The sequence below is a fragment of the Pleurodeles waltl genome, chromosome 12 (assembly GCF_031143425.1).
Source record: "Pleurodeles waltl isolate 20211129_DDA chromosome 12, aPleWal1.hap1.20221129, whole genome shotgun sequence".
Classification (NCBI taxonomy): domain Eukaryota; kingdom Metazoa; phylum Chordata; class Amphibia; order Caudata; family Salamandridae; genus Pleurodeles; species Pleurodeles waltl.
The window spans coordinates 115173523-115461880 of record NC_090451.1 but is presented as its reverse complement, the minus strand read 5'-3'; the positions used below and the strand labels follow the sequence as shown (position 1 = coordinate 115461880).

The 288358-nt window shown below is 45.6% G+C and overlaps 1 protein-coding gene and 13 non-coding genes across 14 annotated transcripts; 7 read left to right on the top strand and 7 right to left on the bottom strand.

Annotated features, from left to right (window-relative positions):
* Nucleotides 1-51281: 51281 nt before the first annotated feature.
* On the bottom strand, nucleotides 51282-164728 carry LOC138267084 (neurofilament medium polypeptide-like). The gene is made up of 3 exons (XM_069215932.1): nucleotides 164609-164728; nucleotides 160145-160252; nucleotides 51282-55635 (listed from the first exon to the last, which is right to left on the bottom strand). Exons 1-3 carry the CDS (start codon nucleotides 164726-164728, stop codon nucleotides 54640-54642), a joined length of 1224 nt encoding a protein of 407 aa, XP_069072033.1. The 3' UTR covers nucleotides 51282-54639.
* Nucleotides 66013-66094, top strand: TRNAL-AAG (transfer RNA leucine (anticodon AAG)). Its single transcript has one exon. It is a non-coding gene; the product is annotated as a tRNA-Leu (tRNA).
* TRNAS-GCU (transfer RNA serine (anticodon GCU)) lies at nucleotides 77237-77318 on the bottom strand. Its single transcript has one exon. It is a non-coding gene; the product is annotated as a tRNA-Ser (tRNA).
* On the top strand, nucleotides 115942-116023 carry TRNAL-AAG (transfer RNA leucine (anticodon AAG)). The gene has a single exon. It is a non-coding gene; the product is annotated as a tRNA-Leu (tRNA).
* Nucleotides 116459-116553, bottom strand: TRNAI-UAU (transfer RNA isoleucine (anticodon UAU)). Its single transcript has 2 exons — nucleotides 116516-116553; nucleotides 116459-116494 (listed from the first exon to the last, which is right to left on the bottom strand). It is a non-coding gene; the product is annotated as a tRNA-Ile (tRNA).
* On the bottom strand, nucleotides 127213-127294 carry TRNAS-GCU (transfer RNA serine (anticodon GCU)). The gene has a single exon. It is a non-coding gene; the product is annotated as a tRNA-Ser (tRNA).
* On the top strand, nucleotides 160669-160750 carry TRNAL-AAG (transfer RNA leucine (anticodon AAG)). Its single transcript has one exon. It is a non-coding gene; the product is annotated as a tRNA-Leu (tRNA).
* On the bottom strand, nucleotides 161177-161271 carry TRNAI-UAU (transfer RNA isoleucine (anticodon UAU)). The gene is made up of 2 exons: nucleotides 161234-161271; nucleotides 161177-161212 (listed from the first exon to the last, which is right to left on the bottom strand). It is a non-coding gene; the product is annotated as a tRNA-Ile (tRNA).
* A 1400-nt stretch (nucleotides 164729-166128) lies between the features above and the next one.
* Nucleotides 166129-166210, bottom strand: TRNAS-GCU (transfer RNA serine (anticodon GCU)). Its single transcript has one exon. It is a non-coding gene; the product is annotated as a tRNA-Ser (tRNA).
* A 3423-nt stretch (nucleotides 166211-169633) lies between these two features.
* Nucleotides 169634-169707, top strand: TRNAN-GUU (transfer RNA asparagine (anticodon GUU)). The gene has a single exon. It is a non-coding gene; the product is annotated as a tRNA-Asn (tRNA).
* Nucleotides 169708-191756: 22049 nt separating this feature from the next.
* TRNAL-AAG (transfer RNA leucine (anticodon AAG)) lies at nucleotides 191757-191838 on the top strand. The gene has a single exon. It is a non-coding gene; the product is annotated as a tRNA-Leu (tRNA).
* Nucleotides 191839-196876: 5038 nt separating this feature from the next.
* TRNAS-GCU (transfer RNA serine (anticodon GCU)) lies at nucleotides 196877-196958 on the bottom strand. The gene has a single exon. It is a non-coding gene; the product is annotated as a tRNA-Ser (tRNA).
* A 3426-nt stretch (nucleotides 196959-200384) lies between these two features.
* TRNAN-GUU (transfer RNA asparagine (anticodon GUU)) lies at nucleotides 200385-200458 on the top strand. The gene has a single exon. It is a non-coding gene; the product is annotated as a tRNA-Asn (tRNA).
* A 61026-nt stretch (nucleotides 200459-261484) lies between these two features.
* TRNAS-GCU (transfer RNA serine (anticodon GCU)) lies at nucleotides 261485-261566 on the top strand. Its single transcript has one exon. It is a non-coding gene; the product is annotated as a tRNA-Ser (tRNA).
* The last annotated feature ends 26792 nt before the right edge of the window (nucleotides 261567-288358 follow it).

The following is a 288358-nucleotide window of genomic DNA, read 5'->3' as shown; positions in this document are numbered from 1 at the left end:
AAATGCTTGTTTTGTCTTTGTGGGTGTGGTGAGAACGCTTCTGGAAACTTCTGCCATTCATTTTCTCGTCTCAGTGTGACACACTTGGTTTCTGTTTTACTTTGCAAACCGTTATAAAGTAATTCTACTTTCCACACGCTCTGCATGTCTGTCTGATGGCCGGATATTTATGTTCATGTGGAAATGAAAACCCACACGAGAAACACGGTCTTTCTTTGGAGATGTTGACTTATGGGCATCTGCGCAGTGCTTTTGTGTACTCTTCATGACCACTGCTGATTCGCTTGTTCCTGCATCCATGTTGGTGGCTTGCTGATCAGCTTGTTCTGTAGCTCTGTCAGCCATCAGTGCTTTCTCTAAACTGAGTGTCAATTGCAACATGTGTCTTCTAAATGAGTCTAACAAACAACCATCAATGACTTTAAGGTGCATGGCTTCCTCTTAATTAAATTTGTCATAGGACTCTTACCATGGGGGTAAGTCTGCTTGGTTTCGGGTGGTAACACCACCGCGTGTGGGTGACTGAGTCAGTCCCACTCCGACTGAAAATTGTTGGTCTGACCTTCTCGGCTAGCTAGCAGAACCTCACCCAAACCTAGAAAGTAAAGGTGATTTGTGGCAGCCTCGAAACACGACTCCTCAGGCAAGTCATGGTGGAACAGATCATACCTCTTTCTCTCAGTTACATAGTCTCACACATGCAAAGGCAGACAAAGAAATGCAAATGAGTTTCAATGCATTTATTGAAGTAACTGCGTTCTATGATAAAAGGTATGAGCAAGGCATAAAGTGATGATTAAGACCATTAGCATATAAAGAGTCCCAACATCCTGACAAAATCATGAGTCTAAGAATTCCTACCTACACCCTAATGTCTAACAAAAGAGCCTAGCAGTGTTAGCCCTCCTGCCCGTCCTGTTCTAAGGAAGGAACCCTGACCCGATTCCTGAAAGAAGGTAAGGGTCTCCCTGTTGTTCTACTGGCAGTCCTCCCGGCTGGCTGGAAAGACAAGACCAAGATCAGCAAAGCTGTCGATTAAGTGGTGCACAGCATACATAAGATGGCTGGCTGGAATGTCCCCTCAACCCTTTTTAGGGCCTATGTGGTGGTTATATAACAAAAGGTGTTGTATTTTGAGAACAGGCCTGACGTGATGGTATGTCTATGCTTAGAAGGCTGAAACCGTAACTCTTGGATCAGCAATACTAGGTAAACTAGTGTATATAAATACCTTTCATAGTCAGCATTTGGCATTGTATTGAACTTGGCTCCTATACTTAATGGATTTACCTTGTAACTGTGGTTTACCTGGTCTGGCTCCCACACCATCCCGCACTCTACTAGTATAAGTCTCAGTAATCTTAGGCAGCTCGCATTCCTGTTGAGGAACATCCTGGAGCCGCTGGCATACTGACAATGCTACTGATTCCCCTTTAAGATTACTTAATATAATTGAGGACACTGTGGCGAAATTGCCTATCAATTGCATCCCCAAATCCAGGGCAGGGGCTGCCTCATATTCATCTTAAATTTGTTTTAATGCTTCCAGAAGATTCACAAGTGTTGGTGTACACAGTGCGGTAGTGTAAATTGCAGCAACTACTGCACCCCAAGTGGTACAGTAATTTACTGGGAGAACCAAACCAAAGGGCAAGAACATTGTGAGAATTCTGAGTTAATCTTGGGGTCCCGCATGGGGAAACACTGCTTCCAGCGGGTTTATTTTTTATGTGCTAACCAAAATGGAATTTCTTCATGTTTGGTGGGTACCTTACATATTATCGAATTCACAGTTGCTGGATTTATCCCGGTTTTAGCCAAATGTGGTGCTGCTGGAGCAGCCCTCACTTGGGTGGTCTTTAATGTCTGCATTACAAACCATATTAAGCGTCTATATATAGCTACTAACTTATTACATAAGCAGCATTAATCTGCTAATGGCATGTTCGCTACATTGGGATGTGGTGTGTATATAGCTAGTTCTGGCCATGTATGTCCTTCCTTACTTAGGGAACCTAATCTGATGTTTTGTGTAACATGTGGGAGGGCATCTTCAAGCCAATTTTGGTGTTCTTGATAAGAAATTGGTATTTCTAAATATGCATAAGCTCTGTATTGTGCAGGTGCATTTGTTAGTGTGTAATTGTGGAAAAATGTGTGTTTCCATCTGCTGCTGGAAAAGTGACCCAAGAATAGAACATTTCTGTCCTATACGTATTGTGTGTCTTTACCACGAACATAGCAACCCCACCCTTATCAGTGAGTCCATGAGCTAATAGATGTGTGAGAGGTTGTCTCATGTTTACTGGAATTGCTACTCATTGAGGGTCCACCATATTTTAGAATAGTAAGTTCAGAGATAGACACACCAAATTGGGGAATCCTTTTAACCCCTTAGCTGCTGGGCCTTTCCCCCCCAGTGCTGAGCCCTTTTTTTGGCTATTTGGGGTAGTTCACGCTTAGGCCTTCATAACTTTTTGTCCACATAAGCTAACCACGCCAAATGTGCGTCCTTTTTTTCCAACATCCTAGGGATTCTAATGGTACCCAGAGCCTGTGGTTTCCCCTGGAGGAGACCAAGAAAATAGCCAAAATACAGTGAACATTTCGTTTTTTCCAAAGAAATGGGAAAAAAGGGCTGCTGAAGAAGGCTTGTGGTTTTTTCCCTGAAAATGCCATCAACAAAGGGTTTCTGGTGCTGAAATCACTATCTTCCCACCTTTCAGGAACGGGCAGACTTGAATCAGAAAACCACATTTTTCAACACAAATTTGGCATTTTACTGGGACATACCCCATTTGTACTATTTTTGGTGCTTTCAGCCTCTTCCAGTTAGTGACAGGAATGGGTGTGAAACCAATGCTGGATTCCGGAATGCTAAACATTTCTGAAAACTAGACAAAATTCTGAATTCAGCAAGGGGTCATTTGTGTAGATCCTACAAGGTTTTCTTACAGAAAATAACAGCTGAAATAAAAAAAATTGAAATTGAGCTGAAAACAACAGCCATTTGTCTTTATGTTTTACTCTGTAATGTTTTCCTGCGATGTCAGATTTCCAAAAGCAATATACCGTTTTGTCTGCTGGACTCTTCTGGTTGTGGGGATATAAAGGGCTTGTAGGTTCATCAAGAACCCTAGGTACCCAGAGCCAATAAATGAGCTGCACCCTGCAGTTGGTTTTCATTCTATACTGGGTACACAGTAATTCATTTGCTGAAATATGAAGAGTGAAAAATAGGTATCAAGAAAACCTTTGCATTTCCAAAATGGGCTCAAGATAAGGTTTTGAGGAGCAGTGGTTATTTGCACATCTCTGAGTTCCGGGGTGCCCATACTAGCATGTCAATTGCAGGGCATTTCTCAAATAGACGTCGTTTTTACACACTCTCTTATATTTGGAAGGAAAAAATGTAGAGAAAGATAAGGGGCAATAACACTTGTTTTGCTATTCTATGTTCCCCCAAGTCTCCCGATAAAAATGATACCTCACTTGTGTGGGTAGGCCTAGCGCCCGCAACAAGAAATGCCCCAAAACACAACGTGGACACATCCCATTTTTTTGACAGAAAACAGAGCTGTTTTTTGCAAAGTGCCTAGCTGTGGATTTTGGCCTCTAGCGCAGCCGGCACCTAGGGAAACCTACCAACCCTATGCATTTTTTTAAACTAGAGACCTAGGGGAATCCAAGATGGGGTGACTTGTGGGGCTTTGACCAGGTTCTGTTACCCAGAATCCTTTGCAAACCTCAAAAAGTGGCTAAAAAAACAAGTTTTCCTCACATTTCGGTGACAGAAAGTTCTGAAATCTGAGAGGAGCCACAAATTTCCTTCCACCCAGCGTTCCCCCAAGTCTCTCCATAAAAATGATACCTCACTTGTGTGGGTAGGCCTAGTGCCCGCGACAGGAAATTCCCCAAAACACAACGTGGACACATCCCATTTTTTTTACAGAAAACACAGCTGTTTTTTCCAAAGTGCCTACCTGAAGATTTTGGCCTCTAGCTCAGCCGGCACATAGGGAAACCTGCCAAACCTGTGCATTTCTGAAAACTAGAGACCTAGGGGAATCCAAGATGGGGTGACTTGTGGGGCTCTGACCAGGTTCTGTTACCCAGAATCCTTTGCAAACCTCAAAAAGTGGTTAAAAAAACAAGTTTTCCTCACATTTCGGTGACAGAAAGTTCTGGAATCTGAGAGGAGCCACAAAGTTCCTTCCACCCTGCGTTCCCCCAAGTCTCCCGATAAAAATGATACCTCACTTGTATGGGTAGGCCTAGCGCCCACGACAGGAAATGCCCCAAAACACAACGTGGACACATCACATTTTTTGACAGAATACAGAGCTGTTTTTTTGCAAAGTGCCTACCTGTAGATTTTGGCCTCTAGCTCAGCCGGCACATAGGGAAACCTACCAAACCTGTGCATTTTTGAAAACTAGTGACCTAGGGGAATCCAAGATGGGGTGACTTGTGGGGCTCTGACCAGGTTCTGTTACCCAGAATCCTTTGCAAACCTCAAAAAGTGGCTAACAAAACGAGTTTTCCTCACATTTCGGTGACAGAAAGTTCTGGAATCTGAGAGAAGCCACAAATTTCCTTCCACCCAGCGTTCCCCCAAGTCTCCTGATAAAAATGATACCTCACTTGTGTGGGTAGGCCTAGCACCCGCGACAGTAAATGCCCCAAAACACAACGTGGACACATCACATTTTTTGACAGAATACAGAGCTGTTTTTTGCAAAGTGCCTACCTGTAGATTTTAGCCTCTAGCTGAGCCGGCACATAGGGAAACCTGCCAAACCTGTGCAGTTATGAAAACTAGAGACCTAGGGGAATCAAAGATGGGGTGACTTGTGGGGCTCTGACCAGGTTCTGTTACCCAGAATCCTTTGCAAACCTCAAAAAGTGGCTAAAAAAACAAGTTTTCCTCATATTTCGGTGACAGAAAGTTCTGGAATCTGAGAGGAGCCACAAATTTCCTTCCACCCAGCGTTCCCCCAAGTCTCCCGATAAAAATGATACCTCGCTTGTGTAGGTAGGCCTAGCGCCCGCGACAGGAAATGCCCCAAAACACAACGTGGACACATCACATTTTTTGACAGAATACAGAGCTGTTTTTTGCAAAGTGCCTACCTGTAGATTTTGGCCTCTAGCTCAGCCGGCACATAGGGAAACCTACCAAACCCATGCATTTTTGAAAACTAGAGACCTAGGGGAATCCAAGATGGGGTGACTTGTGGGGCTCCGACCAGGTTCTGTTACCCAGAATCCTTTGCAAACCTCAAAAAGTGGCTAAAAAAACAAGTTTTCCTCACATTATGGTGACAGAAAGTTCTGGAATCTGAGAGGAGCCACAAATTTCCTTCCACCCAGAGTTCCCCCAAGTCTCCTGAGAAAAATGATACCTCACTTGTGTGGGTAGGCCTAGCGCCCGCGACAGGAAATGCCCCAAAACACAACGTGGACACATCAAATTTTTTCATAGAAAACAGTGCCTACCTGTGGATTTTGGCCTCTAGCTCAGCCGGCACCTGGGGAAACCTAGCAAACCAGCGCATTTTTGAAAACTAGAAACCCAGGGGAATCCAAGATGAGGTGACTTGTGGGGCTCTGACCAGGTTCTGTTACCCAGAATCCTTTGCAAACCTCAAAATGTGGCTAAAATAACACGTTTTCCTCACATTTCGGTGACAGAAAGTTCTGGAATCTGAGAGGAGCCACAAATTTCCTTCCACCCAGCGTTCCCCCAAGTCTCCCGATAAATATGATAACTCACTTGCCTGGTGCCCGCGACAGGAATAGATCACACAACGGTCAATGTTGGTCCTTACGTGAGGCAGCTGTTGACCCTGGGGTGATCCATTCCTGATGCAGGCACTAGGTGTAGGCACTCAAGTGGGGTAGTGTTTTTATCAGGACAGGTGAGGAGTCACTGGGTGGTAGGAATTTTGTGGATCCCAGCATATTCCTGTAGTTTGTGTGACAGAAATGCGAGAAAATGAAAATGTCACTTACCCAGTGTACATCTGTTCGTGGCATCAGTCGCAGTAGATTCGCATGTTCTGCAATAGCTCGCCATCTGGTGTTGGGCCGGAGTGTTACAAGTTGTTTTTCTTCGAAGAAGTCTTTCGAGTCACGGGACCGAGTGACTCCTCCTTTTGTCTCCATTGCGCATGGGCGTCGACTCCATCTTCGATTGTTTTTCCCCGCAGAGGGTGAGGTAGGAGTTGAATTGTAGTAATAGTGCCCATGCAATGGAGTGACTAAGTATGCACCTATTTAAGGTTGAGATGATACATATATAGATAATTGAAGGTAACTTCTAAACTGCTACAGGCTCCCGGGGAGGCGGGTGGGCACATGCGAATCTACTGCGACTGATGCCACGAACAGATGTACACTGGGTAAGTGACATTTTCAGTTCGATGGCATCTGTCGCTGTAGATACGCATGTTCTGCAATAGACTAGTAAGCAGTTATTTCCCCAAAAGCGGTGGATCAGCCTGTAGGAGTGGAAGTAGTCTGAAATAATGTCCTTAATACAGCTTGACCTACTGTGGCTTGTTGTGCGGATAACACGTCTACACAGTAGTGCTTGGTGAATGTGTGAGGCGTAGACCATGTGGCTGCCTTACATATTTCTTGCATTGGGATGTTTCCTAGAAAGGCCATGGTAGCACCTTTCTTTCTGGTTGAGTGTGCCCTTGGTGTAATGGGCAGCTGTCGTTTAGCTTTAAGGTAGCAGATTTGGATGCATTTAACTATCCATCTGGCTATACCTTGTTTTGAAATTGGGTTTCCTGCATGAGGTTTTTGAAATGCAATAAAGAGTTGTTTAGTCTTTCTGATGTTCTTTGTTCTGTCAATGTAATACATTAATGCTCTTTTGACATCTAATGTATGTAGTGCCCTTTCAGCTACGGTATCTGGCTGTGGAAAGAACACTGGAAGTTCCACTGTTTGATTTAGATGGAACGGTGAAATAACCTTTGGCAAAAATTTAGGATTGGTCCTTAGGACGACTTTATTTTTGTGTAGTTGTATAAAAGGTTCCTGTATAGTAAACGCCTGAATCTCGCTTACTCTTCTCAGGGAAGTAATGGCGATGAGAAATGCCACCTTCCAGGTTAGGAACTGTATGTCGCAGGAGTGCATGGGTTCAAAAGGTGGACCCATAAGTCTAGTTAGGACAACATTTAGGTTCCATGAAGGAACAGGTAGTGTTCTTGGTGGTATAATTCTCCTAAGGCCCTCCATGAATGCTTTAATGACTGGTATTCTATATAGGGAAGTTGAATAGGTAGTTTGCAGGTATGCAGATATTGCTGCAAGGTGAATCTTAATGGAAGAGAAAGCTAGGTTAGATTTTTGTAAGTGAAGCAAGTAACCCACTACATGTTCTGGAGTTGTGTGTAATGGTTGTATTTGATTAATATGGCAGTAGCAAACAAACCTCTTCCATTTACTTGCATAGCAGTGCCTGGTGGATGGCCTTCTTGCTTGTTTTATGACTTCCATACATTCTTGGGTAAGTTGTAAGTGCCCGAATTCTAGGATTTCAGGAGCCAGATTGCTAGATTCAGCGATGCTGGATCTGGGTGTCTGATCTTTTGGTTGTGCTGTGTCAACAGATCTGGCCTGTTGGGCAATTTGGTGCAGGGTACCACTGAGAGGTCTAGCAGCGTTGTGTACCAGGGTTGCCTTGCCCAAGTTGGTGCTATCAATATGAGTTTGAGTTTGCTTTGACTGAGTTTGTTTACCAGGTAAGGAAGGAGAGGGAGAGGAGGAAAAGCGTAAGCAAATATCCCTGACCAGTTCATCCATAGGGCATTGCCTTGGGATTGTTTGTGTGGGTACCTGGATGCGAAGTTTTGGCATTTTGCGTTCTCCCTTGTCGCAAACAAGTCTATCTGAGGTGTTCCCCAGAGTTTGAAATAAGTGTTCAGAATTTGGGGGTGAATTTCCCATTCGTGGACCTGTTGGTGATCTCGAGAGAGATTGTCTGCGAGTTGATTTTGTATCCCTGGTATAAACTGTGCAATTAGGCGAATTTGGTTGTGAATTGCCCAATGCCAAATTTTTTGTGCTAGCAGGCTTAACTGCGTGGAGTGCGTCCCTCCCTGCTTGTTTAGATAATACATTGTTGTCATGTTGTCTGTTTTGACGAGAATGTATTTGTGAACTATTATTGGTTGGAAAGCTTTTAGTGCTTGAAAAACTGCTAGAAGTTCTAGGTGATTGATATGCAGTTTTGTTTGATGTACGTTCCATTGTCCTTGTATGCTGTGTTGATCGAGGTGTGCTCCCCACCCTGTCATGGAAGCATCTGTTGTTATTACGTATTGTGGCACTGGGTCTTGGAAAGGCCGCCCCTTGTTTAAATTTATGTTGTTCCACCACAGAAGCGAGAGGTAAGTTTGGCGGTCTATTAACACCAGATCTAGAAGGTGACCCTGTGCTTGAGACCACTGCGATGCTAGGCATTGTTGTAAGGGCCTCATGTGCAGTCTTGCGTTTGGGACAATGGCTATGCATGATGACATCATGCCTAGGAGTTGTAATACCATCTTTGCCTGTATCTTTTGTGTTGGATACATGCGTTGTATGATGGTGTTGAAATTTTGAATTCTTTGTGGACTTGGAGTGGCTACTCCCTTTGATGTGTCTATTATGGCTCCCAGGTATTGTTGTACCTTGCGTGGCAGAATTTTGGATTTTGTGAAATTGACGGTGAACCCGAGTTTGAAGAGGGTTTGTATGATCTGATTTGTGTGATTTGAGCACTGTATGAACGAATGGGCCTTGATTAGCCAGTCGTCCAAATATGGGAACACATGTATTTGCTGCCTTCTTATGTGTGCAGCGACTACCGCTAGACATTTGGTAAAGACTCTTGGTGCGGTTGTTAATCCGAAAGGCAGTACCTTGAATTGGTAATGTATTCCTTTGAATACAAACCTTAGGTATTTCCTGTGCGATGGGTGTATTGGTATATGGAAATAAGCATCCTTGAGGTCTAAAGTTGCCATGTAGTCGTGTAGTTTTAGCAATGGCAATACTTCTTGTAGTGTGACCATGTGGAAGTGGTCTGATTTGATGAAAGTGTTCACTACTCTGAGGTCTAGGATTGGTCTCAGTGTTTTGTCCTTCTTTGGTATCAGAAAGTACAGTGAGTAAACTCCTGTGTTTATTTGTGTGTTTGGCACTAATTCGATTGCATTCTTTTGCAATAGTGCCTGCACTTCTATCTCCAGGAGATTGGAATGGTGTGTTGTTAAATTTTGTGCTTTTGGTGGTATGTTTGGAGGGAATTGTAGAAATTCTATGCAATAACCATGTTGGATAATTGCTAGAACCCAAGTGTCTGTAGTGATTTCCTCCCATGCTTTGTAATAATGACCTATTCTTCCCCCCACTGGTGTTGTGTGGAGGGGGTGAGTGACATGTGAGTCATTGTTTAGTAGTAGGGGTTTTGGGGCTTTGAAATCTCCCTCTATTTCTAGGGAATTGCCCTCCTCTATATTGTCCCCGAAAACCTCCTCTATACTGTCCCTGGTAAGTGGACGGTGTTGCTTGTGAGGTGCTGGCTTGTGTGCTTTGACCCCGAAACCCCCCTCGAAAGGGCGTTTTACGGAATGTGCTGTAATTCCCTCTGCTCTGCGGGGAGTAGAGTGCGCCCATGGCTTTGGCAGTGTCCGTATCTTTTTTGAGTTTCTCAATCGCTGTGTCCACTTCTGGACCGAACAGTTCTTTTTCATTAAAAGGCATATTGAGAACTGCTTGTTGAATCTCTGGTTTAAATCCAGACGTTCGGAGCCATGCATGCCGTCTGATAGTTACAGATGTATTAATTGTCCGTGCAGCTGTATCTGCAGCGTCCATGGAGGAACGTATCTGGTTGTTGGAGATGGTCTGTCCCTCCTCAACCACTTGTTTCGCCCTATTTTGGAAGTCCTTGGGCAGATGTTCAATGAGATGTTGCATCTCGTCCCAGTGGGCTCTGTCATAGCGCGCAAGTAGTGCCTGGGAGTTCGCGATGCGCCACTGGTTTGCAGCTTGTGCTGCGACTCTTTTACCAGCTGCATCGAACTTGCGGCTTTCTTTATCTGGGGGTGGTGCATCTCCAGATGTGTGAGAGTTGGCCCTTTTCCTAGCTGCTCCTACAACAACAGAGTCTGGTGGCAGCTGTGTAGTGATGAAAACCGGGTCCGTAGGAGGCGGCTTATACTTCTTTTCCACCCTTGGTGTGATTGCCCTACTTTTGACCGGCTCCTTAAATATGTCTTTTGCGTGCCGGAGCATACCAGGGAGCATAGGCAGGCTTTGGTAGGAGCTGTGGGTGGAGGAGAGTGTGTTGAACAAGAAATCATCCTCGACCTGTTCTGAGTGGAGGCTTACGTTATGAAATTGTGCTGCTCTAGCCACCACCTGAGAGTACGCGGTGCTGTCTTCTGGTGGAGATGGCTTTGTAGGGTAGGCCTCCGGGCTGTTATCTGACACTGGGGCGTCGTATAGGTCCCATGCGTCCTGATCTTGGTCACCCTGGCTCATGGTGGTGTGAGCTGGGGAGTGAGATGGAGTTTGTGCTGGTGAAACGTTAATCACGGGCGGAGGAGAGGGTGGTGGTGTAAGTCTTTTAACCACTTTTGGTTGTGGTGCTTGTTCCGTCTGGAACTCCAACCTTCTCTTTCTCCTAATGGGGGGAAGGGTGCTTATTTTTCCTGTCCCCTGCTGAATGAAGATACGCTTTTGCGTATGGTCCACATCAGTTGCTTGTAGCTCTTCCTCAAACCTATGCTTTTGCATTTGGGAGGTTAGCGAGTGCTCTTCTGTATAAGAGCCTGAAGCTGGGTCGCTTGCAGTTTGTTTCGGCGTCGAAACTTTGTCTGCGTGTTTTTTCGGCTCCGAGGTGACTTTTTTCCTTTTCGGGGCCGAAACCTCTCGGCGTCGATCTGTTTCGGTGCCGCTGTCTCGGCGTCGAGCCGTGTCCACACCGGCATCTCGGTGTCGAGGCTTGTCTCCAGCACTTTCTCGGTCCCGAGAAGGTTGCGTGCCGGTGTCTCGACCGGAGTCGGACGATCTCGGCACTGTTTGGGCCTTTTTCGGTGCCGACGGTCGGTCACCGAATTTATGGGTGGAGCCATGGCCTGGTGGCAGTGGCATCCCCTGGGCCTTGTAAATGTTTCTTTGTGTGGTTTTCGACGTCTTACTCACGGTTTGTGTGTCGTCGAATCCTTCGGAGTCTGAGTCTTGGATCGAGAAGGTACCTTCTTCTTCCTGTTCCTCGAACTCCCGTTGGGCTGTCGGTGCGGACGCCATTTGAAGTCTTCTGGCTCGACGGTCTCGGAGTGTTTTTCGGGACCGGAACGCACGACAGGCCTCGCAGGTGTCTTCGCTGTGCTCAGGTGACAGGCACAGGTTGCAGACCAAGTGTTGGTCTGTGTAGGGGTATTTATTGTGGCATTTGGGGCAGAAACGGAACGGGGTCCGTTCCATCGGCGTTCCTCAGCACGCGGTCGGGCCGACCAGGCCCCGACGGAGGATCGAAAAAACTACCCAGAAGGGCACCGGAGCTCTTCGATCTTCGATGCGGTGTTGAATCTAAGTACGCCGATCCCGAACGCAACAATACCGACGAAAATCTTCCGAAATTAACTATTTTTACCGTTCCGAAACTCGGAGCGACAGGAACACGTCCGAACCCGATGGCGGAAAAAAAACAATCGAAGATGGAGTCGACGCCCATGCGCAATGAAGACAAAAGGAGGAGTCACTCGGTCCCGTGACTCGAAAGACTTCTTCGAAGAAAAACAACTTGTAACACTCCGGCCCAACACCAGATGGCGAGCTATTGCAGAACATGCGTATCTACAGCGACAGATGCCATCGAACATAGAGTTTTTATTCAACATTTCAGCTTTGCAGGGTATTCTAGGTAAGAAAACTTTGGGGAATCCACACAAGTCACACCTCTGTGGACTCCCCCGAATGTCTAGTTTCCAGAAATGTTTGGGTTTAGTGTGTTTCTCTATATGGCCGCCGAATCCAGGACCAAAAACACAGGTGCCTGCCTTACAAAACCAGTTTGTTTTGCCATAGATAATTTTGATGTCTCCACAATGCGATTTGGGTGGTGGAATTTGGGGCTGAACTAAATTGGGGAGCTCCCAAGAGAGCACTCTCTCTCTCTCTGCTTGCCGCCGCATTCACCTGCTCTCTGGGTTGGTCTAACCCACTATTACCCAGTTGCACAAACAGCTTGCGAAGGGACAGCAGGACTGTCCTCATCACCTCCCTCATAATGTACTGGAAGAGGAGTTATCGAATGGGACTCCTCCGACTGAAAAATCACTCCCAGAGTCTGCGCCATTGTCCTATCCCTCAGATGCCGTCTCAGTATCTGATGTCTCAGTCTCTGATCCTATGTCAGAGCGGTCCTCTATAACCCGAGTGCAGGCAGCAGTCATCCATCAAGATGCCATCTCTGCTATTGGCTAAACTGTTGCTCTAAAACACTAGCCTACGTAGACATTCAGAAAATCGATGGTGTGTGTGAGATACGTGCAACAGTAGAGGCCACCTTACCTGCGCTTCTTCCCTCAATCAGCACGTTCTTTCAAGACACTCAAAAAACACCTTGTCACATACCATTCGTCACAGTCTTTAGCACCTCCTGCACCCAGTCCAACAATCATTATTGGTGCTCCCACTCCCTCCTCCTAGGATTCCCTCATTACCACCCAGCAAAAGTGCCCTTCATCTCTCCATAGCCGCCCTCCACCCGCACATACATTTCATTGGTATTATAGCGCAGGTAATGGCTGACTTTACTAATGTACTCAGCTATTTACATAAAATACAGATTTGCTCTTTGCAGTAGGCATATAAACCTTCTGCACTTCTTTATGGCACTAAAACTGCACTAGACAAGTGTGACCCTTTTCCCCCCAGGGAAACCACACACATATTGACAAAAGTGATATATATATATATGACAGCCAACCACCTGAAACTCAACTCAAGCAAAACCAAAATAATCCTCTTTGGCCCACACAAAAACACCTGGGACCCCTCATGGTGGCCCACCACGCTAGGCCCTGCACCCACCCCCGCCAACCACACACGCAACCTCGGCATCATCCTAGACTCCTCCCTCTCGATGACCCAACAAATCAACGCTCTCACCTCCTCATGCTTCAACACACTCCGTATACTGAAAAAAACATTCAAATGGATCCCCACAGAGACCAGAAAAACTGTCACTCACGCACTCGTCAGCAGCAGACTTGATTATGGAAACACCCTCTACGCTGGCACCACTCTAAAACTCAAGCGCAAACTACACGCATCCAGAACTCAGCAGCACGACTCATCCTCGACCTCCCGGGACACGAACACATCTCTCCACACCTCAAATCCCTCCACTGGCTCCCCATTGACAAAAGGATCACCTTCAAGATCCTCATCCTCGCACACAAATCACTCCACAACACAGGCCCTGCCTACCTCAACGAGAGTCACCTTCCACACCCCTACACGAAACCTCCGCTCAGCTGACCTCTCTCTCGCCTCTGTCCCCCGCATCAAACACACCACCACCGGGTGCAGATCCTTCTCCTACCTTGCACCTAAAACCTGGAACGCCCTCCCAACCCACCTTCGCAAGACCCAAAACCTACTTCTTTTCAGGAAGGGCCTCAAAACCTGGCTTTTCGAACAGTGAACATCCCAGCCCCTTTCCCTCCCCCCGCCCCCCCCCCCCCAGCGCCTTGAGACCCTCAAGGGTGAGTAGCGCGCTTTATAAATCTCTTTGATTTATTGATATATATAGATCTATCTATATATATATATATCTACATAGATATATCTATAGATATATCCATGTACATAGATCTATCTACATAGATATATCTATATATATAGATCTATATATAGTTCTATTTTTTTTTTAGTTGTTGTATGGTTCCTTGGGGCACCTACCTTTTTTTTTTTTAAATATGCCCCCGGGAAGGGGGGGGCGTTTTCTGAGGGGGCCGACCCCCCCAAGTGAAATCCCTGGCGTCTAGTGGTGTTTCCTGGCCCCCAATTGCAGCACAGGCCTCGTAAGAGACTCTCCCCTTTCTTACGAGGCCTTCTGAAACTGTTTCCTGGCTGTGCTTCGATCGGGGGCCAGGAAACAGTTTCAGAAGGCCTCGTAAGAAAGGGGAGAGTCTCCCCTTTCTTACGAGGCCTTTTGAAAGTTTTACTGGCCCCCGATCGCAGCTGTGCTACGATCGGGGGCCAAGGAGACCTGAAAGTGTGAAAGCTGTGCTGCGACCGGGGGCCAGGAAACACTTTCAGGAAGGCCTCGTAAGAAAGGGGAGACTCTCCCCTTTCTTACGAGGCCTTCCCGAACGTGGGGAAGGCCGTTTTCCCCATCGAAGCAGGAAGCGGCCGCAAGGCTGCTTCCTGCTTTGATGGGGAAAACAACTTTGTAACGTCAGCCCGCCTCGCGGTGCGCTAACATCACAAAGGGGCGGGTGGGGGGCGGGGAGGAGACACGGAAGCTTCCGTTTCTCCCGGGGAAAGGAAAAAAAAATAAGTAAATCCTCGGGTGCGACACACCCGAGGATTTATTAATACCCTTCCTTGTGTCGGTCACTGGTCGTGACCCGCACCAGGGAGGGAGTGTGGACGTCGGCCACTGGCCGATGCCCGCAGTGAAAAGGTTAAGGTTCAAGCTTGAACAACCTAGAGCCTAAGATAGATACTACCTATTTAGCTGAGGAGGATATTTTCTTTATACCACGGATATCTCCATATAAGGTAATTAGGGTGCATTTAGCATGCAAGAGATAGAGGTATGAGGGAGATCTGTTAAATTAGTGCCTGACCAATGTTGGTGCAGTGCTTAATTTGTGCTTGTTGTTTCCGGTGCGGAGCACCGGCACTAATTTTGCAGGGCCGGCGCTTATTCTTCTGCCTCAAGCATTTACTGCGAGCAAAAGACACATATGGGAAAGATGGAGGAAGAGAAAACGAAAAAGCGTCACAAAGGGAGAAAGCTGCAAGAGTGAGCTGAAGGGACAGGGAGTCGTTTGAAATGAATTAAAGGGTCCCGAGATGGCTTTAGGATTACGCTGCCTCAGTATTCTGTGCTCACACATTTAAATGCAGCAGCCGCATGTTTAAGAGGAGAGCTCTGAGCACTGGCACGTTTTTATTTACAAATTAAGCACTGTGTTGGTGATGTCATAAGACTCTTACCATGGTGGTAAGACTGCTTGGTTTTGGGCTGCAGCACCCCTGCATGTGGGTGACTGAGTCAGTTCCACACTGACTGGAAGCTGTAGGACTAACCTTCTTGGCTAGCTAGCAGTACCTCACCTAAACCTAGAAAGTAAAGGTGATTTGTGGCAGCCTAGAAACATTACACTCTGACTCTCTCAGTTACATGAAGTCTCACACATGTAAAGGTAGACAAAGAAAAGCTGGATGAGTTCCAATGCATTTACTGAAGAAACTTCATTCTATGGCAAAAGGCCTGACCTGTGATTATTAGGAAGATGAAACATAATACAGTGATGATTGTGACCATTAGTGTGAAATATATAAACATTCCCAACATCATGACATAATTATGAATGTAAGAATTCTTACGTACACCCTAATGTCTAACATGAGAGCGTAGCAGTGTTGGCCCTTTTGCCCGTCCTGGTCTAAGGAAGGAACTCCAACCCCATACCTGGAAGACGGCAAGGGTCTGCCTATTGTTCTGCTGGCAGTCCTCCCAGGTGGATGAAAACACCAGGCCAAGATCAGCGAAGGTGTCGACGAAATAGTACACAGCATAAGATGGCTGGAATGTCCCCTCTACTCTTCTTAGGCCTATGTGCTGTTTACATAACAAAATGTGTTGTGTTCTGGCAACAGGCCTGACGTGATGGCATGCCTGTGGTTAGAAAGCTGACTCCGTAACTCTTGTATCTGCAATACTAGGTAAACTATTATGTATAAATATGACAGCCTCGAGCAGGGGCACAGACTGAAATGCAAGGAACAGATAAGTGTGGAACACAAACAAATATGTTTCCTAAGAAAAGAAGCTGATAAAATATAAAACAAAAAGCTAAAAGTGAGCTGTGCTAAAATGTAATAGAACGAATAAAAGCGACTAAGATATGAATGCGTCTGAAAGGCATGAACTACGGCCTTAAGAGCTAAAATATGGGTGCAAAATCTAGATGCTAAAAGGTACCCGCAACTAATTCAATAAATTTACTGTGTTTGATGAGCACATCAAGTCTCTCAATAAACCCATCCATCATCTCACCAACTTGTTGTCTTGCTTGATTGAAAATGTACCTTTCATAGTCGATATTTGGCATTGGATTGAACCTGGCTCCTAAAGTTTCTTCCATTTGACAGTATGGCATTGTATCAGTTTGTTACATTACTTTATCACTCCTTTCACTTCATCCCCAGCAAAATTATTTAAGCATTTAATGATTTTCTCATCATTTGTTTCTTCCAGGGCATCTATGAAATCATCAAAAGTCTCTATCCATGTGGTTCATCTGGTGCCAATATTCTGGTTTTTGGCAGTGTAAAATGGAGGTGGAGGTTTTAGAAAAGCAGCTGCTGTGTACTCTGCATCTCTCTCCTGACGTTAAAAGTATATGCTGTTTTGGCAGCACTCATTGTGCACCTGCTTCTGTGCCTTGTGGAAGTACCAGCTTCATGTCTGAGATTGGGTCGCTGGACTGGCTCATAGGTTGTGTGGTGCCTTCTTCATTCTTAACAGTGACTACATTTTCTGTTTCTTGCTCGCCTTTGCTTTCATCTTTCTATTTCGTTTGAGTCATTTATTTGTGCTATTTCAGCAGCTTTTATTATTTCAGGCTCTATTTGTGACTGATAACAGTGAGTCTTGTGTTTGAGACGCCTCGCTGGAGGCGAGATTTTGAATGCAGTGGACGCCACTAGCTATTTTGTATGGATTGACCTCTCCAGCAGGACTCAGCCATGTGTTTGATGCTGCAGTTGTGACTGTTTGCCTCACTGGTGAGAATATTCTTATTTCTAGTACCTGTATGTTGGTGCATTCTAGTGTTGTATCAGGTTGTGACTGTCCTTTATGTTGTACCTGGTTGTCGCTGCCTTTAGCATTATCTTTACAATAATGAGGGCTCGTTGTTGTGGTTTAGCACCATATTCTTCCAGCCCCGCCAAGTCTTAGTTGGCTTTTGCAGCAGCGGTCCATTGTTAGGCCTTCAACTTCTCCACTAAGTCTTATGCAGGCTGGAGTAAAGCTTGCACTCTACATATGCAAACTGCAGGCTTCTTCGCTTCAGCTTGGGCACACGTGGCATGCACAAGTAGTCTGCTTTTCCTTTCAAAACTCTCAGGGAGAGCAGTTCTGTTTCTTCGGAGCACATATTCCCTACTCGTCGCCAGTTGTTGCATTCTCTCCAGCCCAGGAGCATGCACAAGAACATGTTACACACAGAACTCATATCTACCGTCTTCATTCATCAGCGTACAACATTCAGCTAACTTCTCGACATCTCATAACCATTAAGGACCACATCCTAACACCCCCCAGATTGACTGCATGATCTTTTAATGGAGTCCCCCCCATGATGCAGAGTACTCCTGCACATACTCTATGCATAGGACTCCAGATCTTTTTGGGTTTTCGGGCCAGAGCTTCATCTGATATATCCGTGCATCTGTCAATGAACATCACTCCATTCCTCTTAGTCATTTGACACACCTGTTTAGAAGTGGCGCACCTCCATTCTTGCACTGTTCGAAGGAAATCTCCCACCGGATGAGGCATCTTAGTCAATTTGGAGCAGTTTCACTGTACATGCATGATCGGTGGCCTGGTGTATAATACACATGTGAAGGAAGCAAAATTGGATCAGGCGAGATTTGCTGATGTGGCTATCTCCCAGGACACCATTTGGACATCTTTTCACTCCTCTCTCAGAGGTGTTAGAGCAGGAGTTTAACAGAAACTATTAATGAATATTCATGTATGTTGAGTAATGGATTTGCATAGAAAATATAATACTCTAGAGAAAAATAATGCACGCATTTGAAAATATACCCATGTGAGTGGCCGCCAATGTTCACGAAGTGTACTTATTAATGGCTTATTAATACAAGTTGTTGAGCTTTTGTTTGATTGATGTAGTAATACATCATATTACGGGTTATGAATGATGTATTAGCTTTGTTAATTAAAATCCTTAACTTAGTAGAGGTCTTGGCCTAGCTGCACGGCCTCATGTCAAGCTGTATTTCTTAAACGTTTAATAAAATGTCTGCTTAGTGAAATGAATTGTGATTTTCCACTGTGCTGACCTAATCTGCTCATAGCTAAAAGTCATTCTCATGAGAACTGCTTGCTAGAAGATGCTGTTCCTGTTAAATGTTACATTGTAGATGTAATGTGTTTAAGCCTGACTTTCTCAGGCGAAAACAATGGAGACACTGACTGGAGTATAAGCTGCAACAATATTGTTACCTGACGAGCGGATGATGAGGACATTACTAAAAGGACCAATCATCGACACGTGAACCGTGAATTAGTACAAACTGCAGATTTGAAGTTTAGTTTTATTGGACGAAGTAAGAACATGCAATCCCTTGACCAATAGGGAATTGGGAAGCAGTTTTAGGAAATCTAACTTATCCAGACTGCACAGGGAGAAGACACCTCATTCCTGCCCATTTTCTGTCTTGAGAAGACGTTCTTAACTTTAATGCTTAAAAGACTTTGCTTTTCCTGAACTTTGTTGCTGAATCCTGATGCCTGCTGACCAGACTGATGTCGTGAGGACGAAGACTGTCACAGCTTGCTGATCCAAACTGAGGATAGGTATATTGACCATGATGCTGTTTGCTATGTCTATTTGATTTTCTTTCTAGGTACCAACCGCGCTATTTTGATAGAGCCATAGTTTGATGTTTTCCAAATTTGTGTTGATTAAATCCTTTTGCATGAAGCCAACATGCAAATTCTAATCTGGTGTTAGCTAGAATCTTCCCTAATGAAAATCAATGTTTTGAGTAACAATTGATGTATTTTCCTTGCTGCATCTAAATGTATGTAATAACGTTTCGCAGTTGTTCTTATTATTAATTTGCACAGTTACTTTAGAATGTGTTATAGTTCACTCCTTGACTAGATTGCATTTCTATAGGCGCTTTGGTCAGCCAATGTTGTTTCTTTATGTTTATCATTTGATTTTGAGATTATTTTACGTGACATTAGCATTGTTAAGATAGGGAAATAAGTGTTCTAACTTTTACAAAGGTGTGGTTATTGATGACTGCAAGGTCATGATGTGTGCCAATTACTGACTCCTATTGATTATTCATTACTAATGTTATTGATTGTCATTGATTATTGAGTAGTGCATGCAGGTTATGGTGGGAACACCTTAGGCGCAGTCAAAAGGTTCATCGAACTTTTTGCGTCCCCTTGTAAGTTCATTTACCAAGGTCAGGCGCGCCAGCAGAGGCACTACGCCCCAGTCTCACTTTTCATTCAGTGGTGCAGCACAATGTAGGGCATTAGTAATTAGTGTCCTGTATACTCAAAACACACCCTTGGTTTTGATGTATGTTAACATCTGGGACAGTGCAGGTGGTTGGAGTATGTGACTGGAGGGCATGCATAAGATGAAAATACTTACAGATTTATAAAAATCAAACTCAGGCAACAGGTCAGCCAGTGATTTGCATGATTGTTCCCCTATATTTCCTCCAAGTTGGAGATAACAATCAAATCCCAAGTGGAGATTCCTGACAATTTAACTACTAAACCAATTGCCCATCTATAATTGTGTTTCCTTACTCACCCTACCTGTCCAGCCTATTCTTTTCAGTGCATCTTTCCAGAAAGAGGGAACTGCTTTTTGGGCTGGAGGAAATGTTCAGACGTACAGTTCCAGAAAGTAGACCCACTAGAGGTCATTGCAGGTGATGCTCCACTGAAAAGTTGGATTTTCCCAATCACAGAACGACCAGAAGATGTGGTCTTAGGGTCCGAGCAGTTGACTTTGGAATTGGGGAACCAGCCTCAAGTCTTCACTTCAGCCCAACATCCTGTGATTCTGGGCAAATAACCTAAACTCTCCATGCCTTAAATGTATATATATGAATATGACTTTGTGTAACAGAACTATATATGCTAATGTATAGTGTTACAATGCTCCTAGGCCGATTCTGAGCTACATAAACGGCAAACAAATAGGGGACCCATAGTAAAATCTTACATCAGCCTTCCTGTAAGGTTTAGCAAGAATGAGAGACAGGTGAGTCTTGTTTCTTATATTTATGAATAACCATCTGGGTTGGCTGTTCAGGTCCATCCTAATTGGTGTTGCTCTTCTTCTTTTCTTCAAGGTCCACTCAACAGGTGGGATCGCCGGTCTGTGATGTGCGTCTTGAAGAAGAAAGGACAGGCTGTAAGTCATGTGTTCTTAATATGTAATAGCACAGTAAGTGTATCAAGGCCTTGGATAGGTCCTTGCACCACCATCACCGTTTAGGATGTGTGCAATGTGAAGATTCCCCCTATAAGGTCCTAATAGAGGGCCAATATTATTAATGCTACTACTTATCAGTAATTATTCCTGGAAACTAGGTAAAAGTAAAATTAAAAAGTGATTTTGAGATTATTTTACGTAACATTAGCATTGTTAATATAGGGAAATAAATGTTCTAACTTATATAAAGGTGTGGTAATTCATGGCTGCAAGGTCATGGTGAGTGCCAGTTACTGACTCCTATTGATTATTGATTACTAATGTTATTGATTGTCATTGATTATTGAGTGGTACATGCAGGTTATGGTGGGAACATTTTAAGTGCAGTTGGGGACCAGATTGACTAATGAAAAGACTTCGAGCTCAAACACACTACTACAAAAAACCAAGAAAACCCACAGTATTTTCGTGACAGCATGCAGGGAAGGTTTGTAAGTGCTATTCTTCTCCTCGCTTATCGTTTCGCCGGTCTTCTCTCTCCCCCCTCCCAAGTCTGTTTCCTACCCTGTGCCCTAGGAGCTGGGTCTGCACCTGGCGAGGCGTTTCAGCTGAACAGCGTCCTCCCTCTTCACAACTCTCGGTTTGGGCTGGTTCTCTATGCCGCTTGTCCTGTTCCAAATCTTCTTTTCGGTTTGGAATGGATAAGTCCAACACTGTTGGGAAGTTGTGGAATCTCTCTGATTCCCCTGCTGTCTTGTTTCTCCTCCAGGCTGGTTCCTCTTCCTCTACTTTAGTTCCGCTCTCATCCTCTCCTAGATGTTTGCCTCCACCGACACGCTCCACACAGCTTGCCACACCTCCTTAAAGGTTCCCAGCAGGCTTCCTTGTCCCCGGTGCATGTAGGTTTCTACCCCGCCCCTGTCTCGGCACCAATCGTCCCTAGTAAGCGTGAGTTCAGATTCAGAGGTATATTTACAAGAAGGTGGCGCATCAGCTATGATGCTCCACTTTTCTTGCGCCCCATAATGCCACCTTGGTAACGCTGTACTTACAGTACGGCACTCCATGGCGCAGGTTAGCACAATAGAATCAAAATTTTGGATGCTATTGTAGCGCATTGGTCAACTAGCATCAAAAATGATGGTGCTAGTCCGTTGGAAACAACAGGAGTGTCACTGTAACACCTGCCTTGGGCAGGAGTTAAAAATGATGGGAAAATGGAGCAGTGATATCTCATGAATTTCACTGCACCATTTTCTCTGGCCCTCCTAATGAGGGAACACCACCCCTTATATACATTATGCCTGGCGTAGTCATAATTTGACGCAAGGGGTTACAAAGTGGCGCACTGCTTGCATTGTGCCACTTTGCAAATCTGAGGAAAAGGCCTTCTTGACGCTGCCTTAGCGTAAAAAAAAAAGACACTAAGGTGGTGCAAGGTGGCACCAGGGGCTTGTAAATATGCCCTTCAATTTCTTTTTTCACTATTAAGCCCGGGCCCTGGAAGCGTAAAGGAAAGGAATCATTGGGCATACACCAGGGAAAATCCTCAGTTCCCTCGTCCACCACGGTATCGTGGGAGTCATTTCCTGACACTTCCCCACGCCTGCCCCATAAGTGGACTGACATTATTAGTTGAATGTAACTCACGGAACCTTACTCTGCCACAAGAAGGAGCACATCATTTTAGCAATCCTTTAAAAGAAACTTTTGCAAATCTCAAGTAGGTAATTTTGTAGTACATCCAGGATTCATATTAAAGCCACTGTCTTGAAAATATCTATATGCCTCATAATTGAGATTGGCAGCTCACCCATTTGTCATATTTTGGCATGTATGTCTTTTAGGACCACCCCATATTGAGTATTTGCCTAGGCCATATATGTTGCTATTCATTTGCAAACATACTAATTTTATTTTCATTACTGTAAAACAATTTCCTTTAAATATATAGTGTGTTTTGGTATTATGCTTCTAGCTTATATATTCATGCATTCGTTTGAATAGACAGTGTTTAGAATGATACAAAATACCACAAGGAGTGGGCGAAATTTTGATCACTCCACTTTCTGCTTGTAACACAGAGTTCCAGACAACTTCTACCAACTGCCACATCGCAGAGTTTTTTCTCAGTAAGTTGGCAAGTAAGAATTGGAGTCCTCTAGTGCGATTTTCAGGTGCTGGAGGGGCACCTGGTGAGATTTTCTCACCACACATGGTCATGGGCGGTTGCAACTGTTCTTGGTGAGAAAGCTGCAGCTCAAGTAGAAAATCTACTTGAAGCACAGCAAAGTCATCTCGAGAAGCAGCATCATTCTGGCACACTGCGTTCTGCCATTCGTGCTGAATTTTCAGTGCAGAAAGCGCTCCCAGTGCTTAAAATCAGCACAACATGCCAATTTCTGCCCATAGTAGAACTCCACAGAATCTTGTGAAGTTTTCATGTAACTCTGCAGATTTCCATTGAGTGAAACTCCACAAATTCTGCCCATCCCTAAATACCACTAGGCTTTTGAATGACTGTTAGTGGGATTGAAATGTCATCATGTTGCATGCTGGTTCACCTACCTGACCTCTGCTGCCTATGAATTGGTGACCTTCCTAATTTTATTACTCCTAAATACCCCAGCAGGATGGGTGCCTGCCCTCAGCAACGAGCAGAGCAGGGTAAGATCAGAGATTCACCGCCTCCACCCACCTGCCATCATCTCAGCACGATCCATGTTCCAGTCCCATCTTGTGGCCAGGCGAACCCGGCCTGCCTACAAAGGGCTATATAGTCCTGCAAGGAAAGGTGGCCAATATGCCACCAGAGAGAGAAAAATAAATACCCTCACCTATAGATCCAGCGACAGAGGGAAAAAGCGCAAGTTTCACTCTCTCCTGGAGCCCGATCTGGCAACTTCAGTGGTCAAGTGTGTCTTTGTGCACAGGTAGTCACTGTTGCCCTGAATTATAGAGATGTTAAGGCAGATTATTGCCTTTCCTTCCATTAGCCTCCCATCACTGTTTGGCAATTTCCCCTCTAGAACAAGACAAGCCTTCTTGTCCATTGGAAAGGAGTGCTTGTCAGAATTATTTGTTGCCTATTGGGGCGCACTCAAAATCTGCTTGGCAGGATGGCTGCTCAGGGGACACCTGTGGCCCATAAAAAACAAAACACTAATGACCCACACACCCTGAGAGTTTTTTCCCAGGGCTTGGGTTTTTTTTCTTGAGGTGACTGAAAAGAAAAGAAATCTATTACACTGTTCATCTTACATAGGGCGGGGTGTAATGTCCTTCCTCAAACAACCCCTGCTCCATCGGAGAAAGCATTCCATCAATGGAGCCAATGAGGGCTGGGTTGATAGAATACTTAAGGTCTACCTGACTCTAAATGAGGCGGGCAGACAATGGGTTCTACAGACAGGGTGCTCTGCCCCGCCTTACCAAACACTAAATTTAGCCCATAATCTTGTGGAAGCTTTGCTATTGTGGCATACCCCAGGAACCAATGTCTACAATACCCAGCCATACCCAAGAAAGTTTGTACCTGTGAAACGACCAAAGGATGCAGCTACTTACAGATGCCTTTTATTGGTTCTGGTGACAAGTGGTGCTCTCTGGCAGAAATTTCATGACCCAGGTAATGGGAGGAGGCTTGTGGCCCTTCGTAGCTAATTAATTGAGGAGACAGAAGGAGTCCAGCTTGTTGTGACCTAAAATAACAGATGGCAACAATTAATCATCAATGTTCTGCACTAAAGTAGAGCCCCCAGAAAAGGGTAAAGTGTCAAAATCTGTCTTTAAAGCTTGGGAAAGATTGATGGAGCCTCTGTAAATTCTTGAGGGAACCTCCACCGTGAATTTTGAGATTGGCTGAATGGTAATGTGAAGAGAATTGACTCTCTTTATGTATGTAATGGGTAAGAAGGCAAACCAGAGCTCAAACACAATAAACCATTGAGCATTAGCCAGGATGCAAGAAAATATGGTAGCAGGGTTCGACACTACTAGAAAACTGGGATAACTACACCATTGATGGATCTTAAAAATGGATGAATCTGTACATATGAGCCTTTCCTGCCTTCTTTATAGGGAAAATCAGAGTATTACATTTGCTAGCAATTGGTACCAAAGCTTTCTGTATTATTAAGTCGGCAACAACAGGATGAATCCTTGCCTCTGCTTTGGAGGTTACTGATGAACCTGTGGCTGGCAGTTTGTAGGATTTACCTTTATTTTTACAGTATCCATATACGTGCTACAACACAAGTGGTTAGACCATGTGGACCACAATATGGATGATATCTGAGAAAGTAGATTAGTTATATCCTTGGCCATTTTTGTACTATTTCCAACAGACTGACAAATTGTTTCACAAATTAAAGCCAGCACATCATTCTTGTGGCGCTGAGGTATGATGAGGTAGACTCCACTGGGTGTTTGAAACATAGTTCAATTGAGTGTGTGCAAGATCTTTAACCCAATAGATTGACTGGTGAGGTAGGAAGTAGGAAATTATGCTTATCAATAATTGGGTGTAGGTCGATAAATACAGGGTCAGAAAAGTGTTGTAGGACACATTGGTTGGAAATGCCAACTGCAGTAATGGACAAGCCTGAGAGAGATAATGAAGGGGATTCAAAGATTGTCAAGATAGAATGGAATGTGCTAGTATCAGTAAGGCTAGTGGTGCATTTGCCATTTATCAGATAATCAGCATAGGGACCTTTCTGATACACAGGAACCATAGTATTAATTGCACAGTTTGTGCCTCTTGAGCCGTCCTAAAATTCAGGATAAGGGTTTTGAATAATCTGATTAAATTTGGTGGGTTGGTGAGACCAGGCCATTAGAAGCAGAGTTAGGGCACTCCCTTTTCCAGTGCCCTAACTGCCCACAGGCAAAGCATGATCCTCCAGCACCTGGGGTTTCTCTTCTGCTCCTCACATTGTTCCATCAACTTTTCCTCCCCCTCTACACTGTCTTTTGTTCTCCCGTTGCAGGGGCTTCAAGTACTCTCCCCATCACACTTTGCTGCAAATTCTGCTGTTTCAGACATCAATTTAGATTCAATATGCTATTTCTTACTTTCTTGTGATGCTACATAACGATTGGAAACCATTACTAGTGCTGCCAACTTCATTGTTTGTCATCCAATACAAATCTTCATCATCGAACTGCTCATCTTTGGTGACAACCTTTGCATAAAAGTAGCATGAACACCTTCTTGAGCCATCTCCGTCAGATGGGCAATGTCTGAAAGTCTTTCAAACACATCCTTGAATCATTCTTGATAATTTATTCAACTAATCCCCTTGAATTTGCTTTATTTCGCCAATCAGTTCTCATCCGGCACACATTTGCAATAGTATTCAAAAATGTATCCTTTGTTGAATTCAGAGTTTCATTGGTCCTGGGGTCTTGTTTCAGCCACGCTGACCTTTCAGCCAATGGGTCTCTCACTCCATTTGGTACAGCTGAATGCAACAATTGATTCACATCAGCCCAAATCGGTTTACAAACTTCAAATACATATTGCAGTTTCTCACAGAATAGGTTGTGGTTTTCTGTAATGTTGAGGAACTGTTTCTTAAAGCTCATTAAATCATAAGGGGTCCACATGATATTGACAGTGACTCTACCTCCCAGACCATGATAGTCTCTTAAAGAAAGGAGGGTATCCGGAATGGATGGAGTGGGGTCTTTAACAGCTCTGCATCCCTAGAGTCACAATAGGCTTCTGTCCTCTCTCTAAGAATGCAATTGTTAGCCATTTGATCTGTCATCCTAATTAGACTTCCTTGTGTAATGGTGGGGGTGCACTGTAGGAGGCTGGACTGGCTTGTAGTGAGTACCAAGGGGTACTTGCACCTTGCACCAGGCCCAGTTATCCCTTATTAGTGTATAGGGTGTCTAGCAGCTTAGGCTGATAGATAATGGTAGCTTAGCAGAGCAGCTTAGGCTGAACTAGGAGACGTGTAAAGCTACTACAGTACCACTTAGTGTCATATGCACAATATCATAAGAAAACACAATACACAGTTATACTAAAAATAAAGGTACTTTATTTTTATGACAATATGCCAAAGTATGTTAGAGTGTACCCTCAGTGAGAGGATAGGAAATATACACAAGATATATATACACAATAGCAAAAATATGCAGTATAGTCTTAGAAAACAGTGCAAACAATGTATAGTTACAATAGGATGCAATGGGGAAACATAGGGATAGGGGCAACACAAACCATATACTCCAGAAGTGGAATGCGAACCACGAATGGACCCCAGACCTATGTGACCTTGTAGAGGGTCGCTGGGACTATTAGAAAATAGTGAGAGTTAGCAAAATAACCCTCCCCAAGACCCTGAAAAGTGAGTGCAAAGTGCACTAAAGTTCCCCTAAGGACAAAATAGTCGTGTTAGAGGGAAAATGCAAGGAAAACACAAATCAGTAATGCAACAACGATGGATTCCTGACTGAGGGTACCTGTGGAACAAGGGGACCAAGTCCAAAAGTCACAAGCCACTCGGAGATGGGCAGATGCCCAAGAAATGCCAGCGGTTGGTGCAAACAAGCTCTTACTAGGCTGAAGAGCTGTGAATACTGCAGGAACGACAAGGGCTAGAGACTTCCCCTTTGGAGGATGGATCCCCCACGCCTTGGAGAGTCGTGCAGAAATGTTTTCCCGCCGGATGGACGCCAACAAGCCTTGCTACATGCAAATCGTGCGTTTGGCGTTTTTGGACGCTGCTGGGGCCCAGGAGGGACCAGGAGGTCGCAAATTGGACCTGCAGAGAGAGGGGACGTCGAGCAAGACAAAGAGCCCTCACTGAAGCAGGTAGCACCCGGAGAAGTGCCAGAAACAGGCACTACGAGGATGCGTGAAACGGTGCTCGCCGAAGTTGCACAAAGGAGTCCCACGTCGCCGGAGACCAACTTAGAAAGTCGTGCAATGCAGGTTAGAGTGCCGTGGACCCAGGCTTGGCTGTGCACGAAGGATTTCCGCCGGACGTGCACAGGGGCCGGAGTAGCTTGCAAAGTCGCGGTTCCCAGCAATGCAGCCCAGCGAGGTGAGGCAAGGACTTACCTCCACCAAACTTGGGCTGAAGAGTCACTGGACTGTGGGGGTCACTTGGACGGTGTCGCTGGATTCGAGGGACCTCGCTCGTCGTGCTGAGAGGAGACCCAAGGGACCGGTAATGCAGCTTTTTGGTGCCTGCGGTTGCAGGGGGAAGATTCCGTCGACCCACGGGAGATTTCTTCGGAGCTTCTGGTGCAGAGAGGAGGCAGACTACCCCCACAGCATGCACAAGCAGGAAAACAGTCGAGAAGGCGGCAGGATCAGCGTTACAGAGTTGCAGTAGTCGTCTTTGCTACTATGTTGCAGGTTTGCAGGCTTCCAGCGCGGTCAGCGGTCGATTCCTTATCAGAAGGTGAAGAGAGAGATGCAGAGGAACTCGGCTGAGCTCATGCATTCGTTATCTAAAGTTTCCCCAGAGACAGAGACCCTAAATAGCCAGAAAAGAGGGTTTGGCTACCTAGGAGAGAGGAAAGGCTACTAACACCTGAAGGAGCCTATCAGTAGGAGTCTCTGACGTCACCTGGTGGCACTGGCCACTCAGAGCAGTCCAGTGTGCCAGCAGCACCTCTGTTTCCAAGATGGCAGAGGTCTGGAGCACACTGGAGGAGCTCTGGACACCTCCCAGTGGAGGTGCAGGTCAGGGGAGTGGTCACTCCCCTTTCCTTTGTCCAGTTTCGCGCCAGAGCAGGGGCTAAGGGGTCCCTGAACCGGTGTAGACTGGCTTATGCAGAATTGGGCACATCTGTGCCCAACAAAGCATTTCCAGAGGCTGGGGGAGGCTACTCCTCCCCTGCCTTCACACCATTTTCCAAAGGGAGAGGGTGTCACACCCTCTCTCAGAGGAAGTTCTTTGTTCTGCCATCCTGGGCCAGGCCTGGCTGGACCCCAGGAGGGCAGCTGCCTGTCTGAGGGGTTGGCAGCAGCAGCAGCTGCAGTGAAACCCCAGGAAGGGCAGTTTGGCAGTACCAGGGTCTGTGCTACAGACCACTGGGATCATGGGATTGTGCCAACTATGCCAGGATGGCATAGAGGGGGCAATTCCATGATCATAGACATGTTACATGGCCATATTCGGAGTTACCATTGTGAAGCTACATATAGGTAGTGACCTATATGTAGTGCACGCGTGTAATGGTGTCCCCGCACTCACAAAGTTCAGGGAATTGGCTCTGAACAATGTGGGGGCACCTTGGCTAGTGCCAGGGTGCCCTCACACTAAGTAATTTTGCACCTAACCTTTACCAGGTAAAGGTTAGACATATAGGTGACTTATAAGTTACTTAAGTGCAGTGTAAAATGGCTGTGAAATAACGTGGACGTTATTTCACTCAGGCTGCAGTGGCAGGCCTGTGTAAGAATTGTCAGAGCTCCCTATGGGTGGCAAAAGAAATGCTGCAGCCCATAGGGATCTCCTGGAACCCCAATACCCTGGGTACCTCAGTACCATATACTAGGGAATTATAAGGGTGTTCCAGTAAGCCAATGTAAATTGGTAAAATTGGTCACTAGCCTGTTAGTGACAATTTGAAAGTAATGAGAGAGCATAACCACTGAGGTTCTGGTTAGCAGAGCCTCAGTGAGACAGTTAGGCACCACACAGGGAACATATACATGCACACCTATGAGCACTGGGGCCCTGTGTGACAGGGTCCCAGTGACACATACATATAGGCCACAAACCTATGAGCACCGGGGTCCTGACTAGCAGGATCCCAGTGACACATACAACCATACTGAAAACATAGTGTTTTCACTATGAGCACTGAGGCCTGGCTATCAGGATCCCAGTGAGACAGTGAAAACAGTGACAAACACCCTGACATACACTCACAAACAGGCCAAAAGTGGGGGTAACAAGGCTAGAAAGAGGCTACCTTCTCACACAACCCCCCCCCAAACGAAGGACAATAAGGCTAACCTTGGCCAGTTGAGACTTTATTGTCTAAGTGGTGATAAGTAGAGAGTAGCTCTGCAATAGACTGGTTACTCCCTTTATCATCCACTATATGGTTACTTCCCTGTGGGGATGTAAACCACCCTGTTTGAAGTTTTTTAGCTAAGCAACAATGTGAAGATGTATTTTCAGAGTTTCTATCAGTAAGTTTTAGTTTAGAGCAGTGGGAATTGTCCACTGAACCTATTTGTAGTGATGGAAATGCCAGACAGGGATGCTGTCTCAGAAAAGCCATAGCTGGGCAAAAACTTTGTCCATATGGCTGGAAGAGAGAACAGGGATGCTGTTTCTCTTGGGTTGGAGCAGGGCAGGGATGCTGTCCTATCAGCTCCACACTAGGGCAGGGATGCTGTCCTAAGTGTTGTGAGGCAGTGCAGAGTTTCTGCACTAAAGTTTCTCTGGGAGGGTTGGAGGGATGCTCCATGTTAACCAAAATGGTGCTGTTTTTCTCACCAATGTTAGTTATCCCACAGAGAGGTACTTCCACCTCAGGGAGTCCAGTTTTGCCAGCTGATGATTCCCTTGGAACAGGTGCCACCCCAGGAGAGGTTTCTCCCACCACAGGAATAGTATCCTGAATGGTAGGGTGGTTAGGGGATACTGTGATACCCTTTTTACCTGTTGATGGAGAGGGATCCTGAGTTTTCAGGCCTTCTCTCCTTTGCTTTTTCATTTCACTTGAAATGAGAGGGAACAATTCCTCAGGGATGCCCAGCATGGCTGCATGGGCATAAAACTCTACATCAGCCCAACCTGAGGCCTCTAGGTCATTACCTAAGAGACAGTCTACAGGTAAGCTAGGTGATACCACCACCTGCTTAGGGCCAGTAACTCCACCCCAACTAAACTGAATTATAGCTAAGGGAAGAAACTTAGTGGAGTTATGGACATCAATAATCTTATACTGTTGTCCAATGATGTGTTGATCAGGGTGCACTAGGTTTTCAGTCACCAAAGTGAAACTGGCACCTGTGTCCCTGTAGGCCAAGGCCTCAACACCATTTATTGAAACTGTCTGCCTGTACTTATCCATTGTAAGGGGACAAGCAGCCAGTGTGGCAAAGCCAATGCCACTAGGTGTGACAGAAACTGTCTTGGGACTGATTACATCAGTTTCCACTATGGACCCATAAGTGAACCCAACTACACCCTTTGCTTGACTGTTGCCAGCAGTCCCACCACTAGTACCACTACTGCTAGGGGCACTAGAGCTTGATGTATTAGTGGTGGTAGGCTCAGGGGGTTTACCTGGACAGGACTTATCCCCTGGCCTATGGCCTCTATTTTTACACACAAAGCACCAAGGCTTTTTAATGTGTGCAGGTTGGGAAGAAGAGGAAGAATTTGTTTTATCCCCACCCTCTGAAGAGTGTTTAAGATTTGAAGTGGGATCTTTGGTTTTACCCTTATCCCCGTGCTTATCTTGAGATTTTTCACCATCTTTCTTCTTATTGCCATCTTTGTCACCCCCTGTATGAACTTTTCTGTTCACCCTTGTTCTGACCCATTTGTCTGCCTTCTTTCCCAATTCTTGGGGAGAGGTCAGATCAGAGTCCACCAAGTACTGGTGCAACAAATCAGACACACAATTATTAAGAATATGCTCTCTCAGGATTAAGTTATACAGGCTGTCATAATCAGTAACTTTACTGCCATGTAACCACCCCTCCAAGGCCTTCACTGCCTGGTCAATGAAATCAACCCAGTCTTGTGAAGACTCCTTTTTGGTCTCTCTGAACTTTATCCTGTACTGTTCAGTGGTTAAGCCATAACCATCCAGGAGTGCATTCTTAAGAACTTGGAAATTATTGGCATCATTCTCTTTCACTGTAAGGAGCCTATCCCTACCTTTTCCACTAAATGATAGCCATAGGATAGCAGCCCACTGCTTTTGAGGGACATCCTGTACAGCACAGGCCCTCTCAAGTGCAGCAAACCACTTGTTAATGTCATCCCCCTCCTTATAAGGGGGAACTATCTTGTGCAGATTCCTGGAATCATGCTCTTTTGCAGGATGACTATGGGGAATACTGCTGCTGCCACCATGGGTATCTAAACCCAACTTCTGTCTTTCCCTCTCTATTTCTAAAGACTGTCTATCCAAATCCAGCTGTTGCTTCTTGAGCTTCAGTCTGGTTTGTTCCACTCTCAATCTATTGAGCTCTCTTTCTAACAATCTGTCATCAGGGTGGGTGGGAGGGACATTTCTAGATACAGAGGTGTGATGGGAATGAACAGAAGGAGACCTGTCCCTTACAGAGGGCACCCTAACAGCTTGGCTACCAGTATAATGTGAGAGCACACCATTAGTATGGTGTGATTCAACCTCTGTACCAACTATGCTAGACTGTCTAGTAATAGGCAGGCTGAGAAGTTTCTTTCCTGAACCTTTTCCTGGGGGAGTCCCTGGATCAGATTGAGAACCATTAGCTACTTTTTCTACAGATTGGGCACTTATGGCCTTATCCTGTACTCTAAGCATGTTAATTAACAGTTCTAAGGAAGGATTCTTCCCTACACTCAAACCTCTCTCTATGCAGAGACTCCTTGCTCCTTTCCAGCTAAGGTGATCATATGCAAGTTTGGACAGTTCAACATTTTTTCCTGTGCCAGACATTTTTTAGAGACAGTTAAAGTGATAGAAAAAGAGAAAAAAGTTTTCAGAACTTTTTGGAAAGACAGAAAAAAACTTTTTAAACTTTTAAGAACTTTTTGAAAGTTTTAGAAGTACTTTTCAGCACTTAGAAAAGAGTGAAAAGAGGAAATGCAAAACTTTTTGGCTATGTGTATATACACTGACCTTGTTTTGTATATTTTTCTCTTATGAAAAGTACAATGACAAGAGTGGTAAGTAGTCTCAAGCACTTATCCCACCACTGCACAACCAATGTAGGAGGCTGGACTGGCTTGTAGTGAGTACCAAGGGGTACTTGCACCTTGCACCAGGCCCAGTTATCCCTTATTAGTGTATAGGGTGTCTAGCAGCTTAGGCTGATAGATAATGGTAGCTTAGCAGAGCAGCTTAGGCTGAACTAGGAGACGTGTGAAGCTACTACAGTACCACATAGTGTCATATGCACAATATCATAAGAAAACACAATACACAGTTATACTAAAAATAAAGGTACTTTATTTTTATGACAATATGCCAAAGTATCTTAGAGTGTACCCTCAGTGAGAGGATAGGAAATATACACAAGATATATATACACAATAGCAAAAATATGCAGTATAGTCTTAGAAAACAGTGCAAACAATGTATAGTTACAATAGGATGCAATGGGGAAACATAGGGATAGGGGCAACACAAACCATATACTCCAGAAGTGGAATGCGAACCACGAATGGACCCCAGACCTATGTGACCTTGTAGAGGGTCGCTGGGACTATTAGAAAATAGTGAGAGTTAGCAAAATAACCCTCCCCAAGACCCTGAAAAGTGAGTGCAAAGTGCACTAAAGTTCCCCTAAGGACAAAATAGTTGTGTTAGAGGGAAAATGCAAGGAAAACACAAATCAGTAATGCAACAACGATGGATTCCTGACTGAGGGTACCTGTGGAACAAGGGGACCAAGTCCAAAAGTCACAAGCCACTCGGAGATGGGCAGATGCCCAAGAAATGCCAGCGGTTGGTGCAAACAAGCTCTTACTAGGCTGAAGAGCTGTGAATACTGCAGGAACGACAAGGGCTAGAGACTTCCCCTTTGGAGGATGGATCCCCCACGCCTTGGAGAGTCGTTCAGAAGTGTTTTCCCGCCGGATGGACGCCAACAAGCCTTGCTACACGCAAATCGTGCGTTTGGTGTTTTTGGACGCTGCTGGGGCCCAGGAGGGACCAGGAGGTCGCAAATTGGACCTGCAGAGAGAGGGGACTTCGAGCAAGACAAAGAGCCCTCACTGAAGCAGGTAGCACCCGGAGAAGTGCCAGAAACAGGCACTACGAGGATGCGTGAAACGGTGCTCGCCGAAGTTGCACAAAGGAGTCCCACGTCGCCGGAGACCAACTTAGAAAGTCGTGCAATGCAGGTTAGAGTGCCGTGGACCCAGGCTTGGCTGTGCACGAAGGATTTCCGCCGGAAGTGCACAGGGGCCAGAGTAGCTTGCAAAGTCGCGGTTCCCAGCAATGCAGCCCAGCGAGGTGAGGCAAGGACTTACCTCCACCAAACTTGGGCTGAAGAGTCACTGGACTGTGGGGGTCACTTGGACAGTGTCGCTGGATTCGAGGGACCTCGCTCGTCGTGCTGAGAGGAGACCCAAGGGACCGGTAATGCAGCTTTTTGGTGCCTGCGGTTGCAGGGGGAAGATTCCGTCGACCCACGGGAGATTTCTTCGGAGCTTCTGGTGCAGAGAGGAGGCAGACTACCCCCACAGCATGCACAAGCAGGAAAACAGTCGAGAAGGCGGCAGGATCAGCGTTACAGAGTTGCAGTAGTCGTCTTTTCTACTATGTTGCAGGTTTGCAGGCTTCCAGCGCGGTCAGCGGTCGATTCCTTATCAGAAGGTGAAGAGAGAGATGCAGAGGAACTCGGCTGAGCTCATGCATTCGTTATCTAAAGTTTCCCCAGAGACAGAGACCCTAAATAGCCAGAAAAGAGGGTTTGGCTATCTAGGAGAGAGGAAAGGCTACTAACACCTGAAGGAGCCTATCAGCAGGAGTCTCTGACGTCACCTGGTGGCACTGGCCACTCAGAGCAGTCCAGTGTGCCAGCAGCACCTCTGTTTCCAAGATGGCAGAGGTCTGGAGCACACTGGAGGAGCTCTGGACACCTCCCAGGGGAGGTGCAGGTCAGGGGAGTGGTCACTCCCCTTTCCTTTGTCCAGTTTCGCGCCAGAGCAGGGGCTAAGGGGTCCCTGAACCGGTGTAGACTGGCTTATGCAGAATTGGGCACATCTGTGCCCAACAAAGCATTTCCAGAGGCTGGGGGAGGCTACTCCTCCCCTGCCTTCACACCATTTTCCAAAGGGAGAGGGTGTCACACCCTCTCTCAGAGGAAGTTCTTTGTTCTGCCATCCTGGGCCAGGCCTGGCTGGACCCCAGGAGGGCAGCTGCCTGTCTGAGGGGTTGGCAGCAGCAGCAGCTGCAGTGAAACCCCAGGAAGGGCAGTTTGGCAGTACCAGGGTCTGTGCTACAGACCACTGGGATCATGGGATTGTGCCAACTATGCCAGGATGGCATAGAGGGGGCAATTCCATGATCATAGACATGTTACATGGCCATATTCGGAGTTACCATTGTGAAGCTACATATAGGTAGTGACCTATATGTAGTGCACGCGTGTAATGGTGTCCCCGCACTCACAAAGTTCAGGGAATTGGCTCTGAACAATGTGGGGGCACCTTGGCTAGTGCCAGGGTGCCCTCACACTAAGTAACTTTGCACCTAACCTTTACCAGGTAAAGGTTAGACATATAGGTGACTTATAAGTTACTTAAGTGCAGTGTAAAATGGCTGTGAAATAACGTGGACGTTATTTCACTCAGGCTGCAGTGGCAGGCCTGTGTAAGAATTGTCAGAGCTCCCTATGGGTGGCAAAAGAAATGCTGCAGCCCATAGGGATCTCCTGGAACCCCAATACCCTGGGTACCTCAGTACCATATACTAGGGAATTATAAGGGTGTTCCAGTAAGCCAATGTAAATTGGTAAAATTGGTCACTAGCCTGTTAGTGACAATTTGAAAGTAATGAGAGAGCATAACCACTGAGGTTCTGGTTAGCAGAGCCTCAGTGAGACAGTTAGGCACCACACAGGGAACATATACATGCACACCTATGAGCACTGGGGCCCTGTGTGACAGGGTCCCAGTGACACATACATATAGGCCACAAACCTATCAGCACCGGGGTCCTGACTAGCAGGATCCCAGTGACACATACAACCATACTGAAAACATAGTGTTTTCACTATGAGCACTGAGGCCTGGCTATCAGGATCCCAGTGAGACAGTGAAAACAGTGACAAACACCCTGACATACACTCACAAACAGGCCAAAAGTGGGGGTAACAAGGCTAGAAAGAGGCTACCTTCTCACATGCACTCATGGGGATTTCTATGCCCAGCTGAGACTGAACACACTCTCTGTCTAGACCTCTTCAAAGAGGTTGAGTCTGCGTCTTGTTTAGCTATTCGAATGCTTCTGCTGTCATTCGATGATGTTGAAACGCTCAATTGTGTGTTATCTCCATATGCTCCATGTTCCAGTGGTCCTGCTAATCCTTATCCAGGCGTGTCTGCTAGTGCACCCTTTGTCCCATAGGCTGGCATCAGGAAAGCATCCAGAAAACGCTCCTACTTGACTTCCTAGCTCTCCTTCCATCACTGGATCTGGGGAAATACATAGAGAGGAGGCAGGCCACTAGGAGTTCAAGCCGTAGCTCTGTCCCTAATGTGGTTTAATTGGTATTTTAGAGTCTTCTTCATACCAAGGACTTTGGATTCTTATTTACATTTATTGATCTCCTCGTGCCACTTTAGAAATACTGACTGATGTCCAGATTCTATTTAGGTTTCAAGGTCTTTCAAATTCTTCTGTGAGTTTCCTGACCTTTCTAAATCGAAGGTACCACGTTCTGGAAAGGAAAACTCCCCATCCTTGTTAGCGAGTCCCAACCATGTTTTCACAAATGTGGTTGCAACCTTACTGTACTGGTGTTAGATAGTGTGGACAGGAGTCAGTTTTGTGGGGGGCTCTCTGCGTTTAGATTGTCCTCTCCCCTTTACTACTCTGTCGTTCATACCTCGTAAACAGGAAATGGAATGCTGCGCGCCTTGCACCCACAGCTCATCCTGTAGTTTAGAGTGAGTGGATGATAAACCGGAAGTAGGGTAATGGTTGCGTCAGTTATGTTTCTAACTGATCTTGTGGGAGGAGGAAAGGGGTTGTACACACACAGATCCCTTGCATTTCGTCGACCTTCTGTTTTGCCTCTGGAGGGGCTAACAAAGAAGCCAGGGTGGCTGGAACAAAGGGCCTTTTTTCTTACACACATTCGTCCTTTAGAGTTCTGTACTTTGGGTGCTGTTGCTCTTGTGTATCGTCCCAGTTCCCACACTTTTCTAGAGACCGCTTGCTCTGAACCATATGACTCCCGAACAGCCTTTGCTATGGGGCTCCTCCTATTCCCACTAATCCAACGAGTCTAAATCGCGTACTCTCTAACTACCAGGCTGACACCTTCAGTACCCTTTAACACGTTAAAGACAATACAAAGCAATGCATGCAGAGCAAATAGGAACAACAGAGTAAAAATAGGCTTGACACTGTCCGATCATATTCACCTAGTCCACCCCTGGATTAATCTGTCATTTTCCTCTGGCACCTGGAGTTGTTTTATGGAGCCCAGTACCTGCACTGCTCACCGAGCAACGACACAGGATAGTGCGTAAAAGTCAAACACATGTTTAATGCAGTGCTTAATTTGTAAATAAGAACGTGCCGGTGCTCAAAGTACTCCTCTTAAACATGCAGCTGCTGCAATTACATGTGGGAACTGAGGCAGCGTAGTCCTGAAGCCTCCTCGGGCCTCGTCAAATACATTTAAAGCCACTCCCTGCCCCTTGAACTCACTCTTGCAGCTTTCTGCTTTTTCCCATTGTGACGCTATTTCGTGTTTCCCCTCCTCCGTCTTTCCCCTGTGTCTTTTGCTCGCACCAAATTGTGTGGGTGTGGGAGAATAAGCCCCGGCCCTCCAAAATAAGTGCCACTCAGCACCGGAAACAACAAGTACAAATTAAGCACTGGTTTAATGCAACATTTACACACTCGCTCTCAATGCAAGTGATTAGAAGGTGGGACACGCATGACTGGCCGAAACCACAGATAGGTGCAAATGAGCTGGTACCAACCTCTTCATGCGGGAAGAATGTAAGAAGACTTTGGAAGATAGTAACAGTTTTCTTCTAGCAAAAGCTGACTTTACTCATTTCTGTTCAGTCCAAGGCTGTGCTTATTGGGATCATGGGGCTAAAATGTTCAGTGTACGACACAAGAAAGCAGAATGGCAGGCCGTATGCCTGACCGGCCGTGGGTTTCCAACCCCACTGTACAGCCTTCGGCCAAACAGAATGGAGAATTTGCCCCTGTGAAGTCAGGCCCTGCACCCACCCACCCACTGCAGGTGACCAGCGCCTGTCTTTCTTTACTGTTTTTTGTAACTGATGATGTTTCCCATTTTTTAACCTTTCTGTGAAATCTGCCCATCGCAACTTTCTCCAGAAAATAGTGCTTTTTCCTGCTTACAAAATGGCAAGATTAAACTGCGAGTTTATCCCCTTTAACATGTTTATCGGGGGTGCATTTTCCATGTCTCAGCGTGCACCCCACTACTCCCTTGTGGCCGGGCACCACTCCTGTTGTCCACTCCAAGACTGTAGATTGCACGAAACTCGTGATTAAAAAAAAAACAACTCTCAAGGTGGTTAGAAAAAAAATTCTGTTCTTCTGTAATAAATCAAGTTTGTTCAGATGTAATTGACAGATAGAAGTCGAGAGTCATGACTCTTGCTGTAAAACAGCCGAGATATACAAATGTGATCAGCATTTCCATGCCTCTGCACCTTCTGCCCGTACACATATTTGCAAACAGACCAGCGCCGAGACTGGTTAACATCTACAATTGCTCACCACTAAGGATGAAACAAAAAGCAGTGTGATGGGGACATGTGTAGTTTAAAGTTTGGGCCTGGCCATTTGGAGTGTGTGGGTAGTGGGAAAACCTGCGAAGTAGAAGAGAATGAGCGTAGGACTTGGAGCTATGTATGGTAAGGCGAGTGGTAGAAATATTCCTAAAGTTTGAGCTGGAAAGCAGTTTGAACTCCTTCAATTTTGAATGTGGTTTGAGTGTTAATAGGGACTACATGTTCTCAGTTAGAGATAATGGAGACATGTTGAGCCTTGCATTTTGGGAAGGGATGAAGTTTGCACTCCTTATTTGTAGTCCAATGCAAAGTTAAAACATGTAAAGTGAGAACATATCCAAGAATGGTCACTTGAATTTTGTGGTTAATACAACGTTTGGGCCCTTGTGGTTGGAGACTCTATGAGGATCTCCCCGTTTTTTCAGATTTTATTCATGGAGATCTTCCACAAATTTTCAGCGAGTGTTGTCAAACTTGCTCTCTATGCTCGCTACTGGTGAGCGAGCCAACAAATTAGCAGAGAGACCAAGCCAAGAGTCTGGCAAGACTCTAAGAGACTGTGCACGAGCAGCAGCAAGTGTCAGGTGACTGCTCTGTCTTTAAGTCTTGTTGCATGAGGTTAGAGTGCTGGTGACGAGCAGAAACCAGTTGATTGCTTTGATTGCTTTGGGCTTGTAGGCCCAACAGGACCTTGAGCCGAACCAGAGCCATGCATCTGGCAGTGGTGTGGCTCTAGCCACCGCTCTCTCATTCATTCAGAAGAAATTTACAATCCATTGCTTTCAAAGAACCCCGGCCACCACTGTACTGTACCATTCAATGCTCTCCCTGGGTAGAGTTCTAGCCCACTGAGCAAATGTGCCTAATTGTTTAATCAGAAGTGATTAATGTCCAGCCTAGTGCTTCTCTTTATAAAAGACCAGTACTTTATTACACAGAAATATGAAATGCTACAAGCTACAATCATGTGGGGATACCTGGTTCACAGATGTATTAGGCACTTCCAAGTGGGAAGATGCTTTAACCCTCTTCCTGCTCTGTCTCTCTTTTATGGTCTTCAGGGTTCATGGTATAGCTTCCAAGAAGGTTCATTGCCCTTCCTCCCACTTCCCTCAGCAAACACAGGGAAGGAGCCTATTGGAGTCTCTCACCTGTTGTCAGGGAGACCAGATCCTCTGGGCCTGCACACGTTCCCAACATGTCCACCACTAGACAGCTCCAAAACAGCTGGGAAGGAGACCTGTAGGAAGCAAAAGGTTAAACAGCACAATATCAAGATATTATCACATTGACTTTCACTAGATTATGATTCTGAGCGTTCTCATACTGTAACCATGAATAACCTAAGAAGTGACTATGACTAGACCTCGAGAACTCTGGGTACCTGGAAAAATCAAGAATGGTTAATAAAATGTTTGATATGAGCTTTACGTGAACTGACACCTTCTGTCTAAAAATACAAGGACCTTCTAGGATAATGTTTCAGAACAAACATTGCATGCTTACATGAGGCCAAAAGGCAATCTGAAATATTCCCTGGAAAACAATAGGAATTGTACTGGGGACTTAATATGCACAAATAATGTCAAGTTTTGAATTTAGCATCTTCACAGATAATCCAAAAGCCCAGAAAAAATGTGTACACTTCAACAAACACTACACATCAAGGTTTTAATTGCCATGAAATGATCATGCACACAATTGCCGATCTGAGCATCAAGTTTCACATGCGGGAAATGAATCGCGCACACTGTCAATTCTAACAAGAATATGCAAATGCCATGAAATGATCGCGCAAGCTGTTGCCGATCTGAACACCAAGTTTTAGATGCAGGAAATGAATTGCGCACACTGCCGATTCTAACAAGAATATGCAAATGCCATGAAATGATTGCGCAGGCTGAAGCCGATCTGAACACCAAGTTTTACATGCGGGAAATGAATCGCGCACACTGCCGATCCGAACAAGAATATGCAAATACCATGAAATGATCGCGCAAGCTGTTGCCAACCCGAATACCAAGTTTTACATGAGAGCAATGACTCGCGTACACGGAAGGGTTCACAAGTAGGCCGCAAACTCAAGAGTCTTTGAGAACGGGGTCGGGGGCCCAGCCCGACCTCCGCCTTACCACCCTGCTCAAGGATCACCAATAAAATGCGGGGCAAGCCTGGAACATCAAGGTAGGCCTCCGGAACAGGAGCTCAGGAAGTTGCTGCTGCTCTGGACCGGGACCTCTGAATAGTGAGCACGTGGAACTGGGCTGGCTCCCTTATATACAGTCTGGCCCAGCCCACATACCACACCCAGTCATGCTGCAGAGAAAGCTTCTAGAAGGTCCTAGAAAGGGACCACACCCTAACACACTCAGTAAGCCTGCAGCAATACCTTGCAAATGAACAATTATTGCAAACATCATTAATAATGCTTTTCAAGGTTAAAGTCTATAATGCAAAAGATTAACATACTGCATATAAACACAATGCATGAATTATGCTCTTGCATAAAGGCTGGATTTTTGCATTCTTCTCGCCTGTAGAGCGCGCACTGTCCTGATGTTGACACCTGTCCTTGGTTGGAGCGGCATGGGTCCCCCAGTGGCGGGTTCACCAGAGATAGGTGGGGACTTCCCTCCATGGCACATGGCAGTCTCACTGGATGCAAGCAGCTACAGGCCAAGCAGATGTTTTTTCAAAAGGCCATGGCAGGAGCAGGTAGGTCTGGAAGTTGCCATTTTGCAGACTTCAGCTGATACCATCAGGCTCGGAGTCTTTGGCAGATCAGTTCTGGCACACTGGTGAGTCTCATATGGTCAGATGGTCTGGGGCCTCCCCGGGCAGAGGCAGGTGGCAGTCTCCTCCTGCTGCAGGGCTCCGGTATGGTAAACAGTGTGAATGTGCTGGCCTGGGATGTAACCTCATCCACCAGATCAGACATTGAGGTCTTTGACTCCTCAGCTGCCATGCACTCTCAACCACACATAGTGCCATGAGGCAATGGCAGTGGGTCTTCTCAGAAGTGCGACCCTGACAACTTATGGACACTGCAGAATCATCTGCTTGCTATGGGACACTCAGAGACACCTCAGATATAGCAGTCTTAACTTCTGGGGTACTGGTTGTGACCGCACAACCAAGCTTGGCATTACTGTGGTTACTGCAGTTGCTTCTTCAACCAGCTCCTCTTGCAGGGTTGGTGATACCTTCCTCTTGCACAGGCAGAGCTCCCTGGTTGCCAGGATATGTTCAGCAATTCTCTCTTCAGTTCAGACTCCAGTTGATGTTCCCTGACCTCTGGGGAATCAGCTTTCAGTCAGACACCAACCCTTTGCTGCGCATTAGTCCTCTGACTATTCTGTGCAGTAACTCCTCCCCATCAAAATGAAGTTGGAACTGGGACAGCATGTGGGGCAGCAGCAGAGGATGTGGATTCCAAATCTGCCTTAATTGAACCAGTTTGGGTTGGTTACTTTCCTGGGTCCTGGCCAGGCCGCGTCCTGACCCAGTCTTTATCTCAAGTGATGCTCTTCACAGCAGGGCTGTCTCAAAAAGGACCACCATGAAAGTACAAAAGAGTAAAAAATTTTCTAGCTTACGCGTCAAGAATTTTCAATTCTATTAAGGACACGGATGCAAGGATTATGCTTTCTCTTTCTTTTCTGACTTAAACAGCAGCCAATCAAATACAAGTAACAGAAAAAACTACACATCCCATGATGCCTAACATCCCTTCACATGGTCCAATCACCAAGCATGTCCTCTGTCCATAAGTCTTTTGACCTTTGATGTCACTTTCTCTTTCTTTGGTCAAAACAGATAAGTTCAACATGAAAACGAAACTTCTTACGCCATCTCGAAAAATAAGGAGTCAGGAACATCCTCTCCTACTGGATAATCATCACCTGAAGAGCTCAACACCAGGGAACCAACCCAGGAAAACGTTACACACAAACTTTTCTATGAAGGCATGAATTTCAGGAATTCTTCTGATCAGGACCTGTAAACAATAAACAGGCAGGTAATATCCAAACGGAATTGAAAATGTCTCAATAAAATGATGTTTCTATAATTGACAATAAAATGGGAGGGAGAAATAACAATAGATCATAAATATCCACAATAATTGATATTCAATATGTCATTGTGCTTAAGGGAGGGATAATCCTCGCCTCCGTGTCCTTAATAGAATTGAAAATACTTGACGCGTAAGCTAGCAAATTTTTTATTCTATGTCAGGACCGGAGGCTCCGATTATGCTAGTTTAAAGCTGTTCCATTACTACAGTAGCTGCGTCCAATACTGGTTTGTGATAAAACTTACGAAAAGTATTTTCTGAAGACCAATCTGCTGCCTTCATAATGTCTTCTAACCGGGAACCCACGGCAAAAGATTTAGAAGCCATAGCCCCTCTAGCAGAATGAGCTCCAAATAGAGAGATATCAATACCTGCTTCCTTCATCAACCATCTCATCCATCTGGCTAACGTGGCTGAGGTAACCGGTTTAAAAGGTTTTTGCAAAGAAATTAACAGTTGACCTTTAACATCTCGTCTAAATTCTTCTGTGACAACTTTATAATCCTTTAAATGTTGGACTACACATAATTTAGAATTTTCAGTGTATACTGAATAAGATACTAACCCATAATTTGTTTTAGTCCTTCTTGTCACCGAAAAAGTGACCCCATCTGGAGAATAAGCTCTACCAGCTAAATCCAATGCTCTGACATCTGAAACCCTTTTGCAAGAGATAAGACATAAAAGCATGGGCAGCTTAGCTGAAAGCTGTTTGCAAGATAAATACCTGTTGGCAGGCCAAGAATCTAAAACTTTTAGAATAATGTTAACATCCCATAATACAGAATATTTAGCTTGAGGAGGTTTAGAGAGACGTATACCCCTCAAAAGTTTGCAAATTAACGGATGTTCTCCAATGGGTTTACCTTCTAGATGAGAGTGTCCCGCTGAAATGGCTGATCTAAAGTTATTGATCGTCCGACAAGCCAAACCAGAACTCGCTAATTCTGCTAAAAAGTTAACAATCATTTCAATATGTGCCTCCACTGGATTGGCACCCCTTCCATCACACCAACTAGACCATCTACGCCAAGCTGAGTCATATCTTTTATGGGTACTACCGGCCCAGGCCTGTTTAATGTATTCCGCAGCTTGTTTCAAAACGTCTGGGGTACTCCATCTTGACCTGAAATTAACCAGGCTAACAGAGTCAACTTCCCTGACGAGACCAGTGGATGTTGAAGGCCCTCCGGACTCAAGAGAAGATTCCGACGAGGCGGAATGAGAAGAGGAGAGGCACAAGCTAAATGTAGAGCTATGGGGAACCAAGGCTGTGCTCTCCAAAAGGGCGTCACCAGAACAATCTCTGTCTTCTGTCTCCGAACCAGAGACAAAACCCTGGCAATCATCAGGAATGGAGGAAAGGCATAACCCCGAAACTGGGACCAATCCTGAAGAAAAGCATCTGTCTTTAACGCACAAGGGTCTGGGCGCCAACAGTAACATTTTGGTATCTGGCAATTGAGTCGTGAGGCAAACAGATCCACTTCGCAATTGCCCCATTCCTTGACTATCTGAGAGAAAATCAGAGGATCTAATTTCCAGTTGCTGGAATCCGACAGGTATCTGGAATTCCAGTCTGCTATAATGTTCTGGTCCCCAGGAAGGTATTCCGTTATAACCACTAGGTGCTGTGTTAGACAATAATGCCAGAAATCCTTGGCAATCTCTGCCAAAATTCGGGATTTCGTGCCTCCCAATTTGTTGACATACCTCACTGCTGAGACATTGTCCATCCGTAAGAGTATGCAACAGTCTGTTTTCTGCGGGGAGAGGCTCTTTTTGGCAAATGATCCCGCCAGACGTTCCAGGCAATTGATATGTAAGGTTTGCTCCCATTCTGACCATCTGTCCCCCGTCACTAGGGAGTTGCAGCGTGCTCCCCAACCCCATCTGCTGGCATCGGGTTCTATCACCACTTCTGGGTGAGACCCGAAAATCGCCCTGCCATACCAGGCTTCCATATGATGGAGCTACCATTGAATCTCTGATCTTACTTTGGCAGTCAAGAGGATCTGTTCCGAATAACTCAGACTCTTTTGTAGATGTCTAATCTTGAGTCTCTGTAGTGCACGATAATGTAGGAGTGCAGGGAAGATCGCCTGAATAGACGAAGCTTGCAAGCCCACTATTCTGGCTATATTCCTCAATGAGACGGTCGGACTGGTTAGAACCGATCTCAATTCCCTCTTGATGTTGCAGATCTTTTGCGAGGGAAGAAGGAGTTGACATAGAATCGAATTTATCTGAAACCCCAGGAACTCTATCACCTGAGAGGGTTTCAACAATGACTTCTGCACATTGATAAGGAAACCTAAATCTTGCAGAAGGCTGATGGTCCAATTCGAATGAGATAGGAGGACTTGAGGGGATTGGGCCATCAGAAGGATGTCGTCCAGATATATGATTAATCTGACTCCCCTGACTCTTAGCCATTCCATCACAGGTCTCAGAAGCTCCGCAAAGCACCTAGGAGTTGACGACAGACCGAACAGGAGAGCAAGAAACTCCAAACACTGCCCCTTCCACTGGAATTGCAGAAATCTTCTGTGAGGAGGAAAAATTGGAAACGACAGGTAGGCATCCTTTAGATCTAGTCGAACTATCCAATCCCCTTCCAAGAGGATATCTCTTAACATGTGGATGCCCTCCATCTTGAAGTGCCTGTATAGGATCCAATGATTGAAATCCTTTAGGTTCAAGACTAAACGGTGACCTCCTCCTTTCTTGTCTACTACGAAAATGGGACTGAGGAAACCGTAAGGATGAGGTGAAGCAAACTGGACGGTTCCTTTGTCTAATGGAGCCTGAACCTCTTTGTCTATAAAATTTTGATTTGCTAGGGAAAAACACATCTGTAACGGAGGGCAGAGTTGTTTGGGAGTACTGATAAACTCCAGGCGAAATCCCTTGACCGTTTGGAGAATCCATGGATCTCCGGAGATCCGTTCCCAATTTACCAAGCACAATGCCACTCTGCCCCCAAGTTCGACCTGAGAGAAATGAATAATGCTCACCTGTGAAACTTGTGTCCTGTATGGCTCCTTGTTGCCCTCTGCTATGGCCTCTGCAGAAGCGAGGACGTCCTCCTCTGGGGCGAGTGGGGTAGAAGGTGGGGTCTTGTTCACCGTACCAACCACCTCTGCCTCTTGGGTAATAGTTTTGGGGACTACTGTATGTTCCTCGGCCGGGCATACGTCCCCCGTAACGACCGGCCCTGACAAAAAGGACTTGTTTAAAAACCTTCTTGAGAGACATTTGGGCTTTGTCTAGCGAAGAAAAGGTAGAGCAGAACTTAGCCAAGTCTTTAATAAAAGATGATCCAAAAAGAAGCCCTTCAGCCGAAGGGCCCGCTTCCGATCTGACAGCTTTGGATCAAATCGCATTAGAACAGATTTTCTGCATTCCGCAGAAATAGCACAATTAGAGTTTCCTATCAGGCAAATGGATCTTTGGGCCCAACCGATAAGAACATCTGTGTCCACAGGAGATCCTGATTCCTTAGCTACATACGTCATCTCAAGGATCTTAGTCAGAGGTCCGGAAAGATCCAACAGTTTGTCTTGGCAATTATGCCAGGATCAATCCAGACCTTTTTTGGGGTCCTTCGCAAATTTTCTCATGAAAGTGACCATGGTAGGGTCTATTTCTGGGGTATCAGAAACCTTGCCTTCTAGATCTGGTCTGGGGCATTCTGCTTTTAATCGTGATCGGACTTCCTTATCAAAACTTTTTCTTAAGTTAGATTGGACATATTGAGCCACTTCAGGTGGAGGCACCCAATTGGAAGCACTGGGGTGTATGATTTCTGTGGGGTCAAAATCCAAAACCTGGCAAGGAGGGGTCGCTTTTTTAGCTCTTTTACTAGGAATCGGAGTATCTGAATCTTCTGAATCCTCAGAAGAAGAGTCTTTATCAGAGGAAGAGGGTGAGAAGGAGACTTCCTTCTTAGAGCTATAAATATGTTCCCCACTACGTTTCTTACGTAGTTTTTCGAACACGTCAGCATGAATACCACTCACCTCGGCTCTAGATTCCAAATTTTTTGTCTTATCTTTTACTTTTTTAGTTTCGGGTTGTGGTTGTTGTCCTTGCACCCAACCCTGTGACCGAGCGTAATCAAAAAGTTGCCCAGAAAAGGGACCCAATGCTCTCACCAGGGCATCATTTACAGATTGCTGGACCATGGTATCAAGGGCTTCCACTAGATCTACTTCCAGTTGATTGCCCAACTCCTCAGTATAATATTCTGTTTCTTGGTCATCTCACTGAGCCATGACCAGAATGTTAAAGTACAATAATCTTTAAAAGATTTTTAGATATTTTTTGACAATGCTGGAATCAATGGGGGAGTGCAAAAACCCCAATTCAGGCAAAGTAGTGAAGTGCCCTTAAGTAAATTGTGGAGGGAGCTGCCTGGAGGCACTCTCGGCAAAAGCCCTGTTTAATTTTACAACCCAGTCAAATATTCTTTATTGCTGGGCGTCAGGGAGCACAAACTGAGCTGGTTGAAGGCACCAGAACACACGCGCCGGTATCTCACAAGCCGATCGATTCCAAGTAGGGAAAAAGATCGGGTCGTTTAGACGCGCATGCGCGTGCGTGCAGACTAAAACAAAATAGAAAGGAGACTGCGTGGAGAACGCAGCTCCGCTCCCGCTTCACTCGTCAAACGGGCATAAAATATTGGCGTAAAGCCAAAATACAAAGCGCGAGAGCGCTTCAAAACATACACAAGAAGCGCGCTGAATCGCGACGCTTAAGAAATCTATGTAAAATGTAATCAAAGTTATAAAAACACATAAAACGTTGGAGAGAACAATATAGTATACTTATCTGCTGCGAAGCAGCAAAGAAAGAGGAAGTGACATCAAAGGTCAAAGGACTTATGGACAGAGGACATGCTTGGTGATTGGACCATGTGATGGGATGTTAGGCATCATGGGATGTGTAGTTTTTTCTGTTACTTGTATTTGATTGGCTGCTGTTTAAGTCAGTAAAGAAAGAGAAAGCATAATCGGAGCCTCCGGTCCTGACATAGAATTATGAGCGATCTGCACCCTAGTTATTTATGGCCACTTCTAACAGGCATCAGGAGTAGGCAAAGTTATCCTCCTCTACAAAGAAACCCTTCTTTTCTGACGAAAAAAACACGACTTTGCTCACCCTTCACCCTCCTGCCGTTCATCAAAACAGATGACTAACTAACAGCTATACCAGAAAGGACCTAAACAACTTCTAAGGCAAACCCTCGCTCTTCTTTTCCCACTTCGTAATCTTGGTTACCCCCCTCCCATCACAGGAATCTCAGCAGAACACTTCTGCCCTCTGGTGGAAAGAACCTCACATCCATCTTGTACAAATATTTAGACAAAGGGCGTCCAACATGGCTTGTACACTCTGGCTCATTCAGACACACGTACTGCATACTAGCACACCCACATACTCAGTGCTTGGGATCTCAGTGTTAGAATTCTCAGCTTACTGTGAGCAGGGGAGCTTTCAGACAAATCCGAAAATAGGCTTGCATTCACGCAACAAAGTAAAAAGACCTGGTCAGTATAATCATTTAGAAAACATGGTATGCTGCTACCACCATGCTACACACATACAACCCATGACAGGGACTGCATTGTTGTAAGGCCCCTTTGGCACCCGAATTGGACACCCCTGTCTTAGCTTTCACAGCTTATGCCTTTGTGTACTTTTTATACACAATTTTATTAATATTTTATGGAGTCTGCTTTTAGCATTTCCTTTTACATATTTTAGCAGGTGCCCCTTCTAGGAAGGCAGAGTTCATGCTGAATGTTTTATCAGCCTTGAACTACATATAGGCCCTCATTTTGACCCTGGCGCTCTTTTGACCTCCAGGGTTAATGCGGCGGTATCATCGCCAACCGGCTGGCGGTGCATACTGCCACATTATGAGTGTTAAGGATTGGCCGCAGCCAACCCGCCACATCACCACTCATACCGGCATGGCAGTATGAACCACCGGGCCGGATATGTGCATCTCTGACCCAGTGGTCCACACATGACCGCCAGCGGCATTATGAGCCGGCCTACCGCCATGATTTTCGCGGTGGTACCACCACCACGAAAACCATGGCTGTAGGGAAACCGGTGACAGGGAATTCCTTCCTTGTCACCGCTAGAAGGCTCTCCCATCCCCCCAGCAATCACCTAACCCCCCAACCCATGCCCCCTAGAATCACAGCACCCCCCCAGTATCACAGCACCCACCCAAATCCCCGGCCCACTAGAATCACACCAGCCCCCCAAACCACCAACCCCTCCCCGCAATCATGCACACACCCACACGCACCACGCATACACCTATGCACCACCACTTCCATACACGCATTCACTCACACTCATTCATACATGCATTCACTCACACATACTCACACGCATACACACTGACATACAGACACGTGCTCACTGTAACATACATACACGCATTCACTCACATGCATACAACCACGAATACACCACAACACTCACAGACGCATACACACATTCATATACACATGCAGACACCACACACACTCACACACAACACCCCCCAATCCTCTATCCCCTCCCCTGACAGATGCCCGACTTACCTTGTCTGGCATGGAGGTTGTCCAGCAGGGAACAGGAGGGGGCGCTGCTACCGCCAGCAGTGCCCTGCCGGCAGGAGACCGCCAGGCCGTCTGAATGGTCAAAATCCCGCTTGCGGCGTCCTCCTGGCAGGGGTGCAGGTGGTATCACCACCTAGGCACCTCATCTGCCAGCATGGCTACTGCTGAATTTCCACCCTAAATGTGGCGGGAATCCGCAAATAACCATATTATGACGGGTGGAAGACTGGAGGTCTTCTGGCGCCCATGTCTTTGGCGGTCTCAGTTTGAGACCGCCAAAGTCATAATGAGGGCCATAATCTGTTCTCCTTGTCCAAGGCTGGGTCACACAGGACATGATATGCTAACTTGTATTTGTCAGCCCAGGAGTCAGCTTCTATCTCCGAGTCACAACATTAGATAAGAACTGCTGTCCAAATGAGAAATGGGTCATTATATAAACTACACTTAAGCCCAAAGGAGGTAGAGGGCATTCCGGTCATGACAATTCCTGGGAAGCTTTTCTTTCGCAGAGCTGACTGCTATAACCTGAGAGTTGGTGCACCAGTGTGGCTCTAGTCTAAAACAAGCAACTTAAGTAACAGATATGCCAGGCACAAGTGTTTACTTTAATTATTAGGACATCTTTTTACCTCTCTCACTTTGATGGGTACTTAGTTTATTATGTCGACTCGTGGCAGCTGAATCCGCATTTGCACTGCAATAGGTCTCACATTTTCGTGAGTTAGATCTATTGACATTGTAAATTCAGAACTGGACTTTTCTTGCCACATAAATTGGTCAACACTGTCTCATAATTTTGTCTTTTCCTGCCATGTTTTGGTGGACACCAGTGGCTACTGACTTCAGAAATCACAAGCCCTTGAGGAGAGATGAGGAGATGACTGCACTACCTCGCTTTGTGTAAATGTCTGATCAGAAATTGGAAAATTAGGCTGGAAAAGTATTTTCTTTTTACTTTAACAGAATGAAGCATTCTTGCCTCACACTTCAATGAACAGAGCAGCCTGAGAAGATGTATGGCACCAATAAAGGAGATAAACAATGCCCTGAGTGCAATGTTGTGAGTGCTGGCAGGGAGGAGCCCTAGAGACAGAGAGACTCAAGATGCAATATTATGCCAGCCTAAGCAAGTTTCACATCATTACTTCTAGATTTAGCTACATTCTACCAGAGGGCATATTGTGGCTTTCGTGAACAGTGAGCTAAACGACTGGGTGTTTCTTTTGTAAACTAGGCTTATCTTAGGAGCCAGAGGTAAACGAGGACTGCTCTGGAGCAAAGCAAAGCCAAAACAAATGTCACCAACATGGGAGGAGATGAGAGGAACGGAATGCTGCAACAAAACTCAGGCAGCTACCAGCCTAAAACACCCACAGTGAAAGGGGAGCACCAAAGAAATAACAAAAATAGTCCGTCCCAGCAACAGATAAAGAAACCACAGTGGAATAATACAGTAGTTCGTCACTGTTCTGAAACAGAAAAAGGAGGGAGAAAGAGACAGATCTGACCACTAGCAAGCATGAATTTTTAAAGGACACTGCAATCAACAAATGAACACACTTTAAGCCATGAGAAGTATACTGAAAGTATACATGAGGTCGAACGCTTGAACTCGACTTAAAAATCAATTATCTGAGTGGCCATCCCGGGGTGGAGCGTGCCGCCTGCTAACCTGAGATTTTCAATGCACACCTGCAGTCATGGCTCTAACAACCAACTTACTTAACATATGGCACAAACAGCCAATTTAATAAACATATGGCACAAGTGTTTACTTAGTAATTACGACAGCTTTTTATACCAGCTCTGCCTTTCACTCTGACAGGCACTTAGTTGATGAGATGTCGACTTGTGTCAGCTGAGCCCAGCGGCCGGCGCCGCGGTCTGGTGGGCTGGGGTCAGGTCCCGCAGTATGTGCAGTGATACTGGTAGCGCCCCCGCGGTGCCACGCTGAGACCACCCTGAAGCTGTCCAGCACTGCAAGTCACCAGAAGACTTCAAGAGTCAGCCACTGGTGGGGTTGCCCTTGCCTGCCCTGGCTGGGGTAGGTCCTGGAATCGTCAATCCTCATCCTCATTGCCCCTGCTGCGGTGCGAGCAGCAAGGTCATTGGAGGAGCTGTGGTGCGCATTTCTAACTTGTCCAAAAGCCCAGCCAAAACTTTATGAAATGCAGCCCGCTTGCACCACAAGGGGAAGCCAGTGAGTTATGGACCCGTGACTCATCCACCACCTTAGCCTAGTAAACTGTGCCTATCTAGTGATTACTCACTACAGTTGATAACGCGTCCAGCCCTTATAAATTACCTGCATCTGGACACGTTGGAGGTCGGTGAATCTTTTAACCGAGTCGGGCTCTCCTCATTCGAGAATAGTCGAGTCGTTCAAATCAATAATCAATAACTATAGTAATCAGTAATCAATACTCAATATTAGATCGATATAGCACATCAGAAATCAATAACAGTTGGTATTTCGGCGCACCATGACCTTTCAGTCATGAATAACCACACCAGTTTATTAAAAGTTAGTGAATTTATTTCTCTATATTAACAAAGCCAACACGATATATATTTGTCTCAAAACCAAATGATACGTGTATATGAACATTACTAGCTGTCCATTACGGTGGAAGAAACGCAATCTACGCAAGATCTGAACAATAATACATTCAGTTATAGCAATGCAAATCACTAATAAGACTAGTTGTATTTGACTGATTTCATACATTTGGTCAGCATAACAAGATTTCAATTTAACATGGTGCATCGAATGAAACCCTCAACTAACCTCTAATCAGCATTGGCATGTGGGACTTCATGCAAAACGAATTTAATCAACACCAATTTGGAAAACTCCTAGCTTGGGCTCTATCAAAATAGCAGTTGGTACCTAAAAGGAAAAACACAATGCATAATACATTTATCCTTTCATATTTACCAAATACAAACAGCATTCAAGAATGTCTTCGTCCTTCAGGTATCGGTTCGATCAGCATGGGCAAGTTAAAAGGGGCAAAGTTAAGGGCAAGTTTCCTTGCAGCGGCAAGGAGAATGGGGCAAAGTTATCGCATGGGCAAGAAGGGGCAAATCAAAGTTAAAGTCTCTAGGGTGAGAATTCTCAAAGTCTCTTTCTCTCAGATAGAGAAGAGGGCATCAGGGTGTCGACCAAAATGGAGTCTGGCATCAGGCTTCAAGCTGGCATCGAGGAAAATGGCTGACTTCTCTTTGTTCAGTAGGTTTAAGTAAGAAACATTCCAAATTCTGCAGGTTCCTCCATTGGAGGGTTCATAGATTGGCTTCAAATTGACCAATCAAAAATGTCTTTTTACTAGCTCTCATTTATGCATAGACTGTCCTTGGAGCCTTGGAACACAAATCGTTACATGGTTTGCCAATTATTTAACTATCTGTACCTCCACTGTCCGCACCTGCTGAGACTGACCTTGTATCAAAGGGGAAGAAACCGGCCTGGTACAGAACCTTGAAGATAAGTGCATTACTCGTCTCTACTGGAAAAATACAACTTCAAGCAAGAATACATGTTTCATTAGTTCAGTAAAAACCACGCAGTTAGAATTTGAGGCCAGGCAACTAGGCCAAAGCCTCTACTAAATTTAAGCTAAGCCAAACAGTTTTAAACACGAAATCATGGCATACAGTCGCAATTATAACAGATTACTACGTTTTCAATACTTCGTGATTAATAAAGCTCGATTACAATGATGGCGAACTACTCCGAGGGCACATTTTCCCTCGTACATTATTTCATTTACTAACATCACACTAGGTTATATAGTTCGATTATGCAACACACGCGTGAATATATATAGGACCCTCTTTTTCTGCGTCATCAATCCCTCCTCTGATGACTAATTATGTCATCACATCAAATTTTCCCACAAATTTTATTCCATTAAAATTTTGTATATTAATTTGGCACGTCAGTCAATTCCCTTTTTCTCTTAGTCCCTTTTGATTTCTCCCTATATATCGCTACCATTTTAGCCAATTCTTTTTCTTCTCTTTTTCTTTCTCTTCTTGCTTTTAATAATTTTATAATTTTCCATATTCCCCATGGGCCTAATATACAAATTATTACTATCAATATTCCCTTTATTATTTTTAATATTAGTCCGCTCCAAACGTTGCTGAGCCAATTTCCCACTGAAGCAAATCCTTTTCCAACTTTCTCCCAAACTCCGGGTTCTTTCAGTTCCTTTAAATCTACGCTTTCCTTGGTTAAGTTTGTAAGCATTGTTCTAATCTTTCCACTACTGTCTGGTATATAGGTACAACAGTGACGCGTACCAAGCATTTTGCAAACGCCGCCATCCTTTGCTAAAAGGATGTCTAAGGCAAGCCGATTTTGAAGAGTCATAGCTCTTTCCGCAGCAAGTTCAGCATCCATCAGGATTATAGCTCCTGAAAATTTTGTCAGCATGTTATCCACAATAGTAGACAACTTTCGTATTTTGATTGAATTCAATATGACTCCCACTGAAGGAATCAATGCTCCAAATATATCTCCTACCACACCAGAAGCTGTCTCTCTTTTCTGAGCATGATGTGATTGTGACAGCTTAGGAAAGTTCTTTAAGTCGTCTAGTTGGTAAACTTTTGGGAACACTATTCCCAAATAACATCTCCCATACCATCCTCTAGGAAGACGATAATAGGCATTGAGTCCACAAATGTAATATATTCCAGGAATAACTGGGTCTTGTCCGTTCAGCATGAATGTCCATTTAGATTTAAATGCGTAAGTATGTTTGCATTCACTCGTTCCCACAAAAACTGTGTCATAATATGATTGAGCTCTATATATACAAAATTTCCCTACGTGCATTGTGTCTAAAGCTATTTTCCCTTGTGTCTTTATTGCAGCAAAAGCATAATTATCTACAGATGTTCTTTGGTGTAATTCCCTTTCTAATTTCTCTTTCATTTCACTTCTCCTATCATCAGTACGATCTAAGAAACTAATTTCTACTGGTGAAAGCAAGCATGTAAGATTTTCCCTATGAGCGTGAGCTGTGTGAAAAGGCGCCATTGGTTCGAAAAATTCTCTCATTAATTTAGCATTCCAATCTTTGGATATTTTACTCAGATGCAAAATTATGGGGACATACGCAAAAGTGACATCATAATTTGTGTAAAAATAGTGAATGTTTGTTTGATCATAAAATCTAGACGCTATAATACTACATGTAATTCCATATGTAAGCGGCATGCTGTGATACGTTACCCCTTCCACTACAGAGGTAGGTATCTGTGTACACACATAACAGTCTTTCGCATCCATGGTCTCAACATACTCACTCAGCAAGCGATAGAAAACGTTAGATGAAAGTTCTTTCTTATCATGCAAGTGTCTCTCGTCTTGTTCGAGTCTCTTTAAAGCTGTTAGTTCAGTGACAATAATAGGTTTAGAAGTAGGTGTAGCATTAGTCTCATTCTCACTGTTACCATGCATTCCCAGAATTACCACTACAATTATTAGTACACATGCAATTAATAGACCTATACACATGTATTTACAACACCTCATTCTATGGCCCTGTATAATGCAGCTAGTCATGATCGGTATAGAATCAGAAAGTTGAGGACACTCTATCAAAGCGTATTTGCAGATTTTTACAAAGCTGAACGAGTTCAATGTTCACGCAGTTTTCTTTAGCAGTTTAGTCTCTTATCGGTTAGCAGCATTGTCTCAAAATCGGTTTCAGAGTCAATCAAGTTAACAATGTCTTAGCCGGGTTGAAAAGTCAATAATCAGGTTATCAATTGCCTCAATCGACAGAGTCCATGAAGTTTTTACTTCCAAACTGAAGTTCTGTTTCTTCGTTTTCGAGACTGAGGGATACGAACTCGTCTGACCAATCGTTAGTGGCCAAATACGCCCACTCCGGACCAGAATACCTTTTGCTTGGTATTCTCCTTCGCTTCAATTTTGCATCTCTTTTCGACTCTCTTTCACTGGTACTTTCTTCTTTGGTCAAATCTCCCTCCTCACTTGGTGCTGGTACTTCGATAGACACTTCCTTCCTTTTCTCTTTCACCTTTGGTCCTTCACTGTCGGTCTGTGCTTCTCTGATCCTCAATTTTACTGGTGATACGCTCTGTGTTCTTTTCGCACTGAGTCCGCTTGAGGGACCTGCGAGTTCTTCCGAAGGAGTTTGAACAGCTTCGTTCTGACCTGTCTTATCTTCTCCCTCAGGGAGGTCAATCAGATTCTCCTTTTCTTTTCTTGTATCGTCTGCTTCTGGGAAAGCCCTCCTCTGATCAGGCTCTCCTGCTTCTTCACTTGTCTCGAGCCCTTCGTTACCGTTACCTGCTTCAGGCTCTTTGTTGCCTTCAGCTTTTTCAAGCTCTTTGTCACCTTCAGGACCTTCGTCACTCTCCGAAGCTCCTCCTTGGTCTTCCCCAAGTGAATCGGCTGCTTCGTTTTCAGAAAATATTCCTTCTTCCTCTATTTCTATTTGCTCGCTTCTTGTTCCCTTTTGCTTTTCTTCAGCACTTGTTGCTTTGTCACCAGACACTGGTAATTTCAACGCTTCAACTTCCTCTTCTGTAGGGCACGACACCCTCTTTGTGTGACTGGCGTGAATCCAGTTGGGAACTCCTGCACACTTCACTGCGGTGGTAGTTGTCAGAATCACTTGAAAAGGTCCTTTCCAACGGGGTTCCAGACACGACTTCCTCACGTGCTTCTTTATCACGACCCAGTCACCTGCTTTCAGGGCGTGTCCCGGACCTTGGATCGGTGGCAAGGTGGTTGCCTCCACCTGGTGAGAGAAAGAGCGAACCACGTCAGCTAGACCTTTGCAGTAGTCTAACACCATATCATCTGTAATATTCAAAAGAGCATTCGCAGGAACTGCAGGGAGTCTCATGGCTCTGCCCATGAGAATCTCGTGCGGGGACAATCCAGTCTTTCTGTCAGGGGTGTTTCTCATTGACATTAACACCAAAGGCAATGCGTCAGGCCATTTTAAATTTGTTGATGCACATATTTTCGCCATTCTTGATTTCAGTGTGCCATTCATCTGTTCCACTAGACCTGAGGCTTCAGGACGATAGCTACAATGTAACTTTTGCTCAATGTTCAGCGCTGCACAAAGTAATTTTATTACTTCGTTATTGAAGTGACTTCCCCTATCTGATTCTAAAGAGATCGGGAATCCGAATCGTGGTATTAGCTCTCTCAAGAGTAATTTTGCAACTGTGAGACTGTCATTTCTGCGTGTAGGGTATGCTTCAATCCAGTGACTAAAAATGCACACAACCACCAACACATACTTCAAGCCTCCATGCACAGGCATCTCAATGAAGTCCATTTGCATCCTGCTGAAGGGACCCCCTGCCCTTCCAATGTGGCTCAAATTTACTACTGTTCCCTTCCCTGCGTTCATCTGCTGGCAAATGACGCAACAATGGCAAACTGCTTCAGCAACTTGGCGAAATTTGGGGTTAAACCAATCAGTTTTGAACAGTCTAATCATGGCATCCCTCCCAAGATGAGCTTGTCCATGGTAAAATCTGGCTATCTGAGTCAAAAGGCTGTTAGGAAGAACAAATGTTCCCTCATTTGAAACCCACAAGTCATCTAGTCTCTTTACGCATTGTGATTTGGTCCATGAGAGTTTTTCGTCCTCACTGACACCATTCTGTAAGGCTTTCAATTCATCCATTGTATCTATGACTTTTAAGGCAAAAACTTCACTTTGCTCAAGTTCTGGCTCACTTATCAAGCTCCACTCATCCCTGAGCAATATACAGTTCAATGCGCAAAACCTTGTGACTTGATCCGCATATCCATTTCCCAGGGAAAGATAGTCTTTTCCCTTCGAGTGTGCACTGCATTTTACCACTGCTACTTCTCCTGGTAATTGAATGGCATGTAACAATTCTTTTATTCTTTCACCATTTTTCACTGGTGATCCTGAAGAAGTGAGGTAGCCTCTCTGTGACCACAATTGCCCAAAATCATGTACTATTCCAAATCCATACTGACTGTCAGTGTAAATGGTGACTTTCATTAAGGCAGAGAGTTGGCAAGCTCTAGTAAGAGCTACCAATTCTGCCACTTGTGCAGAGTAAACTCCCTGAAGCCATGACGCTTCTAGAACACCTGTTACAGTACATACAGCATATCCTGCTTTCAGTATCCCCAGTGCATCTCTTAAACATGAACCATCAACAAAGATAACTTGATCATTTTCTTCCAATGGAGTGTCTTTGATATCAGGCCTTGATTTGGTGCAAAATTCAGTCACCTGAAGACAGTCGTGCTCGATGTCTTCAGCGTTCTCAATTTCGGCATTTTCACTGGGAAACAATGTTGCTGGATTCAACGTAGTGCACCTCTTTAGCTGCACATTAGGTGATCCCAGAATTATTGTCTCGTACCTTGTGAGTCTAGCACCAGTCATGTGCTGTGTTCGGGAACATGTCAAAAGTATTTCAACTGAGTGAGGGACCATGACTGTTAAAGGGTGTCCCATCACTATTCCTTCACTCTGAGTGAGGCTGATACCAACTGCGGCTACGGCGCGCAAGCACCCAGGTAGTGCTGCTGCGACCGGATCCAAAGTAGCTGAAAAATATGCTACTGGTCTGTTTACGCCACCATGGGCTTGGGTCAAGACGGACAAAGAACATGCATCACGTTCATGACAAAACAATGTGAAAGGCTTTGTGTAATCAGGCATACCTAAAGCTGGAGCCCTGCACATGCATTCCTTCAATTCAATGAAAGCATCCATTTCATCCCCTTTCAGCTCAATTTCATCCAGCGCCTCTTTCTGGGTCAGTTTCAGTAAAGGTTTCGCTAGAGTTGAGAAATTGGGAATCCACTGGCGACAGTAGCTCACCATTCCCAAGAATTTTCTCACTTCCCTTCTCGTCTTTGGTGGACTCATTTGAAGTACACTTGTTATTCTTTCCTTCATAATTCTTCGTGAGCCTTTCTCTATTTGGTGACCCAAATATTTCACCTTCTTCTGGCAGAACTGTAACTTTGAAGGGGACACCTTGTGTCCATTCCTTCCCAAATGGTTCAATAAAGCAATAGTGTCAGCTGTACAGTCACTTTCTGTCTTGGATGCAATCAGTAAATCATCAATGTACTGCACTAGGGTTGACTCAAATGGCAACTCTAACGCTTCCAAATCTTTCTTTAGGATCTGATTGAATATTGATGGTGACTCCGAAAATCCTTGAGGAATTCGACACCAACTATAGACCCTGTCCAGGAATTTGAAACAAAATAGAAATTGACTGTCCTCATGAAGAGGCACAGAAAAGAATGCTTGTGACAAGTCGACGACTGAGAACCACTCAGCATCACAAGGAACCTGAAACATTATCACAGCTGGATTCGGTACTACGGGGCAACATTTTATTATTATGTCATTTATTTTTCTCAAATCCTGAACAATTCGGACCTTTCCACTTGGCTTTATCAGTCCCATGATTGGTGAGTTACATGGACTGCTCAACACTTCTTTCAGTACTCCCTGTTTCACAAACTCATCAATGAGTTGTGCGACTTTCATGAGAGTGTCTTGTGCCATATGGTATTGTGGGGTCTGGGGAAAGGTTACATTGTGTTTTACAGTCACTTTCACAGGTTCCACCTCTTTCACCAATCCCACCTCTTTCCCTGTCATGTCCCACACTTCTTTCCCGACTGTTTCCCGTAACTCAGCAGGAATATCTGCTTCTGTGATCATTGGATAAAGAGTAATCAGGGGATACTCTTCATCGACAGTTTCCACTTCGTCTCCTCCTACACTGTCCTCTTCTTCCCCATCACTGCTTGTCTGAATTTTAATTCCGGTATTTGAACACATAATTGAACACCCCAATTTGCATAATAGGTCTCTCCCTAACAGTGATATTGGACTTGAATCACAAATCACAAATTTGTGTGTCCCTTGATAATTGCCAATTTGGACTTGGACTGGATCTGTAATCGGGTTTGTCAGGTACCTATTTGCTACTCCCACCACTTGAACTGTTCTCCCTGAAAGTGGCAAATTTGGTACTTCAATGCTCCTGACAGTGGAACGTGTAGCTCCTGTGTCAACCAAGAATGAAACACGATGACCCATAACTCTTCCCTCCACATACGGACCCTTTTGATCAACTTCCAAAGATGCTGAAAGCACACAATTTCCCTCCTCATCTGAACTTTCACTCTCCCATATATCGTTTATTCCATTCTCACTGTGTAATGGGAATTGGTGTACTGTGTCACTTTGACTCATTCCTTGACCCGTGACCTGTTGAGGAAGCATTACTTGCTGCTGATTCATTGGTGCTAAGGGTATTTGCATTTGCTGATTAGGTACCATAGGAAACTGCTGTTGCATTGGTTGCAACTGTGTCATTTGTACACAGGGCATTTGCATCTGTTGCGGTTGCATGGGTTGTAAACCCTGCATCTGATTCATATTATTTTGAAAATTTGGGTTCGGACCTCTCATTTTCGGTCCTCTCATGGTCTGAAATGCATTGACATCATTGTTTTGCTGACCTACACCTTCCTGCACCATCATTGGGCACTCCCGTTTCCAATGCCCGACGATGCCGCACGTGTGACATGGCATCACCTTCTTCATTGCCTGTATACCATTTGGAACCATAACAGTATTTAGATTGGGACCATTATTCACAAAACCTCCTCGGCCTCTGCCTCTCATCTGCGGCTGAAACATAGCATTTCCCTGCTGCTGCTGCTGCTGTGGCATCTGTTGTTGAAACCCTTGCAAACCTTGCAAACCTTGCAAACCCGTCTGAGCTGCTCTAAGCTGCATCACCATCACCTTTTCTTTCAATCTTTTCTGCTTTGTCTCAATCTCATCACTGCAGTATTTTGCATAGTTCAACACTTCATCGATCGACTTTGACTGCCAACAAATCAATTGTGACTTAATCATCTGGCTGATTTCGTGTCTCAATCCTTCCACAAATCTGAACACAAAATGGAGCATGTCCTTTGGCTCAATCGTTTCCGTGCCACTGTAATTCTTGAACGCTTTCAACAACCTTTCATAGTACGCATGTATAGATTCTTTCACCTCTTGAGCCGTTCTATCAATCCTCTGCCAATCCACATTTTTCGACGCAACCTTTGTTTTCAAGTGCTCAATCACCTTATGGTATAAACTCATTACCGTGGGTGATGGTGCACCTGTGTCCCTATCCCTCTCTGGTTCACTCGTCGGCCAACCTACAGCTCTCTTACAGTCTTCTCACAAATCTGCCGGAACCACAATCTCAAATAATGTATTCAGGTCTTCCCAGAGACACTTCGCGAGTTTCACAAATCTATCTGTCTGCTGATACCATTCAATTGGCTTCTCCCTCAATTTGGGAAAGTCATCTGTGAAAGACTGAATATCGCATCTATGCCACGGTACATGTACAAGTTTTCCCCCTGCTGTCTCTCTCATTGGTAGCATAGTTATCAGATCGTCGTTCTGTTGCGCTTTCTAATTCCGTTCTGGGGTACTTTCTTTCCTTTTATCCTTCTTCTTGACCCACCTGCTTTCCCACTTGTCTAAACATCTCCATATTTGTGCACCCTGCAGTATCTCTTTAAGGTGTGTCTTCATCCCTGCGGATCTCATGTGTTCGAAGTCCTTCGCCACAAAATTTAATCTGTAACTTCTGCTCAGGTGTTTAGTCTTACTTAAGTCGATCTCATTCCTGTCTGCAATTTCTTGTAACTTCTTATGTATGGTGCTTACTTCTTTTGTAATTCTAGGGCATAGATATCTCAACTCTTCTTCCGTGTATGACTCTAATCTATTCAGTCCCATTGTTCCCTCTATCAATTCATCTGCCTCCATACCCAATCTTATTTTGTTCAGGTATTCTTCTCCCTTTCCACTGGAGGTACTCTGTGGGGAATTCAAACTGTTGAACCATTGTGTCAGCTGTTGCGCGTTCAGTCCCATCAACGTAGCAGTTACATCAACCGCTACTGATGGTTTCTGTAATGTTTCAGTTTGGGATGTTAACGGTACTAATAGTGGTGGCTGTGACCTTACCACGGTTGACGGAGCACAAATTGGAATTGGACTAAATTCCGACAAGGACCCAGATCCATTTGGCAGTGCCGCTATCGGAGTTGTTTCTAGAGTGTTTTCTATGCATCTTCTCCCTGTCCCACTCTGTACCATTAACCCTTGGTCGCATGTGCTTGAATTTGCCTGTATGTACAGTGGTACTGGTGGACCTACAGTAATAGGCAGAGATATCGCGTCTGGATTCTGCCCATTCCCTGAACTCTGTGGCATGTTAATCCCTACATTATGGTTCATCATTGCCGGTATACCTAACTGGTTCTTTGTTGCTCTAGTATACTTCGGTCCTTCTTGTGCCTGCTTTTGGGGCATCAAGAACTGCGTTGATTCTCCTTGAATCAACATTGGTCTCTGATAACTCTGTCCTCCCTGCGCCATTGAATCAGAGGTCATGTTGTGCTCATCGCAACAGCGCCTTTGAACCTGTGGCTGATAATTTTCAGCAGGCTTCAAGGTAGGCACGTCAGGATACATTCTCTGAATCTGTGGTATGTGTGGTGAGAAAGGCATATCGGAAGTACCTGGCCTCTGAGATGTTCTCAAATTTGGTGTTACATTACTCTGCACTGGTTCTGGAGGGGCAGTACTAATGCTCGAGCCTTTTTCACTTTCCACGTATGGTGGCGGGCGATCATTCAGTAATTATATAATGAAATCCTCATCGTCTGACTCTTCTCCCCCCTTTTCGAGTTCTTATTATTCTCTCTATCGCTGGACTGACCCCTGTTTGTCTTATGGGTAGCTTTCCTTCCTTCTGTCTCCTCTTCTTCAACAATTGCCGGAAATAATTTAATCCCCTGCAATACATCTGATCTCCAAACCTTTTGTGTGCTATCCCACCTAGCATCCGCTAGTGTCTTTTCTAGTTTTCTTATTCTGGTCTCGAACTTCTTTTGTTGTTGGTTTCTAGCCATCAGCTCCCAGATTGCTAGTGCCTCAAACTGCGCTGGTCTTGGAGGTACTTTCATATCGTATAGCGCAAATCTCAGATTTTCCAAAATCCTTAGGTTAAATGTTCCATGTATCGGGAACGCTACACTTCCATGCTTCTCTGTTAATTTGCACCATTGTTTTAACCAAAGACATGGTGCTACTCCCTTTTCTTCAATGACAATGTAGGCTGGTGAACCCTCAGGTGGTGTTTCTTCTCCTACATTTGCCTTAATGTAAGCATCTCCCCTCATGGCACTCTTAAATGCCTTGAAAAATTTCATCTTTCCGTCTCTTATTTTCTTAAAAATGTGTAATCAATAGGTGACTTAAATTCCCGGAATACTCTTCGCTTGCCTTTCCCCTACCAGTTGCGCCTTCTTGGACTGCGTCCAATCCGTGCGCGACCCTTCTCACTGACCAACCTATCCCAGCGCGGCTCCTAGTGACGTCACACTCACACACTGCAGCTGACAAAGTCCTACGGCTTGTCCTCCTTTCATTCAACTTCACTCATAAACTAACTTTTGCAATATCGCGAGCACTAACCAAAAAGAAGAAAACAGATCTGTCGGTTTACTACAGGAAGGGTAATACAATCGCTTCAGAAACCTTAGGGATTTTTCACTAGCCTCGGCAGTTATTCCATCTTTCTCGGTTTCCCACTTTCGCAAGCAAAATTTGACCCGCAAACTTTACTCTCGACTGATCAATGAACTATTCTAGTGCACTTTAGAATTCGTCAAATCTCGAAGTCTAAATTTTCTCTCATTCCTCAATATTCATACCGACTCGTTGACCACACCCGATCAACCTATTAAACCGATCAGATCACAACATCAAACAAGTGTCTCATACACTTTTCAACATACTCCGGAGTCTCTTGACCTCGCAGGGCCCGTCTCAACATCAACAACCACGTGGACAATTTTTTTTGCACAAAGCGCTACACGCACATGAAGTTCGACGACTTCCCTACTCTCACACTTTGGAGTCACACTCCCCTAAACTTAATCCTCACAAACTTCTCAATTAATCTGCGGCAATAAGCTGTGCAAGCGCAAAACCCTAACTTCACTCATACCATCACTAGAAACGCCGAAACCATTCTCACACCTCCATGTCCTCCATTCGCAAGCTCCGAGATCCCGGGAAAGTCATTGGGGACTTAGGGCATCATCATCTCTCCAACTTGTTTTATCAAAGAAAATTCTAACTTGAATCTGTCTATTGTTCGAATGAGGTCCCAAAGGGCTAAACCATCAATCTCTGCTACCATCTACTGATAACGCGTCCAGCCCTTATAAATTACCTGCATCTGGACACGTTGGAGGTCGGTGAATCTTTTAACCGAGTCGGGCTCTCCTCATTCGAGAATAGTCGAGTCGTTCAAATCAATAATCAATAACTATAGTAATCAGTAATCAATACTCTATATTAGATCGATATAGCACATCAGAAATCAATAACAGTTGGTATTTCGGCGCACCATGACCTTTCAGTCATGAATAACCACACCAGTTTATTAAAAGTTAGTGAATTTATTTCTCTATATTAACAAAGCCAACACGATATATATTTGTCTCAAAACCAAATGATACATGTATATGAACATTACTAGCTGTCCATTACAGTGGAAGAAACGCAATCTACGCAAGATCTGAACAATAATACATTCAGTTACAGCAATGCAAATCACTAATAAGACTAGTTGTATTTGACTGATTTCATACATTTGGTCAGCATAACAAGATTTCAATTTAACATGGTGCATCGAATGAAACCCTCAACTAACCTCTAATCAGCATTGGCATGTGGGACTTCATGCAAAACGAATTTAATCAACACCAATTTGGAAAACTCCTAGCTTGGGCTCTATCAAAATAGCAGTTGGTACCTAAAAGGAAAAACACAATGCATAATACATTTATCCTTTCATATTTACCAAATACAAACAGCATTCAAGAATGTCTTCGTCCTTCAGGTATCGGTTCGATCAGCATGGGCAAGTTAAAAGGGGCAAAGTTAAGGGCAAGTTTCCTTGCAGCGGCAAGGAGAATGGGGCAAAGTTATCGCATGGGCAAGAAGGGGCAAATCAAAGTTAAAGTCTCTAGGGTGAGAATTCTCAAAGTCTCTTTCTCTCAGATAGAGAAGAGGGCATCAGGGTGTCGACCAAAATGGAGTCTGGCATCAGGCTTCAAGCTGGCATCGAGGAAAATGGCTGACTTCTCTTTGTTCAGTAGGTTTAAGTAAGAAACATTCCAAATTCTGCAGGTTCCTCCATTGGAGGGTTCATAGGTTGGCTTCAAATTGACCAATCAAAAATGTCTTTTTACTAGCTCTCATTTATGCATAGACTGTCCTTGGAGCCTTGGAACACAAATCGTTACATGGTTTGCCAATTATTTAACTATCTGTACCTCCATTGTCCGCACCTGCTGAGACTGACCTTGTATCAAAGGGGATGAAACCGGCCTGGTACAGAACCTTGAAGATAAGTGCATTACTCATCTCTACTGGAAAAATACAACTTCAAGCAAGAATACATGTTTCATTAGTTCAGTGAAAACCACGCAGTTAGAATTTGAGGCCAGGCAACTAGGCCAAAGCCTCTACTAAATTTAAGCTAAGCCAAACAGTTTTAAACACGAAATCATGGCATACAGTCGCAATTATAACAGATTACTATGTTTTCAATACTTCGTGATTAATAAAGCTCGATTACAATGATGGCGAACTACTCTGAGGGCACATTTTCCCTCGTACATTATTTCATTTACTAACATCACACTAGGTTATATAGTTCGATTATGCAACACACGCGTGAATATATATAGGACCCTCTTTTTCTGCGTCATCACAGTCTTAGTAGTTAGGCCATAACATGCATGTGTGTCAGGCCTGGGGGTGAGTTTAGTCAGTTATAATACAACTTTGATACATTGTAGCTGATCTTGAGCTGCCCCCCTTTAGCATGCCAGGAGCAGTGTGCACCACACTCTGCCACTGCAGCTCATGATGGTGCTGCACTATTTCGCTCCACTTAACAGCTGAGAAGGTGCTATGATGGGTCATTTTACATTTCAGTGCAGTCATGCGGACCACCATCCGGAAATGCACTAGACTTACGCCTGGTGCATGGTACTTGGCAGGGATGGTGTAACTTGCCAGCCACTCCCTTGGATTCCCCATCATCGCCAGCGCAGTTATAGCTGCTGGAATTATGCACTTGACACCCGCCCAATTGTGCCCTTGAAATTTGAGGGAGGCGACAGAGATTGAAGGAGGAACAAAGACTGGGCTAAAGGTGCACTATGAACACTGTCCATTTATCCTTGTCCCAAGGGAGGTAAGCGCTGCAGTATCACACACCAATAAAATAAGTGGACCCTGCTCTCATTTACCTTTGCCCTAGTTACTCTCGGTTTTATGTAATGTTGTGGCTGAGGCTGATGGGTTTTTTTACGGACTCAGCTCTCGTACTTGGGCACTTACACAGAAGCTGGAATGGCGGCTTACAGTATAAAGGGCAGGTATGCAATCAGTTTATCTTTTGTATTTAGTAGTCCAATGCAGTAGCCGCATAACTCATGGGGAAGGGTAAAATTAAAGCACCTACCTTGCCGCCGTCCCAGCTGCCTCACGCTTCTCTTCTGGTGTCCCAGCATTCACTGCTGGGATATCAGCACAGGCTCCCCAGCAATCCTGGCGCTGCTTTCATGCAAAAGCTAGCTTGAAAGCAGCACCAGGATTGGTCTGAGCGTCTCGGACTTCCGCTCAGACACAGCCCTGGGGTCTGTGCAGTTTCTCCAGCCCTACTATTCAACACAGCCGGGCGGGTGTGTTTTGCCGGCCAAACAGACCTGCGAACGTAGGTGTACTCTTCCCTCCAAACCCCTCCCACCTTCTGTGGCCCAGCCCCACCCTTCCCTGTACTGCTGGCTGTGCCAGAAGCAGAAAAGTCAAACGATAGTAAACTATCATTCTATTTTTCTGCTCGTGGCTCAGCCAGTGGGGTGATGCTCCTTCCCTATAGTGAAGGAGACGCCCCTATCACTGTAACAAAATCCCAGACGTCAGCCCATCATTGGCACTTGCCTGTCTGTATCAGAGTGCTTACAAACACCTATTCCATATGGTTGCGTGGCCGAGCGGTCTAAGGCGCTGGATTAAGGCTCCAGTCTTCTCGGAGGCGTGGGTTCGAATCCCACCGCTGCCAAGGGTTTGCTTATTTCCCATCTTCCGTGAAATGTTTCCCATTATCTACGTTTTTCTAGACTATTCCGTTTCTGGAAATATTGCGCTATTGTGCTTTCAATTCCTGAAGAAGACAATTGATTACAAACAATAATGGATTTCCTTGCTCAATTAGCCAATATGGAGACTCGTGGCCATCGGACTCGCTGTAAAACTTACTAAACCTTTGTCCATTTTGCGTGAAGATATTTGAACGAGGGGCATTTTCAAAAGGAACCGTTTGCCAAGTTCTGTCCTGTTTGCATAGAAAAATATTAGAAAAAAATAATTTGCATAAAAGAATACACGAGTTCGATTGGCACAAAACCAACTTCCCGTGATTTACGGTTTTCATTAATGATCAAAAAAATGACTTCTGGTGTTGAAAAGAACCAGCTTGCTCCAGGCGAGGTTCGAACTCACAACCTCGGCATTGCTCATTGCAAGTACTGCTTTATATGTACCGCGCGCTAAACGATTGAGCCACTGGAGGAAACGTAATGCGTTTGCTACCTACCCAGTAAATCTCGTACATCCACTAGCATGCGGTTATGTAACTCTGAGCTAGAGTGACCCGACTTTTTGATGAATCACCTTCCCTTGTAGGTAGAGAAATTGACAATTGTGGCAACAACGCACACTTTATGTGAATCTGGAACGTCTAATGAGTCTGCAGGAAGAGTTAAAACGAACGTAAGTGTAGGCTAAAGCCCAATGCACGCAAATGGGTATATCAGCAGGTCTGTGTTTTTTTGGTTGCTAGTGACTATGAAGTCAAACAAATACTCTGTCGCCAAACATTCCCAAGTTAAGCACTGGGGATGGCCCACAGATGTGAACTTTCATCATGAGGCTCTGCAATAGGACAGCTGTAGCCTTTCACGTGCAGTTCTGAAAGGAGCGAGCTATTGACAGCCTTAGGCCCTGCCTTCGTCTGTCTTCGCTTTAAGCTGAAGATGAGCTCCCTGAGAGCCAAGACTTAAATATAACTGCAAGCGCTTCAAGATTTTGCTTCATCTTGATATCTGGTTGCAGCAGGGAGGCGGAGGGTAGAAGGAAGGAATTAGATTTTCTTTTGGTACTTCTTTTGCTTTACAGATCACTTTTGCTATTGTTCCTCTGCATATTTTAATGCCGAACATGTTTTACAAAACTATTGTTGAAATTAAGACTCGTCATTGTTTACGCCTGTTCCCAAGTAATAATAACATTGCGACGCTCTGAGATCAGTACTGGATAAACAGAGCCCAGAGGAGTCTCACTTCGTGGCACAAATAAAACAAAGAAGAAGGTTGTGAACGTTAAAACACAACTTAACTCTCAGATACAAATTTGGAGAAATAGTGCTGCTGCAGTGTTCACGTAGCAGAAACATAAGATGTTAATGGGGCATATATGGGATCTTCGATGCTTTGTAAAGCTTTTTGTGCGGTGGGATGCATACTAATATGTTCCTATACGATACAAAACAATAATTCGTGCTGCACGCTGAAAAGCGCTTGTACGCCTCGTCGGAGGTAGTAAGTGCTATAGAAAAACAATTACAATATTTTTATACCCACAAAACCACTCACAAATAACGCTGTGTGTTTTGCGGCAGTTGCTTTTATTATTTGCGCTTTTTCATTTATGTACCTCTGATTGGGCCTAACACATGCAGGTGAGCGTGGCACACCCTTATCTAAAAGATGTCTTCATATCTGCAAAATGCCAAACATGTGCCTGGCTAGGGAGCCCTCCCCTTCTTTTACCCCCTGCCAGCTCACTGTTGTTTCTAAGGAATCTCTCAACGGTGGGTAAGTGTATTATGGGGCCCTAGGCCCTCATGCTGGTAAGTAAGGTGACGCAGACACAGTGGTAGGGTACTACTAAACTGGCCTCAGGCACATGCGCCCAGCCCCTTTTATTGGCAGGGTCACCTGACTGGTGACGCCTGTGCTGGGTGGGTGTGGGGTACTCATGTAAGACCAGCCCTCAGCAGAGTGGATGGCAGAAACACTAGAACGAGTCCAGCTGGACTCTACATCCCTCCCAAACTTTATTGAGGAACCAAACAAAAGTCCAACCTGTAAAAGAAACAATAACAAAGCACCACAAATAGTCTCTCGGCCTCAAAAAGGCAGACTGCAGAATTGCAGTGGACATGGTGCAGCTGGGAGCACCCGGACACCTCTGCACAAGTCCATAATTTAACCAGGTACAGCTGGGCACGAACACTGTGTGGATGAAGTCCAGATACTTCAGTAGCTTGTCCACGACCTCACAGTTCGCTGGATATTGTCGATCCTGTCCTGCCTGGGCTCATGTGGTCAAAGTCTATTTACAGTTTCTGATGCGGGTGCATCTGGAGCAGTGGGGAGTCCACTGTATACAGTTCTGGACGGCATTCTGACTCTGGAGATTGTCTACCTTCTACGACTGCAGATGACGTGACGGCCTGGGGCACCTGGGAAACCAGCGGCAGAGCAGCAGCAGTCTTCCCTCTCGTGCCAGACCTCCATCAAGCAGGAGTCTCCTCGAGGCCCTTCTGCGGGCTTCCACGGGACTGTGTGGGCTGTGCTTGCCTATCTAAGGCCCAGCAAAGACGTCTCAGATGAACAGCCTACAGGACCACATCCTAGTCTCGCATGGAGCCACAAGGGTGGTTGAATGCAGGGTCCGCTTGCTCGAGCCCTCTTGATTCAGGTGCTCTGGCCATAGTGCAAAGTCTTCAGGTGACCAGTCTCTCGATATGAGACCTCCGTGCTTCCGGATGCCTGACGTGGAGCTGTCTCAGAGGCATTCTCTCTCAGCGAGATTCCGCTCTCACAGGAATTTGTTGGAGGCCCTTGTCCCTGGATTGCGGCGGGACTGCGTGGGCTGTGTGGGCCAACGTAGGCCACGCCAAAGGAGTCTCTCTAAACTCCCAACAGGGCCACGTCCTAGTCTTGTGCAACCCCAAGGGTGGATGGTCCAAATGATCTGGTCTGCTCACACCGGCAGGCGTCTGGTTCACGGGGCTCATGGCAGGTGTTCAGACGATAAGTTTCTACGTTGCCAGACATGCCTTGTCAGCGTCGGTTCTTGTTGCTGACTGTCTCCACTCAGGTGGTGCTGTGCTCCTCCTTTGATGATTGGGCGATGCACCTCATGATGATGATGATGATGATGTTTTTCATCCTTTTGCAGATCAAACAGGTGGCGGCGGCTTCGTCGGCGGAAGGACCACTTGATGGACGTAGTGGCCACGGCGGATCTTGTGTGGCCTGTGCAGTCGGCGTCAGGGATGCCATCACAGCCAAGCAGCCGGTGACAGGTGACAGGACGGTCGCACTGGGAAGCATGGGGGACCACCCGCATCGCTGTCTTCAGTGATGTCTGCTCACCCCGGTGACTGTTTTGTACTGATGGGTACCTCCTCATCTGCTCACACAAGTCCTCAGTTGTGTCACTCTACTTCCTTCCACTTTCACACCTGCGATGGAGTTGACCTGTGGTGTGACCGGTCTGTCACACTCCTCTCCTCATTTCTTGTTGGCATTGTGCCACTTTCTCTTCTCCCTGGTGTGGCGTCGTGCCACAGGTCGCATGTTGCGGCACATGGACCTTGCGCTGCACCTCTGCTGGTACATCTTCCTCTTTGTCCTCGGTGTGGCGTCGTGTCACAGGTCTCATACTGCTTCACACAGACCTATCACTGCACCTTCGCTGGTGCATCTTCCTCTTCGTCGCAGCCTCTCACAGGCTGAGTCCTGCGGGTAGGACATGATCTGCTCTTCAGGCAGACCTCTCCCGGTCTGGTCCGTTCCCGGATCCTCTTGGTGGATCTCTCTGTGGCAGGAGGGTCCTCGCTCTCTTCCTCCTTCTCTTCACTCGAGGGCGCCACTCTTGCACCTCGAGGCTGCGCTGTTGCGGCGTTCACTCCTGCCATCTGCTCTGGCAGGGTCGGTCAGTTCAGATGACCTGCTCACTGATGGGCCAACGGTGGCCATCTTCCGTCGTTGTGTGGTCAGCTGACATGGCCTCTCGTCCCGTGCATTACGTCACGCTCTCGGGTACTCTCGCCATCTTCACGGACTTTTACCCATGTCGTCACATTCTCTGGCGCAGCTCTCTGTGCACGCTGCGCACGTGACAGTCTCTTTTTTTTTTCTCTGGGCGTCCTGTGGTAACGCCTGGCATATCCCTTTCTTGTCCTGCGGTGATGTCCATCACTGCTGGGGCATGTGGCGTTCTTTCGGCGGTGGCGGTGGACGGCCGTCAGGGGCTACGCAGGCCATGCGCCTGCTCTTCGTGCCTCACATGGCACTTACGTCCATTTCTCATTGTTGCAGCTTGGCTGGGACAGCTGCAGTCTTCTCCTTCCCTTTTGCAGCGTCACCCGCGTCGCTTCCTTCTTCCTCGCCGTTTCCGTCTTCTGCGCCGTTTCTGTCCACAGGCGCACTCTTGGTGTGGAGCAGTCACTTTCTGAAAGTGCTGCTGTAGACTTGCCTTCATCCAATCTTGTTTTCCTTTTAACACAGGAATAGGGTGCAGTACGAACTTTGGCCACTGGATGCCAGTAGTGCACTTCTTTTCCAGGTTGAAAGACAGTCTTTCCTCCTACCTCGTTTGTTTTGAAACATAGGCCGGTGAAGCCATGCTGAGGAGCCATGCTGAAGGAAGAGTTCACCAGTCTGGAGGAGGCATGTAGGTAAGTGCACTTTCCCTTTGTTTCCACTTTTCTGTCTTCTTTTTTTTTCTTTTCTTTTAACAAGAGCACAGCCTCGTGGGGAGGGGGGGCACTCTGGGCAGTTCAAAAATACTTTTTTTTTTTTTTTTTGTACAGCCTCGTGGTGACATGCGGGCACATGCAGAATTTCTGGGATGGGGGGGCGGCCCTGGACGCTTTTCATTCCTCTTTTTTTTGTTTTGTGGTGCGTGGGAGCTCCTCTTGCTTTAGTTACTGCAGGGACAAGGGGGGGCAGCCCCTGGGCATTTTGATTTCTTTTGTGGTGCATGCCAGCACCATTGCGGATCTCACGTGGTGGCCGCAGCAGTCCTTTGTGCTGCGGCCGTTTTGCCGGCATTTTTGGGGCGTGGGGGCAGCCCTGGGCAAATCTTCGGTGCACAAGTGCACCATTATTAAAAAGAAAAGGGGCGACCGGCCCAGGCCACCCTTTGCCAACTTCTCCTCACGGCGCACGACAGCGCCACTTTAAATGGAAAAAGGGGAAAACGCCCCCCCCGGTCGTTTTCTTTATTCGTGGTGCCCGATTGCACGCTGCTGACCGCATTCTTTTCTGGGGGCGACCGGCACCGGCCATTTTTGGCACTTTCTCTTCTCTTTTTCACAGCGCGCAAGAACGCTTTTTGCCCATGTGCTGCACGGACCCCGCAGCCCTGTGGGCAGCGCTCTATCTGACTCTGGGGGTGGAGGGCGGGCTCAGGACAATTTCTTCGGGGGGCACCGGGAACACAGCACTGCGCGCCTCACAGTGCTTTACTTATTTTCGGCACCCGCAGCCGTTTTGGCAGCGCTGCGGGACGCTGTGATTGGCAGCACTCACCCCCTTCTTTCGCACTGATGGGGCTGGGGCTGCGACGGCCTCACTTCTCCTCCTTCCTCCACCGATTGCTGTGTCGTAGGTTCATGTCTGCAACCACTTGGGGTTGCAGATCCCACTCGTCGCCAATGTAATATGGGGCCCTAGGCCCTCATGCTGGTAAGTAAGGTGACGCAGACACGGTGGTAGGGTACTATTAAACTGGCCCCAGGCATGTGCGCACGGCCCCTTTTATTGGCAGGGTCACCTGACTGGTGACGCCTGTGTGGGTGTGGGGTGCTCATGTAAGACCAGCCCTCAGCAGAGTGGCTGGCAGAAACACTAGAACAAGTCCAGCTGGACTCTACAGGTAAGTGTTGATGTGAGAGAGCATGGGGTCAGAGGTCACTCTTATCGGATTCACCTCAAGTTTTTCATGAGTCGCTCTGGAGTTCTTAGCAGGTTAGCACAGGTTACATTGTCGGAAACCTTCACAAGTCCCGGAAAGAAACACCGGCAACGCATCAAACAGGATATTCTGATGCAGGGTAAACTGCACTTGTGCACCTGTCTGCCTCATAAAGTGTTAAACGGACATGTGGGGGTCCTATAAGGGAACTGAGAAGACAGGTTTCCAGGAGTTCATAAATTGTATAATGTGCGCTGATATCATAAAATACGTTTTCACTTTATAGTAGAAACCCTTTCTTGGCCGCAACCTGGGAGCAGCAGGAGGATACTTTTTTACTGCAGCGAATGTGTGGGTTGGGCGCGCTGTATGAGATATCCGCCTAGAAGCACTCTAAAGGAATAAATAGCACAAATTAAATGTGGGTACGTTCGTTGGTGGGCGCCGTGTTTAAACCCATCCCGCTCCTATTTGACTTTTGCGTGTGTTGGTGATTTGTTTTGCAGGTAATGGATATTACTCCTGGCAAATGGTAGTTTTGCGCAAGGAAAACTTTGTCAGTTTAGAGTAGTGAAAAGCTCGGAGCCCTCTACCTGGGGCTGGCAAAGAGGAACACACCGGGGCCATGACTACAACGGCACAGTACCTGCCCCACAACAATGCACTTCGGGCTCCAGCTCATACAGAAGCTTGTTTTAGGCACAGATGGAGCAAACGTGACCCGTCTTTTTCTGTGAAAGGTGTCGACCTCTGCAGGGAATGCACCACACCCAGGAATTTGTTGCCTTATCTGAAAGCCAGATTTAGAATCCAGAGGCCAACAAGCAACGGCGAATGAATAGAGACGGCCTTGTCCTGCCGTCAATGATGTCATCGGACATGACGTGAGGAGGCCATCTTAAATTGGGGGAATATACATTAAATATTGTGTAATGGTAGTGATTTTCTCGATGCATTGGCAGCGCGTAAGGAAATCGATGTAAACATAGTTGTGGTAATGATTGTCTTTGCACTGTGGTGCAAGGGGGTGGAACCAGGCACCCTCATAAAACAGCCTCTAACATTTGACCTCGGTCTTTGAATGCACAGCACCAGAGAAGAACATGATTTAAAGCCCTGTTAACAGAAACAGACTGGAGACCTTGAAAACATCCAGCGCGCTGGTCGAACGCTATTAGCCTAGGAATAAAGTAGTCCCTAAGCACATGCTACATTGACACAAGTGGAAGGGTACAAGTACTGGGGCCACACTCCAGGGGAGTGTACAACTGTGGAAAGGTGGGACAAAGAGGAAGGACTGACAAGCAAGGATTTTTTAAAGACACTGAAACAAACCAGTGAAAAAGCAGAGAGCCCACAAAGAAGTATATACTAAAGTATATACAAGAGGTCTCGAATGCTCGACCTAAAAAAAAAAAGAAATCACTTACCTGCTCCGTGGCATATTGTGTGCTCTAGACTAGGATTTTAGTTTTTACATAACCATTTAAAATGTACTCTTCGTGTTCTGATGTTTTTTGGTATATTATTACTTAATGAAAGAGGGCTTGGGGTTCCATTAATTGTCCATTGGTCGTACTTAAAACACAACTCGTTCACATACTGCTCAGTGGTTTGTGTAATGGTTGCAGTACAACTGGTTTTCTGATTTTCGGGATGGCACATTGACCAAATATTTAGTTCCAGGGTACCTAAAAAAAACAACCTAAGTATTTCTACGTAAGACTAGAAGTATCAGCTCCAGCCATAACAGAAGCAATCTATGTTGGCATAAGTCTTTAAAATCGATGGACACAAGGGTTCAGTGTTGCAGTAGATGAATAAATAGTATACTCAGGTGCAGCTTAGTGCAGAGCACAATGAACATGTGGTTTTCATTTGTTGTTGCCTTCTTACTCTTTGAGCACTTTGCAGATGTTTCTGCAAAATCACATGTGTTTTTTCATGGAAGAAATTCGACCCAGGCACATGATAAGCCTGGTTCATGCTAATCCTGGTTCCCATTAAAAGTGAACCACTACACTGAATCCCAGAAAATGTGTGGTGTAGTGGATGTGAAATCCATAGTCAGTCAAACTCTTGAAAACTAAATTCATGCCTATGATCACTTTTTCCTTGTATGGTATCTCAACCATTATTTAGTCTAAGTATAAGAAAAATACAAGGCTGTCTATTCAGTGTGGTCTTTGCTTAGGCCAGGATCTTGGTGACCACTTTTCTTGTCTTTAAATGGAACACCCCGATCTTGAAGTGGAAGAGCTAGTGTAGAACTGCAAACTGGAGGAATTATCACCCAAGAGGAAGTGGCGGTAGAATACGCAAGCGTAAATATTGCCAGTGAAAAATATTGTGTTATACAGACCTCCTAACAACATATCACCGCACTGGAGTTAATAAAAGACAATCTGCACCAAATGTGCCAATATTTTTTTGTAGCAGCAAGGATGGAAGTGGTGATCAGTCTTCTTCTGGATCTCGCAGTACACTGGGAGGCAAACGACTTAGTTTCAAATTTACAATTTTGCGAAGCTAATTTGGCCACACAAAAAGGACCAGGAATCAATAACTGATTTTACAAATTAGTTATCAATCCACTGTAAGGATTACAGTCACAGCAATACAGAAACTAAGAAATATGAGTTGATACTCTCTGAGAGAATGCAGACGGCTCCTTCTCAAAAGAAACAAAATTAAGGACATCTTGCTAAATTTAGGCTAAAAAGAATAAGGTCTCAAGAGTCTGGAGGCAGAGCAAGGCAGGTGTCAGTATTGCAAAGATTTCAGTAGAAGTCTTTAGAAATAAAGAAACCAGTGTTAGCATATAACAATGCACTGTAAGGGCAAAAATGCAAAAGGGCTCCTCTCCAAGTCTAAAGGATTCTGCCATAATTAAAACAAGGTGAAAGCTAACTTAAGATGGAAAGTTCCAGGCACAACCATATTTCTAGTCATATCATTCAGAAGCTCCAATTATTTCTTGTTTTCACAGAGCAACTTGCAACATGGAGCAAGTCTCCCATCCCAGGGAACTCTAACGACCAAGTTACCCTTGAGTCTCTTCACACCAGATATAATATGAATTGGAGGTTTCTTCATGTCCATTAAATCATCCACTCTTTGCCAAGATTTCCTTCTCAGGCATGGCTTTCACTGATACACAATACTTGTTCTCTAGCTAATGAATAATGAATGTACACCTGCAAAGAAAGAAACATGCAGAACACAGCAAAATTACACTTCATGTTAAAATGGAAGGCATACTTAGGCTAACTTAGTGAATAATGGTTAATTGCACTTTTAATACTCAATTATAAATGTAATCATTATATCAAAATAAATGCAAAACATGAATAAGAGTCATGATTACATGTACAATGTGTTTCACTAGATACAATTCATCAGAAGATGTGTGAATGAGAACTACAAACCATCATGGTAAAGGTAAACATTAAAACACACATGTAAGACGTATATATGAAATTCTAATACCTACAGTGAACGCATCTCCACTAATACATTTGATGCTTCACTATACATTAATAATGTTAATTCACACAGAATATATGATGTTGATTACAACTCTAGTTACGTTTGTAGCTTATAGGGGTAACGTCAAAATTACACTTCTTCAGAACATATCACCCCACTGGATTTAAAAAGAGAAAATATACACTCAATGGGGCAATATTGTTGTAAATGATATTAGGCCCAATATATGTCAGGCAACCTTTTTGTCATCTCGGTTCGGAGATACGGCCACTGCAGAAGCATTATGAGTCTGTAATTAGGCGATCTTGTCGGTTAAAAATGCCAAATGTCCAGTTGAATAAATGAGAGCAAGCTCCATGCTCCTTTCTGTGAACTTATGCTCTTGTTAATTGAATGTAACAGTACTTTTGAGGCCCAGGGTTTCCTTGGAAACTGTTCTGTTTTCTAAGTCAAGAGAAGCCACTTTCCTGAGCTTTTGCGCTGTCTCCTGTTCCAACCTATGAGTCAATAACAATTCCTGGGCTCGTGGACTTTGTCCATTTTCGAGATTGTGTATTGCCCCTCTACCTATTCCTCAGCATGTGAGCTGCTTTCACTTTTCAGCTTGCCAAGCACCCATAATGCTGACTATAAGGTGTCAATTGCACCTTCCTTGCCCTGGTCCAGAATAGCTATTGTCAAACGTTGAATAAAAACCTCCTAAATATTGTGATGGTGCCACCATTAACTATTATATGGACATTGCCAATATCATTTGCCAAATGCTTGCTTCATGTCTGATATCTTTAGTCACAATCCACAGTGAGTGGCCCTTCTGAACGACCAAATCTACCAAAGGCATTGCCGTGCACAAACTGGATTTTGTATGCACCTAGGTCTCTTCCTCATTTTTTCATGGTTTTATTCTCTTCCGTGAAACCTTGTGTAAACATCCATCTAAGTTATGTGGATGTTTTTATTCAGGAACTGTTTATGGCAGGAATGTGTAAATCTCTCTCTCTCTCTCTCTTAAAGAGAGAGAGAGAGAGAGAGAGAGTTAATCTGCCCTTCTGTTTTATCATCTTCCTACCTTTCTATTGCTAAAAACGTCCCACCTTTTACTTCGTGGAATATTGCAGAGCTGTAATTTCTCTACTTAAAGCCCATACCTGAAGACAGTCTTTGACATAGTAGGGAAGAAAGAGTTAATTAGGTCTGGCATGTTAAAATATATATATAGCAAGCTTTAGTCGGTGTTGGCTTTTTAATGTATCGTTCAGCCTCCTGTGGAGCATTACAAAGCACGAATGTACATTCCATCTCAAATGTACACTGAATCATAAAAGTGTAAAGTATGTAACTTATACGTGCATTGTTGACAGACAGCAAACGTTTATAATTTTTTTCACTGCAGCAGGTTTTTAAAAAAAGATTTTAGTTGCAACTCAAAATGGAAGCTATTCTTACTGCTTACCTTTTACTTGCTTTTTATTGCGTTTTATTTAAAAAAATCTGGCGAATTAACTGTATCCTTCACTTTACTGTTTTTAAAGGACTGACCCAATCGATGTAAAATGAGTGTTGTGGAAGGCTGGGAAGCGACCTGTCCAGAAGAGGCAGCATAAAAAGTCGTTGTGCTTCTCGCATGGGACTGGTACATTTTCTGAATTCTGCTTGGTAAAAAATGAATGTGTCTTTCCACTGTGAGATTCAAAACAAAAATACTTGAAATTAAAAGACACAACGACGAAGGTGGGATTCGAACCCACGCGTGCAGAGCACAATGGATTAGCAGTCCATCGCCTTAACCACTCGGCCACCTCGTCCTCTTAATTCAAGCTTTTGTATGCAGATTCTGGCAGTGACCAATGAAATGAAATTGCGCCTTGGGAAACAGTACAATAGGGTCTAATAAACCTCTCCTCGCACCTGTTGCAACAGGAAGATGGCACAGCTAATGCCACTTCACGCAGTCTCAGGTATCGCGTGGCTCCGTTTAGAGAGCTCGGGCGTCACCAAACCCCGCTCTAGGATTGGGATGTTGATGTCAAGCTTTGATTGACAGCCGTAGAACAGCGGCCGCTTATCCCACGGCCTGCATGTTCCGGCCTTTGAACGACTGCATGCTCCTGCCCAAAAGACCGCACCAATAAAACGTGCGGCCTCCATGATTGATGGCATCGTACATGCTAACAAGTTCGGAGGGCGTGAGCGAGTACACGCCTTCTTGGTTGGGGGAGGGGGAAGTGCACTTGGATCCAAGGGTGTCACCTCGAGCAGATGAGGTGGGTCGCCTTGTCAGTGCGATGCAGTGATGTCACTTACTTTGTCAATGAGAAGTTATCTTTAAAAAACAAGTTTTTGAAGAATTCACAAATTGGGGTTGCAGGCAACAGAGAGGAGGGTTATGAGGGACAGAGAACAAAACCGCCACCTTGTGCCCTATTTGTATTTAACCTATTCCAACAAGTAATTTAGCAACAAGGAAAATGTGATAGGACTGGCTTTCTGAACTGGATAGAAATAGACTGCATTTTAGCATAGCTTAAATGGTGATAGCATAGAGACCTCTGCGGAACGTGAAAGGTTACGGGTGTGAAACTGCCGCCCCAGCAAGGCCTCCAGAGTTCATTTGCTGAGGCTCTGTAAATGCCCAGGGGTCATGACGATAGGGCAATGTCCTGCAGAACCAACAGGCTTGGGAGCCTTAACAAGAGGAGTAGGACATGACTTGGTTAGTTCCTAGTAAACTTAATTTTATGACAAGACCGGAGGCTCCTATTATGCTTTCTTTTTCTGCTTTATTTTAAATAGCAGCCAAGAGGAAAAGCACCAATCCCAGAGGATTGCAAACAAGCAACCAATGGGATAACGAAACTAAGAACGTTGACCAATCAATGCAGTGCATCACATAAGGTATACCTATCCTGACTACAGGCAGCCCTCTTTTCTTGCTGCTCGCAGTCAAGATAAGTATATCTTTCATTGCTCCTCATAATATTTGTCTTTACCTTATATATATATTATTTTCCATCTCTATTTATAAGCGTATTATTCTATTTATTGTATTGTGTCCAGCGTGTATCTGTTTTGTTGAATTGTTTAGCGCGTAAACGCTTAATTTTCTTTCAGTCATTTCTGCTCGTGAGGCGCGCTGCCGTGAACGCCGGACACGACCTCCATTTGGCAGCAGGCTTCAGGAGGACTACATTCCTTTCATTCCGGAGAGCCTTGGATAAAAGCTTTGAAAGCTTTTATTGATTTTTTCAGCTGGTTTCACTTCCTCTTTTCGCTCCACTTTACAGACACAAGTCAAGAGCTTGAAAACTCTTATTGACTTTCAATTAGACTTGCTTTGAAACATTATTCAGCCACAAGTTAAAGCTTGAAAGCTTTATTGATTTTTTCAGTTACCCTCGTGTTTATAGAACAATTACAGCTTAGGCTGTTCACTAAGAACCGGCATTTATTCTTTTCAAGGATTTCCCTGATTTTCTCTTGGTGAGTCACACTCCATTAATCTTTAAGCTTGTTATTTACATTTAATCCTTTTAAATACCGTTTTAAATACCTTTTTTCTCTCACTCTCCATAGCTATGGATTTCTCAGATTATTTCAAATCTAATGAAGATTCTGAAGAAGATTTCTCCTATAATTTAAATAACTTCATTCAATCCTCTGTTAAAAAAGCAGTTTCTGCTTCTATGGATAAAATTTCCAAACAAATTCAGTGCACTATGTCCTCATGTTTATCCCAATCACAAAAGGCCCATTCTGCGGGGGAAAGCAGAAAGCGCAAAGCCCCGGAGGCTTCTCAAAGTCAGTCTAACGACTCGTCTGCGCTTATGGTTGGTGAGTCAAACTCACACGGGATAGAGGACAAAGTCCCTCAAAGGCCTCCCAGTTCGGAGGGGAATAAAAATTTGGGTCAAAAATGTAAAAGTAAGTCAAAAAATGTCCCCAAGACCCAAAAAATTGTGATTGAGGATATTAAAGATATCGACGACGATGCTGACTCTAATGTCTCCTCGTCAGACATTGAGGACGATAACTACTCTAATTTTTGGATCGGACCTCTCCCTAAAAAATCAAAATTAACTTCATCTAGCCAATCCCATGCCCCCTCTTAGATTCTGACGGCAACCTTATGTTTGACCCTGGGCTAATCCACCATCCTAATTCTACAGAATGGGTTCCCTCCAATCATGTAGCAAAATATATTTTAAGCTAAATTGCGACTTCCTCTAGACAAACAAGTTCGTTCAAGACTACGAGCTGAATGTCCCAGACCTTCTCTCCCGTTACACATTACCGATACCCCTGCCTTAGACCCGTCCCTCCTAACTTTCTTCTCCAACTTTGGCAAAGACCCACGCAAAGGGGTGGACAGAGCATGGGCTCTATGTCAAGATAAAGTACTGGATCTGGTCGGACCGTTATCCCGCATTTTTGATTTAGCTGAATCAGCTAGAACCAATGATGAGTCTATTGACCCAGAAGAACTCTCTCTCTGGATTCAGAGAGCTTTTTGCTTGTTGGGTAATGCCAACTCAGCCATGACGCATGAACGCCGTAAAGGTCTTCTGCTTAAACTGGACCCTAAACTTGCAAATTTGGCGCCTAAAGATCCAGGAGCTAAAGCCGATGGCTTACTGTTCGGGGACAATTTCATCAAGGAACTAAGTAAATATGTTACCACTTTTGCTTCAATTAACAAAGCCCAACAATCACTTAAAAAGGTTTTTAATTCTCGGGTTTTTGTCAGGGCCGGTAGAGGCAGAAGCCGCTCCACCGACCGCCCTTCCAGAAACCAAGGCTTCAGAGGATCATTTGCTTACCAGCAACAACAGCAACAAGACTTTCGTCCCCAGTTCTATCCCCAGCACTCCAGAGGATACAGAGGGAGGAGCCAACGCAGATCCTACAACAATTCAGGTAAACCTTCCTTCTGGCCATCCTTCTGTAGGGGGTCGTCTAAAATTGTTTCTCCACAAATGGATAGAGATTACCTCAGATCCCTGGGTACTCAACACAATCAAAGGTTATTTAATAGAATTTTACGAGATTCCCTATCAAAACTTCCCACTGCTCCCTCTCAAATTTTCAAAAGAAATGTCAGACTTAATCTCTGCAGAAATACAAGAGCTCCTTCAAAAACAGGCTATTCAACCGGCATTTCCCCTTCCTTCAGCCTTCATAAGCTCTTCTTCGATCTCAAGGTTTCAGATTAATAATATACTTAGACGATATTCTTCTAATGCATCAAGACATTTCTATTCTGAAGTCCCAACTCGCTTACACCATCTCTCTTCTTTCAGACCTAGGCTTTCTAGTAAATCAGCAGAAGTCAATTTTTACCCCTTCACAGGAGATGGAATTCTTAGGATTCCTGATCAATTCCCCTCAAGGTCTCCTTCAACTCCCGATCTCAAAAATAAAACACATCAAATCCGAGATAACCCTATCTTTACAGCAGACTTCTCTCTCCCTCAGGTCTCTTGCAAGAATTGTAGGTCTTCTTTCTTCTTCAATTCAAGCAATCTTTCCAGGTCCTCTTCACTATCGGGCTCTTCAGAGTTTAAAAATTCGTCATCTTCGCAAGGGTCTTGCTTATTCAGATTTCAGATTTCATCCCCCTCGATCTCGAATCCCGTACAGGACTCCAATGGTGGCTGGATCACCTCGAAGCCTGGAACGGCAGGACCATCTTTGCCTCAGTCCCAGATCTTGTGTTAGAATCCGATGCAAGCCTAACAGGTTGGGGCGCAAGGTGTGGTCACGTATCGACTGGAGGCACATGGTCTCGACAGGAGTCTTCATTGCACATCAATTATTTAGAGATGCTTGCAGGATCCTTTGCAATAAGGACTTTCACCAAAAACAAAGTTTCTTGTTCCGTACTTCTTCGTATGGACAATCTTACAGCGGTAAGATATATAAATCACCTTGGCGGTACTAAATCCAAACCACTAGCAGAACTAGCAAAAAGCTTTTGGGATTTCTGCCTTCACAGAAAAAATTTCAGTTCAAGCAGAATACTTACCAGGTTCTCTCAACTCAGTATCAGATTGGTTTTCTCGTCACCTTTCAGATTACAGCGACTGGAAACTTCACTCTTCAGTTTTCAACTCTATCCATCACAAATGGGGTCCCTTCCACACAGACCTGTTTGCATCCCGTCTGAACACTCAACTACCTCGTTTCTTCAGCTGGAGACCAGACCCTCATGCGTTAGCGACCGATGCCTTTCTCCAACAGTGGCATCCTGCAACGCACTATGCATTCCCTCCGTTCATAATGATAAACAGAGTCCTCAATCATCTCCGACGACAAAAAGCCACTATAGTCTTAATAGTCCCGTTCTGGCAAGCTCAAGTATGGTTTCCCACTCTCCTGGAGTTAGCCGTCGACTTTCCCGTCCTGCTACCCTCCTTTCCCTCACTACTTCTCAATCCTCAAGGTCTTCCCCACGATCTCATTGTCAACAAAACCCTGTTTCTATCCGCTTGGAAAGTCTCAGGTCTTCATCGTCTTATCCAGGAATTTCACTCGAAGCTTCAGCTTATATCAACAGCTCCTGGGCTCCAGGCACTTCCAAAGCATACAAGTCAGCTTGGTCTATCTGGTCTAGCTGGTGTCTGGGAAAATCATGCGATCACTTTTCAACAGATCTAACCTTAATAGCTAATTTCCTTGCCTCTCAGGCTAGCGCAGGCAAATCTTACAGAACCATTAATCTATATAGATCAGCATTGTCGCTACATCTTCCTCTTATAAACGGGAAATCAGTAGAAGAACATCCTATGATTTGTCGTCTATTAAAAGGAGTGAAATTTTCCAATCCTCCAATTCCCAAATACTCCACCATATGGGACGTCAACCTAGTCCTTCAAATGTTTATCTCTTGGCAAGATAATGACTCCTTATCTCTGAAAATGCTTTCAGCCAAATTAACAATGTTGCTGTGTCTTGTCTCTATAAAACGTTTGTCAGATGTAAGAGCCTTAGATATCTCGGCTCGTCAATTCACTCCGTCCGGTATTCTGTTCAATGTGTCCCGTCGTACCAAAACCAATATTACCTCTGTGTTTTATCCCTTTTTTCCAAATCAACCAAAACTCTGCGTAGGAAACTGTTTAAAGGTTTATGAACAAAAAAACGGCCGATCTTAGAACATCTTCTGCTTCCCAACTGTTAATCTCCTTTAGGAAACCTTATAAACCGGTCTCTTCTCCTACCTTGGCTCGTTGGGTCAAATGGGTAATGTCTCTAGCGGGCATTGATACTTCAAAATTTGGCGCCCATTCTGCTAGAGGTGCCATGGCATCAAAAGCCTTTTGGGCTGGTTCAAGATTGGAGGATATTCTAAGATCGGCAGATTGGTCTAATGATTCTACCTTTCGTACATTTTATTGTAAACCTGTTAATTCAGCAACTTCTATTGTAATTGACATGCTTTAAACAAGCATAATAGGAGCCTCCGGTCTTGTCATAAAATGTAGATTTTCCAAGTAGTTTATGATGGAAAGTCTTAATTTTATTAAAGACACGGAGGCGAGTATTATCCCACCACTTATTGTATTAATCTTGTTATCTTCCTCCCTTTCTAGCCAATACCAACGCTTCAACATCCTCCTCAACTTAAGTCAGCGGATGCCTTTCCTTCACGAGGATCTTGTTCACCACGTCTTTCACTAACCTCGGACCTGTACACTCCTAATTTGGACAGAATTCAAGACTTTTTTGCTCTAATTCTACCAATATGTTTGATTTGTTGTATAGTACCTTTGTTTAAATCTGTTTCTTGACTGTCTCGCAACCGAAAAGAGGGCTGCCTGCAGTCAGGATAGGTATACCTTATGTGATGCACTGCATTGATTGGTCAACGTTCTTAGTTTCGTTATCCCATTGGTTGCTTGTTTGCAATCCTCTGGGATTGGTGCTTTTCCTCTTGGCTGCTATTTAAAATAAAGCAGGAAAAGAAAGCATAATACTCGCCTCCGTGTCTTTAATAAAATTAAGACTTTCCATCATAAACTACTTGGAAAATCTACATTACTCTTCATAGTCTTCCTCTCCACAGTCCCGACTAACTGAGCTCTTTAGTATCTCACCACAGTATCTCACCCATAGTTAAAAAAACAAAAATAGCCCCAACACCACACTTCACGGGAAGAAAAACATCATGTAACTAGATAGGCGGGGCTTCCTGTAAGTGACCTGCAATCGAAGGAAAAAACATCAATTTCCACGCACCCACCATAGAAGGGAATGCAGGATTGTGGCAAAGCAGACTATCCCTCAGAGCAACGAAGATTACAGGCATGTAACCAAGCCATTACCATCTTCGTCCATCTTCCTCGCCATAGCTCTTACTGGTTGAGAGTATACCAGAGCCAGAAGAAACGAATGCAATTGATGACGAGAGTCAAACAATTATGCAACACCAAGTATTTTTACTGACCAAATGAAATAAAAAAAACATATTGATCATATACATCATTCCACTGCTAAAAGAACACAGAATCAAAGGAAAGTGAAAATAATTCCCCCATTTTTAACTTACAGTGAAACTAAAAGTATGTGGAGACGACCATGTTGCAGCAGCACAAATGTCTTTCAAAGAAGCTCCTTTAAAAGAAGCCCAAGAGGAAAAATCTCCTCTGTTGGGATGTCCGCGAATGACAGCAGGAAGAGAGAAGCCGAAGAAATTACCATCTTGACCCACCTACTCAACGTGGAAACCGTTGGGCACCGATCTTTATTACCAATACCAAAATACATAAATAGAAAGTCTACTTTCCGAAAAGCCAATGTCCTTTCTAAAAAGACTGACGGAGTTCTGACAAGGTCCTAGGTGTGCCAAAGAACGTCCTGCTCCAAAAACAGAGAATGTTAAAAGTAATAAAGAATCAGGTCTTGAGAAACATTCAAAGTAGAAGAAATTACAGGCAGTAAAGTAGGATCTATACGGATGACCACCATATCTGGGAAATGCTGGAGGAATTGTTCTTGTTAGGGGAGAACCCCAGTCTTCCTCAGTCTATGACCAGAGGAAATTGTCACAAGGAAAAATAACTTCAAAGCGAGAAACTTTAGAGAGACTAGAGAAAGAGGTTCAAAAGGAGCCCCTTACAGAAAGTACAAAACTAGAGGGAGCTCCAGAGGCTGAATGAACCACTGGTCTTTTCAATTGAAAGCTACATAACATTCTGGAGGCCAGAACATAATACTGCAAGAGTGAAGGGCTCCTTATTGGCTTTAATAGCACCCCATTGACTTCCTAATATTGACACTGATAATCCCAATAGGAAAACCACCCTGCTGGAACTCCAAAATGCTATCACCCTCGTATGATACTTGAAGGAAACCCATGGACAAACACCATTTGGAGAAGTTACTCCAATTCTGCTTATAAACCTTTAGAACACCAGATTTCCTCGAATTCTGGATAGTGGAGGCCATCTCTGAAGAATAACATAACAACTTCAACATCTTCCTCCCAATTTCCAGACCCTCAGAGACAATGAACGAATCAAGCTCTCTGAGACGGTCAGGAATTGGAGTGGAGACAAAGACAGAGGGAAAATCCAGGGGGCTCCGCAGCCAAATAAATTAGGTAAGGGAATCATGGTTGCTGTTTCCAGGAAGGAACCACTATCGGGATCTTGACTTTCCCCTTTTGAATCTTGGCCAAAACTCTGCTGATTTAGGAGAATGGGGCAAAAGCATACAGCAGAGCCTGTGGCCAGGGAAAACTCATTGCATTCACCCCTCAGACATCCCGACAAGGGAGAGGACTGCAAACAATGGGAAAAAGAGTATCCTTGAGAGAAGCAAAAAAGTTGTGTTATGGAGATTCCAGCAGATCAGCTATCTTCTGGAACATCAGAGTCTCCTCTCTCCTACGTTAATACCTGGCGAGAGGTATTAACGTAACACCTAGAGTACATTATATAGGCAAAAACCTTTTCAAATTAGAGCTTATCTCTTGCCAGCTTGTCAAGTGATTGGGTGATTTCTTTTTCTGTTTCTACTTACTGAATCTGCAGGAAGTTACTGAGCTACTGAATCTGCAGGAAAGTGTATGGTTCTGGCTAGACTGTTTCACCTCCAAATGCTCTCAGCTTGAAAGTGCCTGGGACAAAAGAACTCCCTTGATGTCCTTGGTTTTGTCAGTGGCCGAGCTGCCCCGCCAAGGACAATAAGAGGCTGCCATTACCTAGCGGGCCGCCTCACAGCAAATAACAAGGGCTGCTACCACTCCATGCACCCTGGTGTCAGCACACACCAGAGGTATGAAGGTCTCATTAGGGTATACATGCCAATAGACCTAATTCAGGTGAGAGACTCCTGACTTTGGAAACCAAAAATGGCTTTATGGCAGCTCTCTCCTGTCTTAAATTTCCTCTGCTTCAATAGAAGTCAATGGGTGAAATACTTTCTGCTGACTTTTTTTTGGTGTGTTTGCTAAGGCTAGCTCAAATTCTACATCCAATTGAGAGAGGCAGCCAGAATCAAGAAGTCAAAGCCCAATGCAAAGTGTGTACGGATGCACACAAAGAATCCCTATATGTTCATACCCTAATAAGTAGGTCGGAAAATGTCTAGTCACCCTCTCCCAATTAGTTTTCTTTAAATGGAGAGTATACTAAGCATCACTTAAGTAATTTATAAATAAGACATCTATTCACTCTTTGTAGACTTGAGAAATATGTCAATAACTATGTGCCTTATACAGCATGAAGTCTCTGTGGTGCAATCGGTTAGCGCGTTTGGCTGTTAACTGAAAGGTTGGTGGTTTGAGCCCACCCAGGGATGCTGATTTTGATTACTAAAAGAAACACAGGAATGAAAAAATTTCTAGCTTACGCGTCAAGAATTTTCAATTCTATTAAGGACACAGAGGCGAGGATTATGCTTTCTCTTTCTTTACTGAAATTCACAGCAGCCAATTAAAACACAATAAACAAAAAACTTCATCTCCCAAGATCCTCTAGTCCATGTATCACGTGCACCAATCACAGTATGTGACCTTAGTCTATATAATGTTTAACCCCAAACGTCAGATGCTCTTTCTTTGACCAAACCAGTAACTTTAACTCCTTCCTCAACAAACTCTTCTGTAATGGATGAATCGGAACCTCATCCTGTAACGGAACGTCCAACGAAGGAAAAAAACAGGTGGAACTTCAAGTCGACTTCTCACTCAAGGAAAAAAACTGGATCTTTAACACATCGATATCAGGATGTACAAATCATCAAGAATTCTTCTGATCCAATCCTGGAAAAAATAGTAAATCTAGGCCGGTAATATTCTCATAACAATGGCATATAATAACAAGCATAAGAATATTACCTTTTCAAACCCAATATAACCCACTCGGAGGGTCTAAATGAATACATTTTAAAACATAAAATATATAAAGCATCATTATTCATTATAGGGTAAGATAATCCTCGCCTCCGTGTCCTTAATAGAATTGAAAATTCTTGACGCGTAAGCTAGAAAATTTTTCATTCTATATCAGGACCGGAGGCTCGCATTATGCTAGTTTAAAGCTGACCCATAACAATAGAGGCCACATCTAGCACCGGTTTATAATAAAACTTACGAAAAGTCCCCTCAGACGACAAGTCTGCTGATTTCATAATGTCTTCTAGGCTAGAACCTAGCGAAAAAGATTTTGATGCCATAGCTCCTCTAACTGAATGAGCACCAAAATGACTAATATCAATGCCTGCTTCATTCATAAGCCACCTTATCCATCTCGCAAGAGTGGCAGAAGAGACTGGCTTGAATGGTTTTTGTAATGCAATTAAAACCTGCCCATTCATGTTCTGCCTAAACTCTTCTGCAACCACTTCATAGTCCTTAAAACACTGAACCACACATAATTTCGAATTATCTGGAAACCAGGGATATGATACTGACTTGCAATTATTCTTAGTTCTTCTGGAAATATTAAACGTTACACCTTCTGGAGAATAAATTCTACCCAATAAGTCTAATGCTCTAACATCTGACACTCTTTTGCAAGATACTAAACATAGCAACATAGTTAGTTTGGCAGAAAGCTGTTTACGGGATAAGTATTTATTACTGGGCCAGGAATCCAAAAATTTTAAAACAATGTTTACATCCCAAAGAACTGAATATTTGGCTTGAGGAGGGTTCGAAAAACGAATACCGCTCAAGAGTTTGCATACCAAAGGATGTTCACCTACCGGTTTGCCATCTATTTGTGTGTGACCTGATGAAATTGCAGACCTGAAATTATTAATGGTCCTATAGGATAGTCCAGAAGAAGCTAATTCTGCTAAAAAGTTGATAATTAAATCAATACTTGACTCCAAGGGATTAATACCCCTTCCATTGCACCAACTATCCCATCTACGCCATGCAGAAGCATATCTTTTGTGGGTACTATTTGCCCATGCTCCTTTGATACAGTCTTTAGCTTGTTGCGAAAGTCCCGGGGTTTTCCATCTTGACCTGACACCCTCCATGCCATCAACGTTAGGGTCCCCGAAACAATCAAGGGATGTTGAAGGCCCTCTGGACTCAACAACAGGTCCTGACGAGGAGGAATGAGTAATGGGAGAGCACACGCTAATTGGAGTGCAATAGGGAACCAAGGCTGAGACCTCCACAATGGGGTCACCAATATCAGGTCTGCTTTCTGCCTCCGTACTTGAGACAGGACTCTGGGAATCAAAAGGAAAGGGGGAAACGCATAACTCAGGACAGAGTGCCAATTCTGTAAAAATGCATCCGTCGCCATCGCCTGTGGATCCGGTCTCCAACTGTAAAACTTCGAGATCTGAGTGTTGAGGCGAGACGCAAACAGATCAATCTCGCAGGAACCCCATTCCTGGACTGTCTGTTGATAAATCAACGGATCCAGTTTCCAATCGCTGGGATCTGACAGATATCTGGAGTTCCAGTCTGCTACTGTGTTCAGAGCCCCCGGAAGATATTCCGCCATTACCACTAATCTGTGACTCAGACAGTAATGCCAAAATTCCTTGGCTATCTCTGTTCCTCCCAACTTGTTGACATAACGGACTGCTGAAATATTGTCCATTCTCAGAAGAATGCAGCAGTCTGTCTTGTTCGGGGATAGACTCTTTATTTCAAAGGACCCCGCCAGGAGTTCCAGACAATTGATGTGTAGATCCTGTTCTCCTCTTGACCAAAGTCCCCCTGTGACTAAAGAGCCGCAGCGAGCTCCCCAACCCCACTGACTGGCGTCTGGTTCTATGACAATTTCTGGGTGAGAACCGAAGATGGCCCTGCCATTCCATGCTTCCATGTGGTGAAGCCACCACTGGATCTCTTCCTTGACCTCTGGGGTCAGAGGAATCAGAGCCGAGTAACTCAACCCTTGTCTCAAGTATTGGATCTTCAGTCTCTGGAGAGCGCGATAATGCAAAGGGGCCGGAAAAATTGCTTGAATGGATGAGGCTAACAGGCCCACCAAACGAGCAATATTCCTTAGAGAAATCGTCGGCCTCAGTAGAGCCGATCTCAACTACCTCTTGATGTTGCGAATCTTCAACGCAGGCAGAATCAACTGAGACAGAATCGAATCGATCTTGAAACCCAAAAACTCTATCACTTGTGCTGGTTTCAACAATGACTTCTGCGCATTGATAAGGAAACCTAAATCTTGTAACAGACTGATTGTCCAATTAAAGTGCGTCAACACAGTCAGGGAGTCTTGCGCCATCAGTAGGATGTCATCCAGATATATGATAAGACGAACACCCTTGGTTCTCAACCATTCCACTACTGGTCTTAGTAGCTTTGTGAAACACCATGGTGCCGAGGATAGGCCGAAGGGGAGAGCCGTGAACTCCATCCAATGACCCTTCCACTGAAATTGAAGGAACCTCCTGTGAGGGGCAAAGACCGGAATTGAGAGGTACGCATCCTTTAGATCTAACCGCACCATCCAGTCTCCTTCTAGAAGGATATCTCTCAGCATGTGAATCCCTTCCATCTTGAAGTGTCTGTACACTATCCAAGAATTGAAGTCTTTTAAGTTCAGTACCAATCGATGACCTCCTCCATTCTTGTCTACTACAAAAATGGGATTGCAAAACCCGGAAGGGTGAGGGGTTGTATAGATTACTGCTCCTTTGTTTACCAAAGTTTGAACCTCTAAATCTATAAAATTCTGATTTTCTTGGGAAAAAATCACATTTATAGGAGGTGATACCTGGATTGGGGAGCTGATGAATTCCAGGTGAAAGCCTGTCACAGTCTGAATAACCCAAGGATCCCCAGAGATCTCTTTCCATTTGTCCACAAACAATCTCACTCTTCCGCCCAGTGTAACTTGTGAATGGTGAATAATGCTTACCGATATAGGATGAGTCTTGGATAGCTCCTTGTTGTCTACGATGTCCCCTGCGGAATCTGGACCTCCCTCCTCGGGGGCTGGAAGGGTAGAACGTGGTATCAGCCTGGTCTGTGGACCAATTACCTCTACCTCTCGGGTAATAGTTTTGGGGACTGTTGAAACTACCTCGGCCGGGCATTCGTCCGCCATAACGCCCAGGCCTCTTCTGAAAACTTTTTTGAGGGATAACTGAGCTTCATCAAGTGTGGAAAATGTCGAACAAAATTTTGCCAGTTCTTTAATGAAGGACGAGCCAAAAAGGAGAGCGTCGGCTGACGGACCCGCTTCTGACGACGCCAAGTCTACTAATTTAGGGTCCATTCTCATGAGTATAGATTTTCTGCGCTCGGTGGAAATAGCACAATTTGTGTTACCCAAGAGACAAATTGCCCTCTGGGCCCAACCTAGGAGGACGTCCGTGTTAACAGGTGTGTCTGACTCCTTGGAAGCGACAGCCAAATCTAAGATTTTTGTTAATGGTCCTGACATATCCAGTAATTTATCCTGGCAGAGGCGCCATGATCTATCTAGACCTTTCTTGGGGTCTTTCGCGTATTTTTTCAGAAATGTAATCATGATAGGATCAATTTCTGGAGTGTCCGTCACATTATTGTCCAAATCTGGTCTAGGACATTCTGCCTTAAGTCTAGAGCGAACCTCTTTATCAAAACCTTTCCTTATGTTTGTATGTACATACTGAGCAACCTCCGAAGATGGGGCCCAATTAGAAGACCTAGGGTGCATAATATCAGAAGGATCGAAGTCTAAAAATTGAAGGGCCGTGTGCTGTTTTTTGGCTTTTTTACTGGGCGCTGGTTCGGTTAAGTCATCTGTATCGGGGTCGTCAGAATCCCCAGAGGATGAAGAATCCTGATGAGTGCTGTAATTATGATCCGCACTCCTTTTCCTACGCAGTTTTTCAAACATATCTGCATGTAGGTCACCAGCAGGTTCGTCCCTTGTCAGGTTTTTAGATTTAGACTTGGACTTAGAAGGTGCCTTAGGAAGTACTTCTTCCGCTATGGAGGATGTATTGCCAGCCATCCAGCCCTGGGATTGGGCATATTCTAATAGTTGCCCAGAAAATGGGCCAAGTGCTCTGACCAGGGGATCATTAACTGACTGTTGAACTCTGGAGTCTAGTGCCTCAACCAAATTCACCTCTAATTGGTTGTCAATATCTTCAGGGTAGTACCCTGCATCCTGGTCACTCCACTGAGCCATGATATTAATAATAAATTCAATATAATCAGAAAAATACAGGGGGAGTGGAAAAACCCCTACAGGCACTTTACACTGTATATAGATATATATATATATAAATATGAACAGGCATATAACAATGTTATAGATATATAAAAATATACAAGTCAGGTAACAGTAAATAGTGGAGGAAGCTGCCTGTATTCACCGCTCTGGGCAAAGCCTTGATTTGATTTTACAACCCAGCAAGTATTTAAGCTGGGCGTCAGGGGTGTTGAAAGTCTCTGTATTCCTTGCAAACACGATGCCTCACGCGCTGGTCAGAACGAGCCGATCTCCGTGAAAAAAGCAGGGAAAGGAGATCGGCTCGTCAGAATCGCACGCATTGCAACCTTCGTTGCAATAGAAGACAGACTACGCGTTTTAGCGCGTATAACACTCCCGCTTCGCTCCACATTTAATCGGTGGTCAAAACACCGTCAATACTCGGCAAGAAGCCGAAAATGCAATCAATAATACTGTGAAGCGAGCGGAATCGCGTTGCTATAAAGATTTAACACACAATAATCAAATACTGTATGAAAATGTACAATAAAGCAAACGAGCGATAAATGTTACTTATCTGCTGCGAAGCAGCAAAGAAAGAGGATATGACGTTTGGGGTTAAACATTATATAGACTAAGGTCACATACTGTGATTGGTGCACGTGATACATGAACTAGAGCATCTTGGGAGATGAAGTTTTTTGTTTATTGCGTTTTAATTGGCTGCTGTGAATTTTCAATAAAGAAAGAGAAAGCATAATCCGAGCCTCCGGTCCTGATATAGAATTGCGTCAGTAAAATTTTTTATAACTGAATCAGCAAATGCAAAATACCTCTTCAAAACGAATGGAGACAGTGGCTAGCGATATAAAAAGCTTGCTGCCAGTCCCACATAGACAAACACCTAAAAGTACACCGACATTAAAATCCAGTCCCTAGTTTCTTTCTCCCCTCATGTGAATTCTGTCAATGGCAGTTAGTTTTTTTTTTTTTTTACACTGATATGAATCTAGTCTTGCACGTTCACGGTGCAAAATGACGCTTTAATCTATTTTCTCAATTTACACTCGCCTGATTTTCATCACGTGCCTTTTGTATCAATCGCCTCTAAGGTGTGCTACTGCACAATGATATGTGAAGACGAGGCTGGTCTCCTGGTAGGAAGAAGCGAAGGCGAAATAATCCACCACCGGGAACTGCACAATCTGCTGGGAAGTAGGATCATGGCCCACCATAGCTTTTGAATGTTGACCTTGGGTACTTGGGTTACTTTAACCCCTTCGCTGCCAGGCCTTTTCCCCCTCCTGTGCCGAGCCTTTTTTTGCCTATTTGGAGCAGTTCGCGCTTAGGCCCTCATAACATTTTGTTCACATAAGCTACCCACGCCAAATTTGTGTCCTTTTTTTCCAACATCCTAGGGATTCTAGAGGTACCCAGACTTTCTGGGTTCCCCAGAAGGAGGCCAAGAAATTAGCCAAAATACAGTGAAAATTTAGTTTTTTTCAAAAAAATTGGAAAAAGGGGCTGCAGAAGAAGGCTTGTGTTTTTTTCCCTGAAAAGGGCATCAACAAAGGGTTTGCAGTGCTAAAATCACCAGCTTCTCAGCTTTGTGGAACAGGAAGACTTCAATCAGAAAACCCAATTTTTCAACACAATTTTGGCATTTTACTGGGACATACCCCATTTTAACGATTTTTTGTGCTTTCAGCCTCCTTCCAGTCAGTGACAGAAATGGGCATGAAACCAACGCTGGATCCCAGAAACCGCAACATTTATGAAAAGTAGACAAAATTCTGAATTCAGCAAGGGGTAATTTTTGTAGATCCTACAAGGGTTTCCTACAGAAAATAACAACTGAAAAAGAAAAATATTGAAATTGAGGTGAAAAAAACATCAAATTTTCTCTACGTTTTACTCTGTAACTTTTTCCTGCAATGTCAGATTTTCGAAAGCAATATACCGTTACGTCTGCTGGACTCTTCTGGTTGCAGGGATATATAGGGCTTGTAGGTTCATCGAGAACTCTAGGTACCCAGAGCCAATAAATGACCTGCACCCTGCAGTGGGTTTTCATTCTATACCGGGTATACAGCAATTCATTTGCTGAAATATAAAGAGTAAAAAATAGCTATCAAGAAAACCTTTGTATTTCCAAAATGGGCACAAGATAAGGTGTTGAGAAGCAGTGGTTATTTGCAAATCTCTGAATTCCGGGGTGCCCATACTAACATGTGAATTACAGGACATTTCTCAAATAGACGTCTTTTTTACACACTGTCTTACATTTGGAAGGGAAAAATGTAGAGAAAGACAAGGGGCAATAACACTTGTTTTGCTATTCTACGTTCCCCCAAGTCTCCCAATAAAAATGATACCTCACTTGTGTGGGTAGGCCTAGCGGCCGCAACAGGATATGCCCCAAAACACAACGTGGACACATCACAGAAAACAGAGCTGTTTTTTTGCAAAGTGCCTACCTGTAGATTTTGGCCTCTGGCTCAGCCGGCACCTAGGGAAACCTACCAAACCTGTGCATTTTTGAAAACTAGAGTCCTAGGGGAATCCAAGATGGGGTGACTTGTGGGGCTCTGACCAGGTTCTGTTACCCAGAATCCTTTGCAAACCTCAAAATTTGGCTAAAAAAACACATTTTCTTCACATTTCGGTGACAGAAAGTTCTGGAATCTGAGAGGAGCCACAAATTTCCTTCCACCCAGTGCTCCCCCAAGTCTCCCGATAAAAATGGTACCTCACTTGTGTGGGTAGGCCTAGCGCCCGCGACAGGATATGCCCCAAAACACAACGTGGACACATCACAGAAAACAGAGCTGTTTTTTTGCAAAGTGCCTACCTGTAGATTTAGGCCCCTAGCTCAGACGGCACCTAGGGAAACCTACCAAACCTGTGCATTTTTGAAAACTAGAGACCTAGGGAAATCCAAGATGGGGTGACTTGTGGGGCTCTTACCAGGTTCTGTTACCCAGAATCCTTTGCAAACCTCAAAATTTGGCTAAAAAAACACATTTTCTTCACATTTCGGTGACAGAAAGTTCTGGAATCTGAGAGGAGCCACACATTTCCTTCTACCCAGCGCTCCCCCAAGTCTCCCGATAAAAATGGTACCTCACTTGTGTGGGTAGGCCTAGCGCCCGCGACAGGATATGCCCCAAAACACAACGTGGACACATCACAGAAAACAGAGCTGTTTTTTGCAAAGTGCCTACCTGTAGATTTTGGCCTCTAGCTCAGCCGGCACCTAGGAAAACCTACCAAACCTGTGCATTTTTGAAAACTAGAGACCTAGGGGAATCCAAGATGGGGTGACTTGTGGGGCTCTGACCATGTTCTGTTACCCAGAATCCTTTGCAAACCTCAATTTTTGGCTAAAAAAACACATTTTCCTCACATTTCGGTGACAGAAAGTTCTAGAATCTGAGAGGAGCCACAAATTTCCTTCCATCCAGTGCTCCCCCAAGTCTCCCGATAAAAATGGTACCTCACTTGCGTGGGTAGGCCTAGCGCCCGCAACAGGATATGCCCCAAAACACAACGTGGACACATCACAGAAAACAGAGCTGTATTTTTTGCAAAGTGCCTACCTGTAGATTTTGGCCTCTAGCTCAGCCGGCACCTAGGGAAACCTACCAAACCTGTGCATTTTTTATAACTAGTGACCTAGGGGAATCCAAGATGGGGTGACTTGTGGGGCTCTGACCAGGTTCTGTTACCCAGAATCCTTTGCAAACCTCAAAATTTGGCTAAAAAAACACATTTTCTTCACATTTCGGTGACAGAAATTTCTGGAATCTGAGAGGAGCCACAAATTTCCTTCCATCCAGCGCTCCCCCAAGTCTCCCGATAAAAATGGTACCTCACTTGTGTGGGTAGGCCTATCGCCCGCGACAGGATATGCCCCAAAACACAACGTGGACACATCACAGAAAACAGAGCTGTTTTTTTGTAAAGTGCCTACCTGTAGATTTAGGCCTCTAGCTCAGCCGGCACCTAGGGAAACCAACCAAACCTGTGCATTTTTTAAAACTAGAGACCTAGGGGAATCCAAGATGGGGTGACTTGTGGGGTTCTGACCAGGTTCTGTTACCCAGAATCCTTTGCAAACCTCAAAATTTGGTTAAAAAAACAAATTTTCTTCACATTTCGGTGACAGAAAGTTCTGGAATCGGAGAGGAGCCACACATTTCCTTCCACCCAACGCTCCCCCAAGTCTCCCGATAAAAATGGTACCTCACTTGTGTGGGTAGGCCTACAGGATATGCCCCAAAACACAACGTGGACACATCACAGAAAACAGAGCTGTTTTTTTAAAACTAGAGACCTAGGGGAATCCAAGATGGGGTGACTTGTGGGGCTCTGACCATGTTCTGTTACCCAGAATCCTTTGCAAACCTCAATTTTTGGCTAAAAAAATGCATTTTCCTCACATTTCGGTGACAGAAAGTTCTGGAATCTGAGAGGAGCCACAAATTTCCTTCCACCCAGTGCTCCCCCAAGTCTCCCGATACAAATGGTACCTCACTTGCGTGGGTAGGCCTAGCGCCCGCGACAGGATATGCCCCAAAACACAACGTGGACACATCACAGAACACAGAGCTGTTTTTATCAAAGTGCCTACCTGTAGATTTTGGCCTCTAGCTCAGCCGGCACCTAGAGAAACTTACCAAACCTGTGCATTTTTGAAAACTAAAGACCCAGGGGAATCCAAGATGGGGTGACTTTTGGGGCTCTGACTAGGTTCTGTTACCCAGAATCCTTTGCAAACCTCAAATTTCGGCTAACAAAACGCATTTTCCTCACATTTCAGTGACAGAAAGTTCTGGACTCTGAGAGGAGCCACGAATTTCCTTCCACCCAGCGTTACCCCAAGTCTTCCGATAAAAATGATACCTCACTTGTGTGGGTAGGCCTAGCGGCCGCTACAGGAGACGCCCCAAAACACAACGTGGACACATCCCATTTTTTTTAAGAAAACAGAGCTGTTTCTTGCAAACTGCCTACCTGTAGATTTTGGCCTTTAGCTCAGCCGGCACCTTTTTTTTTATTGCTGGGCGTCAGGGAGCACAAACTGAACTGGTTGGAGGCACCATAACACATGCGCCGGTATCTCACAAGCCGATCGATTCCAAGTAGGGAAAAAGATCGGCTTGTTTATACGCACACGCGCGCGCGCAGGCTAAAACAAAATAGAAAAGAGACTGCGTGGAGAACGCAGCTCCGCTCCACTCGTCAAACGTTCAAAAAATATTGGCGTAAAGCCAAAATACAAAGCGCGAGAGCGCTTCAAAACATACACAAGAAGCGCACTGAATCGCGACGCTTAAGAAATCTATGTAAAATGTAATCAAAGTTATAAAAACACATAAAACGTTGGAGAGAACAATATAGTATACTTATCTGCTGCGAAGCAGCAAAGAAAGAGGAAGTGACATCAAAGGTCAAAGGACTTATGGACAGAGGACATGCTTGGTGATTGGACCATGTGATGGGATGTTAGGCATCATGGGATGTGTAGTTTTTTCTGTTACTTGTATTTGATTGGCTGCTGTTTAAGTCAGTAAAGAAATAGAAAGCATAATCGGAGCCTCCGGTCCTGACATAGAATTATGAGCGATCTGCACCCTAGTTATTTATGGCCACTTCTAACAGACATCAGGAGTAGGCAAAGTTATCCTCCTCTACAAAGAAACCCTTCTCTTCTGATGAAAAAAACACGACCTTGCTCACCCTTCACCCTCCTGCCGTTCATCAAAACAGATGACTAATTAACAGCTATATCAGAAAGGACCTAAACAACTTCTAAGGCAAACCCTCGCTCTTCTTTTCCCACTTCGTAATCTTGGTTACCCCCCTCCCATCACCGGAATCTCAGCAGAACACTCCTGCCCTCTGGTGGAAAGAACCTCACATCCATCTTGTACAAATATTTAGACAAAGGGCGTCCAACATGGAATCCACAGGCTTGTCCACACTGGCTCATTCAGACACACGTACTGCATACTAGCACACCCTCATACTCAGTGCTTGGGATCTCAGTGTTCGAATTCTAAGCTTACTGTGAGCAGGGGAGCTTTCAGACAAATCCGAAAATAGGCTTGCATTCACGCAACAAGGTAAAAAGACCTGGTCACTATAACTATTTAGAAAACATGGTATGCTGCTAACACCATGCTACACACATACAACCCATGACAGGGACTGCATTGTTGTAAGGCCACTTTGGCACCCGAATTGGACACCCCTGTCTTAGCTTTCACAGCTTATGCTTTTGTGTACTTTTATACACAATTTTATTAATATTTTATGGAGTCTGCTTTTAGCATTTCCTTTTCATATTTTAGCAGGTGCCCCTTCTAGGAAGGCAGAGTTCATGCTGCATGTTTTATCAGCCTTGAACTACATATAGGCCCTCATTTTGACCCTAGCGCTCTTTTGACCTCCAGGGTTAATGTGGCGGTATCACCGCCAACCGGCTGGCGGTGCATACGGCCACATTATGAGTGTTAAGGGTTGGCCGCAGCCAACCCGCCACATCACCACTCATACCGCCATGGCAGTATGAACCACCGGGCCGGATATGTGCATCTCTGAGCCGGTGGTCCACACATGACCGCCAGCGGCATTATGAGACGGCCTACCGCCATGATTTTCGTGGCGGTACCACCACCACGAAAACCATGGCTGTAGGGAAACGGGTGACAGGGAATTCCTTCCTTGTCACCGCTAGAAGGCTCCCCCATCCCCCCTGCAATCACCTAACCCCACCACCCCTGCCCCCTAGAATCACAGCACACCCCCAGTATCACAGCACCCACCCAAATCCCCGGCCCCCTAGAATCACAGCAGCCCCCCAAACCCCCAACCCCTCCCCGCAATCATGCACACACGCACCACGCATACACCTATGCACCACCACTTCCATACACGCATTCACTCACACATACTCACACTCATACACACTGACATACAGACAAGTGCTCACTGTAACATACATACACGTATTCACTCACATGCATACAACCACGCATACACCACAACACTCAGAGACGCATACACAGACGCATATACACATTCATAGACACATGCAGACATCACACACACACTCACACACAACACCCCCCACCCGCCCACCCCCCAATCCTCTATCCCCTCCCCTGACAGATGCCCGACTTACCTTGTCTGGCATGGAGGTTGTCCAGCAGGGAACAGGAGGGGGCGCTACTACCGCCAGCAGTGCCCTGCCAGCAGGACACCGCCAGGCCATCTGAATGGTCAAAATCCCGCTTGCGGCGTCCTCCTGGCAGGGGTGCAGGTGGTATCACCACCCAGGCACCTCATCTGCCAGCATGGCTACTGCCGAATTTCCACCCTAAATGTGGCGGGAATCCGGCAATAACCATATTATGACGGGTGGAAGACCGCCAACACTGGAGGTCTTCTGGCATCCATGTCTTTGGCGGTCTCAGTTTGAGACCGCCAAAGTCATAATGAGGGCCATAATCTGTTCTACTTATCCAAGGCTGGGTCACACAGGATATGATATGCTAAGTTGTATTTGTCAGCCCAGGAGTCAGCTTCTATCTCCAAGTCACAGCATTAGATAAGAGCTGCTGTCCAAATGAGAAATGGGTCATTATATAAACTACACTTAAGCCCAAAGGAGGTAGAGGGCATTCCGGTCATGCCAATTCCTGGGAAGCTTTCCTTTCGTAGAGCTGACTGCTATAACCTGAGAGTTGGTGCACCAGTGTGGCTCTAGTCTAAAACAAGCAACTTAAGTAACAGATATTTCAGGCACAAGTGTTTACTTTAATTATTAGGACATCTTTTTACCGCTCTCACCTTGATGGGTACTTAGTTTATTATGGTGACTCGTGGCAGCTGAGTCCGCATTTGCACTGCAATAGGTCTCACATTTTCTTGAGTTAGATCTATTGGCATTGTAAATTCAGAATTCAACTTTTCTTGCTACATAAATTGGTCAACCCTGTCTCATAATTTTATTACAAGACAGGAGGCTCATATTATGCTATTCTTTTCATGCTTTATTTTAACAGCAGCCAAGAACTACAAATCCCAGAGTCCCTGGGAAAAAAACTACCAAACTGCATCACAATGGGGTCCTCCAATCACACGAGGAGCCCTATAATAACTATCTTGACTGAGAGCAACAAGCCCTCTTTTCTTGCTGCTCGCAGTCAAGATAAGTACACTGCTCGCTTTTTTATGTATTCTGTACATGGTATAATAGTGTATTTGGTGTATTTATATATATTAACCTTTTATTAGGTATCCGTTCCTGTGGGCATTTGTATTGTATTGTATTCTATTTTTCCTTTGTAGTTTAACTTTAACGCGCTTGGGCGCTCCGGTGCGCATTTTCGCGCTGACAGGCCGTCTGTCAGAACGTTCGGTAAACGTTCTGACAGCCGCGCCTGAAACAACGGCATTCTCATCATTCCTGCCTCACACGCGGCAGCTGCAGTTTGAAGTGAACTTCCTTCATGCTCGGTTGGGTTTACAAGCGTTTATTTCAATTCCTTTCGCCTCACTGAGCAGCTACAGCGTGTTTAGTTTCCACATGCTTGACTGCCTGCTCATTATTGATTTTCTTCAAGAACTGGCTCGACCCTCACACGCTGTTGCTATTTTAAACGCGTTTTTTCTCTTGAGGTTAGTGATACATTTCCTCGCATCCCCGGCCAGCCCCCTTTGTCCAGTTAACCCTTCCCAGGTATTTCTTTAGTTTTAACACGATTTTTACCCTCTTTTTTCCCCCTTATTATTAATTTTAAATTCTTCTTCTTCTTCCCAACATGTCAGAAGACGATCAAACCCAGTCCATTAAGGACAATTTAAAATCCTTTTTTAAGGATTCAGTCCAACACGCTGTCTCAGTGTCTATGTTGGACGTTTCAAAAAATTTAGAGGCCTCTATTTCAAAAATGCTTCACGCACCCAGAGGAAATCCTCTTTTGAGAGGAAAGAAACGTGTGTCCTATTCTAAGGACAGTTCTAAAGGCGTTTCTAAAAAATTTGGGCCTCCAACCCGAGAGGCGAAATCTTCGGGTCTCCCCTCTTCCCCACTTAATATCCTTCATTTACGGGACACGGACAGTGATGGGGATGATGAAGTCTTACAAGACAATATAGATGACGATTATTTTGATGGGCCTCCGGAGAAAAGGCGAAAAATTTCTCCTCATGAGTACTCCCCTCACTTAGTGCCCGAGGACCTGGTGGACCCGGTTGGCGAACCTCTGTTCGACCCTAATACCATCCATCATCCCAACTCCTCTGAATGGTTCCCCTCTGATCACGTTTCCGATTACGTCTCTTTCTATCTCCGACACCCCCTGGATAAATCATCCAGAAATAAATTAAAATCCGAATGTCCCAGACCTTCCCTTCCCTGTAAAGTCACAGACACCCCTGCCATTGATCCCAATATGCTCCTTTTTTCACGAAATTTGGCAAAGACCCCAAGAAGGGAGTTGACCGCGCCTGGTCAAATTGCCAAGATAGGCTCCTAGATTTGGTGGGTCCCCTCAGCAGAATATTTGACCTTGCTGAGGACGCCAAGTTGGAGGGCTCTCATGTGGATCCCGATACCCTCTCCAATTGGGCTCAACGGGCAATCTGTATGTTGGGCAACGCCAACTCCTACATTTCCCAGGAACGTCGGAAAAGCCTCCTCCTCAGGATTGATCCAAAACTCAGCACTCTTGCTTCTAAGGAGGAAGGCCTTAATGCTGATGGTCTTCTCTTGGAGACTCTTTCATTAAGGAATTGGGCAAGTACGTCGCTACTTTTAATTCTCTGGACAAAGCACATTATTCAATGAAGAGAATTTTTTCCAATCGGGTTTTTGGACGGGCCGGCAAAGGAAGGAGCCGTTTTGCCGGCCGCTTCTCTGCAAGAGGTCAATCCCTCAACAGAGGCTCCTACACCCAGTCTAACCAGCTTGAAGTGTATCAAGGATACAAACCCCAATTCTACCCCCGCAGATTCCGCGGTGGCCGCAACAGGGGTTATAGAGCCAAAGGAGAACAACTTGCAGGTAAGAACTTTCAGTTCTGGCCTTCCTCCAGTAGGAGGCAGACTAGCTTTGTGTTTAAACGCTTAGTTGTCAATAACTTCCGATCCTTGGGGAATCCAAGCCGTCCAAGGCTATTGCATAGAACTTTACCAGACTCCCTTTCAATCCTTCCTTCCTCATCCTCTTCGTTTTTCTCAAGATCAATCTCGCCTCATTCACGTCGAGATACAAGATTTACTATCAAAGCAAGCGATCGAAGAAGGGCCCTTCGACGCTTCGGGGTTTCTCAGCAATATCTTTTTAGTTCAAAAGAAAAACAAAAAACACCGCCTGATCATAAATTTGAAAGAGGTCAACAACTTTGTGGTGTATCATCACTTCAAGATGGAAACTATTCTCCATCTAAGGGATATTCTTCTTCACAACGACTGACTAGTTCGCATAGATCTCCAGGATGCCTACCTCTCGGTACCGGTGCATACTTCATTCAGAAAATTTCTTCAGTTCCGGTGGGAGCATTCTTTCTTCCGCTTCAAAACTCTTCCCTTCGGTCTGTCTTCTGCCCCTTGGTGCTTCACCAAGATACTCAAACCAGTGGTGGCCTCTCTCAGGGCTCAAAGGATACGCCTTATTGTCTACCCCGACGACTTCCTATTGATGGCCCAAGACCAGTCTTCCCTAACAACCCATCTAAAAATTTGTCTGGATCTCCTTTCGCAGTTGGGATTCCTTATAAACTTCCAAAAGTCATCCCTTGTTCCTTCTCAAACTCTCGAGTTCTTGGGATTCCTCGTCAACACCGCCGAGTCAATTCTCCAACTTCCCCAGGATAAAGTTTCTTTGATAAAGAAAGAAATTTGTCATGCTCTGTCGCTACCTTGTACTTCCTTCAGGGCTCTGGCTCGTCTTGTAGGCCTCCTTTCCTCTTCCATCCACGCCATATTTCCAGGCCCTCTTCATTACAGAGCTCTTCAAAGGCTCAAAATCCGACACCTTCAACAGGGTCTGTCATATTCGGATCAGGTGGTTCTCGATGCAGACTCCAGGGAAGAACTCACATGGTGGATGAGTCATTTAGACGCCTGGAACGGGAGAACGATTTTCTCTGCCGCCCCAGATCTTGTCTTAGAGTCAGATGCAAGTCTGACAGGATGGGGCGCAAGAAGTGGCCACACTCGACTGGCGGACCATGGTCCGTTCAGGAGTCGTCAATGCACATAAACTGTTTAGAGATGCTTGCAGGTTCCTTTGCCATCCAATCCTTTACCAAAGACAAAGTAAAATGTTCCATTCTTCTCAGAATGGACAATCTATTGGCAGTAACTTACATAAACCGTCTGGGCGGGACTCGCTCCAAACCGTTAGCTCTCTTGGCCAAGAGTCTGTGGGAGTTTTGTCTACACAAAAATATTTCAGTAAGGGCAGAATATCTCCCAGGCAATCTCAATGTGGTGGCCGATTGGTTCTCAAGGCACTCCCACGATTCAAGCGATTGGCGACTTCACCCTTCTATATTCAAGCGTCTTTCTTCTATATTCGGCACCATGTTCATAGACCTCTTTGCCTCAAGACTCAACTCCCAGCTTCCCAAATTCTTCAGTTGGAGACCAGATCCCTTAGCATTAGCTACCGACGCTTTTCTCCAATCGTGGCCTCCTTCCCTCCTGTACGCCTTTCCACCCTTCCTTTTTATTGCTCGGGTCCTAGCACATGTCCGCTGTCAGGGCTCCTCTCTAGTATTAATTACCCCATTTTGGCAGGCCCAACCCTGGTTTCTGACCCTTTTGGAACTCTCGTCAGATCTTCCAGTTCTCATCCTCCCTTTCCCAGACCTTCTCCTGGATCCCCAAGGACATCCTCACAACCTCATAATACAGGGTTCCCTATCCCTCATAGCTTGGAGAGTTTCGGGGCTTCCTGGAGAATCCCAGGAATTTCGCAACAGGCTGTCCAATTCATCCAACAATCTTGGGCTCCGGGCACCTCGAAGGTTTATCGAGCAGCCTGGGCAGTATGGTGCAGCTGGTGTGTGGACAGGGATTCCAATCCCGTTTCAGCTGACGTTACCTTAATCGTAAATTTCCTAGCTTCCTTAGCCTCTCAGGGCAAGGCGTATCGTACCTTCAATACATATAGGTCAGCAATTTCTTCAGAACACGTCAGAGTGGACGGTAGACCGGTGGGAGAGCATCCCTTAGTTTGCCGCCTATTAAAAGGAATACGTTTTTCCAAATCCCAAATATAAGTCTATGTGGGATGTAAATTCCGTCCTTCATCTTCTTCTTTCTTGGCCCGATAATTCAGAACTTTGTTAAAATATTTATCTGCAAAAATTACTATGCTCCTCTGTTTGGTCTCTATCAAACGAGTTTCGGATGTTAAAGCTTTGGATGTTTCCTCCTTTCATTTTTCTGCCTTCGGTGTGTGTTTCAATGTGGCTAGACGTACCAAGACTAATTTGTCTTCTGTGCTTTATCCCTTTTTTCCCTCCCAACCTAAGTTGTGCGTGGCTAATTGCTTAAAAACGTACGTTTCACGAACTGCAGATCTCAGGACATCCTCTTCTTCTCAACTGCTGATTTCTTATCAAAAACCCCATAAACCTGTCTCTTCTCCCACTTTAGCCCGTTGGCTCAAGTGGCTGATGAATTTGGCTGGCGTCCCTATTGACATTTATGGTGCCCATTCTGTTAGAGGAGCTACGGCTTCTAAGGCCTTTTTTGCCGGGGCCAGTTTACAGGATATCCTTAGATCTGCAGACTGGTCTAACGTCAATACATTTAGAACGTTCTATTGTAAACCAGTTGATCATCCTATGCAAAATGTTGTTTCATTGCTTTGAACAAGCATAATATGAGCCTCCTGTCTTGTAATAAAATTGAGATTTTCCTAGCCTTGGTGTCAGAAAGGCTAGATTTTATTACAGACAAGGAGGCGAGTATTATCCCGCCTCTTCTAACCCTCCCTGTTCTTTTATTCTAGTTGCCTCAACCGCATCCAACAGCAACGCTACTGTCTGACCAGCTTTCTCCAGCTTGCCCTTCTGGATCTCCTCTTCAACCAACAGGATCTACACAAGGTCATCCTTCCATCAAGGCTTTCGCTTTGTACATACTTTCCGCATTTTTTACTCTTTATGGTCTACTGTTCTTATTCTCGCATCGTTATATTGACTGACTTTAGCAAGAAAAGAGGGCTTGTTGCTCTCAGTCAAGATAGTTATTATAGGGCTCCTCGTGTGATTGGAGGACCCCATTGTGATGCAGTTTGGTAGTTTTTTTCCCAGGGACTCTGGGATTTGTAGTTCTTGGCTGCTGTTAAAATAAAGCATGAAAAGAATAGCATAATACTCGCCTCCTTGTCTTTAATAAAATCTAGCCTTTCTGACACCAAGGCTAGGAAAATCTAAATTTCGTCTTTTCCTGCCATGTTTTGGTGGACACCAAAGGCTACTGTCTTCAGAAATCACAAGCCCTTGAGGAGAGATGAGGAGATGACTGCACTACCTCGCTTTGTGTAAATGTCTGATCAGAAATTGGAAAATTAGGCTGGAAAATTATTTTCTTTTTACTTTAACAGAATGAAGCATTCTTGCCTCACATTTCAATGAACAGAGCAGCCTGAAAAGATGTATGGCACCAATAAAGGAGATAAACAATGCCCTGAGTGCAATGTTGTGAGTGCTGGCAGTGAGGAGCCCTAGAGAGAGAGAGACTCAAGATGCAATGTTATGCCAGCCTAAGCAAGTTTCACATCATTACTTCTAGGTTTAGCTACATTCTACCAGAGGGCATATTGTGGCTTTCGTGAACAGTGATCTAAACGACTGGGTGTTTCTTTGTAAACTAGGCTTATTTTAGGATCCAGCGGTAAACGAGGCCTACACTGGAGCAAAGCCAAAACAAATGTCAGCAACATGGGAGGAGATGAGAGGAACGGAATGCTGCTACAAAACTCAGGCAGCTACCAGCCTAAAACACCCACAGTGAAATGGGAGCACGAAAGAAATAACAAAAATAGTCCGTCACAGCAACAGATAAAGAAACCACAGTGGAATAATACAGTAGTTGGTCACTGTTCTGAAACAGAAAAAGGAGGGAGAAAGAGACAGATCTGACCACTAGCAAGCATGAATTTTTAAAGGACACTGAAACCAACAAATGAAAACACTTTAAGCCATGAGAAGTTTACTGAAAGTATACATGAGGTCGAACACTTGAGCTCGACTTAAAAATCAATTATCTGAGTGGCCATCCCGGGGTGGGGCGCGTCGCCTGCTAACCTGAGATTTTCAATGCACACCTGCAGTCATGGCTCTAACAACCAACGTACTTAACATATGGCACAAACAGCCAATTTAATAAACATATGGCACAAGTGTTTACTTAGTAATTACGACAGCTTTTTGTACCGGCTCCGCCTTTCACTCTGACAGGCACTTAGTTGATGAGATGTCGACTTGTGTCAGCTGAGCCCAGCGGCCTGCGCCGCGGTCTGGTGGGCTGGGGTCAGGTCCCGCAGTATGTGCAGTGATACTGGTAGAGCCCCCGCAGTGCCACGCTGAGACCACCCTGAAGCTGTCCAGCACTGCAAGTCACCAGAAGACTTCGAGAGTCAGCCACTGGTGGGGTTGCCATTGCCTGCCATGGCTGGGGTAGGTCCTGGAATCGTCAATCCTCATCCTCATTGCCCCTGCTGCGGTGCAAGCAGCGAGGTCATTGGAGGAGCTGTGGTGCGCATTTCTAACTTGTCCAAAAGCCCAGCCAAAACTTTATGAAATGCTGCAAGCTTGCACCACAGGGGGCAGCCAGTGAGATATGGACCCGTGACTCATCCACCACCTTAGCCTAGTAAACTGTGCCTATCTAGTGATTACTCACTACAGTCTTAGTAGTTAGGCCATTGGGCACACAGTGACCATAACATGCATGTGTGTCAGGCCTGGGGGTGAGTTTAGTCAGTTATAATACAACTTTGATACATTGTAGCTGATCTTGAGCTGCCCCCCTTTAGCATGCCAGGAGCAGTGTGCACCACACTCCACTTAACAGCTGAGGAGGTGTTATAATGCGTCATTTTACATTTCAGTGCAGTCATGCGGACCACCATCCGGAAATGCGCTAGACTTACGCCTGGTGCATGGTACTTGGCAGGGATGGTGTAACATGCCAGCCACTCCCTTGGATTCCCCATCATCGCCAGCGCAGTTATAGCTGCTGGAATTATGCACGTGACACCCGCCCAATTGTGCCCTTGAAATTTGAGGGAGGCGACAGAGATTGAAGGAGGAACAAGGACTGGGCTAAAGGTGCACTATGAACACTGTCCATTTATCCTTGTCCAGAGGGAGGTAAGCGCTGCAGTATCACACACCAATAAAATAAGTGGACCCTCCTCTCATTTACCTTTGCCCTAGTTACTCTCGGTTTTATGTAATGTTGTGGCTGCTGCTGATGGTTTTTTTCACGGACTCAGCTCTCGTACTTGGGCTCTTACACAGAAGCTGGAATTGTAATTGTAATTGTAATTGTAATTGTAATCGTATTTATATAGCGCTTACTACCCCTGACGAGGCGTCGAAGCGCTTTTCGATGAGTAGCACGCTACTCCGGTACCCAACAAGAATTAGTGATGGATTAGTATAATTTAAATAAGGAGTACAGGTTTAGTATTATTATGAGTTAATTTGAGTTGCGGATATGAGAGTTTGTTAGTTAGATTGACTGGAGTAATGGAGGGGTGGAGGAGGAAAGAAATCCAGAAGTGTTAGTTGGGAGTTTATCCTTCATTTACTCAATCCAAAGGCTTGAGATGAATAAAAGGGGAGCGGAGGAGAAAGAGGATGTGGAAGGGTTAGGGAGAGCATAGTAGCAGGGTGAGATGAATGCAGGAGAATTTAGTAGGGTTGTGTGGGAGGTCACAGAGGTAGAGTGAGGTTTGGTGAGTTAGATGTGGAGGTGGAGGGAAGAGCTTAGGCAGAGATATTTAGGAGATGAAAGTGGTCAAAGGGATTTGGGATGAGTCCGAGTGAGAATGGAGGATAGTTTGATAGAGACATGACATAAGAGTGATGAGTAGATAAGTGTGATAAAAAGAGAGCAGAAATTCATAGATATCTAGTATAACAACCCATGCAATGATCCACAAACATGCCAGGCACAGAAACAACATATACACATACATACACATATATATATATATATATTTATACACACACACACATGAATACACACACATATGCACATACAATACATAATTAGAATCATGGGTAAAAAATACTTAGTCAGACAGGTTTAAAAGAGTGTGTGTGTATTTTATTGTTATTGGTTTAGTTTCTGTAAAATGAGCATCGTGGTCTACCCAACCGGAGTATTTTCTACGAGTATGTCAGTAATCGTTACCCGTCATGTTTTATACGCCCTGTTTATATTGTACACTAGGGGTACGTGATGGGCCATGAGGTAAACGTCTCCAGCAACCTTGTGTGCTTTTGGCAATGTTATTGTTACTAGTGCGTCTTTGTGGAGATGTCCTCGTGCTTCTGAGCATCAACAACGCACCACCGGAATCGGCGGTAAACGCATTGGGGTCGTTTTGGAAAGCTGTCCATCATCCTGGTAAAAGGCGGGAATTCCTTTACCTACTTCGAGGGTGGACGGGGCGTGGCTCAGCGGGCGGAGCTTACAGGTGCTTTATAAAGGGAGAACCTTCTACTCTGTGTCTCCAGCAGAAGAAGATAGAACCCGCGCGTCACAGTCAGATACAGATTACGCTCCATTACATCATTAGTTCACCTCCAGGAAGGATTCTAGATCTTTTTCTGCTATGGGATCTCTGAGCGCAGCCTTGCTTTATCTTTGCCAAGCCCAAGAGTTAGGGTGGCTTGTCCTTTCCAGAAGCTGAGCTTCAACTGCGGCATCTGCTACGTTTATATTTCTAAGTGCTTCCTTTGAGGTTTAGTTTCTGTAAAATGAGCATCGTGGCCTACCCAACCGGAGTATTTTCTACGAGTATGTCAGTAGGCGTTTCCTAGCATGTTTTATACGCCCCGTTTATATTGTACACTAAGGGTACGTGATGGGCCACGGGGTAAACGTCTCCAGCAACCTTGTGTGCCTTTGGCTATGTGATTGTTACTAGTGCGTCTTTGTGGAGATGTCCTCGTGCTTCTGAGCATCAACAACGCACCACCGGAAATCGGCGGTAAACGCAGAGGGGTCGTTTTGGAAAGCTGTCCATCATCGTGGTAAAAGGCGGGAATTCCTTTACCTACTTCGAGGGTGGACGGGGCGTGGCTCAGCGGGCGGAGCTTACAGGTGCTTTATAAAGGGAGAACCTTCTACTCTGTGTCTCCAGCAGAGGAAGATAGAACCCGCGCGTCACAGTCAGATACAGATTACGCTCCAGTACATCATCAGTTCACCTCCAGGATGGATTCTAGATCTTTTCTGCTATGGGATCTCTGAGCGCACAGCCTTGCTTTATCTTTGCCAAGCCGAGGAGTTAGGGTGGCTTGTCCTTTCCAGAAGCTGAGCTTCAACTGCGGCACCTGCTACGATTATATTTGTAAGTGTTTCCTTTGAGGTTTAGTTTCTGTAAAATGAGCATCGTGGCCTACCCAACCGGAGTATTTTCTACGAGTCTGTAAGTAAGCGTAACCTAGCATGTTTTTATACGCCCCGTTTATATTGTACACTAAGGGTACTTGATGGGCCACGGGGTAAACGTCTCCAGCAACCTTGTGTGCCTTTGGCAATGTGATTGTTACTAGTGCGTCTTTGTGGAGATGTCCTCGTGCTTCTGAGCATCAACAACGCACCACCGGAAATCGGCGGTAAACGCAGTGGGGTCGTTTTGGAAAGCTGTCCATCATCGTGGTAAAAGGCAGGAATTCCTTTACGTACTTCGAGGGTGGACGGCGCGTGGCTCAGCGGGCGGAGCTTACAGGTGCTTTATAAAGGGAGAACCTTCTACTCTGTGTCTCCAGCAGAGGAAGATAGAACCTGCGCGTCACAGTCAGATACAGATTATGCTCCAGTACATCATCAGTTCACCTCCAGGATGGATTCTAGATCTTTTCTGCTATGGGATCTCTGAGCGCACAGCCTTGCTTTATCTTTGCCAAGCCCAAGAGTTAGGGTGGCTTGTCCTTTCCAGAAGCTGAGCTTCAACTGCGGCACCTGCTCCGATTATATTTGTAAGTGCTTCCTTTGAGGTTTAGTTTCTGTAAAATGAGCATCGTGGCTTACCCAACCGGAGTATTTTCTACGAGTATGTCAGTAAGCGTAACCTAGCATGTTTTTATACGCCCCGTTTATATTGTACACTAAGGGTACGTGATGGGCCACGGGGTAAACGTCTCCAGCAACCTTGTGTTCCTTTGGCAATATGTTTGTTACTAGTGCGTCTTTGTGGAGATGTCCTCGTGTTTCTGAGCATCAACAACGCACCACCGGAATCGGCGGTAAAACGCTTTGGGGTCGTTTTGGAAAGCTGTCCATCATCCTGGTAAAAAGGCGGGAATTCATTTACCTACTTCGAGGGTGGACAGGGCGTGGCTCAGCGGGCGGAGCTTACAGGTGCTTTATGAAGGGAGAAACCTTCTACTCTGTGTCTCCAGGAGAGGAAGATAGAAACCGTGTGTCACAGTCAGATACAGATTACGCTCCAGTGCATCATCAGTTCACCTCCAGGAAGGATTCTAGCTCTTTTCTGCTATGGGATCTCTGAGCGCACAGCCGTGCTTTATCTTTGCCAAGCCCAAGAGTTAGGGTGGCTTGTCCTTTCCAGAAGCTGAGCTTCAACTGCGGCACCTGCTACGATTATATTGTACACTAGGGGTACGTGATGGGCCACGGGGTAAACGTCTCCAGCAACCTTGTGTGCCTTTGGCAATGTTATTGTTACTAGTGCGTCTTTGTGGAGATGTCCTCGTGCTTCTGCGCATCAACAACGCACCAAGTGAATCGGCGGTAAACGCAGTGGGGTCGTTTTGGAAAGCTGTCCATCATCCTGGTAAAAGGCGGGAATTCCTTTACCTACTTCGAGGGTGGACGGGGAGTGGCTCAGCGGGCGGAGCTTACAGGTGCTTTATAAAGTGAGAACCTTCTACTCTGTGTCTCCAGGAGAGGAAGATAGAAACTGCGCGTCACAGTCAGATACAGATTACGCTCCAGTACATCATCAGTTCACCTCCAGGAAAGATTCTAGATCTTTTTCTGCTATGGGATCTCTGAGCGCACAGCCTTGCTTTATCTTTGCCAAGTCCAAGAGTTAGGGTGGCTTGTCCTTTCCAGAAGCTGAGCTTCAACTGCGGCACCTGCTACGATTATATTTGTAAGTGCTTCCTTTGAGGTTTAGTTTCTGTAAAATGAGCATCGTGGCCTACCCAACCGGAGTATTTTCTACGAGTATGTCAGTAAGCATAACCTAGCATGTTTTATACGCCCCATTTATATTGTGCACTAAGGGTACGTGATGGGCCACGGGGTAAAACGTCTCCAGCAACCTTGTGTTCCTTTGGCAATGTGATTGTTACTAGTGCGTCTTTGTGGAGATGTCCTCGTGCTTCTGAGCATCAACAACGCACCACCGGAATCGGCGGTAAAACGCAGTGGAGTCGTTTTGGAAAGCTGTCCATCATCCTGGTAAAAGGCGGGAATTCCTTTACCTACTTCGAGGGTGGACGGGGCGTGGCTCAGCGGGCGGAGCTTACAGGTGCTTTATAAAGGGAGAACCTTCTACTCTGTGTCTCCAGCAGAGGAAGATAGAAACCCGCGCGTCACAGTCAGATACAGATTACGCTCCAGTACATTATCAGTTCACCTCCAGTATGGATTCTAGATCTTTTTCTGCTGTGGGATCTCTGAGCGCACAGCCTTGCTTTATCTTTGCCAAGCCCAAGAGTTAGGGTGGCTTGTCCTTTCCAGAAGCTGAGCTTCAACTGCGGCACCTGCTACGTTTATATTTGGAAGTGCTTCCTTTGAGGTTTAGTTTCTGTAAAATGAGCATCGTGGCTTACCCAACCGGAGTATTTTCTACGAGTATGTCAGTAAGCGTAACCTAGCATGTTTTTATACGCCCCGTTTATATTGTACACTAAGGGTACGTGATGGGCCACGGGGTAAACGTCTCCAGCAACCTTGTGTTCCTTTGGCAATATGTTTGTTACTAGTGCGTCTTTGTGGAGATGTCCTCGTGTTTCTGAGCATCAACAACGCACCACCGGAATCGGCGGTAAAACGCTTTGGGGTCGTTTTGGAAAGCTGTCCATCATCCTGGTAAAAAGGCGGGAATTCATTTACCTACTTCGAGGGTGGACAGGGCGTGGCTCAGCGGGCGGAGCTTACAGGTGCTTTATGAAGGGAGAAACCTTCTACTCTGTGTCTCCAGGAGAGGAAGATAGAAACCGTGTGTCACAGTCAGATACAGATTACGCTCCAGTGCATCATCAGTTCACCTCCAGGAAGGATTCTAGCTCTTTTCTGCTATGGGATCTCTGAGCGCACAGCCGTGCTTTATCTTTGCCAAGCCCAAGAGTTAGGGTGGCTTGTCCTTTCCAGAAGCTGAGCTTCAACTGCGGCACCTGCTACGATTATATTGTACACTAGGGGTACGTGATGGGCCACGGGGTAAACGTCTCCAGCAACCTTGTGTGCCTTTGGCAATGTTATTGTTACTAGTGCGTCTTTGTGGAGATGTCCTCGTGCTTCTGCGCATCAACAACGCACCAAGTGAATCGGCGGTAAACGCAGTGGGGTCGTTTTGGAAAGCTGTCCATCATCCTGGTAAAAGGCGGGAATTCCTTTACCTACTTCGAGGGTGGACGGGGAGTGGCTCAGTGGGCGGAGCTTACAGGTGCTTTATAAAGTGAGAACCTTCTACTCTGTGTCTCCAGGAGAGGAAGATAGAAACTGCGCGTCACAGTCAGATACAGATTACGCTCCAGTACATCATCAGTTCACCTCCAGGAAAGATTCTAGATCTTTTTCTGCTATGGGATCTCTGAGCGCACAGCCTTGCTTTATCTTTGCCAAGTCCAAGAGTTAGGGTGGCTTGTCCTTTCCAGAAGCTGAGCTTCAACTGCAGCACCTGCTACGATTATATTTGTAAGTGCTTCCTTTGAGGTTTAGTTTCTGTAAAATGAGCATCGTGGCCTACCCAACCGGAGTATTTTCTACGAGTATGTCAGTAAGCATAACCTAGCATGTTTTATACGCCCCGTTTATATTGTGCACTAAGGGTACGTGATGGGCCACGGGGTAAAACGTCTCCAGCAACCTTGTGTTCCTTTGGCAATGTGATTGTTACTAGTGCGTCTTTGTGGAGATGTCCTCGTGCTTCTGAGCATCAACAACGCACCACCGGAATCGGCGGTAAAACGCAGTGGAGTCGTTTTGGAAAGCTGTCCATCATCCTGGTAAAAGGCGGGAATTCCTTTACCTACTTCGAGGGTGGACGGGGCGTGGCTCAGCGGGCGGAGCTTACAGGTGCTTTATAAAGGGAGAACCTTCTACTCTGTGTCTCCAGCAGAGGAAGATAGAAACCCGCGCGTCACAGTCAGATACAGATTACGCTCCAGTACATTATCAGTTCACCTCCAGTATGGATTCTAGATCTTTTTCTGCTGTGGGATCTCTGAGCGCACAGCCTTGCTTTATCTTTGCCAAGCCCAAGAGTTAGGGTGGCTTGTCCTTTCCAGAAGCTGAGCTTCAACTGCGGCACCTGCTACGTTTATATTTGGAAGTGCTTCCTTTGAGGTTTAGTTTCTGTAAAATGAGCATCGTGGCCTACGCAACCGGAGTATTTTCTACGAGTATGTCAGTAAGCGTTACCTAGCATGTTTTATACGCCCCGTTTATATTGTACACTGAGGGTAAGTGATGGGCCACGGGGTAAACGTCTCCAGCAACCTTGTGTGCTTTTGGCAATGTGATTGTTACTAGTGTGTCTTTGTGGAGATGTCCTTGTGCTTCTGAGCATCAAACAAACGCACCACCGGAATCGGCGGTAAACGCATTGGGGTCGTTTTAGAAAGCTGTCCATCATCGTGGTAAGAGGCGGGAATTCCTTTACCTACTTCGAGGATGGATGGGGCGTGGCTCAGCGGGCGGAGCTTACAGGTGCTTTATAAAGGGAGAACCTTCTACTCTACTCTGTGTCTCCAGCAGAGGAAGATAGAACCCGCGTGTCTCAGTCAGATACAGATTACGCTCCAGTACATCATCAGTTCACCTCCAGGATGGATTCTAGATCTTTTCTGCTATGGGATCTCTGAGTGCACAGCCTTGCTTTAGTTTCCAAAGAAACTATAAATAAATAGAAATATACATATAATCTGAAAAAAATAATTATCCACATAGGCATATGCAGTTCATAGTTGTTTGAAAAAGGTGGTTATGAAGGAAAGAGCCAACTCTTGAGTAGTTTCCTGAAAACAAGAAAGTTATCTGTGGCTCTTATAGTTGGGGGTAATGAATTCCATAGTTTGGCTGCTTGGACGGAGAAGGATGTACCACCTACAGTCTTTTTCTTGTATGGTGGTGTTCTAAGGCGGGGGGCCAGTCTTGAGCGGAGGGTTCTTTGTTGGATGTATTTGGTAATTTTCTTTCTGATGAAAAGCGGTCCTGTTCCATGTATAGCTTTGTGGGTGATACAAAGCAGCTTGAAAGTGCATCTTCTGGCAATGGGTAACCAGTGTAGTGCTCTCAAGGCAGGGGAGATGTGGGCTTGCGGCTTTATATGTAGTAGTAGCCTGGCTGCGGAATTCTGGATACGTTGTAGTTTTTTCATAACAGATAGAGATGATCCATGGTAGAGGCTATTGGCATAATCCAGTTTGGATAATACAAGTGAGATAGTAGCTTGCACCTTGTGTGGAAATCCGAGGTGAGGGAAAATGCGTCGTAAAGTCTTTAAGGTGATGAAGCTTGTGCGTGCTAATTTGTCTACTTGGGCATTCATAGTTAGTTTGGAATCCATGGTGATTCCTAGGTTTTTCACTTCCTTGGATAATTGAGGAGGTGGTCCGAGATCGTCAGGCCAGACGCACAGAGGGTCATAATGTTTCCAGTCACCACATATGAGTATTTCAGTTTTGGAGGTATTTAGTTTGAGATGGCTCCAGGTCATCCACTGATCAACGGCTCTGAGGCAACTGAAGATTTGAGAGTTTTCAATGTTTTGGGGGTCTTCTAATTGAAGTAGTATTTGTGTGTCATCTGCATAGTTGTAGCATGTGAGATGGAAATCATTGATCAGTTCTGGTAAAGATATCATGTAGATGTTAAAAAGCAAAGGTGAGATGATTGACCCTTGGGGGACCCCTGTTTTTGTGAGGTAGGGTTCGGATGAGAAGGGGGGTGAGTGGATGATATTTGCTCTTTTTTGGAGATAGGAAGTAATCCAGTGAGCGCAATCCTTTGTATGCCGGCTTCGTGGAGTCTTTGAGTTAGGGTGTCATGGTCAACTGTATCAAAGGCAGCTGAGAGGTCCAAGAGAAGTAGTGCAGCAACTCCATTTCGGTCAACTGTGTTTTTAAGATCGTCCCAGATTGCCATGAGTGCCGATTCAGTGCTTCTTCCTGGGCGGAATCCAGTTTGGAAGTCTGAAAGTATAGAATTGTCTTCAATGAATTGTGACATCTGGGCGAATGCTGCTCTTTCTATCAATTTGCCCAGGAAAGGTCCATTTGTGATAGGTCTGTAGTTGTTGGGGTCTTGCGGGTCTAGATTTGTTTTCTTTAATAATGGTCGTATGTATCCCTTTTTCAGGTCTGTAGGAAGCGCAGTTATAGCTGCTGGAATTATGCACTTGACACCCGCCCAATTGTGCCCTTGAAATTTGAGGGAGGCGACAGAGATTAAAGGAGGAACAACGACTGGGCTAAAGGTGCACTATGAACACTGTCCATTTATCCTTGTCCGGAGGGAGGTAAGCGCTGCAGTATCACACACCAATAAAATAAGTGGACCCTGCTCTCATTTACCTTTGCCCTAGTTACTCTCGGTTTTATGTAATGTTGTGGCTGCTGCTGATGGTTTTTTTTCACGGACTCAGCTCTCGTACTTGGGCTCTTACACAGAAGCTGGAATGGCGGCTTACATTATAAAGGGCAGGTATGCAATCAGTTTATCTTTTGTATTTAGTAGTCTAATGCAGTAGCCGCATAACTCAAGGGGAAGGGTGGGGGGAACGAGGTTAAAATAAAAATTAAAGCACTTACCATGCAGCCGTCCCAGCTGCCTCCTGCTCCCTCACGCTTCTCTTCTTCTGGTGTCCCAGCATTCACTGCTGGGATATCAGCACAGGCTCCCCAGCAATCCTGGTGCTGCTTTAATGCAAAAGCTAGCTTGAAAGCAGCACCAGGATTGGTCTGAGCGTCTCGGACTTCCGCTCAGACACAGCCCTGGGGTCTGTGCAGTTTCTCCAGCCCTACTATTCAACACAGCCGGGTGGGTGTGTTTTTCCAGCCAAACAGACATGCAAACGTAGGTGTACTCTTCCCTCCACATCCCTCCCACCTTCTGTGGCCCAGCCCCACCCTTCCCTGTACTGCTGGCTGTGCCAGAAACAGAAAAGTCAAACGATAGTAAACTATCATTCTATTTTTCTGCTGGTGGCTCAGCCCCATAGTGAAGGAGACGCCCCTATGACTGTAACAAAATCCCAGACATAGGTCAGCCTGTCATTGGCACGTGCCTGTCTCTATAAGAGTGCTTAAAAACACCTATCCCATATGGTAGCGTGGCCGAGCGGTCTAAGGCGCTGGATTAAGGCTCCAGTCTCCTCGGAGGCGTGGGTTCGAATCCCACCGCTGCCAAGGTTTTACTCATTTCACATCTTAAAATGTTTTCCATTATCTACGTTTTCTAGACTATTCCGTTTCTGGAAACATTGCGCTACTGTGCTTTCAATTCCTGAAGAATACCACTGATTACTAACAATAATGGATTTCCTTGCTCAATTAGCCAATATTGAGACTCGTGGCCATCGGACGCGCTGTAAAACAATTAGGTCGGCTTAGTAAACCTTTGTCCATTTTGCGTGAAGATATTTGAAAAAGATATTTGAACGAGGGGCATTTTCAAAAGGAACCGTTTGCCAAGTTCTGTCCTGTTTGCATAGAAAAATATTAGAAAAAAATAATTTGCATAAAAGAATACACGAGTTCGATTGTCACAAAACCAACTTCCTGTGATTTCCGGTTTCCAATAAAGATCAAAAGAACGACTTTTGGTGATAAAAAGAATCAGCTTGCTCCAGGTGAGGCTCGAACTCACAACCTCGGCATTGCTCATTGCAAGTACTGCTGTATAAGTACCGCGCGCTAACCGATTGCGCCACTGGAGCTGACGTGTTAATTCGCTACCTACCCTCTAAATCTCGTACAGTGTACAGCCACGAGGATGGGGTTCTGTAACTCTGAGATAGAGTGACCCGACTTTTTGATGAATCACCTTCCCTTGTAGGTAGAGAAATTGACAATTGTGGCAACAACGCACACTTTATGTGAATCTGGAACGTCTAATGAGTCTGCAGGAAGAGTTAAAACGAACGTAAGTGTAGGCTAAAGCCCAATGCACGCAAATGGGTATATCAGCAGGTCTGTGTTTTTTTGGTTGCTAGTGAGTATGAAGTCAAACAAATACTCAGTCGCCAAACATTCCCAAGTTAAGCACTGGGGATGGCCCACAGATGTGAACTTTCATCATGAGGCTCTGCAATAGGACAGCTGTAGCCTTTCACGTGCAGTTCTGAAAGGAGCGAGCTATTGACAGCCTTAGGCCCTGCCTTCATCTGTCTTCGCTTTAAGCTGAAGATGAGCTCCCTGAGAGCCAAGACTTAAATATAACTGCAAGCGCTTCAAGATTTTGCTTCATCTTGATATCTGGTTGCAGCAGGGAGGCGGAGGGTAGAAGGAAGGAATTAGATTTTCTTTTGGTACTTCTTTTGCTTTACAGATTACTTTTGCTATTGTTCCTCTGCATATTTTAATGCCGAACATGTTTTACAAAACTATTGTTGAAATTAAGACTCGTCATTGTTTACGCCTGTTCCCAAGTAATAATAACATTGCGACGCTCTGAGATCAGTACTGGATAAACAGAGCCCAGAGGAGTCTCACTTCGTGGCACAAATAAAACAAAGAAGAAGCTTGTGAACGTTAAAACACAACTAAACTCTCAGATACAAATTTGGAGAAATAGTGCTGCTGCAGTGTTCACGTAGCAGAAACATAAGATGTTAATGGGGCATATATGGGATCTTCGATGCTTTGTAAAGCTTTTTGTGCGGTGGGATGCATACTAATATGTTCCTATACAATACAAAACACTAATTCGTGCTGCACGCTGAAAAGCGCTTGTACGCCTCGTCGGAGGTAGTAAGTGCTATAGAAAAACAATTACAATATTTTTATACCCACAAAACCACTCACAAATAACGCTGTGTGTGTTTGCGGCAGTTGCTTTTATTATTTGCGCTTTTTCATTTATGTACCTCTGGTTGGGCCTAACACATGCAGGTGAGCGTGGCACACCCTTATCTAAAAGATGTCTTCATATCTGCAAAATGCCAAACATGTGCCTGGCTAGGGAGCCCTCCCCTTCTTTTACCCCCTGCCAGCTCACTGTTGTTTCTAAGGAATCTCTCAAGGGTGGGTAAGTGTATTATGGGGCCCTAGGCCCTCATGCTGGTAAGTAAGGTGACGCAGACACAGTGGTAGGGTACTACTAAACTGGCCTCAGGCACGTGCGCCCAGCCCCTTTTATTGGCAGGGTCACCTGACTGGTGACGCCTGTGCTGGGTGGGTGTGGGGTACTCATGTAAGACCAGCCCTCAGCAGAGTGGATGGCAGAAACACTAGAACGAGTCCAGCTGGACTCTACATCCCTCCCAAACTTTATTGAGGAACCAAACAAAAGTCCAACCTGTAAAAGAAACAATAACAAAGCACCACAACTAGTCTCTCTGCCTCAAAAAGGCAGACTGCAGAATTGCAGTGGACATGGTGCAGCTGGGAGCACCCGGACACCTCTGCACAAGTCCATAATTTAACCAGGTACAGCTGGGCACAAACACTGTGTGGATGAAGTCCAGATACTTCAGTCATTTGTCCACGACCTCACAGTTCGCTGGATATTGTCGATCCTGTCCTGCCTGGGCTCATGTGATCAAAGTCTATTTACAGTTTCTGATGCGGGTGCATCTGGAGCAGTGGGGAGTCCACTGTATACAGTTCTGGACGGCATTCTGACTCTGGAGATTGTCTACCTTCTAAGACTGCAGATGACGTGACGGCCTGGGGCACCTGGGAAACCAGCGGCAGAGCAGCAGCAATCTTCCCTCTCGTGCCAGACCTCCATCAAGCAGGAGTCTCCTCGAGGCCGTTCCGCGGGCTTCCACGGGACTGTGTGGGCTGTGCTTGCCTATCTCAGGCCCAGCAAAGACATCTCAGAGGAACAGCCTACAGGACCACATCCTAGTCTCGCATGGAGCCACAAGGGTGGTTGAATGCAGGGTCCGCTTGCTCAAGCCCTCTTGATTCAGGTGCTCTGGCCGTAGTGCAAAGTCTTCAGGTGACCAGTCTCTCGATATGAGACCTCTGTGCTTCCGGATGCCTGACGTGGAGCTGTCTCAGAGGCATTCTCTCTTAGCGAGATTCCCCTCTCACAGGAATTTGTTGGAGGCCCTTGTCCCTGGATTGCGGCGGGACTGCGTGGGCTGTGCGGGCCAACGTAGGCCACGCCAAAGGAGTCTCTCTGAACTCCCAACAGGCCCACGTCCTAGTCTTGTGCAACCCCAAGGGTGGATAGTCCAAATGATCTGGTTTGCTCACACCGGCAGGCGTCTGGTTCACGGGGCTCATGGCAGGTGTTCAGACGATAAGTTTCTACGTTGCCAGACATGCCTTGTCAGCGTCGGTTCTTGTTGCTGACTGTCTCCACTCAGGTGGTGCTGTGCTCCTCCTTCGATGATTGGGCGATGCACCTCATGATGATGATGATGTTTTTCATCCTTTTGCATATCAAACAGGTGGCGGCGGCTTCGTCGGCGGAAGGACCACTTGATGGATGTAGTGGCCACGGCGGATCTTGTGTGGCCTGTGCAGTCGGCGTCAGGGATGCCATCACAGCTAAGCAGCCGGTGACAGGTGACAGGACGGTCGCACTGGGAAGCATGGGGGACCACCCGCATCGCTGTCTTCAGTGATGTCTGCTCACCCCGGTGACTCTCTTGTATTGATGGGTACCTCCTCATCTGCTCGTACAAGTCCTCACTTGTGTCACTCTACTTCCTTCCACTTTCACACCTGCGATGGAGTTGACCTGTGGTGTGACCGGTCTGTCACACTCCTCTCCTCATTTCTTGTTGGCATTGTGCCACTTTCTCTTCTCCCTGGTGTGGCGTCGTGCCACAGGTCGCATGTTGCGGCACATGGACCTTGCGCTGCACCTCTGCTGGTACATCTTCCTCTTTGTCCTCGGTGTGGCGTCGTGCCACAGGTCTCATACTGCTTCACACAGACCTATCACTGCACCTTCGCTGGTGCATCTTCCTCTTCGTCGCAGCCTCTCACAGGCTGAGTCCTGCGGGTAGGACATGATCTGCTCTTCAGGCAGACCTCTCCCGGTCTGGTCCGTTCCCGGATCCTCTTGGTGGATCTCTCTGTAGCAGGAGGGTCCTCGCTCTCTTCCTCCTTCTCTTCACTTGAGGGCGCCACTCTTGCACCTCGAGGCTGCGCTGTTGCGGCGCTCACTCCTGCCATCTGCTCTGGCAGGGTCGGTCAGTTCAGATGACCTGCTCACTGATGGGCCAACGGTGGCCATCTTCCGTCGTTGTGTGGTCAGCTAACATGGCCTCTCGTCCCGTGCATTACGTCACGCTCTCGGGTACTCTCGCCATCTTCACGGACTTTTACCCATGTCGTCACATTCTCTGGCGCAGCTCTCTGTGCACGCTGCGCACGTGACAGTCTCTTTTTTTTTTCTCTGGGCGTCCTGTGGTAACGCCTGGCATATCCCTTTCTTGTCCTGCGGTGATGTCCATCACTGCTGGGGCATGTGGCGTTCTTTCGGCGGTGGCGGTGGACGGCCGCCAGGGGCTACGCAGGCCATGCGCCTGCTCTTCGTGCCTCACATGGCACTTAGGTCCATTTCTCATTGTTACAGCTTGGCTGGGACAGCTGCAGTCTTCTCCTTCCCTTTTGCAGCGTCACCCGCGTCGCTTCCTTCTTCCTCGCCGTTTCCGTCTTCTGCGCCGTTTCTGTCCACAGGCGCACTCTTGGTGTAGAGCAGTCACTTTCTGAAAGTGCTGCTGTAGACTTGCCTTCATCCAATCTTGTTTTCCTTTTAACACAGGAATAGGGTGCAGTACCAACTTTGGCCACTGGATGCCAGTAGTGCACTTCTTTTCCAGGTTGAAAGACAGTCTTTCCTCCTACCTCGTTTGTTTTGAAACATAGGCCGGTGAAGCCATGCTGAGGAGCCATGCTGAAGGAAGAGTTCACCAGTCTGGAGGAGGCATGTAGGTAAGTGCACTTTCCCTTTGTTTCCACTTTTCTGTCTTCTTTTTTTTTCTTTTCTTTTAACAAGAGCACAGCCTCGTGGGGAGGGGGGGGCACTCTGGGCAGTTCAAAAATACTTTTTTTTTTTTTTTTTGTACAGCCTCGTGGTGACATGCGGGCACATGCAGAATTTCTGGGATGGGGGCGGCCCTGGACGCTTTTCATTCCTCTTTTTTTTGTTTTGTGGTGCGTGGGAGCTCCTCTTGCTTTAGTTACTGCAGGGACAAGGGGGGGCAGCCCCTGGGCATTTTCATTTCTTTTGTGGTGCATGCCAGCACCATTGCGGATCTCACGTGGCGGCCGCAGCAGTCCTTTGTGCTGCGGCCGTTTTGCCGGCATTTTTGGGGTGTGGGGGCAGCCCTGGGCAAATCTTCGGTGCACAAGTGCACCATTATTAAAATGAAAAGGGGCGACCGGCCCAGGCCACCCTTTGCCAACTTCTCCTCACGGCGCACGACAGTGCCACTTTAAATGGAAAAAGGGGAAAACGCCCCCCCGGTCGTTTTCTTTATTCGTGGTGCCCGATTGCACGCTGCTGACAGCATTCTTTTCTGGGGGCGACCGGCACCGGCCATTTTTGGCACTTTCTCTTCTCTTTTTCACGGCGCGCAAGAACGGTTTTTGCCCATGTGCTGCACGGACCCCGCAGCCCTGTGGGCAGCGCTCTATCTGACTCTGGGGGGGGAGGGCGGGCTCAGGACAATTTCTTCGGGGGGCACCGGGAACACAGCACTGCGCGCCTCACAGTGCTTTACTTATTTTCGGCACCCGCAGCCGTTTTGGCAGCGCTGCGGGACGCTGTGATCGACAGCACTCACCCCCTTCTTTCGCACTGATGGGGCTGGGGCTGCGACGGCCTCACTTCTCCTCCTTCCTCCACCGATTGCTGTGTCGTAGGTTCATGTCTGCAACCACTTGGGGTTGCAGATCCCACTCGTCGCCAATGTAATATGGGGCCCTAGGCCCTCATGCTGGTAAGTAAGGTGACGCAGACACGGTGGTAGGGTACTATTAAACTGGCCTCAGGCACGTGCGCACGGCCCCTTTTATTGGCAGGGTCACCTGACTGGTGACGCCTGTGTGGGGTGCTCATGTAAGACCAGCCCTCAGCAGAGTGGCTGGCAGAAACACTAGAACAAGTCCAGCTGGACTCTACAGGTAAGTGTTGATGTGAGAGAGCATGGGGTCAGAGGTCACTCTTATCGGATTCACCTCAAGTTTTTCATGAGTCGCTCTGGAGTTCTTAGCAGGTTAGCACAGGTTACATTGTCGGAAACCTTCACAAGTCCCGGAAAGAAACACCGGCAACGCATCAAACAGGATATTCTGATGCAGGGTAAACTGCACTTGTGCACCTGTCTGCCTCATAAAGTGTTAAACGGACATGTGGGGGTCCTATAAGGGAACTGAGAAGACAGGTTTCCAGGAGTTCATAAATTGTATAATGTGCGCTGATATCATAAAATACGTTTTCACTTTATAGTAGAAACCCTTTCTTGGCCGCAACCTGGGAGCAGCAGGAGGATACTTTTTTACTGCAGCGAATGTGTGGGTTGGGCGCGCTGTATGAGATATCCGCCTAGAAGCACTCTAAAGGAATAAATAGCACAAATTAAATGTGGGTACGTTTGTTGGTGGGCGCCGTGTTTAAACCCATCCCGCTCCGATTTGACTTTTGCGTGTGTTGGTGATTTGTTTTGCAGGTAATGGATATTACTCCTGGCAAATGGTAGTTTTGCGCAAGGAAAACTTTGTCAGTTTAGAGTAGTGAAAAGCTTGGAGCCCTCTACCTGGGGCTGGCAAAGAGGAACACACCGGGGCCATGACTACAACGGCGCAGTACCTGCCCCACAACAATGCACTTCGGGCTCCAGCTCATACAGAAGCTTGTTTTAGGCACAGATGGAGCAAACGTGACCCGTCTTTTTCTGTGAAAGGTGTCGACCTCTGCAGGGAATGCACCACACCCAGGAATTTGTTGCCTTATCTGAAACCCAGATTTAGAATCCAGAGGCCAACAAGCAACGGCGAATGAATAGAGACGGCCTTGTCCTGCCGTCAATGATGTCATCGGACATGACGTGAGGAGGCCATCTTAAATTGGGGGAATATACATTAAATATTGTGTAATGGTAGTGATTTTCTCGATGCATTGGCAGCGCGTAAGGAAATCGATGTAAACATAGTTGTGGTAATGATTGTCTTTGCACTGTGGTGCAAGGGGGTGGAACCAGGCACCCTCATAAAACAGCCTCTAACATTTGACCTCGGTCTTTGAATGCACAGCACCAGAGAAGAACATGATTTAAAGCCCTGTTAACAGAAACAGACTGGAGACCTTGAAAACATCCAGCGCGCTGGTCGAACGCTATTAGCCTAGGAATAAAGTAGTCCCTAAGCACATGCTACATTGACACAAGTGGAAGGGTACAAGTACTGGGGCCACACTCCAGGGGAGTGTACAACTGTGGAAAGGTGGGACAAAGAGGAAGGACTGACAAGCAAGGATTTTTTAAAGACACTGAAACAAACCAGTGAAAAAGCAGAGAGCCCACAAAGAAGTATATACTAAAGTATATACAAGAGGTCTCGAATGCTCGACCTAAAAAAAAAAAGAAATCACTTACCTGCTCCGTGGCATATTGTGTGCTCTAGACTAGGATTTTAGTGTTTACATAACCATTTAAAATGTACTCTTCGTGTTCTGATGTTTTTTGGTATATTATTACTTAATGAAAGAGGGCTTGGGGTTCCATTAATTGTCCATTGGTCGTACTTAAAACACAACTCGCTCACATACTGCTCAGTGGTTTGTGTAATGGTTGCAGTACAACTGGTTTTCTGATTTTCGGGATGGCACATTGACCAAATATTTAGTTCCAGGGTACCTAAAAAAAACAACCTAAGTATTTCTACGTAAGACTAGAAGTATCAGCTCCAGCCATAACAGAAGCAATCTATGTTGGCATAAGTCTTTAAAATCGATGGACACAAGGGTCTAGTGTTGCAGTAGATGAATAAATAGTATACTCAGGTGCAGCTTAGTGCAGAGCACAATGAACATGTGGTTTTCATTTGTTGTTGCCTTCTTACTCTTTGAGCACTTTGCAGATGTTTCTGCAAAATCACATGTGTTTTTTCATGGAAGAAATTCGACCCAGGCACATGATAAGCCTGGTTCATGCTAATCCTGGTTCCCATTAAAAGTGAACCACTACACTGAATCCCAGAAAATGTGTGGTGTAGTGGATGTGAAATCCATAGTCAGTCAAACTCTTGAAAACTAAATTCATGCCTATGATCACTTTTTCCTTGTATGGTATCTCAACCATTATTTAGTCTAAGTATAAGAAAAATACAAGACTGTCTATTCAGTGTGGTCTTTGCTTAGGCCAGGATCTTGGTGACCACTTTTCTTGTCTTTAAATGGAACACCCCGATCTTGAAGTGGAAGAGCTAGTGTAGAACTGCAAACTGGAGGAATTATCACCCAAGAGGAAGTGGCGGTAGAATACGCAAGCGTAAATATTGCCAGTGAAAAATATTGTGTTATACAGACCTCCTAACAACATATCACCGCACTGGAGTTAATAAAAGACAATCTGCACCAAATGTGCCAATATTTTTTTGTAGCAGCAAGGATGGAAGTGGTGATCAGTCTTCTTCTGGATCTCGCAGTACACTGGGAGGCAAACGACTTAGTTTCAAATTTACAATTTTGCGAAGCTAATTTGGCCACACAAAAAGGACCAGGAATCAATAACTGATTTTACAAATTAGTTATCAATCCACTGTAAGGATTACAGTCACAGCAATACAGAAACTAAGAAATATGAGTTGATACTCTCTGAGAGAATGCAGACGGCTCCTTCTCAAAAGAAACAAAATTAAGGACATCTTGCTAAATTTAGGCTAAAAAGAATAAGGTCTCAAGAGTCTGGAGGCAGAGCAAGGCTGGTGTCAGTATTGCAAAGATTTCAGTAGAAGTCTTTAGAAATAAAGAAACCAGTGTTAGCATATAACAATGCACTGTAAGGGCAAAAATGCAAAAGGGCTCCTCTCCAAGTCTAAAGGATTCTGCCATAATTAAAACAAGGTGAAAGCTAACTTAAGATGGAAAGTTCCAGGCACAACCATATTTCTAGTCATATCATTCAGAAGCTCCAATTATTTCTTGTTTTCACAGAGCAACTTGCAACATGGAGCAAGTCTCCCATCCCAGGGAACTCTAACGACCAAGTTACCCTTGAGTCTCCTCACACCAGATATAATATGAATTGGAGGTTTCTTCATGTCCATTAAATCATCCACTCTTTGCCAAGATTTCCTTCTCAGGCATGGCTTTCACTGATACACAATACTTGTTCTCTAGCTAATGAATAATGAATGCACACCTGCAAAGAAAGAAACATGCAGAACACAGCAAAATTACACTTCATGTTAAAATGGAAGGCATACTTAGGCTAACTTAGTGAATAATGGTTAATTGCACTTTTAATACTCAATTATAAATGTAATCATTATATCAAAATAAATGCAAAACCTGAATAAGAGTCATGATTACATGTACAATGTGTTTCACTAGATACAATTCATCAGAAGATGTGTGAATGAGAACTACAAACCATCATGGTAAAGGTAAACATTAAAACACACATGTAAGACGTATATATGAAATTCTAATACCTACAGTGAACGCATCTCCAATAATACATTTGATGCTTCACTATACATTAATAATGTTAATTCACACAGAATATATGATGTTGATTACAACTCTAGTTACGTTTGTAGCTTATAGGGGTAACGTCAAAATTACACTTCTTCAGAACATATCACCCCACTGTATTTAAAAAGAGAAAATATACACTCAATGGGGCAATATTGTTGTAAATGATATTAGTCCCAATATATGTCAGGCAACCTTTTCGTCATCTCGGTTCGGAGATACGGCCACTGCAGAAGCATTATGAGTCTGTAATTGGGCGATCTTGTAGGTTAAAAATGCCAAATGTCCAGTTGGATAAATGAGAGCAAGCTCCATGCTCCTTTCTGTGAACTTATGCTCTTGTTAATTGAATGTAACAGTACTTTTGAGGCCCAGGGCTTCCTTGGAAACTGTTCTGTTTTCTAAGTCAAGAGAAGCCACTTTCCTGAACTTTTGCGCTGTCTCCTGTTCCAACCTATGAGTCAATAACAATTCCTGGGCTCGTGGACTTTGTCCATTTTCGAGATTGTGTATTGCCCCTCTACCTATTCCTCAGCATGTGAGCTGCTTTCACTTTTCAGCTTGCCAAGCACCCATACTGCTGACTATAAAGTGTCAATTGCACCTTCCTTGCCCTGGTCCAGAATAGCTATTGTCAAACGTTGAATAAAAACCTCCTAAATATTGTGATAGTGCCACCATTAACTATTATATGGACATTGCCAATATCATTTGCCAAATGCTTGCTTCATGTCTGATATCTTTAGTCACAATCCACAGTGAGTGGCCCTTCTGAACGACCAAATCTACCAAAGGCATTGCCGTGCACAAACTGGATTTTGTATGCACCTAGGTCTCTTCCTCATTTTTTCATGGTTTTATTCTCTTCCGTGAAACCTTGTGTAAACATCCATCTAAGTTATGTGGATGTTTTTATTCAGGAACTGTTTATGGCAGAAATGTGTAAATCTCTCTCTCTCTCTCTCTTAAAAAGAGAGAGAGAGAGAGAGTTAATCTGCCCTTCTGTTTTACCATCTTCCTACCTTTCTATTGCTAAAAACGTCCCACCTTTTACTTCGTGGAATATTGCAGAGCTGTAATTTCTCTACTTAAAGCCCATACCTGAAGACAGTCTTTGACATAGTAGGGAAGAAAGAGTTAATTAGGTCTGGCATGATAATGCAACAGTAGTGAGACCCAATGTTACCAATTCATTAAAATATATATATAGGAAGCTTTAGTCGGTGTTGGCTTTTTAATGTATCGTTCAGCCTCCTGTGGAGCATTACAAAGCACGAATGTACATTCCATCTCAAATGTACACTGAATCATAAAAGTGTAAAGTATGTAACTTATACGTGCATTGTTGACAGACAGCAAACGTTTATAATTTTTTTCACTGCAGCAGGTTTTTAAAAAAAGATTTTAGTTGCAACTCAAAATGGAAGCTATTCTTACTGCTTACCTTTTACTTGCTTTTTATTACGTTTTATTTAAAAAAATCTGGCGAATTAACTGTATCCTTCACTTTACTGTTTTTAAAGGACTGACCCAATCGATGTAAAATGAGTGTTGTGGAAGGCTGGGAAGCGACCTGTCCAGAAGAGGCAGCAGAAAAAGTCGTTGTGCTTCTCGCATGGGACTGGTACATTTTCTGAATTCTGCTTGGTAAAAAATGAAAGTGTCTTTCCACTGTGAGATTCAAAACATAAATACTTGAAATTAAAAGAAACGACGACGAAGGTGGGATTCGAACCCACGCGTGCAGAGCACAATGGATTAGCAGTCCATCGCCTTAACCACTCGGCCACCTCGTCCTCTTAGTATCGATGTCTGTGTACACATTCTAGGAATTGTTCATGAAGAGCGAATGCGCCTTGGGAAACAGTACAACAAGGTCTAATAAACCTCTCCTCGCACCTGTTGCAACAGGAAGATGGCACAGCTAATGCCACTTCACGCAGTCTCAGGTATCGCGTGGCTCCGTTTAGAGAGCTCGGGCGTCACCAAACCCCGCTCTAGGATTGGGATGTTGATGTCAAGCTTTGATTGACAGCCGTAGAACAGCGGCCGCTTATCCCACGGCCTGCATGTCCGGCCTTTGAACGACTGCATGCTCCTGCCCAAAAGACCGCACCAATAAAACGTGCGGCCTCCATGATTGATGGCATCGTACATGCTAACAAGTTCGGAGGGCGTGAGCGAGTACACGCCTTCTTGGTTGGGGGAGGGGGAAGTGCACTTGGATCCAAGGGTGTCACCTCGAGCAGATGAGGTGGGTCGCCTTGTCAGTGCGATGCAGTGATGTCACTTACTTTGTCAATGAGAAGTTATCTTTAAAAAACAAGTTTTTGAAGAATTCACAAATTGGGGTTGCAGGCAACAGAGAGGAGGGTTATGAGGGACAGAGAACAAAACCGCCACCTTGTGCCCTATTTGTATTTAACCTATTCCAACAAGTAATTTAGCAGCCAGGAAAATGTGACAGGACTGGCTTTCTGAACTGGATAGAAATAGACTGCATTTTAGCATAGCTTAAATGGTGATAGCATAGAGACCTCTGCGGAACGTGAAAGGTTACGGGTATGAAACTGCCGCCCCAGCAAGGCCTCCAGAGTTCATTTGCTGAGGCTCTGTAAATGCCCAGGGGTCATGACGATAGGGCAATGTCCTGCAGAACCAACAGGCATGGGAGCCTTAACAAGACGAGTAGGACATGACTTGGTTAGTTCCTAGTAAACTTAATTACTCTTCATAGTCTTCCTCTCCACAGTCCCGACTAACTGAGCTCTTTAGTATCTCACCACAGTATCTCACCCATATTTTAAAAAAAACAAAAATAGCCCCAACACCACACTTCACGGGAAGAAAACCATCATGTGACTTGATAGGCGGGGCTTCCTGTAAGTGACCAGCAATCGAAGGAAAAAACATCCATTTCCACGCACCCACCACAGAAGGGAATGCAGGATTGTGGCAAGGCAGACTATCCCTCAGAGCAACGAAGATTACAGGCATGTAACCAAGCCATTACCATCTTCGTCCATCTTCCTCGCCATAGCTCTTACTGGTTGAGAGTATACCAGAGCCAGAAGAAACGGAGGAAATTGATGACGAGAGCAGAAAATTATGCAACACCAAGTATTTTTACTGACCAAATGAAATAAAAAAACATATTGTTCATATACATCATTCCACTGCTAAAAGAACACAGAATCAAAGGAAAGTGAAAATAATTTCCCCATTTTTAACTTACAGTGAAACTAAAAGTATGTGGAGAAGACCATGTTGCAGCAGCACAAATGTCTTTCAAAGAAGCTCCTTTAAAAAAAGCCCAAGAGGAAAAACTCCTCTGTTGGGATGTCCCCGAATGACAGCAGGAAGAGAGAGGCCAAAGAAATTACCATCTTGACCCACCTACTCAAAGTGGAAACCGTTGGGCACTGATCTTTATTACCAATACCAAAATACATAAATAGAAAGTCTACTTTCCGAAAAGCCAATGTCCTTTCTAAAAAGACTGACGGAGTTCTGACAAGGTCCTAGGTGTGCCAAAGAACGTCCTGCTCCAAAAACAGAGAACGTTAAAAGTAATAAAGAATCAGGTCTTGAGAAACATTCAAAGTAGAAAAAATTTCAGGCAGTAAAGTAGAATCTATACGGATGACCACCATATCTGGGAAATGCTGGAGGAATTGTTCTTGTTAGGGGAGAACCCCAATCTTCCTCAGTCTATGACCAGAGGAAATTGTCACAAGGAAAAATAACTTCAAAGCGAGAAACTTTAGAGAGACTAGAGAAAGAGGTTCAAAAGGAGCCCCTTGCAGAAAGTACAAAACTAGAGGGAGCTCCAGGGGCGGAATGAACCACTGGTCTTTTCAATTGAAAGCTACATAACATTCTGGAGGCCAGAACATGATACTGCAAGAGTCAAGGGCTCCTATTGGCTTTAATAGCACCCCATTGACTTCCTAATGTTGACACTGATAATCCCAATAGGAAACCACCCTGCTGGAACTCCAAAATGCTATCACCCTCGTATGATACTTGAAGGAAACCCATGGACAAACACCATTTGGAGAAGTTACTCCAATGCTGCTTATAAACCTTTGGAGGCCATCTCTGAAGAATAACATAACAACTTCAACATCTTCCTCCCAATTTCCAGACCCTGAGAGACAATGAACGAAGCAAGCTCTCTGAGACGGTCAGGAATTGGAGTGGAGACAAAGACAGAGGGAAAATCCAGGGGGCTCCGCAGCCAAATAAATTAGGTAAGGGAATCATGGTTGCTGTTTCCAGGAAGGAACCACTATAAGGATCTTGACTTTCCCCTTTTGAATCTTGGCCAAAACTCTGCTGATTTAGGAGAACGGGGCAAACGCGTACAGCAGACCCTGTGGCCAGGGAAAACTCATTGCATTCGCCCCTCAGACATCCCGACAAGGGAGAGGACTGCAAACAATGGGAAAAAGAGCATCCTTGAGAGAAGCAAATAAGTTGTGCTATGGAGATTCCAGCAGATCAGCTATCTCCTGGAACATCAGAGTCTCCTCTCTCCTACGTTAATACCTGGCGAGAGGTATTAACGTAACACCTAGAGAACATTAAATAGGGAAAAACCTTTTCAAATTAGAGATTATCTTTTGCCAGCTTGTCAAGTGATTGGGTGATTTCTTTTTCTGTTTCTACTTACTGAATCTGCAGGAAGTTACTGAGCTACTGAATCTGCAGGAAAGTGTACGGTTCTGGCTAGACTGTTTCACCTCCAAATGATCTCAGCTTGAAAGTGTCTCGGACAAAAGAACTCCCTTGATGTCCTTGGTTTTGTCAGTGGCCGAGCTGCCCCGCCAAGGACAATAAGAGGCTGCCATTACCTAGCGGGCCGCCTCACAGCAAATAACAAGGGCTGCTACCACTCCATGCACCCTGGTGTCATCACACGCCAGAGGTATGAAGGTCTCATTAGGGTATACATGCCAATAGACCTAATTCAGGTGAGAGACTCCTGACTTTGGAAACCAAAAATGGCTTTATGGCAGCTCTCTCCTGTCTTAAATTTCCTCTGCTTCAATAGAAGTCAATGGGGGAAATACTTTCTGCTGACTTTTTTTTTGGTGTGTTTGCTAAGGCTAGCTCAAATTCTACATCCAATTGAGAGAGGCAGCCAGAATCAAGAAGTCAAAGCCCTATGAAAAATGTGTACGGATGCACACAAAGAATCCCTATATGTTCATACCCTAATAAGTAGGTCGGAAAATGTCTAGTCATGCTCTCCCAATTAGTTTTCTTTAAATGGAGAGTATACTAAGCATCACTTAAGTAATTTTAAATAATACATCTGTTCACTCTTTGTAGACTTGAGAAATATGTCAATAACTATGTGCCTTATACAGCATGAAGTCTCTGTGGTCCAATCTGTTAGCGGGTTTGACTGTTAACTGGAAGGTTGGTGGTTTGAACCCACCCAGGGATGCTGATTTTGATTACTAAAAGAAATACGGGAATGAATTTTTTTCTAGCTTACGCGTCAAGAATTTTCAATTCTATTAAGGACACGGAGGCGAGGATTATGCTTTCTCTTTCTTTACTGAAATTCACAGCAGCCAATTAAAACACAATAAACAAAAAACTTCATTTCCCAAGATGCTCTAGTCCATGTATCACGTGCACCAATCACAGTATGTGACCTTAGTCTATATAATGTTTAACCCCAAACGTCATATCCTCTTTCTTTGAGCAAACCAGTAACTTTAACTCCTTCCTCAACGAACTCTTCTGTAATGGATGAATCGGAACCTCATCCTGTAACGGAACGTCCAATGAAGGAAAAAACCAGGTGGAACTTCAAGTCGACTTCTCGCTCAAGGAAAAAAACTGGATCTTTAACACGTCGATATCAGGATGTACAAATCATCAAGAATTCTTCTGATCCGATCCTGGAAAAAATAGTAAATATATGCCGGTAATATTCTCATAACAATGGCATATAATAACAAGCATAAGAATATTACCATTTCAAACCCAATATAACCCACTGGGAGGGTCTAAGTGAATACATTTTAAAACATAAAATCTATAAAGCATCATTATTCATTATAGGGTGGGATAATCCTCGCCTCCGTGTCCTTAATAGAATTGAAAATTCTTGACGCGTAAGCTAGAAATTTTTTAATTTTATATCAGGACCGGAGGCTCGGATTATGCTAGTTTAAAGCTGACCCATAACAACAGAGGCCACATCTAGCACTGGTTTATAATAAAACTTATGAAAAGTCCCCTCAGACGACCAGTCTGCTGATTTCATAATGTCTTCTAGGCTAGAACCTAGCGAAAAAGATTTGGATGCCATAGCTCTTCTAACTGAATGAGCACCAAAATGACTAATATCAATGCCTGCTTCATTCATAAGCCACCTTATCCATCTCGCAAGAGTGGCAGAAGAGACTGGCTTGAATGGTTTTTGTAATGCAATTAAAACCTGCCCATTCATGTTCTGCCTAAACTCTTCTGTAACCACTTCATAGTCCTTAAGACACTGAACCACACATAATTTCGAATTATCTGGAAACCAGGGATATGATACTGACTTGCAATTATTATTAGTTCTTCTGGAAATATTAAACGTTACACCTTCTGGAGAATAAATTCTACCCGCTAAGTCTAATGCTCTAACATCTGACACTCTTTTGCAAGATACTAAACATAGCAACATAGTTAGTTTGGCAGAAAGCTGTTTACGGGATAAGTATTTATTACTGGGCCAGGAATCAAAAATTTTTAAAACAATGTTTATATCCCAAAGAACTGAATATTTGGCTTGAGGAGGGTTCGAAAAACGAATACCCCTCAAGAGTTTGCATACCAAAGAATGTTCACCTACCGGTTTGCCATCTATTTGTGTGTGACCTGATGAAATTGCAGACCTGAAATTATTAATGGTCCTATAGGATAGTCCAGAAGAAGCTAATTCTGCTAAAAAGTTGATAATTAAATCAATACTTGACTCCAAGGGATTAATACCCCTTCCATTGCACCAACTATCCCATCTACGCCATGCAGAAGCATATTTTTTGTGGGTACTATTTGCCCATGCTCCTTTGATATAGCTTGTTACGAAAGTCCCGGGGTTTTCCATCTTGACCTGACACCCTCCATGCCATCAACGTTAGGGTCCCCGAAACAATCAAGGGATGTTGAAGGCCCTCCGGACTCAACAACAGGTCCTGACGAGGAGGAATGAGTAATGGGAGAGCACACGCTAATTGGAGTGCAATAGGGAACCAAGCCTGAGACCTCCACAATGGGGTCACCAGGATCAGGTCTGCTTCTGCCTCCGTACTTGAGACAGGACTCTGGGAATCAAAAGGAAAGGGGGAAACGCATAACTCAGGACAGAGTGCCAATTCTGTAAAAATGCATCCGTCGCCATAGCCTGTGGATCCGGTCTCCAACTGTAAAACTTCGAGATCTGGGTGTTGAGGCGAGACGCAAACAGATCGATCTCGCAGCAACCCCATTCCTGGACTGTCTGTTGATAAATCAACAGATCCATTTTCCAATCGCTGGGATCTGACAGATATCTGGAGTTCCAGTCTGCTACTGTGTTCAGAGCCCCCGGAAGATATTCCGCCATTACCACTAATCTGTGACTCAGACAGTAATGCCAAAATTCCTTGTCTATCTCTGCAAGAACTCTGGATCTTGTTCCTCCCAACTTGTTGACATAACGGACTGCCAAAATATTGTCCATTCTCAGAAGAATGCAGCAGTCTGTCTTGTTCGGGGATAGACTCTTTATTTCAAAGGACCCCGCCAGGAGTTCCAGACAATTGATGTGTAGATCCTGTTCTCCTCTTGACCAAAGTCCCCCTGTGACTAAAGAGCCGCAGCGAGCTCCCCAACCCCACTGACTGGCGTCTGATTCTATGACAATTTCTGGGTGAGAACCGAAGATGGCCCTGCCATTCCATGCTTCCATGTGGTGAAGCCACCACTGGAACTCTTCCTTGACCTCTGGGGTCAGAGGAATCAGAGCCAAGTAACTCAACCCTTGTCTCAAGTATTGGATCTTCAGTCTCTGGAGAGCGCGATAATGCAAAGGGGCCGAAAAAATTGCTTGAATGGATGAGGCTAACAGGCCCACCAAACAAGCAATATTCCTTAGAGAAATCGTCGGCCTCAGTAGAGCCGATCTCAACTCCCTCTTGATGTTGCAAATCTTCAACGCAGGCAGAATCAACTGAGACAGAATCGAATCGATCTTGAAACCCAAAAACTCTATCACTTGTGCTGGTTTCAACAATGACTTCTGCGCATTGATAAGGAAACCTAAATCTTGTAACAGACTGATTGTCCAATTCAAGTGCGTCAACAAAGTCAGGGAGTCTTGCGCCATCAGTAGGATGTCGTCCAGATATATGATAAGACGAACACCCTTGGTTCTCAACCATTCCACTACTGGTCTTAGTAGCTTTGTGAAACACCATGGTGCCGAGGATAGGCCGAAGGGGAGAGCCGTGAACTCCATCCAATGACCCTTCCACTGAAATTGAAGGAACCTCCTGTGAGGGGCAAAGACCGGAATTGAGAGGTACGCATCCTTTAGATCTAACCACACCATCCAGTCTCCTTCTAGAAGGATATCTCTCAGCATGTGAATCCCTTCTATCTTGAAGTGTCTGTACACTATCCAGGAATTGAAGTCTTTTAAGTTCAGTACCAATCGATGACCTCCTCCCTTCTTGTCTACTACAAAAATGGGATTGCAAAACCCAGAAGGGTGAGGGGTTGTATAGATTACTGCTCCTTTGTTTACCAAAGTTTGAACCTCTAAATCTATAAAATTCAGATTTTCTTGGGAAACAATCATATTTATAGGAGGGGATACCTGGATTGGGGAGCTGATGAATTCCAGGTGAAAGCCTGTCACAGTCTGAATAACCCAGGGATCCCCAGAGATCTCTTTCCATTTGTCCACAAACAATCTCACTCTTCCGCCCAGTGTAACTTGTGAATGGTGAATAATGCTTACCGGTATAGGAGGAGTCTTGGATAGCTCCTTGTTGTCTACGATGTCCCCTGCGGAATCTGGACCTCCCTCCTCGGGGGCGGGAAGGGTAGAACGTGGTATCATCCTGGTCTGTGGAATAATTACCTCTACCTCTCGGGTAATAGTTTTGGGGACTGTTGAAACTACCTCGGCCGGGCATTCGTCCGCCATAACGCCCAGCCCTGATAAAAAGGCCTCTTCTGAAAACTTTTTTGAGGGATAACTGAGCTTTATCAAGTGTGGAAAATGTCGAACAAAATTTTGCCAGTTCTTTAATGAAGGATGAGCCAAAAAGAAAACCTTCGGCTGACGGACTCGCTTCTGACGAGGCCAAGTCTACTAATTTAGGGTCCATTCTCATGAGTATAGATTTTCTGCGCTCGGTGGAAATAGCACAATTTGTGTTACCCAAGAGACAAATTGCCCTCTGGGCCCAACCTAAGAGGACGTCCGTGTTAACAGGTGTGTCTGACTCCTTGGAAGCGACAGCCAAATCTAAGATTTTTGTTAATAGTCCTGACATATCCAGTAATTTATCCTGGCAGAGGCGCCATGATCTATCTAGACCTTTCTTGGGGTCTTTTGCGTATTTTTTCAGAAATGTAATCATGGTAGGATCAATTTCTGGAGTGTCCCTCACATTATTGTCCAAATCTGGTCTAGGACATTCTGCCTTAAGTCTAGAGCGAACCTCTTTATCAAAACTTTTCCTTATGTTTGTATGTACATACTGAGCAACCTCCGAAGATGGGGCCCAATTAGAAGACCTAGGGTGCATAATATCAGAAGGATCGAAGTCCAAAAATTGAAGGGCCATGGGCTGTTTTTTGGCTTTTTTACTGGGCGCTGGTTCGGTTAAGTCATCCGTATCGGGGTCGTCAGAATCCCCAGAGGATGAAGAATCCTGATGAGTGCTGTAATTATGATCCGCACTCCTTTTCCTACGCAGTTTTTCAAACATATCTGCATGTAGGTCACCAGCAGGTTCGTCCCTTGTCAGGTTTTTAGATTTAGACTTGGACTTAGAAGGTGCCCTAGGAAGTACTTCTTCCGCTATGGAGGATGTATTGCCAGCCATCCAGCCCTGGGATTTGGCATATTCTAATAGTTGCCCAGAAAATGGGCCAAGTGCTCTGACCAGGGCATCATTAACTGACTGTTGCACTCTGGAGTCTAGTGCCTCAACCAAATTCACCTCTAATTGGTTGTCAATATCTTCAGGGTAGTACCCTGCATCCTGGTCACTCCACTGAGCCATGATATTAATAATAAATTCAATATAATCAGAAAAATACAGGGGGAGTGGAAAAACCCATACAGGCACTTTACACTGTATATATATATATATATAAATATGAACAGGCATATAACAATGTTATAGATATATAAAAGTATACAAGTCAGGTAACAGTAAATAGTGGAGGAAGCTGCCTGTATTCACCGCTCTGGGCAAAGCCTTGATTTGATTTTACAACCCAGCAAGTATTTAAGCTGGGCGTCAGGGGTGTTGAAAGTCTCTGTATTCCTTGCAAACACGATGCCTCACGCGCTGGTCAGAATGAGCCGATCTCCGTGAAAAAAGCAGGGAAAGGAGATCGGCTCGTCAGAATCGCACGCATTGCAACCTTCGTTGCAATAGAAGACAGACTACGTCTTTTAGCGCGTATAACACTCCCGCTTCGCTCCACATTTAATTGGTGGTCAAAACACCGTCAATACTCGGCAAGAAGCCGAAAATGCAATCAATAATACAGTGAAGCGAGCGGAATCGCGTCGCTACAAAGATTTAACACACAAGAATCAAATACTGTATGAAAATGTACAATAAAGCAAAGGAGAGATAAATGTTACTTATCTGCTGCGAAGCAGCAAAAAAGAGGATATGACGTTTGGGGTTAAACATTATATAGACTAAGGTCACATAATGTGATTGGTGCACGTGATACATGGACTAGAGCATCTTGGGAGATGACGTTTTTTGTTTATTGTGTTTTAGTTGGCTGCTGTGAGTTTTCAGTAAAGAAAGAGAAAGTATAATCCAAGCCTCCGGTCCTGATATAGAATTGCGTCAGTAAACATTTTTATAACTGAATCAGCAAATGCAAAATACCTATTCAAAACGAACGGAGACAGTGGCTAGCGATATAAAAAGCTTGCTGCCAGTCCCCCATAGACAAACACCTAAAAGTACACCGGCATTAAAATCCAGTCCCTAGTTTCTTTCTCCCCTCATGTCAATTCTGTCAATGGCAGTTAGTTTTTTTTTTTTACACTGATATGAATCTAGTCTCGCACGTTCACGGTGCAAAATGATGCTTTAATCTATTTTCTCAATTTACACTCGCCTGATTTTCATCACGTGCCTTTTGTATCAATCGCCTCTAAGGTGTGCTACTGCACAATGTTATGTGAAGACGAGGCTGGTCTCCTGGTTGGAAGAAGCAAAGGCGAAAGAATCCGCCACCGGGAACTGCACAATCTGCTGGAAAGTGGGATCATGGCCCACCATAGCTTTTGAATGTTGACCTTGGGTACTTGGTTTACTTTAACCCCTTCGCTGCCAGGCCTTTTCCCCCTCCTGTGCCGAGCCTTTTTTTGGCTATTTGGAGCAGTTTGCGCTTAGGCCCTCATAACTTTTTGTTCACATAAGCTACCCACGCCAAATTTGTGTCCTTTTTTTCCAACATCCTAGGGATTCTAGAGGTACCCAGACTTTGTGGGTTCCCCAGAAGGAGGCCAAGAAATTAGCCAAAATACAGTGAAAATTTCGTTTTTTTCAAATAAATGGGAAAAAGGGGCTGCAGAAGAAGGCTTGTGTTTTTTTCCCTGAAAAGGGCATCAACAAAGGGTTTGCAGTGCTAAAATCACCAGCTTCCCAGCTTTGTGGAACAGGCAGACTTGAATCAGAAAACCCAATTTTTCAACACAATTTTGGCATTTTACTGGGACATACCCCATTTTTACGATTTTTTGTGCTTTCAGCCTCCTTCCAGTCAGTGACAGAAATGGGAATGAAACCAATGCTGGATCCCAGAGACCACAACATTTCTGAAAAGTAGACAAAAGTCTGAATTCAGCAAGGGGTAATTTGTGTAGATCCTACAAGGGTTTCCTACAGAAAATAACAACTGAAAAAGAAAAATATTGAAATTGAGGTGAAAAAAACATCAATTTTTCTCTACATTTTACTCTGTAACTTTTTCCTGCAATGTCAGATTTTGGAAAGCAATATACCGTTACATCTGCTGGACTCTTCTGGTTGCGGGGATATATAGGGCTTGTAGGTTCATCAAGAACTCTAGGTACCCAGAGCCAATAAATGACCTGCACCCTGCAGTGGGTTTTCATTCTATACCGGGTATACAGCAATTCATTTGCTGAAATATAAAGAGTAAAAAATAGCTATCAAGAAAACCTTTGTATTTCCAAAGTGGGCACAAGATAAGGTGTTGAGAAGCAGTGGTTATTTGTAGATCTCTGAATTCCGGGGTGCCCATACTAGCATGTGAATTACAGGGCATTTCTCAAATAGACGTCTTTTTTACACACTGTCTTACATTTGGAAGAGAAAAATGTAGAGAAAGACAAGGGGCAATAACACTTGTTTTACTATTCTATGTTCCCCCAAGTCTCCTGATAAAAATGATACCTCACTTGTGTGGGTAGGCCTAGCGGCCGCGACAGAATGTGCCCCAAAACACAAGGTGGACACATCACAGAAAACAGAGCTGTATTTTCTGCAAAGTGCCTACCTGTAGATTTTGGCCTCTAGCTCAGCCGGCACCTAGGGAAACCTACCAAACCTGTGCATTTTTTAAAACTAGAGACCTAGGGGAATCCAGGATGGGGTGACTTGTGGGGCTCTGACCAGGTTCTGTTACCCAGAATCCTTTGCAAACCTCAAAATTTGGCTAAAAAAACACATTTTCTTCACATTTCGGTGACAGAAAGTTCTGGAATCTGAGAGGAGACACAAATTTCCTTTCACCCAGTGCTCCACCAAGTCTTCCGATAAAAATGGTACCTCACTTGTGTGGGTAGGCCTAGCGCCCGCGACAGGATATGCCCCAAAACACAACGTGGATACATCACAGAAAACAGAGCTGTTTTTAGCAAAGTGCCTACCTGTAGATTTTGGCCTCTAGCTCAGCCGGCACCTAGGGAAACCTACCAAACCTGTGCATTTTTTTAAACTAAAGACCTAGGGGAATCCAAGATGGGGTGACTTGTGGGGCTCTGATCAGGTTCTGTTACCCAGAATCCTTTGCAAACCTCAAATTTTGGCTAAAAAAACAAATTTTCCTCACATTTCGGTGACAGAAAGTTCTGGAATCTGAGGGGAGCCATGAATTTCCTTCCATCCAGCGCTCCCCCAATTCTCCCGATAAAAATGGTACCTCACTTGTGTGGGTAGGCCTAGCGCCCGCAACAGGATATGCCCCAAAACACAACGTGGAAACATCACAGAAAACAGAGCTGTTTTTTTGCAAAGTGCCTACCTGTAGATTTTGGCCTCTAGCTCAGCCGGCACCTAGGGAAACCTACCAAACCTGTGCATTTTTTAAAACTAGAGACCTAGGGGAATCCAAGATGGGGTGACTTGTGGGGCTCTGACCAGGTTCTGTTACCCAGAATCCTTTGCAAACCTCATAATTTGGCTAAAAAAACACATTTTCTTCACATTTCGGTGACAGAAAGTTCTGGAATCTGAGAGGAGCCACAAATTTCCTTCCACCCAGCGCTCCCCTAAGTCTCCCGATAAAAATGGTACCTCACTTGTGTGGGTAGGCCTAGCGCCCGCGACAGGATATGCCCCAAAACACAACGTGGACACATCACAGAAAACAGAGCTGTTTTTTGCAAAGTGCCTACCTGTAGATTTTGGCCTCTAGCTCAGCCGGCACCTAGGGAAACCTACCAAACCTGTGCATTTTTGAAAACTAGAGACCTAGGGGAATCCAAGATGGAGTGACTTGTGGGGCTCTGACCATGTTCTGTTACCCAGAATCCTTTGCAAACCTCAATTTTTGGCTAAAAAAACGTATTTTCCTCACATTTCAGGGACAGAAAGTTCTGGAATCTGAGAGGAGCCACAAATTTCCTTCCGCCCAGCGCTCCCCCAAGTCTCCCGATAAAAATGGTACCTCACTTGTGTGGGTAGGCCTAGCGCCCGCGACAGAATATGCCCCAAAACACAACGTGGACACATCCCATTTTTTGAAATAAAACAGAGCTGTTTTTTGCAAAGTGCCTATCTGTAGATTTTGGCCTCTAGCTCAGCCGGCACCTAGGGAAACCTACCAAACCTGTGCAATTTTGAAAACTAGAGACCTAGGGGAATCCAAGATGGGGTGACTTGTGGGGCTCTGACCAGGTTCTGTTACCCAGAATCCTTTGCAAACCTCAGAATTTGGCTAAAAAAACACATTTTCCTCACATTTCGGTGACAGAAAGTTCTGGAATCTGAGGGGAGCCATGAATTTCCTTCCATCCAGCGCTCCCCCAATTCTCCCGATAAAAATGGTACCTCACTTGTGTGGGTAGGCCTAGCGCCCGCGACAGGATATGCCCCAAAACACAACGTGGAAACATCACAGAAAACAGAGCTGTTTTTTTGCAAAGTGCCTACCTGTAGATTTTGGCCTCTAGCTCAGCCGGCACCTAGGGAAACCTACCAAACCTGTGCATTTTTTTAAACTAGAGACCTAGGGGAATCCAAGATGGGGTGACTTGTGGGGCTCTGACCAGGTTCTGTTACCCAGAATCCTTTGCAAACCTCATAATGTGGCTAAAAAAACACATTTTCTTCACATTTCGGTGACAGAAAGTTCTGGAATCTGAGAGGAGCCACAAATTTCCTTCCACCCAGCGCTCCCCTAAGTCTCCCGATAAAAATGGTACCTCACTTGTGTGGGTAGGCCTAGCGCCCGCGACAGGATATGCCCCAAAACACAACGTGGACACATCACAGAAAACAGAGCTGTTTTTTGCAAAGTGCCTACCTGTAGATTTTGGCCTCTAGCTCAGCCGGCACCTAGGGAAACCTACCAAACCTGTGCATTTTTGAAAACTAGAGACCTAGGGGAATCCAAGATGGAGTGACTTGTGGGGCTCTGACCATGTTCTGTTACCCAGAATCCTTTGCAAACCTCAATTTTTGGCTAAAAAAACGTATTTTCCTCACATTTCAGGGACAGAAAGTTCTGGAATCTGAGAGGAGCCACAAATTTCCTTCCGCCCAGCGCTCCCCCAAGTCTCCCGATAAAAATGGTACCTCACTTGTGTGGGTAGGCCTAGCGCCCGCGACAGAATATGCCCCAAAACACAACGTGGACACATCACAGAAAACAGAGCTGTTTTTTAGCAAAGTGCCTACCTGTAGATTTGGGCCTCTAGCTCAGCCGGCACCTAGGGAAACCTACCAAACCTGTGCATTTTTGAAAACTAGAGACCTAGGGGAATCCAAGATGGGGTGACTTGTGGGGCTCTGACCAGATTCTGTTACCCAGAATCCTTTGCAAACCTCAAATTTTGGCTAAAAAAACACATTTTCCTCACATTTCGGTGACAGAAAGTTCTGGAATCTGAGAGGAGCCACAAATTTCCTTCCACCCAGCGTTCACCCAAGTCTCCCGATAAAAATGATACCTCACTTGTGTGGGTAGGCATAGCGGCCGCGACAGGAGTCGCCCCAAAACACAACGTGGACACATCCCATTTTTTGAAAGAAAACAGAGCTGTTTTTTGCAAAGTGCCTATCTGTAGATTTTGGCCTCTAGCTCAGCCGGCACCTAGGGAAACCTACCAAACCTGTGCAATTTTGAAAACTAGAGACCTAGGGGAATCCAAGATGGGGTGACTTGTGGGGCTCTGACCAGGTTCTGTTACCCAGAATCCTTTGCAAACCTCAGAATTTGGCTAAAAAAACACATTTTCCTCACATTTCGGTGACAGAAAGTTCTGGAATCTGAGGGGAGCCATGAATTTCCTTCCATCCAGCGCTCCCCCAATTCTCCCGATAAAAATGGTACCTCACTTGTGTGGGTAGGCCTAGCGCCCGCGACAGGATATGCCCCAAAACACAACGTGGAAACATCACAGAAAACAGAGCTGTTTTTTTGCAAAGTGCCTACCTGTAGATTTTGGCCTCTAGCTCAGCCGGCACCTAGAGAAACTTACCAAACCTGTGCATTTTTGAAAACTAGACACCCAGGGGAATCCAAGATGGGGTGACTTGTGGGGCTCTGACCAGGTTCTGTTACCCAGAATGCTTTGCAAAACTCAAATTTTGGCTAAAGAAACGCATTTTCCTCACATTTTGGTGACAGAAAGTTCTGGAATCTGAGAGGAACCACAAATTTCCTTCCTCCCAGCGTTCCCCCAAGTCTCCCGATAAAAATGATACCTCACTTGTGTGGGTAGGACTAGCGGCCGCGACAGGAGACGCCCCAAAACACAACGTGGACACATCCCATTTTTTTAAAGAAAACAGAGCTGTTTTTTGCAAAGTGCCTACCTGTAGATTTTGGCCTCTAGCTCAGCCGGCACCTAGGGAAACCTATCAAACCTGTGCATTTGTGAATACTAGAGATCCAGGGGAATCCAAGATGGGGTGACTTGTGGGGCTCTGACCAGGTTCTGTTACCCAGAATCCTTTGCAAACCTCAATTTTTGGCTAAAAAAACGCATTTTCCTCACATTTCGGTGACAGAAAGTTCTGGAATCTGAGAGGAGCCATAAATTTCCTTCCACCCAGCGCTCCCCCAAGTCTCCCGATAAAAATGGTACCTCACTTGTGTGGGTAGGCATAGCGCCCGCGACAGAATATACCCCAAAACACAACGTGGACACATCAGAGAAAACAGAGCTGTTTTTTGCAAAGTGCCTACCTGTAGATTTTGGCCTCTAGCTCAGCCGGCACCTGGAGAAACTCACCAAACCTGTGCATTTTTTAAAACTAGAGACCCAGGGGAATCCAAGATGGGGCGGACTTGTGGGGCTCTGACCAGGTTCTGTTACCCAGAATCCTTTGCAAAACTCAAATTTTGGCTAAAAAACACATTTTCCTCACATTTCGGTGACAGAAAGTTCTGGAATCTGAGAGGAGCCACAAATTTCCTTCCACCCAGCGTTCCCCCAAGTCTCCCGATAAAAATGATACCTCACTTGTGTGGGTAGGCCTAGCGGCCGCGACAGGATACACCCCAAAACACAATGTGGACACATCCCATTTTTTAAAAGAAAACAGAGCTCTTTCTTGCAAAGTGCCTACCTGTAGATTTTGGCCTCTAGCTCAGCCGGCACCTTTATTTTTATTGCTGGGCATCAGGGGGCTCAAACTGAGCTGGTTGGAGGCACCATAACACACGCGCCGGTATCTCACAAGCCGATCGATTCCAAGTAGGGAAAAAGATCGGCTCGTTTATACGCACACGCGCGCGTGTGCAGGCTAAAACAAAATAGAAAGGAGACTGCGTGGAGAACACAGTTCCGCTCCACTCGTCAAACGGGCATAAAATATTGCCATAAAGCCACAATACAAAGTGCAAAAGCGCTTCAAAACATACACAAGAAGCGCGTTGAATCACAACGCTTAAGAAATCTATGTAAAATGTAATGTAGATTTTCCTAGTTCATGACGGAAAGTCTTAATTTTATTAAAGACACGGAGGCGAGTATTATGCGTTCTCTTCTTGCTTTATTAAAACAGCAGTCAAGACAAAAAAGACTACAAATCCCATGTGGCTAACACAGACAGCCAATGGGAATGAAAACGTAGTATAAAACATGTTGACCAATAGCAGTATTCCCCATGCTATTGTGACGTCACTTGACTGCAAGCAGCCCTCTTTTCTTGCAAATAAAGTCAATTGCTGAATAAAAGTGGAAACAGCGTACAAAGAATAAACAATGCCATTAGGAAAGCAAACACATCAGAATAAAAGTCAAAAATTCTACAAATGAAGGCATATTCGGTGAAATCAGAACAGGATCCTGAAATTGTAATGAGCGAAGGATTCACACGATGTGAGGAAATCCTATTAGGATGCTGATGGATTGGCCGGACTTGGCGCTGGAAGAAAGGGAGGGAGAAACAGCATTTATTACCAGTGGTGGGATAATACTCGCCTCCGTGTCTTTAATAAAATTAAGACTTTCTGTCATGAACTAGGAAAATCTACATTTTATGACAAGACCGGAGGCTCCTATTATGCGAGTTTAAAGCATATTAACTACATTAAGTGAAACATCATCAACAGGTTTGCAATAAAAGACTCTAAAGGTATTGTCATTAGACCAGTCTGCAGATTTTAGAATATCCTCTAAACGGGAACCCGCCCAGAAAGCTTTGGAAGCCATTGCCCCTCTGGTAGAATGAGCTCCAAATCTGGAAATATCGATACCAGCTAAGGACATAATCCATTTCACCCAATGAGCTAAAGTGGTAGATGAAACCGGGTGGTAAGGTTTCCTAAAAGAAATAAGTAGTTGGGAGGAGGATGTTCTCAAATCTGCAGTCTTTTGTTCATAAACTTTAAGACATTGGCCTACACATAATTTTGGTTGCTGTGGGAAATAAGGATAAAAAACTGAGTTTAAGTTGGTTTTGGTACGTCGAACAACCGAAAATAATACCCCCGAAGGGGTAAACTGACGGTTGGAGACGTCAAGTGCTTTTACATCTGATAAACGTTTAATAGAGATTAGACATAATAACATTGTTAACTTAGCTGATATCATTTTAAGAGATAACAACGTGTTATCCGGCAATGAAATTAAAAACTTCAGAACAACGTTAACATCCCATAATTGATTGTATTTTGGAAGAGGAGGTTTGGAAAATTTTACTCCCTTTAATAATCTGCACACCAGTGGATGCTCGCCTATGGGTTTACCGTTGACCTGGATGTGATTAGAAGAAATAGCCGACCTATAAAGGTTAATGGTACGAAAAGCCTTGCCTTTACTGGCTTCTGCGGCTAGGAAGTTAACTACAAAAATCACATCTGCTGAAAAGGAATCAAGTTGCCTTCCCAAACACCAGCCGTCCCATAAAGACCAGGCTGCTATGTAGGCTTTCTTGGTACCCGGGGCCCATGAATTTGAGATGTATTGAGAAGCTTCTGACGAAATGACAGGGCTAGATTGGGGATTCCTGAGATCTTTCAGGCGGACAGAGTGAGGATATTGTCTACAATGAGGGGATGGGGACGCTGAAAAGGGTCCAACAGTAAGTCTGGGAAGGATGGGATTAACAAGGGAAAGTCCACTGAGAGTTCCAGTAGAGTAGGAAACCATACTTGGGATTGCCAGAACGGGACGATGAGAATAAGGGATGCATTCTGACGTCTGGCATGAGCTAAGACCCTGTTGATCATGATAAAGGGGGGAAAGGCGTAATTGAGGGAGAGAGACCAATTTTGAGAGAAAACATCTGATGCCAAGGCTAATGGATCTGGACGCCAACTGTAAAATTGGGGAAGTTGAGTGTTCAGTCGGGATGCGAACAGATCTATGGAAAACGGACCCCATAAGGAATGAATCTTGTCGAAAACTGAAGGATGAATTCTCCAATCGCTGGAGTCTCAGAGGTGGCGAGAATGCCAGTCTGCGATTGAATTGAGAGCTCCTGGAAGGTACTCTGCATGAAGCGAAAGATGGTTTAAAAGGCAAAATTCCCAAAAACTCTTGGCTAGATCCGCCAGAGGTTTTGATTTTGTGCCTCCAAGATGATTTATATACCTGACTGCAGAGATGTCCATCCTGAGGAGTATTGCGCAATTAACTTTGTGCTTTGCTAGGCTTCTGATTGCAAAGGAGCCGGCAAGCATCTCTAAACAATTGATATGCAATTTGGACTCCTCGGAAGACCATGTACCTCCAGTCGATATGGGACCAAATCGGGCCCCCCAGCCCAGACGACTTGCATCGGATTCTAAGACAAGATCTGGGGTTGATGGAAATATACTTTTTCCGTTCCAAGCGTCCAAATGGTCTATCCACCATTGAAGCTCTGTTCGGGACTCTACGTCTAAGGGAATGAGGTCGGAATAAGATAGACCTTTTCTTAAGTGTTGAATCTTCAGTCTTTGAAGGGAGCGGTAATGAAGGGGACCTGGAAAAATAGCCTGAATAGAAGAGGACAGCAGGCCTACTATTCGAGCTAAGGTTCTGAGAGAGATGAGAGAGCTGTGAAGAATTTGCAGGATCTCTGACTTTATGGATCTTATTTTTGACGTGGGAAGAAGGAGAGTAGCTGAAATGGAATTGATTTGAAATCCTAAGAAGTCTATGGTTTGGGATGGAGTTAGTAGGGACTTCTCTCTGTTTATTATAAAGCCTAGATTCTCTAGAAGAGAGGAGGCTGTTTGTAAGTGAAGTAGAAGAATTTGATGAGATTGGCTTAGAATTAGAATATCGTCTAGATAAATCAGAAGCCTTATGCCCTGGGATCTTAGGAAAGCTACCACGTGCTTCAATAGCTTGGTGAAACACCAAGGGGCAGATGATAGACCGAAAGGCAGAGAGGTAAGTGATAGGTTTGGTCGAACCAATGGAACTGAAGGAATTTCCTGGAGTCTGGATGTATCGGGGTGACTAAATAGGCATCCTGGAGATCCAGTCTGACCATCCAGTCGTTTTGAAGAAGTATGTCCCTGAGGTGAAGAATTGTTTCCATTTTGAAATGTCTGTACACCACAAATCGGTTGAAGTGTTTTAAGTTGATGACTGGACGCATCTTTTTATTTTTCTTTTGAACTAGAAAGATTGGGCTGGTAAACCCTCAAGGAGGTGGTTGGGTGACTGAAATTGCTTGCTTTAGTAAAAGGGAATCTACCTCCAGAGATATTAACTGGGTTCTTTCTGTGGAGAATTGGGGAGAAGGAGTGTAAAATGTTTGAACTGGGGTGGAATACAGTTCTATTGTGTAACCTTGCACAGTATTTAAAACCCATACATCCGCTGTAATTGTTAACCAATTTGAAAGAAAATGACAGATGCGACCCCCGGTTGGAAAAGAACCAAGCTGAGGGCTTACCTGTAGGGTTGGAGGCTTTGGAGTGTCTAAAGGATCTGGAACGATAGCCTCTGCCGCGCTGGGGATAGAACTGCGGTCTAAATTCATGTTGGTAGGAACCGTAGTATCCTCTGGAGCCTTGGTTGACGGAACCTCGGCCGGTAAAGCGGCCCCTGCCTCTACCGGCCCTGGCAAAAACCCGTTGGTTGAACATTTTCCGCATAGACTGTTGTGCTTTGTCTAATGTAAATGTGGCAACGTACTTGCTGAGATTTTTGATGAAAGAATCACCGAAAAGCAGTCCTTCAGTATGAATGTGGGGTTGGACCGTTGCCAAATTAATCAATGTAGGGTCCAGTTTGATCAGGAGGCCTTTGCGTCTCTCATGTATGAGAGAGGAGTTACCATTCCCCAGAAGGCAGAAACAACGTTGGACCCATAAGGATAACACTTCTGGATCTAGAAAGTTGCCATCCAGCCTGGCTGATTCAATCATGTCAAAGATTCTTGTAAGTGGACCTATGACGTCCAATAGTTTGTCCTGACAGGACGACCATGCCTTATCTACTCCCTTACGAGGGTCTTTGCCCTGTTTAGTGAAAAACGTTAACATCTGTTCATCAATGGAGGGAGTGGAAGTAGCTTTGTGTGGAAGGACGGGGCGTGGACATTCGGACTTGAGCTTGGCTCTGGTCTGCTTATCTAGGGGAGAAAATAATTTCTGAGCCACGTAACGACCGACATGGTCAGCAGGGAGCCATTCGGTGGAATTGGGGCGAAGTATGTTGGAGGGGTCAAACATGGGAAAACCTTCTGCGTCAAACAAAGGGGGAGAAACAGAAGGACCTTTGGGTTTCTTAGGAGGAGGAGAAAAGGAATCAGTGTCGTCTTTGTCAGAGACATAGAAATCTGAATCCGCATCTGGGATGTCATCATCCGAATTAGGGGTAGAGGTATAGGGAGTGGGAAGGGGAATGTGACCTTGTTTGGCTTTACGTTTCAAAGAGGGTTTGGAAACCATGTTATTATACTCCTTGGCAGGAGCCTTGTGAGGAATCACGTCCTCTGTCATATGTGAGGTAAACTCACTCTCCGTTTGTGCCGGAACCATAGGGTTGGCAGGCTGGTGCTGACTGCATTCCCCCGCAGACTGGGCCGAAGATTTGGATAAAAGGTTAGAAAAATTTGACTCCAAATTCTTAGATAATTTCTGCATAGATGACGCCATAGCCTGTTGAACAGAACTTTTGATAAAATTACGTAATTCGTTGCTTATGTCCTCAATTTCACTGGGAACACCCTGTTCCATAGCTGAGGAGTTGGTTTCCATGTTAAAGTTAAATTAATAACAAAAGGAAAAAAAAATTCTGGTGAAAATATGGCTTTTTAAATTACAGGAATTCAATTCTAACAGAATTTCCTATGTGAGCTGGGCAGCCAGGGGTTAACTAAAGAGAGGACCGAATGAAAACAAGGAAGCACCCTCCTACAGGAGGGCGGGGCCAAGGGAATTGGTGCCGTGAGAACCAGGAAGGCAGCCGATAAAGGCACAAGGGCGTTGAGGTGAGGAAGCGTTTAGGAGAGCGCTTCGTAGGGTTTCCTCTGCTCGCGTCAGGCAACCGAGTGACGGTTGGTCCTGTACGCGAGGGAAATCCTCGAAGGAGCGGTGCGCGCGGCGCACGTTGCGCATGCAAAAATATTTCGAATTCCTGCCTCGGAAGCACCCGCAATGTGCTGCAGAGGACAGGAAAAACGAAAGCACGAGCGCGAACAAGCGCTTATGAAATATAATGCGGCAACATGCCGACAACAGTAAATAGCAATATGTTTATATGAATAAAACGTAACAAATATAAAAGAAAGATATAACGATAGAAAAGCGTGACTTATCTTGACTGCAGCAGCAAGAAAAGAGGGCTGCTTGCAGTCAAGTGACGTCACAATAGCATGGGGAATACTGCTATTGGTCAACATGTTTTATACTACGTTTTCAATCCCATTGGCTGTCTGTGTTAGCCACATGGGATTTGTAGTCTTTTTTGTCTTGACTGCTGTTTTAATAAAGCAAGAAAAGAACGCATAATAGGAGCCTCCGGTCTTGTCATAAAATCAAAGTTATAAAAACACATAAAACGTTGGAGAGAACAATATAGTGTACTTATCTGCTGCGAAGCAGCAAAGAAAGAGGAAGTGACATCAAAGGTCAAAGGACTTATGGACAGAGGACATGCTTGGTGATTGGACCATGTGATGGGATGTTAGGCATCATGGGATGTGTAGTTTTTTCTGTTACTTGTATTTGATTGGCTGCTGTTTAAGTCAGTAAAGAAAAAGAAAGCATAATCGGAGCCTCCGGTCCTGATATAGAATTATGAGCGATCTGCACCCTAGTTATTTATGGCGACTTCTAACAGACATCTGGAGTAGGCAAAGTTATCCTCCTCTACAAAGAAACCCTTCTCTTCTGATGAAAAAAACACGACCTTGCTCACCCTTCACCCTCCTGCCATTCATCAAAACAGATTACTAATTAACAGCTATACCAGAAAGGACCTAAACAACTTCTAAGGCAAACCCTCGCTCTTCTTTTCCCACTTCGTAATCTTGGTTCCCCCCCTCCCATCACAGGAATCTCAGCAGAACACTCCTGCCCTCTGGTGGAAAGAACCTCACATCCATCTTGTACAAATATTTAGACAAAGGGCGTCCAACATGGAATCCACAGGCTTGTACACACTGGCTCATTCAGACACACGTACTGCATACTACCACACCCACATACTCAGTGCTTGGGATCTCAGTGTTAGAATTCTCAGCTTACTGTGAGCAGGGGAGCTTTCAGAGAAATCCGAAAATAGGCTTGCATTCACGCAACAAGGTAAAAAGACCTGGTCACTATAATCATTTAGAAAACATGGTATGCTGCTACCACCATGCTACACACTTGCAACCCATGATAGGGACTGCATTGTTGTAAGGCCCCTTTGGCACCCGAATTGGACACCCCTGTCTTAGCTTTCACAGCTTATGCTTTTGTGTACTTTTATACACAATTTTATTAATATTTTATGGAGTCTGCTTTTAGCATTTCCTTTCACATATTTTAGCAGGTGCCCCTTCTAGGAAGGCAGAGTTCATGTTGCATGTTTTATCAGCCTTGAACTACATATAGACCCTAATTTTGACCCTGGCACTCTTTTGACCTCCAGGGTTAATGTGGCGGTATCACCGCCAACCGGCTGGCGGTGCATACCGCCACATTATGAGTGTTAAGGGTTGGCCGCAGCCAACCCGCCACATCACCACTCATACCGCCATGGCAGTATGAACCACCAGGCCGGATATGTGCATCTCTGAGCCGGTGGTCCACACATGACCGCCAGCGGCATTATGAGACGGCCTACCGCCATGATTTTCGCGGCGGTACCACCACCACGAAAACCATGGCTGTAGGGAAACGGGTGACAGGGAATTCCTTCCTTGTCACCGCTAGAAGGCTCCCCCATCCCCCCAGCAATCACCTAACCCCACCACCCCTGCCCCCTAGAATCACAGCACACCCCCAGTATCACAGCACCCACCCAAATCCCCGGCCCCCTAGAATCACAGCAGCCCCCCAAACCCCCAACCCCTCCCCCAATCATGCACACACGCACCACACATACACCTATGCACCACCACTTCCATACACGCATTCACTCACACTCATTCATACATGCATTCACTCACACATACTCACACTCATACACACTGACATACAGACACGTGCTCACTGTAACATACATACACGCATTCACTCACATGCATACAACCACGCATACACCACAACACTCAGAGACACATACACAGACGCATACACACATTCATAGACACATGCAGACATCACACACACTCACACACAACACCCCCCACCCGCCCACCCCCAATCCTCTATCCCCTCCCCTGACAGATGCCCGACTTACCTTGTCTGGCATGGAGGTTGTCCAGCAGGGAACAGGAGGGGGCGCTGCTACCGCCAGCAGTGCCCTGCCAGCAGGACACCGCCAGGCCGTCTGAATGGTCAAAATCCCACCTGCGGCGTCCTCCTGGCAGGGGTGCAGGTGGTATCACCACCCAGGCGCCTCATCTGCCAGCATGGCTACTGCCGAATTTCCACCCTAAATGTGGCGGGAATCCGGCAATAACCATATTATGACGGGTGGAAGACCGCCAACGCTGGAGGTCTTCTGGCACCCATGTCTTTGGCGGTCTCAGTTTGAGACTGCCAAAGTCATAATGAGGGCCATAATCTGTTCTACTTGTCCAAGGCTGGGTCACACAGGATATGATATGCTAACTTGTATTTGTCAGCCCAGGAGTCAGCTTCTATCTCTGAGTCACAGCATTAGATAAGAGCTGCTGTCCAAATGAGAAATGTGTGATTATATAAACTACACTTAAGCCCAAAGGAGGTAGAGGGCATTCTGGTCATGCCAATTCCTGGGAAGCTTTCCTTTTGCAGAGCTGACTGCTATAACCTGAGAGTTGGTGCACCAGTGTGGTTCTAGTCTAAAACAAGCAACTTAAGTAACAGATATGCCAGGCACAAGTGTTTACTTTAATTATTAGGACATCTTATTACCGCTCTCACTTTGATGGGTACTTAGTTTATTATGTTGACTCGTGGCAGCTGAGTCCGCATTTGCACTGCAATAGGTCTCACATTTTCTTGAGTTAGATCTATTGGCATTGTAAATTCAGAACTGGACTTTTCTTGCTACATAAATTGGTCAACCCTGTCTCATAATTTCGTCTTTTCCTGCCATGTTTTGGTGGACACCAAAGGCTACTGACTTCAGAAATCACAAGCCCTTGAGGAGAGATGAGGAGATGACTGCACTACCTCGCTTTGTGTAAATGTCTGATCAGAAATTGGAAAATTAGGCTGGAAAATTATTTTCTTTTTACTTTAACAGAATGAAGCATTCTTGCCTCACATTTCAATGAACAGAGCAGCCTGAAAAGATGTATGGCACCAATAAAGGAGATAAACAATGCCCTGAGTGCAATGTTGTGAGTGCTGGCAGGGAGGAGCCCTAGAGAGAGAGAGACTCAAGATGCGATGTTATGCCAGCCTAAGCAAGTTTCACATCATTACGTCTAGGTTTAGCTACATTCTACCAGAGGGCATATTGTGGCTTTCGTGAACAGTGAGCTAAACGACTGGGTGTTTCTTTGTAAACTAGGCTCATTTTAGGATCCAGCGGTAAACGAGGCCTACACTGGAGCAAAGCCAAAACAAATGTCAGCAACATGGGAGGAGATGAGAGGAACGGAATGCTGCTACAAAACTCAAGCAGCTACCTGCTTAAAACACCCACAGTGAAAGGGAAGCACGAAAGAAATAACAAAAATAGTCCGTCACAGCAACAGATAAAGAAACCACAGTGGAATAATACAGTAGTTGGTCACTGTTCTGAAACAGAAAACGGATGGAGAAAGAGACAGATCTGACCACTAGCAAGCATGAATTTTTAAAGGACGCTGAAACCAACAAATGAACACACTTTAAGCCATGAGAAGTATACTGAAAGTATACATGAGGTCGAACACTTGAGCTCGACTTAAAAATCAATTATCTGAGTGGCCATCCCGGGGTGGGGTGTGTCGCCTGCTAACCTGAGATTTTCAATGCACACCTGCAGTCATGGCTCTAACAACCAAAGTACTTAACATATGGCACAAACAGCCAATTTAATAAACATATGGCACAAGTGTTTACTTAGTAATTACGACAGCTTTTTATACCGGCTCTGCCTTTCACTCTGACAGGCACTTAGTTGATGAGATGTCGACTTGTGTCAGCTGAGCCCAGCGGCCTGCGCCGCGGTCTGGTGGGCTGGGGTCAGGTCCCGCAGTATGTGCAGTGATACTGGTAGCGCCCCCGCGGTGCCACGCTGAGACCAACCTGAAGCTGTCCAGCACTGCAAGTCACCAGAAGACTTCAAGAGTCAGCCACTGGTGGGGTTGCCATTGCCTGCCCTGGCTGGGGTAGGTCCTGGATCGTCAATCCTCATCCTCATTGCCCCTGCTGCGGTGCGAGCAGCGAGGTCATTGGAGGAGCTGTGGTGCGCATTTCTAACTTGTCCAAAAGCCCAGCCAAAACTTTATGAAATGCCTCCTGCTTGCACCACAGGGGGCAGCCGGTGAGTTATGGACCCGTGACTCATCCACCACCTTAGCCTAGTAAACTGTGCCTATCTAGTGATTACTCACTACAGTCTTAGTATTTAGGCCATAACATGCATGTGTGTCAGGCCTGGGGGTGAGTTTAGTCAGTTATAATACAACTTTGATACATTGTAGCTGATCTTGAGCTGCCCCCCTTTAGCATGCCAAGAGCAGTGTGCACCACACTCTGCCACTGCAGCTCATGATGGTGCTTGTAGGAAAGTACCATCTTGCCTGGCATGTTACCCCCATTTTTCACTGTATATATGTTGTTTTAGTTGTATGTGTCACTGGGACCCTGGTAACCCAGGGCCCCAGTGCTCATAAGTGTGCCTGAATGTGTTACCTGTGTAGTGACTAACTGTCTCACTGAGGCTCTGCTAATCAGAACCTCAGTGGTTATGCTCTCTCATTTCTTTCCAAATTGTCACTAACAGGCTAGTGACCATTTTTACCAATTTACATTGGCTTACTGGAACACCCTTATAATTCCCTAGTATATGGTACTAAGGTACCCAGGGTATTGGGGTTCCAGGAGATCCCTATGGGCTGCAGCATTTCTTTTGCCACCCATAGGGAGCTCTGACAATTCTTACACAGGCCTGCCACTGCAGCCTGAGTGAAATAACGTCCACGTTATTTCACAGCCATTTTACACTGCACTTAAGTAACTTATAAGTCACCTATATGTCTAACCTTTACCTGGTAAAGGTTAGGTGCAAAGTTACTTAGTGTGAGGGCACCCTGGCACTAGCCAAGGTGCCCCCACATTGTTCAGAGCCAATTCCCTGGACTTTGTGAGTGCAGGGACACCATTACACGCGTGCACTACATATAGGTCACTACCTATATGTAGCTTCACAATGGTAACTCCGAATATGGCCATGTAACATGTCTATGATCATGGAATTGCCCCCTCTATGCCATCCTGGCATAGTTGGCACAATCCCATGATCCCAGTGGTCTGTAGCACAGACCCTGGTACTGCCAAACTGCCCTTCCTGGGGTTTCACTGCAGCTGCTGCTGCTGCCAACCCCTCAGACAGGCAGCTGCCCTCCTGGGGTCCAGCCAGGCCTGGCCCAGGATGGCAGAACAAAGAACTTCCTCTGAGAGAGGGTGTGACACCCTCTCCCTTTGGAAAATGGTGTGAAGGCAGGGGAGGAGTAGCCTCCCCCAGCCTCTGGAAATGCTTTGTTGGGCACAGAGGTGCCCAATTCTGCATAAGCCAGTCTACACCGGTTCAGGGACCCCTTAGCCCCTGCTCTGGCGCAAAACTGGACAAAGGAAAGGGGAGTGACCACTCCCCTGACCTGCACCTCCCCTGGGAGGTGTCCAGAGCTCCTCCAGTGTGCTCCAGACCTCTGCCATCTTGGAAACAGAGGTGCTGCTGGCACACTGGACTGCTCTGAGTGGCCAGTGCCACCAGGTGACGTCAGAGACTCCTTGTGATAGGCTCCTTCAGGTGTTAGTAGCCTTTCCTCTCTCCTAGGTAGCCAAACCCTCTTTTCTGGCTATTTAGGGTCTCTGTCTCTGGGGAAACTTTAGATAACGAATGCATGAGCTCAGCCGAGTTCCTCTGCATCTCCCTCTTCACCTTCTGATAAGGAAACGACCGCTGACCGCGCTGGAAGCCTGCAAACCTGCAACATAGTAGCAAAGACGACTACTGCAACTCTGTAACGCTGATCCTGCCGCCTTCTCGACTGTTTTCCTGCTTGTGCATGCTGTGGGGGTAGCCTGCCTCCTCTCTGCACCAGAAGCTCCGAAGAAATCTCCCGTGGGTCGACGGAATCTTCCCCCTGCAACCGCAGGCACCAAAAAGCTGCATTACCGGTCCCTTGGGTCTCCTCTCAGCACGACGAGCGAGGTCCCTCGAATCCAGCGACTCTGTCCAAGTGACCCCCACAGTCCAGTGACTCTTCAGCCCAAGTTTGGTGGAGGTAAGTCCTTGTCTCACCTCGCTGGGCTGCATTGCTGGGAACCGCGACTTTGCAGCTACTCCGGCCCCTGTGCACTTCCGGCGGAAATCCTTCATGCACAGCCAAGCCTGGGTCCACGGCACTCTAACCTGCATTGCACGACTTTCTAAGTTGGTCTCCGGCGACGTGGGACTCCTTTGTGCAACTTCGGTGAGCACCGTTTCACGCATCCTCGTAGTGCCTGTTTCTGGCACTTCTCCGGGTGCTACCTGCTTCCGTGAGGGCTCTTTGTCTTGCTCGACGTCCCCTCTCTCTACAGGTCCAATATGCGACCTCCTGGTCCCTCCTGGGCCCCAGCAGCGTCCAAAAACGCCAAACGCACGATTTGCGTGTAGCAAGGCTTGTTGGCATCCTTCCGGCGGGAAAACACTTCTGCACGACTTTCCAAGGCGAGACGGATCCGTCCACCAAAGGGGAAGTCTCTAGCCCTTTTCGTTCCTGCAGAAACCTCAGCTTCTTCTGTCCAGTCGAAGCTTCTTTGCACCCGCAGCTGGCATTTCCTGGGCATCTGCCCATCTCCGACTTGCTTGTGACTTTTGGACTTGGTCCCCTTGTTCCACAGGTACCCTAGATTGGAAATCCACAGTTGTTGCATTGCTGGTTTGTGTCTTTCCTGCATTATTCCTCTAACACGACTCTTTTGTCCTTAGGGGAACTTTAGTGCACTTTGCACTCACTTTTCAGGGTCTTGGGGAGGGTTATTTTTCTAACTCTCACTATTTTCTAATAGTCCCAACGACCCTCTACCAGGTCACATAGGTTTGGGGTCCATTCATGGTTCGCATTCCACTTTTGGAGTATATGGTTTGTGTTGCCCCTATCCCTATGTTTCCCCATTGCATCCTATTGTAACTATACATTGTTTGCACTGTTTTCTAAGACTATACTGCATATTTTTGCTATTGTGTATATATATCTTGTGTATATTTCCTATCCTCTCACTGAGGGTACACTCTAAGATACTTTGGCATATTGTCATAAAAATAAAGTACCTTTATTTTTAGTATAACTGTGTATTGTGTTTTCTTATGATATTGTGCATATGACACTAAGTGGTACTGTAGTAGCTTCACACGTCTCCTAGTTCAGCCTAAGCTGCTCTGCTAAGCTACCATTATCTATCAGCCTAAGCTGCTAGACACCCTATACACTAATAAGGGATAACTGGGCCTGGTGCAAGGTGCAAGTACCCCTTGGTACTCACTACAAGCCAGTCCAGCAGCCCCTCTTAATGACCTCACATCCAAGAAAATGCCTAAAAAGGTATTATGGACAGCAAGCTGTCAGAAAGCTTTTGAGGAGCTGAAGCAGGCCATGTGCTCTGCACCTGTCCTGAAAAGCCCTTGTTACTCTAAAAAATTCTATGTCCAAACTGATGCATCTGAATTAGGAGTAGGGGCAGTCCTATCACAACTTAATTCTGAGGGCCAGGATCAACCTGTTGCTTTTATTAGTAGGAGGTTGACCCCTAGAGAAAAGCGTTGGTCTGCCATTGAGAGGGAGGCCTTTGCTGTGGTCTGGGCTCTGAAGAAGTTGAGGCCATACCTGTTTGGCACTCACTTCATTGTTCAGACAGACCACAAACCTCTACTTTGGCTAAAACAAATGAAAGGTGAAAATCCAAAATTGTTGAGGTGGTCTATATCCCTACAGGGAATGGGCTATACAGTGGAACATAGACCTGGGAGTAGCCACTCCAATGCAGATGGACTCTCCAGATATTTCCACTTAGACAATGAAGACTCATCAGGTCATGGCTAGTCTTATTGTCCTTCGTTTGGGGGGGGGTTGTGTAGGAAAGTACCATCTTGCCTGGCATGTTACCCCCATTTTTCACTGTATATATGTTGTTTTAGTTGTATGTGTCACTGGGACCCTGGTAACCCAGGGCCCCAGTGCTCATAAGTGTGCCTGAATGTGTTACCTGTGTAGTGACTAACTGTCTCACTGAGGCTCTGCTAATCAGAACCTCAGTGGTTATGCTCTCTCATTTCTTTCCAAATTGTCACTAACAGGCTAGTGACCATTTTTACCAATTTACATTGGCTTACTGGAACACCCTTATAATTCCCTAGTATATGGTACTAAGGTACCCAGGGTATTGGGGTTCCAGGAGATCCCTATGGGCTGCAGCATTTCTTTTGCCACCCATAGGGAGCTCTGACAATTCTTACACAGGCCTGCCACTGCAGCCTGAGTGAAATAACGTCCACGTTATTTCACAGCCATTTTACACTGCACTTAAGTAACTTATAAGTCACCTATATGTCTAACCTTTACCTGGTAAAGGTTAGGTGCAAAGTTACTTAGTGTGAGGGCACCCTGGCACTAGCCAAGGTGCCCCCACATTGTTCAGAGCCAATTCCCTGGACTTTGTGAGTGCGGGGACACCATTACACGCGTGCACTACATATAGGTCACTACCTATATGTAGCTTCACAATGGTAACTCCGAATATGGCCATGTAACATGTCTATGATCATGGAATTGCCCCCTCTATGCCATCCTGGCATAGTTGGCACAATCCCATGATCCCAGTGGTCTGTAGCACAGACCCTGGTACTGCCAAACTGCCCTTCCTGGGGTTTCACTGCAGCTGCTGCTGCTGCCAACCCCTCAGACAGGCAGCTGCCCTCCTGGGGTCCAGCCAGGCCTGGCCCAGGATGGCAGAACAAAGAACTTCCTCTGAGAGAGGGTGTGACACCCTCTCCCTTTGGAAAATGGTGTGAAGGCAGGGGAGGAGTAGCCTCCCCCAGCCTCTGGAAATGCTTTGTTGGGCACAAATGTGCCCAATTCTGCATAAGCCAGTCTACACCGGTTCAGGGACCCCTTAGCCCCTGCTCTGGCGCGAAACTGGACAAAGGAAAGGGGAGTGACCACTCCCCTGACCTGCACCTCCCCTGGGAGGTGTCCAGAGCTCCTCCAGTGTGCTCCAGACCTCTGCCATCTTGGAAACAGAGGTGCTGCTGGCACACTGGACTGCTCTGAGTGGCCAGTGCCACCAGGTGACGTCAGAGACTCCTTGTGATAGGCTCCTTCAGGTGTTAGTAGCCTTTCCTCTCTCCTAGGTAGCCAAACCCTCTTTTCTGGCTATTTAGGGTCTCTGTCTCTGGGGAAACTTTAGATAACGAATGCATGAGCTCAGCCGAGTTCCTCTGCATCTCTCTCTTCACCTTCTGATAAGGAAACGACCGCTGACCGCGCTGGAAGCCTGCAAACCTGCAACATAGTAGCAAAGACGACTACTGCAACTCTGTAACGCTGATCCTGCCGCCTTCTCGACTGTTTTCCTGCTTGAGCATGCTGTGGGGGTAGCCTGCCTCCTCTCTGCACCAGAAGCTCCGAAGAAATCTCCCGTGGGTCGACGGAATCTTCCCCCTGCAACCGCAGGCACCAAAAAGCTGCATTACCGGTCCCTTGGGTCTCCTCTCAGCACGACGAGCGAGGTCCCTCGAATCCAGCGACTCTGTCCAAGTGACCCGCACAGTCCAGTGACTCTTCAGCCCAAGTTTGGTGGAGGTAAGTCCTTGCCTCACCTCGCTGGGCTGCATTGCTGGGAACCGCGACTTTGCAGCTACTCCGGCCCCTGTGCACTTCCGGCGGAAATCCTTCGTGCACAGCCAAGCCTGTGTCCACGGCACTCTAACCTGCATTGCACGACTTTCTAAGTTGGTCTCCGGCGACGTGGGACTCCTTTGTGCAACTTCGGCGAGCACCGTTTCACGCATCCTCGTAGTGCCTGTTTCTGGCACTTCTCCGGGTGCTACCTGCTTCAGTGAGGGCTCTTTGTCTTGCTCGACGTCCCCTCTCTCCACAGGTCCAATTTGCGACCTCCTGGTCCCTCCTGGGCCCCAGCAGCGTCCAAAAACGCCAAACGCACGATTTGCGTGTAGCAAGGCTTGTTGGCGTCCTTCCGGCGGGAAAACACTTCTGCACGACTCTCCAAGGCGAGAGGGATCCGTCCACCAAAGGGGAAGTCTCTAGCCCTTTTTGTTCCTGCAGAAACCTCAGCTTCTTCTGTCCAGTCGAAGCTTCTTTGCACCCGCAGCTGGCATTTCCTGGGCATCTGCCCATCTCCGACTTGCTTGTGACTTTTGGACTTGGTCCCCTTGTTCCACAGGTACCCTAGATTGGAAATCCACAGTTGTTGCATTGCTGGTTTGTGTCTTTCCTGCATTATTCCTCTAACACGACTCTTTTGTCCTTAGGGGAACTTTAGTGCACTTTGCACTCACTTTTCAGGGTCTTGGGGAGGGTTATTTTTCTAACTCTCACTATTTTCTAATAGTCCCAGCGACCCTCTACCAGGTCACATAGGTTTGGGGTCCATTCGTGGTTCGCATTCCACTTTTGGAGTATATGGTTTGTGTTGCCCCTATCCCTATGTTTCCCCATTGCATCCTATTGTAACTATACATTGTTTGCACTGTTTTCTAAGACTATACTGCATATTTTTGCTATTGTGTATATATATCTTGTGTATATTTCCTATCCTCTCACTGAGGGTACACTCTAAGATACTTTGGCATATTGTCATAAAAATAAAGTACCTTTATTTTTAGTATAACTGTGTATTGTGTTTTCTTATGATATTGTGCATATGACACTAAGTGGTACTGTAGTAGCTTCACACGTCTCCTAGTTCAGCCTAAGCTGCTCTGCTAAGCTACCATTATCTATCAGCCTAAGCTGCTAGACACCCTATACACTAATAAGGGATAACTGGGCCTGGTGCAAGGTGCAAGTACCCCTTGGTACTCACTACAAGCCAGTCCAGCCTCCTACAGTGCTGCACTATTTCGCTCCACTTAACAGCTGAGGAGGTGCTATGGTGGGTCATTTTACATTTCAGTACAGTCATGCGGATCACCATCCGGAAATGCGCTAGACTTACGCCTGGTGCATGGTACTTGGCAGAGATGGTGTAACATGCCAGCCACTCCCTTGGATTCCCAATCATCGCCAGCGCGGTTATAGCTGCTGGAATTATGCACTTGACACCCGCCCAATTGTGCCCTTGAAATTTGAGGGAGGCGACAGAGATTAAAGGAGGAACAACGACTGGGCTAAAGGTGCACTATGAACACTGTCCATTTATCCTTGTCCAGAGGGAGGTAAGCGCTGCAGTATCACACACCAATAAAATAAGTGGACCCTCCTCTCATTTACCTTTGCCCTAGTTACTCTCGGTTTTATGTAATGTTGTGGCTGCTGCTGATGGGTTTTTTTCACGGACTCAGCTCTCGTACTTGGGCTCTTACACAGAAGCTGGAATGGCGGCTTACATTATAAAGGGCAGGTATGCAATCAGTTTATCTTTTGTATTTAGTAGTCCAATGCAGTAGCCGCATAACTCAAGGGGAAGGGTGGGGGGAACGAGGTCAAAATAATAATTAAAGCACTTACCTTGCCGCCGTCCCAGCTGCCTCCTGCTCCCTCACGCTTCTCTTCTTCTGGTGTCCCAGCATTCACTGCTGGGACATCAGCACAGGCTCCCCAGCAATCCTGGCGCTGCTTTCATGCAAAAGCTAGCTTGAAAGCAGCACCAGGATTAGTCTGAGCGTCTCGGACTTCCGCTCACACACAGCCCTGGGGTCTGTGCAGTTTTTGTGCAGTTTCTCCAGCCCTACTATTCAACACAGCCGGGCGGGTGTGTTTTTCCGGCCAAACAGACATGCACTCTTCCCTCCACACCCCTCCCACCTTCTGTGGCCCAGCCCCACCCTTCCCTGTACTGCTGGCTATGCCAGAAGCAGAAAAGTCAAACGATAGTAAACTATCATTCTATTTTTCTGCTGGTAGCTCAACCAGTGGGGTGATGCTCCTTCCCCATAGAGAAGGAGACGCCCCTATGACTGTAACAAAATCTCAGACATATCATTGGCACTTGCATATCTCTATCAGAGTGCTTCACATAACCCAATTTATGTGGTCGCGTGGCCGAGCGGTCTAAGGCGCTGGATTAAGGCTCCAGTCTCCTCGGAGGCGTGGGTTCGAATCCCACCTCTGCCAAGGTTTTACTTATTTCACATCTTCCGTGAAATGTTTCCCATTATCTACGTTTTCTAGACTATTCCGTTTCTGGAAATATTGCCCTACTGTGCTTTCAATTCCTGAAGAAGACCATTGATTACAAACAATAATGGATTTCCTTGCTCAATTAGCCGATATTGAGACTCGTGGCCATGGGACGCGCTGTAAAACAATTAGGTCGGCTTAGTAAACCTTTGTCCATTTTGCGTGAAGATATTTGAACGAGGGGCATTTTCAAAAGGAACCGTTTGCCAAGTTCTGTCCTGTTTGCATAGAAAAATATTAGAAAAAAATAATTTGCATAAAAGAATACACGAGTTCGATTGTCACAAAACCAACTTCCTGTGATTTCCGGTTTCCAATAAAGATCAAAAGAACGACTTTTGGTGATAAAAAGAATCAGTTTGCTCCAGGTGAGGCTCGAACTCACAACCTCGGCATTGCTCATTGCAAGTACTGCTGTATAAGTACCGCGCGCTAACCGATTGCGCCACTGGAGCTGACGTGTTAATTCGCTACCTACCCTCTAAATCTCGTACAGTGTACAGCCACGAGGAAGGGGTTCTGTAACTCTGAGATAGAGTGACCCGACTTTTTGATGAATCACCTTCCCTTGTAGGTAGAGAAATTGACAATTGTGGCAACAACGCACACTTTATGTGAATCTGGAACGTCTAATGAGTCTGCAGGAAGAGTTAAAACGAACGTAAGTGTAGGCTAAAGCCCAATGCACGCAAATGGGTATATCAGCAGGTCTGTGTTTTTTTGGTTGCTAGTGACTATGAAGTCAAACAAATACTCTGTCGCCAAACATTCCCAAGTTAAGCACTGGGGATGGCTCACAGATGTGAACTTTCATCATGAGGCTCTGCAATAGGACAGCTGTAGCCTTTCACGTGCAGTTCTGAAAGGAGCGAGCTATTGACAGCCTTAGGCCCTGCCTTCGTCTGTCTTCGCTTTAAGCTGAAGATGAGCTCCCTGAGAGCCAAGACTTAAATATAACTGCAAGCGCTTCAAGATTTTGCTTCATCTTGATATCTGGTTGCAGCAGGGAGGCGGAGGGTAGAAGGAAGGAATTAGATTTTCTTTTGGTACTTCTTTTGCTTTACAGATTACTTTTGCTATTGTTCCTCTGCATATTTTAATGCCGAATATGCTTTACAAAACTATTGTTGAAATTAAGACTCGTCATTGTTTACGCCTGTTCCCAAGTAATAATAACATTGCGACGCTCTGAGATCAGTACTGGATAAACAGAGCCCAGAGGAGTCTCACTTCGTGGCACAAATAAAACAAAGAAGAAGCTTGTGAACGTTAAAACACAACTTAACTCTCAGATACAAATTTTGAGAAATAGTGCTGCTGCAGTGTTCACGTAGCAGAAACATAAGATGTTAATGGGGCATATATGGGATCTTCGATGCTTTGTAAAGCTTTTTGTGCGGTGGGATGCATACTAATATGTTCCTATACAATACAAAACACTAATTCGTGCTGCACGCTGAAAAGCGCTTGTACGCCTCGTCGGAGGTAGTAAGTGCTATAGGAAAACAATTACAATATTTTTATACCCACAAAACCACTCACAAATAACGCTGTGTGTGTTTGCGGCAGTTGCTTTTATTATTTGCGCTTTTTCATTTATGTACCTCTGGTTGGGCCTAACACGTGCAGGTGAGCGTGGCACACCCTTATCTAAAAGATGTCTTCATATCTTCAAAATGCCAAACATGTGCCTGGCTAGGGAGCCCTCCCCTTCTTTTACCCCCTGCCAGCTCACTGTTGTTTCTAAGGAATCTCTCAAGGGTGGGTAAGTGTTGATGTGAGAGAGCATGGGGTCAGAGGTCACTCTATTCGGATTCACCTCAAGTTTTTCATGAGTCGCTCTGGAGTCCTTAGCAGGTTAGCAGAGGTTACATTGTCGGAAACCTTCACAAGTCCCGGAAAGAAACACTGACAACGCATCAAACAGGATGTTGTGATGCAGGGTAAACTGCACTTGTGCACCTGTCTGCCTCAGAAAGTGTTTCTGCAAACTCACATGTGTTTTTTCATGGAAGAAATTCGACCCAGGCACATGATAAGCCTGGTTCATGCTAATCCTGGTTCCCATTAAAAGTGATCCACTACACTGAATCCCAGAAAATGTGTGTTGTAGTGGATGTGAAATCCATAGTCAGTCAAACTCTTGAAAACTAAATTCATGCCTATGATCACTTTTTTCTTGTATGGTATCTCAACCATTATTTAGTAAGTATAAGAAAAATGCAAGACTGTCTATTCAGTGTGGTCTTTGCTTAGGCCAGGATCTTGGTGACCACTTTTCTTGTCTTTAAATGGAACACCCCGATCTTGAAGTGGAAGAGCTAGTGTAGAACTGCACACTGGAGGAATTATCACCCAAGAGGAAGTGGCGGTAGAATACGCAAGCGTAAATATTGCCAGTGAAAAATATTGTGTTCTACGGACCTCCTAACAACATATCAACCCACTGGAGTTAATAAAAGACAATCTGCACCAAATGTGCCAATATTTTTTTGTAGCAGCAAGGATGGAAGTGGTGATCAGTCTTCTTCTGGATCTCGCAGTACACTGGGAGGCAAACAACTTAGTTTCAAATTTACAATTTTGCGAAGCTAATTTGGCCACACAAAAAGGACCAGGAATCAATAACTGATTTTACAAATTAGTTATCAATCCACTGTAAGGATTACAGTCACAGCAATACAGAAACTACGAAATATGAGTTGATACTCTCTGAGAGAATGCAGACTGCTCCTACTCAAAAGAAACAAAATTAAGGACATCTTGCTAAATTTAGGCTAAAAAGAATAAGGTCTCAAGAGTCTGGAGGCAGAGCAAGGCAGGTGTCAGTATTGCAAAGATTTCAGTAGAAGTCTTTAGAAATAAAGAAACCAGTGTTAGCATATAACAGTGCACTGTAAGGGCAAAAATGCAAAAGGGCTCCTCTCCAAGTCTAAAGGATTCTGCCATATTTAAAACAAGGTGAAAGCTAACTTAAGATGGAAAGTTCCAGGCACAACCATATTTCTAGTCATATCATTCAGAAGCTCCAATTATTTCTTGTTTTCACAGAGCAACTTGCAACATGGAGCAAGTCTCCCATCCCAGGGAACTCTAACGACCAAGTTACCCTTGAGTCTCTTCACACCAGATATAATATGAATTGGAGGTTTCTTCATGTCCATTAAATCATCCACTCTTTGCCAAGATTTCCTTCTCAGGCATGGCTTTCACTGATACACAATACTTGTTCTCTAGCTAATGAATAATGAATGCACACCTGCAAAGAAAGAAACATGCAGAACACAGCAAAATTACACTTCATGTTAAAATGGAAGGCATACTTAGGCTAACTTAGTGAATAATGGTTAATTGCACTTTTAATACTCAATTATAAATGTAATAATCATTATATCAAAATAAATGCAAAACATGAATAAGAGTCATGATTACATGTACAATGTGTTTCAATAGATACAATTCATCAGGAGATGTGTGAATGAGAACTACAGACCATCATGGTAAAGTCAAACATTAAAACACACATGTAAGATGTATATATGAAATTCTAATATCTACAGTGAACGCATCTCCAATAATACATTTGATGCTTCACTATACATTAATAATGTTAATTCACACAGAATATATGATGTTGATTACAACTCTAGTTACATTTGTAGCTTATAGGGGTAACGTCAAAATTACACTTCTTCAGAACATATCACCCCACTGGATTTAAAAAGAGAAAATATACACTCAATGGGGCAATATTGTTGTAAATGATATTAGGCCCAATATATGTCAGGCAACCTTTTTGTCATCTCGGTTCGGAGATACGGCCACTGCAGAAGCATTATGAGTCTGTAATTGGGCGATCTTGTAGGTTAAAAATGCCAAATGTCCAGTTGGATAAATGAGAGCAAGCTCCATGCTCCTTTCTGTGAACTTATGCTCTTGTTAATTGAATGTAACAGTACTTTTGAGGCCCAGGGCTTCCTTGGAAACTGTTCTGTTTTTTAAGTCAAGAGAAGCCACTTTCCTGAACTTTTGCGCTGTCTCCTGTTCCAACCTATGAGTCAATAACAATTCCTGGGCTCGTGGACTTTGTCCATTTTCGAGATTGTGTATTGCCCCTCTACCTATTCCTCAGCATGTGAGCTGCTTTCACTTTTCAGCTTGCCAAGCACCCATACTGCTGACTATAAGGTGTCAATTACACCTTCCTTGCCCTGGTTCAGAACAGCTATTGTCAAACGTTGAATAAAAACCTCCTAAATATTGTGATAGTGCCACCATTAACTATTATATGGACATTGCCAATATCATTTGCCAAATGCTTGCTTCATGTCTGATATCTTTAGTCACAATCCACAGTGAGTGGCCCTTCTGAACGACCAAATCTACCAAAGGCATTGCCGTGCACAAACTGGATTTTGTATGCACCTAGGTCTCTTCCTCATTTTTTCACGTTTTTATGCTCTTCCGTGAAACCTTGTGTAAACATCCATCTAAGCTATGTGGATGTTTTTATTCAAGAACTGTTTATGGCAGAAATGTGTAAATCTCTCTCTCTCTCTCTCTCTCTCTTAGAGAGAGAGAGAGTTAATCTGCCCTTCTGTTTTATCATCTTCCTTCCTTTCTATTGCTAAAAATGTCCCACCTTTTACTTCGTGGAATATTGCAGAGCTGTAATTTCTTTACTTAAAGCCCATACCTGAAGACAGTCTTTGACATAGTAGGGAAGAAAGAGTTAATTAGGTCTGGCATGACAATGCAAAAGTAGAGAGTGTCCAATGTTACCAATTCATTAAAATATACATATAGCAAGCTTTAGTCGGTGTTGGCTTTTTAATGTATCATTCAGCCTCCTGTGGAGCATTACAAAGCACGATGGACTGTTTTCCATCTCAAAGGTACACTGCATCATAAAAGAGTAAATTATGTAACTTATACGTGAATTGTTTACAGACAGCAAACGATTATAATTTTTTTCACTGCAGCAGGTTTTAAAAAAAAGATTTTAGTTGCAACTCAAAATGGAAGCTATTCTTACTGCTTACCCTTTACTTGCTTTTTTTTACGTTTTATTTAAAAAAATCTGGAGAATTAACTGTATCCTTCATTTTACTGTTTTTAAAGGACTGACCCAATCGATGTAAAATGAGTGTTGTGGAAGGCTGGGAAGCGACCTGTCCAGAAGAGGCAGCAGAAAAAGTCGTTGTGCTTCTCGCATGGGACTGGTACATTTTCTGAATTCTGCTTGGTAAAAAATGAAAGTGTCTTTCCACTGTGAGATTCAAAACATAAATACTTGAAATTAAAAGAAACGACGACGAAGGTGGGATTCGAACCCACGCGTGCAGAGCACAATGGATTAGCAGTCCATCGCCTTAACCACTCGGCCACCTCGTCCTCTTAATTCAAGCTTTTGTATGCAGATTCTGGCAGTGACCAATGAAATGAAATTGCGCCTTGGGAAACAGTACATCAGGGTCTAATAAACCTCTCCTCGCACCTGTTGCAACAGGAAGATGGCACAGCTAATGCCACTTCACGCAGTCTCAGGTATCGCGTGGCTCCGTTTAGATAGCTCGTGGCGTCACCAAACCCCGCTCTAGGATTGGGATGTTGATGTCAAGCTTTGATTGACAGCCGTAGAACATCGGCCGCTTATCCCACGGCCTGCATGTCCGGCCTTTGAACGACTGCATGCTCCTGCCCAAAAGACCGCACCAATAAAACGTGCGGCCTCCATGATTGATGGCATCTTACATGCTAACAAGTTCGGAGGGCGTGAGCGAGTACACGCCTTCTTGGTTGGGGGGAGGGGAAGTGCACTTGGATCCAAGGGTGTCACCTCGAACAGATGAGGTGGGTCGCCTTGTCAGTGCAGTGATGTCACTTACTTTGTCAATGAGAAGCTATCTTTAAAAAACAAGTGTTTGAAGAATTCACAAATTGGGGTTGCAGGCAACAGAGAGGTTGGTTATGAGGGACAGAGAACAAAACCGCCACCTTGTGCCCTATTTGTATTTAACCTATTCCAACAAGTAATTTAGCAACAAGGAAAATGTGATAGGACTGGCTTTCTGAACTGGATAGAAATAGACTGCATTTTAACATAGCTTAAAGGGTGATAGCATAGAGACCTCTGCGGAACGTGAAAGGTTACGGGTGTGAAACTGCCGCCCCAGCAAGGCCTCCAGAGTTCATTTGCTGAGGCTCTGTAAATGCCCAGGGGTCATGACGATAGGGCAATGTCCTGCAGAACCAACAGGCATGGGAGCCTTAACAAGAGGAGTAGGACATGACTTGGTTAGTTCCAAGTAAACTTCATTTCCACGCACCCACCACAGAAGGGAATGCAGGATTGTGGCAAGGCAGACTATTACTCAGAGCAACGAAGATTACAGGCATGTAACCAAGCCATTACCATCTTCGTCCATCTTCCTCGCCATAGCTCTTACTGGTTGAGAGTATACCAGAGCCAGAAGAAACGAAGGAAATTGATGACGAGAGCAGAAAATTATGCAACACCAAGTATTTTTACTGACCAAATGAAATAAAAAAAACATATTGTTCATATACATCATTCCACTGCTAAAAGAACACAGAATCTAAAGGAAAGTAAAAAATAATTCCCCCATTCTTAACTTACAGTGAAACTAAAGGTATGTGGAGAAGACCATGTTGCAGCAGCACAAATGTCTTTCAAAGAAGCTCCTTTAAAAGAAGGCCAAGAGGAAAAATCTCCTCTGTTGGGATGTCCCTGAATGACAGCAGGAAGAGAGAAGCCAAAGAAATTGCCATCTTGACCCACCTACTCAACGTGGAAACCGTTGGGCACCGATCTTTATTACCAATACAAAAATACATAAATAGAAAGTCTACTTTCCGAAAAGCCAATGTCCTTTCTAAAAAGACTGACTGAGTTCTGACAAGGTCCGAGGTGTGCCAAAGAACGTCCTGCTCCAAAAACAGAGAATGTTAAAAGTAATAAAGAATCAGGTCTTGAGAAACATTCAAAGTAGAAATATTTCAGGCAGTAAAGTAGGATCTTTACGGATGACCACCATATCTGGGAAATGCTGGAGGAATTGTTCTTGTTAGGGGAGAACCCCAGTCTTCCTCAGTCTATGACCAGAGGAAATTGTCACAAGGAAAAATAACTTCACAGCGAGAAACTTTAGAGAGAGTAGAGATAGAGGTTCAAAAGGAGCCCCTTGCAGAATGTACAAAACTAGAGGGAGCTCCAGAGGCGGAATGAACCACTGGTCTTTTCAATTGAAAGCTACATAACATTCTGGAGGCCAGAACATAATAATGCAAGAGTGAAGGGCTCCTTATTGTCTTTAATAGCACCCAATTGACTTCCTAAAGTTGACACTGATAATCCCAATTGGAAACAACCCTGCTGAAACTCCAAAATGCTATCACCCTCGTATGATACTTGAAGGAAACCCATGGACAAACACCATTTGGAGAAGTTACTCCAATGCTGCTTATAAACCTTTAGAGCACCAGATTTCCTCGAATTCTGGATAGTGGCGGCCATCTCTGAAGAATAACATAACAACTCCAACTTCTTCCTTCCAATTTCCTGACCCCCAGAGTCAATGAACGAAGCGAGCTCTCTGAGACGGTCAGGAATTGGAGTGGAGACAAAGACAGAGGGAAAATCCAGGGGGCTCCGCAGCCAAATGAATTAGGTTAGGGAATCATGGCTGCAGTTTCCAGGAAGGGACCACTATCAGGATCTTGACTATCCCCTTTTGAATCTTGGCCAAAACTCTGCTGATTTAGGAGAACAGGGGAAAAGCGTACAGCAGACCCTGTGGCCAGGGAAAACTCATTGCATTCACCCCTCAGACATCCCGACAAGGGAGAGGACTGCAAACAATGGGAAAAAGAGCATCCTTGAGAGAAGCAAATAAGTTGTGCTATGGAGATTCCAGCAGATCAGCTATCTCCTGGAACATCAGAGTCTCCTCTCTCCTACGTTAATACCTGGCGAGAGGTATTAACGTAACACCTAGAGAACATTAAATAGGCAAAAACCTTTTCAAATTAGAGCTCATCTCTTGCCAGCTTGTCAAGTGATTGGGTGATTTCTTTTTCTGTTTCTACTTAGTGAATCTGCAGGAAGTTACTGAGCTACTGAATCTGCAGGAAAGTGTACGGTTCTGGCTAGACTGTTTCACCTCCAAATGCTCTCAGCTTGAAAGTGTCTCGGACAAAAGAACTCCCTTGATGTCCTTGGTTTTGTCAGTGGCCGAGCTGCCCCGCCAAGGACAATAAGAGGCTGCCATTACCTAGCGGGCCGCCTCACAGCAAATAACAGGGGCTGCTACCACTCCATGCACCCTGGTGTCAGCACACGCCAGAGGTATGAAGGTCTCCTTAGGGTATACATGCCAATAGACCTAATTCAGGTGAGAGACTCCTGACTTTGGAAACCAAAAATGGCTTTATGGCAGCTCTCTCCTGTCTTAAATTTCCTCTGCTTCAATAGAAGTCAATGGGGGAAATACTTTCTGCTGACTTTTTTTTTGGTGTGTTTGCTAAGGCTAGCTCAAATTCTACATCCAATTGAGAGAGGCAGCCAGAATCAAGAAGTCAAAGCCCTATGCAAAGTGTGTACTGATGCACACAAAGAATCCCTATATGTTCATACCCTAATAAGTAGGTCGTAAAATGGCTAGTCACGCTCTCCCAATCAGTTTTCTTTAAATGGAGAGTATACTAAGCATCACTTAAGTAGTTTAAAATAACACATCTGTGATCTGTGTAGATGTGAGAAATATGTACAAAACTATGTGCCTCACACAGTACGAAGTCTCTGTGGCGCAATCGGTTAGCGCGTTCGGCTGTTAACCGAAAGGTTGGTGGTTCAAGCCCACCCAGGGACGCAGATTTTGATTACTAAAAGAAACCCGGGAATTGCCTCAGTAAACATTTTTATAACTGAATCAGCAAATGCAAAATACCTCTTCAAAACGAACGGGGCAGTGGCTCGCGATATAAAAAGCTTGCTGCCAGTCACACATAGACAAAGACCTAAAAGTACACCGACATTAAAATCCAGTCCGTAGTTTCTTTCTCACCTCGTGTGAATTCTGTCAATGGCAGTTAGTTTTTTTTTTTTTTAACACTGATATGAATCTAGTCTCGCACGTTCACGGTGCAAAATGACGCTTTAATCTATTTTCTCAATTTACACTCGCCTGATTTTCATCACGTGCCTTTTGTATCAATCGCCTCTAAGGTGTGCTACTGCACAATGTTATGTGAAGACGAGGCTGGTGTCTTGGTTGAAAGAAGCGAAGGCGAAAGAATCCGCCACCGGGAACTACACAGTCTGCTGGGAAGTGGGATCATGGCCACCATAGCTTTTGACTGTTGACCTTGGGTACTTGGGTTACTTTAATAAAAATGCTCTGCATTAAAAGTGCTCAATATGGGGCATATTTATTAGCCTCTAGGGCCAGCTTGCGCCAAATTAGTGTTATTGTATTTAAAGCTATTGTGGTCCAACGAGGCAAAATCCTCACGCTATATTTACTAAATGACGCAATGCATGCATTGTGCCACTTTGTAACCCTTTGCGCTACATTATGCGTGCGCCAAGCATAATGTATGTAAAGGGGGCGTTACCCCATTAGGGGGGCTGAAAAAATGATGCGAGGAAATTTAACAGATTTTCTTGCATCATTTTGTGCAGCACTTTTAAGGTCTGCTCAGAGCAGGCGTTAAAAGGGGGCTTCCATTATTTATAATGGGCCCCTATGTACTCTGCAGGAGTAGCACCAATACGTTGGTGCTACTCCTGCAGAGTACATCAATAGCATCATGAAGAATGATGGTATGGCTCTATACCCTGCCCCATGAGGCACCGTATCTTAGATGCGACGCACAAATGGTTGCTGTAGGGACCACCGTGTGACGCTAAGGGGCGCAAGAAAAGTGGCACTGCAATAGGTGCAGCACCACTTTCCTTAAATGTGCCCCTCAGAGTGCAGTTGTGACTCAAAAAAGTACATTATTTGAAACATAACCTTCAGTGTTCTGTAGAATTACCGCAACTAGAACAAAATTGCCATGCATCTAGGGTTAATATAAAGTATATCAAAATCAACTTTATTTATAGTTCCCCCTTTTGCTGAATGCGAATAACAACAATTGTAGGGCAGTCAATTTAATTCAGGCAAATAAGAGGTATAATAAAAACAGCCAAACAGCCTGACTAGAGCAACTGCCTGGTTACTCTCCAGGCCAGATAATTATATATGAAGATACTTGATAAATAATTTGGTTAAGATCTGTACGCATACACAGAGTCAGGGCATCCTTACAATTTCTCGTGGTGTGGGCTTTAAAAAGTGGGCAGAGGTATTCTCTTCTGGCTTCCAGTGTAAAAGTGCAAAGCAGCATAAACTGTGTGATAGGCTTTACCAACCCTGAATTCACATGCACAGTTAGGTGAGCTAACCCCGCCCTTATGTCATGAGCTAGTGTACTTCTTCACCGGCAAAGTACCTAATCTAAAGTTAATATACAGTGATCTTTTAAAAGGGGAGTTTAATTTAACTAAATATGGTTCAGAAACGGGACAGGACTTGAAGCTGCTGTAACTTCCGACCTAGCAGATTTATAGACAAATATTGCCAGAACCTTTCCTTCACAACCTGCCCAGTGTCTTTTGTCATTCTTCCCGGTTCAGACCAGCAGCCAGCACATCCTATGGTTTGCAGAATCTTGGCCACATGACTGTACCTGGGTAATTTGGTTGGTTTTGCTTTCGACCAAACCTCATGTGTTAGAAATCAGGCCTCTAGTTGGCAGAAGTATACACACTTGTCCAAGAAGGTGCCACAATCCTAGGCATGGTAAGTCGCAACACAATCCAAATTATCCTTTGCCCACCCTATGGTAGCTTGGCACTGAGAATTCAGGCTTAACTTAGAAGGCATTGTGTAAAGTATTTGTGCAATAAATCATACAGTAACACAGTGGAAACACCACAAAAATACACCACACAGGTTTAGAAAAATAGATAATATTTATCTGAATAAAATAAAGTAAAAATGACAAAAATCTAATAAGCACAAGTTGAAATATCGCTTCTAAAAGGTTTAAAAGAGTCTCAGTCCTTAGAAATAAAAAGTTGTTTCTTGGCTACGGCTACACACAGTACCTGGGATACATAAAAAATAATGACGCATGGAGAACACAGAGGAGGAGATGCGTGGAAAAATAAGGTGTTACGTCAGATTTTACGAAGGCAGCATAGATGATGCATCGTTTCTTTCCATGGTTCAAGGGGTTCGCATCATTTTTCGGCGTGCAGTCATGTTTCCTCACTGCGATGCAGGGATATTTTGACACCCAGGAACGATGCGTTGAAAATCCTTCGCACTCTGGAAGAAGGAGCAGGGGCGGCGTCAATCCGGTAGGTGGTGTGTTGAATTTTCCATTGCAAGGCAGGCGATGCGTTGAATTTCCGTTCAGGAAGTTGGTGCTGTCGTTCCAGTTGGCTATGCGGCAATTTTTCAGCCGCGATGAAGGTTTTGCATCGATTTCCACAGGTGTTGCGTCATTTTTTGACACACAAGGAATTTCTTGAAGGTATGAAGTCTTTGTTGGTCCTGAGACTTCAGAAACAGTAGGCAAGCTCAACCCAAGCCCTTGGAGAGCCCTTTTGGAGAAGGCAAAGTCCTTCCAGCCAAGTGAGAGGCCAGCAGGACAACATCAGGGCCACAGTCCCTTCCAGCAGAGCAGTTCCGATGAGTCTTTTGGGGAGCCAGGCAGCTCCTCTGTCTGGATGCAGGTGAGGGTCCAGAAGTGTCTGAGCTGGTTGGGTCAAAGACCAAGTTTATATACCCAAAAATGCCTTTGAAGTGGGGGAGACTTCAAAGAGTGGTTTTGAAGTGCACAAGTTCCCCTTTCAGCCCAGTTCTGTCTGCCAGGGTCCCAGTCGGGGGTTATCAGTCCTTTGTGTGAGGGCAGGCCACTGGCATTTGGAATGAAAGTGTCAGGCACCCCACTCTTCCAGACCAGGAAGACTCATTCAGTATGCAGATGAATGCAGATGTGACTGAGTGTCCTGTGTTTGTGGTTGTCTGGGTGAAATGCACAAGGGATCTGTCAACCAGCACAGACCAGACGTTGCTTGGAGACAGGCTATAAGGCACAGATGGTTGTAAGTGCAGAGAACTGCTCATTTTCTAAAAGAGGCCTTTCTTAAATAGTAATATAAAATCCAACCTCACCAATTAGCAGGATTTTCTATTACCATTCTGGCCATACTAAATATGACCTGCTTACCCCTTTCAGATCAGAATCTACCACTCAAAAATTATATGAGGGCAGTCCTAATTCTAGTCTATGAAAGGAGGAGGTCTCACAGTAGTGGACAATTAATTTAGGAGTTTTTCTCTAGTAGTACATATAAAACACATTTGTGCGTGCCCTGACTTTTACCTACACAGCACCCTGTCCGATAGATTACCTAGGGCCTACATTAGGGGTGATGTATATGTAGAAAAAGGGCAGTTTAGGCTTGACAAGTCGAAGTGGCAGTGAAACTGCACACACATGCCTTGCAGTGGCAGGCCTGAGACATGGTTAAAGGGCTATTTATGTGGGTGGCACAATCAGTGCTGCAGGCCCACTAGTAGCATTTACTTTACAGGTCCTGGGCACATGTAGTGCACTTTACTGGGGACTTATAAGTAAATCAAATATGCCATTTGGGGTTGAACCAATGTTACCATGTATAGGGGAGAGAGCATATGCAATTTAGCACTGGTTATCACTGGTAAAGTGCGCAGAGTCCTAAAATCAGCAAAAACAATGTTAGAAAAGTGGAGGGAGGCAGGAAAAAAGTTGGGCGATGACCACCCTGATGCGTCAGGTCTAACATCACGCATAATGTCAAAGTAGGTTTCCAACTCAGGTTTTGTCCATATTCTCACCGAATATAGGATGAGACGTAGCGCTGCCTGCAGTTCAATAGCTTTTCTACCCACCTCTTGCCTTAATGCATCCAAAGGAGCCCCAGGACCAAGCTAAGGAAAGTGGCATAGGAAACAGTTCTTCGCCTTTACCAGCCCTTTACCCTTTTTGTAGCCCCATATCTCTGCCACGTATAAGTCTGCTGCAAGACCTTGGGCTCAATAGGCATCAAGCAGGGGTTGGGGGGGTGTAATCAATCTGTTCTCCTAGCTTCTAGCAAAACTAAGTACCCTGCTATCATATTGACTCAATGTCGCCTCACCCTTAAGTAATTGTTTGGACCAGGCCAGCTTGGAGTCCTAGATACTCATATTAGTCAACATGATCCAGGTGTTTTCTACAAACTTTAACAGTTCCTCTATTTTGTACTTCCTTTTATAATCATGTATTTTATTTTTGCAGTATTATTTAGCATGTCCTAATTGTTGCAATAGGTTTGACATGCATACAGGAGCTTGTGCACGGCTAGTTTTCTACGAGACAGGAGAAAAGCATCATTGGCTAAAATAAAAATTGTCATTTCTTGGCCCCCACTATCAAGGAAGTCACGATTTAAGGCCCTTAGGTCATCAGCAACGTCATTGATGAAGATATTAAACAAGGCGGGGGCCAGTACACATCCTTGTCTGACCCCAATGTTTATGCTAAAGCTTTTGGCGTCTTCACCCTTTGGGCTGTACTTGACTGATGAGATGTAATTACTGTATAATTCCTTAATAGCTGACACTAGTTGTGCTGAAAAGCCCTGAATTAATAAAGTTTGCCATAGTAGCTCACGGCTTACAGTGTCAAAAGAGATTTTTAAGTCTATGAAAGTCAGATGTAGTTTTGACTTTTTGATGCGGATATATTTTAAACAGACATTAAATAACTGCACTGCTTGATCGCTTGTTCCCTGCCCTTTCTGGAAGCCTGCTTGTGAGGCATTAATGATCTCGTTTGCACTTAGCCAGTCATCTAGGTGGGTGTACAAAAGCGTAGACGTTTGTAGTAGGTAGAATAATGTGGTTTGAAGAGGAACAAATATACACACATTCCTGATGGACTTGTAAACGCCGTAAGTTAGCGCTCTGGAGATAACGGTATAATATGCGTGCGGGCTATAGGATATTTAAAATTACATTGTACCGCCATTTAGATCAAGGATTCGATCTTGTGCAAATGCTGGTGTACGCTCCCGGGGTGCGTTTAAAGACGAGGGACCCGTATGACTGGAGTTAGACTAATAGGCTGACACATTAGTGCTGACCAAAGAGGAACAGCATTTTGACATTCCTCGCATACCTTCGGACATCGGAAGTGTACATACTGAACGAAGTGATAATGCAGTTTTCGGCTCACCGCGTCTTTTACTGACAGGAAGGCCGTGGGTGACAGAATAATTAGCTGCTGGTGTATGAAAGGTATTTGACCTTCTTGATAAACCGTCTGGTATATGTTTGTATTTTGTAGATGTGATGCGACGTGAAGCGCTGGTAGAGAAGATTGTTGCATTAAGAGAGAGGTTGAACTAAGTGTGAGTATTGTTGTGGATAGTGTTGCAGCAGTGTGATATTCCATAAAAGAGGGGTTCAAGTAGATTGATTGATTCTTTTGGATTATTTTAGTGGTCCCCTATCGTTTTAGTCCTGAAGAAGACCAGTGTGTGAGCCCGGAATTAGCCAGAGAGCAAGAGGGGGTCCAAACGTCGACAATGGTGGATGAGCCTGGATATGATCTTTTTTCTGTAAAATAAAGGAAGGACTGTAATGGGGATTACATTTGAATTTTTATATGACTATGGAATATATTTTTGTATATAAAATAAAGGATGTTTTCCAAATAAGTTTGAACCTATGCTGCATGCAAACCATACGAGATGTATATGTTGTTTAATTTGGTGCCCAAGTGGGCAATGTAGTTTTGTAACTAGTGGCCCTGCAGCACTGATTGTGCCACCCACTTAAGTAGGTCCTTAACCTTGTCTCAGGCCTGCCATTGCAAGGCCTGAGTGTGCAGTTTCACTGCCAATTCGAGTTGGCATTTAAAAGTACTTGCCAAGCCTAAACACCCCTTTTTTACATATAAGTCACCACTAAGGTATGCCCTAGGTAACCCATAGGGCAGGGTGCTGTGTAGACAAAAGGCAGGACATGTACCTGTGTAGTTTACATATCCTGGTAGTGTAAAACTCCTAGATTTGTTTTTACACTGATGTGAGGCCTGACCCCTTCTTAGGCTAACATTGGGGCTGCCCTCATATATTGTTTGAGTGGTAGCTGCTGATCTGAAAGGAGTAGGAAGGTCATAATTAGTATAGCCAGAATGGTGATTCAAAATCAAGCTGACTGGTGAAGTTGGATTTAATATTACTATTTTAGAAATGCCACTTTTAGGAAGTGAGCATTTCTCTGCACTTAAATCCTTCTGGGCCTTACAATCCACATCTGACTGGGTTTAGTTGACAGCTCCCTTGTGTATTCACCCAGACACAGCCCAAACACAGGATACTCAGCCTCACTTACATACATCTGCATTTTGAATGGGTCTTCCTGGCTGGGAGGGTGGAGAGCCTAACCCTTGCATGTCAAAGGACAGTAGCCTGCCCTCACACAAAGCACTGTCACACCACCTACTGGGACCCTGGCAGACAGGATTGAACTGAAAGGGGACCTTGTGCACTTCTAAGCCACTCTTTGAAGTCTCCCCCACATCAAAGGCACATTTGGGTATTTAAACAGGGCCTCTGCTCCTACCAACTCAGACACTTTCTGGAGAAGAGAACCTGAACCAGAACTTGCATCCTGCCAAGACGACCTGCCTGGCTACCCAGAGGACTCACCTGACTACGTTCTGTGTAGGATTACTGCCTTGCTGTTGCCCTGCTGCCTCGCTGCTCTCGTGCTGGGGTGAGAAGTGCTATCCAAGAGCTTGGATAGAGCTTACCTCCTGTTTCCTGAAGTCTCAGGCTCAAAAAGACTTCATCTCTACAAGAAGGCCTCCTTGTGTGGCGAAAATCGATGCACAGCCTGCCAGAAACGACGCACAGGCTGCACCTCGGTGAAAAATTCACTGCACGCCAAACCGGAACGAAGCAGCCCAACTTCGCAATGTGAAGATGGACGTAGTGCCAGGGTGTCGACAGGAAATTCAACGCACAGCCCACTGGATCGAAGCACAGCCGAGCTGGAATGACACAGCCCAACTTACAGAGAGGAATTGACGCAGTGCCTGCCGTGCGGTGAAATTTCCAGCCCCTGTGACCTCATCCTGTCAGCACCGGAAATCCAAGCATCGTCCGCAGGGCGTCCGAAAACCCTGCAACCTGAAGAGGATCCACGACTGAGCGGTGGAAATCCACGCACAGCCGTCCCTGCGTGAAAACTAAGTGACGCATCGCCGTGTGCGGCCCGAGAAATCAAAGCCCAGCCCCTTTGTTTCCACCATCTCCTCCTCTACGGTTCTTTCGGGAGATTTTGCACGCGAACCAGGTACTTTGTGCTTGAAAGGGACATTTATTGCTTTTAAAAGACTAAAGACACTTTATATCACTTTTACAGTGATATGTCAACATATATTTATTACATTTTAATCGTTTTGACCTGCATTTTAACAGATAAATATTATATATTTTTCTAAACACTGTGTGGTGTATTTTTGTGGTGCTATACTGTGTTATTGCATGATTTATTGCACAAATAATTTTTCCACATTGCTTTCTAAGTTAAGCCTGACTGCTCAATGCCAAGCTACCAAAGGGTGGACACAGGATAATCTAGATTGTGTGTGACTTACCCAGACTAGAGTGAGGGTCCTTGCTTGGACAGGGGGTAACCTGATTGCCAACCAAATACCCCATTTCTAACACTGCGTCATTGCTACAATTTGCACATACATTGACATTCCCATTGTCCCATCACATCAATGCTCAATGTACACAGAGGAGGTGGTTCCGTTGTTCAAATTGTGATACCCTACTCACTCTAGTGTCCCTTAGATACCTACCACTACAGATGAATAGGAGGAGGAGACAAGACCCTGTGTACAGAACCCTTGTGTGCTTGGCTACACTGGAAGACCGCCAGGGCTGTTTCGACGGTTGCACCGCCATCAGGCTGGCGGTGCAAACCTTGGGATTACAAACGCGGCGGAAGCGCCGATGTCGCACTCCCGGGACTGGCGGTTTACCGCCACGCTGGTCCTGGCGGTTGTAATTCCCAGGTGATTACGAGTCCCCCTCCCGCCAGGTAGGAACCGCCATGAAAAGGCTGGCGGAAAGGGGAGTCACTGGGCCCCCTTCCATGGCCCCATGGAGCTTTTCACTGTCTGCACAGCAGACAGTGAAGAGCACAGCACGCCGCAACACCGCTGGCTCCATTTGGGGCCGGCTCCTGTGTTGCGGCCGACATCCCCGCTGGGCCGGCGGGCAGAAACTCGGTTTCCACCCGCTGGCTCAGCGGGGACGTTGAAATGGCCACTGCCGAAGTGCAGCTGCATTGGCGGCTGCGCAGCGGTTACAACTTGGCGGACGGCAGTTGCCGCACGCCAAAGTTGTAATGAGGGCCATAATACTGACATATAGACTGGAAAGGGCCACAATCACATAGCTGTATGCTCAATTTGTGCCTGATCTGATATCAGCTAGCTGTCATCCCACTGGGATCCCCCCTCTTTTGCAGGTTCTATCAGTGCTCCATTTCCTGGCAACTGGTTCTTTCCAAGTGACAGTGGGCTTGGCAGCAGGAATGTCACAGCCAATGCTCTCAATCATGCTGGCAAGGGATTTGTCTACCTTGGTCAAAAACATGTGCAGCTACGTTGCTTTTCCGCAGGTAGAAGATTTGGCCACTGTGACGGCAGGATTCTATGCAATGGAACATATACCCAATATTACTGGGGTGAATAACGGTACACATGTTGCGTTTGCCCCCCTGCCAGAATGAACAGGTGTTCAGGAATCTGAAGAGTTTCCACTCACTCAATGTGCAAATGGTGTGCCTGGCGGACCAGTACATCTGCCACGTCACTGCCAAGTATCCTGGGTCGGTGCATGACGCCTTTGTCCTGAGGAATAGCAGCATCCCAAATATAATGGCCAACTACAGAGGCACAGGGTGTGGCTAATTGGTGAGCCTGATGCCCCACCCAATGTATGTCAGTGTATACCTTATGGTGTTAACGCCATAACATTGTGTAAGGTTAATGTTTGTCCCTCAATAATTGAAGGTGACTCTGGCTACCCAAACCTATCGTGGCTCCTGACCCATGTGAGGAATGCCAGGACAGGGCAATAACAAAAATAGTCTGTCACAGCAACAGATAAAGAAACCACAGTGGAATAATACAGTAGTTGGTCACTGTTCTGAAACATAAAAAGGAGGGCGAAAGAGACATATCTGACCACTAGCAAGCATAACTTTTTTAAGGACACTGCAACCAACAAATGAACACACTTTAAGCCATGAGATGTATACTGAAAGTATACATGAGGTCGAACGCTTGAGCTCGACTTAAAAATCAATTAGCTGAGTGGCCATCCCGGGGTGGGGCGTGTCGCCTGCTAACCTGAGATTTTCAATGCACACCTGCAGTCATGGCTCTAACGACCAACTTACTTAACATATGGCATAAACAGCCAATTTAATTAACATACGGCACAAGTGTTTACTTAGTAATTACGACCACTTTTTATACCGGCTCTGCCTTTCACTCTGACAGGCACTTAGTTGATCAGATGTCGACTTGTGGCAGCTGAGCCCAGCTGCCGGTGCCGCGGTCTGGTGGGCTGGGGTCAGGTCCTGCGGTATGTGCAGTAATACTGGTAGCGCCCCCGCGGTGCCACGTTGCGACCACCCTGAAGCTGCCCAGCACTGCAAGTCACCAGAAGACTTCAAGAGTCAGCCACTGGTGGGGTTGCCATTGCCTGCCATGGCTGGCGTAGGTCCTGGAATCGTCAATCCTCATCCTCATTGCCCCTGCTGCGGTGCGAGCGGTGAGGTCATTGGAGGAGCTGTGGTGCGCATGTCTAACTTGTCCGAAAGCCCAGCCAAAACTTTTTGAAATGCCGCCCGCTTGCACCACAGGGGGCAGCCAGTGATTTATGGACCTGTGACTCATCCACCACCTTAGCCTAGTAAACTGTGCCTATCTAGTGATTACTCACTACAGTCTTAGTATTTAGGCCATTGGGCACACAGTGACCATAACATGCATGTGTGTCAGGCCTGGGGGTGAGTTTAGTCAGTTATAATACAACTTTGATACATTGTAGCTGATCTTGAGCTGCCCCCCTTTAGCATGCCAGGAGCAGTGTGCACCACACTCTGCCACTGCAGCTCATGATGGTGCTGCACTATTTCGCTCCACTTAACAGCCGAGGAGGTGCTATGATGCGTCATTTTACATTTCAGTGCAGTCATGCGGACCACCATCCGGAAATGCGCTAGACTTACGCCTGGTGCATGGTACTTGGCAGGGATGGTGTAACATGCCAGCCACTCCCTTGGATTCCCCATCATCGCCAGCGCAGTTACAGCTGCTGCAATTATGCACTTGACACCCGCCCAATTGTGCCCTTGAAATTTGAGGGAGGCAACAGAGATTGAAGGAGGAACAAGGACTGGGCTAAAGGTGCACTATGAACACTGTCCATTTATCCTTGTCCAGAGGGAGGTAAGCGCTGCAGTATCACACACCAATAAAATAAGTGGACCCTTCTCTCATTCACCTTTTCCCTTGTTACTCTTGGTTTTATGTAATGTTGTAGCTGCTGCTGATGGGTTTTTTTACTGACTCAGTGTAGGAAAGTACCATCTTGCCTAGCATGTTACCCCCATTTTTCACTGTATATATGTTGTTTTAGTTGTATGTGTCACTGGGACCCTGCCAGCCAGGGCCCCAGTGCTCATAAGTGTGCCTGAATGTGTTAACTGTGTTATGACTAACTGTCTCACTGAGGCTCTGCTATCCTGGCATACTGGAACACCCTTATAATTCCCTAGTGTATGGTACTGAGGTACCCAGGGTATTGGGGTTCCAGGAGATCCCTATGGGCTGCAGCATTTCTTTTGCCACCCATAGGGAGCTCTGACAATTCTTACACAGGCCTGCCACTGCAGCCTGAGTGAAATAATGCACACATTATTTCACAGCCATTTTCACTGCACTTGAGTAACTTATAAGTCACCTATATGTCTAACCTTTACTTAGTAAAGGTTAGGTGCAAAGTTACTTAGTGTGTGGGCACCCTGGCACTAGCCAAGGTGCTCTCACATTGTTCAGGGCAAATTCCCCGGACTTTGTGAGTGCGGGGACACCATTACACGCGAGCACTACACATAGGTCAATACCTATGTGTAGCTTCACAATGGTAACTCCGAATATGGCCATGTAACATGTCTAAGATCATGGAATTGCCCCCTCTATGCCATCCTGGCATTGTTGGTACAATCCCATGATCCCACGGGTCTGTAGCTCAGACCCGGGTACTGCCAAACTGCCTTTTCAGGGGTTTCACTGCAGCTGCTGCTGCTGCCAACCCCTCAGACAGGTTTCTGCCCTCCTGGAGTCCAGCCAGGCTTGGCCCAGGAAGGCAGAACAAAGGACTTCCTCAGAGAGAGGGTGTTACACCCTCTCCCTTTGGAAAAAGGTGTGAAGGCAGAGGAGGAGTAGCCTCCCCCAGCCTCTGGAAATACTTTCATGGGCACAGATGGTGCCCATTTCTGCATAAGCCAGTCTACACCGGTTCAGGGGCCCCTTAGCCCTGCTCTGGCCTGAAACTGGACAAAGGAAAGGGGTGTGACCACTCCCCTGACCTGCACCTCCCCTGGGAGGTGTCCAGAGCTCCTCCAGTGTGCTCCAGACCTCTGCCATCTTGGAAACAGAGGTGCTGCTGGCACACTGGACTGCTCTGAGTGGCCAGGGCCAGCAGGTGACGTCAGAGACTCCTTCTGATAGGCTCCTTCAGGTGTTGCTAGCCTATCCTCTCTCCTAGGTAGCCAAACCCTCTTTTCTGGCTATTTAGGGTCTCTGCTTTGGGGAATTCCTCAGATAACGAATGCAAGAGCTCATCAGAGTTCCTCTGCATCTCTCTCTTCACCTTCTGCCAAGGAATCGACTGCTGACCGCGCTGGAAGCCTGCAAAACTGCAACAAAGTAGCTAAGATGACCACTGCAACTCTGTAACGCTGATCCTGCCGCCTTCTCGACTGTTTTCCTGGTGGTGCATGCTGTGGGGGTAGTCTGCCTCCTCTCTGCACTAGAAGCTCCGAAGAAACTCCCGTGGGTCGACGGAATCTTCCCCCTGCTACCGCAGGCACCAAAGAACTGCATCACCGGTCCCCTGGGTCTCCTCTCAGCACGATGAGCGAGGTCCCTTGAATCCAGCAACTGTGTCCAAGTAACTCCCACAGTCCAGTGACTCTTCAGTCCAAGTTTGGTGGAGGTAAGTCCTTGCCTCCCCATGCCAGACTGCATTGCTGGGAACCACGACTTTTGCAGCTACTCTGGCCTCTGTGCACTTCCGGTGGAAATTCTTTGTGCACAGCCAAGCCTGGGTCCACGGCACTCTAACCTGCATTGCACAACTTTCTAAGTTGTCCTCCGGCGGCGTGGGACTCCTTTGTGTAACTTCGGGTGAGCACCGTTTCCCTCCTCTTCGTAGTGCCTGTTCTGGCACTTCTGCGGATGCTGCCTGCTTCTGAGAGGACTCCTTGTCTTGCTCAACGCCCCCTCTGTCCCTAGACGCAATTGGCGACATCCTGGTCCCTCCTGGGCCACAGCAGCATCTAAAAACCCTAACCACATGATTTGCAGCTAGCAAGGCTTGTTGGTGGTCTTTCTTCAGGAAAACACTTCTGCACGACTCTCCACGGCGTGAGGGATTCATCCTCCAAAGAGAAAGTCTCTAGCCCTTGTCGTTCCTGCAGAATCCTCAGCTTCTACTGTCCAGTAGCAGCTTCTTTGCCCCCACAGCTGGCATTTCCTGGGCATCTGCCCATCTCCGACTTGCTTGTGACTTTTGGACTTGGTCCCCTTGTTCCACAGGTACCCTCGACTGGAAATCCATCGTTGTTGCATTGCTGGTTTGTGTCTTTTCTGCAGAATTCCCCTATCACGACTTCTATGTCCTTTGGGGAACTTTAGTGCACTTTGCACTCACTTTTTTAGGGTCTTGGGGTGGGCTATTTTTCTAACCCTTACTATTTTCTAATAGTCCCAGCGACCCTCTACAAGGTCACATAGGTTTGGGGTCCATTCGTGGTTCGCATTCCACTTTTGGAGTATATGGTTTGAGTTGCCCCTATCCCTATGTGTCCCCATTGCATCCTATTGTAACTATACATTTTTTGCACTGTTTTCTAAGACTATACTGCATATTTTTGGTATTGTGTACATATCTCTTGTGTATATTTGCTGTCCTCATACTGAGGGTACACTCTGAGATACTTTGGCATATTGTCATAAAAATAAAGTACCTTTATTTTTAGTATATCTGTGTATTGTGTTTTCTTATGATATTGTGCAAGTGACACTAGTGGTACTGTGGGAGCTTCACTCGTCTCCTAGTTCAGCCTAAGCTGCTCTGCTAAGCTACCATTATCTATCAGCCTAAGCTGCTAGACACCTATACACTAATAAGGGATACCTGGGCCTGGTGCAAGGTGTAAGTACCCCTTGGTACTCACTACAAGCCAGTCCAGCCTCCTACATTGGTTGTGCAGCGGTGGGATAAGTACTTTGCAACTACTTACCACTTTTGTCACTGTACTTTTCATAAGAGAAAAATATACAAAACAAGTTCAGTGTGTGTACACATAACCAAAAAGTTTTGCATTTCCTCTTTTCACTTCTTTCTAAAGTGCTGAAAAGTACCTCTAAACTTTCTAAAAATTCTTTAAAAGTTTAAAAAGTTTTTTTTTCTGTCTTTCAAAAAGTTCTGAAAACTTTTTCTCACTTTTCCTGTCACTTAAACCCTTTCTAAAATGTCTGGCACAGGCCAAACTGTTGATCTGTCCAAACTTGCTTATGATCACCTTAGCTGGAAAGGAGCAAGGAGTCTCTGCATAGAAAGAGGTTTGAGTGTAGGTAAGAATCCCCCCAGAGTACTGTTGGTTAACATGCTTATAGAACAGGATAAGGCAAAAGGTGCCCATTCTGTTGAAAAAGTAGCTAATGGTTCACAATCTGATCCAGGGACTCCCCTAGAAAAAGATTCAGGAAATAAACTTCCTAGCCTGCCCCTTATCAGACAGCCTAGCATAGATGGTACAGATGTTGAGTCACATCATACTGATAGTGTGGTCTCACATCATAGCAAGAGTGTTTCTTCTCACCACAGTAGAAGTAATGTTTCTGTTAACCAAGCTGTTATGATGCCTTCTGTTAGGGACAGGTCTCCCTCTGTCCATTCTCACCATAGTTCTGTGTCTAGGAATGTCCCTCCCACCCACCCTGATGACAGAATGTTAGAAAGGGAGCTCAATAGATTGAGAGTGGAGCAATCCAGACTGAAGCTTAAACAGCAACAGCTGGACTTAGATAGACAATCCTTAGAAGTAGAGAAGGAAAGACAGAAATTGGGTTTAGAAACCCATGGTGGCAGCAGCAGTATTCCCCATAGTCATCCTGCAAGAGAGCATGATTAAATGAATCTGCACAAGATAGTCCCCCCTTATAAGGAGGGGGATGACATTAACAAGTGGTTTGCTGCACTTGAGAGGGCCTGTGTTGTACAGGATGTCCCTCAAAGGCAGTGGGCTGCTATTCTATGGCTATCATTTAGTGGAAAAGGTAGGGATAGGCTCCTTACTGTGAAAGAAAGTGATGCCAATAATTTTACAGTTCTTAAGAATGCACTCCTGGATGGTTATGGCTTAACCACTGAACAGTACAGGAAGAAGTTCAGAGAGACCAAAAAGGAGTCTTCACAAGACTGGGTTGATTTTGTTGACCATTCAGCGAAGGCCTTGGAGGGGTGGTTACATGGCAGTAAAGTTACTGATTATGAAAGCCTGTATAACTTGATCCTGAGAGAGCATATTCTTAATAATTGTGTGTCTGATTTGTTGCACCAGTACTTGGTGGACTCTGATCTGACCTCTCCTCAAGAATTGGGAAAGAAGGCAGACAAATGGGTCAGAACAAGGGTGAACAGAAATGTTCATACAGGGGGTGACAAAGATGCCAATAAGAAGAAGGATGGTAAGTCTTCTGACAAGGGTGGGGACAAATCTAAAAATGAGTCTTCATCAGGCCCACAAAAACACTCTGGTGGGGGTGGTGGGCCCAAATCCTCTTCCAATCAAAACAAAGAAAAGAAACCATGGTGCTATTTATGTAAAATAAAAGGCCATTGGACAACAGATCCCAGTTGTCCAAAGAAAAGCACCAAGCCTCCTACCACTACAACCCCTACTGCTACACCTAGTGTCCCTACTAATAGCAGTGGTGGTGGGAGCAAACCTACTAATAGCCAATCTAAGGGAGTAGCTGGGCTCACCTTTGGTAACTTAGTTGGGGTTGGTCTGATTAGGGAGACCACAGAGGCTGTGTTAGTCTCTGAGGGGGCTACTGATTTAGCCACCTTGGTTGCTTGTCCCCTTAACATGGATAAGTACAAGCAACTACCCCTAATAAATGGTGTTGAGGTTCAGGCCTACAGGGACACAGGTGCCAGTGTCACAATGGTGATAGAGAAACTGGTCCACCCTGAACAACACCTACTTGGTCACCAGTACCAAGTAACCGATGCTCACAACAACACCCTTAGCCACCCCATGGCTGTTGCAAATCTCAACTGGGGGGGGGGGGGTTACTGGCCCAAAGAAAGTTGTGGTTGCCTCAGATTTACCTGTAGACTGTCTATTAGGGAATGATTTAGAGACATCAGCTTGGGCAGAAGTGGAGTTGGAGGCTGATGCAGCAATGCTGGGCATTCCAGGGTATATTTTTGCTTTGACCAGGGCTCAGGCCAAAAAGCAAAAAGGACAGGGTGACTTGGGTCTTGGAACAATGGACCAAGTGCTCCCTAAAGCTAGGGCTAGTAGAAGTAAAGCACTACCTACTATCCCTCCCTCTACAGTGGATTCTAATTCTGAGGAAGAAGAATTTCCTCCCTGTGCAGAACCTACACCAGAGGAGTTGGAAGCAGACACTGCTGAGCTTTTGGGTGAAGGGGGGCCTGCCAGGGAGGAGCTGAGTGTGGCACAGCAGACCTGTCCCACACTAGAGGGTCTAAGACAGCAAGCTGTCAAACAGGCTAATGGGGATGTCAGTGACTCTCACAGAGTTTACTGGGAGGACAACCTCTTGTACACTGAGTCAAGGGATCCTAAACCTGGAGCTGCCAGGAGATTAGTGATTCCTCAGGAGTACAGAAAGTTCCTCCTAACTCTTGCTCACGACATTCCCCTAGCTGGACATTTGGGGCAAATGAAAACTTGGGACAGGCTTGTTCCCTTGTTTCATTGGCCTAGAATGTCTGAGGACACAAAAGATTTTTGTAAGTCCTGTGAAACCTGTCAAGCCAGTGGCAAGACAGGTAGCACGCCAAAGGCACCCCTTATTCCATTGCCTGTGGTTGGGGTTCCCTTTGAAAGGGTAGGGGTTGACATAGTTGGCCCCCTTGACCCTCCTACTGCTTCAGGCAATAGGTTTATCTTGGTGGTAGTGGACCATGCCACCAGATATCCTGAAGCAATTCCTCTAAGGACCACTACAGCTCCTGCAGTGGCAAAGGCCCTCCTGGGAATATTTTCCAGGGTGGGCTTCCCAAAAGAGGTGGTATCAGACAGGGGAAGCTATTTCATGTCTGCATACTTAAAGGCCATGTGGAAGGAGTGTGGTGTGACTTACAAGTTCACTACACCCTATCATCCACAAACAAATGGACTGGTGGAGAGATTTAACAAAATTCTCAAAGGCATGGTTATGGGTCTCCCTGAAAAACTCCGCAGGAGATGGGATATCCTGTTACCATGCCTCCTTTTTGCCCCCTAGGGAGGTACCCCAGAAAGGAGTGGGCTTCAGCCCCTTTGAACTACTCTTTGGACACCCTGTTAGGGGTCCACTAACACTTGTCAAGGAGGCTTGGGAACAACCTTTAAAAGCTCAAAAACAAGATATTGTGGATTATGTACTTGGCCTCAGATCAAGGATGGCTGAGTACATGAAAAAGGCCAGTAAAAACCTTCAGGCCAGCCAAGAGCTCCAGAAGCAATGGCATGACCAGAAGGCTGTTTTGGTTGAGTACCAACCAGGGCAGAAAGTGTGGGTCTTGGAGCCTGTGGCCCCAAGAGCACTCCAAGATAAATGGAGTGGACCCCACACAATTGTTGAGAAAAAGGGTGAAGTCACCTACTTAGTTGACTTAGGCACTGCCAGGAGTCCCCTAAGGGTGCTCCATGTCAATCGCCTGAAACCCTACTATGACAGGGCTGATCTCACCCTGCTCATGGCAACTGATGAGGGACAGGAAGAAGACAGTGATCCTCTACCTGATCTCTTCCCTTCCACAGAACAAGATGCTCTAGTTGAAGGTGTTGTACTGGCAGATTGCCTTATTGCTGAGCAGAAAGACCACTGCATAAATCTCCTGGGTCAGTTCTCTGAAGTCTTCTCTACTGTGCCAGGTACCACTTCTTGGTGTGAGCACACTATAGATACTGGAGACAGCTTGCCTGTCAAAAGTAAGATCTATAGGCAGCCTGACCATGTCAGAGACTGCATAAAGCAAGAGGTGCAGAAAATGTTAGAACTGGGAGTGGTTGAGCACTCTGAAAGTCCATGGGCCTCTCCAGTGGTACTTGTACCAAAACCTCATTCCAAAGATGGAAAGAAGGAAATGCGGTTTTGTGTAGACTACAGAGGTCTCAACCAGGTAACCAAAACTGATGCTCACCCTATACCCAGGGCAGATGAGCTCATAGATACACTGGCATCTGCCAAGTATCTAAGCACTTTTGATTTGACTGCAGGGTATTGGCAGATCAAATTATCAGAAGATGCTAAAGCTAAAACTGCATTTTCAACAATTGGAGGCCACTACCAATTCACAGTAATGCCTTTTGGATTGAAAAATGCACCTGCCACTTTTCAGAGATTGGTGAACACAGTCCTGCAAGGGCTGGAAGCTTTCAGTGCAGCATATTTGGACGATATAGCTGTCTTTAGCTCCAGCTGGGATGATCACTTGGTCCACCTATGGAAAGTTTTGGAGGCCCTGCAAAAGGCAAGCCTCACTATCAAGGCTTCAAAGTGCCAGATAGGGCAGGGGAAGGTGGTTTATCTGGGACACCTGGTTGGTGGAGAACAGATTGCACGACTTCAGGGGAAAATCCAGACTATTATAGATTGGGTTCCCCCTACTACTCAGACTCAGGTGAGAGCCTTTTTAGGCCTCACTGGGTATTATAGGAGGTTCATTAAGAACTATGGCTCCACTGCAGCCCCTCTTAATGACCTCACTTCAAAGAAAATGCCTAAGAAGGTATTATGGACAGCAAACTGTCAGAAAGCTTTTGAGGAGCGGAAGCAGGCCATGTGCTCTGCACCGGTCCTGAAAAGCCCTTGTTACTCTAAAAAATTCTATGTCCAAACTGATGCATCTGAATTAGGAGTAGGGGAAGTCCTATCACAACTTAATTCTGAGGGCCAGGATCAACCTGTTGCTTTTATTAGTAGGAGGTTGACCCCTAGAGAAAAGCGTTGGTCTGCCATTGAGAGGGAGGCCTTTGCTGTGGTCTGGGCACTGAAGAAGTTGAGGCCATACCTGTTTGGCACTCAGTTCATTGTTCAGACAGACCACAAACCTCTACTTTGGCTAAAACAAATGAAAGGTGAAAATCCAAAATTGTTGAGGTGGTCCATATCCCTACAGGGAATGGACTATACAGTGGAACATAGACCTGGGAGTACCCACTCCAATGCAGATGGACTCTCCAGATATTTCCACTTAGACAATGAAGACCCATCAGGTAATGACTAGTCTTATTGTCCTTCGTTGGGGGGGGGGGGAGTTGTGTAGGAAAGTACCATCTTGCCTAGCATGTTACCCCCATTTTTCACTGTATATATGTTGTTTTAGTTGTATGTGTCACTGGGACCCTGCCAGCCAGGGCCCCAGTGTCATAAGTGTGCCTAAATGTGTTCCCTGTGTTATGACTAACTTTCTCACTGAGGCTCTGCTATCCAGAACCTCAGTGGTTATGCTCTCTCATTTCTTTCCAAATTGTCACTAACAGGCTAGTGACCAATTTCACCAATTCACATTGGCATACTGGAACACCCTTATAATTCCCTAGTATATGGTACTGAGGTTCCAGGAGATCCCTATGGGCTGCAGCATTTCTTTTGCCACCCATAGGGAGCTCTGACAATTCTTACACAGGCCTGCCACTGCAGCCTGAGTGAAATAATGCACACATTATTTCACAGCCATTTTCACTGCACTTAAGTAACTTATAAGTCACCTATATGTCTAACCTTTACTTAGTAAAGGTTAGGTGCAAAGTTACTTAGTGTATGGGCACCCTGGCACTAGCCAAGGTGCTCCCACATTGTTCAGGGCAAATTCCCCGGACTTTGTGAGTGCGGGGACACCATTACACGCGGGCACTACACATAGGTCAATACCTATGTGTAGCTTCACAATGGTAACTCCGAATATGGCCATGTAACATGTCTAAGATCATGGAATTGCCCCCTCTATGCCATCCTGGCATTGTTGGTACAATCCCATGATCCCACAGGTCTGTAGCTCAGACCCGGGTACTGCCAAACTGCCTTTTCAGGGGTTTCACTGCAGCTGCTGCTGCTGCCAACCCCTCAGACAGGTTTCTGCCCTCCGTGGGTCGACGGAATCTTCCCCCTGCTACAGCAGGCACCAAAGAACTGCATCACCGGTCCCCTGGATCTCCTCTCAGCACGACGAGTGAGGTCCCTTGAATCCAGCAACTGTGTCCAAGTGACTCCCACAGTCCAGTGACTCTTCAGTCCAAGTTTGGTGGAGGTAAGTCCTTGCCTCCCCACGCCAGACTGCATTGCTGGGAACCGTGACTTTTGCAGCTACTCCGGCCTCTGTGCACTTCCGGCGGAAATCCTTTGTGCACAGCCAAGCCTGGGTCCACGGCACTCTAACCTGCATTGCACGACTTTCTAAGTTGTCCTCCGGCGGCGTGGGACTCCTTTGTGCAACTTCGGGTGAGCACTGTTTCACTCCTCTTCGTAGTGCCTGTTCCGGCACTTCTGCGGATGCTGCCTGCTTCTGAGAGGGCTCCTTGTCTTGCTCAACGCCCCCTCTGTCCCCAGACGCAATTGGCGACATCCTGGTCCCTCCTGGGCCACAGCAGCATCCAAAAACCCTAACCGCACGATTTGCAGCTAGCAAGGCTTGTTGGCGGTCTTTCTTCAGGAAAACACTTCTGCACGACTCTCTTCGGCGTGGGGGATCCATCCTCCAAGGGGAAGTCTCTAGCCCTTGTCGTTCCTGCAGAATCCTCAGCTTCTACTGTCCAGTAGCAGCTTCTTTGCCCCCACAGCTGGCATTTCCTGGGCATCTGCCCATCTCCGACTTGCTTGTGACTTTTGGACTTGGTCCCCTTGTTCCACAGGTACCCTCGACTGGAAATCCATTGTTGTTGCATTGCTGGTTTGTGTCTTTCCTGCAGAATTCCCCTATCACGACTTCTATGTCCTTTGGGGAACTTTAGTGCACTTTGCACTCACTTTTCAGGGTCTTGGGGTGGGCTATTTTTTTAACCCTTACTATTTTCTAATAGTCCCAGCGACCCTCTACAGGGTCACATAGGTTTGGGGTCCATTTGTGGTTCGCATTCCACTTTTGGAGTATATGGTTTGAGTTGCCCCTACCCCTATGTGTCCCCATTGCATCCTATTGTAACTATACATTGTTTGTACTGTTTTCTAAGACTATACTGCATATTTTTGGTATTGTGTACATATATCTTGTGTATATTTGCTATCCTCATACTGAGGGTACACTCTGAGATACTTTGGCATATTGTCATAAAAATAAAGTACCTTTATTTTTAGTATATCTGTGTATTGTGTTTTCTTATGATATTGTGCAAGTGACACTAGTGGTACTGTGGGAGCTTCACTCGTCTCCTAGTCCAGCCTAAGCTGCTCTGCTAAGCTACCATTATCTATCAGCCTAAGCTGCTAGACACCCTATACACTAATAAGGGATACCTGGGCCTGGTGCAAGGTATAAGTACCCCTTGGTACTCACTACAAGCCAGTCCAGCCTCCTACACTCAGCTCTCGTACTTGGGCTCTTACACAGAAGATGGAATGGCGGCTTACATTATAAAGGGCAGGTATGCAATCAGTTTATCTTTTGTATTTTGTAGTCTAATGCAGTAGCCGCATAACTCAAGGGGAAGGGTGGGTGGGAACGAGGTTAAAATAAAAAATTAAAAAAAAAGCACTTACCTTGCCGCCATCCCAGCTGCCTCCTGCTCCCTCACGCTTCTCTTCTTCTGGGGTCCCAGCATTCACTGCTGGGACATCAGCACAGGCTCCCCAGCAATCCCGGCGCTGCTTTCATGTAAAAGCTAGCTTGAAAGCAGCACCAGGATTGGCCTGAGCGGCTCGGACTTCCGCTCAGACACAGCCCTGGGGTCTGTGCAGTTTCTCCAGCCCTACTATTCAGCACAGCCAAAAAGACATGCGCACTTAGGTGCACTCTTCCCTCCACACCCCTCCCACCTTCTGTGGCCCTGCCCCACCCTTCCCTGTACTGCTGGCTGTGCCAGAAGCAAAAAAAAAAAAATAGTAAACTATCATTCTATTTTTCTGCTGGTGACTCAGCCAGTGGGGTGATGCTCCTTCCCCATAGAGGAGGAGACGCCCCTATGACTGTAACAAAATCCCAGACATAGGTCAGCCCATCATTGGGTCTTGCCTGTCTCTATCAGAGTGCTAAAAGACACTTATTATATGTGGTAGCGTGGCCGAGCGGTCTAAGGCGCTGGATTAAGGCTCCAGTCTCCTCGGAGGCGTGGGTTCGAATCCCACCGCTGCCAAGGTTTTACTTATTTCACATCTTCCGTAAAATGTTTCCCATTATCTACGTTTTCTAGACTATTCAGTTTCTGGAAATATTGCGCTACTGTGCTTTCAATTCCTGAAAAATACCACTGATTACAAACAATAATGGATTTCCTTGCTCAATTAGCCAATCTGGAGACTCGTGGCCATCGGACTCGCTGTAAAACAATTAGGTCGGCTTTGTCCATTTTGCGTGAAGATATTTGAACGAGGGGCATTTTCAAAAGGAACCGTTTGCCAAGTTCTGTACTGTTTGCATAGAAAAATATTAGAAAAACTAATTTGCATAAAAAAATACACGAGTTCGATTTTCACAAAACCAACTTCCTGTGATTTCCGGTTTCCAATAAAGATCAAAACAATGACTGCCGGTGATAAAACGAATCAACTTGTTCCAGGTGAGGCTCGAACTCACAACCTCGGCATTGCTCATTGCAAGTACTGCTTTACTGTATATGTACCGCGCGCTAATCGATTGCGCCACTGGACCAAATACGTTTTATGCTGCTACCTACCCGTTAAATCTCGTGCAGCATGAGGTCATGTAACTGAGATAGAGTGACCCGACTTTTTGATGAATCACCTTCCGTTGTAGGTAGAGAAATTGACAATTGTGGCAACAACACACACTTGATGTGAATCTGGAACGTCTGCAGGAAGAGTTCAAATGAACGTAAGTGTAGGCTAAAGCCCAATGCACACAAATGTGTATATCAGCAGGTCTGGGTTTTTTTGGATGCTGTTCTAGCGCGACCGCGACCTGAGGGTATTGGAGCGTTTTAAATGAGCACCAGTTACATTACACAAGGACACATCAGTTGAAGATGGCATCCGATCAAGCCAATAGGTCTTGCCTACGAAAGCTATTCGCTTTGCCAATGTTTTGTAGCCATACTGTACAGCAGCCCTGCTAAATATAATTACAAAAACCTCTATGACTCGACCCGTGCTAACCTATAGATAGAAAAGAAACAGCGAGCCTCGTCGTAGCAGTCTCTTCTCTTTTTTATTTTTAGTGGTGTGCTCCAATGAACGTCAATTCACAGAAATGCCAACGGGAGCGGAAGTGACATCACACATCATTGAACTTTACTTTCGCTCACACACACGCTAACATATACACACACTGTCACTCACATAAACATACTCTTACCCGCAAGCAGGCACACAACATACATTTAAAGGCATTTTTACTCCTCTCAGCTGCCAGGGATGATCATATTCCAGCTAATTATACTCCCAGGAGTGGCTTGCAGGGCTTTGTTGGGGGAGGGGGGCGCAGGGGGCACAGGAGGCGCATGGGTGTTGCGGGGGCAGAATAATAAAGCAACAAAAAAAATAAAAAATCACTTACCTGCTCCGCGGCATATTGTGTGCTCTAGACTAGGATTTTAGTTTTTACATAACCATTTAAAATGTACTCTTTGTGTTCTGATGTTTTTTGGTATATTATTATTTCAGGAAAGAGGGCTTGGGGTTCCATTAATTGTCCATTGGTCGTACTTAGAACACAACTCGCTCACATACCGCTCAGTGGTTTGTGTAATGGTTGCAGTACAACTGGTTTTCTGATTTTCGGGATGGCACATTGATTAAATATTTAGTTCCAGGGTCTCTGTAAAAACAACCGAAGTGTTTCTACTAAGACTAGAAGTATAAGCTCCAGCCATAACAGAAGCAATCTATGTTGGCACAAGTCTTTAAAATCGATGGACACAAGGGTTCAGTGTTCAGTAGATGAATAAATAGTATACTCAGTTGCAGCTTAGTGCAGAGCACAATGAACATGTGGTTTTCATTTGTTGTTGCCTTCTTACTCTTTGAGCACTTTGCAGATGTTTCTGCAAAACCACATGTGTTTTTTCATGGAAGAAATTCAACCCAGGCACATGATAAGCCTGGTTCATGCTAAGCCTGGTTCCCATTAAAAGTGAACCACTATACTGAATCCTAGAAAATGTGTGTTGTAGTGGATGTGGAATCCATAGTCAGGCAAACTCTTGAAAACTAAATTCATGCCTATGATCACTTTTTTCTTGTATGGTATCTCAACCATTATTTAGTCTAAGTATAAGAAAAATTCAAGACTGTCTATTCAGTGTGGTCTCTGCTTAGGCCAGGATCTCGGTGACCACTTTTCTTGTCTTTAAATGGAACACCCCGATCTTGAAGTGGAAGAGCTAGTGTAGAACTGCACACTGGAGGAATTATCACCCAAGAGGAAGTGTCGGTAGAATACGCAAGCGTAAATATTGCCAGTGAAAAATATTGTGTTCTACGGACCTCCTAACAACATATCACCCCACTGGAGTTAATAAAAGACAATCTGCACCAAATGTTCCAATATTTAATATGTAATAACTGATTTTACAAATTAGTCATCAATCCACTGTAAGGATTACAGTCACAGCAATACAGAAACCAAGAGATATGAGTTGATACTCTCTGAGAGAATGCAGACTGCTCCTACTCAAAAGAAACAAAATTAAGGACATCTTGCTAAATTTAGGCTAAAACGAATAAGGTTTCAAGATTCTGGAGGCAGAGCAAGGCAGGTGTCAGTATTGCAAAGATTTCAGTAGAAGTCTTTAGAAATAAAGAAACCAGTGTTCGCATATAACTACGCACTGTAAGGGCAAAAAGGCAAAAGGGCTCCTCTCCAAGTCTAAAGGATTCTGCCATATTTAAAACAAGGTGAAAGCTAACTTAAGATGGAAAGTTCCAGGCACAGCCATATTTCTAGTCATATCATCCAGAGGCTCCAATTATTTCTTGTTCTCACAAAGCAACTTGCAACATGGAGCAAGTCTCCCATCCCAGGGAACTCTAACGACCAAGTTATCCTTGAGTCTCTTCACACCAGATATAATATGAATTGAAGGTTTCTTCATGTCCATTAAATCATCCACTCTTTGCCAAGATTTCCTTCTCAGGCATGGCTTTCACTGATACACAATACTTGTTCTCTAGCTAATGAATAATGAATGCACACCTGCAAAGAAAGAAACATGCAGAACACAGCAAAATTACACTTCATGTTAAAATGGAAGGCCTACTTAGGCTAACTTAGTGAATCATGGTTAATTGCACTTTTAATACTCAATTATAACTGTAATCATTATATCAAAATAAATGCAAAACATGAATAAGAGTCATGATTACATGTACCACGTGTTTCAATAGATACAATTCATCAGAAGATGTGTGAATGAGAACTACAGACCATCATGGTAAAGTCAAACATTAAAACACACATGTAAGACGTATATATGAAATTCTAATACCTACAGTGAAAGCATCTCCAATAATACATTTGATGCTTCACTATACATTAATAATGTTAATTCACACAGAATATATGATGTTGATTACAACTCTAGTTACATTTGTAGCTTATAGGGGTAACGTCAAAATTACACTTTTTCAGAACATATCACCCCACTGGATTTAAAAAGAGAAAATATACACTCAATGGGGCAATATTGTTGTAAATGATATTAGTCCCAATATATGTCAGGCAACCTTTTTGTCATCTCGGTTCGGAGATACGGCCACTGCAGAAGCATTATGAGTCTGTAATTGGGCGATCTTGTAGGTTAAAAATGCCAAATGTCCAGTTGGATAAATGAGAGCAAGCTCCATGCTCCTTTCTGTGAACTTATGCTCTTGTTAATTGAATGTAACAGTACTTTTGAGGCCCAGGGCTTCCTTGGAAACTGTTCTGTCTTTTAAGTCAAGAGAAGCCACTTTCCTGAACTTTTGCGCTGTCTCCTGTTCCAACCTATGAGTCAATAACAATTCCTGGGCTCGTGGACTTTGTCCATTTTCGAGATTGTGTATTGCCCCTCTACCTATTCCTCAGCATGTGAGCTGCTTTCACTTTTCAGCTTGCCAAGCACCCATACTGCTGACGATAAGGTATGAATTACACCTTCCTTGCCCCCGTTTTAAGAATAGCTATTGTCAAACGTTGAATAGAAACCTCCTAAATATTGTGATGGTGCCACCGTTAACCATTTGCCAAATGCTTTCTTCATGTCTGATATCTTTAATCACAATCCACAGTGAGTGGCCTTTCTGAACGACCAAATCTACCAAAGGCATTGCCGTGCACAAACTGGATTTTGTATGCACCTAGGTCTCTTCCTCATTTTTTCATGTTTTTATGCTCTTCCGTGTAACCTTGTGTAAACATCCATCTAAGTTATGTGGATGTTTTTATTCAGGAACTGTTTATGGCAGAAATGTGTAAATCTCTCTCTCTCTCTCTCTCTCTCGTAGAGAGAGAGAGAGTTAATCTGCCCTTCTGTTTTATCATCTTCCTTCCTTTCTATTGCTAAAAATGTCTCACCTTTTACTTCGTGGAATATTGCAGAGCTGTAATTTCTCTACTTAAAGCCCATACCCGAAGACAGTCTTTGACATAGTAGGGAAGAAAGAGTTAATTAGGTCTGGCATGATAATGCAACAGTAGTGAGACCCAATGTTACCAATTCATTAAAATATATATATAGCAAGCTTTAGTCGGTGTTGGCTTTTTAATGTATCGTTCAGCCTCCTGTGGAGCATTACAAAGCACGAATGTACATTCCATCTCAAATGTACACTGAATCATAAAAGTGTAAAGTATGTAACTTATACGTGCATTGTTGACAGACAGCAAACGTTTATAATTTTTTTCACTGCAGCAGGTTTTAAAAAAAAGATTTTAGGTGCAACTCAAAATGGAAGCTATTCTTACTGCTTACCTTTTACTTGCTTTTTATTACGTTTTATTTAAAAAAATCTGGCGAATTAACTGTATCCTTCACTTTACTGTTTTTAAAGGACTGACCCAATCGATGTAAAATGAGTGTTGTGGAAGGCTGCGACCTGTCCAGAAGAGGCAGCAGAAAAGGTCGTTGTGCTTCTCGCATGGGACTGGTACATTTTCTGAATTCTGCTTGGTAAAAAATGAATGTGTCTTTCCACTGTGAGATTCAAAACATAAATACCTGAAATTAAAAGAAACGACGACGAAGGTGGGATTCGAACCCACGCGTGCAGAGCACAATGGATTAGCAGTCCATCGCCTTAACCACTCGGCCACCTCGTCCTCTTAGTATCGCTGTCTGTGTACAGATTCTAGTAATTGTCAATGGAGAGATAGTGCGCCATGTGAAACAGTACAATAGGGTCTAATAAACCTCTCCTCGCACCTGTTGCAACAGGAAGATGGCACAGCTAATGCCACTTCACGCAGTCTCAGGTATCGCGTGGCTCCGTTTAGATAGCTCGGGCGTCACCAAACCCCGCTCTAGGATTGGGATGTTGATGTCAAGCTTTGATTGACAGCCGTAGAACATCGGCCGCTTATCCCACGGCCTGCATGTCCGGCCTTTGAACGACTGCATGCTCCTGCCCAAAAGACCGCACCAATAAAACGTGCGGCCTCCATGATTGATGGCATCGTACATGCTAACAAGTTCGGAGGGCGTGAGCGAGTACACGCCTTCTTGGTTGGGGGAGGGGGAAGTGCACTTGGATCCAAGGGTGTCACCTCGAGCAGATGAGGTGGGTCGCCTTGTCAGTGCGATGCAGTGATGTCACTTACTTTGTCAATGAGAAGTTATCTTTAAAAAACAAGTTTTTGAAGAATTCACAAATTGGGGTTGCAGGCAACAGAGAGGAGGGTTATGAGGGACAGAGAACAAAACCGCCACCTTGTGCCCTATTTGTATTTAACCTATTCCAACAAGTAATTTAGCAGCAAGGAAAATGTGATAGGACTGGCTTTCTGAATTGGATAGAAATAGACTGCATTTTAACATAGCTTAAATGGTGATAGCATAGAGACCTCTGCGGAACGTGAAAGGTTACGGGTATGAAACTGCCGCCCCAGCAAGGCCTCCAGAGTTCATTTGCTGAGGCTCTGTAAATGCCCAGGGGTCATGACGATAGGGCAATGTCCTGCAGAACCAACAGGCATGGGAGCCTTAACAAGAGGAGTAGGACATGACTTGGTTAGTTCCTAGTAAACTTCATTTCCACGCACCCACCACAGAAGGGAATGCAGGATTGTGGCAAGGCAGACTATTACTCAGAGCAACGAAGATTACAGGCATGTAACCAAGCCATTACCATCTTCGTCCATCTTCCTCGCCATAGCTCTTACTGGTTGAGAGTATACCAGAGCCAGAAGAAACGGAGGAAATTGATGACGAGAGCAGAAAATTATGCAACACCAAGTATTTTTACTGACCAAATGAAATAAAAAAAACATATTGTTCATATACATCATTCCACTGCTAAAAGAACACAGAATCTAAAGGAAAGTAAAAAATAATTCCCCCATTCTTAACTTACAGTGAAACTAAAAGTATGTGGAGAAGACCATGATGCAGCAGCACAAATGTCTTTCAAAGAAGCTCCTTTAAAAGAAGCCCAAGAGGAAAAATCTCCTCTGTTGGGATGTCCCTGAATGACAGCAGGAAGAGAGAAGCCAAAGAAATTACCATCTTGACCCACCTACTCAAAGTGGAAACCGTTGGGCACTGATCTTTATTACCAATACCAAAATACATAAATAGAAAGTCTACTTTCCGAAAAGCCAATGTCCTTTCTAAAAAGACTGACGGAGTTCTGACAAGGTCCTAGGTGTGCCAAAGAACGTCCTGCTCCAAAAACAGAGAACGTTAAAAGTAATAAAGAATCAGGTCTTGAGAAACATTCAAAGTAGAAATATTTCAGACAGTAAAGTAGGATCTATACGGATGACCACCATATCTGGGAAATGCTGGAGGAATTGTTCTTGTTAGGGGAGAACCCCAGTCTTCCTCAGTCTATGACCAGAGGAAATTGTCACAAGGAAAAATAACTTCACAGCGGGAAACTTTAGAGAGACTAGAGAAAGAGGTTCAAAAGGAGCCCCTTGCAGAATGTACAAAACTAGAGGGAGCTCCAGAGGCGGAATGAACCACTGGTCTTTTCAACTGAAAGCTACATAACATTCTGGAGGCCAGAATATGATACTGCAAGAGTCAAGGGCTCCTATTGGCTTTAATAGCACCCCATTGACTTCCTAATGTTGACACTGATAATCCCAATAGGAAACCACCCTGCTGGAACTCCAAAATGCTATCACCCTCGTATGATACTTGAAGGAAACCCATGGACAAACACCATTTGGAGAAGTTACTCCAATTCTGCTTATAAACCTTTAGAACACCAGATTCCCTCGAATTCTGGATAGTGGAGGCCATCTCTGAAGAATAACATAACAACTCCAACTTCTTCCTCCCAATTTCCAGACCCCCAGAGACAATGAACGAAGCGAGCTCTCTGAGACGCTCAGGATTTGGAGTGGAGAGAAAGACAGAGGGAAAATCCAGGGGGCTCCGCAGCCAAATTAATTAGGTAAGGGAATCATGGTTTCTGTTTCCAGGAAGGAACCACTATCAGGATCTTGGCTTTCCCCTTTTGAATCTTGGCCAAAACTCTGCTGATTTAGGAGAACGGGGCAAAAGCATACAGCAGACCATGTGGCCAGGGAAAACTCATTGCATCCACCCCTCAGACATCCCGACAAGGGAGAGGACTGCAAACAATGGGAAAAAGAGCATCCTTGAGAGAAGCAAATAAGTTGTGCTATGGAGATTCCAGCAGATCAGCTATCTCCTGGAACATCAGAGTCTCCTCTCTCCTACGTTAATACCTGGCGAGAGGTATTAACGTAACACCTAGAGAACATTAAATAGGCAAAAACCTTTTCAAATTAGAGCTTATCTCTTGCCAGCTTGTTAAGTGATTGGGTGATTTCTTTTTCTGTTTCTACTTACTGAATCTGCAGGAAGTTACTGAGCTACTGAATCTGCAGGAAAGTGTACGGTTCTGGCTACACTGTTTTACCTCCAAATGATCTTAGCTTGAAAGTGTCTCGGACAAAAGAACTCCCTTGATGTCCTTGGTTTTGTCAGTGGCCGAGCTGCCCCGCCAAGGACAATAAGAGGCTGCCATTACCTAGCGGGCCGCCTCACAGCAAATAACAAAGGCTGCTACCACTCCATGCACCCTGGTGTCAGCACACGCCAGAGGTATGAAGGTCTCATTAGGGTATACATGCCAATAGACCTAATTCAGGTGAGAGACTCCTGACTTTGGAAACCAAAAATGGCTTTATGGCAGCTCTCTCCTGTCTTAAATTTCCTCTGTTCAATAGAAGTCAATGGGGGAAATACTTTCTGCTGACTTTTTTTTGGTGTGTTTGCTAAGGCTAGCTCAAATTCTACATCCAATTGAGAGAGGCAGCCAGAATCAAGAAGTCAAAGCCCTATGCAAAGTGTGTACTGATGCACACAAAGAATCCCTATATGTTCATACCCTAATAAGTAGGTCGTAAAATGGCTAGTCACGCTCTCCCAATCAGTTTTCTTTAAATGGAGAGTATACTAAGCATCACTTAAGTAGTTTAAAATAATACATCTCTTCACTCTTTGTGGATTTGAGAAATATGTCAATAACTATGTGCCTTATACAGCATGAAGTCTCTGTGGCGCAATCGGTTAGCGCGTTCGGCTGTTAACCGAAAGGTTGGTGGTTCGAGCCCACCCAGGGACGCAGATTTTGATTACTAAAATAAACACGGGAGTTGAGGCAGTAAACATTTTTATAACTGAATCCGCAAAAGCAAAATACCTCTTCAAAACGAACGGGGCAGTGGCTCGCGATATAAAAAGCTTGCTGCCAGTCCCACATAGACAAACACCTAAAAGTACTCCGACATTAAAATCCAGTCCCAAGTTTCTTTCTCCCCTCATGTGAATTCTGTCAATGGCAGTTAGTTTTTTTTTTTTACACTGATATGAATCTAGTCTCGCACGTTCACGGTGCAAAATGACGCTTTAATCTATTTTCTCAATTTACACTCGCCTGATTTTCATCACGTGCCTTTTGTATCAATCGCCTCTAAGGTGTGCTACTGCACAATGTTATGTGAAGACGAGGCTGGTCTCCTGGTTGGAAGAAGCAAAGGCGAAAGACTAGCCACCGCGAACTGCACAATCTGCTGGAAAGTGGGATCATGGCCACCATAGCTTTTGAATGTTGACCTTGGGTACTTGGGTTACTTTAATAAAAATGATCTGCGTTAGAAGTGCTCAATATGGGGCATATTTATTAGCCTCTAGTGCCAGCTTGCGCCAAATTAGTGTTATTGTATTTAACGCTATTGTGGTCCAACGAGGCAAAATCCTCACGCCATATTTACTAAATGGCGTAATGCATGCATTGTGCCACTTTGTAACCCTTTGCGCTACATTATGCGTGCGCCAAGCATAATGTATGTAAAGGGGGCGTTACCCCATTAGGGGGGCTGAAAAAATGATGCAAGGAAATTTAACAGATTTTCTTGCATCATTTTGTGCAGCACTTTTAAGGTCTGCTCAGAGCAGGCGTTAAAAGGGGGCTTCCATTATTTATAATGGGCCCCTATGTACTCTGCAGGAGTAGCACCAATACTTTGGTGCTACCCCTGCAGAGTACATCAATAGCATCATGAAGAATGATGGTATGGCTCTATACCCTGCCCCATGAGGCACCGTATCTTAGATGCAACGCACACATGGTGGCTGTAGGGGCCACCATGTGACGCTAAGGGGCGCAAGAAAAGTGGCACTGCAATAGGTGCAGCACCACTTTCCTTAAATGTGCCCCTCAGAGTGCAGTTGTGACTCAAAAAAGTACATTATTTGAAACATAACCTTCAGTGTTCTGTAGAATTACCGCAACTAGAACAAAATTGCCATGCATCTAGGGTTAATATAAAGTATATCAAAATCAACTTTATTTATAGTGTCAGCCTAACATAGATAAACCATACAATTTACAAAATAAAGTATGCATACTTTTAAAATTTAAATAGCAACCTTCAATGGTAAAAAAACTTAGCATAATGATAAACCATGTGGGTGTGTGAGGGATAGCCAGGTCTGGAATACAACTATATGAAAAAAAATATTTATTAAAACTGATCAGTTTGTGCAAAATTAAGGAGCCGCATAAATGACTGGAAGGGTGGCCAAAAATTAAAATGAGACAATGTTAAGGTGCTTGCCATGATGGCACAACATAGATACAAACAATCAAGATTATTCAAGTCAATCAAACGTTCCCCCATTTGCTGAATGCGAATAACAACAATTGTAGGGCAGTCAGTTTAATTCAGGCAAATAAGAGATATAATAAAAACAGCCAAACAGCCTGACTAGAGCAACTGCCTAGTTACTCTCCAGGCCAGATAATTATATATGAAGATACTTGATAAATAATTTGGTTAAGATCTGTACGCATACACAGAGTCAGGGCACCCTTACAATTTCTCATGGTGTGGGCTTTAAAAAGTGGGCAGAGGTATTCTCTTCTGGCTTCCAGTGTAAAAGTGCAAAGCAGCATAAACTGTGTGATAGGCTTTACCAACCCTGAATTTTATTACAAGACCGGAGGCTCCTATTATGCAGTCTTTTCTTGCTTTAATTACGAACAGCAGCCAAGCAAGAACTACAGTATCCAGAAACAAAAGAACTACAAAATGACCTCATAGTGTAGTAACCAATGGGATATCACAATGCACTACTAATATCTTAACTGCGAGCAACAAGTCCTCTTTTCTTGCTGCTCGCAGTCAAGATAAGTACCTACATTACTTGCTCGGTTGTTTATTGTGCTTTTCTATATTACCATTGCATTGTGAAACTTGTGTGTTTAGCGCGCGGTTATTATAAGGGAACGCGCGTCCTTTTTTCTGTCCTTCCGACACAGCGTCTCTCAACGGCCATCTTCGGCCGTTGAGGACGCGCGCTCGAGCGCGTCGCATTCCTTTCAGCGCACGCGTAGCATTCCTCACATTCTTTGGGCCGGCATACCTTGTCAGCTGATACTCGCGTCGCGTCTTTATTTCCGACCGGGTTTGCTTGCTATTTGAGCATAATTGGCTCACTTTGCCTCGTTTGGCATTCTCAACTCCTGCCCACGTCTGTCAGTCGACTTCGACTGCATTGAACCGCCTCCCTTGGCTCGGTCCCGCCCCTTCAGACACTCCTTTTTCTTTTTCCTCAGAAAATTAACCCTTCGGTGACCAGTGTGTTTTTACATTATGGCTGGGGAAGAGGATTCCCAGGTGTTTCAGGAGAGTTTGAAGTCCTTCATAAGGGACTCTGTACAGCAGGCAGTCTCAGTTTCCATGTCTGAGGTTACCAAAAATTTTGAAGCCTCGGTTTCAAAGATGATGTCTTCTTCCAAATTGCCTCTTAATAAGAGCAGGAAACGTGCGACCACTCTCCCAATGACGTCCAAAGGCGTTTCCTCTGGTCCTTCCACCCGAGAGGTCTATAAATCGGGTCCCCCTCCTTCTCCTTTATATATTTCGCAGTTAAGAGACACGGATGACGATGATAATGTTTCCAGCCATGAGGGCGATGTGGACGGATCAGAAGATCCAGTTTCTTATGGGCCTCTGGAGAAAAGGCGTAGAATTTCTCCTCCTGACAGTGGTGACGTACACCTAGTGTCTCACGATTTAGTCGACCATGCTGGTGAACCCTTATTTGATCCCTCCTTCATGGTCCATCCAAATTCAAAGGAGTGGTACCCATCAGAGCATGTGGCGGATTATGTTTCTTTCTTTTTACGTCACCCTCTGGATAAGGCCGCTCGTAATAAACTCAAGTCAGAGTGTCCTCGTCCCTCTCTTCCGGATAATATAACAGCAACTCCGGTAATTGATCCTAACATGCTGATGTTCTTCTCAAAATTCGGCAAGGATCCCAAAAATGGCGTGGATAGAGCCTGGTCGGGTTGCCAGGACAAGCTTCTTGATTTGGTGGGCCCTCTCACCAGAATTTTTGATTTGGCGGAAGAAGCAAAAATGGATAGTAACCCTATTGATCCGGAGGTCCTTTCAAACTGGGCGCAACGTGCTATTTGTATGCTGGGGAACGCCTACACTCAACTTTCGATTGAAAGGAGGAAGAGTCTGCTTTTAAAGATCGATCCCAAATTAACTTCTCTGGCCTCAAAAGATGAGGGTCCTTTGGCCAAAGGCCTGTTATTTGGAGATTCTTTTATTAAAGATTTGGGCAAATATGTGTCCACCTTTGCCTCTCTGGATAAGGCCCAGCTTTCGATGAAGAAAATTTTTTCGTCTCGGGTTTTTGCCAGGGCCGGCAAAGGCAGGAGTCGCTTTGCCGGCCGCTCCATCAGGAATCAATATTCCAACAGAGACTCCTTCAACCAGCAATCTCAACCTGAATCCTATTCAGGATACAAACCGAGGTTCTATCCCCGTCGTTCAAGAGGCTACCGGTCCAGAGGTTACTCCAGCAGGGGAGACCAAACCTCCGGTAAGTATTTCCGCTTCTGGCCTTCCTCCTGTAGGGAGCAGATTAGCTCTGTGTCTCGATTCATGGCGTTCTCTCACCTCAGATCCCTGGGTGATTCAATCTGTTCAAGGGTACCAGTTAGAATTCTATCAGATGCCAGTTCAGAGTCGCGTCCCTATACCCCTAGTTTTTTCCCAAGAGCAAAACGAGCTTTTGCGCGTCGAAATCCAATCTCTCCTGGCCAAGTGCGCAATAGAGCCTGTTCAATTCGACTCTTCGGGCTTCCTCAGCACCATCTTTCTAGTTCAGAAGAAGAATCACAAATTTCGTCTGGTGTTGAATCTCAAGGCTTTCAACAATTTTATAATCTATCGTCACTTCAAGATGGAGACTATTCTCCATCTCAGGGACATTCTGCTTCACCGAGATTGGCTAGTCAGACTGGATCTGCAAGACGCCTATCTCACAGTCCCAATTCATCATTCACACAGGAAGTTTCTTCAATTCCAATGGCAGGACTCTTTTTACCACTTTCGAGTTCTTCCCTTCGGCCTTTCTTCCGCTCCTTGGTGTTTCACCAAGATTCTCAAACCCGTCACAGCCTTTCTCCGGTCTCACGGGGTGCGTTTAATTCTCTATTTGGACGACTTCCTTTTGATGGCACAGGACAAAAATCTACTTCTAGATCATCTTCAACTGTGTCTAAGCCTCCTTCGCGATTTAGGTTTTCTCATCAATGTGCAAAAGTCGGTTTTAGTTCCGACTCAATCTTTGGAGTTTCTCGGTTTTCGAATAGATACCACTCTATCGGTGTTGCAGCTCCCGCAACACAAGGTTTCATTGATCAAGAAGGAGATTCGCCACTCCCTTTCCCTTCCGCAGATCTCTCTCAGAAATCTGGCACGCCTGGTAGGTCTGTTAGCTTCTTCCATTCAGGCAATCTTCCCAGGTCCTTTACATTATCGAGCCCTGCAACGGCTCAAAATACGTCATCTTCACAAGGGTCTCGCTTATTCGGATCCCTTGGTCTTAGATGCCGAATCCAAAGAAGAGCTTCAGTGGTGGCTAACCCATCTAGATGCCTGGAACGGCAGAACTATCTTCTCTGCCGCCCCAGATCTTGTATTAGAATCCGATGCAAGTCGGACGGGTTGGGGCGCGAGATGTGGTCAGTTCTCGACTGGGGGCGCATGGTCTCTGAAGGAGTCCTTCTTGCACATCATCTGTTTAGAGATGCTTGCAGGTTCCTTTGCCATCCGCACTTTTGCAAAGAACAGGGTAAGTTGCACCATCCTTCTCAGGATGGACAATTTGTCCGCGGTCAGATACATCAATCACCTAGGAGGTACCAGGTCAAAGATACTCTCCTCTCTGGCAAAACATCTTTGGGAATATTGTCTGCCTCGTCGGATTTCAGTCAAGGCGGTTTTCCTGCCAGGCAGATTCAATACAGTAGCGGATTGGTATTCCAGACACCTTCACGATTCCAGCGATTGGCAACTGCACCCTTCAGTGTTCAGTCACCTTTCTTTTGTCTTTGGAGAAATGTCTATAGATCTGTTTGCTTCTCGCCTCAATTCTCACCTTCCTTCATATTTCAGTTGGAGGCCAGATCCACAAGCCCTGGCCACAGATGCCTTTCTTCAGATTTGGCCGACTTCCCTTCTATATGCTTTTCCCCCTTTCCTTCTCATCCCCAGAGTCCTCGCTCAGGTGCGCAGGCAACGGTCTATTCTGGTGATTGTAACTCCTTTCTGGCAGACCCAACCGTGGTATCCGACTCTATTAGAGCTGGCGATCGCTCCGCCTCTTTGGCTGCCCCAATTTCCCGATCTCCTCTTGAATCCTCAGGGCCATCAACATCAGTTGATTCTCGACGGATCCCTGTTCCTCATAGCTTGGAAAGTTTCGGGTCGTCCTGGGGAGTCCCAGGAATTTCGGAGGACGCTGTTAAATTTATCCAGCAGGCCAGAGCCCCGGGAACTTCCAGGGCCTATAAGTCAGCTTGGTCCCTTTGGTGCAGCTGGTGCCTGGACAGGAATTCAGATCCCTTTTCAGCGAATGTAGTATTAATTATAAGTTTTTTGGCTTCTTTGGCTTCTCAAGGTAAGGCTTATCGCACTATTAATTTGTATAGATCTGCCATTTCTGCGGAGCATCAAAGAGTTGATGGTAGGCCAGTTGGAGAGCATCCCCTGGTCTGTCAATTGTTAAAGGGAGTAAGATACGTTAATACACCGTCTCCTAAATATAATGTTATGTGGGATGTTACTCTGGTGTTGCGTTTTCTTACCTCGTGGCCTGATAATGAATTATTATCTCTCAAACAGCTTTCGGCTAAGTTAACCATGCTTTTATGTTTAGTTTCTATCAAGCGGATCTCAGATGTTAGAGCACTGGATGTTACTTCCTTTTTCTTTTCTCCCCTTGGTGTTTCGTTTCAGATCAAAAAACGTACGAAAACTAACTTGTCTAGTATTAATTATCCATATTTTCCCTCTCAACCCAATATATGTGTTGCAAATTGCTTAAAAACTTATGTAACCCGTACTGCAGATTTGAGATCGTCCTCTTCATCCCAACTACTTATTTCCTTTCAGAAACCTCACCTTCCTGTGTCTTCCCCTACCCTGGCTCGTTGGGTTAAATGGGTTATGTCCCTTGCTGGCATTGATATTAGTGCCTTTGGTGCCCATTCGGCCAGGGGGGCTATGGCCTCTCGTGCTTTTTGGGCAGGTTCCTCTTTACAGGATATTCTCAGATCTGCAGACTGGTCGAATGAAAATACGTTTAGAACTTTTTATTGTAAACCGATTTCTCATGTCTCAGATTCTGTGATTGCAATGCTTTGAACATGCATAATAGGAGCCTCCGGTCTTGTAATAAAATTGAGATTTTCCTAGCCTTGGTGTCTGAAAGGCTAGATTTTATTAAAGACACGGAGGCGAGTATTATCCCACCACGATTTAACCCGCCCTGTTTCTCTCTTTCAGTACCAACTCCCTCTTCCGGTGTTGGCTCAGCGTGATACACACCAACGTCTCTTACCAAGCTTGGATTTGTGCGACATCGACTATACCTTCCAGTCGTCCTTCGGTCTCCGTCATCTTCGAGATAGTTGCATGGACTTTATGACTTTGGTTTTTATGTTCTATGTGATTGTTTTGGTTACTTCTCCTCTTTAGTTCGCATCAAGAAAAGAGGACTTGTTGCTCGCAGTTAAGATATTAGTAGTGCATTGTGATATCCCATTGGTTACTACACTATGAGGTCATTTTGTAGTTCTTTTGTTTCTGGATACTGTAGTTCTTGCTTGGCTGCTGTTCGTAATTAAAGCAAGAAAAGACTGCATAATACTCGCCTCCGTGTCTTTAATAAAATCTAGCCTTTCAGACACCAAGGCTAGGAAAATCTCAATTCACATGCACAGTTAGGTGAGCTAACCCCGCCCTTATGTCATGAACTAGTGTACTTCTTCACCGGCAAAGTGCCTAATATAAAGTTAATATACAGTGATCTTTTAAAAGGGGAGTTTAATTTAACTAAATATGGTTCAGAAACGGGACAGGACTTGAAGCTGCTGTAACTTCCGACCTAGCAGATTTGTAGACAAATATTGCCAGAACGTTTCCTTCACAACCTGCCCAGGTCTTTTGTCATTCTTCCCGGTTCAAACCAGCAGCCAGCACATCCTATGGTTTGCAGAATCTTGGCCACATGACTGTACCTGGGTAATTTGGTTGGTTTTGCTTGCGACCAAACCTCATGTGTTAGAAATCAGGCCTTTAGTTGGCAGAAGTATACACACTTGTCCAAGAAGCGGCCACAATCCTAGGCATGGTAAGTCACAACACAATCCAAATTATCCTTTGCCCACCCTATGGTAGCTTGGCACTGAGAATTCAGGCTTAAGTTAGAAAGCATTGTGTAATGTATTTGTGCAATAAATCATATAGTAACACAGTGGAAACACCACAAAAATACACCACACAGGTTTAGAAAAGTAGATAATATTTATCTGAATAAAATAAGGTAAAAATGACAAAAATCTAATAAGCACAAGTTGAAATATCGCTTCTAAAAGGTTTAAGAGTCTCAGTCCTTAGAAATAAACAGTTGTTTCTTGGCTACACACAGTACCTGGGATACATAAAAAATAATGACGCATGGAGAACACAGAGGAGGAGATGAGTGGAAAAATAAGGTGTTACGTCAGATTTTACGAAGGCAGCACAGATGATGCATCGTTTCTTTTCATGCTGCAAGGGGTTCGCATCATTTTTCGGCGTGCAGTCATGTTTCCTCACTGCGATGCAGGGATATTTTGACACCCAGGGACGATGCGTTGAAAATCCTTCGCACTCTGGAAGAAGGAGCAGGTGCTGCGTCAATCCAGTAGGTGGTGTTCTGAATTTTCCATTGCAAGGCAGGCGATGCGTTGAATTTCCGTTCAGGAAGTTGGTGCTGTGTCGTTCCAGTTGGCTATGCAGCAATTTTTCACCCGCGATGAAGGCTTTGCATCGATTTCCACAGGTGTTGCGTCATGTTTTGACACACAAGGAATTTCTTGAAGGGATGAAGTCTTTGTTGGTCCTGAGACTTCAGAAACAGTAGGCAAGCTCAACCCAAGCCCTTGGAGAGCCCTTTTGGAGAAGGCAGAGTCCTTCCAGCCAAGTGAGAGACCAGCAGGACAACATCAGGGCCACAGTCCCTTCTAGCAGAGCAGTTCAGATGAGTCTTTTGGGGAGCCAGGCAGCTCCTCTGACTGGATGCAGGTGAGGGTCCAGAAGTGTCTGAGCTGGTTGGGTCAAAGACCAAGTTTATATACCCAAAAATGCCTTTGAAGTGGGGGAGACTTCAAAGAGTGGTTTTGAAGTGCACAAGTTCCCCTTTCAGCCCAGTTCTGTCTGCCAGGGTCCCAGTCAGGGGTTATCAGTCCTTTGTGTGAGGGCAGGCCACTGGCATTTGGAATGAAAGTGTCAGGCACCCCACTCTTCCAGCCCAGGAAGACTCATTCAGTATGCAGATGAATGCAGATGTGACTGAGTGTCCTGTGTTTGTCTGGGTGAAATGCACAAGGGATCTGTCAACCAGCACAGACCAGACGTTGCTTGGAGACAGGCTATAAGGCACAGATGGTTGTAAGTGCAGAGAACTGCTCATTTTCTAAAAGAGGCATTTCTTAAATAGTAATATAAAATCCAACCTCACCAATTAGCTGGATTTTCTATTACCATTCTAGCCATACTAAATATGACCTGGTTACCCCTTTCAGATCAGAATCTACCACTCAAAAATTATATGAGGGCAGTCATAATTCTAGTCTATGAAAGGAGGAGGTCTCACAGTAGTGGAAAATGAATTTAGGAGATTTTCTCTAGTAGTACATATAAAACACATTTGTGCGTGCCCTGACTTTTACCTACACAGCACCCTGTCCGATGGATTACCTAGGGCCTACATTAGGGGTGACATATATGTAGAAAAAGGGCAGTTTAGGCTTGACAAGTCGAAGTGGCAGTGAAACTGCACACACATGCCTTGCAGTGGCAGGCCTGAGACATGGTTAAAGGGCTATTTAAGTGGGTGGCACAATCAGTGCTGCAGGTCCACTAGTAGCATTTAATTTACAGGCCCTGGGCACATGTAGTGCACTTTACTGGGGACTTATAAGTAAATCAAATATGCCATTTGGGGTTGAACCAATGTTACCATGTATAGGGGAGAGAGCATATGCACTTTGGCACTGGTTATCACTGGTAAAGTGCGCAGAGTCCTAAAATCAGCAAAAACAATGTCAGAAAAGTGGAGGGAGGCAGGAAAAAAGTTGGGCGATGACCACCCTGAGGCGTCAGGTCTAACATCACGCATAATGTCAAAGTAGGGTTCCAACTCAGGTTTTGTCCATATTCTTACCGAATATAGGATGAGACGTAGCGCTGCCTGCAGTTCAATAGCTTTTCTACCCACCTCTTGCCTTAATGCATCCAAAGGAGCCCCAGGACCAAGCTAAGGAAAGTGGCATAGGAAACAGTTCTTGGCCTTTACCAGCCCTTTCCCCTTTTTGTAACCCCATATCTCTGCCACGTATAAGTCTGCTGCAAGACCTTGGGCTCTATAGGCATCAAGCAGGGGTTGGGAGGGTTGTAATCAATGTGTTCTCCTAGCTTCTAGCAAAACTAAGTACCCTGCCATCATATTGACTCAATGTCGCCTCACCCTTAAGTAATTGGTTGGACCAGGCCAGCTTGGAGTCTTAGATAATCATATTAGTCAACATGATCCAGGTGTTTTCTATAAACTTTAACAGTTCCTCTATTTTGTACTTCCTTTTATAATCATGTATTTTATTTTTGCAGTATTATTTAGCATGTCCTAATTGTTGCAATAGGTTTGACATGCATACAGGAGCTTGTGCACGGCTAGTTTTCTACGAGACAGGAGAAAAGGATCATTGGCAAAAATAAAAATTGCCATTTCTTGGCCCCCACTATCAAGGAAGTCACGATTTAAGGCCCTTAGGTCATCAGCAACGTCATTGATGAAGATACTAAACAAGGCGGGGGCCAGTACACATCCTTGTCTGACCCCAATGTTTATGCTAAAGCTTTTGGCGTCTTCACCCTTTGGGCTGTACTTGACTGATGAGATGTAATTACTGTATAATTCCTTAATAGCTGACACTAGTTGTGCTGAAAAGCCCTGAATTAATAAAGTTTGCCATAGTAGCTCACGGCTTACAGTGTCAAAAGAGATTTTTAAGTCTATGAAAGTCAGATGTAGTTTTGACTTTTTGATGCGGATATATTTTAAACAGACATTAAATAACTGCACTGCTTGATCGCTTGTTCCCTGCCCTTTCTGGAAGCCTGCTTGTGAGGCATTAATGATCTCGTTTGCACTTAGCCAGTCATCTAGGTGGGTGTACAAAAGCGTAGACGTTTGAAGTAGGTAGAATAATGTGGTTTGAAGAGGAACAAATATACACACATTCCTGATGGACTTGTAAACGCCGTAAGTTAGCGCTCTGGAGATAACGGCGATTCTTTTGGATTATTTTAGTGGTCCCCTATCGTTTTAGTCCTGAAGAAGACCAGTGTGTGAGCCCGGAATTAGCCAGAGAGCAAGAGAGGGTCCAAACGTCGACGATGATGGTTGAGCCTGGATATGATCTTTTTTCTGTAACATAAAGGAAGGACTGTAATGGGGATTTCATTTGAATTTTTATATGACTATGGAATATATTTTTGTATATAAAATAAAGGATGTTTTCCAAATAAGTATGAACCTATGCTGCATGCAAACTATACGAGATGTATATGTTGTTTAATTTGGTTCCCAAGTGGGCAATGTAGTTTTGTAACTAGTGGGCCTGCAGCACTGATTGTGCCACCCACTTAAGTAGGTCCTTAACCTTGTCTCAGGCCTGCCATTGCAAGGCCTGAGTGTGCAGTTTCACTGCCAATTCGAGTTGGCATTTAAAAGTACTTGTCAAGCCTAAACACCCCTTTTTTACATATAAGTCACCACTAAGGTATGCCCTAGGTAACCCATAGGGCAGGGTGCTGTGTAGACAAAAGGCAGGACATGTACCTGTGTAGTTTACATATCCTGGTAGTGTAAAACTCCTAGATTTGTTTTTACACTGATGTGAGGCCTGACCCCTTCTTAGGCTAACATTGGGGCTGCCCTCATATATTGTTTGAGTGGTAGCTGCTGATCTGAAAGGATTAGGAAGGTCATAATTAGTATAGCCAGAATGGAGATACAAAATCAACCTGACTGGTGAAGTTGGATTTAATATTACTATTTTAGAAATGCCACTTTTAGAAAGTGAGCATTTCTCTGCACTTAAATCCTTCTGTGCCTTACAATCCACATCTGAGTGGGTTTAGTTGACAGCTCCCTTGTGTATTCACCCAGACACAGCCCAAACACAGGATACTCAGCCTCACTTACATACATCTGCATTTTGAATGGGTCTTCCTGGCTGGGAGGGTGGAGAGCCTAACACTTGCATGTCAAAGGACAGTAGCCTGCCCTCACACAAAGGACTGTCACGCCACCTACTGGGACCCTGGCAGACAGGATTGAACTGAAAGGGGACCTTGTGCACTTCTAAGCCACTCTTTGAAGTCTCCCCCACATCAAAGGCTCCCCCACATCAAAGGCACATTTGGGTATTTAAACAGGGCCTCTGCTCCTACCAACTCAGACACTTCCTGGAGAAGAGAACCTGAACCAGAACTTGCATCCTGCCAAGACGACCTGCCTGGCTACCCAGAGGACTCACCTGACTACTTTCTGTGAAGGATTACTGCCTTGCTGTTGCCCTGCTGCCTCGCTGCTCTCGTGCTGTGGTGAGAAGTGCTATCCAAGAGCTTGGACAGAGCTTACCTCCTGTTTCCTGAAGTCTCAGGCTCAAAAAGACTTCATCTCTACAAGAAGGCCTCCTTGTGTGGCGAAAATCGATGCACAGCCTGCCAGAAACGACGCACAGGCTGCACCTCAGTGAAAAATTCACTGCACGCCAAACCGGAACGAAGCAGCCCAACTTCGCAATGTGAAGACGGACGTAGTGCCAGGGTGTCGACAGAAAATTCAACGCACAGCCCACTGGATCGAAGCACAGCCGAGCTGGAATGACGCAGCCCAACTTACAGAGAGGAATTGACGCATCGCCTGCCGTAGAAATTTCCACCCAACGCTCACCGGATCGACGCAGACCCTGTGACCTCATCCTGTCAGCACCGGAAATCCAATCATCGTCCGCAGGGTGTCCGAAAACCCTGCAACCCGAAGAGGATCCACGACTGAGCGGCGGAAATCCACACACAGCCGTCCCTGTGTGAAAACTAAGTGACACATCGCCGTGTGCGGCCCGAGAAATCAAAGCCCAGCCCCTTTGTTTCCACTATCTCCTCCTCTACGGTTCTTTCGGGAGATTTTGCACGCGCACCAGGTACTTTGTGCTTGAAAGGGACATTTATTGCTTTTAAAAGACTAAAGACACTTTATATCACTTTTACAGTGATATGTCAACATGTATTTATTACATTTTAATCGTTTTGACCTGCATTTTAACAGATAAATATTATATATTTTTCTAAACACTGTGTGGTGTATTTTTGTGGTGCTATACTGTGTTATTACATGATTTATTGCACAAATAATGTTTCCACATTGCCTTCTAAGTTAAGCCTGGCTGCTCAATGCCAAGCTACCAAAGGGTGGGCAGAGGATAATCTGGATTGTGTGTGACTTACCCAGAGTAGAGTGAGGGTCCTTGCTTGGACAGGGGGTAACCTGATTGCCAACCAAATACCCCATTTCTAACACTGCGTCATTGCTACAATTTGCACATACATTGACATTCCCATTGTCCCATCACATCAATGCTCAATGTACACAGAGGCGGTGGTTCCGTTGTTCAAATTGTGATACCCTACTCACTTTTGTGTCCCTTAGATACCTACCACTACAGATGAATAGGAGGAGGAGACAAGACCCTGTGTACAGACCCCTTGTGGGCTTGGCTACACTGGAAGACAGGCACATAGGCCCTCATTACAACCCTGGCGGTCAAAGACCTTGGACCGCCAACAGGCTGGCGGTGCAAACCTTGGGATTACAACTGCAGCGGTAGCGCCGATGTCGCACTGCCGGGACCAGCGGTTTACCGCCACGTTGGTCCCGGCGGTTGTAATCCTCAAGGGCAGCGCTGCTTGCAGCGCTGCCCAGGTGATTACGAGTCCCCCTCCCGCCAGCCTTTTCATGGTGGTAGGAATCGCCATGAAAAGGCTGGCGGAAAGGGGAGTCACTGGGCCCCCTTCCATGGTCCCATGGAGCTTTTCACTGTCTGCATAGCAGACAGTGAACAGCACAGCACGCCGCAACACCGCTGGTTCCATTTGGAGCCGGCTCCAGTGTTGCGGCCGACATCCCCGCTGGGCCGGCGGGCAGAAACTCGGTTTCCACCCGCTGGCTCAGCAGGGAGGTTGAAATGGCCACTGCCGAAGTGCAGCTGCATTGGCGGCTGCACAGCGGTTATAACTTGGCGGACGGCAGTTGCCGCACGCCAAAGTTGTAATGAGGGCCATAATACTGACATATAGACTGGAAAGGGCCACAATCACATAGCTGTATGCTCAATTTGTGCCTAATTTGATATCAGCTAGCTGTCATCCCACTGGGATCCCCCTCTTTTGCAGGTTCTATCAGTGCTCCATTTCCTGGCAACTGGTTCTTTCCAAGTGACAGTGGGCTTGGCAGCAGGAATGTCACAGCCAATGTTCTCAATCATGCTGGCAAGGGATTTTTCTACCTTGGTCAAAAACATATGCAGCTACGTAGCTTTTCCGCAGGAAGATTTGGCCACTGTGACGGCAGGATTCTATGCAATGGGACATATACCCAATGTTACTGGGGTGATTAACGGTACACATGTTGCGTTTGTCCCCCTGCCAGAATGAACAGGTGTTCAGGAATCTGAAGAGTTTCCACTCACTCAATGTGCAAATGGTGTGCCTGGCGGACCAGTACATCTGCCACGTCACTGCCAAGTATCCTGGGTCAGTGCATGACGCCTTTGTCCTGAGGAATAGCAGCATCCCAAATATAATGGCCAACAACAGAGGCACAGGGTGTGGCTAATTGGTGAGCCTGATGCCCCACCCAATGTTTGTCAGTGTATACCTTATGGTGTTAACCCCATAACATTGTGTAAGGTTAATGTTTGTCCCTCAATAATTGCAGGTGACTCTGGCTACCCAAACCTATTGTGGCTCCTGACCCCTGTGAGGAATGCCAGGACAGGGCCTGAGCATTGTTACAATGAAACACATGGGCGAACAAGGAGAATTATTGAATGGACCTTCGGCCCCCTGAAGGGCAGATTCAGATGCCTCCATCTAACAGGTGGATCCCTGTGCTACTCACCCGAGAAGGTCTGCCAGATAGTAGTAGCATGCTGCATGTTGCACAGCCTGGCCCTCAGATGACATGTGCCTTATCTGCAGGAGTAGGAGATTGGAAATGCCCCTGTGGCAGCAGTGGACCCTGAGGACAGTGGGGATGAGGAGGCAGAGGATGAGTATGTGGACAACAGAACATCAGTTACATATCAATACTTCAAATGACACATAGGCGAGACAGTGGAACTGACCATTCCTCTGATTATTGATGTTTTCTGTGTGGCTGTAGCAGGATGACATTCACTTCCTTCCAACTGTGTACTCATGTGATGACTAGATACAGCTACAGGACATTAATTGTATGCTATCACAGTGTTCAGATCATTTGCACATGATGTGACTGTTTCCATAAATGCACATTTTCATCACATAAAACGCTATCACTTAAGTTTTGTTTTAGGGTGTTTATTGTAGTGCAAATAATTGACGGAAAAGTGCAATGGAATGGGGTGATTGTTGAGGAAAGTCCAGGGTATTGTTCCAGTCTGTTTGTAACACAGGTCCAGTGTCCAAGGGGCCATAGGAAGGGGAGCAAAGGCAGTACAAAGTGGACAAGGTGACAGGGTGGGACACAAGGGGGACATTCAGGAGGGTTTAATTTCCTGGCGGTGGTCTTTGTCTTGGCAAGTGTCTCTGGCTTCTGTCTGGGTCCCAGGGAACATTTGAGGGGTGGTTTACCTTCTGCAGGGGGAAGGGTGCTGGTGGCCTATGGGTCCTGTGGCAGAGCCTCCTGCCCACTAGCTGCAGTGGAAGTGGAGGGCTTGTCAGTAGATTGGCTAATGGTAGGGGCCCGCTGGTGTGCTGTCCATTCCCTCATGATGTTCGCCATATCTGCCAGCACCCCTGCTATGGAGACCATGGTGGTGTTAAGGTCCTGCAAATCCTCCCTGATCTCCTGATGGTGTTCCTCCTGCAGCCGCTTGTTCTCCTGTATGTTGGTAAGGATAAGGCCCATCTTGTCCTGAGATTGTTGGTAAGCCCCCAGGACATTAGTGAGTGCCTCCTGGAGAGTCGGTTCCCTGGGCCTGTCCTCCCCCTGGCACACAGTGGTCCTCCCAGTGTCCCTGTTCCCCTGTGCCTGTGCCCCCTGAACGTTGTGCCCGCTGCCACTGACCCCAGATCCCTGATTGTCTTGGGGGTGAGATGCGGACTGGGGTCCCTGTACAGGTGGGCACACTGCTGATTGACGTGTCCTAGGGACTGAGGTGTGGGGACGTTGGGTGGGTGCTGTGGTGTTGGATACTGATGGGGGAGGCTCTGTGGTGGACTGTGAGTGGGCTGGGGTGGCCGACTGACCAGTGGTCCCTGACGGGCCAGGTAGTTCATCCAGATCCTGAAGTCTAGAGTTACTGTCATCACTGGGGGCATCTTCTGCTTGATGGACAGGAAAGTCGTGGCACCTCCCCACTACTGAGATTGGCTGAAGAACCTGTGGGGGTGTAGGTGATGAATTATGCTTCATGTCTGTGACATATTGTACATTCCTCGCTTCCCCTCTATTGTTTGTTTGTGTATGGTGATGTATTGTGGGATTGTTAGTTCCCCATGCTGTGCCCCCTTGGTGATGGGTACACATGCAGGGCTGGGAGGGCTGTCCATTCATTGGTATAGCATGCAGGGCTTGGCATTGGGGTTAGTCAGATGTGTAGGTGCAGTGTGTGGGATGGAGTGGAGTGATGGGAGTGAGGGTGAGGGGGTGTGATGGCATGCAGGTATGGGGGTGATAGGTAGTAAATATTGACTCACCAGTGCCCAGTCCTCCGGCTACTCCAGTCCCTCATGATGCAGTATTGCCAAGACTTGCTCCTCCCATGCTCTCAGCTGTGGTGGAGGAGGTGTTCACCTCCAGTCCTCTGGATGGTTAGCTGGTGTCTTGATGCCATGGAACGTACCTTCCCCCGTAGGTCATTCCACCTGTTCCTGATTTCATCCTTTGTTCTTGGATGCTGTCCCATGGCGTTCTCCCTGACCATGATTCTCTGCCTTAGCTATATCTTCCAGGCAATGGATATTTGCTGTACCTGTGCTCCTAACAGTTGTGGCTCTACACTGACTATTTCCTCCACCATGACCCTCAACTCACCATCAGTGAAACAGGGGTGCCTTAGTGAAGACATGGGTGTTGTGTGGTGTGTGTTGTGCAGTGGGTGTTAAGTGATGTGGTGGGGTGAGGGGTTTGGGTGCGTGACGGATGGATGGGTGTTTGTGGTGTGTGTATGTAGTTGTCTCAGTGGTATTCGTGTTAGTCTCCTGGCGATTACTGGTGTTCGTAAACGGTTGTGTGTAATGTGTGTGTGTTTTATAGTACTATGGGTGGGTGGGTGTGGTGTATGTGTCAGTGTCAGGTGTGTGATTTTTGTTTAGGCCAATGTTCTGTTGTTTTGTATTGGGGTGGCCATTCTGAGCGTCCCGGTGGGTATCGCCAATGGTGTGCCATCACTGAATGTCTGCCGTGGTGATTTGTGAGTCATAATGTAGTGGGTGTTTTTGTTAGCATAACGGTATGGGTGTTCATACCAACACTTTACCACTGACCTTTGGGCTGGCGGATTTGTGTATGTGGCATTAGCTCCCGTCCCTCACTCGCCTTCCTTAACAACCAATGATGCTCCTTTGCCTCACTTAGACCCATCCCCTCTTTTTTTAAAAGAGCACCTCACCCACACCCGTTTTCTTTTCTCTCCTTATCTTGTGAGACTTACTTCTACTCCGCTCCTTGGTGTGACTAAGGGGGGTGTCTTCCTCTTCTGCAGGGCTGGTCGTGGTGCCTCTGTTGCTGATTTTCCCTCGCTAGTCAACGGCATGGTAGAGGCTTGCGGGGCTGCCTCACTGTAGTTTCCTGTAGCGCTGTCTGACGCGGTCGGGCGGCTCTGCTGTGGCTGTGCTTCCAGGTTGAAGGTATTGCGGAGCACATCGATCGCCTGGCAGCAAGGTTTCTACCTTTCTGGGGTAAGGCAGGCATTTGGGCTCGTTTTTTAAAATATTTTTCATTGGTTATCCTGACTGGAGGGCCTATTAGGGCTCAAATTATAATTGGTGATCGGTGAGGCCGTTTTAGGCCTTTTTAAGCCCGGAAAGGTGGTGTTAGACATTTGTTTTGTGTCATCATTTAAGGAAGAAGGGTGCAAAACACAAGAGAGTGATTTCTTCCTCTTCCTCTTCTGAGGATGAGGGGGTTCCTGTGCCATTGCAGTCTACTAGAGTGGACAGGACGGATATGGCTGGTGCTGCTCCTCTTATGTCTTGTGAGGAAGTTCAGGACATGATTGAGGTGGCGGTTTCCAGGGCTCTCCAGGCTGGGGCTGTCTGAGCAGGTCGTCCCTCTGCTGCTACCACCTCCATGGAGCCTGGTTCCTCTTCTTCAGAGGAGGAAGCTCCTTCTACATCTTTTGAGGGAAAATATGTGTCTCATGAGGAAATGTGGAGTATTCTGGCTCATGTCCGGGACAATTTGGGTTTTCCTGCTTTTCAACCTGCTGGAGAAGATTCTACCCTATTTCCTCAATATGTGACTCCTTGTCAGTTTGCTATGCTTTTCCTGGGGCCTGTAAATGACATGGTTTTCCGGGAATGGAGGTGTACAAAGCCCAGGTTCCGGGTTTTCTCCAAAAATTGTATTTGCTGGAAGGAGAGGATGCTCTGCCTCCTTCTGTGCATTTAGATTTTATGCTGGCTTCTTTGATTGGTAAAACAGATGTTAATCCGGAAGACTGTACTCTTTCTGATGCCACCAATCTGAAGGTGAAGTCTGGTTTGAAGAGGGCTGTTTCTGCTGGGTATTTGACTCTTCTGGCTGGTATTTGTTTGGCTTATTCTGCACAGTCCATGGTTCAGGACTTTGATAAACTTGCAGTGGCTGTGCAGGATGGGTCGGAAAGTTCTGAATTACTGGCCGTTACTGAACAACAGGCCGGTTTATTGGCTGATTTTTCTTTGGATATTATCTGCTCTTTGGCTATGGCTTCTGGGGCAGTGATTGGGGCACGTAAGTGTCTTTGGTTGAGGCAATGGAAACCTGATCCTGAGGAGAAAGCGGCTCTCCTAAGACTTCCTTTTGAGGGTCAGGTTCTGTTTGGGGATCAATTGCCTGCAATGATTTCTAAAGCCTTTAAGGACCGCAAGCATGTATTACCTTATAAGGGTAGATCCGCATCTGGCAAAGGGTAGAAATCGCACTCCAGGTCCTCTCCCAAGTTTGTTCCTCGGTCCTCTTCTTCCAGGAAGTATAGATTTCAGCCTAGGTTTTCACCTAAGAGGTCAGCTCCATCAGTGAAAGGGGCTACCAAGAAGGGTTCCTGACAATCAAGGTTTTGGAGAGTGGCCAGTGGGAGGAAGCCTGAAACATTTTCTGTCCAAATGGAGAAAGGATGTCACCGATCAGTGGGTCCTGAACTTTGTAGAAAATGGATACTCCATAGAGTTCGATCTTGTTCCTCCAGACACTGGGGTTCATCCAACTCCTTTACCTGTGGAAGAAGCCAGGTGGGAGGCTTTGGTGGAGGGAGTCCAATCTTTGCTGTCAAAATGGGCCATTTGCAGGGTTCCAGTGGAGAAATGGGGAAAGGGGACTTATTCTGTTCTGTTCCTTGTTCCAAAACTGACAGGGGGTTTCCGTCTTGTCTTGAATCTCAAATGGGTGAATTCTTGGATCAAGACTGTGCACTTCCTGATGTTATCCTTTCAGGATATTCCTCCTCTCATTTTGCCAGGGGATTTTTTGGGGTCTCTGGATCTTCAGGATGCTTACCTCCACGTGCCTGTTGCAGTGTCTTGTCAAAGGTTTCTGCGCTTTGCAAAAGGGCCGGACCATTTTCAGTTTTGTGTTCTTCCCTTTGGCCTGAAGTCAGCTCCCAGGGTCTTCACAAAAGTGCTTGCTCCTCTCGTGGTGCTTCTGCATGGGGAAGAGGTGTTTTACATCCTTACCTGGACAATCTGTTGATTCAGGCTCCAGACGCAGATCTCATGAGGTTTCATGTGGAAAGGGTATTGGGGGTCCTACAGGGTCACGGTTTTTTAATCAATTTGGGGAAATCAGATTTGGTGCCTTCCCAGGACCTGGTGTTTATCCAGGCTCGATTTCTGACTCTGCGGGGGTTGGTGACTGTGTCAGACAGGAGATGGAAGGGTCTGCAGGCTCAGGTGAAAGCTGTGCTGTCACAGGTGGCTCCCAGGGCACTTCAGTGGTTACGGCTACAGGGTCACTTGGCTTCAGTGATCTTCTTGGTTCCTTGGGTGAGGTTTCATCTTCTTTGTCTGGTAAATTGGTTGCTATCCCAATGTTCTCCGGATCCTTGCACTCTGCAGACTCGCATTCCTGTGTCGGATTTAATTTGCTGGGAGTTGGGTTGGTAGATGGTGCCAGATCCTCTATAGATTGGGGTTCCTTTTTCTCCTCCAATGCCTGTGGTGCTAATGACCAATGCCAGTCCCTCAGGGTGGGGGTCGTGGCTGGTGTTAGGGCACATGCAGGGGTTTTGGTCCCTGAGAGAATTGGAGAGGCCCTTGAATTGGAGGGAGTTGACTGCGGTCCGGCTAGCTCTGGTGCATTTTCAAGCGCTCTTGCAAGGGGAGGCGGTGTTAGTGCAGACAGATAACTTGGTGGCCTATATCAGCAGGCAGGGAGGATCCAAGTCCCGCTCTCTAAATCTAGTTGGTCCAGTGATTTTTATGTGGGCCAGGCATTTGGTTCTGTCTCTTCGGGCCACATACATTCAGGGGTCGAACAATGTTCTGGCAGATCAAATGGGCAGGGTCATTCCTTCCTCCCGGGAGTTCCCCCTTCGGGTGTCTCTTTTCTGTTGTCTGGTGCGGAAATGGGGTCGTCCGGTTGTGGACTTGTTTGCATTTCTGGAAAATGTGAAGGTGGGGAAGTTCTGCTCCCAGTTTCGGTGTCCTCGGGCATGAGCAGTGGACGGTCTGGCGTATCCATGGCCGCAGGGTCTTCTTTATGCGTTTCCTCCTTTTCAGTTGATCCAATCCTTTCTGGTCCGGGCATGGCAGGTTGGGGCTCAGGTGATTTTGATCGCTCCCCAGTGGCCTTGTGCGAATTGGTTTCCTCTGCTTCAGTGGTTGGCTTTCGGGACAGAGTGGGTTCTTCCTCTCCATCCCTCTTCTCTGGTGTTTCCTTATCTCTCCCGGGGATCCTTGCAGAGACTGCACTTAACAGCTTGAAGGTTGAACGGCGGGGTTTGACTGGATTGGGGGTTCTTGGTCCTTTGGCTGTGACTGTGACTTTGCAGGCTGCTAGGCATAAATCCATGTTGCCTTCCTATGGACGTCAATGGAAGGTTTTTTCCTCGTGGTGTTTGCGACAGCATATTGACTCTACGGTTGCTTCTCTGTGATCATGCAATTTTTGCTAAATAGGGCACATATGGGGTTGTCGGTGGCTATGCTACGTGTTCAATGGGCGGCTACCCAGGCTTTTGGGGTCCCTGGCATAATTTGGAAGATGATCGTCATTTGATGCCCAAATTGTTTCAGGGTCTGGTGAATTTATTTCCGAGACCTGTGCCTTCTTTCCCTGGCTAGAATCTGCAGTTGGTGTTAGATGTATTGCTGGACCCTTCTTTCGAACGTTTGGGGGACATTGATTTATAAATATTTGACGATGAAAACTTGTTTTTTGGTGACTATTACTTTGGCCAGGCATTTGGGGGTGTTGGGTATGTTATCCTACTCTTTTCCTTTTTGCAAAGTTTTTCCTGATAAGGTGTGCTTGTTCCTGTTTCCTCTTTTGTGCCTAAGGTTAATTGGGCTTTTCATGGTCGGCAAGAGGTGATTCTTCCTGCTTTTTGTCCTGACCGTTCCTCGGACGAGCAGAACAGATTACATGCTTTGGATGTGCGACGGGCCTTGTTGTGTTATTTGAAGGTGGTTGCTGTATTCCGTAAAAGTGGTTCTTTGTTTGTAAATTTGGGTTCTGCTAGGAAAGGGGAAAAGCCTTCTACTGCTTCCCTGAGTCGCTGGATCCGGTCGATGGTACTGTTGGCCTATGATTTGAACAGGTGGTGCCTCCTGCTGGGATTCAGGGATGTTCTACGTGGGGTATGGCTGCTGCTGTGGCTGAGTTGCAGGGCGATTCGGTGGTGGGGATTTGTAGAGCCACTACTTGGGCGTCTCCATCCACTTTTGTGAGACACTACCCTATTGCTGAATTAGGATGTTTGGAGGCGGTTTTGGGGCACAGGGTTTTGTCCTCTATGAAGGAATAGGGTTTTTTCTGTGTATGATCTGGTTGTGATTAAATATGTTTTTTTGTGCATTGCAACTCAGTTGTCTGTCTCCTGATTTCTTGCTATTTCTCATTGGTTGTTAAGAAGGTGAGGGAGGGACGGGTGGTAATGCATCCATTAATTACCATTAATGGCATTACTCCAAGTCCTACTCCCTTGTCTTGCTTACAGTTCCCTCCCTCCTTCCGGTACAGGACAACTGAGTTGCCTTTGGCTTGTTTCTATACAGGAGTGGGCGGGGGCTCTTTTAAAAAGAGAGGGGAGGGGTCTAGGTGAGGCAAAGGAGCCTCATTGGTTGTTAAGGAAGGCGAGGTAGTAGGACTAAGTGTAATGCTATTAATGGTAAGTAATGTACGCAGTATTCTGTAGGTTTGGTGAGTGTGTGTCATAATATGGCGAAAGGATATTCGCCACTGCGGCGGTATGTTGGTGGCCGTCACCGCGGTGGTAAACAGCATTTACCGCCAATGTCATAATGAGGGCCTTAAAGTTAAACATGTCCTTACAGTGAAAAAGCCCCAAAAGCTACTTTTACTCTAGTGTGGCTAGTTGTTCCATGGAAAAACACAGGGTTACATAATTTTATTTAATAATGCTAATTTCAGTTAGGAAGCAACTAGAAATATAATTCAAAGACTCTTCTTAATAGTTATTCAAAATTCAATTTAATGTCAAAATCCATTAATATTAGCTATTAAGGAAAAATTTATTTTTAGAAAATTACCTTTTCCTTGCCTAATCTCGAGGCCCATTTGCATAAGTTCTAACTGTCACCTGGCAGCTAAATATCCCCTTTGATGAGGTTTGAAAATAGCTCCTAGAGCAGGACAAAGGCCTTGGGTGTGGGGAGATGTTGAAGCCTCCTTGACAGAATGGCCAATGGGATGTGTCCAGGAACTTGATTAACTTCAAAGAGGCCTACCCTGTCACAAGCAAATGCTGACACCTGGGAAGGCAAGTCCTTTGTCCCCCAGTCAGGCAACCACCAATCCCTGTGGGAGACGAGCTACCCCAAGAAGTGCTTTACAGTGACTACAGAGGAGGGGTGGGCATTTCCATGGCCATGTTTCTGGGGTGGGCACACAAGCTCCCCGTAGGTGAAGAATGTTTCTGCTATCTTGATTGAAGGTAAATAGGGGCACTGTGTTATGGTTTGCAATAGAGTACACAGGAAGTGCTGCAAATATCGGTAGGATTAACCCTAGGTTGTCTATCATATTGCTTTGGGAGGGGCCAGGAGTCTCCCCCACCCACACTCTGGTGCCACACGTAAATGTGGCATCCACCGTACCCTCCTGAAAATACTACTGACCTGTGAAATATAAGCAGAGGACTGAACATACTGTCTGAGAAGAGCCCTTAAGAAATGGACATGCTCTCCCTCTTGTACCCATGACTATGGGTGGATTGTAAACTCAGCTCCGCCTGCAGAGTGCACAGAGTTTTGCCACTCCGCGCTCCACTTGGAGCTCAGAGTTTAACAAATATTACACCAACCACTGCGTAGCAGAGTTTACCGTTCCCCAGCTCTCAAACAAATGTATTCTGGTGTCTCCATACGCTCCGTGTCCTGCAACCTGATAACGAAAAGGGGTCACCTAAGACCCGTCTTCTTTTATATGGGAGAGTAGACTAACACCCATGCACTTTACACTTACGACCCAAAAATGGGTACTCTAGGCCCTGCGTGACATGGATATATGCCACAGCCCTACACCAACATGTGATTTAGACATATTGTGAGGCCTAACAAGGTCTAAGTGGAACTCAAGAGATGCCAGAGTGATGGCAGTACAATCAGGGTGGTTCTTGGGAGCGGATGGTGCAGCAGAAGCTGTTGAGTGGCGGAGTTAGAGTTCAGTCAACTCTGGCTGCCTTAGGAACAACATTTACACCAGTCCGGTTTGTACAAGTTACTAAATCATGATGCACAAATCAGCGTGGCGGTCAGTGAATGTGGAACAATCATTGGCGGTAAGGACTGCCACGGTCAGCAATGGAACCGCCAACAACAAATGCACACATTGGCAAATTTGAAAAGCACACACCTGACACACATCCACACCACTATAAGACACAAACATACACACCCCACAATCCTCTGCAACACCAATAGCACAACAGATATTGACACCTCAACACGCATACACTGAATTAACAATCACACTAGTCACACACACACAAAACCAACACCAAAACTCCAACACTGCGCACCCACCATCACAAACCACACAAGAGCACCATCGCCAACTCACCCACAATACACCACCCACATCTCACACCATGGCACCCTCTAAGCACCTCTGCTTCACCGACAGGGAGCTAAGGACCATGGTGTACGAAATACTCAGGGTCGAGCCACAGCTATTCGGGGTACAGGTGCAGCAGACGCCCTTGGCCAAGAAGATGGAGCTATGGTAGAGGATAGTCAACAAGGTCAATGCTGTGGGAAACCATCCACACACAAGGGATGACATCAGGAAGAGATGGAACAACCTGCGGGTAATGGTGCGTTCCGTGGCATCACGACACAACATCGCAGCATAGAAGACTGGTGGTGGTCCCCCACCTCCATTCGCCCGAATACACTGACTGGGAGGAGAGGGTCTTGGCTATTCTGCATCCGGAGGGTCTCACTGGACTCTCTGAAGGACTGGACTCGGGTAAGTCAACTACAATACCCTAACAGTCACCATACCTGTAATGCATGTATCACCCCATCCCTCTCACTACCACCATGCCCCCATGCCCTACCCAGCCCACAACACCCAGACACTCCTATCCATGTTTCCTGCATGCCCACAACCCCCATACAAATCACTATCTAGCCCCCTGTTCACAGTCACCAACCCAAGCATGTAACGTCAGGAGCACTACAACAACACCACTCCCTCACTAAATGCATCAAAAAGAACACACAGGGACCCTGCATGCTACTACATGGGAATAGGCCCACCAATTAGTGGTGAGCAGTGCTGCAAGGGAGAAGAAAGTGCCGGACACCCACATCTCTATTCTCTCACAGACAGGCACCACCACCCATACCTCCCAGATGGAGACGTCAAGGAGTGTTAGTCCTCCACCTAAAGATGAAGGCCCCCCTCAGGAGAGCGCAGAGGGATGTCTGGGCAGAGGAAATTCCTGGGCCATCCCACAGCCATGGACAGCCAACCTCCAGAAGCCCCACCCAGGACACCACTGAAACCCCTACCACTCAGCCACCACCATCAGCTGTGGCCCAGTGCCCCCACACCAGTGTCTCCAGGCCGTGGACTGGATGCCCACATGTACAGAGGCCTGAGTCTCCACCCACCACCAGGCAGGATGATCTGGGCCCAGTGCAAGTGGGATTGCCTGACCTGTGCAAGGAACACAGGCACAGGGGGCTAGGGCCAGTGGGATTGTATCAGCCGCCCAGGGGGGTGGCCCAAGGAGGGATGCTGATGCCCAGGAGGTCATTGCTGAGGTCCTGGGAGCATACCACCATTACAAGAACAGGACTGTCCAGATCCTGCCCACGTTGGAGGAGAATCAGAGGCTGCAGGTAGCACACCACCAGGAGACCAGAGCAATGGAAACAGCTCAATGCTACAATGGCCTCCATTGCCGGGGTGCTGCAGCGCTGGACCAATATCCAGCCTGAGTCCTCCACCCACCTGCCGGCCCCTTCCACTAGCCAGGATACTGCCCTGCCATCTACATCTGCAGCAGCTAGTGGACTGGTGGTATTGCCAGAGGACTCACAGGACACCAGCACCCCTTACCCTGCAGCCCAGGTTCCCCCTCGCAAATGTGACCTCAGGCCCAGACATCCCAGTGAAACACCAGCCAAGACTAAGCCCTCCGGCAGGAAGTGACTCTGCCCTGAACTGTCTCCCTTGTGTGCCACTGAGCTACCTTATTGACATGCCACTGCCATCTCACCATCTTCCAAAGGCCCCATGGACTATGCCCCTGTGCTACCTACAGCTGTGAAAATGTACCTGAGTACATTGTTCACCATGTGCCCACTCCCGTCCACTCTCCCATCACTCATTTATGTTTTCTTATCAAATAAATACACTTGTACACACAAAATATCTGTCCTCATTTAATATAAGCAATCAAATGTTAATGTGAAAGTATTAGCCAGTTTCTATCATAATGCCGCTTTTATTGCAGGTGCGGGCCTAACAGACTGTAGTGTTTGAAGTATGTCACACAGTACATTCCTTTGCTGTAACACCCATCTCTTTCTTCATTCATAAAGTTGCCACATCACTGGTCAGGGACACCACAGCACCTAGTACATAAGTCACCCTGAAACAATGCAGTAAACCCATTTGCATATTAGAAAATGTAGCTGGAAGTATAGCCAGATTAGCTGGGTTTTGGAGTCGGTCTTCCCCCTCTATTCCATCACGCTCATCCATCCTCTGCTGGGGCAGGGAGGTTGGACAGCATCCCCCTCTTCTAGAAGTGGGATAGCTTTCCTGACAGCCAAGTTGTGCAGCATGCAGCAGGACACCACTATCTGACACACCTTGTCAGGGACATAGCACAGGGATCCTCCAGAGAGATGCAGGCAACAAAATTTTGCCTTCAGGGGTCCTATGGTCCGCTCAATCACCCTCCTTGTGTGACCATTTGCCTCATTATAATGGATTTCTGCATCTGTCTTGGGATTCCTCACAGGTGTCAGGAGCCATTGCACGTTTGGGTAGATAGAATCCCCTGGAAAAGTGGGTGAAAGAGGTTTAAAACACACACTTTCTACTCGCATACAGCCTGCCTGCCAACTAATACAATGTCATACACCCTCACCTATGAGCCTAGCCCTGTCCCCCTGTAGTTGTCCCATCATGTGTGGCACACAGCTGTTTCTCAGGACAAAGGAACCATGGACTGATCCTGGGAACCTTGCATTGACATGAGAAATGGACTGATCAGCATAACACACCAATTGGACATTCATGGAGTGAAAGTTTTTATGATTTCTGAACACCTTTTCATTTACTCTTGGGGATATGAGGGCTTCTGGGTACCATCAATGGCACCTCTCACATGGGGAATATTTGCAAAAGCATAGAATCCTGATTTGATGGTGGTGAAATCAGTCCTTTGGGGAAACTGGACATAACTTTGCAGGTGTTGCACAAATTAATTAAAAAACATGTGGCTGAACACTGGCTGAGATACACCTGCTGCCATGCCAGCTGTCACTTGGAATGAGCCTGTGGCCAGAAAATGTAGCACAGATAGTACCTGCACAGTAGTAGGTATGGCATGGGGATTCCTATTAGTTGGCATCAGAACAGGCTCCATTTGTGCACGGAGTTCCAGGATTGTGGCTCGATTCAGGCGGTAATTGATGATGATGTGACGTTCCTCCATGGTGGCCAGATCTACCAGGGGTCTGTACACAGATGGGGCCCTCCCTCGTCACATGGGTCTGTAACTATGGGGGAGGAAGAGAGACACATTGAGTTTGGACATACACTTCCATAACAAGATTCCACTATTAATGTTGTACATGCAACACAATTGTCCCTCACACAGACACAAAGAACATGGTAATCCTGTCAGGGTAATGTGTGATGATGTGTGGATGTTTTATTTCATCAGTGTAGGCCCATTTTCCACCAAGATTTCATGAGGAGGATAGTAATCATAACAGTACTCGACGAAGGGGAGAAGGAATGAAGCGATGGAATAGAACCCTGGCCAGACTACGAAGGCGTGGTGGATGCAAAATGGCAACCCCCTGCCCTACAGGTAGTGTAGTGTAGGAAGTGACCTCATTCTGCTGGCGCCAGTTGTCATGGCGGTAGACGGTGTTCTCCACCGTGCACCTGATCATTGGATAACATTGTTGTCAATGGGGAAGCAGGGCCAATCATGATCACCACCGGCGGTGACGGTGCATGCCGCCGTGGTATATACCACCATTTTGCCATGCCCTTGCCACTTGATTCCTGCACCTCGAGTAGGGAAGAACTCCACTGCGTTTGCCGCTGTGTCGTGACTCTAGTCCTTGAGATGGCATGTGCTACACGGGAACAGGCCCCGGCCTTCATCACAGAGGAGCTGAAGGAGCTGGTGGACGGGGCCCTAACCCTGTACACAAAGCTGTATAGGTGACCAGAGGCCCAGGTAAGTTGCTATTTGACCTCCTTGAATGTGTGTGAATGTGGCGGATGCTTGTAGGAGATTTTGTTGGCTGTGTGAATGCTAACCCATAGTGTGTCTGCGAGTTTTTGGCTTGGCTATTGTCTATATGTATGTCTCTATGGGCTATGTCAGGTTGAACTGGCACGGCATTTGTGTATGGGGCATCCACATTGACATCTGTTTCTTTACTCTGTGTGTCCCATGCTGGTCAGCACCCATCAGAAGAAAGGATTGTGGCAAGCCATTGCCAAAGATGTGCGGGCCCTGGGGATCTACAACCGGCAGAGCACCCACTGCAAGCAGCTGTGGGAGGACCTTAGGTGCTGGGCCCGGAAGACCGGAGAGGCCCAGCTGGGCTTGGCCTCCCAATGCAGCCCATGGGACCCAGGAGGCAGAGTCCACCGACCCCAAGGGGACCAGAGGGTTGGAGGGTGAGGGAAGTTCCACAAGGGAGGCAACTACCACTGGAGGTAGTGACTCCGACACCTCCTCCGATGGCAGCTCCCTGGTGGTTGTGGATCCTTCTGGGCTCACCCATTCTTTGCCATTTTCCGCCATCCCCCATACCATCACCATCCTCCCAGTAGCTCCCCACTGAGTTGCCCGTGCCTGCTCACCCAAGAGGGTGGGCATCTCCTTCACCCCAGGCACCTCTTCTCTTGCCCCAGTCAGCCCTGCTGCCCTCACTGAGGAGACTATTGACTTTCTGAGAAACATCTCTGTAGGTCAGACAACCATTGTGAATGCCATCCAAGGGCTGGCATCCTAGATGCAGTAATGCAATGTGTTCCTGTAAGGCATTCACGGTTCCATGTATGTCCTACAGAGATCTTTTCGGGCTCTGGCCTCCTCTTTGACGGCAGCCATGGTCCCTAGTTTTTCCGTCCCCCCCTCCCACCACTTCTACCCCTTCCAGCACCCCAATCCCTTCACCCATCCCAAGCACACATACAGATAACCATGCACCCAAATCATCACAAAAGAAGCACACACAGATACACAAGCACAACACGTTCCACCACAGGCGGGCACACACCCAACATACCAAAGCAGACACATCAACATCCACCTCACCCGCTGTGTCCACCCCCCTTCTCCCAAAACACAGAAACACACTCATCCACTCCACACACATCCACCAAACATGTGCATACTAAACAGGCACCTGCATCCTAGTCCAGCACACCTACACCGTCGTACCACCACTCCCTCAACGTTCACTCCCAAACCTGTCTCCAAAACCCCTCCAGCTGCACCTAGAAAGCTTTTTCTCTCCTGTGTTGACCTGTTTGAACCCACTGGCCCACCCTGTCTTGTCTGTAAAGTTCCCTTGGCCTCCACAAGCCCACTCCTTCCTCTTCAAAGTCCTCCCCAGCCCACCCTACCCATTCCCGTGCCCATTCCCCAGGGAGAAAGAAGTTCTGTGTTGCCCCTGGTCCCACTGCCACCCCCGGTCCAGGCCCACTCCTCCTCCTTCCAAGGGCAAGCCCAAACCCACTCCACCTCCAGAACCTACGCCCAAGACCCTCCCTTTCAAACCTAAGTACCCACCCCCGCCACCCCCTGCTCCTGATCCCAGAGGTGCCTGGCTGCCCCATTGATGCCCCTTCACAGTGGAGGATTTTTTTCATTGTGAGACTCAAGAGTGGGCTATATTTGCCCTTCTGGGACTTGAATATGGACTGGCCTATGGCCTGGTTTATTATTTCTTAAAAATAAATTTTAGTGCCCAGCAGACCTTTTGGTGCTATATTGACCCGTTGTGCAGCGTTTCACTGTGGGGGTGTGATGTGCATAGGTGTGTGCTTTGGTGCAGGTATTTCTGGCTTGTGTCTGGTAAGTATATTTTGTTCAGGTATGTACGGCTTGGGGTGGTGGGAGGGTTTGGGTACGCGTTGCTGTGTGGGTTGGGTGGGTGGGTGTGTAATTGTACTCTTTCCTCCCATGTGTGCTAGGCTGTGGTACTTCCCGTCATCGTCTTTGTCGGCGGTCACGATCCTGGAGAAATATGGCAAGGAGAAGCACTGCCATTATTTCTAACTCTCGCTCCATGTCGGCGTGTTCTGTGTGCCTCCGGTGAGTGTTTCCCTTTATATGGGTTGTTTCCGCCAAGCTTTGTGTGGCGGTGGTTCCAGCCCCTGGACTAATGGTGGTGTGGTGTTTCATTATATGGTGGGCGAGTAGGGCCTTTTCGCTGGGCTGAAGATGGCCTCCACCATCGTCGGCGGCACTACCAAGATGGCATTGAGTGGATGGGCCGCTGACTGTATCTCATGGGCTTCATTATACGGTAGTCTGGACCGCCAGCCTGTTTGCGTTAGTTACCGCGACCGCCTTTGCGGGCGATCTTTCCCGCCAGGTTCATAATGACCACCTAAGTCTGAAGGTAACATTTTTGACCTGGTTTTGTACCCGGGTTGCATGATGGCCAGCCTTAAATCATGCTTAGGTCTACCCTGCCTAGCTGAATAGGGTTTTTGTTATCTTTTTAACATTAAAGTTCAAATATCGATATTCTCGTTTCCCTTACAGGAATTCAATCATTTTGGTATCTTATTGTTTAACAAAATATCCTTTATTTTTCTAAATTGGTTTGTGATTTTTATTGTGTTGCGTTTTGACATCATAACCATTTTAGTAATGCCAATATGCTTTACAGATTGCCTCTAAGTTAAGCCTGTCTTCTCTGTGCCGTAGCTAGTTGGTGGTTGAGTTCAGGTTAAGTTAGTGACTTTAGTGATTCACCCTAACAAGGATTGTGGTTATTGCTTGAGATGGGCACCTACTCCCCAGAAACTAATACACCAATTTCATACATAATGTTACTCCTTTGTTCACTTGATTCTACAAAGGTAGGATGAGAGAGCAGCCAAGGCTTAGCCCTGAAGGTGTAAATCACAAGTCATTACAAAAGATAAACTTTATGTCTAGTCATGGGGCCTACATGTTAAAAGGGTAACTATTATTGTATATACATAGGAAAGTAGGACAATTAAATGTGGTGACAAATGAAACAGAAGGCCCTCTCACATTCTCGAACCAAGGTGATGCCCCAAATACAATTAGTGCACAAAGATTCTAAAATCTTGTGAAGCAAATAGTATCAGACACTCTGACCTTTTAAAACTATGGGAAAGCTAACTTGGAAAAAGTTGTATTTCAAGCCTTTTGTTCAATAGGAAATATAAAATTCTGAGTCAATATGGCAAAAATGAAAGGCAGAAGCCTACGATGCCAAAGTATGACTGGTCTTTGCCCATGTTTCTCAGCGCAAGAAAAGAGAGTGTGAGTCCAGATGACTGAGAATCTTAAAATATAGTTTGCAAACAAAATGTAATCATGTGCCAAAAGTGGTAGGTGTATCACCGGAGTTAAACATTATGATGTTAGGGTACCAAGGTATGTTGCTAAGTTTGAAAGAATCTGTTTTTTGCTGTTAAAGAGGAGACTAGGATCCAGTTGACAGTGCCCTGGGGCAGTGCTTAATTTGTGCATGTGGTTGCAGGCGGTAGGTACCAGCACTCATTTGGGGGACCGGAATGTATTTATCATTATCAGACTTTGACCCAGAGAAAGAAAAAGAAAAGCAAAAGAGGGAGAAAGAAAGGGAAAGCTAGGAAAACAGAGGCTGCAAGCAGGGATGAAACACCTACATCTGAATTTATCTGCTTTAATCTTCTCATCTGGTAATACAGAAGATGAGGTTAGTACATTATTATTAGCATTGAACTTTATAAAAAAAATTCATATTCCACTTATTTTGTTGTTTTTCAGATGCTCATATCTAAAAACGTTTTTATCTCACTCGTGAAAATTTTATTGATAAACCAAATTCTTGACCTTTTTCTTGTCTGTGTTTCATTTAATTTTGTGGCATTTTCCTTTAGATTTTCGTTTGCTCCAGATAATATTACAGTAAGTTATCCATGTATCTAATGTAAGATTCAATGTGGTTTGATGTCTTCTTCATATTCATTTATGTATAGCGAGGCCTTTCCCGTTTATTGTGGTTGTCAGCCCATCCAGCCATAACAAATTCACAATTACAAGTAAAAACATCACTTCATGGCACATTATAAGTTGCACATTAAAATACAAACTTATCTATAAAAACTATAATTAACGATCAGTTCATTCACATACACCATCGCACAGAGCCAGGAGTACCTGTAATAATAATGTATATGCTTTACAACAGTGGCTAACTGGTAACACAGTGACTTAATCACATAATACACTAGTTGGCTCAATACAAGTAGAATAAGACTTAACGATAGATGTAATTATCCTGAAGCTGATCATATAGGTCCATTTGATTCGACCATCAAAATTAGTGGCATCCTAGAATACTTTCCCTATCAAAACGGCTTCAACATTGCTTACAATGATTAGGATCGGAGTAGTACTGCAAAAGTATATCTCATCCTGCACCCCTTCCCCCAAACAATAAGCACCTGTACGACCCAACTAAACAGAAAAACATATTAGCACGATAATACCATCAGACTGTTAACATTACAGTTATTAGGATGCTGAGAGCTGTAAATTAATTGATGATCTTAATTTCCTTGCCTCCAAGATATATGTTGAAACAGTCATCGCAATGTCTTTTTCATCTGAGCGCATGCACAACACTTCCTTACATTTCCTAACATCAAACTTTTTAAAAAGTGGTCGCAAATACAGTTTGTGAAGTTGAATTGTAAAATGGCATATTAAAAGAAAATAAACTAATGATTCTTGACCGTCAAAGGGGCAGCAATCAAATCTCCACGGTGGAGCAGGATGAAACGTTTTGATGATCACCGGTAACGTGCCCATAAGAAATTTAAAATAAAGAGATCTTTTTTCCTCAGGATAGATACTATCCATAAAGGTGACTGATTTAAGTTCTTGGTTAAGTAAAAAGTAGCACTTTAACAAGGGACTGGGTACATTACAAATCCTCAGAATCTTATAGTCCCAATATGCCTTTAAGACTGCAGCAAGGCTAAGTTTTGTTAATTTTTCTGGGTGGAACCAGAGTTCTTCTAAGCCTATGGCAGCCAAAGTAGTTGAAATGTGATTGAACAAAGGCAACTTTTGATGTTTTTTGTAAGTTCATGATGTCAATAATTACAGCTTTATATGATTTCAATTCCTCCTTGGACAAAATACGAATCCAGTATCTTTTGGGAGCCAATGCTATATAATCTTTGATTTTTCCCATTTGCAAGTCTTTTCTTATCGCGTCCATAGGTGTACCACTACCTAAACAGAGCAGTCATCATATAAATTTGTTTTCAGTTATTTGTGTTGCTGGGATCATTTTAAATCCCCAGATCTCCAAACCATACAGTGCAGCAGCTCTTGCTTTCATTTTGTACGCTAGCAGTGCGGATGTCACCAAATGGTTCCCCGTGGATTTTGCAAATCTAAGTTCAGCACTGGCTTGTTGGGCCAAGGAGATATTACTTTTATATACCTGCGGGTTCCAAGCCAATTTACCATCCACCCTGCAACCCAAGTAATCATAGGTCGCTGCTTGGTCCAGAGACCTTTTATTAGCCTTGAAGGTAGCTCACAACTTCTGTTTTTGATTGAGAATCATACATTTTGTTTAACTGGCATTGATGATCATCAAATTCCTTGATGCACAGAAAGGCTCAAAGCCTTTTAATAGACGATGCATCAATATCTCCGTTCTTGCCAATAACACAGCATCATCTGATAAGAGCAAAATAGGTATGCTTTCATTAGCTAGTTTCAGCACATCCAGGTTTAAATTCTTCAGTTTTTGACCCACTTCATTTATATAACATTTAAATATGATTGGAGCCAGAACACACCCTTGTTTAACACCTCGCAGGATTGGAATCTCTGTTGTGTAGTAATTTCTCGTGCTGTATCTGACCCTTGTGGTGTTTCCTGTGTGTAGTAAAATTAGCAGCCTTAGGATCTTTCCTGGGATACCCATTTCCATCAGAAGTTGCCATAATATTTGGCGATCCACACTATCAAATGCTGTTTGAAGATCAACAAATACCAAACAGAGCGGGAAATTTTTTAAGAAGACATATTTGGAAAGGATCATGTTCAGCTTGAAGAGTTGCTCTATTGTGCTTTGGCCTCTCCTAAAGCCAGCTTGATATGGCGATAGTAAATCTCCTTCTTCTATCCACTAGTCAAGCTGAGATTGTATCAGTTTGGCAAACATTTTTCCAGCTCTGTCAAGCAGTGAGATTGGCCTGTAGTTGCACACCATGTCCCTTTCCCCCTTTTTATGTATTGGAACAATTATTGATTTTCTCCATGAGGGCGGAATTTCCTCAAAACACCAAACGCTATTATATAAGCGAGTTAAAACTGGTAGCCATACGGCTAGATGATTACGATAGACATCCAAAGGAATTCTATCTGGGCCTGCAGCCTTGTGCGGTTTTTGTGAGAGGGTGGCTTGCGCAATGTCTTTCTCACTTAATTCTTGCACTAACACCGTAACACAGGGAGTAGCATAGATCGTTTGTCTGGGCTTAATCCGAGGAAGCTATTGGGAACTGACTCAACCATTGTTTCATATTCAGGTACCTTGGGCCACTGGGTCATTACCACGCAGTTCTCAAGTGGCGGCATTATCTCACTTGAGTTATGGTCACTACCTTCCGACACTTGCTTGTGACCTATTAGATCATTGATACTTTCAGATGTAATCTTATCCTCTTCTCAGTACAGAGCAGTGAAGTGATCTGCCCAAGGTTGTGGGTTGATGTTCAATTAGAAGTTTTTGGGGGGTGCTTCACATTTCCACCTAATTATTTCCCAACATTGTTTTGAATTTCCAGCCGAGATTGCATCTAAGAGGTCCCCTCAGAGATTATGTGAAAAAGTCTTCTTTTTGTATTGTAGTAATTTTTTATATTGTTGCCTGCAATCTAAGAATTGTTGCTCATTGATATTACTCAAGCGCAGATTCCTTAGTGCTTGTGATAGTTCCTTTTTTAATTTTATGTGCTTGTCATCAAACAACCCTTGAGTGGCCGTTGGAATGTTTTTGACATTCTTTTCTCTTTCCTTTGATGTTTGTATTAGAAGATTGTTGAATTTTTATAGGAAGAGGGAAACCTCATTGCCTGATAGGTCTAAAATCGTGGAAAATGATGACATCCAGATTTCACTAGGGGTACCCATGTAAGGTTCGCACTTGAATGCCATTGCAATGCTTTTCCTATTTGGTTTCAAAGTTATTGTTGGATGATTTCTTTTATCTAGAGGAGCAGGTTTCCAGGAGCCCGTGTCAGGATGGACCATCTTCATTAACAGTGGATAATGATCACTTTTGATCCTGTCCACTACTTCCATATCTATGATATAACACCAAGCTTCAATGTTTATTGCCATGTAGTCAATTATACTTTGTCTTTTTCCAACTCGAAAGGTAGATTTCAATACTTCATCTGATTTAGTTCTTCCATATAAAGTACGAATCCCACCTTTAATTAAAGCTTCAAAAATAAGTTCTCTTTTCTTTGAATCTCATCATCATTCAATGGGGGGGATTGGAATATTACAAACGTTGTCTTCTTCTAATAATTGTTCATCCCCTAGGATAGGGTGCGGATTGGCGTTAAAGTCATCACATATTAATAGAAAGTTGTTATAGAACTGGAAAAGGCAACCATCCATGGATCCAATCGTAGATTTCCACTGATCTCCAGTTCTTCTCTTTAGGATATGCTCCTTGAGCAACCAAACTCCTGGCTTAACTTGAACCCAGCTAATAGGTGGAAAATACACATTCACTATTTCAATGGTCCACGCCTCATGTTTCACTGCTAATATGTGGATATCCTTGCTTAGTACAGTGTGGATTGCTACAAAGTTTTCAAGTAGCATGGGTTCTAATCCAAATAGTCAAGCCCCCTATTGGTCTACCTTTGTCTTGTTTGATTGCAGGTAGGTAAAAGGTGGAATACCCATCTAAGTTGATGGCATTGATAGACCATGTTTCCTGAAATCAACTGACATCTTGTTGTTTGATAAATTCTATCCAATCCTTATCCTTAGATTTGGCCTCTAGGCCTGCAGTATTCCAATTTAAGAATTTTAGTGGTGGTCTAATTCCATCTTTTATTTTTGGAAGAAACATTTTTTGCTACAAGCTTCTGTACGTCTGGTCTTTGTGTGTTTTTGTTGCTGTAGTGTTATACTGGGGGTGTTCCTTGGAGTGTTAACTGATAGGCAGAACCTCATGTTACTTAGGTTTATCCGTGTAGGTAGTTGTTAATTGGAACTAATTGCTCCCTGTAATATCGAGCCAAAGTTATCTTTAGGCTCGTACTTACTTTGTACATTTTGTATTTGTGCTTTTTCAAGAAATATTGATGGGTACAGTTTCTTTTGCGGAACGCCTATTGTTATACCCCATGTCTTCATCAAACTGGACTGATTTAGGATCTGATTTGCTGTCCATGATGAGGCCCAGACTGTGTCTGATGATTTCCCGCTGTATGACCCTTTTCTTTGTATAAATCTTACTGAAAGCAAATCATTAGTTGTTACATTATGCAAGCCTGGCAGGGAGTTGACAATGTATAAGATATTACTCCTGTTTAGAATATCTTGACTCCCTCTTGAAGAGTACTCAGGTGTAAACATGATCATATCTTCCTGATCTTTGTTCTTTCCAGGGTGCATCTTAATATGCTTGCAGCCTTCCTGTGTCAGGCTTCCTTGGTGCCAGCATTCATCTTTCTCTTTACTGTTAACATAATTTGCAGGCCGTATGAATACTGGCCCGTCCTGGTCTTTGCTTCTTACATAGTTCATCTCAGTATGTTTACATCCTTCTTGTATTTGACTTCTTGAGAGCCAAAATTCCTCTTGTATTTTGCTTTTGATGTCGAGTGCGGGCCGTAGGGGGGCAGGTAGAGCACTATCATTCAATTGCTGAAGAGGCCTCATCTGGCTACCATGTTCTTCTGGCTAGGCCTGATGACAATATTTTTTTGTCCAGGGAGCGGGAGCCAGAGATATAAGATAACAGTTAATTTCCCGATAGATGCCTATTTCTGTACTTTGTTCACTGTCCTCAACCTTGGTACACTTCGACGTCCTGATTTTTCTCTGGCCTTTTGTTTGTGATGTACACTCAATAGTGGTGTTAAATTTTTGTTGGCAGATTTTATTATGATTTTCCACTGCGTTCGAATAGTGTACTTGGGCTAGGTGTTCTATTTTGGTAACCATCCCACCTTCGGGATGTGTATCTCTGATGTAATTTTGCCTTGGTTTTGATATCGCTGGACTCTGTTTATGCATTCCATTAGGTGGCTCCTCACTTGCCCAGTTTGTCGCCGAGTTCGTTACTAGATCTATTTCCACCTTCTTCTTGTTTGTAATTTCTAAACTGGATGCTAGACTTCCCCTGTGTCCAGTGGGTATGCAATTTATATGGGAGTGAAGAGCAAAACTTTTGTTACACAGCAAACACTGGATTTTTATTCATGAAGTCGCTGTCTTTTTCAGATATTTTTCCTGGGCTCTCTACCATGGTATTTTGATCTACATTCTGTTGATGAGGAGCGAGTTCCTGTCAAGGCTGTACAGTTTTTTGAAGTTGCCTGCTGGTCTTTACTGCTATATCGCGTATTTTGTCTTTTTTGCTGTGTTTTTGTTACTCCCCTTAGCTTTTTTCCCCTTGCTTTTCTTTTTCCTCTTTTACTCTGGGCCTTCTTTCCCTCCATGCTTGGAGCTTCAGTTACTGGTGTAAGAATTCTGCTAATTTCCTCTATGTCCTCAGTACAACTGCTGGTTTATGGGCAGTCTACATGTCCCAAGGTTAGTGGACCTGTTCTGTTTGTTAGCTTTCTTGGCATTGTTTCTTTGGACTCGGGGCCAATTGTGGATGGACTTTTAAGACTAAGGCCCTCATTATGAGCCTGGCGGTGAGTGATAAAGTGGCGGTAGTACCGCCAACAGGCTGGCGGTAAGTACTGCCAAATTATGACCATGGCGGTGATAACTCCCATAGACAGCCAATGTACCACACCAACCGCCTTGGTGGAAACAACACTCACCACGGCAGTAGCCAACAAAAGCCAGGCAGAGACAAAGTACTACCCACCATATTTTGACCCTGCTATCCGCCACCTTTTCCGGGGCGGTACCAACACCATCAAAAGCCTGGCGGAAATACATCACAGAAAAGAAATGACTCACCATTAGAGACACAGGGCAGAACAACACCGCCATGGAATCCGAACCGCAAGTTTTCCCGATGATCTTCTACGTTATGCTCCTCCTGGAACACCAACGCTGACGACGACGGTGAATACAGCCACCTAGAAGACAAGGGAGGGTGGTAGGAAAACGAGAGTGACACACATATGCACGACACACACCCAACACACACATACTATACACACAACCAGCTGCAGAGGAAAAACAATTTGTCCCCGAAAAATGGCAGAAAAATGCAAGGACAACAGAAATGCACAAAAGTGATTCTAATCAGGTCAAATTCAAAATCAATAATTCGATTTGTCAATGAAACAGATATGTACACATGTACACAAAGGGACACTGCCCAGTCCAATGTTCAAAGAGCCCACATGGCCACAGGGCACAGTCTAAGGCCCAACTCTAATCTTGACTACATCAGTATAGTACACTGCAGGGGCATTAGTTTGAAAATAGGCAGGCACCTCAGGGGGAGGGAGAGGTACCTCATTCGGATGTGGGAACAAGACCACTGGTTTTGGAGGGGGCAACATGCCCATTGCTCTGTCCTGGGGAGTGTAAGGCCACAGTCTGTGGAATGGGCAACTTTCCCACTTGTTCTGGAGGGGGCAACATGCCCATTGCTCTTTGCTGGGGAGTGCAACGCCACAGTCTCTAGAGTTGTTGACTTTCCCACTGGTTCTGGAGGGGGCAACATGCCCATTGCTCTTTGCTAAGGAGCACAAGGCCACATCCTCTGGAGTGGGTGACTTTCCCACTGGTTCTGGAGGGGGCAACATGCCCATTGCTCTTTGCTGGGGTGTGCAAGGCCACAGTCTCTGGAGTGGGTGACTTTCCCACTGGTTCTGGAGGGGGCTCCATGCCCATTGCTCTTTACTGGGGAGTGCAAGGCCACAGTCTCTGGAGTGGGTGATTTTTCCACTGGTTCTGGAGGGGGCAACATGCCCATTGCTCTGTCCTGGGGAGTGCTAAGCCACAGTCTCTGGAGTTGGTGACTTTCCCGCTGGTTCTGGAGGGGGAAACATACCAATTGCTCTGTCCTGGGGAGTGCCAGGCTACAGTCTCTGGAGTGGGTGACTACCCCACTGGTTCCGGAGGGGCAAGCATGCCCATTGCTCTATGCTGGGGAGTGCAAGGCCACAGTCTCTGGAGTGGGTGACTTTCCCACTGGTTCTGGAGGGGGCAACTTGCACAGCAGCCCCTGGAGTGTGGCCTACATGGCATCCGCTGCTGGTGACAGCTGCAGTGTGGTGGTGGATGGATGAGCTTCCTGGGCAGCCTCTGCACTGTCTGATCGCGGCAGAGTGGTGGTGGACGGAGGAGCCTCCTGGGCAGCCTCTGCACTTTCTGATGGCTGAAAGCTGGTGGTGGGGGCCCCGTGACAGCTGGTGGTGGTGGAGGTGTCACCCTGACAGCCTCTGCTGGAGTAGAGGGCTTCGTCTCCTCCAGTACATGGGGCTGGATCCCTTACCCTTCCTGGCAGGGTTGGATGGGCTCTTCCCCTTCTTTCCTGGTGGTGCAGGCTCCTTCCCCTTCTTTCTTGGTGGTGCAGGCTCCTTCCCCTTCTTTCCTGGTGGTGCTGCTTCCGTCCCCTTCTTCGATGGAGGAGTGGTATCCTTATCACCACGAGTAGGTGGTGCTACCAATGTCCCTGTGGACTGTGTGGCTAAGGTGCTGGGCTGTGTCCATGGTACCCTGCTCATATGGGCGGGATGGGGGAGGGGTAGGGAAGAGGTCAATTTTGGAAAGGAAAAGCTTTTTAGGGACGTTGGGACGGGAGGAGGAAGGAGTAATGGGAGTGGAGGTTGAGGGTGTGGTTGTTGGAGGTGTATGTCTGCTGCAGCAGTATGCTGATGTGAGGTGGATGGCTGTTGGGTGTGTGAGTGCTTGTGTCTGTGTCTTTTAGGAGGGGGGACAGACAGGGTGGGAGAAGACAGAGGGGACACGTGCATGGCTATTGTGGAGGTGTCTGCCAGTGAGGTGTGTGTCCTGCTTGGCGTGGTGATGCTGGTAGTGGATGTTGATGTAGTGCATGCATGTGTGAGTGTGGACATGACTGGGAGGGAAAAGGAGGAGGAGTGGGAGGCAGTGGATGTTGTTGTATTTGCAACTGTATTGTGTTTGCATGAGTGCTTGTGGGATGAAGTGTGGTGCTTGTGTTTGCCTGGGACACTCTTGGGTGTTGTCATGTGTGCATGCTCTTCTGTATGTGTGCTTGGGATGGGTTGGGGTTGAGGAGAATGGGACTGGGAATTGGGAGTTGGAGGGGGAGGTAGAAACAGGGACAATGGCTGCCATCAGGGAGGCCAGAGCCTGAATTGATCTCTGTTGGGCCGCCAATCCACTGTGGATGCCCTCCAGGAATGCACTGAATTGCTGCATCTCGGATGCCTGCCCCTATATGGCATTCACAATGGTTGACTGCCCTACAGATATGGATCTCAGCAGGTCAATAGCCTCCTCACTCAGGGCAACAGGGCTCACTGGGGAAGGGCCTGAGGTGCCAGGGACGAAGGAGATGCACACCCTCCTGGGTGAGCGGGCACGGGAAACTCAGTGAGGGGCTGCTGGGAGGATGGTACTGGTACAGGTTGGCGGCTGTACCTGCAGCTGGAGTGGTCACAGAGGTGTCCGCCACCATCAGGGAGCTCCCATCGGAGGAGGTATCTGAGTCTGTGTTGTCTCCTCCAGTCTCTGTCATGGTGCTCCCCTCGCCCTCCATCCCACTGGTTCCCTCGGCATCCGTGGATTCTGCCTCCTGGGTCATGTGGGATGGAGCTCCCTCTGTTGCCGGTGCTCCTGCTCCTCCGCCAGATGATGCTATTGTACACAAGAACAGGATGACAAAACAAGAAATGGGGGGAGAGAGACAAAGGATACACTGGGTCATTGACTGCGCCAGCACCACAGTTGGTATACAGATCACAGTCACACACAGGGAACAGGCATAAGCACTATGAATTGCAGTACCAGGAATAAGGCTAGTCACTAAGGCAAGATGAGGACAACACACCACCAACTGCAGCACTCCTGGGACACCACGATGCCCTGCCAGAAATGGACTGCTAACAAGCTAGGTTACCTTTATTTGCCATACACCCATTACCCTTCAGATGACCATGCTGCAATGTCTGGCCTGGACTTAGGGGCATCCACTGACACATCCACCACCTGGATACCATCCCACCAGCCAAAATATGTATTGATACCCACTGTATGCACCACCTTGTAGCTGCTGTGATTCCCTTAAGCGCCCATCCAGCTCAGGGTAGGCCACCACCACTATGTGGGCCATCGGGGGGTCAGGGTCCAACGGGCACCTCTTCCTCATTGGGAGGCCATCCCCAGCTGTGCCTCCGCAGTCTTCCGTGCCCAGGGCCGCAGGTCCTCCTACCATTTCTACATAACAGTAGGTGCTCTATCTGCCATAGACCCCCAAGGTCCGCACGTCTTTTGCGAAGGCATGCCATAATCCCTTCTTTTGATGGGCGCTGAGCTGCAGAGGCAATATAGACAGGAGAACACCATTAAACAAACAGTCCAGCCCGTCACACAAATGGCCCACCATACCCGTTTCCATCACCATTGGCACACACATAGCCCAGCGCACAACATGTACACCACCAACAGACATACCCCCACCCACCCATACACATTGCTTGCACACACATTTCCATACATCCTTGACACATGCATCGTGGCCAAAGTGTACTCACCTGTTGCTCTGGAGGCCCATACAGCTGTCTGTACTGGGGTAGGACCCCATGCTCCAGTCACTCCAACTCCTCCGAAATGAAAGCAGGGGCCCTTTCCCCGGTCACACGGGTCATGATAGGTCCCAGACACAGGTCACAGCAGCACACACAGTGTAGGTCTTCTCCTGTTGAAGGTCAGGAAACAAGTGAGGATTTAGAGGAGTTAGAAAATGGCAGTCACGTCCGCTGGCATAGATCCCCTTTGGCCACTGCACTCCATAAAGCCCTATATTATCCAATGAGGAATTGCACGGCGGTGCAAGACCGCCTTTCGCCACAACTCCAAACACTGGCGGAGTCACCTCACTTCTAACTGTCCCTACATACAGGACAGGCAGTTTCCATTTCAGGGGGGGAACAGGCATATCGACATTAACTGCGTCACAGCCTAGATTAGCACATACCTCGCCATTAACACTGTCCCAATACATAAGTGCACTATGTGGACTGCTGTTGTGGTTTTGTTGTTCCAGTTGTGACAGCCTACTCACTCTTGTGTCCCTTAGATATCTACTGCTGCAGATGAATAGGAGTTGGAGACATACCCCCATGTACAGACACCTTGTGGATTTAGGTACACTGGAGGACAGGCACATTATACTCACCTATAGACTGGACAAGGCCACAGTCACAGACCTGTGTGCCCAGTTGAAGCCTGGCCTGATCTCATCTATCCGTTATCTGACTGGGATCCCCCTCTTGTGCAAGTGCTATAAATGCTCCATTTCCTGGCGCCTTGTCCTTTCCAAGTGACAGTGGGCTTGGCAGCACAAATGTCACAGCCAATGTTCTTAATCGTGCTGGCAAGAGTGTTGTCTGCCCTGGTAAAACACATGTGCAGCTACATAGCTTTCCCTCAGGTGGAAGATTTGGCCACTGTGAAGGCCGGATTCTATGCAATGGGACATATCCCCAATATTATTGGGGCGATTGATGGGACATAAATTGCGTTTGTCCACCCCCGCCAGAATGAACAGGTGTTCAGGAATTGTTAAGAGTTTCCACTCCATGAATGTGCAGATGGTGTGCCTGCGGACCAGTACATCTCCCACGTCAATGCTAAGTATCCTGGGTCGGTGCATGATGCCTTTGTACAGAGGAATAGCAGCATCACAAATGTGATGGCCCAACTTCAGAGACACAGAGTGTGGCTAACAGGTGAGCCTTGGCCCCCACCCACTGTATTTAATGTATGCTTCTGGTGTTAACCTCATAGGATAGTGTGTGGCTAAATGTTGTCCCTAAATACCCGCAGGTGTCTCTGGCTACCCAAACCTATCATGGCTGCTGACCCCTGTGAGGAATGCCAGGACAAGGGCTGAAGAACTTTATAATGAGGCACATTGGTTAACCAGATGGATCATCAAGATAACCTTCTGCCTCCTGAAGGCCAGGTTCAGATGACTCCATCTGATAGGTGGATCCCTGTGCTACTCACCCGAGAAGGTCTGCCAGATAGTAGTGGCATGCTGCACAACCTGGCCCTCAGACGCCATGTACCTTTTCTGCAGGAGGAGGAGACTGGAGATGCCCCTGTGGCTGCAGTAGACCCTGATGACAGTGAGGATGAAGAGGCTGAAGATGAGGATGAGGACAACAGAACATCAGTTATCCGTCAGTACTTCCAATGACATACAGGTGAGACAGTGCAACTTCACATTTCCATGACTATTGTTGTATTCTGTGCAGCTGTGGCATGATGGCATTAACCACTTTTTACCTCTACTTACTGTCACCTATGGATTATCGTTTTACAGATCTTGGTGCAATGACAACTGTGTACTGATGTGCTGACCCAGCCAGCTACAGGTCATTATTTCTATGCTCTCGTACTTTACAGTTCATTTGCAACAGATGTAACTGTTTCCAAAAATACACTGTTTCAACACAGGACATACAAGCATTTGAGTTGTGTTCAAGGGTGTTTATTGTAGTGCAAATAAATTGATGGGAAAGTACAATGGAATGGGGTGATGATGGAGGAAAGTCCAGGGTATTATTCCAGTCTGTCAGTAGCACAGGTGCAGTGTCCAAGTTGCCATAGGAAGGGGAGCATGGGAAGTTTATGGTGGACAAGGTGACTGAGTGGGACACAAGGGAGACAATCAGGAGAGTCTCATTTCCTGGCAGTGGTCTTGGCAAGTGTTTCTGGCTTCTGTCTGGGTCGCAGGGAACATTTGTGGGATAGTTCACCTTCTGCAGGGGTGGGTGCTGGTGGCCTGTGGGTCCTGTGGCGGGGCTTCCTGGCCACTAGTGGCAGTGGAGGGCTGGTCAATGGACTAACTAGTGGTAGTGGCCTGCTGGTGTGCTGTTGCCTCCCTCATGATGTTGGCCATGTCTGCCAGCACCCCTGCAATGGAGATCAGGGTGGTGTTAATGGCCTGCAAGTCCTCCCTGATCCCCTGATACTGTCCCTCCTGCAGCCGCCTGTTCTCCTGCACGTTGTCAAGGATCTGGCCCATTCTGTCCTGGGAATGTTGGTAGGGTCCCAGGATCTCAGAAAGTGCCTCCTAGAGAGTTGGTTCCCTGGTCCTGTCCTCCTCTTCATGCACAGCAGTCCTCCCAGTGTCCCTGTTGGCCTGTGCCCCTGTCCCCCTGAACGGTGTGTCCACTGCCACTGGCCCAGGTCCCTGATTGTTTTGGGGGAAAGGTGTGGCCTGGGGTCCCTGTAAAGGTAGGCACACTGCTGATTGACGTGTCCTGGGGACAGAGGTGTGGGTACACTGGGTGGGTGCTGTGGTGTTGGATCTTGATGAGGGAGGCTCTGTGGTGATCTGTGAGTGGGCTTGGGTGACCGTCTGTCCAGTGGTCCCTGATGGGCCAGGTAGGTCCTCCAGATCCAGAAGTCCAGAGTTACTGTCATCACTGGGGGCATCTTCTGTTGGGGGACTGGATAGTTGTGGCACCTCCTCTCCACTGACATTGGCTGGGGTACCTTTCGGGATGTAAGTGATGTATTATGCTTCATGTGTGAGACATTTGTACATCCCTGGCTTCCTCTCTATAGTTGGTGTTGCCCTGTCACCTTTTGCTTGTGTATTGTGATGCATTGAGGGAATATTAGTTTCTCTATGCTGTGCATGCTTTAGTGATGGGTATCCATGCAGGGCTGGGAGGGGTGCCAATGCATTGGTATAGCATGCAGGGCTTGGCATTGGGGTTAGTCATATGTATAGGTGCAGTGCGTGGGATGATAGGTGTGAGGGTGAGGGTGTGTGATGGCATGCAAGTTTGGGGGGTGATAAGTAGTAAATGTTGACTTACCAGTGTCCAGTCCTCCGGCTACTCCAGCGAGTCCCTCAGGATGCAGTAATGCCAGTACTAGCTCCTCTCATTCTGTGACCTGTGGGGGAGGAGGTAAGGCTCCACTGCCAGTCCTCTGTATGGCGAGCTGGTACCTTGCTGCTATGGAACGTACCTTCCACCATTGGTCGTTCCGCCTCTTCCTGATGTTGTTCCTTGTTCTTGGGTGCTGTCCCATGACGTTCACCCTGTCCATGATTCTCCGCCATAGCTCCATCTTCCTGGCAATGGATATTTGCTGTACCTGTGCTCCAAACAGTTGTGGCTCTACCCTGACAATTTCCTCCACCATGACCCATAACTCCTCCTCAGTAAAACGGGGGTGCCTTTGTGATGCCATGGGTGTTGTGTGGTGTGTGTTGGTGAGAGTGTGTTGAGTAATGTGGTGGGGTGTGTGATGTGGAGTGCCTGAGGGATGTATGGGTGTGGGTGGTGTGTGTGTCTAGTTGTCTCTGTGCTGTTCTTGTCAATCTCCTGGCAATAATTATTGTTGGTAAAGGGATGTGGGTAATGTGGGTGGGTGTTTTATAGTACTGTGGCCAAAGTCTACAGTCCTCGATTATGTCATCAATACTATTTGGGACTTCCAGTAATTTCTCCAATAGTGGGCCACATGTTTGCCTATCTTCAGATTCAGCAACGGGCTGTTGTCTTAAGTTTTTCCTTACAGCCCCCTCCACCAAGGCCATCTATGATCTATGGTCTTTATCGTTGCTGTAAATTGTCTGGTCAGCTCAAGTTGACTATCAAGTTTAAGAGACTGGGCCATGAGCGCATTTCCAATTGAGTCCAATGTTACGCATATGATTTTCATTGTCTGTCTGTCCTTCCAATTGCTTGTCCTCCTTATCCCTGAAGCCTTTTAGAGTATTACCATCCAAGAAATTTAGGTCATCCGATGTTATACTATCCAGTTGGGGATCAGCATTTTCAATTGCAAAGTTGTCAAATGAGGAAAGCTCCAAGCTAAATTAGCTGAAGTCTTGTCTACACAATGTGGGATTGTATTTTCCTGCTTGGCCTATGGGAGAGGACTGTGATGCTGAGGGCTTTGAGGACTGCATGATTAATGATTGATCTAAATCAGACCCCTTAATGTTTATATTCTGAATTACCATTCTTTCCATTTGAGTACTTTCTTATAAGGTTGTTTAAAAGGAATTCCCAGGTTCTTGTGATCCTAATTGAGCCCGGCGATATTTTCTATATAGTTCATGGCTTTTAGTTTGTTCTCCTGATGATAGATTCCCTGGGGCTGCCACTTCCCATGCTGGTGGTGTATTTGCTTCTGATACGTAATCCTTAATTGAGAAGTTATGCATTAGTTGAAGTAATTGCGGTGGGGATGTTTCTAGCTGCCGGGCCCCTAGTTGCTCCGGTTCAGGCCCCACCAACTTAACGTCACCATTTCCCCCCAGTGGCTGCACTGGGGCAGCACAAGACATGGGATACTGCGCCTGCACCAATCAGCACTCAAACTGAGATAATTGTAGTAGTTATAGTGTTTGTGTTTGTATTTACCCAGCAGGTATGTTTGCCTGTAAGGGGCAGAGAAGCTTTAATCTCTGATTATGCAATATTGACTTGATTTTTCTTGTCTCCTTATTTCCAACCGGTTCTGTGTGCACCATTATATTCTGTTGTTGTCTGCTTGATGCATTTATGAGATAGGCAGGGATTGTAGTACTTTCCTTAGTTTTTCCCCTGGCCAGTATTACACATCCAGTGCCATCGATTCCGCCCTGGCCTGTTTTCCCAATAGACACAGTATCATTGGTGTCATCAGTATCAACACGAGTTGTCAGAAAGAGTTTCAGACTAGACATCACGGCCTCCATTTCCACTACCTCACTTTCGTCGCCTAGGCTTCTGTATTTGGGCACCGTTACACCAGCCTCTATTTGTCTTGCAGGTTTTACGGGGTTTTATGCGTGATTCCAGGTTCCTGCTCTAGTTCCTGCTCAGGTTCCTGTTTGGCACAAAGAGGTTTTATTATGTGTGCTAGCGCTTCCTTGTCCCTCTTTGATTTTCCCTTTGTTCTATACATATTGGACGATCGTATCCTTTTCTTGGTTCCTTATGAACTTTTTAACAGTTTAACAGTTTTTAACAGAAAAGTGACTAATTTTCTTGAACTGTTACTCCTCATCCCCTCCTTGCAGTCACTCTCTCACTTAACTTACTTTACTTGACTTGCTTTGTACCTGCCAGCTGCTATCTGCCTCCTCGGTGTGGTCCTCGCAAACCTCCTGAGACTCAGCCCAAATGGCATGACATCGGTTATATAAGTGCCTTGTGTGGCAGAACCAAGATACTGAACAGTTGGTGCAGTCACCTGGAACAGTCAGGCAGCCCCACGCAGGCGGGTGCTCAATCCTTGCCTCGCCGGGCAGCTGATGTCAAAACCTGGCTGGCCACACAGAGGGCACAACACAGGCTGCTGCCACAACAGGAACAAGGAGGGGCCAGGGGAAGCGTCCTTTGCGTAGCATCTGCGTCAAGCGAGCAGGCGGGCTTATGGGCAGCGGCGGGGTCAGAGGAACACATCCAACGGGTTTCATGGTTACGGAGGCAAATGCAATCGTTCGCAAAGAGCGCTACGTGCTCTGTAACCTCGGTGGACGGAAAGCAATTGAATGCCTGTTTAGTTTCAATGCTCGCGCATGGTTGCATTTGCGCGATTTCCACGCGGAATTTATCTTCTTTGAAGTATGCCCGGATTTAGCTTTGCGGGGAGGGAAACCCAGAAATCGAGCTAGTCATAGCGAGTGCAGGAGAACGCCTGCACTCGCGCGCCCCGTGTCCAGAGCCGTAGCAGCCATGCGCGTACCTCCGGGAGCAGTCACCGCTTACGAACTAAACATCGGGCCGATTTATGCGGGCGGGCGCCGCACGCCTGAACTCGCGCCCCATGCCCAGTGCCCTACCAATGATGCGCGCTCAGTGTGCAACTGGTGAGTAACATTTTTTTTTTGAATCGCTCCCTAGGTTTCCTCCGCGCCTAAAACAGCTGACGCTTCATGAGCGCCCCCGAGACCCGGGGACGCCCGCTTCCTCCGTGCCTAACACAGCCGACGCTTCATGAGCGCCCTGAGACCCGGGGACGCCCGCACTTGGCCGAGACACGTGCACCCGGAGGCGCCGCCTGCCCGGGTCCAGCGGCTTTGCTCCGGTGACGGAACCGAAGTCTGAGAAGGGCAGGACACAGGTGCTCAGCTTCGGAGCCCGAACCGAAGCTGAGAGAAAGAGTGCTCTAAGGTGAGAGGAAGGGTTTGCGGTGGCAGTGGCTGAAGGGAGTGGGTGGCATCGGATGTCTGAACTCGCGTCTTTCCCGCTTTCTCTGACCCATATCACCATTCTAAATGCAGGGATTCGCCACTGCCTCCAACCCTTGACACCCCCCTTCCTCTGACTCACCTCAGATTTTCCCTGCCAGATGTCCGTATCAGGACTCGGCCTCTCTCCTGTCTATTGCTCTCCTTTCCACTTCGCCGCCGTGACCCCAAAGAGGCCCAGCCTTGCCAGGTATCCCCTTAAGAGACCTCCCGGCCTTACTCCTCCCTTCTAACACCTAGGCGGCCATAAACCAGCTGGGGACCACCCTCTCCACTACGGAGGCCTCTCCGGACGACCTTTTGGGCAGGCAGGGGAGCGACGCTAGAAAGCTGTCCCCCTTATCGTCGCACTGCGTGCGACGGGGCCAGCCACACACCCAGCGTCCTCACCACCCGGCTCAACGGTTCAATGTCTGCTCCATGACCAAGGCAAAGGCTCCTGCGGCTTCCTATACTGTGGCACTGCTTGTCTCACTGTGCCTCGCGACAGCAGCACCTGCAGCACTTTTCTTGCGCCTCGTCTCGTCTCTCTTGCCGGGATCCACCCGGCACCAGCGTCCATGACCTCCTCCATACAATCTGTATGAATGCCTGACTGTGGGGGTAACAATCGCGAGGCTAATGAATAGCATTTATGTATAAGTTTGACACAGATGTGATTAAATGTGAACTCCTGAGCACACCTATACATCTAAGGAATAATTCAACTTTCCACTTAAAGAACCTATAAAGAAACTATTTGTTAAAACAATATCAAGAAAAAAACAATCGCTTTTTACACAGCTCTGTCCCTCAACTAGCTACTGAGAGGAGGGGAATGGTGTGGCTTGGTACTCCGGATCAAACAGAGACTTGCCAGCATAAACTGAAAGCAATTTACAGAATCCCCCAAGGGAAAAGGCTGAAGGATGCCGAAGAAGTGAAGCTCTGGCTGACCTTTGACAGAACAAACCGCCGGTAAGAGCGCTACGGTCTAGAAATGACCGTTAGACAGCGTGCGCCGAAGGCGCTTACGATAGAACGTTGGGGAGAGAGCAAAATGAACAGCAAACAAGACACAAGAGCTAAAAAAACATGTTGTTACAATCGAAATATATTAACAAGTAATAACAAGCACAATAAATATGTGAATAGTATATGATGAAAAACTCGTACTTATCTTGACTGCGAGCAGCAAGAAAAGAGGACTTGTTGCTCTCAGTCAAGATGTTTATACTTACCTGATGTCCTGATTGGTTTGTTCTTTATGACATGTTTTTTGTAGGAATGCTGGTAGTTGTAGTTTTTCTTGGCTGCTGTTCATATCAAAGCAAGAGAAGAAAGCATAATACTGGCCTCCGTGTCTTTAATAAAATCAAGACTTTCTTTCATTAAAGATAAGGAAATCTCCATTTTACCTCCGTTCAGTGCAATTACTGTCTGTGCATGAGCTCATGTCACTGAGATTTCATCGCAAACCTTCCTGCGCACTCATCTTTGACTTCCGTCAACGGGAGCCAGGCCATAAGCTCTTCACTCTTAACTGTCTCTCACCTTCAACTCATGCATGCAGATTGTGTTGTGCTGCATGATAGCTACCTTTGTATGCTTTGCAGCCATACTTTAAGTTAAGTTCTTTTGGTTGCCCACAGATGATGATGACAGGCACGCCTCAATGTTTTATCATTGGCCTGTCTTCAGCGACAGGCACACCTTGTGTTTTGAAGCTCTTTGAATACACTTATCTTGATTGGGGTGACAGGCACGCCTTAATGCCCAAGCAACTAGACTCTTTTTACATCTTGCACATTATTCAAATCATTTTGTTCATGTCTTTGTCGATGTGCACGGCTGATTGCCTGGACAAATATATACATAACAATTGAGTTGACTTAACTTGTCAAATTGCTCAATCCAACAGTTTAAGCCACCAAATAAGTATGATTTATTGAATTTACATTCTATATTAATGTCAGATTATTTTTGCGTACACATATTGGCAGAGTCTGATAAATTACTACTGTACATTTTATGGTCTTTTATTTATTTTCTTTTTACGCCAAGATGCAAAATGCTAATATTCCACCATCAGTTTTAGCCAAAGCTGGTATTCAAAAATATAAAAGGTGTGAACGGTTTAAAAATGGTGACAGCTACTTAATTGCTATTGATGGTGATCAATTAAATGCTAGAAGGAAGTTCACCATACTTTACAATTGTTTAGGTGTGGAAGAACAACATATATTTGACCACTTACCCCCAGCCTTTCAGCCACCCGAAACAAAATCTGATGTGTACATACAGGCGTTTAATAGATTTAGAGACCATTGTATGGACGATACAGCATCACAATGGAAAGGCACAAGTTTTTCACCAAGACTCAATTGCAAATACAGATCATTGATAATTTTTGGGCTGAATTGAGAGTATTAGTTGCTACGTTTGAGTGTGCTAGCAACCTGGATAATTATTTCAGAGATCAAATTGTAGTTAAATGTTTTGACAAACGTATGCAGCAGAGTTGTTATGTTGCCGCAATCCCAATTTTCAGGAAACACTAGAGATAGCAAGAGAAATCGAGAGGTCAACCCATGCTTCATAAAAGCTGAATAAAGGCAAGGGACAGTTTACTACAGAACAGGTACATGCAATTACTCTGAAAATAAAACCTCACAAATCCTTTGATAAAGAAGGAAAGAAAAGTGGGAGACCTGCTGGTGGAACTTCCAAATACATGCTTCAGGTGTTGATCCAGAAATCACCTGGATAATGCCAAAAATTGTCCTGCAGCTGATAAACTGTGTTTGAAATGTAAGACATTTCTTATATTGATTTAGTTGAAGAACTAGACAGCAGAGTAGTCTTATTTATCAAGATGGTGGAGACTACCCAGGATAAAATTACTAAGGGTGATCCCATATGTGATGACAGCATAGTTAAAGCCAATTTAAAGGTTACAGTGGATTCAGGGTCACCTATCACTATTATTGCTGACATATGATACCATTCTAAGTGGTTTTCTGTCCAATTGTTGCCATTTGTTCTATTGCCTTTGGTGGCCATAGTATCAACTTGATAGGTTACTCCGAGGATAAACTGACATTTAAAAGTAGGTTCTTATCTTCCAAAATATATGTAGCTGGAAAAAGATACAATATCTTGGGTAGTAGAGACCAAAGAGTACTGGGCATGGTACTCAGACTGGGAACTAACTGTCCCATATGCTTAGTAGATTCAGTGGAACAAACCCAAAAAACTACTGAATTACATACAAATCACATAATGTCAATCTCAACCATTGTCAAAGTTGCTAGAGAGGCACGAATTGCTGTTTGAGGATCGCCTTTGACAGGTAAATGGGTTCAAACACCAAATTATCTTTAAAAATACAGTACCAGTTGTACATAAAGTGAGAAATGTTCGAGGAAAGTTGAAGGATCACTTTCACAAATTGTGCTCCTAAAAGGTTATTGAGCCTGTTAATTCATCAGAGTGGGTCTAGCCTCTATTGTCGCAGTCAAGAAGAAAAATGGGGAGATGAGACTTTTTGTGGACCTAATATCTATTAATAAGAACATATTAGTGGATTGTTTCCACTCCCCCAAATCCAGGAGATGCTAGTATTTTCTACCACTGACCTCAGAGCAACATGTCATCAGATAGATTTGTGTTACCGCTCCAGATTTTAACCACTTTCACTACACCTTTTGGGTTATACAGATTTTTGACACTTCCTTTCTGCCTAGCGTCATCCGCATTGGTATTTCAGAAACTCATGTTCAAGTTTTGGGGGATAATAAACAAGTTTTGCCATACCAAGATAATATACTGGTATTCATAAACAATGAGAATGAGCATTTAGAGGTTTTCAGCACACTAGAAAATCAAAGTTAGACTATAAAAAAGGACAAATATTGTTTCATACTCCAGAGGCTCCAGAGGTGGACTATTTAGTGCACATTTTATCCAAGACAGTGATTGGACCAAAATCAGATTTGGTTGTGGCATTTAAACAGTGTCCAGAACCTACAGACAAGGATCAATTAAGATCATTCTTGGCTCTCTGTGAATATTATTCCAGATTCATACAGAACTTCGCAGTATAAACTGAACCTCTTAAGAGAATTTTGCATAAAGGAGTTAAATATACATTGGGGTCTTCAGAACGTGAAGCGTTTAAGGTTTTGAAATGGTTGATTTTTAATGCTCCTGCTTTATCTCCATTCAGAGATGACGCTAAGTCACTTGTGGCAGTGGATGCTAGTAGTTTGGTCTAGAGGCAATCTTGTCACAATTGATAAATGAGAAGGAGTGCACAGTAGTGTTTGCCTCCAGACGCCTATCTCTGGCAGAGCGTAATTATATTGCCATAGAGCCTCAGGAACTAGCATGTATATGGGCCACCGGACATTTTGCAATGTATCTATGGGGATGCAAGTTTTCCCTCATTACTGATCACAAACCGTTAGTATTTTTGATGTCCGAGAAAAAATTGAGCAAGGCCAGCCCCGATTAGTGAGATTACCTGCAAGAATATACAGATTCAATTTTGTTGTAAAACACATTCCAGATATAAAAAACTCTAGAACAGATTTTCCATCCAGATGCCTCATTCAAAATGTGGGCAAGGAGATTACAGATGATGAAGTTGAGGGTGTTGTTGGGAAAGTGGATGGTCTGGATATTGCCAGTAAAACTATTTCACTCATGCTGTGGAAGGAGTTTGCTGAAAGAGACAGTTGTCAAATTAAATTGAAGCAGTTCACTACCAAGGGCTTGCCTCATGAAAGGAATGTGAGTAATGAAATTAGATATTTTTACAAGGTTAAAGACGAGTTGTTCATGGAAGGTGAATTGGCACTGCATTCCCCCAAGTTGCTTAAGGAAGCACTTGATTGATCTCGCACACCAAGGTCAAGTTGGCAAAACTGGCACTATAAAAAGGGTACATGCATTCTACTGGTGGCCGGGGATGGACAATGAAGTAGATGTGTGGGTTAGTCAATGTACAAGTTGTTGCCAAGCAGATACATCTCTACAGGTTCATCAGGCTCCCCTCTGCCCAGTTGCATATCCCAAAGGCCCATGGGAAAAGTTGGGTATGGATTTTATTCGTCCAATGTTTGTTTTACCAATTTCCAAGAGGTATGCTTTGGTAGATGTGGGTGACCTCTCTAAATGGGTTGAGTTAACATTTATGAAATAACCTAATATGGAGGGAGTGATAGAATTTTTGGTGCCTTTGCTTGAAAGGGAAGTTTATCCCCAGGTTATTGTGACTGGCGATGGAGTGCAATTTAAGTCAAATGACATGCAAGAATTCATCTATAATCATGGTATCAAACATCTCACTGTGGAACTGTACAGTCCCCAAGGCAAAAGTATGGTAGAAATGGTCAACCACATGTTGAAGGAAACTGTCCAGTTAGCACTGGCCGCTGGTATAGATGTAATATGGGCTGTCCAAGACAGGCTATGGAGCTACTGTAATACTCTGCATTCTTTCACAGGCGTTTCACCTTTTGTATTACTGAGAGGCGGCCACTCATCTTGCAATCTATCCCCCAACATAGATTCTAGACAATACTGAAGTGAGTAAAGAATTCCTAGTTGTGAGGAGGTGCAAGGTGAGTGAGGAACAACTGAGAGCCAAGGCGAGGTATAACACCTTTCACAATGTTAAAGAAGTGGGTTTCCATGTTGTTGATGTAGTAAAGATCAAAAGATCTCAGGCACAGAAGAAGCTAGGTTCCAAGTTCTTTCCTGCTACATGTGTGATAAAAGTTTCTAATCATTTCATATTGGTTGAATGTACAAATGGTGGAGCAAGAGTATGCGGCGCTGGTCGGTAAAGAACATGAAAGTGGTTCTGGTGTGTGTCCAGAGAAAAGATCCTGTGTCAGCGTGGAAACAGAGGATGCTTGGTAGTTGACATATGGTGTGAGTAAAGCTGGTCAAGTCAAATTACCAGATAGCAACCTGTAGATGGTTAATGAAGGTGCAAGAGACTCCCAATATATGCATGAAAGAGGGTTATCCACTTTTTTGGATGCTGGTCCATCTGGTGAAGCCACCAAAGATGGCCAGAGTACTGTTTCAGGTCCAAGGGAGTCATCAGCTGTTGCTGGTGGTGTGCAACATAAGAAATACAGTTCTTACCTGTCGCAGCTCGTGAAGATTACTGGGGGTGAGACAGCGCGTGGTGGGAGGGAATTAATTGTAAAAAAATTAAAACGTACCTCCGCTCACGTGCCGCACCACTCTGCTCCTCTGCTGCACGCAGTCACAGGCCCCCAGCCTGCCCTGCTGCCAATCCTGACGCTGTGGAAAGCAGCATCATGATTGGCAGGGAGCACCCCGTCAGGGTGGGGGGGAACACTACTCCGCCATAACAGAGGGGCCGCCACTGGTTCTTACCACATATTAATGTGAATATGTATTATATTAGTTTTTCTATTTTATGAGTGAGCATTAGTCAGTCCTCTTTTTGTTACGTTTTGTTTAATTTTTAGTCTTGTATACCAATTACTGTGGTTAGAGCTGTTAAGGGGGGAAGATGTGTTGTGGTTTGTTTACTGATGTTGTTCCGCTTGCAATGGAACCAATGTTGTAATGTCGCCATGTTGGTTCGGGTACAGTGTTTCAGTACTGAGAATTAGTCAACCTGGGACAAGCTGCTGGAAGGATCGTGTGCTGTCTGCTCATAATGGTGTGACCCCCTGACCTGTTCTGGGCCGGGGCCCACTTGGCTCCACCAGCCTGCCTCCGTGCCCCTGACCCCGCCGTCTGCCGCTAGAAGAAGTTCAAGGCCCTCAACCACCCGCAGGCACCCGTCTGCGTCTCATCCCTGGTGCCTAGTGGTAGGCATTTCTAGTTGTGCTCTGCCTTTTTGTATTTCATGTATTTTGTTATATGTAAATCGTTTTTCGCTTTCTGCACTGTTTTTAAATGACCCTGTGCCCTTTTTGAATTCCGCTTAGTTTTGCCCTTGTTGTTTGCACTGCCCGTTTTCCATCCGACTATTGCCGGTCTCCTAGTCCCTGCCGCTGCGTCCCCTGCGGCCCCGCCTGCCTTGCGCCCCATTGGTCCTTCCCTCCCGCCTCCCAGCTGCTCCTCCCTCCCACCTCCCCTTGTTAATGGTGGCCGCTGCGCGGAGCCCTGTGTGACCCCCTGACCTGTTTCTGGCCAGGAGTCCACTTGGCTCCACCAGCCTGCCTCCGTGCGCCTGACCCCGCCGTCTGCCACTAGAAGAAGTTCAAGGCCCTCAACCACCTGCAGGCACCCGCCTGCGCCTCATCCCTGGTGCCTAGTGGTAGGCATATCTAGTTGTGCTCTGCTTTTTTGTATTTTGTTATTTGTAAATTGTTTTTCGTTTTTGCACTGTTTTTAAATGCCCCTGTGACCTTTTTAAATTCCGCTTCGTTTTGTCCTTGTTGTTTGCACCGCCCATTTTCCAGCCGGCTCTTGCCGGTCTCCTGATCCCTGCCGCTGCGTCCCCTGCGGCCCCGCCCGCCTCGAGCACGGATTGGTCCTTCCCTCCCACCTCCCAGCTGCTCCTCCCTTCTACCTCCCCTTCTTAATGGTTGCCACTGCGTGGAGCCCTGAGTGACCCCTGACCTGTTTCTGGCCAGGAGTCCACTTGGCTCCACCAGCCTGCCTCAGTGCCCCTGACCCTGCCATCTGCCGCTAGAAGAAGTTCGAGGCCCTCCACCAACCGCAGGCACCGGCCGGTGCCTCATCCCTGGTGCCTAGTGATAGGCATATCTAGTTGTGCTCTGCTTTTTTGTAATTCGTTATTTGTAAATCGTTTTTCGTTTTCTGCACTGTTTTCAAATGCCCCTGTGCCCTTTTTGAATTCTGCTTCGTTTTGCCCTTGTTGTTTGCACCGTCCGTTTTCTAGTCAGCTCTTGCCGGTCTCCTGATCCCTGCTGCTGCGTCCCCTGCGGCCCCGCCCGCCTCGCGTACCCATTGGTCCTTCCCTCCCACCTCCCAGCTGCTCCTCCCTACCACCTCGCCTTCTTAATGGTGGCCGCTGCGCGGCCGTGCCTTCCAGAGGCAAGCCAGTCTGCGCCTGTCCGTGCCTGGACCGCGCCTAGCTCCGGTCCCCCTGGCCTTCACTTCTCCGACCCCCCCGAGGCAGGACTACTCCTCCACTAAACTCCACACCCTCAACCCAGGACAGCATCCCACCTGCGCCCAGGCCAACCCCAAGCACACACATGCACCTTTCACATGCCACTCATGCCATTTTTCCTGCACTCACACAAACTCCAACAACACCAACACGCACCACAACAACACCAACCCCCGCAACCACCTTAACTGCATACTCCTTAACACGCGCTCCGTCCACAAGCACGCCATCGAGCTCTGGGATCTGATCACAACATACTCCCCTGACTTCGCCTTCCTCACAGAAACATGTATGAACCCCTCATCAGAACCCGACATAGCCATAGCCATCCCAGAAGGCTACAAAATCTCCCGTAGAGACCGCATAAGCAAGCCAGGAGAAGGTATTGCCATCATATACAATAACACCATCAAAATCTCCACCAACACCAACGATACCCTAGACAGCGCAGAACTCCTACACTTTTTAATACACATCAATGCCAACACCACCCTTAGAGGAACCCTCATTTACAGACTACCAGAACCCCGCCCCCCATTTTGCGACGCCATCGCAGATACTATCAGTTCCCACACCCTCACCTCCACAGACTACATACTCCTTGGTGACCTCAACTTTCACCTGGAAAGCACCCACGACCGCAACTCCACAGCCTTGCTGGACAACCTCACGAACCTCGGCCTCAAACAACTAGTCATCTCACCCACTCACTCAGCAGGACACACGCTTGACACAATTTTCACCTCCAGCAGCCACGTCACCTTTACCCACACCACCAAACTCCACTGGACTGACCACCACTGCGTCCATTTCTTCTTCATGAAACTCCCCACCCACCACCGACACCACACCGCACCCTGCCGAAAATGCCAAAGAACACCTGATCGCCAAGCTCACACAAGCTCCACCCCGCATCACCAACGACCCCAACACAGCCGCTCACAACCTCACACAATGGTTAACAACCTGTGCAGAATCCTTTGCCCTACTGAAAAGAAACAACAACACCCACACTATCAAGACCGCCCCCTGGTTCACCACAGAATTCCAAGCGTGAATGCCTCAAAATTGAGAATGCATGGCGCCAAGAACCATTAATGAGTAATTTCTCTGCCCTCAAAACAGCCATACTCAAACACCACCAACTCATCCGGACAACCAAACGGTCCTTCTACAAAGAACGCATATACAATAACTCACAGAACATCAAGGAACTCTTTGCCATTGTCAAAGAGCTCACCAAACCCAAATTCAGCACCATCGACCCCCCTCACATCCAAAACATTTGCAACTCTCCAACTACTTTCACCTCAAAATTGTAGACATACACAACAGTTTCACAGCATCAGCACCCACCATCACCACCACTGACACCATCACCACCACCAACACGACCAACAACAATACGCCCCCCCCACACCAACCAACTACACACCCCAACCAACGACGAAGAAATTGAAAAAAACATGAACTCCATCCACTCAGGCTCCCCCACAGACCCTTGCCCCCACCACATTTTCAACAAGGCCAGCCAAACCATCGCTCCCCAGCTCTGTGCTGTAATCAACAGCTCCTTTGACACCACAACCTTCCCAGACATTTGGAAGCACACCGAAGTCAACGCGCTCATCAAAAAACCCAAAGCAAACCCGGAAGACCTCACAAACTACCGTCCTATCTCCCTTCTCCCCTTCCCCGCCAAGGTCGCTGAGAAGATAGTGAACGCCCAACTGTCTCACTTCTTAGAGGAAAACAACACACTCAACGCATCCCAGACTGGATTCCGCAAGAATCACAGCACTGAAACCGCCCTCATAGGCTGCGCAGATGACATCAGAACCAGAGTGGACAAGGGCGAGACTGTTGCTCTCATCCTCCTGGACCTCTGCACAGCGTTCGACACTGCATGCCACCAAACCCTCAGCGCACACCTTTTTGATGCAGGAATCCGACCCAAGGCCCTAGACTTGCTCACCTCCTTCCTTGCCAAAAGAACCCAAAGAGTTTGCCTCCCTGCCTTCCGATCTCCAGCCACCAAGATCATCTGCAGGGTCCCCCAAGGATCCTCCCTCAGCCCCACCCTCTTCAACATATACATGGCCCCCCTCGCCAACATCCTCCACCCCCACGGAATCACCATCATCTCTTACGCAGACGACACCCAGCTCACCATCTCCCTCACCAGGAACCCTTCCACCGCTAAGACAAACCTGCACGCCGGACTCCTCGACATCGCCAAATGGATGACAGCAAGCCACCTCAAACTTAACTCCAACAAAACAGAAATCATCATCTTCCTCCGCATCAAGACAGCATGGGACGACTCCTGGTGGCCCACCGCCCTCGGATCACACCCAGCACCCACCACCTACGCATGCAACCTCAGCAATGTCTTAGACTCATATCTCTCCATGGCCCAGCAAATCAACACTATATCGTCCTCCTGCTTCAACACCCTTTGCATACTACGGAAGACTTTCAAATGGATTCCCTTAGAAACAAGAAAAACAGTCACCCATGCCATCATCAGCAGCAGACTGGACTACGGAAACGCCCTCTACGCCGATACCACAACCAAGCTTCAGAAAAAACTCCAGCGAATCCAGAACGCAGCCGCACGTCTCATCCTCAACCTTCCCCGCCACAAACACATCTCCGCTCACCTCAGATCCCTACACTTGCTGCCCATCAGCAAAAGGATCATCTTCAAAGTCCTTATCCACGCTCACAAATCCCTCCACGACAATGAACCAGCCTACCTTAACGAACGAGTAAACGTCCACACACCTACTCAACTTCTTCGCTCCGCTGACCTCGCCCTCGCCACAGTCCCCCGCATCCAACGCACCACCACCGGCGGCAGATCCTTCTCCCACCTCGCCGCCAAGACCTGGAACTCCCTCCCCACCAACCTACTCAAGACCCAGGACCGCCTAACTTTCAGAAAGCACCTCAAGACATAGCTTTTTGAGCAGTAAACGGCAACCCTCCCCCCAGCACCTTGAGACCCTAACGGGTGAGTAGTACGCTAAATACATTTTTGATTGATTGATAATAAATCATCTAAATACTTAACCAAACTACCTCTGGTATTGTTCGTTCACAACACTCTCATTGGTGATGTCAGTGGCATCCAGTGCTTAATACGCAAATAAAACCGTGCTGGTGCCCAAAGCTCACCTCTGTAACACGAGGATGCTGCAATTAAATGTGCAAACAGGGAATACTGAGGCAGCTTAATCCTAGAGCTTTCTCGTGCCTCTTTAGTCCATATACAGCCTGTCCCTGTCCCTTCAGCTCACTCTTGCAGCTTTCTCCCTTAGTGACAGTTTTTAATTTTTCTCTTCCTCCGTCTTGCCCACATGTGTCTTTTGCTCGCAGTAAATGCTAGAGGCAGAAAAATAAGTGCCGGCCCTCAATCTTAACTACCGGTGCCCGCACTGGAAACCATTGACTAAAATTGCACACTGGTGGCACATTTGCCCTGCAGTGAGTATGAGATCGCCTACAGTGAGCGTGAGATCACCTTATTCTAGGTACAGAAATGTCATTGTATCTCAGTGACTGGTTTAGTGACATTGTTTCCTCTGGTCGGTGACTACTGGTTCTCAGTGATGGATAAGGTAAATCCCCATTTTCTTTCAGTGACAGTGAGGTCACTCACATCACAGCCTTTCACTGGCATGATCGATGGAATCTGCCTTTCGTAATACACCAGTAACTTCACTACCTCGTACTGACAGGATTAAGCATACCATCTGCTCTCAGTTACGTGGTCGGTGACATCGCTGATAGCGCTAGTTATTGGTCTAATCCTTAGCTCACTGACCCATGCCAAATGTTAGTGAATCCTGTCGAAAAAAAACATACTTTAAAGTGGCGGAGGCAATGTTTAAACAACCCGGCAGGTGAAAAGAGAAAATGGCTCCGTAGCTCGTAATTTGAGAGCCTCCTTCTGTAATGTCGCCGCACTCGTGCCTCGAGCTCCGTAATAGATACGTGCTTGAGATCAGAACGTGTGTAACGAATGTAAATGAAGCACTGGAAAATTCCTGCTAGGTTTCTTAGACCATGGTCGGATTGTTCCTTAGGAATACATCTTTTTGGCAGCTTCAAATAGCTGTACATGAGCAGAACAAGAACACCTGAAAATACTGAACAATGGATTACAAAACGCGCAGGTGTAGACGAGGTGGCCGAGTGGTTAAGGCGATGGACTGCTAATCCATTGTGCTCTGCACGCGTGGGTTCGAATCCCACCCTCGTCGATGTGTTTTGTTACCCTCTTGTAAGCAATCTATTGTAACCTGATGTACTTTCCAATAAGAAAGGAAAGTTAGGGCTTTTAAAACTTGGCTAAATGCCACATAGCAGGTTACAGAGAAAAGAGTCTCTCGTGTTCTCGTGCACGAATTTAGTCTGTCATTAACTGACCTCAACAGCCACCCTCTAAATATTTACGAAGGCTTTTAAAGTGGTGCTAGTGAATCAATCAGATAATCCTGGAGTTTTTATCCAAGAACATCAAGCTGAAACAACTCTCCCTCCAGCTGATAGCAAAATATCCCAACATGGAAAGAGGGTCTACAGTTTCTCTAGTATTTGATTTGTGGCTTGATGGGACTAAGAAGCAGGTGGGAAACCTATATTTAGAGATCCCTGAGAAAAGATGTATAGATAACATTGCATAGCTTTGAATTCTATTTCAGGACCGGAGGCTCCAATTATGCTGTCTCTTTCTTTATGTAGTCCAAACAGCAGCCAATCAATATACAGAAAAAACATTAACTACAAGCCCCATGAGGCATAGGTCCATTATCACGTGGCCCAATCACCACCCACATCTTCTGTCCATAAGTGTCACGACTTATCACGTCACTTCCTCTTTCTTTGCTGCTCCGCAGCAGATAAGTGACTTTTCCTTTACTCTCTATTTAATTGTATATTTACTTGGTATTTTACTAAAATTTATTGCCGAATTCTTATAGCCGGGTAGCGACGCGATTCCGCTCGCACTGACCCGTGTTTAAAAAATCAAAGTGTTTTTTATTTTTATCAACTTTTCACCGATTTGTTTCTGAAGCCCTGTGGAATGGGAGCGGGAACGCTACACGGACGTGTAGTCTGTTGTTTATTGTGACGCGTGCGCTTCGCGTGCGCATTTCGAGCTGAGCTCATCACTCTCAATGAGACGGCTTGTGATTCAGACGCGCGGAGTGCTCGCCTCGCTTCCCCAGTGCTAATTATTGATTTTTCTGCTCCCTGACGCCCGGTTCATAATAGAACATGGGTTGTAAAATAAAATAAGGCTTCTGCCTAGAGTGTTTTCCTTTGTTTCAGGCAGCTCCCTCCATGCTATACTAGGGCTATAAATTCCCTGCCAGGGGCTCACACTCCCCCTGCTATTGAGAAAGCATATATATACCTTTATTCATTATGGCACAATGGAGTGACAATGACGCAGGATATTATCCTGATGATTTGGGCAACCAACTAGAGGTAAACCTAGTTGAAGCCCTGGATAATACAGTACAGCAATCTGTGAATGATGCCCTGGTAAAAGCTTTGGGCCCCTTTTCAGGGCAATTATTTGACTTCACCAAGATCCAAGGCTGGCATAATGAACCTCAATCCTCTGCACAAGAGAAGAAACCCCAAGAGAAAAAATCTAAATGCAAAACTAAAGCCAAAAATCTGGAAGAAGTTGAAAACACAATCTCTGGTATTCATGCAGACGCATTTAACAAATTATTTAAGAAACATGATTCCGAGCATAATTATAGTAGTTCTAAGGACCTAGATTCCTCTCAATCCTCTTCTACCTCCAACTCTGACTCCAGCGACTCTGACACTTCGGACCCCCCTATTCCTGTCAAAAAACCTAGGAAAGAATCTGCCTTGACTAAAACCCTAGATTTTGATCCCACCCAAATCATGCATCCCAGAGCTTCCAACTGGACCCCATTCCCCGAAGTAGCGTCATATGTACATGACAACGTCAGACGATGTTTTGACAAAGAAGTGCGCTCACGTCTTAAGGCTGAATGTCCTAGACCTGATGTAGACGAAAAAGTGACAGACACTCCTGATATTGACCCCACCATGGTAACGTGCATGAAAAAATTTGGCAAAGACCCCAAAAAAGGATTGGACAGATCATGGCGGATTTGCCAGGACAAACTTCTTGACGTCACAGGACCCTTGACAAAAATCCTAGACATGGTATTCCTCACCAAACAATCTAACACCCCTGTAGACACAGATGTCCTGATCGTCTGGGCCCAGAGATCTCTTTGCCTTCTGGGCAACGCAAACTGCGCGGTGTCGTCAGAACATCGCAAGTCCATCCTGATGAGAATAGATCCCAAACTAACAGATTTGGCGACCTCCGAAGCTGGCCCCTCAGCCGATGGACTCCTTTTTGGCTCGTCCTTTATTAAGGATCTCGCAAAGTTTTGCGCTACCTTCTCCTCACTCGACAAAGTGCACTTATCACTTAAAAAGGTCTTCAAACGTAACCTTTTTGCCAGGGCCGGACGTTTTGGAGGGCGTATGCCCGGCCGCGGGACATACCAAAGCTCTCAATACTCCCAACCAAGAGGAAGGAACACGTGGTACGCCGACCAATCGGATACCACCTTCTACCCCACCCGCTACCGAGGTGGCCGCCCTAGATACAGGCGAGGACCCCACAGAGGTCAACAGGGTGCAATCCAAGACTCCAGTTACTCAGGTGAGCATTATTCCTCATTCACAAGTACGCCTGGGGGGCAGAGTGGGTTTATTCCTAGAAAATTAGAAAAGAATTTCAGGAGATCCGTGGATTCTCCAGACAGTTACTGGCTTTCATCTAGAATTTATAGGCACCCCGACCCAGTCTTCCCCCCCAACACAAATGTATTTTTCCCTAACAGATCAGACTTTTATAGATGCAGAGGTACAAGACCTCTTACGCAAAGGAGCGGTAAGTTATGCCTCCCCGCATCCAACAGGTTTCTTAAGCCCCATCTTTGTCGTAGACAAGAAGGGAGGAGGTCACCGTCTAGTACTAAACCTCAAAGAGTTCAACTACTGGATTTTGTACAGACACTTCAAGATGGAGGGTATCCACTTGTTACGAGACATTCTTCTAGAGGGAGACTGGATGATGCGTCTCGACCTCAAAGACGCTTATCTGTCAGTACCCATTTTTCAACCCCACGGGAGATTCCTACAATTCCTTTGGAAAGGACATTGTCTGGAATTCAATGCTCTCCCCTTCGGTCTCTCATCGGCCTCGTGGTGCTTCACGAAATTATTGAGGCCTGTGATGGAGCTCCTGAGGTCCAAGGGAGTCAGACTCATAGTTTACCTCGCCGACATCATTCTGATGGCTCAGAAACCCCAGACACTCCTGATGCATCTGGAATGGACAATCAACCTTCTGCAGGAATTAGGTTTCCTTATCAATGCGCAGAAGTCATTATTGACTCCTTCCCAAGTGATAGACTTCTTGGGCTTCAGGATAGATTCCAGCCTTTCACTTCTCATTCTCCCAGCTCAAAAGATCCGAGGCATCAAGAGAGAACTGAGAGCTGCCTTAGCGAACCAGATGATATCTCTGAGAAACATTGCCAGAATAGTAGGTCTCCTGGCCTCCTCAATTCAGGCAATATTCCCAGCCCCTCTCCACTACCGCGCCCTTCAGAGACTAAAAATCAGACACCTCCAACAGGGTCTCAGTTATTCAGCTCTCATTCCCCTAACAGACGAAGTGAAAGCGGAGCTTCACTGGTGGCTTCAACACATGGAAGCTTGGAACGGCAGGGCAATTTTCGGCTCTCACCCGGAAGTTGTGATCGAGTCCGATGCCAGCCGTTGGGGATGGGCAGCCGGTGTGGCTCGATAGTAACCGGAGGACGCTGGTCGACCTGGGAACAGACCTTACATATCAACTGCCTAGAACTTCTGGCAGGCTCATTTGCCATCAGGAGTCTTTCCCCTCAAAAGACGGACTGCTGCATTCTGCTACGAATGGACAATATATCTGCAGTTCGGTATGTCAACAAACTTGGGGGTACAAAATCCAGGATACTAGCAGAAATTGCCAAAGACTTTTGGCACTATTGCCTCAGTCACCGCCTGACTATCATGGCGGAATATCTCCCAGGGGACCAGAATGCAATAGCGGACTGGAATTCCAGATACCTGACAGACTTCATTGACTGGAGACTGGATCCGATAATATTCCAACAGATCTCCAAGATTTGAAGCCCGTGCGAAGTAGATCTTTTCGCATCTTGCCTCAATACTCAGATTCCGACTTTCTTCAGTTGGCGTCCAGACCCACTGGCACTAGCGACCAATGCTTTTCTCCAAGATTGGTCGAAGTTTCGGGGATATGCCTTTCCACCGTTCTTAATGATCCCCAGAGTACTATCTCAGATAAGACGCCAGAAAACGGAAATCATATTGGTGACTCCCTTCTGGAGAGCCCAATCTTGGTTCCCACTTGCCCTTCAGTTAACCTGTGCTCTCCCTCTTCTCATTCCTCCTCGCCCGAATCTCCTTTTGAACCCGGAGAATCATCAGCATCCAATGATTGTTTCACGGAAACTAACATTGATAGCTTGGAAGGTTTCAGGGCAAGATGGAACTCCCCAGGAATTTCGCAACAAGCTGCGTCATTCATTAAACAAGCCTGGGCAACAGGCACCCACAAGAGATATACATCTACCTGGCGAAGATGGACTAATTGGTGTCATAGACGGGACCTCAATCCCGTGGCATCACATATTGAAATGATTGTTAATTTTCTAGCCGAACTAGCTGGCTCGGGCCTAGCATATAGAACAGTCAACAACTTTAGATCAGCCATTTCAGCCGGTCATAACCACCTAGAGGGAAAACCAGTAGGTGAACATCCGTTAGTCTGTAAGCTGCTTAGAGGTATTCGATTATCCAATCCCCCACAGACTAAATACTCTGCCTTGTGGGATGTCAACATTGTACTAAGATTCTTGGAATCCTGGCCAGACAATATTTCCTTATCCCGTAAACAACTCTCAGCCAAATTGACAATGTTATTATGCCTCATCTCCTGTAAACGCGTCTCAGACGTCAAAGCCTTGGACCTAACAGGTAGGGTTTTCTCACCAGAAGGAGTTACTTTCAACATCACCAAACGGACAAAGACTAATTGCAGGTTGGTATCTTACCCAGCATTCTTAGATAACCCAAAACATTGTGTGGTTCAATGTTTAAGACAATATGAAATGGTTACAGAACCTTTTAGACAGGATACCTCTGATCAGCTACTTATAGCTCTACAAAAGCCATTTAAACCGGTCTCAGTTGCTACCTTGTCTAGATGGGTTAAATGGTTAATGAAGGAAGCGGGCATAGATATTAACGTAATTGGAGCTCATTCAGTGAGAGGCACAATGGCGTCCAAGACATATGCTCTAGGTTCTCGCTTAGAGGACATTATGAAAGCGGCCGATTGGCCAGCAGAATCCACTTTCAGAAAGTTTTACCAAAAACCAGTGTTAGATGTTGCTTCTGTGGTTGTTAATCAGCTTTAAACGAGCATAAGCCTCCGGTCCTGAAATAGAATAAAAAAAATTCTAGCTTACGCGTCAAGAATTTTCAATTCTATGAAGGACACGGAGGCGAGGATTATCCCTTCCTAAGAAACAATGTTATTAATATAATATGTTTGCAATATGTTTGAATTTATAATACGCATTATTTCTTCCCACCCTGAAATGTGATTGACACTGAAATATTCCTCTTGAAAATGCTATTGACATGAAAATATTCTTATCTACCTTAGTATGAGATATTACCATATGTATATATTTCCCCTCAGGTTCTGATCAGAAGAACACTTAAGATCAGCTTTTCCTACTCTGAGGAACTCCTTCAAGGTCCTGTTTGTCGATCCTTCAAGAAGTTCGGTTCCAGAGGATTTCGTTTCATCAAGTTTGCAGTTTAAGAATTTTTTGTTGTAACTGTTTGAGAAGGGACGTAACCAAAGAAAGAGGAAGTGACGTGATAGGTCGTGACACTTATGGACAGAAGATGTGGGTGGTGATTGGGCCACGTGATAATGGACCTATGCCTCATGGGGCTTGTAGTTAATGTTTTTTCTGTATATTGATTGGCTGCTGTTTGGAGTACATAAAGAAAGAGACAGCATAATCCTCGCCTCCGTGTCCTTAATAGAATTGAAAATTCTTGACGCGTAAGCCAGTTTTTTTTTTTATTCAGCCTAAAATACAATCTGAATAATATAGTTAAAAATTGTTTGCAGAGTGTGTTCTGTTGCCTTTCAGTCTTCAACAGCTGTCTAAGTGCATTAAAAACAAGCATTTGCAATGCAATGGGTCACATTTGCTCGACTTAGCATTGTAAATTCACGAATTGAAAATGAAAAGTGAAACTGTTGACAAAAGCGAGCTGATTCAAAGCGCCATAAGCATGAGAGCGAAGGAGAAACACAAAAGGAAAAAGAAGTTAGCTTGTAGTCAAACGTATCAGCAGTTGTGCAATTATCCATGTAACAAACTCTGGACAGTGTTTTAGAGAGTTGAACTGAGGGTAAACACCGCCTCTCACGAGAAAGAAAGAAATAACTCTACCTGACCAGGTAGAACACAGTGCACAAAGGCAGCTCCTGAACTCCGCCTCTATAAACACGATGCAGAAGAAAAAAAAACTAGTACTGGATCTGCCTCAACAGCAATGCACATAGCTAGCTCCTCAGACAAAACCTACCTACGAGCACCAGCGCAGAGAAACAACTCCTATGATGAGGCACGTAAGCAAAGTATACAGAGCCGCCCCATGACCAGGTGTTTCACAAACGCACTTTAGCACCTTCTTAAAAAGTGTCTACACCAGACCACTCACGTTTCCCGGTTCCATCCACGAGTATCTCACCTAGTCCAGTTTTTACTGTGCAGTTTTAACTGTGCATTCTGTGACTTGTAGTCCAAATTATCATGACTACAAATCTCAGGTTTCAAAGTGAAAAAAAATCTAGACTGGATGAGGGGAGTGACCCCTGACCTGCCTTAAGGCCAGGAACGACTCCTCGCGACGGGCGGATCTTCCATTCTGCCCTCATGTCCCTGACCCTGCCCTTGCTACCTCGCTGCCGCTGCCGTTGTGGTAGGAGTATTCAGTATTTTTTCTGCACTTGCTCTGTAGTTTGTTTCTTTTATATCAAAATCGTTCTGACCTGTGATTCTGTTGTATTGTGCCCTTTTTTGTGTCCCACTTCGTTTTTTCTGCTGTTCTTGCTGCCTTGTTCCCCTTCTGGCTCTTGCCGGCTCCCAGTCCCTGCTGCTGCGTCCCCTGTGGCCCCGCCCCCCTCGCGCTCCCATTGGTCCACCCCCTCCCTCCTCCCAACTGCTCCTCCCTCCCACCTCTCCTTCTTAATGGCGGATGCTGTGCAGCCGCGTGCAGCGGGTGCGCCACTGGCGTGCCAGAGGCAAGCCCATCTGCGCCCGTCCGTGCCTGGACCACGCCCAGCACAGGACCCCTGGTCCCCAAGACCATCGCGGCCAGCAACGCCATTACACAGCCAGCACCCTCCACGCACTCAACACCGGACGAGCACATGCCTGCTTCCTGGCCTCCCCTAAGCATACCCAGGGACCCTTCACCTGCCGGAACTGCAGCCTCACCAGCCTCGAAATCACCAAACCTCCTGCTGAACCTGACCGCAACTACCTCCGATGCATCCTACTAAACACCCGCTCCGCACGCAAACACGCCGTCGAACTCTAGGACCCGCTCGACACCTTCACCCCGGACGTCACCTTACTGATGGAGACCTGGATGAACGCCTCTTCGGCCCCAGACATCGCCATAGCCATTTGGATGGCTAGAAGATCACCTGCAGGGATTGCACCAATGGAGTCGGAGGCGGAATCGCCATCGTCCACAAGAACACCGTCACGACCTGTAACGATGACACCCTCAGCACCACTTAACACCTGCACTTCCAGATCCACACCGACCGTAACACCACCCTTAGAGGAACCCTCATCTACAGACCCCCCGGACCACGGCCTCAGTTCTGCGACTCCATTGCCGACCTCGTCAGCAGGCACACCCTAGCCTCCGCCGACTACGTCGTCCTCGGCTACCTGAACTTTCACCTGGAGAATAACAACGACCCCAACTCCACCACCCTAATTGACAACCTCGCCACCCTCGGACTCAGACAACTTGTCACTACTCCAACACACTCCGCTGGCCACATGCTGGACCCCATCTTCTCCGCTAACCCACGTATCACCTTCAGCCACACCACTGAACTCCCATGGACCGACCAACGCTGCATCCACTTCACCTTCCAGAAACCCACCACGCACCACCTCACTCAACAGATTCCCTGCCGCAACTGGAGCAAAATCACCCAAGACCAGCTGAACACCAGCCTCGCCCGAAAACCACCCACCAAACCCACCAATCCTGACCTCGCTGCCTGCAACCTTTGGTGCTGGATAGAGGACTGCGTCAACACACTCGCCCGCTCAATAAACCTTCCAACAGAGGTGCCAACAAGAGAGACAGCTGGTTCACCTCGGATCTTCAAGCCTCCAAGCAAACCTGCCGGCAACTGGAGAGAAAGTGGCTCCTCGAACAGACATTGGACAACCATGCCGCCTTCAAGAATGCCATCCACAACCACCATTACCTCATCAGATCTGCCAAGAAAACCTCCTTCAAAGACCGAAGGGACAACAATGTACACACGAGCAAGGAGCTCTTCAACATCGTGAATGAGCTCTCCAACCCCAGCTCCAGCACAAACGAAATCCCACCTTCACAAGACCTGTGCAACTCCCTTGCCGCCTTCTTCCACCACAAGATCACAGACATCCATGACAGCTTCAACAACCAGACAACCCTGCCAATCACCGACTCCTCATACCCTACACCCATCTTCAACTACGACCCCCTGCTCGTCTGGGCCAACGTGAACGAAGACCAAAGAAAACCATGAGCACTATCCACTCTGGATCTCCATCAGACCCATGCCCGCACCACATCTTTAACAAAGCAAGCGCCACCATCGCACCCCACCTCCACAAAGTCATCAACATCTCGTTCGAGACCGTGACCTAGCCCGAGAGCTGGAAGCATGCTGAGATCAAACCCCTACTCAAGAAGCCCAAGGCGGACCTGAGAGACTTCAAGAACTTCCGTCCCATCTCCCAGCTCCCATTCCCAGCCAAGGTCATCGAGAAGATCGTCAACAGACAACTGACCCACTACCTCAATGAAAACAACATCCTGGACCCATCCCAGTCGGGGTTCCGCAGCAACCACAGTACCGAAACCGCCCTCATCGCCACCACCAACGACATCAGGGCCCTGCTTGACAACGGCAAAACCGCGGCCCTCATCCTCCGGGACCTCTTGGATGCCTTCAACACCGTCTGCCACTGCATCCTAAGCACACGCCTCCACAACGCAGGGATCCGGGACAAAGCTCTAGAGTGGACCACCTCCTTCCTCTCCGGCATAACCCAGAGCGTCCACCTCCCCCCCTTCTGCTCCTAAGCTTCCAAGATCATCTGCGACATTCCCCAAGGATAGTCCCTCAGCCCTACACTATTCAACGTCTATATAGCCCCGCTCGCTCACGTCGCCTGAATACACAACCTCAACATCATCTCCTACGCCGACGACACCCAACTGATCCTCTCCCTCACCAAGGACCCCCTCACTGCCAAATCCAACCTCAATGAAGGAGCGAAGGCTGTCGCCGAATGGATGAGGAACAGCAAACTGAAGTTGAACTCAGACAAGACAGAGGTCCTCATCCTCGGCGCCAACCCCTCAGCCTGGGACGACTCCTGGTGGCCGACCGCTCTGGGAGCAGCCAAACCTGGGCGTCATCCTCGACTCATCTCTCTCCATGACCAAGCAAGTCAGAGCCGTCTCCTCATCCTGCTTCAACGCCCTCCGCATGCTCCGCAAAATCTACAGATGGATCCCCACAGATCCAAGAAGAACAGTCACCCAAGCCCTCGTCAGCAACAAACTTGACTACGGAAACACCCTCTACGCAGGAGCCCCGGCCAAACTCCTCAAACGACTGCAGCGCATACAAAACACCTCCACACCCCTGATCCTTGGTGCCCACCGCCCCAGCCACATCACTCCCCTTCTGAGAGACCTACACTGGCTCCCCGTCGACAAAAGGATAACCTTCAAGCTCCTCACCCACGCACACAAGGAGCTCCACAACATCGGTCCAGCCTACATCAACAGACGACTCACATTTTACACACTGTCCCGCCTACTCCGCTCAGCCGACCTCGTCCTCGCCATCGTCCCCCGCATCCGAAGAGCAACTACCAGAGGCAGATCCTTCTCCCACCTCGCCACCAAGACCTGGAACACCCTTCCCTTGCCCCTACAACAGACCGAAGACCTACTGACTTTCAGGAAGCGGCTCAAAAACCTGGCTATTTGAGCAGTAGCAGCACCCCCTCCCCTCAGCACCTTGAGACCATGGCGGGTGGTAGTGTGCTCTACAAATACATGATTGATTGTTTGATTACATGCATGGGCCAGGGAAATGTGGGAGATCTGCACAGGATGTACACAACCAGTACTGCCTGACGAGGTTCATGTAAAATGCGCACACTATTCTGAAAAGACACAGTTCCCCTGACAAGGTACACGAAGCACCAAGTGAGTAGCTACTCGCTAAGAAGCATTTACACGTGGGAGAGATAATTAACCACCACCAGGGAAAAGGCTATTTGATGACATCATGTCTTTCAACAAAAATACAGCCTGTGTCTCTGGATGGCGCGAGGCTCTGTGTGAGGAACTGCACTTCTAGTGAGATTGATTACACTAGTTCCACAAACATGCACACGTGGAAAGTCTCTAAAGGTCCCATGCTCTGATTAATCACCCCTATATCACAGATGCAGGTAAACAAAGTGCTCTTCTGCTCTTTACACAGATCTATGCAGCTTGGGTGCGAGTTACAGACCAACTTTCTATAATGATAAAAGACCACCGGATCATGGTGTTTCCGTACCTTCCAAAATCAGAAAGTTCAAAGGAGGCACATACTGTCTGTGGATAGCTGTTCGCCCCACCAAGGTCCTGGAAAAGTGGAGGTCTTAAGTGAAGCCTTACCTGGAGCGCCCCTCTTCTATCTTGCTGAGCGAGTCCATTATTGCTGCTCGCCGCGTTACAACGGGATGCTGCGGGGTGAGGTTCAGATCAGCCTTCCTTCAGCGGAAAGAACACTCCTGGAGTCCACAGCCCATCCGGTCCCCCTTTCAGGAACTCGTTCAAACCAGTGAAAGGAGAACATCCGGGAAAAGGTTCCACAAACCCCCTCCTTCTCCACTCCAGAGCTCCAGAGTGCCCTTAGGCACAGTGTTTGAGTCGGGAGACACCCTTGTAAGGGCAGTGTGTCTTGTGAAGCCTAAAAACCCCTCCAGACGGCCCATTGCCGTAACATATAAGTAGTACCTGACTCTATTTAACATATAAGTAGTACATGACTCTGTTTCTTGGTTTGGGAAATGTTGGCAGCAGTTTATTAACGTTGATTTACAGCATGTTTGCCCTGCTTTTATGAGGGCCATAAATCATTCCATCATCTCAGATGTACATGCAAATGGGGTCATGAGTTGTCATAAATCACGTTATCGTCCACGAGGTTGAACGCCCATGGGTTTATGCTTACACTGTTATGCTTTGTCATAAAACACTTTGGCCCATATTTATACTTTTTTAGCGCCGCATTTGCGTAATTTTTTTGTCACAAAAGCGGCGCAAACTTACAAAATACATTTGTATTTTGTAAGTTTGTGCCGCTTTTGCGTTAAAAAGCGGCGCAAATGCGGCGCTAAAAAAGTATAAATATGGGCCTTTGCATCTTAACAACCCCCATACATTTTTTATATCTGCATGTCACATGTCCATCAATCAATTTGCCACAAATCACTCTCTCGTTTAGTCCTTTGCATATCTTGCCTCTTTACGTTGGTGTTATTCCTTTTCTATGTAGGATGGTACTCATTTCCTTTTAGGCTTAACTCGCTACCTTGTTTAGTCCTTGTATCCAACTCTCCGGCGGACTCGGGCTGCGAGTGCCATATTTCGTGTACCTCTACCGACTGCCTTACCCCAAGGTAAGTAGCCCTGCCACCCTGCTCTGTTGGGTGTGACATTTGTTGTTCTTTTGCTCTCTCTTTTTCCTTTCACCCTTTGACCCAACCTGCGCCGATCTGGGCACTTAGTGTTAAGTGTGGGTTGGTGGGTGTCCGTGTTGTGTCGCTGTCCGACCGCCCCAACGAAGAAGAGGGGTTCCGGTCCAGGTAGCCTCTTTTTAAGCCCCCAGCAGTGCCCTTGGGGCATGTTAGGGGGGAATCTAAAAAATGCAGTAGCCCCCATTGGGCCAAAGTTTACTGCCCGCTCCTTCCGCTTCCACCCTGTGCGGGGGTGCCGGAAGAGGGGAGACGGGATCCCCATCAGGAGAGGTCACTTCCAGAACCCCTCCTTTGTTTGCACGCCTCGTTTCAGCGCACTTTTACTCGAGGGCCTCAGCGGGGTTTCCGCTCCGGCCCCTCGAGCTCCCTTCGGTTGCGGGCCTTCACCCATGTATGCGTGAGAGCAGCGCTCGGAGCTTTCTCAGTTCTGCAGCCTACTTCCTGTGCGAGAAGTTGCTGCGGCTCGAGAAGAGCGTGAAGACCAGCCTGTAGGAAGCTGGCCTGGCTTATAGTGGGTACCGTGTGGTACTTACACCTTGGGCCAGGTCCAGTAATCCCTTATTAGGAGATTAGAAGTGTTCTAGCAGCTGAAGATGATAGAGGTAGCTATAGCAGAGCAGCTTCGGCTGAACTATGAGACATGCAAAGCTCCCACTATACCACTTATATCATATAGCACTATATCATAAGAAAACACATTACTCAGAGTGACTAAAAATAAAGGTACTTTATTTTAGTGACAATATGCCAAAAGTATCTCAGAGGATATACTCCCTTAGGAGGTAAGTAATATACACAAAATATACACACAAACCAAAATCAGGTAAGTAAACAGTTAGAAAAGTAGTGCAAACAATGTAGAACACAATAGAATGCAATAGGAGAAAATAGGCCAAGAGGCAACACAAACCATATACTCCAAAAGTGGAATGCGAACCATGAATGGACCCCAGGCCTAGTGTAGTGTGTAGAGGGTCACTGGGAGTGTAAGAAAACACTGAGATGTCCCACGGCGTGCTGGAGGATGCAGAGTTGTTTCCACGCAGAAAGACCGCAAACAAGCCTTGCTAGCTGCAAGAGTCACGGTTGAAGGTTTTGGATGCTGCCAGTGCCCAGCAAGGACCAGGAGGTCGCCCCTTGGAGGAGGAGACAGAGGGGACACTCAGCAACAGAGAGAGCCCACGCAGAAGAAGGCAGCACATGTAGAAGCACCTGAACAGGCATTCAGAAGATCTGAGCACGGCGGTCGTCACAGCACAACAAAAGAGGGTCCCACAAAGTCAGAGTCCAACTGAGCGAGTTGGGGAATGCAGGACATAGTGCTGGGACCTGGGCTGTGCTGTACACAAAGGAAATCTTGCAAAAGTGCACAGAAGCCCTAGCAGCTGCAGGAATTGTCCACCCAATACCAGGATGGTATTAGGGTGACAATTCCATTATCCTAGACATGTTACATGGCCATGTTCGGAGTTACCATTGTGAAGTTACACATAGGTATTGACCTATATGTAGTTCACGCATGTAATGGTGCCCCTGCACTCACAAATTCCGGGGAATTTGCCCTGGAAAATGTGGGGGCACCTTGGCTAGTGCCAGGGTGCCCTCACACTAAGTAACTTTGCACCTAACCTTCACTAAGTGAGGGTTAGACATATAGGTGACTTAAAATTTACTTAAGTGCAGTGTAAAATGGCTGTGAAATAACGTGGACGTTATTTCACTCAGGCTGCAGTGGCAGTCCTGTGTAAGAAATGTCTGAGCAAAAGAAATGCTGCAGCCCATAGGGATCTCCTGGAACCCCAATACCCTAGGTACCTAGGTACCATATACTAGGGAAATATAAGGGTGTTCCAGTGTGCCAATCAGAATTGGTAAAATTAGTCACTAGCCTGCAGTGACAATTTTAAAAGCAGAGAGACCATAAACACCAAGGTTCTGGTTAGCAGAGCCTCAGTGGTACAGTTAGGCACCCCACAGGGAACACATATAGGCCACAAACTTATGAGCACTGGGGTCCTGGCTAGCAGGATCCCAGTGACACATATCAAACACACTGACAACATAAGGTTTTCACTATCCCAGTGAGACAGTAAAAACACCCTGACATATACTCCAAAACAGGCCAAAGTGGGGGTAACAAGGCTAGAAAGAGGCTACCTTCCTACACAGACCCTCTCCCCAGTCAAACTTCTAAAGGACTTTTTCTTCAGCTCGTAGACTGGCATCGGGGGTCTGCGCAGAGCTGCTAGCAGACAAAGTATGAAAATAAGATTTAGGTGGAGGAGGAGTGCCTGAAGTTATTCCCTTCTCAAAGTTGGCAGAATAAAAATAATAATATACAAATACAGGGCCTGATTCCAACTTTGGAGGACGGTGTTAAACCGGCCCAAAAGTGGCGGATATACCACCTACCGTATTACGAGTCCATTATATCCTATGGAACTCGTAATACGGTAGGTGGTATATCTGTCACTTTTGGGACGGTTTAACACCGTCCTCCAAAGTCGGAATGAGGGCCACAGTGTTTTCTGAAATACAAAGAAAAAGGTGAAACAAGCAGCGAGAAATAAATAAAACAAATTTCACATACAATAACAAAACGCATGACAATCTGAATTATATGAGATATAAAAACATAAACACATTATAATTTAGAATTCTGGGCCATAAGTACGAACACATTCTACAACAGACACGAATGGGTAAAACTGTTTGGCACATCTGGCCCTCTGTGACTTCTGAACGGGCGGCATTTGCGCAGTTTACAACAAATAGTGCTGATAGTGCTTGTAGGAGGCTGGCCTGGCTTGTAGTGGGTACCAAGGGATACTTACACTCTGTACCAGGTCCAGTATCCCTTATTAGTGTAGAAGAGGTGTTTCTAGCAGCTTAGGCTGATAGAAGGTAGCTATAGCAGTGCAGCTGAGGCTGAACTAGGAGACATGCAAAGCTCCTACTATACCACTGGTGTCATATGCACAATATCATAAGAAAACAAAATACACAGATAAACTAAAAATAAAGGTACTTTATTTTTATGACAATATGCCAAAAGTATCTCAGTGAGTACCCTCAGTATGAGGATGCCAAATATACACAAGATATATGTACACAATACCCAAAATATGCAGAAATAGCAAAAAAAAGTAATGCAAGCAATGTAAAGTTACAGTAGATTGCAATAGGAGCACATAGGTATAGGGGCAACACAAACCATATACTCCAAAAGTGGAATGCGAACCACGAATGGACCCCAAACCTATGTGAGCTTGTAGAGGGTCACTGGGACTGTAAGAAAACAGTGAGGGTTAGAAAAATAGCCCACCCCAAGACCCTGAAAAGTAGGAATAAAGTGCACCTATATTCCACAGAGAGCACAGAAGTCGTGATAGGGGGTTTCTGCAAGGAAGACCAACACCAGCAAAGCAACAACAGTGGATTTCTGGACCTGAGTACCTGTGAAACAAGGGGACCAAGTCCAAGAGTCACGACAATGTCGAGAGTGGGCAGATGCCCAGGAAATGCCAGCTGAGGGTGCAAAGAAGCTGTCACTGGATGGAAGATGCTTTGGTTTCTGCAAGAACAAAGAGGACTAGGAACTTCCCCTTTGGAGGATGGATGTCCCACGCCGGCAAGAAGCTTGCAGAGGTGTTCCCACGCAGAAAGACCACAAACAAGCCTTGCTAGCTGCAAGGGTTGCGGTTAGGGTTTTTGGATGCTGCTGTGGCCCTGGAGGCACCAGGATGTCGCCACTTGGATGAGGAGACAGAGGGGGCGCCCAGCAAGTCAGGGAGCCCTCACAGAAGCAGGCAGCACCCGCAGAAGTACCGGTACAGGCACTTGGAAGAGGAGTGAACCGGAGTCCACCCAAAGACACAAAAGGGAGCCCCACGATGCTGGAGAACAACTCAGAAGGTTGTGCACTGAAGGTTAGAGTGTTGGGGACCCAGGCTTGGTTGTGCACAAAGGAAATCCTGGAAGAGGGCACAGGAGCCGGAGCAGCTGCAAATCACCCGGTACCCAGCAATGCAGTCTAGCGTGGGGAGGCAAGGATTTACCTCCACCAAACTTGGACTGAAGAGTCACTGGACTGTGGGAGTCACTTGGACAGAGTTGCTGAGTTCCAGGGACCCCGCTCGTCGTGCTGAGAGAAGACCCAAGGGACCGGTAATGCAGCTTTTTGGGTGCAGTCTTTCGTTGCCTGCGGTTGCAGGGGGTAGATTCCGTCGTCCCATGGGAGATTTCTTCAGAGCTCCTGGTGCAGAAAGGAGGCAGGCTACCCCAGAGCATGCACCACCAGGAAACAGTTGAGAAGGTGGCAGGATAAGCGATACAAGGTTGCAGTAGTCGTCTTTGCTACTTTGTTGCGGTTTTGCAGGCGTCCTGAGCAGTCAGCGGTCAATCCTTTGACAGAAGATGAAGAGAGAGATGCAGAGGAACTCTGGTGAGCTCTTGCATTCGGTATCTGAAGAATTCCCCAAAGCAGAGACCCTAAATAGCCAGAAAAGGAGGTTGGGCTACCTAGGAAGGAGGATAGGCTAGTAACACAGTTAAGAGCCTATCAGAAGGAGTCTCTGACATCACCTGCTGGCCCTGGCCACTCAGAGCAGTCCAGTGTGCCAGCACACCTCTGAATCCAAGATGGCAGAGGTCTGGGGCACGCTGGAGGAGCTCTGGGCACCTCCCCTGGGAGGTGCAGGTCAGGGGAGTGGTCACTCCCCTTTCCTTTGTCCAGTTTCATGCCAGAGCAGGGCTGGGGGATCCCTGAACCGGTGTAGACTGGCTTATGCAGAGATGGGCACCATCTGTGCCCATCAAAGCATTTCCAGAGGCTGGGGGAGGCTACTCCTCCCCAGCCCTGACACCTTTTTCCAAAGGGAGAGGGTGTAACACCCCCTCTCTGATGAAGTCCTTTGTTCTGCCTTCCTGGGCCAAGCCTGGCTGGACCCCAGGAGGGCAGAAACCTGTCTGAGAGGTTGGCAGCAGCTGCAGTGAAACCCCGGGAAAGGCAGTTTGGCAGTACCCGTGTCTGTGCAAGAGACTCGGGGGATCATGGAATTGTCACCCCAATGCCAGAATGGCATTGGGGTGACAATTCCATGATCTTAGACATGTTACATGGCCATGTTCGGAGTTACCATTGTGACACTATACATAGGTAGTGACCTATGTATAAAGCACGCGTGTAATGGTGTCCCCGCACTTACAAAGTCCGGGGAATTTGCCCTGAACGATGTGGGGGCACCTTGGCTAGTGCCAGGGTGCCCACACACTAAGTAACTTTGCACCCAACCTTCACCAGGAGAAGGTTAGACATATAGGTGACTTATAAGTTACTTAAGTGAAGTGGTAAATGGCTGTGAAATAACGTGGACGTTATTTCACTCATGCTGCAGTGGCAAGAATTGTCAGAGCTCCCTATGGGTGGCAAAAGAAAATGCTGCAGCCCATAGGGATCTCCTGGAACCCCAATACCCTGGGTACCTCAGTACCATATATTAGGGAATTATAAGGGTGTTCCAGTATGCCAATGTGAATTGGTGAAATTGGTCACTAGCCTGTTAGTGACAATTTGGAAAGCAGAGAGAGCATAACCATTGAGGTTCTGGTTAGCAGAGCCTCAGTGAGACAGTTAGTCATCACACGGGGAACACATACAGGGCACACTTATGAGCACTGGGGCCCTGGCTGGCAGGGTCCCGGTGACACATACACTAAAACAACATATATACAGTGAAATATGGAGGTAACATACCAGGCAAGATGGTACTTTCCTACAGTGCTCGCTCTTTTAAGTATACACACATAACACTAGCTTTTAGTTAGTTGTAACTACCTACACAAACTGAAAAGGGGATAACAATATGAGAAAAGCATTTGCAATGCAACGGGTCTTACATTTAGCATTGTAAACTCCTAACCGGACTTTTCTTGACGCGCCAATTACAAGAAAAAAAACACAGCACGATCCGCTATGTAATATGCAGTGTGATCACGCTGAAATTGAAAACAGAAAAAGTGAGCGCAATTGCGCTATGTAAACCCCAGCGTGATTGCGCTGCGTGGAAAATAAAAAGATAAAGTAGTCCGGAAACCATGCTGAAAACATCGAGACTCAAATGATTTTAGTAGTTTACTGGTGCTGTGTAGGTGGGCTAAACACTGGAAAAGGCATGACGTATCCATGCCTTTCACAAATGAAAGCAAGCGGATTTCAAAAGGCAAGCCCACAAACAAATTAAAGTGACTGACGTGACCTGGGCGTGGTTAGAAGCCCAAAGAGAGATAACAGCATGGGACGGAGCGCTCTGCGCTCACCTATAAAAAGACTGGGAACTGCGATCTTGAGTCCATTGGGGAGTGGGATCAGTCAGCTTGGGGGCAGGATCAAAGGTGTGGTTAAAAAGAACAAAATATTCTGTAACTATTTTGTTTCTCTTTCACCATTCAGTAACTGCATATAAAAATAGCACAACATTTAAATGAAAAATAAATGCAAGTTAAACTAATTAGTGAGAGATGCACTATTTTACTTTGTAAAACCTATATTGGTTAATGAAATCACTGCAGATATTTGTGTGTGTGTGTGTAACCAGACAGCCACAGAACTGAATTCTGGTTGGTATAGGGAGAAATAGTAACCTGTGTTTTTAGTGTTATGAGGTCCCAGACTGTGACAGAAAGCACTTTGAATATGTACGTCATTGTTTTAAATATGCAGTACACACAGCATAATATAGGCTGCCACAAAGTGCACAAAAAGATTTGGGTTTACGATAAAAAAAATGCTTCCACAATATTGATCTGAGTAATATGCATACTATACCTAGTGCAAAAAATTTTTTTATAACTGTCCACCAAAAGCATGCCTTCCACAGCCCATCAGGTCACCTTACAATATCTCTTCAAAATACTCCTTCACTTAAAGCCAATACCACATTCCAAGCAGTCTTTACATTTAAATATTCCAAATGGGCACATTTACATTTCTTTCAGGCAGCAGACACCACATCACGAAGGCTTGTTTATTGTTCTGCTGTCTATCCCTCTGGCCTCACAGCACAGGATACTCTCTCCCTTTCCACTTCAGCTGAGGCATCTCAAATCTTAGACTTGATTGTCCCTGGACTGTTGCATTTTAACATAAAGTAGGGAAACAGTCTTTGTCAAATTAAAAAAGTATGGACGTAGTGCCTTTCGGATCCCTCACACTTCGACCCCAGGTCTGGAAACACACTTGGGCAAAAATAAATGCTATAATACAATAAGTGAATCACAACTGTTTGGGAAAGATGTTTGTTTGTAGACCTTTCGTACATGCATTGTTAGTGTCAGCTGATCTACAGGTCATTGTCACACACATTTATCAACTGAATAAACACGAGGATCGAAATTCAGGACTGTCCAAGTAGCTAATAGGCATAAATCCTTTGTACATACAAGTCTGCTGGAACGTGGATATTAGTTAAATATCAGTTTATGAGTTAAGATTTACCAACTCATCAGGAAAAAATCTACACATAAATTTAATAATCACCAAATTCCAAGCATTGTTTTTCAGTCGATAATGAGGGTTAGTCTGAGTTTTAAAAGCTTTATCATCAGTCTTCATAATAGCTATTCGCTATTGAAATCAGCATATGATGTCATCAATATCAATCATTGGGCAACAAATCAAAAGAAGCAATCAATATCAGAATAAATGCATTAAGCATGTTCCATGAAAGAAAGATTCCCTATTCTAGGATTAAAAAAGGATTTTTGGGAGAACTAGAAAATGGTATCAGAAAAAACCCATAAACAGCTGCAAAAAGAGAAGATAAGGCAGAAAGCTTCAGAGTAAAATAAAAGTCACCAATCAAAGCAGAACTTCCCATGAAGAGAGGTTCAAGAAAGTCAGTAGAGTTTCAGAGCAGCACAGATTTGAGCAATAAAAGTGCAATGAGGCACAATGAGGGTGGATGAGAGAGTGTCTGTCAGAGTGTCTGAAAGTCAGGGTCTCAGAGAGTCTGCCCTGCTCTAGGAACCCACACTAATATAAACAACATAATCTAAGCTTTCGCAACATGTTTCTTCATCTTCCTCCTGTCAGCCAAACAGCTTTCGATGTCTTCAATGAAACAGGAACATTTTGTCATCTTCTCACTGGGAAAACAATAGTCCACAGACAGCAATCTTTAAGTGAATAGTTTTATCAAATACTTTTTATAAACCCACAAGGGTTCTCATCATTTGCTTTCCTTAAGAAAACCGCATTTTCATGGGTAAGCATTTACATCATTTTACTAAAACACAAACTACCGATTGATTCTCTATACTAAGTCTTTGTATGATTAAAAACATTTTGCTTAGTTAAACTAAAACATGTTAATATATTATTGTATTCTATGAAAAATATGCTTTTGGAAATGTCAAAACAAATTTCTTTTACATGAAGTCATGATTTTCACAACATGTCAGCTTTTCAGAAATTACATTTCACATTCTTGACCTAGGTCAGCTTTGCAGAAAATGCTGCTTCGGTTATTCAAACCTAATATGTGTAAATGCGACAGCCTACTGCATTTACCTAAATTCAAAAGCATTTATTTTCATCTAAGGCCTTCATGTTAATTCTGCACGGGTATTGCATTAATTTTCATGTTTAAAAATGCGGCATCAACCACGCCCTCTGATGGTTTCTAACCATCACAAGTTTTTCATAGATTAACATTTAGAGTTCACTCTCATTTTCAGTTGAGTCATTTCTTTTTCTTTTCAAACTCTCAGATTCTTTCAGCGTTCTATGTTCTCTATTGATGTGATCATTTAATTCTAATTCTCTCTTTGTCTGTTTCTCTCTTGTCCTTTCTCTTCTCAAGACAAAAACACAAACACAAAAAATTAATATAGGTACTGGTATTGCTTTGAGAATTCCTTGTGCAGCTGTGCAAACTATTTGGCAGTTGCAGAAACTCCTTTGCTGAAACTTTATAAAACACAAGTGGTTTCTAATGATTTTAAGTCAAGCTTCAGTTCAGTTATTTTCTTTGTGTATTTTAAAATTATCTTACCCTCGATGGGAACATAAGCACAGCAATGTTGAAATTTTAACATCTTGCAGACCCCGCGTTTTTTCTGCAAGTACAATGTCTAATGCTAATCCATTTTTCAAAACCATCGATCTAACAGCTACTAATTTAGTGCTAACCACTAATAAAGCTACAGAAGTACGAGTCGCTAATTTGTACACTACTGTCAAAAGCTTTTCAATCTTTTTATCATTTAGGATCACTCCTTCTGGTGGTATAATTATATCAAAAATATCTCCCGCTAATTGCATCCCTTCACTAATACTATGTGTATGTCTGTGTACTGGTGTAATTGTCAAAGAATCTATAATTTATACATGACACATCTTTGAAAAAAAGTAAACCTAAATACCAGCCAGTAGGTAATTTGAAATAAGCATCTTTTCAACAAATGAAATAAACTCCTGGAATAACTGGTTTGTCACTTTGTAAAATTTTCCATAAACCTCCTGATAATGCAAATGTGTGTTCACAATTACTATTTCCTACAGGTTCCTTTGTAAGTTGGTTTCTTCTTCTAAAGACATATATTTGTCGCTTTTGTCTTTTGTCTAATTTCAATTTTGAATACATCATTTCCCTTCTATATTCTTTTCCTTTGTCCAAACATTTTTCAAAACATATTCAATTTTAAGTCAAAGCCTACCAGACAGAGCAGCAGTCTGGTTTTTTAACAACATCTTTGGGACAATCGGAAAGCTTCTCTGGGAATGTATTCTGCTTATTTCTTACCATTGTCTTTGTGGTTTGTAACGCATGTTTGCTTGCTTTCTATTTGCTGGCTTTATTTGTTTTAGGCTGTCCATCTTGAGTTTGTGCCTTCCCTTGCTCAAACCCTATTTACTGTATTCTTCCACTAGTACTACATTTCGGTAAACAGGCATTTAACTCTTGTACTTATTTTGAAAATTTGATGTGTATTCAAAGACAGGTCAAATGTCAGGCCCTGTCTTCCAGGGAGCTTGGTGTTTACTTTTCTTTCTCCGACTTCAAAGTGAGAGGATTTATGTGACAATCATGCTGGCTATCCCTGTGCATTGTATGATAATATTTTTTCTTCTAGCAAGAAACAACATTTAAATGTCTGTAAATGCACTGTGCAGATATTTCAGAAGATGGAAAGCACAAATGAAGCACATTTTCTGGCAATTATGAAGTGTGGTAGAAACAACTATTTTAATGTGATCAAAACAAATCAACAACCTAGGTGTTGGCATTTCCACCCATTATCGTTTGTGTGCTGTATACTCTTATAAATAAAACAATATGTCTATGCAAATGTAATGGAATTTCAACTGAAGTTGTGTTATCTGTAATGCACTGCACTACCACACCATGCATACTTCACTTTACCCAACTCCACTGCATGACACTACACTCCACTCTGCATCATTCCAAACAATGCCACTCCACTCCACACTGCATCATTGCAATATACTCTGCACCACTACACACTATGCCACTCCACTCTGCTTCACTGCACTCTACTCTGCACCACTCCATCCCACTTCACTCAACATCTCTCTACTCTATGCCAAAGTACTCTACCCCACATTACTCTACTGTGCCCCACTGCACTCTTCAACAGTCTACTCTAAGCCCCTCTAACCTACTGTCTCCACTTCTTCACCCTAGGACACTCTTCTCTATGGCACTGCGTGCTACACAACAACATTCTATTCTCAAACAATCAACTCTATGTCACTCTATTCCACACTGCGTCATTCCACTCTTCGCCATTCTACTTCACTGTATGCCCTTGAAATCTACCCTGCGCCACTCCACTTTACCCTACTGCACTCTATGCCATTCTACTCTATGCCACTCTATCCTGAGCTACTGTACTCTACACCAATGCACTCTACAGCACTTTACTCAAAACCAATACACTCTACACACACTGCACTCTATCCCAATCTAATCTGCACCACTTCACGGGCTGTCACTTTACTCTGCACCACTCTACACCACTGCACTCTACATCAATGCACTCTACATCTACACCACTCTATGTTAAACCATTGCACTCTGTGTCGCTTTACTCTGCCCCTCTCCATGCCACTGCACTCTAAACAATATCCTTTAGGCGACTCTACTCTACACCATTGTACTCTACTGCACTAAACTCTGTTATATTGCACTGTCTACCACTGCACTCTCCTCTGCACCAGTCTACTCTGTGCCATTGCACCTTTCACCAGTGCACTCTACACCACTATACTCTATGCCACTACACTCTATGCCAATCCACTCTAATCTACTGGGCACCACTGCCCTCACTTTACTCTATGTCTCCCTACTTTACTCTGCATCACTCTGCTCTGTGTGATTGGACTCTAACCGATTCTACTATGCACCACTGCACTCTTCATCATTGCACCACTGTACTCTGCACCACTCTGCTTAAATTGCACTCTATGTCAATACAACCTATGACAATCCACTCTATGCCAGAGTACTCTATGAAACTCTACACTGCAAGACTGCACTCTCTGCCACTGAATTCAATGTCTCAAGGCTGAGCTTGTGATATTGCTCTGGGTGCAGACTTACAGTGACAGCTTCAACCTGTGGAGAAATAGAACTTACCACATTATCCAATCCTTTGCAGTAATCGAGTAGCATGTCATCTGTAATGATCACAAGTGCATTCACAGGCACAGCAGACAATCTCATGGTATGCCCCATCAACATGTCATGCAGCGATAACCCTGTCTTCTTGTCAGGTGTACTTCAAATGGTCATTAACACCAAAGTCAAAGCATTAGGCCATGTCGGTGAAGTGGATGCACAGACTTTTGCCAACTTGGACTTTATGGTTCTATTAAGCTGCTGAAGAATCCCAGATGTCTCTGAATGATAACTACAATGTAGTTTCTATTCCATTTGTAATGCTGCACACAACATCTTAAGAATCACATTGTTGACATGAGTCCCGTGATCTGGCTCCAGAGAAATTGGCATTCCATATTTGGGCACCAATTCTCTTAACAGCAGTTTAGCTACAGTGAGACTGTCATTTCTCTGTGTTGGGTAGGCTTCCACCCATCAAGAGAAAATGCACACTATATCGAGAACACTTCTCAATCTGTTACAAACAGGCATCTCAATAAAGTCCACCTGCATCCTATTGAGAGGACCACCTGATCTCCAGTCATCGTGCCATAACCACAGCCATTGTATTCAAGTGGAAGAACATCATTGTAAAGGCAAGCCAACACGTGTTTCGTCACACAGTGACTTTCTCAAGGCTGCAAAATATATATGACAAATGTTGGTACATGTTTCTTGTCACTAATGATTTAGGGATGATAGCATATTCACAAACGTAAGAGAGTAAAAAAATAGTGAACCTGCATGCCAAATAGGAAAAAAGGGCTTTCTAGTGCATGACCCATTGTGTCAATGAGCGATAGGAAAAGAGGCAAAAGATAAAAGATGCAAGGTATGAAGAAGCGTGGAAAGAAATACCTAATGAATAGATTGTTAGCTCCAAGTATCCTATACCAACGAGACCTTGGTGTCTTTTGGTGACGTGATAACATTAAACATGCACTATACAAAAACTTTTTTGTTGGTGCCCCGTCACCATCATAAGTGTTAAACAAGTGTATATACAAATCCAGGTGCAACATAAACATAATATGAGGATTGTCACAACAAGGGGGGGAAACAGCATACCTTTTTAGAAGTAAGCACAGTTTGGAAGCTAACAGATGTGCATCCAAAGTAGACAAGGTAAGTCAGAAGATTGTATTAGGAGTCTTGTTCATATTAATGTACAGACAAATTGGGAGACCATGTTAAATCTCCTGCCCGTAGAGAAACGACATGGTATGTAAAAGATTTGGACTTTGGTCAGCAGCACTGTGTGAGGTCAGAGCATACAATTTCAGTAAGGGTGACAAAGTTGGACATCTAATGCCAGGCATTATGTGCCATGTTACAAATCCACTGGGAAATTACGTGAAATACATAGCTAAAAAATGGAAAGTACCAAAGATTAAAATAAGGCGTACTAAGATTAAAAAATCAATAAATCAAAGTATATATGTATCAAGGACGGTTATGAAGAAAAACACAACATATTTTGGGTTCAAGTAAAACAGCAAATTTCAGAAGGGAGTAAATAAACGCTCCAAGAGGGCTTACTGGAAATGAAAGCACAAAAAATATAATAGTATGTGCTTAATATGTATAATCCTGGTGCTCAAAATACTCAGCATTAAAGCTGGCAATATAATAAAGCAATGAAACAGTTGAAAAAACATGAGCAAACTGAAAGGACATATGATGTGTTAGCCTAGTATGGGAAGCGAAAGTAAACGCACCCTGAAGGGGACCTGAAGCGTACCAGACTAACCATAGAGGTAAAAAGTATGCTGTGATAAAGTGCTAATCAAGAGCAGCAGTGGTAAAGGAAACATCAGTAATTGGAATCAAAAGAAGAAATGGTGCGCAAGCATCTTACCTCGGAAGTAAAGGAGTGTAAACGTGTAGAAGAGCGCCAGCCATATAAGGGGAATATTTATACGCCTCGTAAACGTGGAAAAAATGGAAAGGGAGACGGGACAACTGGAGTATTGTTTCGAGGGAGGAAGTATGGCGGCCATCTTTGAGTATGCTGATATCGAAATAGTAGACTGTGTTGGAAAAGTGTATATAAAATGCAGCAGCCAAAATAAAAAAATGAAAAATAGGAGTATATGAGAATGGAAGAGTAGATGAGAAGGGAGAAAAACAAACAGAAGGTTAGGAAAAAGACACTGAAAAGAAAAAGGAACAGACAAAGTGGACAGAAAGCATGGCAAAGTCCATCAAAGGGATAGACTGAGACCAAGACAGTTGTTGAAGACACCTCGGTGAACACCAAGCCGTAAGGTACTGTTATCAATATGGCATGGCATTGTAGTGAGTATATGCGTGGCAACAGCAATATATAGCAGAGTATTAAAATAAGAATAACAGACTGTACAGTTAGGTTATACAGAGTTCTAGAATAATGCGGCAGAAAAGATCAGGGATCCCCACACAAACACAGTGGCCAACCTACTGGTGAAATAAAGAACATGTTGTATGTGGATAGTTATCCCAAGCATTGACAAACTGGATCTGATATGTATGAATACAAAAAACAAAATAACCGTCATTAACTACATGGTAGAGAAAAACATTTAATTCCCTGTCAACATTCAAGCTCAGATCTACTGCGCTGAGTTTAATGATCCATTTGGCTTCACATATTCTGAGTGTGGAGACCAAGGGGGTTATTACAACTTTGGAGGAGGTGTTAATCCGTCCCAAAAGTGACGGTAAAGTGACGGATATACCACCAGCCGTATTACGAGTTCCATAGGATATAATGGACTCGTAATACGGCTGGTGGTATATCCGTCACTTTACCGTCACTTTTAGGACGGATTAACACCTCCTCAAAATTTGTAATAACCCCCCAAATCTCCTGCCCTGCAGTCTTTGGTAATGAGTGTAAAACCATGAAGTCTGATCGCTAAAGCTTCAGATTTAGTATGTGCCAGATTATAATGGACAGCCAGGGGATAGTTAGGGTGATTGTTCCTAATGGCTCTGATGTGTTCTTGAATTCGTTCTTTTAGAGGGCAGAGAGTACTCCCCACAAAAATGAGTCCACATACGCAAATAATACAGTAAACTATAAATTTTCAATTGCAGTTAATGAACTGTCATATCTCATTTGTATGCATAGAGTTATATGAAAACGTGTCT

Excerpts from the sequence above, each read along its gene's own strand:
- LOC138267084 (XM_069215932.1), bottom strand. The coding sequence starts at position 164,728 with ATGGAGCTTGCTCTCATTTATCCAACTGGACATTTGGCATTTTTAACC. Across the intron at positions 160,253-164,608 it reads CGAACCGAGATGACAAAAAG|CAGCGCCAGGATTGCTGGGG; the intron begins GTTGCCTGACAT and ends TTTGCATGAAAG. Across the intron at positions 55,636-160,144 it reads GCAGCTGGGACGGCGGCAAG|GTGGAGGCAACCACCTTGCC; the intron begins GTAAGTGCTTTA and ends TTCTCTCACCAG.